The sequence below is a fragment of the Melanostigma gelatinosum genome, assembly GCF_949748355.1.
Source record: "Melanostigma gelatinosum genome assembly, chromosome: 2".
Taxonomy (NCBI): Eukaryota; Metazoa; Chordata; class Actinopteri; order Perciformes; family Zoarcidae; genus Melanostigma; species Melanostigma gelatinosum.
In genome coordinates, this window is record NC_136635.1 from 13,225,125 (window position 1) to 13,509,482 (window position 284,358).

General features: G+C 41.2%; 26 protein-coding genes and 1 pseudogene across 36 annotated transcripts in view; 7 read left to right on the plus strand and 20 right to left on the minus strand.

Moving 5' to 3' along the window:
• Positions 1-2,214: 2,214 nt before the first annotated feature.
• got2b (glutamic-oxaloacetic transaminase 2b, mitochondrial) lies at positions 2,215-10,403 on the minus strand. Its single transcript, XM_079293629.1, has 10 exons — positions 10,258-10,403; positions 7,165-7,321; positions 6,665-6,787; positions 6,516-6,575; positions 6,267-6,428; positions 5,939-6,043; positions 5,632-5,782; positions 4,710-4,875; positions 4,410-4,560; positions 2,215-3,234 (listed from the first exon to the last, which is right to left on the minus strand). The coding sequence occupies exons 1-10, from the start codon at positions 10,338-10,340 to the stop codon at positions 3,112-3,114; spliced, it is 1,281 nt and encodes a 426-aa protein (XP_079149755.1). The 5' UTR covers positions 10,341-10,403; the 3' UTR covers positions 2,215-3,111.
• Positions 10,404-14,087: 3,684 nt separating this feature from the next.
• On the minus strand, positions 14,088-24,815 carry LOC306791632 (calretinin-like; annotated as a pseudogene). The gene is made up of 11 exons (XR_013773214.1): positions 24,414-24,815; positions 19,439-19,515; positions 18,929-19,018; positions 18,667-18,747; positions 17,534-17,590; positions 16,949-17,026; positions 16,331-16,386; positions 16,199-16,238; positions 15,472-15,525; positions 14,692-14,763; positions 14,088-14,518 (listed from the first exon to the last, which is right to left on the minus strand). The product of XR_013773214.1 is annotated as a calretinin-like (transcript).
• A 9,878-nt stretch (positions 24,816-34,693) lies between these two features.
• cmtr2 (cap methyltransferase 2) lies at positions 34,694-39,723 on the minus strand. The gene is made up of 3 exons (XM_079284154.1): positions 39,716-39,723; positions 36,692-37,951; positions 34,694-36,071 (listed from the first exon to the last, which is right to left on the minus strand). Exons 2-3 carry the CDS (start codon positions 37,940-37,942, stop codon positions 35,016-35,018), a joined length of 2,307 nt encoding a protein of 768 aa, XP_079140280.1. The 5' UTR covers positions 37,943-37,951; positions 39,716-39,723; the 3' UTR covers positions 34,694-35,015.
• Positions 39,724-46,400: 6,677 nt separating this feature from the next.
• slc38a8b (solute carrier family 38 member 8b) lies at positions 46,401-54,243 on the minus strand (the record flags this gene model as incomplete). The annotated part of the gene is made up of 10 exons (XM_079285768.1): positions 46,401-46,534; positions 49,201-49,252; positions 49,447-49,649; positions 49,735-49,882; positions 49,971-50,085; positions 50,865-50,922; positions 51,063-51,167; positions 51,428-51,584; positions 53,110-53,308; positions 54,055-54,243. The coding sequence occupies 10 exons, from the start codon at positions 54,241-54,243 to the stop codon at positions 46,432-46,434; spliced, it is 1,329 nt and encodes a 442-aa protein (XP_079141894.1). The 3' UTR covers positions 46,401-46,431.
• Positions 54,244-58,070: 3,827 nt separating this feature from the next.
• Positions 58,071-61,395, minus strand: nrn1lb (neuritin 1-like b; the record flags this gene model as incomplete). Its single annotated transcript, XM_079292990.1, has 3 exons — positions 58,071-58,374; positions 59,427-59,574; positions 61,341-61,395. 3 exons carry the CDS (start codon positions 61,393-61,395, stop codon positions 58,071-58,073), a joined length of 507 nt encoding a protein of 168 aa, XP_079149116.1.
• A 2,314-nt stretch (positions 61,396-63,709) lies between these two features.
• Positions 63,710-66,833, minus strand: thap11 (THAP domain containing 11). Its single transcript, XM_079284206.1, has one exon. The coding sequence runs from the start codon at positions 66,530-66,532 to the stop codon at positions 65,720-65,722; it is 813 nt and encodes a 270-aa protein (XP_079140332.1). The 5' UTR covers positions 66,533-66,833; the 3' UTR covers positions 63,710-65,719.
• Positions 66,834-72,377: 5,544 nt separating this feature from the next.
• On the plus strand, positions 72,378-78,860 carry gfod2 (glucose-fructose oxidoreductase domain containing 2). Its single transcript, XM_079287017.1, has 3 exons — positions 72,378-72,418; positions 73,558-73,901; positions 75,293-78,860. Exons 2-3 carry the CDS (start codon positions 73,649-73,651, stop codon positions 76,192-76,194), a joined length of 1,155 nt encoding a protein of 384 aa, XP_079143143.1. The 5' UTR covers positions 72,378-72,418; positions 73,558-73,648; the 3' UTR covers positions 76,195-78,860.
• A 904-nt stretch (positions 78,861-79,764) lies between these two features.
• On the plus strand, positions 79,765-83,090 carry LOC306788244 (uncharacterized protein). Its single transcript, XM_079283681.1, has 4 exons — positions 79,765-80,064; positions 80,906-81,292; positions 81,461-81,883; positions 82,578-83,090. Exons 1-4 carry the CDS (start codon positions 79,908-79,910, stop codon positions 82,883-82,885), a joined length of 1,275 nt encoding a protein of 424 aa, XP_079139807.1. The 5' UTR covers positions 79,765-79,907; the 3' UTR covers positions 82,886-83,090.
• A 1,287-nt stretch (positions 83,091-84,377) lies between these two features.
• cog4 (component of oligomeric golgi complex 4) lies at positions 84,378-92,019 on the plus strand. The gene is made up of 19 exons (XM_079282463.1): positions 84,378-84,520; positions 85,133-85,215; positions 85,323-85,437; positions 85,570-85,744; positions 85,982-86,175; positions 86,577-86,682; positions 86,895-87,052; positions 87,279-87,337; positions 87,422-87,546; positions 87,669-87,787; positions 88,427-88,593; positions 88,685-88,850; positions 89,106-89,168; positions 89,295-89,408; positions 89,875-89,967; positions 90,041-90,124; positions 90,210-90,311; positions 90,559-90,687; positions 91,226-92,019. Exons 1-19 carry the CDS (start codon positions 84,386-84,388, stop codon positions 91,358-91,360), a joined length of 2,322 nt encoding a protein of 773 aa, XP_079138589.1. The 5' UTR covers positions 84,378-84,385; the 3' UTR covers positions 91,361-92,019.
• A 202-nt stretch (positions 92,020-92,221) lies between these two features.
• gnao1b (guanine nucleotide binding protein (G protein), alpha activating activity polypeptide O, b) lies at positions 92,222-99,596 on the minus strand. The gene is made up of 8 exons (XM_079289585.1): positions 99,290-99,596; positions 99,099-99,141; positions 95,857-95,998; positions 95,429-95,589; positions 95,206-95,334; positions 94,962-95,091; positions 93,985-94,138; positions 92,222-93,885 (listed from the first exon to the last, which is right to left on the minus strand). Exons 1-8 carry the CDS (start codon positions 99,405-99,407, stop codon positions 93,698-93,700), a joined length of 1,065 nt encoding a protein of 354 aa, XP_079145711.1. The 5' UTR covers positions 99,408-99,596; the 3' UTR covers positions 92,222-93,697.
• Positions 99,597-101,260: 1,664 nt separating this feature from the next.
• tradd (tnfrsf1a-associated via death domain) lies at positions 101,261-110,217 on the minus strand. The gene is made up of 5 exons (XM_079285858.1): positions 110,164-110,217; positions 104,957-105,113; positions 104,549-104,829; positions 103,664-103,811; positions 101,261-102,130 (listed from the first exon to the last, which is right to left on the minus strand). The coding sequence occupies exons 2-5, from the start codon at positions 105,108-105,110 to the stop codon at positions 101,832-101,834; spliced, it is 882 nt and encodes a 293-aa protein (XP_079141984.1). The 5' UTR covers positions 105,111-105,113; positions 110,164-110,217; the 3' UTR covers positions 101,261-101,831.
• A 1,132-nt stretch (positions 110,218-111,349) lies between these two features.
• On the minus strand, positions 111,350-117,103 carry ogfod1 (2-oxoglutarate and iron-dependent oxygenase domain containing 1; the record flags this gene model as incomplete). The annotated part of the gene is made up of 12 exons (XM_079295537.1): positions 116,859-117,103; positions 115,778-115,970; positions 113,367-113,467; positions 113,173-113,289; positions 113,006-113,097; positions 112,796-112,924; positions 112,518-112,631; positions 112,354-112,433; positions 112,036-112,271; positions 111,709-111,837; positions 111,578-111,636; positions 111,350-111,490 (listed from the first exon to the last, which is right to left on the minus strand). Exons 1-12 carry the CDS (start codon positions 117,028-117,030, stop codon positions 111,350-111,352), a joined length of 1,563 nt encoding a protein of 520 aa, XP_079151663.1. The 5' UTR covers positions 117,031-117,103.
• A 1,424-nt stretch (positions 117,104-118,527) lies between these two features.
• Positions 118,528-122,317, minus strand: nudt21 (nudix hydrolase 21). Its single transcript, XM_079294574.1, has 6 exons — positions 122,050-122,317; positions 120,781-120,981; positions 120,619-120,682; positions 120,444-120,533; positions 120,161-120,236; positions 118,528-120,012 (listed from the first exon to the last, which is right to left on the minus strand). Exons 1-6 carry the CDS (start codon positions 122,169-122,171, stop codon positions 119,861-119,863), a joined length of 705 nt encoding a protein of 234 aa, XP_079150700.1. The 5' UTR covers positions 122,172-122,317; the 3' UTR covers positions 118,528-119,860.
• Positions 122,318-124,684: 2,367 nt separating this feature from the next.
• LOC306790140 (uncharacterized protein) lies at positions 124,685-128,222 on the minus strand (the record flags this gene model as incomplete). The annotated part of the gene is made up of 8 exons (XM_079286262.1): positions 128,110-128,222; positions 127,118-127,221; positions 126,526-126,982; positions 126,345-126,431; positions 126,224-126,260; positions 125,917-125,988; positions 124,986-125,830; positions 124,685-124,774 (listed from the first exon to the last, which is right to left on the minus strand). Exons 1-8 carry the CDS (start codon positions 128,206-128,208, stop codon positions 124,685-124,687), a joined length of 1,791 nt encoding a protein of 596 aa, XP_079142388.1. The 5' UTR covers positions 128,209-128,222.
• Positions 128,223-129,920: 1,698 nt separating this feature from the next.
• LOC306788306 (transcriptional repressor CTCF-like) lies at positions 129,921-136,232 on the plus strand. 3 transcript variants are annotated; one of them, XM_079283779.1, is made up of 13 exons: positions 129,921-130,058; positions 131,172-131,438; positions 131,543-131,710; positions 131,805-132,180; positions 132,296-132,466; positions 132,645-132,778; positions 132,879-132,999; positions 133,092-133,241; positions 133,458-133,618; positions 133,698-133,880; positions 133,966-134,115; positions 134,454-134,577; positions 134,719-136,232. In XM_079283779.1, exons 2-13 carry the CDS (start codon positions 131,193-131,195, stop codon positions 134,982-134,984), a joined length of 2,250 nt encoding a protein of 749 aa, XP_079139905.1. In that variant the 5' UTR covers positions 129,921-130,058; positions 131,172-131,192; the 3' UTR covers positions 134,985-136,232. The 3 variants fall into 3 exon arrangements, with proteins under 3 accessions (XP_079139905.1, XP_079139903.1, XP_079139904.1); XM_079283777.1 differs by having other exon boundaries at positions 133,966-134,104; positions 134,437-134,577; XM_079283778.1 differs by having other exon boundaries at positions 133,966-134,104; positions 134,437-134,571.
• A 2,140-nt stretch (positions 136,233-138,372) lies between these two features.
• Positions 138,373-148,213, plus strand: LOC306792429 (rho family-interacting cell polarization regulator 1-like). 2 transcript variants are annotated; one of them, XM_079289541.1, is made up of 17 exons: positions 138,373-138,507; positions 140,871-140,958; positions 141,084-141,217; positions 141,373-141,451; positions 141,577-141,600; positions 141,717-141,770; positions 142,274-142,423; positions 142,584-142,647; positions 142,737-142,780; positions 142,864-142,989; positions 143,422-143,570; positions 143,692-143,800; positions 144,969-145,604; positions 145,692-145,906; positions 146,530-146,620; positions 146,731-146,824; positions 146,916-148,213. In XM_079289541.1, exons 3-17 carry the CDS (start codon positions 141,126-141,128, stop codon positions 146,984-146,986), a joined length of 1,998 nt encoding a protein of 665 aa, XP_079145667.1. In that variant the 5' UTR covers positions 138,373-138,507; positions 140,871-140,958; positions 141,084-141,125; the 3' UTR covers positions 146,987-148,213. The 2 variants fall into 2 exon arrangements, with proteins under 2 accessions (XP_079145667.1, XP_079145668.1); XM_079289542.1 differs by having other exon boundaries at positions 138,393-138,698.
• An 85-nt stretch (positions 148,214-148,298) lies between these two features.
• On the minus strand, positions 148,299-154,370 carry vrk3 (VRK serine/threonine kinase 3). Of its 5 annotated transcripts, none has more exons than XM_079288698.1 (16): positions 154,320-154,370; positions 153,606-153,820; positions 153,361-153,519; positions 153,038-153,151; positions 152,800-152,961; positions 152,084-152,230; positions 151,752-151,795; positions 151,486-151,552; positions 150,898-150,982; positions 150,700-150,802; positions 150,517-150,609; positions 150,295-150,427; positions 149,864-149,981; positions 149,500-149,558; positions 149,278-149,414; positions 148,299-148,836 (listed from the first exon to the last, which is right to left on the minus strand). In XM_079288698.1, the coding sequence occupies exons 2-15, from the start codon at positions 153,817-153,819 to the stop codon at positions 149,278-149,280; spliced, it is 1,635 nt and encodes a 544-aa protein (XP_079144824.1). In that variant the 5' UTR covers position 153,820; positions 154,320-154,370; the 3' UTR covers positions 148,299-148,836. The 5 variants fall into 5 exon arrangements, with proteins under 5 accessions (XP_079144824.1, XP_079144825.1, XP_079144827.1 ...); XM_079288699.1 differs by having other exon boundaries at positions 149,247-149,414; XM_079288701.1 differs by having other exon boundaries at positions 151,486-151,548; positions 151,748-151,795.
• A 902-nt stretch (positions 154,371-155,272) lies between these two features.
• On the minus strand, positions 155,273-163,987 carry rab27a (RAB27A, member RAS oncogene family). Its single transcript, XM_079293176.1, has 6 exons — positions 163,823-163,987; positions 159,276-159,443; positions 157,774-157,859; positions 157,539-157,642; positions 157,050-157,173; positions 155,273-156,680 (listed from the first exon to the last, which is right to left on the minus strand). Exons 2-6 carry the CDS (start codon positions 159,426-159,428, stop codon positions 156,485-156,487), a joined length of 663 nt encoding a protein of 220 aa, XP_079149302.1. The 5' UTR covers positions 159,429-159,443; positions 163,823-163,987; the 3' UTR covers positions 155,273-156,484.
• Positions 163,988-166,547: 2,560 nt separating this feature from the next.
• Positions 166,548-170,505, plus strand: pigb (phosphatidylinositol glycan anchor biosynthesis, class B). Its single transcript, XM_079282258.1, has 12 exons — positions 166,548-166,776; positions 166,903-167,032; positions 167,148-167,265; positions 167,379-167,483; positions 167,633-167,763; positions 167,851-167,991; positions 168,076-168,127; positions 168,225-168,436; positions 169,192-169,256; positions 169,342-169,561; positions 170,119-170,296; positions 170,373-170,505. The coding sequence occupies exons 1-12, from the start codon at positions 166,665-166,667 to the stop codon at positions 170,484-170,486; spliced, it is 1,578 nt and encodes a 525-aa protein (XP_079138384.1). The 5' UTR covers positions 166,548-166,664; the 3' UTR covers positions 170,487-170,505.
• Positions 170,506-171,153: 648 nt separating this feature from the next.
• Positions 171,154-178,734, minus strand: ccpg1 (cell cycle progression 1). Its single transcript, XM_079282246.1, has 10 exons — positions 178,650-178,734; positions 177,842-177,931; positions 177,463-177,574; positions 176,622-176,707; positions 176,336-176,525; positions 174,150-174,497; positions 173,630-173,676; positions 173,096-173,212; positions 171,575-172,881; positions 171,154-171,361 (listed from the first exon to the last, which is right to left on the minus strand). Exons 2-10 carry the CDS (start codon positions 177,899-177,901, stop codon positions 171,172-171,174), a joined length of 2,457 nt encoding a protein of 818 aa, XP_079138372.1. The 5' UTR covers positions 177,902-177,931; positions 178,650-178,734; the 3' UTR covers positions 171,154-171,171.
• Positions 178,735-183,779: 5,045 nt separating this feature from the next.
• On the minus strand, positions 183,780-210,692 carry prtga (protogenin homolog a (Gallus gallus); the record flags this gene model as incomplete). The annotated part of the gene is made up of 19 exons (XM_079293955.1): positions 183,780-184,208; positions 184,876-184,989; positions 185,268-185,409; positions 185,503-185,626; positions 185,776-185,955; positions 187,703-187,873; positions 187,996-188,123; positions 188,828-189,014; positions 189,127-189,222; positions 194,964-195,152; positions 195,972-196,277; positions 197,453-197,617; positions 199,294-199,541; positions 199,907-200,066; positions 200,165-200,461; positions 200,811-200,944; positions 201,102-201,246; positions 209,348-209,650; positions 210,626-210,692. 19 exons carry the CDS (start codon positions 210,690-210,692, stop codon positions 183,780-183,782), a joined length of 3,585 nt encoding a protein of 1,194 aa, XP_079150081.1.
• Positions 210,693-214,336: 3,644 nt separating this feature from the next.
• Positions 214,337-237,671, minus strand: nedd4a (NEDD4 E3 ubiquitin protein ligase a). 2 transcript variants are annotated; one of them, XM_079289662.1, is made up of 29 exons: positions 237,477-237,671; positions 236,379-236,452; positions 235,062-235,140; positions 234,927-234,965; positions 234,631-234,684; positions 223,898-223,948; positions 223,422-223,483; positions 223,171-223,273; positions 222,545-222,708; positions 222,321-222,438; positions 221,818-221,982; positions 221,555-221,638; positions 221,174-221,293; positions 220,784-221,044; positions 220,552-220,632; positions 220,294-220,348; positions 220,139-220,197; positions 219,896-219,961; positions 219,477-219,706; positions 218,732-218,853; positions 218,553-218,623; positions 218,374-218,469; positions 218,202-218,275; positions 218,056-218,116; positions 217,904-217,963; positions 217,687-217,794; positions 217,468-217,564; positions 217,211-217,283; positions 214,337-216,318 (listed from the first exon to the last, which is right to left on the minus strand). In XM_079289662.1, exons 1-29 carry the CDS (start codon positions 237,519-237,521, stop codon positions 216,216-216,218), a joined length of 2,775 nt encoding a protein of 924 aa, XP_079145788.1. In that variant the 5' UTR covers positions 237,522-237,671; the 3' UTR covers positions 214,337-216,215. The 2 variants fall into 2 exon arrangements, with proteins under 2 accessions (XP_079145788.1, XP_079145789.1); XM_079289663.1 differs by lacking the exons at positions 234,631-234,684; positions 234,927-234,965; positions 235,062-235,140; positions 236,379-236,452; positions 237,477-237,671 and adding an exon at positions 233,400-233,484.
• LOC306795226 (uncharacterized protein) lies at positions 228,667-230,043 on the minus strand (the record flags this gene model as incomplete). Its single annotated transcript, XM_079293672.1, has 1 exon — positions 228,667-230,043. One exon carries the CDS (start codon positions 230,041-230,043, stop codon positions 228,667-228,669), a length of 1,377 nt encoding a protein of 458 aa, XP_079149798.1.
• A 1,097-nt stretch (positions 237,672-238,768) lies between the features above and the next one.
• Positions 238,769-257,100, minus strand: LOC306793638 (DNA-binding protein RFX7-like). The gene is made up of 9 exons (XM_079291335.1): positions 256,975-257,100; positions 254,033-254,066; positions 249,685-249,770; positions 249,290-249,412; positions 247,583-247,700; positions 246,732-246,815; positions 246,387-246,600; positions 245,452-245,732; positions 238,769-244,795 (listed from the first exon to the last, which is right to left on the minus strand). Exons 1-9 carry the CDS (start codon positions 257,094-257,096, stop codon positions 241,568-241,570), a joined length of 4,290 nt encoding a protein of 1,429 aa, XP_079147461.1. The 5' UTR covers positions 257,097-257,100; the 3' UTR covers positions 238,769-241,567.
• Positions 257,101-257,366: 266 nt separating this feature from the next.
• Positions 257,367-263,393, plus strand: tex9 (testis expressed 9). 2 transcript variants are annotated; one of them, XM_079291317.1, is made up of 12 exons: positions 257,367-257,454; positions 259,547-259,674; positions 260,133-260,196; positions 260,284-260,360; positions 260,609-260,654; positions 260,806-260,885; positions 260,979-261,142; positions 261,537-261,628; positions 261,787-261,960; positions 262,035-262,169; positions 263,004-263,138; positions 263,228-263,393. In XM_079291317.1, exons 1-12 carry the CDS (start codon positions 257,431-257,433, stop codon positions 263,303-263,305), a joined length of 1,197 nt encoding a protein of 398 aa, XP_079147443.1. In that variant the 5' UTR covers positions 257,367-257,430; the 3' UTR covers positions 263,306-263,393. The 2 variants fall into 2 exon arrangements, with proteins under 2 accessions (XP_079147443.1, XP_079147442.1); XM_079291316.1 differs by lacking the exon at positions 257,367-257,454 and adding an exon at positions 258,942-259,037.
• Positions 263,394-263,595: 202 nt separating this feature from the next.
• LOC306790150 (zinc finger protein 280C-like) lies at positions 263,596-279,463 on the minus strand (the record flags this gene model as incomplete). The annotated part of the gene is made up of 27 exons (XM_079286274.1): positions 279,327-279,463; positions 277,109-277,239; positions 276,611-276,813; positions 276,411-276,510; positions 276,060-276,284; positions 275,892-275,966; positions 275,180-275,286; positions 274,651-274,832; positions 273,301-273,458; positions 273,100-273,200; positions 272,860-273,006; positions 272,296-272,430; positions 271,972-272,198; positions 271,123-271,263; positions 270,979-271,047; positions 270,773-270,888; positions 270,666-270,690; positions 269,777-269,825; positions 266,733-266,945; positions 266,145-266,272; positions 265,900-266,002; positions 265,463-265,692; positions 265,040-265,256; positions 264,827-264,934; positions 264,266-264,523; positions 263,802-263,927; positions 263,596-263,706 (listed from the first exon to the last, which is right to left on the minus strand). Exons 2-27 carry the CDS (start codon positions 277,230-277,232, stop codon positions 263,596-263,598), a joined length of 3,678 nt encoding a protein of 1,225 aa, XP_079142400.1. The 5' UTR covers positions 277,233-277,239; positions 279,327-279,463.
• Positions 279,464-280,358: 895 nt separating this feature from the next.
• LOC306790977 (uncharacterized protein) overlaps positions 280,359-284,358 on the minus strand; it is a 5,832-nt gene continuing 1,832 nt past the window's right edge. The window contains exons 2-7 of the mRNA XM_079287541.1: positions 282,474-282,563; positions 282,185-282,268; positions 281,993-282,052; positions 281,789-281,899; positions 281,128-281,390; positions 280,359-280,802 (exon numbers count right to left, since the gene is read on the minus strand). Of these exons, the coding sequence (XP_079143667.1) occupies positions 280,513-280,802; positions 281,128-281,390; positions 281,789-281,899; positions 281,993-282,052; positions 282,185-282,268; positions 282,474-282,563 (898 nt within the window). The 3' untranslated portion in view covers positions 280,359-280,512. The remainder of the gene's footprint in view (positions 280,803-281,127; positions 281,391-281,788; positions 281,900-281,992; positions 282,053-282,184; positions 282,269-282,473; positions 282,564-284,358) is intronic.

The following is a 284,358-nucleotide window of genomic DNA, read 5'->3' on the forward strand; positions in this document are numbered from 1 at the left end:
TTGATGAAGCAGGAGGTAATTCTAAAATAATATGGGATAATATAAAGACGTTGACAGACAAACAGAACAGCAATTCAAAGAAGCAACTTAAAATAAATGTGAACGGGTGCCTTACACAAGATGAAGTTGTAATTTGTACAGCTTTCAATTCATACTTTATCAACTCAGTGGAAGCTTTAACTCGAAGCTCCATTCAATTTGATCCTACACCAGTAAATGAAGGTCAACCATGCTTCTCTATTCAAGAAGTCTCTGAATCTACGGTCACCAGAGTTCTAGGCTCACTCAAGAACTCTAGGGCCAAAGATGTTTATGGAATTGACAATATTTTTCGAAAGAAACATAAAGGCACACTCGCTCACCCGATCACAAGCATTGTCAACAAATCTCTCAGGCAATGTGTGTTTCCAAAAGGATGGAAATCAGCCATAGTAACACCCATTTTTAAGTCAGGAGATTCAACCGATGTCTCCAATTATCGGCCAATCAGTATCCTCCCTGCTGTTTCCAAAATTGCTGAAAAATGTGTTGCAGAGCAACTCATTAAACATCTCAACGGCTCTCCATATCAGCTGCATCCTATGCAGTTTGGTTACAGGGCTAATCATTCTGCTGAAACAGCCAACTGCTTCCTCTTAGAGAATGTGAAGCTTAAAATGGATAAAGGGGGGGGGGGGGTAGTAGCAGCGCTTTTTCTTGACCTGAAGAAGGCTTTTGATACGGTTAATCACAACAAACTGTTAAATTTTAACTTTTCCCAAGAGTCTCTTGCTTTGCTGAAATCCTACCTTGAAGGAAGAACCCAGTGTGTCAGAGTGGGTGATCACATCATCTACTCTAAGATCTAACGTGGGAGTACCCCAGGGTTCTATTTTAGGACCTATTCAGTTGATACATTAATGATTTGCCGGGTGTCTGCGATGGGTGTGATATTCAAATGTCGCTGACGACACAGTGATTTTTGCGCACGCAAAGAACAAGCTGCACTTAAACTCACATCCACAATGACAAATGTAACTAAATGGCTTGCAGATTCCTGCCTTCACCTAAATGTTAAAAAGACTGTTTGTATGTTCTTCACAAAGAGAGCTTGCAAAGTGTCACTGGAGCCAGATGTTTATGTTGCTGGTGAGGCTACAGGTAGTGTCAGATTTTAAATATTTAGGAATTTTTATTGATTCTAATCTCTTTTAAAAAACAGGTAAAACATGTGACAAATGTCTTAAAGTTGAATCTCATGAATTTTAGATATATCAGACACTGTCTAACCATGCAAGCTGCAAAATTGTATTTTAATGCAATGATTATCCCCCATCTGACCTACTGCTTAACCAGCTGGGCACAAGCCAGCAGCACGACATTAAAATCCATTCATATTTGCCATAAACAAGCCCTAAAAACACTTGATAAAAAACCCAAAAGTCACCATCACTGCAATATTCTCACCAAACATCATATCCTGAGTTGGGAGAACATCATTAAATTCACTGATGTGTGTCTGGTTTTTTAAATTTGACATGGTATGGCCCCGCCTCCACTTCGTGATTTTATTAAACAAAGCGCTCAAAGCAGCAGACTCACTAGATCTGCTTCAAGAGGTGATTGTATCATTCCACATAGGTCAAGCTCATTCAGTAAATCTACGTTCTCTGTGAAGGCAGCTCACTGGTGGAATGCTGTGCCACCACACATACGCACACAAAACACTTACCAAACATTCAAGCACAACTTAAAGAAATGGCTTGTTGCCAATCAGGTGTGCCAGCATTGATGTACTGTCTGTCCTGCCTGCTTGTTTTGCCTATATATGCATTTGTTTTGATCAGTGTTGCTATTTTCCATTTTTTGGTGTGTATGTTAAGTGCTTCAGTGTTACATGTGCTTGTCCTGTAGGTGGGTGTTCTGCGTGACGCATGCTGAAACCTGTTATGTCTGCTCTGCTTTAATCTCGTACACTTTTCTTTTGCCGTGTTTCAGTTTTGTCTATATGTTGCTGTCTGTTTCTCTATGAATTTTAACTCAGTTTCAATTTGAGATTTTGTTATTTTAGGCTGCCTTGAAACATCTGGCCAGGGACAGCAAATGGAAATTAGCCTCTCTGGCTAACTTACAGTGTAACTGTTGATTCGTGTGCATTGTCCCTGAAAAATAAATAAATAAATAAAAATAAACCCCACATTTCTTGATGACCAGATTCATACACTAGACACGTGATGTACAGCAGTAGTTTAATTATTCTCAAACTGTTCAGAGTTCAACAGGATCACTTACCAGACTCATTTCTATTAACCACACAAAGACTGCGTGATTAAAACAAATTTAAAAACAGGGCTTTGAATTTGGGGCTATGGTGGAAAATAGAAAAGATTCAAAGTATTGATCGCTTAAGTTTAACAGTGTTTGGCTTGTGTGCTTGTTTGTGGCAGGCATTAGAAAGGGGCCGCTGCCCGGCTGCCACCTACTACATTGAAACCCAAAGATGGTTCAAAATCCCACTGAAAAAGTTGTGAATACAAAGGAGAACGACGGGGAACTCCCCAACGAAGATAAGGAGGAAGTTACTGGATGATTGATTAGTTCAGATGGACAACTGCAGATTAGAATGATGGTGAATTGAGTCACTGATTGACAAATAAACAGAATGTCAGTCTAATCTAATTTTTTTTTTTTATATATATATATATATATAGATATAAATCTCAACTTGTGCATAAAATGAATGCACAGTCTAACATTGCCGCCATGTTGGTTTCTGGATGTTTTATAGTGAGTGGGCCCACTGCCGATGAACAGCACACAGTTAGGAGGACACTAATGCACAGCCAACAGTTGATTCCACATAATAAATAAGCAAAGATGATCCGTCAGTAGTGGGAGGAAATGTGTTTTTTTATAATTTGGGGATTCTGCTCAGTGAAATGTTCAAAAAGAAAAAAGTGAATCAGAAACGTAATAGTTTGACAGCAGCAAGTTGAACTCGTGATGAAATCAAATGAAGAAAATGTCAAACTAAAGCTCTTTTCTAGACGGTGGAATGGAGGAGCCAGAGAATGAGTGACGCGCCATGCTCCTCGTTAACGCTGCTGCTTTGCTCTCCCAGCAGGATCCACTCTACTTGGTGACCGCATGGATCCCGTGTGCCAGGTAGCCCACGTTCCCAGAGGTCACGCCTGCCATCGAAATTCTGCCATCCTTGGTCATGTACACTGAGAACTCCTTTGTCAGGCGCTCAACCTGCAGGAAAAATAAATGAACACAACTCAGAATCCACATATGACAGTAAATTAACAAACATTCCCACTGAATGTAGCAGCCTACTGAAGATGAAGGCATGAAGCCCTTCTTTCTGAATCCTGCTGAGTCATAACTCCCTCTGCATGATGATGACTTCGTTATTTTTTTATTCTGCGCTAGTGGAAGACTTTAGAGGGGCCCCGAGAACAGCGCATTGCGGAACTCCATGTCCTTTTTGTAGGCTCAGATGTGGAATTTTTGATCAACACAAATGAGTCCCTGTCCATCAAATTAAATTTAAACCAATGCAACACTGAGCCAGAGAGTTCAACACAGTTTTCCAGCATAACTAGTAATATGTCGTGGTTTCACCGTGTCAAATGTGATCTATTAATACAAAGACTGAAACTTTTCCTCTGTCGACGGGAGCGTCATGTAGATTGTAACAAGAACAGTCACAGTGCTGTTGTGAGGTCGAAAGATCCTGAACGGAAAACATCGATATGGGCCTGTAATTGCTCCTTGGTGAGATTTTTATTTTTTTTCTATTAAGAGTGGCTTAAGAGCAGCAGTTTTCAGGGCCTCTGTGAAATAACCTGAGAGAAGAGAAGTGTCAACTATTTCCAGAAGAGGTGATGTCATGCACTTATCGAATGCAGCATGCAGCTTTATTGTCGCTTTGATCAATGTGTCATTTGACAAACATTAATACAATTATTTCAGTTCAATCAGGGATACTGAAATTGATTGTTTGTAATCACTGTGTGTGAGATGTTGAGAGAGAAAAGCAAACGGATATTTAATTTTAATCAATACAGACTACAAGGTAATGAGCGTTTTTCTATATTTTAACCTTTTGATTCATAACTCTGTGAAGTACCTTGTTAGATTGATATTCAATTTAACACCAGAATAAGTGCTCACATTCACAGGAATGTTTAAAAACAGCTTCCCTGACCGTTGCGTGAGGTAACGAAGCACCTCTAAGGCTCACTAATTCACACATTATAGATTGAATGTTCAATCCCTACAAAAACCGCAGTGTAAAAATGACAGTTTGCCGTTTGACAGGAGGTTATGCATGGCATCATTTGATAAAGTACATTTCAATGATTAGGATATTGTTCCATCTTTCTCATATTGTCAACTATCACAGGCAAAAAAAGTGTGTGTACCTGTTCGGGTTTGAGGCCTGTGAAGCAGAACATCCCGATCTGGTCGATGACGTGTTGCCAGTTGTGAGAGGAGCCTTCATTTTTCAGACCAGCCGCCAGCTGTTCTCTCATCTTAATGATGCGGTTAGCCATACCATGAACCTCCTCCAGCCTGGAACAAAGTCAGTTCAAGAAAGAGATTTTGGATTATATCTAATTGGTGACGATGGAGACTTGAACCCAAAATGTTTTTTTACAAATATCCAAACTACACGTTCGGTTCAGGTAATATCGGCGTATATGTGATCTATAAACACGTACCACAGTGAGCGTAGATCTGGTGTATTGAGAATGGTTGCTGCAATTCTAGCGCCGTTCATTGGTGGGTTGGAGTAAATGGGCCTGATGAGGATCTTAAGTTGAGACTCCACCCTCTTTGCCTCCTCCGTGTCGTTACACACCACAGTGAAGCCGCCCACGCGCTCACCTGTGAATATCAACACGCACAAAGTCAGGTCTGAGAAACTGTAAACCCGATCAATCAGGTTCAGTAATGCGGAGGAGCCGTCATGATGGGCAAAAGGCTAAAATCCCTCACTGAAATCAAAGAACAATACAATGAATGACCGACTACATCTCTATAATAAAAATATAAGAACATCCTGTTGTAAATTTACCACGTGTTGCATTCTAGAACATTAAGGTTACACATGACAGTAAACCCTAAAGAGAGGCGTTACCCGTTTGTAAAATGAGAGACAAGTAACTTATTTTCTTCAGATTTCAGTTCTCAAAATAAAGATCTGACTGATATCTCACCCTCAATGTGACTTAATAATACTAGATGTCACTGTGTTCACATTATGAAACATTGTTTTGGTGTAAAAACACTCACACTCTGATGACTGTTCACTGGATGACGGTTTAAGGGAATTTAACTAATCTGCCTCACATTATAGTGCAACTATATTCAGCGCATTAAAAGTCTGAATGCTCGACCATCTACTTTTTCCCCCGCTGGGTGGTGGTGGTAAAACACAAACAGTAATTTCAATAGATTCTAATTGTGTCACAGCCAAAATTGTGTTGTCACAGATAACCAGACATGAGCAGACCCCGTCCAGTAACATTTAAACTTCTTACATAATGACATCATCACCGGTTTCATCTCATTTCTGCGCCGTTACCTGCAGATCATTTTCACTCGTGTGTATTTAAGAGCATGTAGTGAATTCTGACTGACCATAGAGTCCCATATTCTTGGCGAAGGACTGGGACAGCAGGATGTTGTGGCCCTGCTCGATGAAGTAGCGCACAGCCCAGGCATCACGATCGATGTCTCCACTCGCAAAGCCCTGATAGGCCATGTCGAAAAACACCAGCAGGTTTCTTTTCTATACGGGGTATAAAAAAAAAAAGGGAGGACACAGGAGAGAGATGCAGATACAGACCATTTGTTAATAATAATTCATGTGATAACAGTTTGATAAAAATACAGTTATTACCAAGTGTACATTTCACAGAGCTTCACTGAGATGATGCATACGCACCTTCACGATGTCAGAAATCTCCTTCCACTCCTCAGGCTTGGGGTCCACACCAGTGGGGTTGTGGGCGCAAGCATGCAGCATGATCACACTGTGCTCCGGGATTTTCTTTAACATAAAAAGAAAAAAAGGTTTGGTTGGTCAACTTACAATATGCAAGTGTAATCTCACTGCAGCAACTGAGGCCAGACATACAACTGATAACAATATTGACTGATTAACAATGTGTTACCGAGCCAACCAACTCCCCTCACAATATGTTTAATGCAAACAACGGAGACAAAAACATAAAAGTTCTTCCCTCCTGACTAGTTCATAGTTAAAGTCTTACAGAGATGTCATCGAGAGCTCCTTTGAAGTCAAAGCCGCAGCTGGACGGGTCGTAGTATCTGTATGCTTTGAGCTGCATGCCACCGTCTCTGAAGATGGGGGTGTGGTTTCCCCAGGACGGCTTAGGCAGGTACACGTCACGTGGACCTCCGTGGAATCGAGCCTGTGACAAAAGAAAAGTCCTGGTAAGATAACCAGCCTGACACAACGTTTTGTTGTGTGATGATGATCAATACGAGGAGGACCTCACCAAAAAGTTGGCTCCAACGCGCAGAGATCCAGTTCCTGAGATGGTCTGGACAGTGATGCTCTGTTTGGAGAAGAGACCTGCTGCACTGATTTTTGACTTAAAACTATCAGAACTAGATTTCATTTGGAGTAGTTAACACCCCAACTTACCCTATTCAAGACTTCATTATCAGCACCGAAAGCGAGTTGGGCGCAGGACTTGGAAAACTCTGCCAAACCACCAATGCCAAGGTACTCCTTATCCATCTGTTTGGTTGTGATAATAGCCTCTGCCTAAAGGGAGAGCGGGACAGTCAAAAAGGTATAAATCACAACTACTTAAATTTGCTTGACTGATATTCCCTGCCTCTGTGATTAAGTTAAAATTTGTTAAGACACATCAAATGCATACACACTTTGTCATGGTAACAAAGCAGAACAGACACCTAATGAAGATGTGAACCATCCATCTCACTTAGCAAGAGAGTAATGCGGCTCTCTTTGAGTTGATCATAAGAAATCAAGACTCAATGATACGACTGCTTTCAACACTTAAGTATAAAGGGAAACCACTGAATTGCACAGGGAAAATAAAACCACTGTGTGCATGTGTGACACTGAGAAAAACATGGCATTAGTAGAGTCACTGGAGGAATTGGTGACAGTTAAACCTTGCGGACGCAGCTGAGCACAAAGGGCTTGCCCTTGTCATCCCTGTAGGCTCCGACTCCCAGGTTCATCTTCTTGGGGTTGGTGTCCCTCTTGAAGGCCTCGGACACCCCCAGGATGGGATCGGGGGGACCCATCTGCACTTCACCCCACCATGAGCTGTAAAGACACAAAATCAGATGAATAGTTTTGTGGATGTGGTGGCAAACATTAAAGAGAATCAAAAGTGAATATGTGCGCACTGCACTGAAAAACAGCTTTTCCCCTCATGAACACGAATGCATCGTTAAAGGTCATAAAGTGAGCTGCTTCTCAAGGTTTCACGGGCCTGATGCGACACCGGTCACACTAATGCGATGGCCGTATTGTGACACGCTGTGGGCCTAACGCTGGAGCTTAACTCCTCATGTGACCGGAGGACACCACACTGACGTAAAAGACTCATAAACGACACATGGTCAATGGGCAAGAGTTTCATGAAACAAACATACTGTAATCCATTTAGAGGGTGCAGAGTCCAACCACTAGAGTAACAGTTAATACGGGTCTAAAACACAAACTCTCTTGTTCACCAAGTCTATTCCCACCATAATAAATCCCCCAACAAGGCATTCTATGGTGAAAACTATCTGAAAATAATGCAAGAAAATGTGGTTATGAACAAGAATGTATTTCTTGGGCTGTTGGCAATATTTTCAATCTTTATTTCTACTTTCATTTATCTACTTTCATTTATCTGGCATATGGCTTGTTCATTTCTTAGTATTTAGAACCTATTCGTTTTATTCATTAGAGCTACAAAATGCAGTATTAAAGATAAGTAATCAGAAACTGTTTATTGAAAAGTACGTTTGCACATACGAGAAATTGGGCTTGGTGATTGGGCTGCAAATATAAAAATGGCCATGCGCTCTTACATCTTGACCTCAGACCGACAGTCTGCAGCACATCATGCTCATGACTATCGTAGGCTGTGTAAACGTATTAGATACACTTCAGACTTGATACCTTCAACATACCATAATGAAACGCATGAGAGTAAAGTTGACCACTCTCACATCGGCTTGATAACAGAGTTGTCGTGTGTTGCGACCTGAACTACACCGCTTCTCACATATTGTCTCAGGTTTCCTCTACTTTATCAACCCTCTAAACGGTGCAGCTAAATTTAGCACTGAACACTTTGCAAAGGGCAAGAGTTTCCAAACCCCTACTAATAATACATTGGAAAAAAAGATCACATAGGTTTATTAAATAGTGACTACAGTTCACTGACAAACATGTTTATTGCAAGAAAATCAAGTGTGAACTGGTTGGGGAGAAAAAAAGTACACGTCCAGCATTGCAACTGTAAACTTTAGTGTTTGCAACACTTTGCTCTAAATGAAAACCACCAAGACGAAGCTTAAAATACTCAGACTGTCAGAAAGGTATTACCTTCATTGTATTTAGCAGTTTGCGGTGCTGTTGCATGTAAATGCGCTGATCACAACTTTGTTTTATACTTTTGAAGTTTAAGATTTATACGATTCTCTGAAGTACAGTGAAATGCAGAAAGCAGCAAACTGTGTGCGCAGATTCAACAAAGACTATTTATACGAATAAATAAGACAACAATTTGAATAAATGACAGCATGTCTGTGCAAAGTGAAAATGAACAGGAATAACAATTTAAGTGTAAACCTCTTAAATGCAGCAAAAAGTGGTCAAGACTTGAACAGGAATACAAATTCCAGTATATGACGAATATAGTATAAAAACATTGAATTGAAAGGATCGGCCCCATTGCCACCAATACTTGATCCAGCTATCCGAGTTAGTTTCAGCCTGACATCCAGTACCACTGCATCCCTATTTTCAACACAAACAAAACTGTACATTGAGACTCATACTGCAAACAGCATTTGAGTTGTAATGTATCCACATTAACACAGAACCTTTGAACAGCTGAACTTCTGCGTTTGTATACACATTGATTGACAAGTTAGCAGAGATCAACAGACCAAAGTCCTTTTGACCAGCTACAGGGCAGCATTGCTGAGCTTAAAAGGTTAAACATTTCATAAAGACAGCTGGGGGCTATTGTCATTTATTTATTCTTTGAAACCAGACCAACGTGCTTGAACGTGACACGACAGGTTGAGACACACAGACAGGATTACGGCCAGTTACTCCTCTTTTGGACAAAGAAGAAGAGACTGATCAAAGATCAAGAAACGTACGTCTACATTTACACACGCTATATGTTCAATATCTTATGCATGTAAAATTATATATAAAAGGCGCAGCATCAGATCTAAACGACTTTGCCCTCCAAACTGACGCTGAAAGGGCATCGGCAACTATCTCAGTTTCAGTGCTAGAAATGAACCACTCGGCGATTAAAGGCGGAACAGTACAGCCAATCAGATCGAACGACTTCTCCAACTACGACAAGTCGCTTAGCTCAAACTGTGCCTGGGATTTGACTGCTAAAGCATCGCGATCGTAAAAATCATGAAGGAAGTTGCCTTAGAACCAAGGAAAAGCAGAATAACAGCCACCTTACATGACATATCATAAACAAGTTATTTTAACGAAACAAACCCAGCCGGGTTTATTAATTTCAGCTACACACCGGCGACGTCTTAACGGCAACTTGGGCTGCTTACAAATCAACGTGACTTTCATCAGCAGCGAGCTTCAGTGATACAAACAGCAAGTCACCCTCCGAGGTCAAGTTGGTGTTGATCGGAGAGGATGTCTAGCACAGCAGGTGTTCGACCTGTGAGATAACCAAATCATAAAACCTACATATGGACATTAACGCTAGCACCAGCAGCTAACCTTAGATAGCACATCGGGGCCTATTGAAGTCACTTGACCCCTGCATGTTAGCTTGCTAAACTAGTGCGGCTAAAGTAATCACAGAGCAACGAAGCTTCGACGTAAATGTGATGGCTGGCAGAACCGTTCAACTTAACATAACGGCTTGTATGCTGGTCAAGCTAAAGTTACGTTAGCTGTAAAACTAACGGGCACTCCGCTAGATCACCAAGTCAACTTTAAATTGAAACATTACGCCCGTTAGTTTTGAGCGTCTTATTGCTGTTTACCTGTTGCGGGTGGACAGGACTCCCAGGGACGGGGAGATGTTCCCCAGACAGTAGATCACCTTGTTGGTCTTGAGCAGGGCCATCGTTGAGCTGCGCTTTTGGAGCAGAGCCTCGTAGGATGTGGACGGATATGAAGGGCAGGCACGATGGCGATGCGACGCTCTGAGTACGCGCTGACGTCAGTGACAGACGCGCGAAACAGACCTGAGATTATAATGTCACTGTTAATCCCTAGAGTAGTGTGGTGTAGAGAGGGCAGGAGAGGAAAAACACATAAATCCACATTCCATTACAATCTTTGTATTTTAGATTATTCAGATCAATCACCATTAACATTAGGAGCTGTCACTCATAGCAAAGAAAGGTCTCCGACCTCATGTGTCCAAAGCAAATACAAAATAGAGAAATCACAGGAGAGAATTATCTACTGTAGACAAGCTATGGGACACTTTATTGCAGAAATGATGCCAATCCCTGGCAGCTACAGTTACCCGATTTTTCCACTTGAGGGCAATGTCACATAATAGACTTCAAAATACATCATGTATCATCTGCTTTTATAGCTGCTCCGTGCCTGTTAATCTGACAGTAGTCTTCACCCAGTTCACCATGGAGACGTTGGGTATCTAATGCCAAGATGATATCCCACCTGCATTTAGGTCAGATTTAAATATTTTAACTGAAATGCTCAATTCTACCTGACCCACAGCAGAAACAGTGTTTTGACCCAAATACAACTGTAATTGCCCAGGAACTGTTTCCTTCATCCTCCCACTAGATGGAGTCCTTCCCTACATTTTACGCCACACAGCTCACAAGCTCTCACTGTTCCGTGTGTTGAAGCTTCACTATTATATAAATTGAGAAGAACAGCAAGCTCTCTTTCCCTCAGTCTGTGCAGAAGGGACATCGACCTGGAGTAACAGCACACAGCAGAGCCTGGAAGTCCATGAAACATTTTCTTGCAACTAGACAGACTCACTGGCAGGTCAACAGAGTGACAGAGGGGGGCACATACTTTACGTGAGGTATTGTCATGCAGTGTATGAAGGAGATATGGGCGTTTCCAACAAACCAATCATGTCAGAGACACATTCACACATGCAATGATTAAAAACAGTTATTTGTGGAACAGAGATGAAAGCATACCCTTTCAAATTCCTATTGTACAGTAACATGAGTTGAGCTACGTGCCATGTTTCAACCATTGTTTCCTTAAAAGTATCAATTGTAGGAATATGGTTTTGCATCTCAATCATTCTACATTTGTCCTTTAACTCTGTGGAAAGAAACTGATGACAGCAAAATAACAAGAGCAATTGGAGGTTGAGGAACTGAGCAAACAGAGCTGAGCTGAAGAAGCATTAAAATGAAAGAGCAGCAGAAATAGAATTAAAACTGATACGAGAGATGTGTTACTGACAGTAATGCTGAGAAACGTCTCACAGCTTAATTTATGGTTGAACAGGCCTGCTTAATACCCATTGTGCAGTATGTGTGTATGTGTGTCCTCACTGTTATTGTTGCTACTTCTTGTAAAAAAATCGACAACCCTTCATTTGGCCTTCTGTTCATATGAAGATTTTCCATTTTCATACACAGTAGGACATAAGTGAATGTCACTTCTCCACCCACTCATATGATAATGTCACTTCTCCACCCACTCATATGATAATATGACACAGGTATTCCATTCTCTCATATTTGCAAGATAAAATAAAATATATGCTAATCAGTAATCAGAAAAATGCCCCTCCTCTTCTTCATACTTGTGCTTCAGATAATTTTTTAGGTTTTTAGAGTGTTTTTAGAGTGTTTTTGGTTCAGTCTTGCACACCAGCTGTCCAGTGTTCGATGTGTATCTTATGACTGAGAGAACATCCAGTGCATTAACAGGAATTATCAATTCACAATAATGTCACAGAGAAATTAGGGCAACGGTCAAACTCAAGGGAATGTCCCCATGAATCACATTTTTTATTTACATTGAGAGCAACTACCGTCACAGTAAGCATTAACGTCACTCAGGCTAAAACCAGTTTGACAGTGAACTGAAGATGAATATGGTGACTTTTACAACCACACTTTTCACTTTTTGCTGATTGGAGCATTTCTCTGGATTGGCTTTTGTTCACAGCAGATATTTTGATGAGTCTTAGTAAAGCACAGGTACTAATAACATCAACGATGGCTCCAGTCTTATAATCTACGACAGTGTGATACTAATTATACCACTGTGTGGCCAGGACAGAAAACAGCCGTGACCGGGTCGATCGGCAGCAGGGACCTCTGAGCGACGGGGCAACCAATCGCCCGAGGCAGCAGTTCAGTTCGTGAATCAGTAGCTCAGTCACTGCTGACTGAGCTACTGATGAACATCCTTACAATTAACATGCTGCACAAATGAAACAAGCAAATTATCTGTTTTTAGCTTCATAACAATCATATCAAGAAGTGACCAAACTGTGTGTGTGTGTGTGTGTGTGTGTGTGTGTGTGTGTGCGTGTATGTGTGTGTGTGTGTGTGTGTATGTGTGTGTGTGTGTGTGTGTGTGTGTGTGTGTGTGTGTGTGTGTGTGTGTGTGTGTGTGTGCGCAGCTGTACAGAGGGTCTCTCATCCGTCTGCTTCTCTCATTGCGTTCACTGAGTAGGACTGATGTGTGTGAAGGAATCAGAGCAGATATAACTCTCTTTTTCCTTGTTGTCAGCAGTTAACAGTGTTTCACTGTCTGCCATTGTGTATTTCTGTGTATGGGTGTATTTGTATGCTCTCCTGTCTAACATTCAACATTCGCTGAAGGAGGTGAACACAGTGTTATTTGAGTGTGTATGTGTGTGTGTGTGAGTGAGTGTGTGTGCAGCGATGGTGGTGTGTGAAAGAGTTGTGCTTTCAAGATAGTGAGTTTAATTAAAGATGAAAGAGCTTATCATTCATTGATGGAAGGTAGACTATTCCATGATGTTGAAGTATGGGGGTGTGTTCACTCGCTTTCCTAAAGAAAGAAATAGAAAATGTCCCTTTTTTGAGTAAACTAGTTGAGCACGTTTACAAAAACAAGTTATTTTTGTCATTTCAGTCATTTGTAAATGTATAATCTAAAGGTGTCATTAAGATATGATGAAGACAAACATAATCAGTACTATGTTGGAGAATATGTTTAATCTGGGGAGGTGAGGAGGCTCACATACACACATTTAGATGAGAAAGAGGCATATTTAAATGAAGTGTAAATCTTTGTGTTTTCTGATGGCAGATTTGTGTTGAAAGAGTGAGATAATCATGCTGCTATATCTTTGTTGTCCCGAATCCCTCAGCTTGTCCTACTCTGCTCAATTCAACTCAAAGTGGCAGAGAAGCTTCGGAGACTCTCCTCTATGAAAAATGGAGCAGCAAAAGCTTTTTCGATAACACGCTTTCTGTTACCAGGAGATTAGAAAGTGAAGGCGGAGCACTCTGGATAAAACACTTGCTCTGGGGCATCTGTACCGGAGCTGTTCTTCACCAGAACCACATAACTCTCCAAGTGGGGGGGAAATTACTTTCTTTTACACGGCACCGTGGGAAAAGACTGAACAAACCGTGGCACAGTTGAAGTGATCCTCCTGATAGCTGAGGTGTAACTGCACATTGTTTAGATAAATATATGGTTATTTAATGCAAGAGAATCACTGGGACAAGAGTTGTTATCTTATATTTATTCGTTCTCTCGATGTCATTTTTGATAGAACAGTACAAGCCTCATCAAATAAGATTATATTATATAAACAGAAATAAATAAACAAACAGATGCTACAGGACAAATGCATTCACTTTCAATTCACTGGGAGAGAACCATATAGATATGAGATGAACATAAAAAAAATGCATAATAAAAATGGGAAGTAAAATAAATAAAGTCATTGCTATGGCTATGTCACTGTGGAACTGCATTTTAAGATCCAAAAATAGAAATACAACTCAGAGGGGTACAAAGCTAAAATAGCAGGGCCAGCAGTACACCGTGTGCTCTCAGGAGCACTTATGTTTTCACTCTAAGTGGTGAAGCGAGGTTAAGGGTCACACATGCACCAGGTTACATCAGGAGGTAGGAAGGAGGAGGTAGTGGGGGAGGACGGCAGGGTCCGAGGCAAGGAGCTCACAGCGCGGAGTCCCGGCAGAGGACGATCTCCAGCTCAGTGCGGTAGAGTTTCCCTCCATCAGACAGGGCCATGATGCTCTTCTTGTACCCCAGCAGTCCTTCTGTGTCCTCGGGGGCCACGTCCTGCCACAAAGGACAAGGGCACAGAAAATCAGCAGGCATAAAGTCGTCTATGGACGGTGCGACCATGCAGTACAGTGCACGGGCATCTCAGGCAGCTGTTCCATCTCTGCTCTATATTTGGAGAGTAGAAAAGTAACCTGAACTGATCAATCAATGGGCTAACTATTCATTACCATTTTCTTCTTGTCACAGAGGTCCTTCAGCAAAGCATCCAGCTCCTGCTCATCAATATACCCATTTCCATCCTGGTGACAGAGACCAAACAAGGTCTGAATTAGACAGAAGAAATAACAGTACTTTTAAAAAGAAGACTACAGACGTACTAGCAGCTCTTTGAGTCTGTACTGAGGCACAGTAGCGATTTGAGCTAAATGCTATAATGCTTATCATTTACCATCGTAGTTTAGCATGTTAGCATGCTAATATTTGCTGATTAGCACAAAATGAATGACATTCATTTTGCTGGATAAAGTACTCGATATATTACAATTTTGACCTGATGATGATGCTAAATAAAAAATAAGGGGATCACCCAAGTTATTGCAATTAATCCTGTGGGTGACATGAGTTTGTGCACCAAATGTCATGGCAATCAATCCATTAGTTGGTGAGAAATTAAGAAAAAAACCTCATTAGGATTCATCCATTGGGCACCATGAATGTCTGGAGAAAACGTCAACCAAATAGTTGTTGTACTAAAGTAGCTATCAAGGCTGATAACTGAACATTTTTCAAGCACTTGTTATGAGAAGTGGTATGATGTGGAAATATAACTCAAAGTGCATAAATAAGAGGAAACGTGTCATCACTCAAATACAGCTTCATCGACAATATGGAAATGTTACTTCGTTTAACGTTGGACCGTCCAGCGACAAACACACACATAATTCATAAAAAAAACACAGATATAGTGTATAAGACGACAAACGCACTGACAAACATGCTCTATTCACCTTATCATAGAGGGTGAAGAGGCAGTCAAGTTCTTTAACTGTGAGATTGATCCCCTTTGTAAAAGAAAGAGAGGAAGCAGTGAAAATTGTTCGAAGCTGCAGGGTATTTCTACAGACCAGATCCAGAATTGATAATAATCCATGCAGATTATGATACTGGAACTGGAGTTAATCCTGATAAACCTAATCCGCTGTCAGAGAGGAATTGTTGATCTGCTCTCGGGAGCTAGCATTTGCAACATACATGATACATATAAAATACATGTTCAAGATGTTCATGTATGTAGATTAGTATCATTTTTGTGCTACAAATGTTGATCTATGAATAGTTTGCACATGTATTCCCTCAAATATGTCTTCCAACTAAGAATACATATGAAACTATGCAAGAGGATGAGCTACATTTATTTTTAGATGCAAATTCAAGTTATTTTTTAAACCGATTAAATTGAAGATAAACTATGTTCCCAGACACATAAGAGGAGCAGATCATGTTTTAAAAGATATGTTATGCTGTAATATCTCATTCCTGAAGGATTTAATACGCATTTGTGTCAATGCCCCATATGTCCATCGAGTATTTGATGACAAATAATCCTCTAGTGGTGAATCCAATACTGTTGTTTTGTTCTGAATCTCCAGTGTTTTCTAACTTTTCGACATCAAGAGGGACAGCTGCCGAGTAGTTGTGACTAAATGCCTAAAATCAATTTGAGAGTAATGTTACCTCGAACTTCAGCAGGAAATTTTCCTGGACTGGCAAGAGCCTGCAGTTAAACAAGAAGGAAGGTTTCATCTCGATGGCATCCTTTAAAAACAACGTACACACAGAACAAATAAAAGGTGGAGACACACTCACCTCGCCATCTCAGAGAGGCCCAGTTTACCGTCGCCATTCAGATCGAACATCCTCAGCTGCACAGAGAGAAGAGGACTTATTAGAGAGAGCAAATAGGAGGTCTGAACACATGAGCAGTCGTACATGTTGAAATGGCAAAAAGGGAAAGTGTAAAGTGATGTATCAGCTCTTTAGGTGAGCTTGAGGATGAACCCAGACAGTCATGTTATTCAGGATATTAAAATGAAAGCCTTTGGGGTTGTTGTTTCAGTTACATTATGTAGAAATGTAGCAGCCAGGTGCTATATTTTAAACATATGGGCGAAGATGTAATGTACTGCTGTAAATATGAAGCAGAAATTGAAAGAATGTTCTGTTTTATGATCATTCTTAGAGTCACTGACAACGTTGAAGTATCATTTAATAAATCAGGCACAGTTTAAATGTATACAGTCAATTAAAAAAAAAATGACATTGAGTTCTATAAACATGTGGTTCCACTATAATGTTCATATAAATATGGATAAGTAGAATAAAATGTTATAGTGAACAGTTTGATAAAAGTCTTTAAAGACTTGAGTCTTGCAGTTATAATGTTGAGTTTGCAGAAGTACATATTCGGTGCCTAATAATACTCACAATTGTCTGTGTGTACTCATAGAGCTTCTTGTCATCGTAGTTTCTTTTAGCCTTCTTCAGCAGGTCTGACAGGAAATACTGAAGAGAGAGAAAAACATAGCAGTCAGTGATTAGACCATGTGATGCATTTATGATTGGCAGTTAGCAGTTATGGTGACTATGAATGGTGTTGATATCTACAGAGCGCCGAATGTGAAAGCAAGCAAAGGGTTTGTTTTTAAATGTTCTCGGTGGTTTTGTTTTTCACAGAACAGTGAGAACTTTCAATGGAGAGTATAACACACATGTGCAGGTTCAAAGTAGCTCCATCAGCAGAGACATTAGCACCAATTATAGCACTGGCATGACACGGAAGCTAATCATCATCTAAAATAAGGTCTGGTGTGTTTACAGTAATTACAAAAGAGAAATGTGCACAGCCAACTATTTATTTGATGCTCTCTCTTTTGTTTTGATATTCTAAACCCACAACTCTCAAACTCAGTGAGAGCGCTGTCAGACCAGCTGTGCAGCCTATTTAGCATGCGCTTCAAATGATTCCCCATTAATGCTCTTTCTTGCAGAGTTTGGCATATTGCGTTTTACCTTCAGCTCATTCGACTCAATGTATCCACTTCGGTCAGTGTCGTACCTCCGCCAGGCCTGCAGCAGAAGAGTGATGTTGTTACAGTAGCTGTCAGAAAGCATGCATGCTACTTCAACCACAATGATCAGTAAGAAAAACACACACACACACTTTCTCTATATGTTACCTGATTTACAGCAAGAAAGACAGTAAAGAGAAATGACAGAGTTACGAGGGTGTCATCCGACATTGTGTAAATATAGAATTTGTCAAAGCCCTTATTAAAGATAGATACCTAAACCCCTCCAGCACTCACTGCCTTTCCCCTGCAGAAAGCTGTGCTCCATTCATAATGTATTGCTGCCTGAGAATAGCTTTAACACACAGAGCAGCCTGAACAGCACACCACTGAAAACCCCCCTCAGCCCAACCCAAGAGTACACCAAGCGTGTGTGTGTGTGTGTGCGTGTGTGTGCGCTTATTTTCAATCGCAGTGGACCAGATGTTCGATGCCTGACCATTTCTTTTTAATTATTTCAACATATGCAACCGAAGAAGAAGTGAGAGTCAAATATACAACTGTTTACTCGCTGGCAAGGTGTTAAATTCCATCTGTTTAAAGGTCCTACTGTCTTTAATTTAGAGTGAACAGAGAACTATTTAAGACTAGAGTTCATGTTTGGTTTGTCTGTTACACTGACAGTGAATTCAGTTCATTTATGTCAAACAAGACAATTTAAGTCAGCTTTATGCTGTCAGGACCAACATAGTAAATGCAGCGCAGTCTCCAGTACAACTTTTAACATGTTTGTCAGTGTTTTAACTCCAGACACATCATCGAGGCTGTAAATTAGCAATTTACAGCCTTTCTGGACTGTTTTCACAAGAAACAGGCATCCTAACTTGGCAGGGAAACAAGAGGAATGGCAGGGCAGCTGAACATGTTTCCCACAGGATGAGCTGAGGCGGCGCTGCTGACTTGAGGCATTTGTGGGGAAATCAAATCTTTTTTTTAAATTATCATCATTAAATTGAATCAGTTGTGATGGGTGTGAGAGCTTGACAGAGCAGATCTAATATATAGATTGATAAATACAAAAATGAAAGCATAAATAAGGTAAAAATAGACCAATACCAATGTATACAAACTTACAGCCATAAACTCGGCGCTGGATCCCACAAACTCTCTGAAACAGAGCAGGAAGTTTTCCTCTGTGGGCAGAATTTGAGCCAACTACAAAGAGACAGAATGGTTATTGTTCCAGAGACTTGATCGAAGATTGGTAGTGAAGACACAAAATATATGGACAGAGAAAGGGTTATTACACGCAATAAAAGATAGAGCAAAACCAGGGATGTTGTGGACATACTTTCAGTGTCTCAACCACTAAAGGACGTTTTCAGTTCGTTCTCACCTCTGACATCTCAATTCTCCCATCAGCGTTCTTGTCAAAGTTGGCCATGAACTCCTTCATCTTTTCTTTGAACGTAGCATGTGTAGGATCCTGCAACCACATCAAATCACAGAGGACACGTATGACACGTATCATAGTGCTGCCTTTAATTTAAACACATACTTTCATTTTTTTAAATGAATGAATGAATGAATTTTAAAAACAAACCTTTCAAAACATGTCTGTAGTGACTTTAACAAATACCCATTTTATATCTTAAAACCACTGGGGAGCAAACGGGAGAACTTGTTTGGACGCGTGATCCACAAACAACATTATGTTTATATTACGACTACATTTTGCAACAGCAACTCGTATGAAATTAAATTCCATCCATTTTCCTGTCAAGATAGTGAGGAAAATGCTGTTTAATTATGACGGATATATCCATATTTTATTTTGTCAAATGATGGATTGATCGCTTTGGGTCAATTTACCTCAGTACATATTCATTAATGTGCACGCACTCACCACGCCTGCTCCTCGTCTTGCAGCCTCCAGCTCTTTGAAGAAGTTCTCCAGCTCCTTCCCTTCGATGTAACCATTTCCTGCGGGGCACCAGAGGAACTAAATTAGTTTGGCACAAATTATGTTATGAAGCTTTTAAGTGGCCTGGAGCTTTGTTGACTGTTCAAAGGTTTGATTGAATACTGTGGAAGTGGACTAAAGATTAAAGGTCAATAGGGGTCTTTCCATTTTGGAACAGTTGCCAAACCTTGAGTGCTGGTCTGAAGTCAACAAAGCGTGATTGGATCCAAGTAAGCGGTTTAAACAAAACGTACATGCTCACAGCTGTACACAGTGTGAATATTTGGTTGCACCTCATCGTCATGTCTTGAGTGAAGCATGGAGGTCTACAACACAGGGAAATACGATGCCCACGTGGCATATCGTCTCTGCACAACTAAACACTTTTAATAGAAAACTCACTTTGATGAAAACAAGCTCATGTCTATAGGATATTGATTTTCATGTATCTCGTGCCAAATTGGCATTTCTGCATTGTGGAGATTCCGTGATGTACTGCAGCAGGGCAAAAAAAGAGTCCATTAGCTGGAGTGTTTGCAGTTTAATGAGTTGTCTTGCCTAAGAGGGTGAAAGTGTGCAGTCAGATTGATGCTTATTGGGGCGTTCTGTCCCCAATGCTTTGTACGTCTTATGACAGTCACATGACTGAGGATGATTTTAATGCAATAATCTACAAGTCAGAGGGTAACATGTAGGACATTCAGAGCTCTCTTTTTTTTAATCATAAGAATGAGTCCCATCTGTCCAGTCCCAGTCACCAGAACCACATAACCACATAACCGCTTTGATCAAACAAAAAACATGAATAGAATTGTTACTTAAATTCTGGATAAAACCCAGATGTACAGAATGAAATGCATAGAGAGTTACCCTGCCCCCCTCTTCATCTCCAATCTCTAATCCTTTCATCTACTCTCCTTTCTGATCGTTTTCTCCCTCACCTCCCCCCGTCCTCTGGTCTCCCCGCCGTGCGATTCATTCGCACACAGTATTTGATAGGCGCGCCATGTCACCATCTGTGCTGTGGCTGAGCTGCTGTTTTAGATATAAACAAATCACTGCAGGGACACAAAGCTTTGGGGGTGAAAACCAAAGCAGGCCGACGCAGCGGCGTGACATTCGTCTTCAGTTCAGTTTCACTTTTTTTGTCATTGTTCAAACTTAAACTGATTCTCTTTTCTTGACATGAATTGGCATTCACGTGGAGTTATGGCTGGATTACCTCTTGTTCGTCAAATAATTAAATTCTGTCCACCAATGAAATGATCGTATCTCCATCAGTGATATCAAATGACTTTGAGCGTTAGGGTGTTGCTTAAAAAGACATGTTGCTGGCTAGAATCCACCAGTTCAACAGTGAGCACGGTACTCCCTCACTTTATCACTTTCTATACCACAAACACACAATCTTAGATCAGTTCAGGTTTTACAGAGAGAAAAGTAATAAAAATAAACTTTCTGTTTAATAAGCAATGAAAAACGTAATCTTGATCATTATGCTAACAAAGTGATGTTAAGCAGGTTTATCATGCTTACCATCTTAGTTCAGCATGTTAGTATGCTAACATTAGCTAATTATCACTTAAAGCTAAGTCTGATGGGAATGTCTTTGGTTTTGCAGATATTTGGGCATACATTATAATTTTGACCTGCTGGTGGCACTACATAAAAAAGCAGAGGATCACCAAAATGATGACAATTCAACTTGAGGAGGAGATGAATGTCTGTAAAATAAATGTCCTGGCAATCCATGCGTAGTCGTCAAGATATTTCAGTCAAAACCACGAATGTCAACCTCGCGGTGGCGCTTGAGGAAGCATCAGGGGATCACCACAGTCAGTAGGGTTCATCATCTGGGGATCATGAACAGTTGTTGAGGTGTTTCAGTCTGGACCAAAATGGCGGAATGACCACTTGACATTCCCATCCAGAGAGACACTCTGCTCAATAATTATTCACTGAGCGCTTCATCCGTCCTGGCTGACTGGCAGAGCGGGGTTTAGGCAGATCAAGTGAGACAAAATGCTCACGTGTGGAAACAACAAGAAACCTTGCTCTGATTGACCCAAAGTACACTTGAATCTCGTTAACCACATTGTACTGTTAGATCATGATCTTCTAATCTGAATACATTTCACAGGACTGGTTTTTGAATACAGTACAGAGCATCTTTGATGAAGTACGAGAGTGGTGGTCAAATCCTGTTACTTGTAATCAACCTTCATAAGTAACGGTGTTCTCAGTTCATTGAGGCTTCCTGCCAGAGTTTAGTTGCAATACTAAACGCAGCTGCCGCATGGAGCGCACCACTGCACACTGCATTCTGGGCAGATGCAGCCCTCTACCTCGCAAACATTTTGAAACACAGCTCAACTGCTGATTGCTCAATGGCACCTCGGAAACAATCCAGCTGCCTAACTTGTACTGACTGAAAACGACAAAAAGGATCATGCGGAAAATACTCGCTGAATGAAAAGAAAAGCCCACATGAGTTTGAAATGAATCAGTGCGCACGTTCTTCAGCTGGCTGAGGTCCTCAGTTGTTTGTTTGTTTGTTGTTCTCCTTTTCCCTGCAGCCAATAGGAGCTACGGTCCAGTCGGTCACTGCTTTGCTGCAGCTGTGGTCAAGAAAACAGCCTGTTGCTGCCATGATGCTATCACAGCCAACAGCAAGCCATCACCAACACGGCCCCACAAATAGACGGTCTTTCAGAGAAAATAGGAAATATTGTATTAATTAAGGGTGTGTGACTATATAGCGGTTTTCTCTGGCAGGGGAAACACGTTACTGATAAAAGTAATGTATTACTGTGTTACTCCCAGCGCTGGAAATGAATGACTGTATGAAGCGCGAGCTTGTTTGGTGGGAGGGGCTTAGTGCAGAGAGGGTAGAGCCAACACCTTTTCATTCCAACTCCTCACCGTTGATGCTTGGTGTACCTTTCTAACAGTGGCCGTGCATTTTATACCTGGGCCTTCTGTGCTGTCCTACTGAGCTACGTTATTTGTTTCTATTGGTGTAATAATACACGTATTCGTATTAAACCGTTTGGTACGAGGCTTACAAACCGAACAATACGTTTCAATAACACTCGTGCATTTCGAAAATGCAGAAGCTTAAATTGTGGGAAATATAATGTTTTCGGTGGACTGCGCTCACATAACAGACAAAGGGATGTGTGACCTTTTGAACTCGGAACAATAACAAAAAAACGAAATAACCCCGCGATGACGGGATGGTTCGTCATTAACGGACAAGTCAGAATCAATGTAATTAACACAATGACAAGAACAGTCACATAAAATGTCAAGCATGACAAATCAATCGAACGAACACCAGCCGGCGAACGAACACTGGGCTGAATCTGATTGGATAAAAGCTCTCTTAAAACAAGCTGTGCTGGAAGCAGAGCAACAGAGGAAGATAGGAGCCGTGCAATGAGAAAATAAGATAAAGGGGGAAAAAATTACAATACATGTATGTGTAAAAATGATGAAATTATGAAATAACTTTGTGATTCTGTTTAGGTCAGCAGAGAAGGCTACTTTCTAACGCATTGGTGGCCCCGCATATGGTCTTAGTAAAGAAATGGTCAGGGTTGTGAATTCAACCAACAATACTTGCTTTGGTTTAGGCAACAAACCCACTTATTTAGGTTTAGGAGAACAACATGGTTGGGCTTAGAATAAGTACAAAAAATAAATACGGCGAACACTTTGGCTCTTGAGCATTAATCTCCTGGTTGAAAGTTGGAGCATTTTCTCTGAGCCTCGGATAGTGACGCAGATGGGTTAAGCTCGGTGCAGGGAGCCTAAAGGATGCCTTGTGCATCGCTATCAGTCGCAGAGGGTGTGACGAAGCGTATTTGATGCTTTGGGAATGAGAACGGACTGACCTGCAGGTTGAGGGCTGTATTTTCTAATTCTTACAATATGTTGGAGGTTATAATGGAATGTCTGCCCAATAATGCCAAAAATAACTAAAAATTACTCAAACAATTAATCAATTACAAAATAGTTGGTCAACAACTGATTAATAAACTAATTGTTTCAGCACTAACTGTTATAGATTGATGACAGCATGAACAATAGTTATATTCAGCTCCATCTGTATCTAGCATGTATATAAGCTACATGTATGTTTATAATGTGGTATTGCTGGCACGCACACACACACACACACACACTGTTTCCATCCCTCCAGTTCATTAGTAAGCGCTCAGATTCAGAGGCTTCATCTTTTCTTTCTCACATTTTCACTCCGCCCCCCCCCACACACACACACACACTCGCTCTCTCTTGTCCTCCCTCATTTGCATCCTTTTATCCCTCTCCCATCTCTCCTTCACTCTATCATTCTTCCTCTTGTTCAGCTCCCTCCCCCATCTCCCGCTCTTCTTCATCCTCCTCTCTATAACTTAACTCTGACGGAGTCTTATTTAACTTCTCTCATCAGATTCTAAACAAACCGTCAATGACACATTTAGATCCCAGAAAATACATTACACTCACAACATAAACGACAGGATGTGATACGTCGTACAGAAGAGCATTGAACACACATTGCTGAGCAGTTTACTGCAGCACACCAAATATATATTTATTTTAAATCAAGTCAATTTGAAAATTGAAACACTGAAATGAAAAATATGATATTAATTTTCCATGTATTGTCTTACTCTATAGTATTAATATGCTGTAATATTTTTCATGCTGCATGATTTTTAATAAGCTTTTCACTGGACAAGCTATTTATTGTTATAATAGTTAAACTCTCACAGGAAAAAGATATTTAAAACACAATAAACTAAAAATATGAAATTCTACACAAACTTCGCAATTATATATTTAGCTTCTAAAATATACTAATTGATAACTCAATTGATGCCACAGTCGTCAGACATCTGGGCGCACTCACCGTCTTCGTCAAAATGTTTCCAGATGTCGATGAACTGCGCCGCGGTGATCTCAGCCAGGTGCAGGTGGGGCGACTGCTGTGCTTGAGTTGCCATCTTTGCTGTTTCTCCCTCCTTGTAGTCGAGTGTAACAGTTCGAGGTAAACTTTTCCCGGCGTGCAGCTCGTCGGTACTGTGGGCAGCTCCTCCTCAGCTGGGGCTTTTAAACTCCCCGCGGCGTCCGAACTTCTCCTGCCCGCCACACGGGGGCGCGTTCATCCTGAACAGATCCTGCAGGCAGGAGACCAATTACAGGACGTGGAGGAGGAGGAGGAGGAGGAGGAGGAGGCTCTCCTGGGCTTTGCATATGAGTTACCATTAACTGCTGTCCAGGCTGCTGGTTTGATACCAGGACCATTATACATGATCCAATCCTGCTGCTCCCATGAGGAGAGAATTACATCAAACAATGTATCCTATAGTGAGGCGTCCTGCTGGCTCCAGTGGATCTTGAAGGATGTCATCCCTGTCTCTTCCAATACTGTACCTCCCTGCACTGTCATTCATCAAATAAAGCCTGAATAGATTAAATATCAACAACACCTCCGGAGAACTAACATAAAAATGTGATGTGAATCTCATGCTCTAGTGAGGGCCACATTTTCTTCTTCCTACACTGTCTGCTGAGTTTTGATTTTACCGATCCGATGTCACAAATGAGACTATGCCCTCCATTCTCAGCTTTTACGCTCACCTCCTTCAATCTTTCACACTCTCCATCATTCTTCCCGGCCTGTGGAGGTCGGAGGGGCACTCAGTCTCCGTGGCCAATCGAACCCATTTTTGGCGTAAATCCAAGCAGCAGTAACAGCGGCTGTTACTAAATCACCAACACGCCTTGCCTTCCTATCTTTTTTCTCATCTTTTCCTCCTACTGTTTGGTGCATCTCCCTTCTCCAGTTTGGTCCCCTTGGCTGGTGTGAAGCATGGGAGCTGTGGTGGGGGGGAGGGTGTTCAGATTTAGAGGATGCAGAAGAAGAAGACAACTCTTTATCTCCTCCCTGCAGAGCTGCATGCTGCTGATCAGAAGGAAATGGGAGAAAACAAACAGAGAGAGAGTTGGAGAGAACAGATAATAAGTGTGTGTGTAGGATAAGTGCATATGTGCAACTGCTGTATGTGGATGTGGAAAAGACAGAGAGGGGGGGAAGATATTTATAGTAAATGTCATAAAGCCTAAACAGCATGAATAATAATTAAATACATGCATATGGTTTGCAGAGCTCTGAAAGCTCTCTGTTGAAAGTATTGGAGGTAAAGTGATGGGATGAATAATGAAGAGGTGTGAGCGACAATGATGGATAAGGGACAAAGACGTTAATGTACCTCTGATCACCTTTCAAATGGAAAAGGGTCATGTGGATATGAGCATGCACGCTCATGTACTTACATATAACACACGTGCTGCACACATTATGTTTACATAAGATGCACAATTTGAATCATAAACAGACAGCCGATGTCGAGGTGTTGGCTTTGCATGTCAGTTATTCAGGATAATTATGCAGTCCTCTTAATGCTGTATTTAATGTATCATGTGAAATTTAGATTAGTTAAAACTGGATTAATGTTGACGGTTAATGTTGCAGGCAGCATGTGTTTACTGTAAGAGGCTTTTCAGTTCACTTTCATTTAATTTTCTGAAACAATGTTGCGTCTTCGGTGTGTTGTGGAATATTTCTATGAATAGTCGGGAGAAGAGTGTAAAATGTTTCTCATCAATGTCAAATGAAACAGAGTCTGGATGAACGATCAAAGTTGTAATAGTCAATTTATTTGCTTGCAAGCAAAGAGAACACAGTCTCACAGACACATCACCGTCATCTGTGTGAGATGCTCTGATGACACAGTCAAATGCATAGACATTTATACCCAAACAGCATGCTGGTATAATAAAAGATGTCAAGGCAGATGTTTTCCTTTGAAGCACAGTGTCCTGTCTTTTACGATACCCTGAAGGCGCTTTATGGCCAGTTTACGAATCCCTTTGTTATCAGTTTGTCCCACAAGATTTATGGAGACATCAGATGCTTCCTTTGATGTCCCCGTGAACGGGTTAAAGAGTTAAGTCACAGTATTGCAGAGACGGAATAAACCGGTGAACCGTCACACATCCTAAATACCTGAAGAGGGTCATGCTCTCCCTGATGCTCATCAGGAAGTACCGTAATCTAAACATCTGTGTTGCCGTCTTTGAAGACAAATAATGCACAGGAAAACAGACACTAAGATAACAGATCACAAGACCCCTGGATCCGAATTTTACGAGACTCATTTAGAGAACACAAGGTTTTTTAGTGCCTGCTCTTCTAAACTCAAATTCCTTAACCCTAAAACAGTAGACTGACATATTTTCCCATAACAGGTGTTATGCAGAATTATGCAGGATCAAGTGCACACATCCTGTTTGCGTTTATGCATAAACTGAACTCATTATTTTAAATAAAACTACAAGCCATATTCAGAGGGCAGACTGAGTAGTACTTGTGGCAAATTAAACTGAATGAGCGCAATATGTTCTTAAATAAAGACAGACAGGTTTGAACTGTGGGTCAATGGTTTCTGTTATGGATGATTATTACCTCCAGTGTCTGCTGTTTCTCCACATCTGTCCTGCTCCAATCAATGAAAGCCATTTCGTCAACACTCTCGCTACACCTTCCATTCAGTAACCTAAAGTACAGTCAAAGCTTTGATATAAATTGTTTTGGAAAAGGAGGTTGTGCCTCAACAATGGGATTCACAGAGGCGTTCAATGAGCAGATTACAAAGAAAAACTTGTGAAAAGATGAAGTCAAGGAAGATAAAAATACATTTCACTTGTTTATTTGTCCCTTACACAATAGAAATATGCTTCAGCGGTTTGGCATGGAACCTGAATCAGAGTGTTGTGAATATAAATAGTTTTTGTATTCACAGGGAACTGTGTGAATATTAAAGTTATAGTAGTATATTCTGACATCCATTTTGTAATGACTGTACAAAGCTTTGTCTATAAAAACTAAAGCTGTTGTGTCATGAAGCCTCCAAGGACGCGCTTCCTATTCCCCTTCTTACAGACACTGACATTCATCTTAAAGAAGAGCTTTTTTCAAAAGAACTCAACACCAATTTGAACCTTTTTGAGAAGAAAGAGTAGGGCAAAACATTGCCAAAGGTCTGGTTTTATTTTGTTCGTTTGTTTGTGAGGTTCATATGATGAGACTTTCGAAAAATGACGAGGCCAAAACACATCATCAAACATTAGCCTCTTCTAAATAATACAAATGCAGCTGTACAACTGCCTTCCCTGCATAAATGTAACTTCGTGCTCACCTCTGCTTATCCACAGTGAGAGAAAGTCAATCGCTGAGCACAGCAGGAGACACTGATGATGCAAAGTCCAGTATACGGATGCATTTCACAAAGTGATTATGGAGTACGTGTGTGTGCGTGTGTGTGTGTGTGTGTGTGTGTGTGTGCGCGTGTGTGTGTGTGTGTGTGTGTGTGTGTGTGTGTGTGTGTGTGTGTGTGTGTGTGTGTGTGTGTGTGTGTGTGTGTGTGTGTGTGGAGCAGCTGCCCGGTGAAACTGCATAATTACACGCTGAGAGGAACAATAAACACCAAACGTGCATATTGTTGGTAGGAATGAATGTCACAGTGTGGGATTATTTGTGTGGACGTGCGCATGTAGATTAGATTAGTCTTTCTTGGTTTGACTGCCAGAGACATTTGCTCCCACGTTAATAGGGTTGAGCAGAAGTCAGAGTGGGAGTGCACGATTTGTGTAAATTAGAGTGACAGGGTGCCTCATCGCAGTAATCAACCATTTTTATCAGCTGCACAATGTGGACTGAGTAGCTCGTGATAATCAGAGATAGAAACTGTTAGTTATCAAAGGCTGGAAACAGATAAAGCAGAGTCCAATTTTCTGTCTATTTGGCAGATTGTGTTGTGATTATTTCCCTGCCGAACACGGTAATACAGATAAAGACCTTACAATGAGAAAAACTGCATCATCATTTTACATGCCATTCACACAGGCAACAAATATGTCGAAAACCACAGAGTGATAGCAGCAAACACCACCATGACTGGGGTCTCCTGCTGTGTTCGGAGCTGAACTCACAATGTGACAAAAGCATCTCCACGGGGCATTTTACAGATGAGGCGGGCATTACGCTCGGCAGATAGTTTCGCATGATAAAATCGTATTTCTGAGGAGAATGGCATCTCTCAGTGTGCAGGTGTCCTGTCTGCACACCGAGGGATGTGTTCTCCCTCCGCTCCATGGGGAACAATTAAGAGACTGGACCTCCCAAGAGCACATTTCTCCACTGCAAAAACAACCCCACCACTGACAATAATGTCACCTGAGAAAAGGGGTGATTATTTGTTCTCATGATGCAACAGTGAGCGCTGCAGTAAGGCTGTAATGCGATAACTTCTTGGATAGAAAATGATAAAAATGCATAGTCAGGTAACTATAATTTAAAGTCAGTCAGAAAAGACACACAGTACTGGTGTGTTTGAGAGCTCACACACACACACACACGCACACACACACACACACACACACACACACACACACACACACACACCATTGTTTTTACACGAAGAACTTAGACTTATTAGCATATCTGTCAAATATGAAGCCGCATGCATCAGCCGGTTAGCTTAGCTTAGCATAACGACTGGAAGCAGGGGGGAAAAAAACTAGCCTGGTGCTGTCCAAAGGTAATAAAATCCACCTAACTGCACCTCTAAAGCTCATTCTATAACACGTTATTACGTCTTTGTTTAATTCAAGTGGTTGGCCTCACACACAATCAAAGAGTAAAGGCTCACTATGCCGACCTGCAACCACCACTCTTCACCATCAGTGTTTTTTGAGAGAAGAAAAAAATGAATCTGTGCAGACAAACGTGGATCACACACATGGTGGGAAAGCAAAGGAGCTCAGCGCTGAGATGAATCATTGTGTGTTGACAGGCCTCCATAAACAAATGCACTGAAGCGCAACAAACACTCCTACGAGCTAATATGAAAGTGCAGTACACATACCTGAGCAAACATATCCTCAGATGGGTGTGTAGTGTGTGTGTGCGTGCGCAGATATTGAATACCAACAACAAGTTGTCCCTGAGGCCTGATTTGTGCCCTCTGCCCCCATCTCTGTCTAAGCAATCCCTTTTATGAAGTCAATTCAATTCAGAGGTGAACAGAGGTCTATCGATGTGCCTTCATGCACAGAGAGAGAGACACACCAGTGTATCGTAAACAACACTGGCAAAGAGCGTATCTATCAGCCATAGATTGTGATTGTTTGAGCATAGCGTAGAAGAGAAATAACAGTGGGTACAGTCAGGAATCAGTCCCTGTGATTACAAATGAATCAAATTAAACTAAAGCCCAGTGCGGGCCATGTGGGACTAACGGCCAAACTGCTGGAGAACATGTGTGACCCAACAGACACACAGCAGCTTCACACACTGTTTTTAGCAGCTGCTCATTTAAAGCTTTGGCTCCATCGTGTTTTTAATTTGGACAGACTATGACACAATGAGCTGAAAGGGCAAGCCGCTGGCTGTGAATGGAGGCCAGGCGGGTTTTAGCCACACTGGATTAACATTTCTGATTTTACAGAGAAATATGCAGATTTACACGCACTGTCAGCAGAAGGTTGACGTCTCAGACTTTAAATGAAGCCTTGCTTCAGGTTTTTCCTTCCGAAGAATGTATCTATAAAGAGGTGATTTAAAGTGTATATATTAGAGTAATAAAATGTCTCAACAACAAATTGACCTCAAGTGAACTCAGTATGAGACATGGGTCTCTGTCCACCCTGTCACACACAAACACTGCTTCATGTATTTGCATCGTGTTGCTTTTGTTGTTTTGATTCAACAGTATTTGCATTTGTTCTTATGCACGAGGTTGTGTTTGACCCACAGCGATGAGTTAGTACCCACCGCCTTCATCATCATGTCAGCTTTTAATAACATCAGGCGTTCAGAACCTGCATTGGTAGTGTTTGCTCCAAACTGCATTATCAGATGCATTTTTACATACACTTGAGTTTGTTTTGCAGCAGAACAAACAAAAGTTACACTTTTTTTATCCTGCTGCTGAAGATTCGGCTCTCCTCAGTGCAGAACACATCACTATGGTCCTTCATTCATACTGTAACTATGATTGTTAAATTACCAAAGACCATTGTGCTTTGGTAATAAATCCTAGACTATCCAGCATGATTTACATACTCAATCCATAAAACGAGCTGTTAGAACAGGAACTAAACTGCAGTATTTCCAAGAATCAACAACGATTGACACTCCCATTCTGGCCGGGTGTCAGAGGTTAATCGGTTGCTGTTGTTTATGAGTGGAAAGCACCTGCCACAATGAAAGATTTGTGACACCAATTCTCTTCTGACGAGTTTTTAATTTGTCCCAGACACCCAAGCTGTATCTACAACCTCATGAAGGACTAACACCAGACGCCCTTACTGTCAATGAAAGTTGGATTCATTAATTCTTCCCTCCCAAAGATTTTCCGGCTGTGTATTCTCTTTCGGTGTGGTCTCGAGGATTAGTATGAGAAAAAACATATTTATCACTTCAAACATTATCTGCAGCCATCACAGTTCATAAGCAGCAAAGCTTCCATCTTTTTGTTTCAAGTCACCCCATCATACTTTGGTTGGATTACATCTTCACAGCTTTATTTTGACTTATCTTTGGTCCTCGAAGTTGTTTTTCATTTTTACATTTCCTCTTAAACTGCAGAAAATAGCTGAGCTTCATCTTAACCAGTAATTGTTCTGCAGAGCTGCACATTTTAAAAGCCATGACAGTAATTTCACCATTAAAATGTTTTTCATATTCCTGTTGATAATCTGAATTGCAGTAGTAGTATTGTTTGTGTCCGTTGTGCCAGATGTGACATGGCCTGTATCTCTTTTTATAATTTAGAGATTGATTCGTCTTCTCTCTGTTTTTAGACGATCCATCTTTCGCCTGTGAAAGGGACAAAGAGGGTTTGTTGTCAGGCAACAGCTGCGGGAGGAAAGAGAGAGCGACTCGTTTGCATCGCTGCAGAGTCGCTGTGACAGAGAACAGATGTTCTCTGTGATTGCTTCGTGGTGTGTTGATTTACTCTGTTCCACGTCAGGTTGGAGCTGAAACATTGCTGTCATCCTCAACATTTATCCTGTAAACAGACTCACTCTCCACTATTCACAAAACCATCGGCCCATACAGACAAACATGAGATGTAAAATGTATTTCACTTTCACAACTCATTGTCCTTTTCTGCTGAAATATATTATATTAGATGATGATGTCTACAGAAACAATTAGACATCATGTATAAACAGGGTTCGGTTTATTGCATTGGCTCTTGGCATGATTTGCTACAGGTCAAATTTCATGTATGTACCTATGTGATGATTGTCACAAGTGTTTAGCTTATAGCTGATATGTGGCAGTCTTAAATAATCAGAGTTTACAGCCACGCTAGTAGCACTTTAATGATTTGAGCTAAATGCTAACGTGCTTAAAATGTCAGTGCTAAGTTGTTAAGCAGGTATAATGTTTACAACGTTCACCATCTAAGTTCATCGCGTTAGAATGCTCATTTTTTAAGTTTGCTAATTAGCACAAAGCATAGATGTCATTATTTTGCTGGTATTTGTCATAAACCAAAGTGGACAAATATGTATTTGAACCTGTTTTGACCAATCTAATGGGTGTCAAAACACCCAAAGCTACAAATGTGAACCTCATGGTGGCGCTAGACCTCAGGGGATCACTATTTAGGATTCTCTGTGGACCATGAATGTCTGTTCAAAAGGTTGTACAACATTCCAGTAAATGTTGAGATCTTTTAGTCCGGACCAAAGTGGTGGACCAGCGGACCAACATTGCCGTCCATAAAGCCATGTTGTGCTTCCCTTCTTCTGCCTTCTTCACTTTGACCTTCTCTTCTTCTTCTGTGTTGTAGTGCTGCAGAGCTGACGCAGCATCTGGCGGAGCATCTGCTTTGTCAGTAACGTCGTCATCAACTGACCAAATTAAATGATGGTGAATATAATTACTGAAGTAATGAAGTTGAAACAGTTTGTCGAACATTTTGAAGATTTCTCAATCACGGTGTTTTTCGTTTCCCCCAGAAGCTAGCTAGCTGTTTCCCCCTGTCAAGTCTTTATGCTAAGCTACGCTAACCAGCTCTTGGCTATAACTTCAAGAAAATCAGTTCAAACCTGCATGAGAAGTACATCTGACTCCAGCTTTCTCATCCATCTCTTAGTTTTGTTTTCTAGCGTGCAATTAACTTTTCAGCCAGAAAACTGCTAGAAAACGGTAAACTTAGTTTTGTTTCTGAAACGGTATCTGAAGATATTGTCGATTGAGTTAAACAGGAATAAGATCACAATATCTTTTCTCAATTAACTTCTAAATAAGAAAACTAAAATATGAACAATTAATAGTCTCAGCTCTTTATTTGACTCCAGCACATTGTGGTTATTTTAAAGGACATTTAGTCGCCTCTGTATGGAGGTTTTCTGTATTTCCTCAGGTGAGAAGATACAAGAGATATTTCAGGTGTCTCAGGGAACAGAAAATGTGGACTTCATGTTGTGTGTTAATGCACATTTGTATTCTTTTGTAAGAAAAAAAACTCCTCAATATGATTTTACTACAGATTCTATTGAAGCAAATATTTATTTTTTTTACTCAAAAGCTCCTTATTAGTGTGGAATGTGTTCTTATATCTCTTAGTATTATACACTGTATTTTTTTTTGATTGTCTTTGTGTATTTCTGCTATTTCTTTACAACAGTGACCTCTGTGCTTAGAAAAGCTATCTAAGGCGGGAAAACACACAAAGGGCAAGAAAAAGGAAGTAAAACCAGACAGGACACAAGGGGAGAGAAAAAAATACAAAATAAAAGCAGGGAACACTAAACCTGAATGAATAACATCCTCGAGAAACAGATATTCAAAAGATGCAACATAGTGCAGGTTTTACAGACAAAGTCAGAGGGCTTTGGGCCAAACTGACAATTTTAACAAATCTCTGAGTGAAACTTTTCATGTAGTGTGAAGAGAGCTCAGGCCAGCCCTGTGAGAAGTCACACCTTAACAAATAAAATCTCTGCTTGCGCTGTGAAACAGACTTGTAGTGAGCCTATGTCAATCCAATCAATTGTTTAACAGTAGGTCACTTTATACGCTGCATGTAAAAAGATCCCCACCGTCCTGGGATGAAATAATGTGTTTTAAAACATAACAGGCACTTCAGAGTAAAACTCCCGTGTCTTTGTGTTGTGGATTTCAACACAAAACATCTGTGACTGACAGGCGCTTTGGTGCCGAGGGTTGGATTATTGTTTATTCCACCTCCCGAAAATCCTCGGTGAATTCAGTAAGAGATGAGTTCTGCTGAAAGTCATTTTGCATTGTCATGCACTGCAAGTTTGTTTCATCAGACAATGTCGTCACCTGCAGGTTGTCAAAAGCTTTGTATGTCGCACGCTTAGATTTGTTGGAACATAAATAATGACCTGGATGCTTTTGAGACTGGTGGAGTGAAGGTTTGCCTTATTTAACGTCACAGGTTAATGACACATTGGTATGGTAGGTACGATTTTATTTATCAGGGATATATCAGCATATATGTACATAAGAAAGTCACCATCACAGAGCACTGACAAGTTTATCTTTCAGAAGCTTTGTTTGTAAAAAATAAAGACGTCTAAATGTCCTGATGACTGAGCAATTCCTTGTTAGTTATCAGCCGACATACAAGCTGATACCGATGAATCTGGGATAATCTTAAATCGGTCAAAATGGATCAACAAAAATGGATCAGTCGAAATCTGATAGTCTAACAATTCCAATTGTCTTTTGTATGTTTCTACATTTCGGTAGTATGGTGATGTGGAAGTAGAGTCAGTATCCTTTTGTTTCCTCAAGAGCCGTCACTTGACGTGGTTTTAACGTGGAAGAAGTAAAAAGAGCTGACCTCTGGTTGTGCAGCATCAATTTTGATCCTGACAATGTTCTAGCGGTGCAATGCTAAACGACGGCATACAAAATTATTCAGTGATTAACTGCTGGAAAAAAAAACAGTCAACGAGAATAAAACTGACTGTGACGGCGATAGCATGTAGCCCAGAGTCACAGCTCACTTCGTCTCGCTCCACATCTCTGGAGAAAGGTCTGGCTGCACCCATTATCATTCTGCTTTAGGGGGAAAAAACGCTCCGTCTTGTTTGTATTTCACCAATCACAATCATCTTGGGCGGCACGTAGGCCAGGATGCAGCGACGATGCCCTTACAAAAGATAGGAACTTGTTCTGGTGGAACATTTGCACATGGGGAGGAAAGCAATGTCGATACACCACAAAAGAAACCACGAAAATGTGTGAAATGTTTTTTTACTGAGATAACATACAAACTTTGATTATCGGTGCCCTAGAGGTGAAGCCTGCTTATAACTCAGCTCTGGAGGAGCTCACTGGACACATTATTTGCTCGCTGCATCTGGCTCCTGCAGAAACGTAGCTCACTCAACTGCACTATGATTTCATGAGCGAATGCAGCTGCTGCTGGATGATTTCAGAGTTCATGGTCCGCAGGAACTCAGTCAGTCCTCCTGTGAGCAGCTCCTCCATGGGAACAAACTGAAACACCTGACTGTGACCCCCAGACGGCAGATTTCCACCCGAGTTCTCCTCTCCTCTTAACAGCTGACCCATGCGGTGATGGACGTCAGTAAGAACATGGAGCAGTCGTGCAGCAGCTTCGGGGCAGAAACCAGCACACACAAGCACCGTCCCGACTATGCCCGGTGGGGGCGGACACCTGAACGTGACTGAGCGAAAACACGCATGCAGGCAGAGCACAACAGCTGCAGTGACACGGGTAAAGGCAGAAAACACAGGCAGCAGCAGGGCATCCCCAGAGTTCAGTGTCTGCAGGGAGAACACAACACAACCCAGGAGCTGCTGCTGGTATAGCGGATCCCCGTCGTGCAGCGGGATGCAGCCCCTTGGAGGAGCTGAAGGCGCCGCAGAAAATGTTAAGACTAAATCCCCCAGTTGGCCTTCACAGGCATCCCACACGGAGCAGCTGCCAAACACCAAACACCGTCTCTGCTTTCTGTTCCCATCACTGTCAGCTGTGACGACGCAAAGACCTGCAACGTCGGACAAGATGGAGGCCGCGCAAACCGCGTGGCAAGAGTCACAGGGAGGTGCGCAAGTCCAGTCTACTGCTGCGTCCATCAGGGCTTCGTTCAAGTGGTTCAACAACCCTCCGTCACAGAACGCAGAGTTTCTGATAGCAGGCAGCGCAGCTCCGACGATAACGTACCACGAATCCACCCGACACCCGGACAGGGGTCCTTCCAGCACGCAGCCCGTCCCCAAGGCCTCGGCGCAGTGTCTCTGTATCCAGGGGGCATGGCAACCCCTCTCGATGCGCTCCCTCCAGCTCAGGGTCTGCAATTCCCTCCGCTCATTGAAGGAGCCTGTTTGCTTCTTCTGTCCCAGAGGTCGGCCCGCTGAGCCGCTGCAGCAGGCGGGACTCACCGTGTTACGAGAGAGCCATCGACTCCGTGGAAGGAAGCTCACCTACACACAGAGACACTTGATCATGTTGGGTTTTAGACTTTCTGAAAGCTTTTATTGCTTTGAACCCCACTGTCCAGTTGCTAAAACATTAAACCTCTGTTACTGTATGAACCAAGAAATTGATCTAAAATGAACCACTTAGGTTTTCCATCTTCTGCAGAGCTGAACATGGGAACAGATGGAAGGCTCTACGTGGGTTTAAACACAAACTGGTGTACCTGCAAAGGACGGCTACTTTTGAACTTCTGGTCTGTTCGGGTCTGGGTTTAGTTGTTGTAAAGTCTGTTCAGGTCAGGTACTTAAAACCCATGAAGACTACACTGCTCTGCAGTTGTTCTGGCCACATTTCTCATTGGGAAAATACATGTAGAAGAACTTCAAATTCAACTGAATTGAAGACTTGAAATTTACCCTAAAATCCCTTAAAAAGTAAAAAAAATAAATAAAGTCAAACATCTATAATTCCATAACAACTGAGCAAACTCCATCTGATGAAGACGGTGTTATTATGATCGAAGGCTCTGGAACCTCTACCAATCGTTTGTTTAAATCATTTCTAACTGCTGTTTCAAAGGTGAAGCAAGAACCTCCAGACAGACTGGCCTCTCCAGACATCCTACCTGGAAGCGCTGAAGGTATTCCTGAGCCGTACGGTCCCTGATGTAGTCGAGACGCTGCCTCTGCTCGCTGCTCATTCCTTCAAACAGTCGCAGGTTCTCTGTGATCGTCTCCACCTGCAGCGCATGGAAGTACGAGCACACGTCCTCATGCTGCTTCAGAAACGACCCCGGGACAAGCGAGTTTGGGAAAAGCGCCTCTCGGTCGGCCAGATGTGGTCCGTAGTTGCGAATCAGTTTGGAGAGCAGGGGCCTCACGGCTTCCTTGCCTTCATAGTTCAGACACACGACGTACACCTCAGAGTTGCCAGACTTGCTGGTGGCGGGTTTGAAGACGTTGACGGAGCGGAAACAGCAGGTCAGTAGGTAGAGTAAGCAGACGGAGGAGTGTTCATACAGGGTGAACATCTTCAGCACAAAGGAGCCGCCGGGGCTCAGGAGCAGCAGTGCGGCCGTGACTTCGCAGTAAAGCAGCGACGCCACCAGCGCCTCCTGCTCATCGGGCTTCTCCTGACAGTCAACGCTGCCGTCCGCCGTCACCACGTCAACTCTGCGCATGTTAGCCACAAACGCCTGCAGCTCCAGCAAATGGTTCTGGATCATGACGTTGCCAGTGTTATCTGATCCAAAGAACCACCAGGGCAGCGTGTTAGCGATCAACCGGTCGTCTGCGATCGTCGCGCCGCCGCCGTTAGCCTCGTGGTACGGGTTGAGAGTGTTGGCGGCCCAGCTCCAGTCACAGTAGCGCGTGGACTCGCTGGTTTTGAGGTAGTGGTTCAGGGCAGTTATGAAAGCCCCTGGAGCTTCACACAGGTGGACCGTGTTCAGCTCCCCATTTTGAAGAGCCTCCTCTGGAAGAAGGTTGAAGGTTCCCAGGATCTCAGAGAACTTGCACCAGGCCTGAGTGCAGATCTCCGCGTTGGCCGCAGAACGCACGGCTGCGATCACCTTGCCGGCTCGATTGGTGGAGTTGGTGTGCTGATGCCAGACCTCGACGTTCTTGTCACTGAGCTGGTTCTTGACCTCGTTCAGCGACGCCTTCAGCACCTGCAGCCCGCGGTGCTCCTCCGCAGAGTGGCTCAGAGCGGCGTTTGGGTCGGGGATGCACCACTCCTCGTCTGAAGGTTTCACATATGTTCTGATTTGACTAAAAATACCTTGAATCTCGGTCAGCGTTTCAGGCTCAAACGCCACCGTGTTGCTGAAATGCTGCAGCTTGCAGACTTTCCTCCTGGTCCCTCTGCCTGAGCTCATCCTCCACACCTGTTAAAAGTAGGACAAGAGAAGTTCCAAATGATTAAAACCTGCGTTATCCACTTTTGTGTTTTAATGTAATCCACCAGACTGTTCCGGGTTGATGTGACTTGCTTCCATGCCAAAGGCAGTCAATCTTAAGAACAGCCAACAGAACATTTCACAGTGAATTATACATTACAGAGGCCCGGCTCTGCAACCCTTCATTCTTCTCGACATGCATGAGTGGTGTTGAATTACTTATGTCGACTCATTATGATGTGGCGCCCTCAGGCAACCGGGCAGATTGTAAATACTGGTGATTACCACACCAGGCCAGAGCTTTACCCACAATATCAAGGGGTTTTCTACAACACACGGTCTCCTCTAATACATTGTATCAACACATGAATACTACATAAAGGAAGTTAGATTAAAGGTTTTGTTGTTGTACTGTGGAAGCCACGTATTCAGCTTGGTTGTAGTTTATCCTTTCGACAACGCAGTGAGTTTTTAAATTATTTATCTTAAAAAGTAGGAGAATGTTCTCAACCCTTGGAGGGGCACTTAATTCCTTCAGTTTTGGGGGAGACATTTGGAGATGCGTGGTTCTACGAGACGGTTTAGTCGTGTTTGTTTCCCAGAATATGACTGAAACAGGACAGTCTGTGAAGTGAGACTGTTTACTAAACCATCACGGTGTCCTGAAACCTTTATTTATAACAATTCATGTAAATATTGAGCAATTTCTTATTCATTACGTAAAAATAACTTACAATCAGAATCAAATCAACCCCGGAGCTGATCCTCGGCTCATGTGCACATGATTTAGAGGACAACACGGGCCACTTCCGGATCACTTCTTGATTAGGCTGCAGTGAGGCAGTGATGTATGGCAATATGTGGCACATGGCTGGCACATTCATCAATTATTCCTCATCAATCATATTGTTAAGCGCCACTTGTATTAAAGTCGTCTGCTTCCTGCTGTGTTCCTTTAGCTGCCGTTTACATGAACTAGCAAGAAGAGCAGCCTGATGTGACAGTTTAAGCATAAAAGAGATTTAGGAAGGTGATAACGAGACTTGAGATAAGTTGAGTGATAATTAAGTAGTTTTTAATGAGGTCTGAATTCATCCTCTCAGATGAGACTGTAGAGAATCTAAAAGTAAAAACATACACTTACCAATGAATACTCGCTGAGCATTAGTTGCAGGCTTACTAGCTAGAGTGAAATTATTGAAAAAAATAGAAATGTGAATAACCATTTATGGTTTTAAGTAATTTGCCAAATACTTATGGCCCTTTATCCGTATAGTCTAATCAGCTAATATAAAAACATTATCGACATATTAATACAAAAAGACGCAATAAGACATCAACTCTTGCGAACAATAGGATGCTTGAAATGAAACATTCTAGCAACAACAGTAACTGGACTGCTTTTTATTTCCTCCTAGCACAATATGAATCTATGTCACATTCAAAAGCTCTCGTTGCTCACTAACTCAGAAGCCGAGTTAATGATGTGTGTGGTGTTCACTGATGAAACTAGGCTGTACATGTTGTGTTGTCGGGACAGTGAAAAGACACAGAAGTTGAAGCTGAATGGGTCGCTTCCTTCAGGCGCAGTGCGCATGGCCGAGTTGTGTCTCCTTAAGTCGGCCATGAGTGACCTTTTCTGACACCCTTTGCTTCCAAACGTCTCTCAGAGGTAAACGTCTGAGGTCTGAGGAGCTGTCTTCTCGATAAGAGAGACACGAGGAGCCTGAAGACAACTGAACAGAAACTCACCGGACTGTGGCAGCTGTCAGGGAACGGAACCACGCTTTCACGTGACTCAGGGCGACACTGCGCATGCGCAAAGTTGAGAAGGCGGGGCCTCTCTTAAAGGAATATGTCACTTTTTTTATTTGGTTAAAAAAAACAAATGACATCAAAATAACAGTGAAGAGTACGAAAGAGGGCAAAAATATTAGCCTCAAAATTTAAAAAAAATACTTATAATGTATATTGAAATTACAATATATATATAATATCATTTAGTTTTAATTATTGACGTTTTATTTACACATTAGTTCATCACTTTCTTGTTACAACTGTTAAATGTGGAGTGCATTTGAATTGCTTTATTTTCTGATGGGTAGCATGTGAATTTCCCCCGAGGGATCAATACATGTGTGTCTTAATTTACAATATAAATCATAATTCATTTGTTTATGGTAATTTGTATTATCAATCTGCAAAGCAACTAAAGTTATCAAATAATGCAGTGGGGTACTATATATACAGGACAATATTTACATTTGAATTATAGTGGAGTCGAAGTTTAAAGTAGCAGAAGATGGATATCATCAAATAAAGTACCTCAAAATTGTACTTTATTGCATTACTTGAATTAATATACTTATTTACTCACCAATATTTCATTTTCGTAGATAGAGGATGCCGTGTTGATATGCTCTGTAGGGATGACAAAAATAATTCCATGAAGTATCCCTTTATTTTATTAAAAATGTAGTTCTATATTTTTTAGAAGGACCTGGCTGCAGACAAGACAGCAGACATCGAACCTGATCTTGTGGCAGCCAGCTTCTCTAGGATGTTTATAGGGATGAAGATGTTTGGCTGGTTGAGAAGGCATTAGTTTGAAAATAAAATGTGATCTTGTATACAGAAATACGGAAAGGAAAAGGAAAACATGATTTGCAGAGAGTGTAGGCAGATTAAATAACAGAGGTAGGGTGTGATGATTTGAATAGGATATTTTAATATATATTGTATTGCAATTCAATTCTTCCATCGTTTACAGTCAGAAAAAAATCCTTCGGCTGTCAGGTAACACAAAGCTGCAACAATGAACAATACAGAACAATAAACCAAATGAAGTTAGTTTTCTCATGAAATCTTACACTGAATGTTAATTCAACCCCAGAATATTTTACTTTAGTGCTTTTATCCACTGCTTTGAGTTTTTTTTGTTGATTCATTAGCACAGATTATTATTATTATTATCTGTAGACCTCATCCTGATTCAACACATACATCACTTATTACTTCATTATTCTAATGATGTGGCTATTTCGGATTTTTCTGGCAAATGACAATAAGATCATGACTACCGGTAAATATAAAGGTTGGCGTTGAACTATTCTAACTTTCATTTGATGAGTGAATTCAGAAGGATTTGAGTCTCTGACTGTATGATCCTCTATTCTACTGGATTTGCTTGTGTGTGCATCTTTCCAGCCAGATTATCCCCAGTGAACTGATCTGTGTCATCATGTTATATAATTATTAGACCTCTCTGCAGTGTGTGCTGATGGAAACTTGGTTTAACGCCATGTTTGAATGGGTTTTACAAACTGTTTGTATCACTGCATTCACTTTCCTCCACATCCAATATACTTCACATTACCTATGCTGCTCAGAATAATTCCGACTTTAATAAGAAATATGTGGCGAAGTAAAAACAGGACACTCACAGAAGGAGTCTCATACATAAATAATGGACCTTTGGGATATCTGAAGTTAGGATTTCAAAAAATGGTGGGTTTAAACATTTTGTCAGCCAATTTATTGCTAAACAAATGACACCTCTTTTAATATTAATGTGTGTTTTGTGAAGATATCCTTCTATTTCTTAATGCTCCTACAGAAACAAATATGCCCTCAGGGACAAAGAAAGCTCTCAATTTACAGTATTCAAATCAAATGCAACGGCGTATACTGTATATCACAATTGATATTAAAGAGATTGGAGGTTTTAAAGGTCGTGTGTGACTATGAAAATAATTAAATGTGCTCTGCAAATGGGAAGAGAGGCCGACAGCATCCATACTCAATGTGGTATATTATTCATAAAGGGCAGCCACTTCTAGCCAGTTCCCTCCAGCATTTAGTTCACTCAGGTCTCAACTAACAAACTAACATGTGACTCGGCCATGACGCTGCACTTTAAGTGTCCTCCTGAACATCCAGCTGCAAAACCGTAAGATAGAGTTAAATTATTCTGCCATTTATCTTCACTTTAGATGGTATGTTGTTGCATTTTGCATGTCGTAGATTTGGAAACCTCTTCTGCCTATTTTTTGATTGTTATGGATGTGACTCAACTTCCAAAAACCTGTGTTTCCCTGGATTGGTTCTTTCCTCTCTGTCGATAGCTTTCCAAAGCTCAAACACCACCAAAGATATGAATTCAACACTCAACACGGAACCATAATCCATGAAATTGTGCACGGACAGTAATGGTTCCCATGTATCTGACTGACTTCAGTGATCCCCAAGTGCAACCACGAGGTTGACAATTTTGTTTGTTATTGAAATACCCGAAGAACTATTGGATGGATTGCCATAAAATGCTGTAAAAACATGTATGGTTCCCAGAGGATGAATTGTAAAATATTTGATCAGCTGGCCTTTTATGTAATGTGTCCGAAAATTGGATTAAGGCCAAATATCTGCACAACTAATGACATTCACATCAGACTGAACTGTACTTTGTGTTTAGTGGTGATGAGCAAATGTTAGCATACTAAGATATAAAACAGCATGCTAACTGCTTAACCTCAGCATGTTAGCATTGCCATTGTGATGTTAGCATTTAGCTCAAAGCATTCCTGTGACTAAATACAGCCTTGGAGAGCTGATAGCGTGGCTGTAGGCTTTTAGTTTTTTATTCATACACTTAAATCTATGCAGAGAACACATTAAAGTGTATATCTCAGTTTGAGCTTTTTGATACTTCCAGCACCTTATTTTAAGATAATGGGGAAGCGGTGGTTATCCTGCATTTACTCATCTTTTTATTCATAGATATCAGAGGTTCAAGACGTTAGGGACAATGTTGACATGACTGTCTCCGTTTTAACTGGTATCTTCTGTCTATATGGAATCATTGGCTATATTACGCATTACATTGAATCTTTATTTACTAACAGAAATGTACTCAATCAACATATTTAGTTCACCTGTTTTCCTTCAGCTGTTACAACCTGAGACATGCATTTATTTGCAGAGGTCCTCTGTGTTATAGATACATAACATTTTGATAAATTATTGCATTATTTATTGCAAACATTTGAAAACACAATTTAGATTTTAACATAATTTTAACAACTAAATACATATATATCTTGTGATTACATTAAAGGGGACAAACGTCACTGTGGTCCATATTTCATGTTTTTTTGTCAGGACGCTTTTTTTTACCATAAAAATGTGAATGCTGCAGTCATCACTTCACTGTAATTGAATGGAGAGATAAAGGAAAGTGGGCGAATGAAGCACAATTGTTGCCTTGGTCCAGACCTTTGAATACGCCCACTCCACCAAGTTTGAGTCGACAATTATGTTTGATATCAGGGAAGCCCAACTGCTCATGACAGGGAGAATACAGGTATCATGCAGACTTAACTGCTGTTTTCTATTCTTCGTTGTTTTTTATAGTAACGTGTGTAAACACAATGATGTGATTAATTCTGAATAATTAATTTTCTGTACATATACATCATATCTAACTTCCAAAGCAAATGTAATTAGTCAAGTTTCTGGGGCTTTGTAGACCTGCAAATCCTCTTCTTATGTCCGATTTCAAGTGGCATCAGTGCAGTCTCACAGTTTGTTTGTCTCTCTCTCTCTTTGGTTTGAGAGAGATTTTAAAAAAAAAGAAACACATATCCGAGGGTGTGAAATTGAAAGGATCTTTGCAATTTATTTTTATTTCCATGTCACAGAAATATGCACATTCCAATTTCAGCTTAACTAAACTTCTGTTACATTAATTTTCAAATTTTGCTCATCTAATTAGTATAAGTAGACTATGAAGTTATCTTGTTTACCGTGCAATTAAATGTCATTTGTGTCATTATGGCTTATTTGCACACAATTATTTGTGTATAGATTCAATAAAAAAAATCTATTTAGCAGAGGAGAAACACTGTTAAAACATTTCGAGACATAAGCGCTTCTAGTATTACAAACAGGATTTAGTGTTCTCCTGATCTGCTGCACTCACACAAGGTGACGGAGGTCTCTCCTTCACCTGAGCTCATTGCCACTGCAGCGATTATTTCGCAGAGTTCAGCCCGGAGGTCAAAGATTTGCTGTCATGAAAGAAAACAACGTCATAATACATGCACACAACCATGTCATGCATACAATACACCATTAGACACACACACACAGTGATACAGTAACATCCCTCTTTGCGTTTGGTCATAAAACTGCAGGCTATCTGCAAATTAAACAGGAGCTTAATAGCTTTTTCTTCATTCTGAACACAAAAGGCATCCAGATTACCGATACTATCGGTGTGACAGTGACTGTGAGAGACTACACAAACACACATACACACACACGCGCATACATGCACACACAGTCAAAGAATCATTCAGGACTCTTGCTGACGCTCTTATCAGAAACAATTAACATTTAAAAGGGACGTTGCTGCAAATTGCCATTTCATTAATTAGGCCTTTGAGAAGCCTTTAGGCCCTGCATTACAAGTAATCTTTCAAAAACAAAGTAGCTACAGGGGACAACATAGTAATGAGGACTGGAAATTATATTTCACAGGCAGAGGAAAATGAAAAGATAATGTAATGCAGAGAATAATGGATGATTTTCAGCCACGCTGGTGGATACGGCTTTAGGGATAGCAGTGTTGGCTGGTCGGTTGGTCCAACTCTTTGGTCCAGACTGAAATATCTCAACCATTATTAGATAGATTGAAATTTTGCCCAGACAGACATTCATGTTCCCTTTAGGCTGAAATGTAATAACTTACTGACCTTTCCTTTAGAGCCACCATCAGGTCAATGTTTCAATTTGTTTTCTGTATTCTTCAACCTGTATTCCCATCAGCCTCAACTGTACTTTGTGTTTTGTGCTAAAAAAATCACATCACGTTTGTACGCTTTTATCCACAGCAACTTACAAGAAGTACATTCAACCATGTAGATACAACACAAAACCTGCAAGAACTTGCAAAAGTTAGCATGCTAACACGCTACACTTTGATAGTAAACATTATACCTGCTAAACATCATGTTAGCATGATCATTGTGCATGTGTTAGCATGCCAATGCTAGCTCAAGTCAGTCACCAGTGTAAGTTCAGCCTCACAGAGTCACTAGCATGGCTGTAGACACCTATTTTATATTTTTATATTTTTGGTACGACACAAAGCAATGGCTGTTGTGAAGTCATACATCAGCTCGGCAGGCCATTCTTTAATTTCTGGAGGCATAAAATTATGAAACGAGTTAAACAGAACTTGAGTGCTAAGCTCTTGGTATCCCCATGTCTGTTAGTTGTATTTCTCAGGACTGCTGAGTTGCTTTTGACAGAGAGTGCAGCTGTAGGATTCAAGGAGTTTGTGTGATTTTCAAGGATTTTCTTTTCCCTGCATTTAGTGGATTTAGTCATTTGGCCAGCAGGTTGAAATATAATCCCATGAGCTAAACACAAGTAGAGTATCACAGTTTCAGGTTTTTTCCCTCAGGACATTAAAGCTGCACGGGATGACACATATACAACAAGCTGAAGCGTTTATCAGTAGCTGCTGTGAGTTTTTAGACTGTAGTTCTTATTTTGTGTGTGTGTTCTGATAGATAAGTGGGCCCCTATGTGAAGTTAGCTGATATGTTGCTTTCACCACACCCTACAGATATACAGCGCCCATTTTCTAGATTTACTGTAAATCATTACTCACTCATACACTAACACACATGTGTGAGCATGTGCACGCTCACAAGGCAAGGCAAGGCAAGTTTATTTGTATAGCACATTTCAACAACAAGGTAATTCAAAGTGCTTCACATGAAACCATTAAAAGCATAAAGGCAAAAGTAAAGGAGATTTAAAACATACATTGAAACAATAATTGATGTCTCCCTGAGACATTACGCTGCACGCAATCAACCATACACTGCCGCAATTCTGCAATTACTTGCACACAAACCACGTCTGGAAAGCCAATAAACAATAAACAGTGATATCCAGCATACCTCAGCCATCAATCTGTGCTCAACGAAAGCTTCAGATGTAAATCACTCGTGTGATTCAGGCCATGTGGAGGTCAGAGGAGAGAAAGGCACGAGACAAATGCAGAGGAAGGATAACAATCATGTTCTTGAAAGAAAACAAAATCTTTATACTGTTGATGTTATAATCTGGTACATGTAAACAAGCATTTCAAGGGCACACAATCTATCTATGCACATAGAAAAAGGAGCAATGCCTTGCTTGATAAAACTGGCACTCTATCGTCAAAATGATCCCTGGCACCATGATAACAATAATAAGAACTAATTTTTTCTTTTATCTGTGTCTCCAACAGGCAATTGCATACATATATGGATGAGTGAATGACTATGCAGATAAATAAATGATTCTTCCGTAGTACAATGCTGCCCCCTGGCAGGTGTTTGCAAGCATAATGAAGACTCAAAGAGGGAACACTTTGTGAATACTCATTTAATATACTAAAAGTATATTATTGAAAATCAGAATTTGTTGCAAAGCTCCATGACAGCGATGGTGGTGCTCTGTCCAAAGATGAAGACTCCAACTACAACGGTTATGACTCCCCAAACCGATAAAATAACCCTGCAAAGAAGAGCAAGGGACATCAACAGAAAGAACAAGTTATTAGGCAACAATTTGAATCTTCTTCCTGACAGTAATAGTCATTAATAAACTTGTTTTTTCTTCACACATCCTCATGTTAAAATGGATCTAATGGATATCGATACATATAGAGGCCTTCCCGACCTTCAAGCCATTTCTATTCTACAATATAAGAGACACTTTTTTGAAACGTTGTCTTTCTTTCCTGGGAGACAACACGGTCCAAACTCTAAAAGAAGGACTTTGTGACCTTGAATGGTGATGACTGAGCAGATTGTTCACTTAACTTCACTTAACTTCACTTTTGTAATTGTTACTCTGCAGCATGTGACCTCGCTGCCCTGTTTCTATGACCAGCAACTTTTTTCCACGAAACCCCTCTCATTTAACTTGTTTATGGTTTAATTTGCTAAAATTCAATTTTGTAATTCCCAAATCATTTCCTAGAAATGTAATTTGGTACTTATCATGGAGAAAAATAGGAATTTCCTTGCATGAAAATCTCCATTTAAACCCAAGAAAATATACATTCATTATTCATTCATTATCTGAAAATGTATTTTCCATAGATTTTGAATTGTGTGTTTGCCTGTAAAGTAATTTACATTCTAGCATTTTGAGCTAAGTCTGCTGTGACTCTTTAGGTGACGATAGCAGTTGGAATTAATCAATTGGAAGCATATCAGTTAAACACTATTTATTCACCTGGTAATTTGTACCAATTCGTACCTTCCAGACTATAGAGTGCACCGGTATATAGGCCGCACCTGCTGATTTTCCAAAAAAAAAGAAGAAAAAAAAAGAATGTGTACATAGATAAGCCGCACTGGTCTATAGGCCGCAGGTGTCCCCGTTGAACAGCAAGATGCTTTTAACAGCACTAAAGTTGTCTTCTTCTCTGAACATCATAACTTCTCGTAGCTTCTGAATACCGTAGCTGTTGTGCTAGCAGCTAGCAGAGCTACGAGCTACGAGCAACAACAGGACAGCAGAGTTATATTGCAAACCAAGATGATTTATTTCTCTCACTCAAAAACACGCACACAAAAACACGCAATAACTGTTGTTGCTCGTAGCTCGTAGCTTCGGAATACAGTAGCTGTTGTGCTAGCAGCTAGCAGAGTTACGAGCTATGAGCAACAACAGGACTCAGGACAGCAGAGTTATATTGCAAACCAAGATGATTTATTCCTCTCACTCAAAAACACGCACACAAAAACACGCAATAACTGTTGTTGCTCGTAGCTCGTAGCTCTGCTAGCTGCTAGCACAACAGCTACGGTATTCCGAAGCTACGAGCAACAACAGTTATTGCCTCGTTGCTTTTAGATTCTAATGAGAAGACACGCTGCTTCGTTTTACTTCTTCCGTTTGGTAGCCTTGAGAGACGTTAGTCTGTAAGTATGTCTGCATGAAAAGATGTACGAAGATATATTATATTCGCAAATGCTAATCGCGGTTAGCCGTAATGTTAAAATTAGCTTAGAAGCTAGCGAGTCGGACATGTATGTACCGGTTCATGATGTGGTGTGTTCAAGGACCCAAATGCAGACTCAGGACAGCAGAGTTATATTGCAAACCAAGATGATTTATTTCTCTCACTCAAAAACACGCACACAAAAACACGCAGGATCGCTCTGTGATCCTCCTGTGCACTAAAACCATTGAAGTCCTCTTCTTCAGTGTCGGAATTAAACAGCCTCAGAATTGCTTCGTTTGTGCTTGCAGTCAGTGTTTCGTCTGCACCCTCAGTGTCACTTTGCCCCCGAGGCAAATCCGCCCTTGAGCTTGCGCTGTCCTCCTCATTGCGCTGTCCTCCTCATCTCGCAGCAGTCCAGCCTTTGGGAACCCGTTGGTGATGGTGGATTCTTTCACACTGCTCCACGCTGTTAGGATCCACTGGCAGACTTGAGAAAAAGTTGCTCTTCTCATGCAGCGTGTCTACGTTGCTCATAGCTCTGAATTGCATTTACGGCTAACTGGCTTTGCCAGTTGCTGCTAGCACAACAGCTATTCAGAGCTATGAGCAACAACAGTTATTGCCTCATTGTTTTTCGTTTGGTAGCCGTGAGAGACCTTAGTCTGTAATGCAAGTATGACTGCATGAAAAGAAGTACGAAGATATATTATATATTCGCTAATGCTAATCGCGGTTAGCATTTCCCCATTGGCGGTAATGTTAAAATTAGCTTAGAAGCTAGCGAGTCGGACATGTACTGTTAAAAGCATCTTGCCGTTCAACCTTTTTTGTTAACAGTCCTAGTGAGAGGTAGGTCAAAGGTACGTCATCCATATTGTAGCGACCCTGTCAGTAACAGCTGGTCGCAGAGGGGTTGCTGGTAGCAACTGTTCTGTGTCGGGAGCTAGTAAATGTTGTGTTAGACCAGAACCGGAAGTTGCGGTTGTTGTTGTGGCGGAGAAAAGCTACGGAAAAATCCGTATATTAATCGCACCGGACTATAAGCCGACGCCTCAAAGCGTGGGGTAAAAAGTAGCGGCTTATAGTCCGAAAAGTACGGTACATTGTTCTTTCCAGGAAGTTATTTGGAAATTACTAGGAAATAATTCTGAAAGTGATGGATCTTGAAATAAAATAATTATCTGAATAATGTCATGCACATATATGAGTCTAGGTCCTCACTCACCTGACTCTTGGAGTGACAGATTCAGTTTGCATTGTGAACAACAAGCAAAGACCTGTAACACACAAACCAAACTTTACTTGCATAGCACCTTCCATACAGGTGAGTCCAACTCAAAGTGATTTACAGGAAACGAATGATAAGATATAACAAATATAAAACATATAAATGTAAAGCCATGCATTACACGTCATGTCATTACAAACAGAGATAAATACACACATGCATATGTTACGGTTGTTTACATACCAGGAAAAACAAAGATGAAGAAGGCGCTGATTCCTCCGATGACACTGATGACCTCCCCCATGTCGGGGACGAACATGGCAATGAGAAGAGTGATGGTGATCCAGATCACAGTGAGAACTACTCTGCAGCGACTCTCAAATGAATGAGTGACGATTCCCCGATGATTTCTTTGAATACGCAGCATCAGGTTCAGGATGACAGATCTGTCACACACACACACACACAGAAAGAAACAACATGTTAGTTGTTAAAACACACACCAAACAAACGAACTCCGGTGTCGCTCACCTCCCCAGAAGAAGAATAATAGGATAGATGGTGACGATTGATATTCCAAAAAGCAGTCTGGAGATGATCATGACCACATCATTTCCCGGATATGACATCAAAATATCAGAGGCAACCGCTCGTCCAAACGTCATGAAGCCGTACACACCTGGAGATGAGAGAGGGAGCGAATGTGATTGGCAGCTTTCAGGTGAGCACATAATGCACAGAGGTCGACGCTTTAGAGTTGAACTCACCGGTTAGAGTGTAGATGAGTAAACAGAAAATCATGGAGACCACAGAGATGACCACCCAGTGGAAGAGATTCTGGTTCTCCATGCTGCTGTAGATCGTAATACAGGCTTCATGGCACTGCAAACACACACAGACGCTCAACGTGACACTAAAGTCAGTTTAGGGGACTTTTTTCTATCAAGTTATCCAGAGTCATGCTGCTTCGTAGCTTTTTGAGTATCTTCAACATTGAATAACTTACTAGCATACCTCCATACATGGATATATTATATATTATATTATATGGGACACATTCATTATCTGCTGCTATTGTTCCCAAAATATGAATATTTGTATTACTATGGTTATACATGCTACAATAAGTGTTTGTGTATGTAAACAGGAGTTGGGCAAATGTTTAATATGGTCGTACTTAATTAATTGTTAATCGTCGTTCATCATTTGACTGTTATCTAGCATGAAAATGAAAAGCAGAAAAAAGATAATAAGCACATTTTGAAAGGTATGCAAGGCCACAAGTAAAAGTAACACAAATCAAATAGCAATAATAGCAACCCAAAATATTGGCTAAAAGGTAGAATGCATCCATTTCTCCGTTAGGCATTAGCGTTCATTGCTTAGATGTTTTACGATCAGAAACTGCCCGTTATATTATGACAGGAATACTGGGAAGAGTGCAAAGACCTCCGATGATACGCCATTCGGACAAAAGCACTACATGAAATAAAAATAATTTCCTCATGCTCCACACGCTCATCTGTTATTGTTGGTTGGTTTGTGCTCCTACATTTCTTTGTGCTTTCTGATTTGGACAAGATCAAATCCTTATTAAACCACTTGAATACCAAACGTCTAAGTGACTACTTTCAGACTTAAAAGCCTGAAGTTGATCCTACCTGGAAGCCAAAGCAGATGGTCGGCATGACACTGAACATTGAAGCCCATGTACTCAGACTGAAAAAACAAGCACACACACACACACACACACACACACACACATTAACTGATGCACATAATTCAACAGCTATATAAAATGAGAAGCCAATGATGAACACACAAACATAAATGCATCCATTAAAAACAGTGTTACTGACCCTTGGCTGTGCTCTGGAGTTATTATAACAGTGTGGCTGTCCATCATGTAATATTTGACAATCACTGCCACACACAGATACGTAGCAGCCAGCGTTCCCAACACACTGACACAAGGAGAAAACCATTAGAAAGCCTTTAAAAAAACAGTTAAAGTTAAAGTTTGTTTGTCATATTCTATTGTACATTTTCATATTTTTATTTTTAAATAATGTCTTGTACTATTGCACTGGGTTTATTGTGATGCACCAATCAGCAAGCCAAATTCCTTGTATATGCATGAGTACTTGGCAATAAACCGTTTCTGGTTCTGATTAAATCACATAAAGATAAACACTCGACTGGATGTCATTGTGACCACAGATACCTCGTGTATTTCTGGATGCCAATTTCTTTTGGGATGGACAAGGGTAAGATGATGAAGAGGCACACGATGAAGAGGGCAAACCGTTGGTCGGAGTACCAGTGATACGGCATCTCTCCCTCACTGGACCCAGTCACCGTCTCATACAAAGAAAGACTCACTGGTAGAAGTCAGAGTCAAAATTAGAGTCTATCTATATGCTGCAACATGCAGACATAAGAATAGAATATAATAGAGTCTGCATGCTCACCGAATCATTTACAGATTCATTTATTTTTTATCTCCTGCTTAAAAGACTGATTTATGTTGTTTAAATGTCTGCAACATGAATGCATTAACATTGGGGATGAACACAGAGAATAATGAAAAAAATGCATGCATATACGTGTTTAAATCTCACTACAGTTAAATGCTCCATTTGCACTGTGCTCTGTGCAGAATCTCTAAACAGTGATGGATTTTTTGGAGGTGGTGTGTTTGTAAATCCAATCAAGTGCTCCGTTTAAAATTGGAACAGAGCAAAAACATTAAAAGGATTTGAAGCGTTTGAGATGGACAAAACGACAAAGGGAAAAAGGGTATAGCATTATTGCTCCCAGTCACATGTTTTTACTCTAATACTAGCTAGAATGAAAATTAAAGTGCAGAACATTAAAACATTGTCCTACAATACAAGCACAAATATCTTCTCACGTATTTACACTGTGGTTACATGTTGTTGTGTGTTTGATGGACACATTTGCAAATATGTCTTGTATTTCTCATTCCTTTGTGTTGTATTCTCTGCATATACTCCGTTATATATTGTAGCAATATGTACATCATTTAGATTTGATTTTACATCGTCCTATATTTACATTTTATGTAGTCTTGTATTTCTATTTTTTCTTATATTTATGTATGCTTATATACAAGAGCAACTGCAATGTACAAAAGTATTTCTGATTCAGATTTATTATTTAACAGGTGATAGCGCCATAAAGGCTGTTTAGTGTGGACAAAAGTTTAGTGGCAATGGCTCTAAGAGACAGGAGACGTCTTTGACAGTGTTAAACAGAATAGGGCATTAAGTCAGTGATGAACTGGTTGCAGAAATAATGTTTGGATAAGATGAAGTCTTGTCAATTTAATCTGCAAACCTTCAAATAAACTCTTGTCCCATGTTTTCCCGGCCTAGACCAGGATTGTTGCAGGGTTCATTAGACATTTTTAATACCACACAGAATGCAATTTAATACCTGATTAACGGTCATACCTGAAAGTATGATGTAAAACCAGTCAGGACAATATGGCCCAGAAGTATTCATTATCATAAGCATCCAATACAATAGTTCCAAATTATATAATGAATCGCTTTAATGTGAAAGGACACAGATGAGCTGCATAACATGGATGGATATATTCCCCAATTAAAAATATTTCAGACCATCATTTCAATGAATTATTTTCCACCTTCGACACTGAGCTGCTGTAACAGAGACATAGCAGAAAGATGATACGAGGGAGTGAGAGATGCAACGAAGGTGATTCAAACCCGGGACATTGCGGTTTATACTTTCTTTACAGAGAGGTGAAAATAAAATGAAGGTAGGAGCCTGTAAGCTACAGCCATTGACCAAGTGGTCCATTGTAAGTAACGAGAGAACCTACATCGTGAAAATAATATAACGTCATTCAGCCCTTACATTTCTCCAGCTGGTCCTGAACCACCACCAGGAAGGCGACACATATCATGAAGAGGTTGAAGCAGAAACAGACTTCACAGAGTTGACCCACAGCTCCTCCACACACCTCTCTCACCACGTCCTGATACGTCTTCTGTCTGCTGACTGATGAGGCATAGCCCAGGATGACCAAACCACTGATGAGGAAGACCAGCGAAACCTGCAGGACACACACCATGAACGCATCCTTAAACAACGGGCCCCATAAAGATCATTCGGCCTATTCTAATAGGTTCCCTTACTTGTTTTACTTTGAAAGTAGACTGTTTGTAGATGTAGTATTATAGGCACATAAACAGGAAAAGGACTCAAATTGAGACCAAGAACCATCAGAGGCTCCTTCTAGAAGCCCCAGACCTCTTGGGCCTGTTCTTGGAAAGTCAGAATCCAAATCGATCCATGACACACACACATACACACGCGCACACACACACACACACACACACATTTTTTGCTGCAGTGCAATGAAAGTTCAGGTCCTCACCTAAACTGGAAGCTTCATTAGAGCTCACCTGTGAAAAGATGTGCCTCTTTCACACCAGGGAGAGACTGAGGGGTGGTGAGTCTCTATGGGCACATCTCAAGTCTCTTATTTGTCATTCCCTCGTTTCGTCTCTCCTCGCATGGTTTCCTTGCAACGCAAGGAAAAGACGCAAGTGAGGGAAACGAGGATGCAATTAAGAGACTTGGGATGTACCCTATATACACAGTCTGCAGGCTAAGCCAAACTAAGCCCCCAAAAGCTTTTGACGAGCAAGATATACAAAGAAACAGGTCAATACAATGGAGGCATTTGCTGTTCAACGTTTCTAATAATCCCATGAACGTATTCATGCAAGGCCTTTAATATCAAGCCTGTATTACACAGTATAACAACAGCTGGTCAGTTAGTTGTTTGGTCCTCACCAGCTCCACAGTGACGGCACTAGTCACTCCCCCCGCCTTCTGGAAAGCCCAGGGGAAGTTGAGCAGTCCGGCTCCGAGCGCAGACTTCAGCATGATGAACACCGCGCCGAGCGAGCCGAGCCGCGGCGGGTCCGCGTGAGACGCAGACCGGGCCAGCAGGTTGATGCTCTCGCGGGCCAGTTCCTCCATGATCCTGAACAAAGCTCCGAGACTCACGGCACCGGGAGGAGACGCTTTAACTGATGCTCTTCAACAAAGACTTTCAACAACTCTCCCAAAGTAGTCCAGGTGTTTGGTTCATCGTCCTGAGTGGGAAACCATGCAAATATATAGCCTATACCCACGCGCACACACGACTCACGTGGTGTAATTGGACATTCTGACTGTTAAACATTTCACTCTGAGGTGACAAATGTGTCACTAAAGTGTGTACGTTTGCTTGTGTTCTCTCTCTCTCTCTCTCTCTCTCTCTCGCTCTCTGTATCTTCCAAACCATGAAGGAACATTATAAAACATACGGTAAGTAATAGTTCAAGTAATGTGCAATGTCAGCATGGCTGGATTAACCTTCTAAAGGTGCTCCAGTGCAGAAATACCGGCCCACCTCACATTTAGTCTCTTTGTGTTTTCTTTGTAAATTTATTTTGAAGAGGGACAAGTTAGTTACATTTGTAAGCAGAAGTAAATCCTAAATATAAATCATAAAGACACACAAAACATCAGAATCAAAGACAGCGGAACAACTCCTTGAATGGAAAATTAGCCATGATGTCAGTCTGTCAGCTGCAGCAACCATTGTTTACTTTTCATTTCTTCATTACTGCATATTTATTTCATGTATTTACAGAATCATATATGTAGAGTCAGTGTACGGTGCAGCATACAATGTTGTACCATTCGTAAATGTGCTAGTAAAATGAGGCCCCAGGCATATGGATTGGATAGTACAATCTGCTACACATGGAATTCATAATCTCAGCCATGTTTCATGCTACACACCATCTGTTAGAGAACATTGGTCAAAATCCGTTGACATTGTTCTAAAATCTCACTGACTTTTAGCCGGCAGGAGGAATCTTTCTGAAGAAAAATTAACTTTTGCTTGTATCTTGACAATTTCAACAGCTGGGTGCAGATTGTGAGGTCTTTGCGGCACCTTAAAAAGATTTCATGGTGATGTTGCAGATTTTTTTCAAGTGAAATGCAGGACGAAGAGAGATTAGAGTGAGCAGGCGCACCAAAGTGTTCTGGGGACCATTCAAAGACCTTGTTAGTTTTTCCTCCAGGCTGTTTTCAGAAATATCTCAGGATTCCACTTTTAAAAAACCTTATACATTTTTAATGAAGTTACCTAAGATGATGACAGTCATTATATAATTGTATTAAAGGATGTGGATGGACCATCAAAAAGAAGGTTTAAAGAATATATGACTTGACGTGCACGTTCTCATTCTCATGGCGTCAAATACCAACGTTTTGTCAAACCCTTCGGCACCTGATGCCGACAAAGCACCCTTCACTGTCTGTATGAGATGCTCTAGGCTTTCAAGTTACTACAATATAAACCCATCCGTGTCATTATTAGACACACAGAGAAAATACTCTGGGTGTTTGAGACCAATGCTGAGTTTTTTAAGTTTTGTAATGTTAGTGATGTTTGTGACGTACTTTCCTCACAAGTTGTTTACCTTTTAATGCTTCTGAACCCAACCATGATGTTTTTTCTCAACCTAAGCAAGTGCAATAGGTTTGACAAAGCGTCAGTATGTGAGGAGTTGGAATGAGAACATGTTGGACCTGACAGAAAGTGAATCCGGAGCAATTTGCTTTTTTTGGCAGACTAAATAAAATATGTATAAAAACAACAAGTTAGTCTGGTAGACTGAAATGCAGTGATATAGAGGCCTGGAGCCCTTCACTAATCTTCATTAGTTAGTTGTCTTGATTTATCTTAACAGAAATTATGCAGGTGTTTACAACTCTACAGGGACACTGCCTTTAGAGTCCAGTGACACCTTCATATCTGTTCATATTTCATGTGTAACAATCTGGTCAATATATTCATAGAAGCTCTGACTGAGTCAGACAGCAACAGATTTGAAATCCCCTCTCTGCTCATGGTGACTTGCCACGTTTTGTCATCATGACCAAATCAGGGTTATAATCTGGTTTTAAACATGTAGTCTGTCAGTGACAAGCAGACAAGGCCAGAGACTTTTTGACACAGTCTAATTTCAGATTGAAAATCAGGTACGTCGTGCTAATTGTGTGCAAACCGCATCTGAAGTCAACTGTGAAATCTATGAAACAGCACTATTTAAATCAGCCATTTAACCTGTGAACTTTGGGTTACAGCGGCTGCATGGTGGCATTTAATCAGTGTAACACATGAATATTTCAGCAGAATATAAAACAGGACGTCCACCCGAGGTTTCAGTGACCGCTGCAATAACTTCTTAAATTCAGCATGCTGCAAAAATTAAATGATCACCTCCGACCTTTAGATGTCATACCTGCTCATTTCATGTTCAAGTTATGACAATGCTGACACAGCAACACGCCACACAACTAATCATTCATTTCCCACTTACAGTATTTAATGCTCCGTGCTCCGAGGGCACTAAGACTGTCTTCAAGGGTTTCGAGGTGCAACCTGCTACACTGTGGACGAATAAAGATACACGAGATTAATCTACTCATGATTCTGCTGTTATGAAACAGCTTAAGAGTATTAAGATCACACACGCACACACACACACACACACATACAACTGACTCAAAAACCCATGACATAAAAGTAATAGCTGCGATTTAAGGAAAATCACTTGGTGTTGTTTTTATCAGTGCACCTTTCATTTAAGTTTTTTGTCGGGTTAAAGTCTGAGTTAATCAAAGAGGCATGTTTCACTCTATACTGCTGTGAAAAAAATGTAATAATACAAATAACCAGAAAACAACACAGTAAATAAATTGGTATTGTGAAAACCAGTGAATAAAATGCAGTCCGTGTTTGAAATAACAGCTCCATAACAAAAAAGAGTTGTACAACATTAAATAACTTTATAGCAACTGTTACTGCTATAAGGATGAAACTTGGGAAACACTTGGGAAGTGTCCCACTCCCTTCTTCTTTGTCATCTTATTTTATTGAGAGTGTGTGCTCTGTGTCCTTTTTAATTGCTCCACATGGGATGCATACAATTGTTGATTGAAGTGAAACATTCCACGACAGAATAGAAAAAGCAACATATAACTGCTTCAAGAAGGACTGGGAAACCACTGAAAGGGTCACATGAAATGACACAGTTTGAACAAGCAATGGCATTTTGCAACATCATGCACACACGCAAAGTATATATATGCTCCCACACAAAATCTAATTGTCGGATATTAAACTGTTCAAACAGGATGATGAATTAAACTGCACAAAAACACAGTGTGGCAGTCTGTAATAATACTCTACTCTGGATCACACCTGATTGGATCACAAGCACATATGAACACCTGGCATCCCTTAAAATCTCTTTTGTCCTAAATAATCCGGCAGTATTCCTGATGTACTGCAGTAGTGACAAAAATAAAATGTTTCCAACAAATATTGGCTTTTAATTTTAACTTCGAGATTTGTCTTTCAGCTAAGTTATCTCAGTGAGTCGGAGGGCCTTCATCTTCATTAACTGTTCATCACTCCAGCCTTCATAATGTGACCAAGCAACAGGCAATGTGAATTTAATCACAATCAATCATCCGCTCATCTTAAGTGACACAGTTGAATATTTGTCAGAATGAAAGCAACTTCTGTGTCAACTTCTTTCTGAGAGCAAATGCCTAAATAGATGCTCCACCTTGTTTTATTTTTTTTCATTTGTCATCCAGTTGTCGAACTCCTTATTTTAGGATCAATATGTAATCGTGATGAGTCTTACTTGTGACAAGTGTTTACCTCGCGTGTTTGGATGGTGGAGGGAGCTGGACGCTGATGACCAGCTGTCTCACTGAAAGACTCGTTGAGTTAATTAACTCCTGAGCAGAAGTAGTAAGGTGCTGGAAACAGGGAACAACAGTGTGCAGAAGGTGGGGCTGTGCTTGTTCGTTTGCCCCTTCAGTTTATCCTGGTTGGTCTGGTCGGAGGTGGGGGGTCTCTGGGGTGCAGGCACAGTGCTGGCTGGGACGGTGGTGCGGCTGGCACACATGTCATAGAGGTTTCCAGAGAATTTCGTCTTCCTGGACTCTTGTCTTAGAGACTCCCAGACAGCTGCTGCTTCACCAGGACAGCCGGCCAGAGCCGAGTTGGCACAAACATGGAACTCATTCCAGGACCTTCAAGGAAATCAGGACATGAGGAGATATCAGTGAAGAAATGTAATGACTGCAAGCCAAGATACAGGTAGAACACAGCAATACAGTGATGGGAGTATGGGTAAAGCCTGAGTAAAAATGAGCCCCTGGTTTAACTTCATGTTGCTGGTCTGATGTTAAGTTACTTTTCTAAGTTATAATCCTTAACCTTTTAACCTTTGTTTATTTGACAACACCTGTGGTTACTGGTGGTGATGGCTGGTACGTTTTAACAGTACCAGTAAATAGAGAGTGCCATTCAGGGGAAGTAAACCTGCAGCTACTCTGTCAGAAAAGCAACAGAAGACGAGCATTGTTCAGTGCGTAATGTGTTTAATAGAGAAAGTAAAAGAAATGATGAGCAGAGACCGAAGAGTCTGAATCCAAACAATAAAATGGCAGGCCATCAACCCAAAACAATGATTTAAAAGACTGCTGCATCATCAGGCGATAATTCTCTGCGGGTTCGTCACTACGAGCACATGTTACATCCATTGTGACATAACAAGAGTTTACAAGAGTTCATGAAAGCTCCGTAAGTACTTGTTGCTTGAAGCTCAATGCTAACATCAGCATGCTAACATGCTCTCAATGATAATGCCAATATGCTGATGTTAACGACGTATTATGCTCACCATGTTCACCATCTTAGTTTAGTATGCTAACATTCGCTAGCACAAGAAAGAAAGTACAGCTGAGGCTTTTCATCCGGTTTGCAGGCATTTCACAGCAATCAATATTTGTTGAGACATTTTACAAAAATCTAAAAATGTCAACCTCTTAGTGGCGCAAAAAGAAAAATGCAGAGGATCACTGAGCATGAGTAGGATTATTAATCATACATGCAACAGTTGCTGACCAAAGAGGTGGACCGACTGACACTAACATCCCTTGCGCCACATCGCTAGCGTGTCAAATACGACTAATCATCATATCAACTTTAAGAATTGTAACTTTAACAGTTTGAGACAAGTTGTATCAAGACAGACAAGGCGTTTACTGGATGGTTACCACAGTGATGGGCAGACACACACCTGCAGATTGAATCAATGTCCTGCGTGCCCTGGTCTTTTTGTGTATCCACCAAACTGTCTCCAAGTGTGACTAAACACTGAGCAAAACTCTTGTAGATGGAACCACATGAATAGGGAATTGCAGCTCCGGAACACACAGTGACCAGGCCTAATGGAGGGAAAGAGACAAGAGAAAAGTATATTTACAACTTGAGAAAACATGTATAAAAAGGGGTATCAAGATGTGAATATGGGGAAGAGTTAGGGATGAGAGAGAGAAATACAATCTCTAGATTCTTTGGTTGGGGGATTTCATCTTGTGGACTGAAGCACGTTGTGTTCATAGAGACATGATCCATCTGGTGCTTAGATGGATCAAACAAATACAGAAATATGGGTATAGTATGTAGTATTCCATTCATCTGGATGGATTATACAACCTCAAAGCCAAATTCAGTGTAGGACTGCAAAACCCGGTGTGAGCTGTCTGAGTGCATTGATCAGCTCATACGTAACATGTCCCTCTGAGCCTGGTTTGAGTTGAGCCACTGAAATGTTAAAGGTGTGCATTAAGGTTTGACTGGAATATTGAGACATTGATTTGGAATAGAGGACATTTTTGCATTAATTCGATCCGTACATGAGGCTGTGGAGCTGTGTTTTAGTTGTCAAGCTCTTCCTGTGAACCCACACAGTTGCTTTGTTGTTGGCCTTGAATACATCTGTGGACACATGCAGTTGTCAGCAGCCGTTGGTAAACTGTTCCAGGATCAGAAGTGCACTACATGGCGAAAGTATATGGAAACATGAGTATAATACACCTCAAAGCTACATTCATTTCTTTATGATTACTATTGACAGACGTCAGACATGTATCGATATGTGTGTGCAGATCTTTTATCCGACTTCTACCTTTAGTTATCTGAAGGATTCATATTTCCCTTCATTTTAACTTGAACATCAAAAGCATCCACAACATAGAAAACAGCCTCAGACCTAAAGGGAGCAGGAGTGTCCACGTACTTTTAACCACATCGTTTAAAAAGGGAACCACAAGTAACAATTACCCGAAAGTCAAATTCATCTTTAAAACCAAATATGTATTATTGTAATTATTTGAAAATTTCCCTTCTCTATATTTGCCTGAATATATCAGTGGGTAATTATTGTATCTGCTAGCTATCTTTAGCCTTAACAAGTGATCTTCCCTTCTTTTGTCCTGTCTATGCCTCAGACAGATGAGTCATGGCGAATTCCAGCTGTGATTCAACTTGTTCTGTCCTGATTGCTGCCTCGAGAGTTTATTGATCACGTATGAAGAGACATTGTTAAAAACAGTTTTTTGTTGTTCATTCTTGTTGTATTTGCATGTTTATATTTGTCTGCGTTGTATCGTGATTGTTAATTTATTGTTTATCCCACGACAACGTTTAGCTTCATTTTACTGCAAAACATTTTGTAATTCTCGTCAGATTAATTTCCCACAATGAGTGTTTCCATTCATGAAGATGGTTATTTTTCTTCTGCAGAACAATCTTACTGGAAAAAAAAACCTAGAAAATTTTAATACTAGATGTTGCATCTAAAATGCACACAAACGGGAGGCGAGAGCGGGAGACAATCAGAACATGAGGGGACAGTGAGCATTTAATTAAGGTAAGTGCATTTGTAAAACCTCTCTCCTCAGTTTCAGAACAAGCTAAATGCAATATTACTCATCAGTCAACTTAACTTGGAGGATTTTCTGACCAAACTGCTACAATTCCTCTGATCAACCTGAGTTTCAAGACATAATGTACATAAAAAAAGACACATTTGAAAACTGTGTGCAACATAGGACAGGCAAGAGCAAACTCAGCACTTACAAATGTTTCCAGAAGAGTTAAATGCATTTTAGTCAACACACTGAGACAACGATTAAAGAAAGGTCCTTACTGAGGCAGAGAGCGATAGGCAGCAGCATGGTCGCCATGCCTGGTTGGGACTTCATCGTCGGTTCCACGAGTCCCGTGGAGCTGAGTCCCACCTCTGAACCAGAGGCTCTGGTGTGAAGCTCCCACTGACCGTAAGTCCAAAGAGTCCAAAAATGCTGCTTTAAAATATGATGTGATCTGCCATCCGTTGGGAATTCATCAGAAAGCACAGCAATGCACAGTGGCACAACCCGACTGGATTAATGTGAAAGGGGCTGTTGCATCGCAGAGTAAGAGGATGCTGTGTGTGTGTGGTGTGTGTGTGTGTGTGTGTGTGTGTGTGTGTGTGTGTACTAGGGAGGGGCACGAGAGCTCGGAGGCAGCAGACCGATGACAGCATCACAACTCAGCACACTGGATTAGAGAGTACTCGTTTCCGGTCTTTAGTATTACGTACATTTATTTGAAACACAAATCAATTATATACATAATCATTTTTACCACCTCTGCCTTGCTCACACACTTACTTGCTGCAAAAACCTGATTTTACGACTGAACAAGGAGTTTGTCACAAAGGAAAGTAGAGGGAAACATTGTCAGAAGTCTCAGGAGGATTTTCGTTTTCATGTGGACAGATGGATGGAGTCCCTCTGAGGAGAAGAGAATCCAGCTCACCTGGGAGTCCAACACAGACGCAAAGCGCCCTCTGAGAATAGCAGCGACCCATGAGGATCATCCACAGCTATGTGGGTCATGGGTTGTTGAAGAGCGATGTGTTACACACTCTGAACAAAAGGTTGGATAGACACACTACATGCAGACCCTCATTTTAGATGGGTGATCGTAAACCATCTACCTTGTTCGCAACTTTCCTTACTTGAGATTGTGTCTTCCATCCCCCTCATCTTCCTCTCGGCCTCCAAATCCTCTGCTACGCCCCCCAGATGGCTCACACTCTGTGCATTAGTTTAAGTCCCTGTTCACATCTGTATACTGACACTGTTGGAACGGTAACCCATTGTTAATCTGTGGCTTAAAACAGCCATTAACTGCAGAATAATCTGTCTGCATCTGAAGCTGCTGGCCTGAATCAATACACCATGGGAACGTTGGCAGCAATTCCAGCTGTGCTTCTTCCTGAAAACATCAGTTTTTGTACTTCCTTACCGTACAGATGTGCTCAGGATCGATCGAACCGTATGTGAGGTGTCTGTGAAACACGACTGTATGTTGAAGTCATTCCACAGGTTTTCAGAGATATTTGATCTCTCTGGACTTTTGTTGTTGCATGTTGATGCATCCGTCCTCATAATGCTTTACAACAGGAAAGGGTGTCATCTCATTGTCCCCGTTTCTATATCGTATTTTTACTTCAGCGGAATCATTAAACTTGTCAGGTTGTGTCAGAGTGTCCAGATTTGTATTTCTTGGACCGCAGTGCAGTTTTTCTGCTCAAAAAAGTGGTGTCATCTGCAGAAACACCGGAATAATATAGCTTGGGCGAGATGTACCGGTATTGTTAAAATTCATACATCAAGGTCCCTCAAGTGTATCTGGACAGTTTCAGTGATACAGCATCAAAAAGCCAGAGATTCACAGCAGTTACAATGGATTCCAATAATTAATGAATTAATTAAATATATATATATAATTAATTAAATATATATATATATATATATGAATAAAATAGTGTAGAAAATATGTTCATACTTAAAGTAACGTGTATGTATATATATATATATATTCTACTTTAGTGTATACGGTATTAATCAGGACAGATAGGACAACCCTTTAAACGCGGCAGCTCGTGCTGTTCTACGTGGTTCAAGAATAATGTGTGTATTGTGATCATTGTAAACTAAAAAATGATCCTACGACAGACTGTGGGTCTGATGGTTTCTACAGCAGACAATCAGAAGACTTAAGTCTTTAGATAGAAAGGAATCAGAAGAAATGAGATTTTATACAGTGGCAACCACGGCTGTCCGGCTTCTACAGTCTGATGTCAAAACACCGGGCTTCAGGATTACATATTGCATACACTGCAGTTAGAATGTAAAGACTGTTTGGTGAATGGCAGCAGCCATTGAAAAAGGAAGATAGCGTGAGTAAGTTTGATCGACAGCGCTGGATTAAGGCATTATGCAACACTGTTGGGGAAAAAAAATTTAAAAAATCCAGATGAGATTAGGATCGTCGCTCTGTCTATCCATTCATCCGGCTCGCCCTCTTTCTCCGTTTCATGTGACGCATTAACACGGCAGGTGTTAATGCGTCACATGAAACGGAGGATTTTAAGTTTGTGTTGAGTATCAATCTCATGAAGACATTCAACATTTCACTGCTTTAATAGGAGTAACAATGAAGCAAATGACCATCCAAGCTGCCAACACACACAGACAGATGATTAGGCCGTACAGACGGGAGATAAACCTCCTGCTCTTCAAGCTTTTATGCCACCGCCATCTAGAGGGGGAAAGTCACGCTGCAACATCCGACACACTTTACCACTCGTTATTGTCTTCTATCAACCTATGAAAAAAAATCAAGGACATAAACAAAAACAACCAGACACTTTAGTGGTGCACTCACTGAAACTAAAGCGGTGAAATCATAGTTAGATAAGGTGATCACTTGCAGGATGCGGTTTTTCAAATGTGAGGATTTGCTGCTTCAATAAACTACCTGTCATTTTCTTTTGTAACTGTTGACCAATGGAAGAAATCAGAGGACACATTTGTATCCTCTGGTATCTCATAATGACCAATTTTCCTGATTATTGGACATTTTACAGCCTTACGAATTCATTGATCTGCTATTGTGACCCCTGCATAAATCCATAATGAGCCTAATTTACAATATTAACACAAACATGAGCAGGAGTATCAGTGCCTTTTTGTTGTATCTCAACAAATAACTCCAAGTACAAGTTGATGGGTTGCACACTTCATCACATCAATCACATTCATCTGAATAAGGCAATATCTTTATCAGGACACTCTCTTAACACTGACAGAGTCGCTACATGTTGAGTGAGGCTTTCAGCACCAGGTCACCCAACAGGGCAGCAACCCTGAGATTTGAGTGTTTATGATTTGGGATTTAATATGATGCTCAACACAGCTGAAAATAAATACTCCCAAAGCTTAAATTACTGGAAATTTCAAACTCTGCTCTTCTTTCCTAAGAAAGAGTCCAAACAAGAGCCCAAGACAGATGACTGTCTGCGACCCATTTGGGTTGAGCTACGAGCCCTCAACTTGAAGGTAAAAGCAGTAAAAAAAAATACTCCAGGAGCTTCTGACTCATCACGTTGTAACTGGGATCAAATCAGGAAAACATTTCAGGAACTGAGAAATTATTCAGTAGAAATCAGCACCATTTCTAAATGAAATTTACTTCAAAATGAGAGCATAGCCGTCAGACCGAGTTCAAAAATCATAAATGTATGTACCGGTAACTATGTATAAAACACTCGCGTACGGGACAGAGAAATGCAGCCACTAAACGTCTGAGGAGAAACATCCAATGAATCACACTGAAACAAGCAGGCGCTGTTTCACAGAACCTCCGGGACAGACAGACATGTACTATAGTTGCATAAAGTATCGGAAGTATTTGTACTTCTCTTAAGATTTTCTAAAACCCCAAGAAAAAGGATGAGCAAATGAACCTCAATGCATGTCATCAAGAAACACACTCCGATAAGATTACCGGTACATCTTTTGAGTCTCCTTCAAGTGTTAAGGAATTCCTTTAATTCCATTTTCTGTTGATCAAATGTCTTTAGCAACAGACATAAAAGGAAAACAACTTAAAGCAACTTTAAAGGCAACTCAGATAAAGTCATTTCATTGGCAAGTGTGCCGAGAATAGTGTCTCGGCGCTATCCTAGATGCTTCATCTCGGCATACTTTATATCTACAGCGAGACGGTTGGTGCAACAGCCTCCGAACTTAAATTCACAAGCAAGGAAATAGACACATTAGAAGATAAATCTTAAAGACAAAAACTTTCTATGCAACTAGGCAGTTTTGAGCATTTTACTCATCAGTCCGGTTAGAAGTGTGTAAGCCTGCCTAAATTGTAAGTCAGTACAAACGTGAGTCTTGGTTGAATGAATAAAATGCTATCTTGGTTTAGCTGTATGTCAATATTGGACAGTGCATGATCCTAAGTAGTTAACCACGGTGGTGTTAGTATAGCCTAAGCTACATAAACTAGCCAGCCAACTTCGTCTTCACCACAGACGAACGCAAAACCAGCTCTACTTGAAAATACATTGTCATCGCTCGTGGTTTTATACAAAATAGGTCATCATCTGCGGACTTCAAAACTCCTCGGTGTCATCTCCGTTAGTCTGAGTCTCTGTAACGGGTCGCCTCCGGTGATGTTCACCCATCAGATTTTCTTCCGGACGCTAAAAGCCGCCGAGTTTCCGTACAGCAGCCGGTCCCGCTCCCGCACCTCCTCTTGCAGCTTGGCCTCGGACACCCGGAGCTGGCGGATGGTCTCCTGCATCTCCTTCATCTTCACCTCCATCAGTGCGATGATGTCCCGCTGCTCGTTCAGTTTCCGCAGCAGCTCGGCCGACGTGGTGCCGGTGGTCAGAGAGTACGAGTGCTCCAGCGGGCTGCTGGTCACACTGACGTACTGCGCGGGCGGCAGGTGCGCGATTTCGACCGATGAATCTTCGGCGGTCAGCTCGTCGCTGCCGACGCTGTAACAAGTGAACTCGGACTGGGCGGGCAGCCGCGCCGTGCCCAGGTACTCCCCGTTCTGGCCTATCTGCACCACGGTGATGCTGTCGTCGCTCGCCTCGCCGCCAGCGTTACCCTCGGCCCCTTCGGCCGTGCTGCGGGCGTTGGTGAGCACAATCCCGGAGGTCGCTGCGGCGGCGGGGCCAGGAACCGCAGCGGACACTTTCCTGCCTCTGCCCCGCCGACTCCTGCGCTCGTTTACCCCACGCAGAGGGAAGAGGGACGGCACTCGGATGGTGTAGGTCTTCCTCCCGCCGGCGAAATGCACGCTGCAGACCCGGTGTCCTGTGGTGGGTTGGAAGGTGCTGAAGCAGCCGCTGACCCCGGCCCGGGAGATGTTCCTCAGCCACAGCTGCCTCAGCGTGGTGTCTTTAGGAAACGTGTAGAAGCGCAGGTCCCGGTCCCGGTGCGAGTTGTTGTAGCACCCAGGAACACAGCAGGTGAACCCGGGCATATTTAGGTCAACAACGAGGCCAAAAGCACGGTCTTCAAATGAAGTTTAGCTTATTTTATTGTTGTTTCTTTATTCTATGCGTTGTTATCAAGCTCAGTGGCCTGCAAGCGGAACTACACGTCCCACAACGCTAACAACTTCCTGTTTATTTTTCACCAAAAGTAAGCCGCTTTTCTTCGTACGACGATTGAATCCACCTTCATTTATCCGGACTCGACGCATGCGGAGCTCTTACTTATGCTGAATTTGAGGCTGATATTTTATTTTCGGTGGTAAATGTCTCGGTTTGTTCTTCGCGGTGTTATCAAGCCAACCGTCCTCTACTGAGAACTAGAAGTCCCATAATGCCTTGCGCGTCCTGTCCAGGTCCGTTGTCGACTACCGCCCCCTGCTGGTCAGCAGGTGGTACAACATTCTGCACTCTGCTGAGAAGTATTGATTCCATGTCCAGATGTATTTTATTCAGTTAATGTATTTATTAAAACACAAGCACACAGGAAACTATGATGATATGTTGAAGAACAGTATATATTTTTCTCAATAATCATGTTTTAATCAGTGTCGGCTTACATTTGCACAGATACCATTTTCTGTGCATATAATACAACTGGTTTATTTGCGGCTCTGCACCACACAGGTGTTTTAAATTACACCGGCTTATTATTGCGTTCGTCAGGTAAATGTTTGAGTACACTGTATATGCATGGTGATCTGTTGGCCCAAGTTAAGTTTACTCACCCAGATATTCAGTAAATTGTAAATCAATTTCACCCAAATATTCAGTAAATGTAAATATTTCAGGTCTCAATAACTCATCATTTGGCGTGCTGTTACTAAATCCAACACATTTTAACTGTTGCTTTTATTATTATTTACATAATGTTTTTCTTTAATTTATTTTTTCAATACTTATTGTAGTTGTAGTACTTAAAATCTAATGAATTATATTACGTGTCACTTTGTTGCCATCATTTTTTTAAGTCACCATTTTTTTGAGTTTTTAGAGTGTACTGTAGCTACACTTCAGTTAAGTCCCCTTGCAGTGAAATAGAAAGCTGTTAGTTACTTACATGCCAGTGACGTTACATGACAATGGTGACTCTTTAAACGCTGCTATGTCATCTTCAAACGGTTTGACACCGTTTACTCAGCACTTCATTTAATTTCTGGTGATCACTTTAGACCGCATCATTGTATCGTCCCTGGCCGCTAACGCAGCTTTTGCTCCCATATGTTTAGTGTGGAGCCTCATACGTTTCAAAACACCATCAAGTAGAATGCCAGTTTATTTTGGTACAAATTCAATAATATGTTTGAATAAATGTAATGTCAAGGTCTGTGAATGCTTTAAATAGTGATACCATCATGTATTTTAGTTTGAATATGTAATTGTTGATATGTTACATTTGGTTATTGATGATTTGTGTTTTTGTAGTGATTTTAAAACATTGCATGATATGACTATGGTTGACATTTTATTTTCTTATTTCTTTTATTGTTTTATGATAATACAATTATTGAATGTAAGCATGTAACCAGGGCACCATTGGAAATGAGACATTGGTCTCAATGGGTCAGTTTAACTGAAAAATGTAACTAACATTTTTTTTTTTTTAAATCCCCTGGAAATTACTTGATGTAACCAAACTCTATGGACTAATAGCCTAAATCCTGGAATTAGGCTATAAGTAAAAGCACCTGTGAAGGTGGACCATTGGGGCTTTCCAGAATGTTAATGAAGCTGGTAAATATCCACATCCTCATACTGAACACACATAAACCCAAATTAGAAGTGTTCAATATCAATATCAATCAAAGATTGAATGTAACCCATTTTTTAAAGAGTTTCCTCCACCATGCATGTGTACTGCAACGCAAAGCAGTTTACAACAAATGTTAGGCCTAAAAGTTGTATCGTATAGTATTATATCATGCATCCATGCAGGGTAAAATCCCATAAACCATGCATGTGACAGACTGTTCATTCTGGAAGGAAATACAAGCTCTTGTTTAATTAAAATTCCACCCAATTTTGAATACGTTTCCTTCCACTGCTTTGCCAATTTTTCTGTCTGAAACAGAACATTAAAACCATGCATGTCTGCATGTGGTAGTAACCTTTATCATCCACCATCATGCCTTGTAGATTCCTCCTTTGGGATTGAATTTGTGGAGGCAACCACAAAAAGCCCAAAATCTCAAGATGTACTATGGATATTGTCTTCATTCCTATCATCCCCATACAACCATTACTGCACCTGTCAGACACATCTGGATATAATCTACTGATCCACATGTCAAACACTTCTCTGCACATTAGCAGACACATCTGTAGTTTGAGGGGCAGATTACAGTCGAACCCGATACGTCCTTTGATGAAATTTGACAAACAGACAGACAGACAGACAGAAAGACAGAGTCAACCAGAGTCAAGCAGAAAGTCAAAGAGAGATTGTAATCATTGGGCCGTTTGTTAAACCGTTACAAAAGTCCTCTTAATCCGATCCACCACCAGAGGCTCATAGAGGTTTATCCCGGGACTTAATAGGGAGTCATATGCAACCCTTTATCAACTATCAATCTCTCCCTTATGGTATGAATAAAGAGTCAGACAGAAAGTCAAAGAGACAGACAGAGTCAGAGCAGAAAGTCAGAGAGACAGACGGACAGAAAGTCAGACAAAACATCAGTGGAGAGATCGGAGTACGGGGGTGATGTGAGATTTATCCTGGTGAGTAATCTGGCGGCAGCGTTTTGGATGACCTGCAGACGGTTAAGAGCAGATACACTGAGTGATATGAAAAGTGAGTTACAGTTGTCAATGCGTGAAGAGATAAATGTGCGTATGATCATCTCTAAATCAGGTGTGGATACTACAGATCTTAGTTTACTGATATTTCTTCGATGGAAGAAACATGATCTGGACAGCTGCTTAACATGAGGGTCAAACGACATGGATCGATCAAAGAAAATCCCTAGATTGCGCAGGTTGACAAACTCATCTGGAGCAATAACTAGGACCTCCGTCTTAGTGTCATTGAGTTGTAAGCAGTTTTCTGCCGTCCAGTCTCTGATGGCATTGACACAGTCCAGGAGCCTAGTTAATGTGAATGCCTCGCTGGGTTTGAATGACAGATGGAGTTGGATATCATCTGCATATAAATGATAGGACACATTATAACTTTTTATCATCGGTCCCAAAGGTAAAAGATGAAGGGAAAATAACAGTGGAGACGTAACAGACACAAAGTCACCCACAGAGACATTGAAACTTCTGTCATTGAGGTAAGACGTGAACCAGTCTAACGCTATGCCAGATATGCCAACCCAATCACGTAGCCTCTTAATCAGGATGTTATGGTCAACAGTGTCAAATGCAGAACTGAGGTCCAGAAGAACTAACACAGAGCAGTCACCTGCATCAGAAGACATGAGAATGTCATTTGAAACCCTCAGGAGAGCAGTTTCAGTAGAGTGTTGTCTGCGAAACCCAGACTGGAACTTATCGTACATGTTGTGCCTCTCCAGTGCAGCAGTAAGTTGTTTGGCCACCACTTTCTCTAAAATTTTGGACAGGAAAGGCAGTTTTGATATGGGCCTTTAGTTCATGGGCAAAGCTGGATCTAAGTTTGGTTTCTTTAATATGGGCTGGATAGTGGCATGTTTAAAATAGGAAGGGACAATTCCTGTAGACAATGAGGAATTGATCATGGATGTTACTGCAGGGCCAATAATTAGCAGAACTTTCTTCAACAGAGAGGTTGGTATTATATCCAGAGGGTAAGATGATGGCTTTGTTTTGTTAATTAAGTCCATCAGTGGACAGTTCAAACCGCTGCCTCAGATCATAATAGAGCTCAGTCCTCAGCAGCAGCAGAAGCTTTATGGTAGTCTTCTGGCCGTGCTGGGAGACATTCAATGGACAGATTTGGCTCAGCTAACTGCTCTCGTGATGGGCAACGCCACCCTGAAGCAGCAGCTTGAGCAAGAGATGTACCCTTCTCGGGTACATCTCCAAGGAGCTCCAGGCGCAGGTGCACTACGTGGATTAGTGTCTGTGGCAGTGGCGGCTGGTGGAAAATTCTTTAAGTAGGGCCATCCTAGCAATTTCAGCAAACATCCCAGTATGATTTAATGCAAAAAAAAATGTAAGTATCAAACACACATTACTACTTTGCAGTTAAATATTTAACATTTATTCCAACACGAAAAAAAGCAGTAAATAACACTGATGTAATATAATATAATGAAATAGAACATGTGTATTTATTGAGATGCCCCTATGGACCTTGTTATAGGAGGTAAAGATCAGGAGAAGTAAACATGAAGTGTAATTATGAATACTGGTGTTAAATTAAGCTATGATGAGTTTTACTGTTAATTTACCATCTCAATTACATGTTGATGCCTCCATGACCAAGTTAAGCTATGTAGACAGCTATGTAGAAGAAAAGATGTTCACTTTGCCTAATATGTAGCTTGACAGAGTTCTCCATGTGTGTCCTGGTGTTCTCATGTTTCCTTACCTCCTCATCCCTCACTCCCTGAACTGTCCATTCTGGATCCGTCTCCGTTGTTTTAAAAAGCTAAATAAATTATTAGCATGACGTCATCTTGCTAGCCAAACCTGTCTGGTGTACAGTAGAGAAGCTTTGCATGTACTGCTTCCCTTTCCCGCTTGTCTGCTGTCTGATTGTGAGGTCAGGCTGATCTAATATCAGCTCTTTGGCTGCAGAATCAGCAATTGGCTAAGCTGCTTCATAGACCCGCCTCTTTTGGGCAAAACCGATTTTGCTCCCCTAGCTGCAGGTTCTGAGAGTGCCTTGCACACAGGCGGAGAGCAGGAGCAGAGGAGCACACAGGCAGAGAGGACGAGCAGGAAAAGCATATATTTTGCGCAGATATCATATTTTACACATATTACTGGGTACATTCCATAGTTCAAAAACACAAATATTGACAATTTGTATAATTTCTGATTATTATAAAAAAAAAAATTTTTTGTGTGGCTCAAGGTGGGGCCAGGCCCAATTGTCCTCTATTGGCCAGCCGCCACTGGTCTGGTGCACTCTGAGACCAACATCAAGAACATGAACATAATTCAGGCTGAAAGTAACGCAGTATAAACTGACAAATGCAGGAAGGACAGCTGGCAAGAAATCACTAACTGTGTCATTCTGTAAATTAACCGATTTATAATATCACTGCTTCATCTATAACGCGATAGATCTGACTATAATAACACGTGTATTCACGTTAATGTTTTACTTGGATGTATTCTTATTCTTTCAGCTGAAACCATATATATCTAATAGGGCTACACGTTTTACAGATCTGTAGCCACCTGCTAGATTTGTCAGATTTGTCAGTCTGCAACGAACCATACAGTTCATTCCACAGAAACCATAACAGGCATGTTTAAGTGTATCTTTAAGTAACTTCATATTGTTGAAAATGTTATTTGTAGAAATGCCCCAAACTAAAACTAAAAGCAAATATGAAGTCCGTTTTCAAAGGAGGCTACCGTACTGAATCATGGGAAAACATGGTGTCCGACCAAAGAGTGCACTTGCTCAACGGGAACATACTAGTTACCTAAATTCATCTTTCTTGTTTTAGTTATTTACATTTGATATAAATAAATAACGTGTTTCACAGGGAACAACTTAATGTGGGTTTGTTACATTAAAGCCATACACCGAGTCCAGCTAGTGGTGTCTGCGTACCCTTTACTTTATTCTCCACTCGTGACCCATCTCCTCTCTTGTAATGTCCCTGTCCCTCCACACAGTCCTGCCGTTGCTACTGAAGTTACCATTAGCAACTGGGCAGCGCGCGACTGAACAGCTTCAACGGCTGTTGATGGTGTCCTGGTAAACACAGTAGGTAGCTAACGTTACATTTCACTATGGCGGGTTTTATATACCAAGTCTGAATACCGTCAGATGGATTTACTTTAGATATTAACTCTGTAAAGTATCTTCATGTATCGGGAGCTGTTGGCCCGGCTAGCTGAACGTGCTAGCTAGTGTTATCAGTAGTCTAACTAGCTTAACTAGTGTGTGAACCATAGCTACTCGGAGCATTATTCGCCTATATTAGTCACATTTGTGGACACTTTCCGCTAGTTTGTGGTATCGTAACAAATATGGCGAATACCCAACTGAGTATTGATCCCTGTAGCAATGATTTCTGTGTGGCTTTGTTATCTGACCATCCGACAGCAGCACAGCGCGGCTAGGTTACTCTCAGTGGTGTCCGTGTATCAGAGTCAAGTCTGGTTTAATGTATGTTTGTTTGACCACGCTGTTTGCGCCCTGAGGTGATGCAATGTGTAAAAAGCGAGATCTTATATTTCATGGCTACAGGTACTGTCAGCTACTACCCCCACCCGCCTACTCTAAAGTGGGTCATACTGTGGGCAGGTGCCCCACCACACAAGTCCTTTAACAGCAATTAATATGGAGGAATGAGATCCACAACAGTTGAAGGTCCGTAACAGAGGGCCTGTCTAAGGGAAAAGTCACAGACATACACTGCATTTGAGGTAGAGCTCTAGGTGACGTTGACTTTCGGTGGGTGTGGCACATCTGAGGAATGGCATGCTAACTATGGAGCAGGACACAGTGTAAGTAGAGAGATTACTGATAATAAATACTGGTCTAGACCTCCATCGGATGTGTTGGTCCTGTTTGTTGATACAGTCACTAGAGATAGGATAGATGTCGTGCTGTGAGACACGTTATTGTCTGTGGTTTGGTTTATCGTCACATTTTGATATAGATTAAATGTCTTACGGTCTGGTCTTGAATCCTGCATTACAGTAAAGTGATTTTCTCAACTTATTTAACTGCTTCAGCTGAATGAACATTGAATGTATTTACATGCATGTTCATTATTGCTCACCTTAAGTTTAACTGCATTATTGTGTGGAAAAAACATAACATTACAACAAAAAAGTGTGACACACTTTCTTTTTTTCAATGTCACATAGTATCATTGGTCTCTTCTTGTATTTTTTACAGGTACAGTAAGCTCTCCTGGACTTTTAGGCTCTTGGGATATCGGTGAGGCTCGCCATGGTTAACACGTAAGGTCGCAGTGAGTGGCGCTGCCATGTTGCCAGGAGTCGGTGTGTTTGGCACGGGCAGCACAGCCCGAGTGCTCGTCCCGTTGTTGAAAGCTGAAGGCTTTGAGGTTCATGCACTCTGGGGGCGAAGCGAAGAGGAAGCGTGCTGCTTGGCAAAGGAGCTCGGCATCCCCTTTCACACCAGCCGATCTGATGACGTCCTGCTGCACCAAGATGTCGACCTCGTTTGCATCTCTATACCGCCCTCAATGACGAGACAGATCGCTGTCAAAGCACTGGGTAAGAGGTCATAAACACACATTCACTTTGACTAAAATTTAGATTTCTTTTTTACCTTTGTCATGCTGTCCTGTCCAAAACTCTTGGGCAAATTTAAAGTGTATAACTTTTACCCTAAACATTTGTGCTAAGCCTACATACATTCACTCTATCATAATTCATAAAAACCTACTGGATTGAAATGAATTCATTTCCATGTAAGAATTCAGAATTTTTGTGTTCATGATGACACTCAGATAAGATCAGTTTTATTCCAAAGGGCCAAGTCTTACATTCCAGTTTCCACTGTTTCCTATATTACCAGTTACATGCCCAGCTGTGATCACACCCAGTTGTGGCGTGGCAGGTTAGATCTGCAAAAGATATTAACGTTTTGACTGCAATGACAGTACTCTCCAAAGGATGCATCTACTGAAAATGTAACACATCTCTCTGGGTTCATCCTTGAGAAGTGATTAATGGTGATTACACCCGTAATCTCAGGGAATGTAGCAATTTGAGGGGGAAACAAATAGAACAAATCTTACCGACAGAAACGTGAAATGAAAGCCCTCACATTTCACATTTGCTAGCAGCACATTGAAGCAAACATAACACATCTTATCAGAGGAGAGTTGATCTATAAAGTTAACTTACTGTATCTGATGGAATTCCTGAGTGTTGACCTCAGCTTCCTGTTTTAGTTGCAACTTCCTGAGTGTGTCCCCGCCAAAGGACTTGTCCACGGCAATACTTACAAAGGGAACTCGTATATGAAAGCTATACACACCTTCTGTGCTATCACAGAGCACTGAGACACTAAGTCTGCGCTATATCTTCAAATCATAGTTGATATACACTCAGGTGCCATTTTAATACAGGTACACCCAGCTACAACACATACAGTCTAATACGACAGTTTGGCAAAAGAATCCTACCGTTTTTACTGAAACTATATTAATCGAGGCATTGAATCAACTTGATGGCTTTATTGTGGAGGTTGCAAGTTGGTTTGTGATGCAGTTGAATTATATTGAGATCTGTTTGTATAACTTTCTCTGCCCTGATTGATATAAATGGAGGTCGGAACTTACTGAATGTGAAACCTAAATTGCAAATGTTTATGATACTTGCACGTTTTGTTTGGCAAGATAATCTTTACAAATTAACACCATTTTTAAAGCATAAATGCGATTGCAAGAAGTAAAAAGACATTAGGATATAAACAAACTACACCACGGTCGCACAACTTCACTACCACTAAGCTTCCAACTTGAGATTTACAAACTGGATTTTGCTTGCCTACAAACGCCTTTCTTTTTTAGACCTTTAGGACCTTTTACTGTAACACTCTATTGAATTCAGTGCTATCTGAATAATGATAACCCCGTCCTTTCCCTCTCTCTTGGCAGGTATTGGTAAGAATGTTGTGTGTGAGAAAGCTGCAACTGCTGTGGATTCATTCAAGATGGTGACTGCAGCCAGATACTACCCACAGCTGCTCAGCATTATGGGTAATACCCTGCGCTTCCTGCCATCTTTTGTGGCGATGCGCCAGCTGCTGGTGGAGGGATACGTTGGAGAAATGCAGGTGTGTGATGTCCGAGTCTATGGCCCCAGCCTCCTGGACCAGTCCTACGGCTGGACGTGTGAGGAGCTGATGGGAGGAGGCGGCCTACACACCATTGGCTCGTCCATCATCGACCTTTTAAGTTACTTAACCGGTGCTCGAGCCCATCGTGTCCACGGCCTTCTGCGGACCTTTGTCCAACAAAACGGTTTGATCCGAGGCATCCGCCGCGTCACCAGCGATGATTTCTGCTTCTTCCAAATGTTGATGGGTGGGGCCGGGTCCAGCTCTGGTGGTGTGTGTTGCACCGTGACGCTAAACTTCAACATGCCGGGGTCATTTGTGCACGAGGTCATGGTAGTCGGATCCACCGGGAGGCTGGTTGCCAGGGGGGCGGAGCTGTACGGTCAACGCAACGGGAGTAAAGGTGAGGAACTGTTGCTCGGCGACAGTGGGTGGGTGGGACCAGAGGTGAAAGAGATGCCCCTGCCCCACCTGCGGGGGCTGAGCTCCATGGTTCAGGCACTGAGACAGTCTTTTCAGGCTCACGAGGAGCGCAGGTCGTGGGCACGAGGACCGGTGGCCACGGCACCAACGTTCGAGGACGGTCTCTACGTGCAGACGGTGGTGGAGGCGGTGAAGCGGTCCAGCTGTAGTGGAGAGTGGGAGTGCGTTGAGATCATGAGTCAGGAGCCAGATCCCAATCACAACCTGTGTGAGGCTCTGCAGAGAAATAAGAACTAAATATTATATTATTGAGTATTTATACACCCAGTGCAACTTATACATGTCTGACAAAACTGGGCTCTGAATGTTTTTCCTTTAATTACCCATGACTACTTTTTGAATTTTTACATTCTGTCACATAATGAGCAGAATACTTTAATTTAGAAAACATGACTGTGTAGTGGATGTTTGTACCCTCGCAGTTATGGTTTGTTTGTACACTAAGTTTGTTGCCACACCTCCATTATTCTGATTCCCAACAAAAAACAACTATTTAAATAGCTACCTGTTTCCGTTCACACGTTTATTACCTTTGCCGTGCCAAACACTTCGACACAGTTGTTATTCTCACTGAATCTTGAAGTCATGGAGTCATGACTGCATATTTCCTGCTAAATGAGGTTGATAAATGTGACTTGTCAGAAAGGCACCACGCCTATGTCAAATATTGGCCATGAGCTGACTTCCATGGGAGTCAAAAAACAACCTTTCAATGGATGTCTGACCCTGTTCCTCACTTTAATGATCATATCTGGATACATTTCTGTATTTTAAGAAACATGCAGGTTGTGTTTTACTGATAATCAGAGATAGATCTAATATGCTTATACTTCATATTTGTAATTAAACAAGAGCACAGCTCTTCCTGAGGTAGCCACAACATGTTTGAATATTTCCTCTTTAAAAGGTTTTTATTCATATTTTATAAAGTCATCAGACCATCAGTAGTAAAAAGTGGTTGCCATAGTTTACAATTACACCAATAAATGGTCGAATGGGCATCGGTACAATCAAAACAAAGTTGTTAAGTTGGTGCACAGGCTTATACTTTCCTCTAACTGCCCAATTTTGGGCCATGACCAATTGTTGAGCCAAGCCATTCATTTAGTAATGTTTAGTAATGTGGCTCAGTGAAAGGCAACTGTGAGTGTGCAACCAAGAAAACATTAGAATTTCTGTTGTACGTAACATTTAGATTGAACATGAATAGCACCTTATTCTGAACGGAAGTGTTTACCTCTGAAATGAATGTGAATATCGGAGCATGAGGATGATTTGACTAACAAAACAGAATTCAAATGATGTTACATTGGAGCTCAGCCTCTTTAAACTTCAGAATAATGGAGCTGTGCAGAGTTTTGTTTTATTTTTTTAATGTTTGTAATGGTTGATAATAAGCATCCAGTCAAAGATTGCAAGAGGGGCTTGTAGGTGTTTATGTTATGACATAACACGGCATACATAAGATACCAGGGATTGAGTAAAATAAGCTATGTAGAAAACTGAACAATAAAAAGTCTAGTTTGTAGCATTGCCCCTCAAAATACCCAATTCTTAAAGTGATACCTAATCTTAAGTCTTTATTTTGGCTGGAAAGATATTTCCTTCTTCACAGACAGAACAGCTATCAGTGAGCTGGAAGTGTTGACTGCTGCAGTACTACAGTAATGACTTGTTTTCATCGTGGAAAAAGGATCTAAACCATCTAAACTTCTACCATATGTTCAATCATCATTTCATCAAAATGTACTACTTCCAGATATATATATATATATATACACTACTGTAATGAGGGTGACGTAGTGTTTTTATAATATACAACGTTGGCTGGATTAAATGGAACATATAGAAGGACAAAGATGAAGTGGATTATGCCTCAGTGAAAGGGATTTATAGGAATGTTTGGTACCTGTTTTCCACTGTGTGAAAACCCCCCAATGTTAAATTATTTAACCATTGAAACTGACTGTGAAGAAGGAAACAAGCATCTTTTTAAAGCCACCTGTCAAGTTTACACATGACGTTTACAGGATGAGCATTTGATGCTCGGATTATAGATTTTAAGGTGGAATATCGCATTAAACAGAAACAGGCTTGTTCTAGAAATGACAGATTAGTGACCTTTTATTGTTAAATTGTCGAAAGTTTTAGATGCAAACCCTGAGAGTATTTGCCAACTAAATTTATCTTAAAAGGTTTGTTTACATGTGCTATCCATTAAAGTAATTTTATGCTTTTATAGTTTAATGCGATCTATGCATTTAAAGTTATTACAGGAGACTCGATCCCCCCCATAAACCATTCATCCTGAAACCTTACTGATCTTTTCGTTGAGTAGAACCACTGGACTAATTGGCTCAGACCAATAGAAGGAAGTGTGAAACAGTTTACGTTGTTGTCACTCACTGCATCTCAGCTGAATATCCTGAGTAATATTGGGCCTCAGTGCTCCTACTGCTGAGTCAGGAGGTGAAGACAGAAACAGGGTGTTACTTTGATTTGATTAGTCTGTTCCCTTCTTAGGATGCATATACTTTACACGCTTACCTCACGCTATCCCAACAGTGCTTTACAACAGTGCTTTACAAAAACAATGAATCAAGTTTACATTCAGTGTCACATCACATTTGTCTGCAGGATGTTTCCTTAACCCACCACTATTAAAATGCATTCCAACTAAGTTTTCACCTTCTTGTTGCTCTTGTTTTGTTGTTTGCACTGATAACTGATAAAATTACACATATTTAATATGCAGTGGCCGGCTTACTGCAAAAATGAATTTACCCTGTCTAAGTGTATAAGGAAGACTTTTTGTATTTATTTATGTCTTGGTGTGGAATATGTTTCCCATCCTTTATTCTGTTCAGTGTGTGTGTTTTCAGCCTGTGAATTTCGGTTGTAATATTTATCTTGTTTAGAGTTAGTGTTGTTTTAATTGATAATATGGCTTTTTGAGCACAATGTGTTGCATCTAAGTTGGGAAACTGTACTGTTCATCTACCAGATATTTACTTAAATAAATACAGTTGTAATTATTTAGTGTTGTTGTTCAAACTTCAGTTTATTAATTTTGTAAAGACAAATATGGCCTCTACCTGCCAAGTCTTTGTGTATTGAAACCATAGAACATAGTTGTTTTTAACATAATCTAACATTTTGGCTCAGGTGAGTTGTGTCAGTGTTCTAGACTGAGCTAGCAGCATGCTTATCTTTACCAATAATCGCTTTCAAACATATTTACTGCGTATTTAAATATGTTACATTATGCCTCGTCCCTCATTTCCATCGTTTCTCCATGGGAGCATTATGCTGCAGTCATGTGGGGATTACAGGATCTGATTGCTGCATATATTACATTCAAAATATATATTCTAATAGCTGTTAAGTACATTTTTTAATATCAGCTGTACACGTTTTTATTCCAATGGGACAAGTGAAACGTTACACGTGCCACGTTACTGGTTTTAGGTTATAGTTACACACACACATGTCACAATACATGAGCAGGAATTACCTGAATTACACTACAATACTGTGGTACATATGGTTCCATATTTATAATCAAATTCATCCATTAGAAATCCATTTTTTTAACAAATGTGCAACAGACAATGTAACTTACGCTTCGATATAAAATTTCATTTTTTTTATTTTCATTACAAATCATCTCATATTGGAAATGGGCATGGATGTAGGGAAAAGTGCGGAAGTTGTTCGTAAATGTTTACGAGTTCTGCCCCACCTCGGAGATGACGTCTGGCGGCAGCAATGCATTGTGGGTCAAAGTTTAGCAAGGAATAAACCGAATAAACTCCAAGCTAACACCACTGATTCTTACTGTTGTCTGATTATTTTTGCAACTATTGAGCAATGGAGATTACATTGTCTCTCGTTTTCACCGATACGATGCTGATATGAGCTAGTAGTTCTAATCTGGACCACTGTGGTTGATGCTGCGGATGATGGACCGGGGAGAGCGGTCGATACCGACCGAAAAAGAAGCGTCATTTGGGGCTTTTTTAAAACCGTTGACGAAGCGGATACCGGAAACAACTTCTACCAACGGCCACGAAGACATGGAGACGGACAGTAAACCGTTCTCCTTCGGTATGTCTACCTTTATTGCACATATGCTTGCGGCTGAACGCGTGTCGCAATGTGGTATCAAATTATTTATTATTTAGCCCCACGGTTTGAAATCCTTTGTCAGGTAGTCTTTGATTTATTTGAGACGCTTGATTTACTGGTTCCCATTACGTTTGGCAGCTCCATAGCAGGAAAAATATATATAATTGAGAAGTTGGATGAGGAAGAGGAGCGACTGTTGCTGTTTAAGTAACGGATGTGATGTAAAAGTCCCGCCTCCCGGCTCTGATGTCCAATCAATCTCCTGCGACGTCCGCGCTAGTGTACTCGAGAGAAGTTTGCTTATTTTAACCCCAGATATGATATTCTTATACCTAGCCAAGAAGGTTTGAAGCCTAATTTATACATCTGGAAAAAAAGATGAGGCAAAGCTGTCGCAGAGATGCTGTATTACAGTTGTATTTTCTGATGTTGTGGCTGATAATCTCAATGTGGTTGTGTAGCACTCTATTACAGCATATTACATTACATCATCATTGCATTATTAATGACGAGAGGACAGCTTTTTACCCTGATTGTCGTCTTTTTCTGTCACATCTGAAATGATAAGCCAGGAAAAGCAGTATAATAGTGCTGAAATAAATGTAATATGTAATTGAAAATTAATGAACTCAACAATTTAGCTTTTAAATTAATTGTTCAAGTCAAAAAATGTACCAAGCAAAAATGGCAGATACTAGATGCTTCTCAGGTGTGAGGCTGTTGCTTTTCCAATTTTATGACATTTTACATCAACTTATTAATCAATAATTAGCCAATAGTTGCAGCCCTAATTATACCTTTTTGTTTTCCTCTCATTTAGTGGAAGTGGCTCTGGAGGACGGAGACGCTGACACCATTACCATGGTGATTGAAGCTGGTTTTAACTCCGCTGTAGATGGCATCCCAGAAGGTGCGCAAGGACATCCAGTAGAAGACATAACACATGAAGAGGCGAGTGACAATCGCCCCGTGAAACGTAGACGGAATAAACGCAGCTTGATTTGGAGGCACTACGAGGAACTGCACAGTTTGGCTGCTGCTCGTTGCTGCATTTGCATGAAGTTACAGGCCTTTGAAGGCGGCAGCACCAGCAACCTGCACCGGCACATGTCAAAGAGACACCCGGAGGTGTTTTCTCAGCTAGCAGCAGAACGGCAGCACCCACCACCACCACCACCCCACTCATCACAGAGCTCAGATGCTAATGGTGACAAACAAGCCTCGATAGAATACAATCTAAACTACATTACAATATCTGCAGAATTTTGATGACACTGAACAATTTTAGTTATGTTTAAGAATTATATCAACATATTAATCAGCAATGAGCTGTTACTTGCAGACCTAATCATCATTTTGTTTTCCTCTTATTTAGTGGAGGTGGTTCTGGAGGATGGAGACTTTGACACCCTTAATCCGACCATGAACGGCATCCCGGGCGGTGCACAAGGAGGTCCAGCAGAACAAATACGGCATGAAGAGGCGAGTGAAGACCACCCTGTGAAACGTAGCCGGAGTAAACGCAGCTTGATTTGGAGGCACTACGAGCAACTGGACAGTTTGGCTGCTGCTCGCTGCCGCATTTGCATGAAGAAGTTACAGTACTTTAAAGGCGGCAGCACCAGCAACCTGCACCGGCACATGTCAAAGAGACACCCGGAGGTGTTTTCTCAGCTACTAGCAGACGGGCAGCACCCACCACCATCAACCCACTCATCACAGAGCTCAGATGCTAATGGTGACGCATTGATGCCACCAGAGAACGTTGGGGCGACAGAGAAGCAGAGACAGTTTTCTGGTAATGTATTATAGCTCACTGTTGTTTGTGTGTATAATTCATTCTGGCTTTTTCAAAGACACATTGTGGAATAAGTGACATGTATAAATGTGTTGTTTTTACAAGAACCTCTGCATTTATTAGAAGACAAATGTTAAATGTTGTCGAAACACCAACTTAGATGAAATACAATCTAAAATACTCTACACTGTCTGGTCAAAGAATAATAAAGACACGATTGTGAACCACATATTTGAGGCCGGCTTTCAGTACTTGACAGCATAAATACATTTTATTTGGTACCAGAAGGTATCGAGGTGAGTTAGATACCCAGCCCTGGTTTTATCTTGTGAGAATTTAGTTTGAAACATCGGCCAGGTTTTTATCATTATGGCCAGAATTTTAACATACAGTTGGATATGGTTATATAGTTCTCTCTGTAAATTTCCTTTATAGTCCAACTGGAAAATAAGTAAATAGGAAGGTAAAGCATCGTCCAGCACATTATTTAAGTTCCTGTGTTGTCATTTTCTCAGTCATTTTAAGAAAGCAATTTGGAATCTCAGTAACCATAATCCCCGTATGTAAATTGAGTGGATGAATCTTCTACACGTTTAAAATAAAAAAAAATTAGACGTTTTCATTTTGTGGTTCTTCTGTATTCAAGATTGTAATAACACTAAACACGTGACCTTCTCTTTCCCTCTTCTTACAGGCTTGTTAAAAGTATCTAAAGCGGCTGAGGGAGAAAAGCGCGTGTTCAGGAGAGAGCGGGAGCTGATAGAGGCTCTGAGGAGAGCGCAGAGAGAGGAGGCCCGGGCTCTGGAGCACCAGAGGGAGCTGCTGGAGAGGCTGCGTGCGGTGAATGCCAGAGAGGCGGCTGCAGAGAGGGAGCAGATTGAGTCACTGAGGACAGCACAGCTGGAGGAAGCCAAAGACTTGAGTAGACAGAGAGAAGAGGTGCAGAAGGAAAAGACAGAGCTGCTGGAGAAATGGGAGGAGCTTCAGCAGGAAAGAGAATAACTTGTCTTGTTTTCCAGTGGACAGCAAGCCTCCTGATTCTTTCACAATATGACGGTCGCGTTACCGTTTAGATATTCTATGAAGGCTTTGGGACTATTGCAAACACATGTTGATGTAAAAATGTGAATTTTAGTTAAATATATTTTGCAAACAACTAAGTTGTTTTTGTTTCTGTGTTGCACTGCTTCATCCTTCCTCTACTGCTCACTCTGGTCCTGTCTCATTGTCCTGATGTCCTTGCATCAAATACATCAAAGTCTGATCCAGGAAGAAGCTCTCACTCCCCACCTCACACTGTAATAATTCATGGCTGCAACAAGCAAGTTTTAAGTGTATGTAGTCGGCAAAGACTGGTCATAAAAAAATATGTGTTGTCTCTCACTCTGCAAGTCTGCAGGATGGGTTCAGAAGAATCTAAAGTTAGTCTTATCACTCAGATGTGTAACTTTGCCATGTGATTAGAATGATGACAGTAGAAGCTGACATACATCAGAGGGTGCCATGTAGTTACATTATCAATGTGAGGGCATGAAATAATCAAACTAATTTAATTTACCACAATTCACCATTTTGTCACTAACAATTGGTATGAACCTGTAAAGAAACTCGATTGATCTTGAGACAGCGACTATACAGTAAGGAAAGCATCCTTGTGGTTGAAACAGGATGTTTATGCAATATATAATCATTTAAAAGTACATCCACTGATAGATTTAGAGGCAGTTTTCATTTATGGTTAAAAAATGTTATACTCCCACTGGAGCATCATTTGTTCTACACAGGAACACGAGGTAATGCCATTAGAATGTGTATGTGCAAGAGAATAAAATAATTAGATTCCTCTTCTTTACTGAATTAATACATCACTGATGATGGTAGTGAGTGAGGCCAACTGTATCCTGAGTAACTTTGATATTGTTACGTTTTAGTTTTTCATGTTATTTCTGATGACAGAAGTTCCTGAGGTATATACTCAATAAATAATACCAAAAGCAATGATTCATTATCAACTTGGCATTGCATCTAGTTGCATTGAATGCCTTTCTGATTTCCTTTCATGTGATCCTTACATTGTGCATATTTCTCACTTATATCACAGCAAACCTGAGGTACTATTTTAACACAATATCACTGCTTCACTTTAAGAGAAGAAAGGAATGAACCCATGAAATAAACAGTTCTATCAGTCGCAAGTACATGAACGTACAACGCATGCGCATTTAAAGATATTTACCCAGAGCGCGACTTCTCAGGTAGTGCGTCTGAGCTGCGACAGCTCGCCCCACCACCAAGGTAATACGTGGGTTCATATTAGAGATGGTGCAGGACAATGTTACTGTCTTGCTTGGGGTGAAGTTCACCCAATTTCAAAACGAGGAGTCCATGTGTCTTCTCTGTCGCCCTCTGAGCGGAGAGGCACCACCTGACAGGCTAAACCCAGGGAGCACGACCAGCTAGTGACGTGGGTGGTCCTGAGGCGTCCAGTATCGGCGGCGGAAGATGGCGGACGGCGGACCCATCGCAGCGAAAAGATGCGACTCTGGCTCGCTGTCCTCTGTGAGCATGGAGACCATCTCAACGCTGACGGAGCTGGAGGACCTGGAGAGAGTTTACCGGCAGCTCTGCGCGGAGGAGGTTCGTATAAACCGCCGTTAACGGCAGTTTGTTTGACGTGTACACTCCCCGTCGTCATCCACGTAAACTTCCGGGAGGCTTCTGGCTCAAAACAAAAACTCCACTTTGTTGAATGATGGCTGAATAAACATTGAACATGACTTGTCTTTGCAGGTTAGGGGAAAGGACAAAAAAGAAGCAGCCCACACCGACCTAGAACTGGCACTTAGATATGTTAAAACGTGTTCTTCATGTCCATTGATATGCTTCCTCTTTACATACAGCACAGATAGTTAGTCTTTCAGCTCTAAGTGCATCAAATATTCAACTTTTTAACGGATTGACAAGTATATCTGAGGAGATCCTCCCACTCTTGGTATCACACGCACAGTTGTGTCCATATAGTGGTTTTTTTATCCATTATTTGTGTCATTAAGCACATCAACAAAAGTAAAGAAGACACTATTGTACAGATGAAGCAAACAACATCTGAAGTCAGGCTCCAGAAGCTTCAGCACAGTTGAACATGTTAAAACATGTATTGAAGTTGTAGTGACGTGCATGTGATCTGTGAAGAAGATGCTGAAAACATATTGTTTCTCATTACATGCTGTGTTTTCTCCTCTAATACAGAAAGAAGTGGATTCTGAGCTGGACAGACTGGTGGGACAGGAGGGGACCATTCACACAAAGATGCTGGCCCTGCAGAGGATGGGGTACAGTTTGTATAAATCAGTGTAGCTTCAAACGCACCTGACGATCAGCATGCATTTGAGCTCCAACCAACAAGAATCTTGTTCTGTTGTGTCTCTGTGCTCTGCAGGCCCAACCTACAGCTGATTGGAGGAGATGCCAGTCAGTTGTCGGGTATGATCACATTTACCTGCAGCCTGGCTGAAAACGTCAGCCGCAAAGTCAGACAGCTTGACCTGGCAAAGGTGAGTACATCATGTCTAAACCACGTATACGTTTCAACTGTTGCTTACGGTGTGTTAGAGGTTTTATTACATGAACGCCGCACTGGATCTCACACTAAGGATCTTAGTGTGTTTCTTATTTTGCCTCTGTAGACGCGGCTGTATAACGTCATCCAGCGCGCTGACGATATCCTCGATCTGAAGTTCTGCACAGACGGCGTGCAGACGGCTCTACATAACGAAGATTATGAGCAGGCTGCTGCCCACATCCACCGGTACCTCTCGCTGGACCAGTCGGTTATTGAGCTGAGCAGGCAGGGAGAAGAAGGTACGAGGCCTCTAGTTGTCTGTCGTAGTGCTTAGCTCAGTACGTAGTCACTGCAGTGAAGACAGACTGTTATCTTTTTGTGTTTTTGTACTATTTTGACATTGAATCTGTCTGATCGTTATAGGATTGTAGTTATTGATACAAACATTTCTCACTGCACTGTAAGTATCAATAAAATAGAGACAATACACATCCGGGCTTGCACTGTAACTCTGCCGACGCTTCATGTCTCCACAGGCATTACTGTGGATGCCAGTCTGGTAATGCTGCAGGAGGCAGAGAAGAAACTGAAGGTCATCGTTGCCGAGAAGCTGGACGAAGCGATTGCAGCAGTCGACCTCTCACAAGTGGAAAGGTTTTTCAAGATCTTCCCTCTGTTGGGCCTCCACCAGCAGGGCCTCGCCCGCTTTGGCCAATATCTCTGCAGTCAGGTCAGTTGTGTTGTTGGTCCGGTTTGAGTCTATAGCTCAAAAACTTGATTTAAGTTTGGTGGGAAGTTTATTGTGCCGATCCAGGGATTGTTTTTAAAGGAATAAAACTATTTTGGTCCACGTATTCCTTGGATCACAATGTGTATTTAGATGAAGATCAGATGGAGATTATGGATCCAGGTGCAGTGCAGTCTAGGTTTAGGTGCAGACATTATGAGGACTTCTTGATCCTGATGTTGTGAGAGTGTCAGCTACATGTGGATAATGGCCTGCTCCATCAACAAAAAGAGAAGGCACCATGAGTTAATCTGATGTTTTATGATTGTTGATCATATGAGATAGCAAATATAGTTGGTCAGAAATAAACATGTTTCATTTCTTTCACACACACATTCTCACAGCTGGCCTCCAAAGCTGAGGAGAACCTTCTCTTGGCTACAGGAGGAGACATGGGCGACAAGAGAGCACCGCTGGTCTTTGCAGACACTCTGACGCTGCTGCTGGAAGGTGAGAAATCAGGTGTGTGTGTGTGTGTGTGTGTGTGTGTGTGTGTGTGTGTGTGTGTGTGTGTGTGTGTGTGTGTGTGTGTGTGTGTGTGTGTGTGTGTGTGTGTGTGTGTGTGTGTGTGTGTGTGTGTGTGTGTGTGTGTGTGTGTGTGTGTACATTTACCTTCGTCTGCTCTGAGCGGACTCCTCTAACGTGTTGGTGTGTGTTTACAGGTATTGCTCGTGTAGTGGAGACTCATCAGCCCATAGTAGAGACGTATTATGGTCCAGGCCATCTGTACACACTGATCACTCACCTGCAGCAGGAATGTGACCAACAGGCTCAGAAAATAGTCGACAAGTTCATCCAGCAGAGAGGATACCACAACAAGGTGAGTGTTTCACTGCATACCTGTGCAAAACAATACAATTAGTCTTTTTTTGTCCACCAGGGTGGAAATTTGTCTTTGGCTCACAGCATAACAAACCGGAAGCAGTTCGTAAAAACAGACACATAGACAGATTGTATTACACTGTAACAGTTCATGTCTGTGGCTTAGGTCTACTCCGTCAATTTGTTGAGTGAGAACTCACTGTGAGCTTGTGTCCCTCCTGTAGTTTCAGGTCGTCCAGAGCAGCATGATGAAGAGCGTGCCGGGGGAGAGGATCGAGCCCAAGTATGTTTGTCTCAGCACCATCCTGCGCTCCTCTGTTATTGTCTGTGTGGTGTTGTTGTTTATCCGTCTGTCTCACACCAACAGGGAACTGGACCCTGTACTGACTGAAGTAACCCTGATGAACGCCAGGGCCGCGCTCTACCTGCGCTTTCTACGCCGTCGCATGTTGGCCGACTTTGAAGTCGGGGATGCTCAGAGCGTCACACAGGGTAGTTAAACATTGTGTGGTGTAGTGTGGTGATGCATGCACACGTTCCCCTTTTGAGATGTGGAGCTAAAAAGCTATCTAGAATCTAAAATGCTCTTTCTTTGCACATATTTGAACGTCCAGAGCATCAGCAGAACGTGGAGAAGCTCCTGAAGCACTGCTTGCTGAGCAGGACGATGCAGGAGTTGATTGGCTACTATGTTCCAATGGAAGAGTACTACATGAGAGAGTCTGTCAACAAGGTAAATTACTTTCATACAGTATATCTATATTTGAGTAAATAATCCAAAAGTGACACACTTGTATTGTGGGTAAATGTAGGCACCATATTTTGACAAGGAAGAACAATGCGAGGAATGATAAAGATGATATATCTGGTTTCTTTTTTTAAATATTTTTATTCTCAATGAAATCTTATTATCTATCACAGTTTTGCCAAATTACATTATGGTAGAAAAATAAGTCAAAGTACATAAAATAAATAATAATGATAATAACTTGACATTTAAATTTTCTTTAAACCCACGAAGAAACCAACTTATTTGAGTTGAGTAGCAAATTAAATAACTATTCTTCCACACATCTATCTATCTTCTAGGTGTCAGAGGGAAGCGGGAGTGATTCTGATTCTTATTAAGATTTTAAAGCTTACTTCGGCAAACTATTATATGAAATAAGTGCACATGTGAGAATTATCTTATAGTTTTAATAAACGCCAACCTTTACAATGAAATAACTATGTGGTCCCTTTAAGATAACATGTTGTGAAAGTGTTGACCATTGAGGATAATAACGGTGTATTTCACACATTAAATGTCGTCTTTATCATCAGAACATATTCAATTAAATTAAATTTAAAGAACTAATATTTTCCTCCACAGGCTGTTACTATGGATACTTATGAGAAGGGTCAGCTGAACTCCAGTATGGTGGACGACTGTTTCTACATCGTGAAGAAGTGCATCAGCAGAGCTTTATCCAGCTCCAGCATCGACTGCCTCTGTGCCATGATCAACCACGCCAACTCTGTGCTGGAGTCTGACTTCAGGTGCTCACTCTGTCACTTCACAGATGACATGTTCAATACTTTGTTGTTTTTTTTATCACTTCGTCACATCTCATTCATGTGCACCTGGCAGGGAGGTGTTGTATAATAAGCTGCGGCAGGGCTTCCCGGCTACGACGCTGCAGGACATCCAGCGTGGCGTCAGCAGTGCGGTCAGTCTAATGCAGAGCAGCTTACAGCAGGGCAAGTTCAACACAATGGGCATCGAGAGCGCTGAACACGCCAAGGCGGCATTTCTGGTAAGATGCACAGACAAACGGATAAACGTGTACGTCCCGACCTCGCTCTCAGGCAGCATGTCTGACATCGTCGGCCAGACTAAAAATGCAGCGTCAATAAATTAAGCGAGAAATGAAACGCATGAATAACCTCAACCTAATTTTAGGGAGGTAATATTGAAAAACCTTTTTCGAGAAACACTTAAAGGTTTATAGCTACCAAAATAATTCTGCAGACTTTAACCACATTGGCTTTTGTTTTTCGTTCTATATTAGGTGACTCTGAATAACGTTGAGGTGTGTAGTGAGAATATCACAACTTTAAAGAGGAACCTTGAGGTAAGTCGCTCATCTGTGCTAGCTCTCTGCATCTATTCATCTTGTCATTTATACTTGACATCATTGCTCGGAGATTTACTTCTTCTTCTTCTTCTTCTTCTTCTTATTTTTTTTTTATTCTCGCAGAACGACTGCTCCAAGTTGTTCAATCAGGGCCCCGGCTCTGGAGAACAAGCTAAGATTGAAAGCTGTTTGTCCGACCTCGTCAACACATCCACCAAGTTCAAGGATCTCTTACAGGTTGGTATCTCTCTCACACACACACACACACACACACACACACACACACACACACACACACACACACACACACACACTGATCAGTGCTTGTCAGCTGAGCGTTGTGTATTTACTTATTTACAGTAGGGGTTATGCAACAGTGAACCACTCTATCTGCCTTTAAATGGTTCGTGTTACAGACTATTCTCATATATTTATTTAAAGGTTTCTGGCAAAAAAATAAGTACAATCCAAAGTGGTTGAGATCTGGCAATATTTTTCTTAAATAAACTCAAATTTTAAGGAGATAGCTGTTCAAATTACTGGTGTAATTTTACAGAAGAAGGATGAAAACCTGCCACAGTAATGGAGGACATGTATGTGAGCTTTTGTACTGTAGATGTGTGTAAACTCGTGGTACTATCAGCCTCTTTGTCTCCGAGTGTGCTGCCAGTGTTTCCTTCTCTGATGTGGTTTCACTTCTCAGGAGGGCCTGACTGAGTTAAACACAACAGCCATAAAGTCTCATCTCAAACCCTGGATCAGCAGTTTCCTGTCCATCACACACAACATAGAAGAGGTAACATTCTCAGAATAGAAAATAAACGAGAGGTTACGAAACATGTCTCTGTAACAGCTGCTGTTCCTCACAGGAGGAGTTCAATGATTACGAAGCGAATGATCCCTGGGTGCAGCAGCTCATCGTTAACTTGGAGCAGCTCATGGCGGAGTTCAAGGTATCTTGTCTGAGCAGCTGTGACTCCAACATATAAATGCATCCTTCCTTCTTATCACTGAAACTTCTCTACGTCTCCTCACCAGACGGCCTTGTCTCCCATCATCTACGACACTCTGACCAGTCTGATGACCAGCTTGATATCGATTGAAATGGAGAAGACCGTTCTCAAATGCTCATTCAGCAGGGTGAGGAGCCGGGCTCGGCCACAAGGTGGCGCTGCGCACCCTCTGCATCACTTTGCATCACATCACATGATGATAAGCCTGAGCAATGATTTATTAATGAGTTCAGAAAGGCCTGCATGGGAGGTTGCCTCCTTTTGTCACCATAGCATCCTTCTATTTTGAGCGTGTTTACAGTGAACCTCTGAATAAATGTTAATACTTTGTGCAACATGAAGCCCATTCACTGATTCTGATGGTTCTGTCGTAGCTTGGAGGGCTGCAGTTCGATAAAGAGCTCCGGTCTCTTGTGGCGTACCTCACCACCGTGACCACCTGGACCATCAGGGATAAGTTCGCTCGCCTCACACAAATGGCCACCATCCTCAACCTGGAGCGGGTAATTCAGATCATATTACACACATACACAGAGTAATTGTATTTGTTTGGCTGTGGTGGGATGTAAGTAAGTACATTTACTGAAGTACATATTTAAAATATGTCTACTTTATTATACTTTATAATTCTACTTAACTTTACTCCCACATTTATCTGACAGCTTTAGTTGCTGTCACTTTAAAGATTGAGATTTTATAAACAAAACATAAGGATTTTGTGACATATGATGCTTTGTTATGACTGACTATATATAAAAGTGTTGACTTGGCTCCACCTCGACCAAGTACAACAGTAAAATGGGGCATCCAGGGGGCCCTGGGGTCCATAGATGCAAACCATTAAACTGGGCCAGACCTGTGCTGCAAAACTGCCCTGAAAAATTAAAAGAATTCTACATTAATGCATCAACAATAATAAGCCAGTAAATACTCAATGGGGCAATTTTATGCATTATGAATAATATCACTTTTTTTACATTTGACTGAAGTGAATGTGAGTACTTCCTCCTGGTTTACTAAATGTACCTGTTTGTCCTGCAGGTAACTGAGATCTTGGATTACTGGGGCCCAAACTCAGGCCCGCTGACGTGGCGGCTGACCCCGGCGGAGGTGCGTCAGGTTCTGGCTCTTCGTATTGACTTCAGAAGTGAAGATATCAAGAGGCTGCGACTGTAACTCATGAACTACTCCGCTGGTCATCAGTGATCACTGTGCAGTACCCACCTTGTAATGCTTTGCACTAAAGAGCTCTGCACAATCCAGGTTTAATCCATGTTTATGTAAATGGAGGTGGGCGGGGCTCGGGCAAATGGCCTGGGATTTTCTTTTTGTCTGAAACAAAAATGCTCATCCTGGAGATTTCAGTCTGGTTTTTCAGTCTCTGCCTTCTGCTCCACACACGGCTCATGCCGACCCGTATCAGAGTTACAGCGCAGCTTTTAGGGGCATGGTCTGCGGTTAATGGTGAACTATTTAATATGAATGATCTGTAAAGTGTGACAATATTCTCTGAAATGTGTAATTAAAAAGTGTAATTGTGTCACACCGGGAGTTCTAACCTGTTAACCTGTAGCTGGCTCTGAGAAACGAGGACACATTGGGACTGAGGAGGGGAGCCGTCGGTAAAACGGAGCAGTAATGAACATCGCACCCATTAAACTGACAGAAGCAGGTCAGACAGCTGATCCAGCCTAGTCATCCAATGTATGAATAGCTCCTTGTCTGTGATGATGGAACACTTTTAACCTAATAAATTGAGAGCCGCTCTGCAACGCCTCTGATCCCTGCCATCCGCCACATTTCACGGAGTGCTGCCCTATTGCCATGCAAGACCTGTTCCCAATCTTTCATACATATTTCTGACACTAAATACAAAGCTGTGTGCACTGGGCAATGAAGCATTAAAAGTGGTCCATTCTCATAATTGTCAGCCTAATTTCCCGGTCTAACCTCAGTTCTCTGCAAAGATTAAAGCCGGTACAGTATTTCAACTTGTGCGGAGGGGATGTAATCAGACTCGGACCACAAACAGCAGGAATAGTTAGGAAAAGTGTGGCTTTAATGTAAACACAACATTCGATTGGCTCAGCACAAACATTCCACATGAGAGCAACCAATAAACTACCAAAGAGGATGGGGTGCAGCACAAAAACATTCACAGTAAAAAAAAAAATCTTGTATAATCATAATATATATATACAGTACGGTGCTTTTAAGGTGAAAATGGAGATAGGATACGGGGACTGATATGTGATAGATAAGAGTATAGCGAGATGGGAGAATTTCTGGGTGCACAGGTGAAAATGGAGAGCTGTACTTTTTCTCTGTGAAAAGAGAAACGTGAGGGGGGGGGGGGGGTAATGGTTCCCTGTTTACTGATCAGGGAAGAAGAGGGTTGGGGAAAACCCACGACTCCCCAGACAGAGGCTGCCTCAAATGACATTGTTCTTGTGCAGTCTTCTACTTCTACACAGATTCACATCGAAGGGTAACGCACCACACAGAGAACAAGATGCCATTGGAGGGCTGCTTTCTACCCTCTGAACCGTAGACAGCTAGTGTTTCATGTCAGCAAATAAATATGTGGCACGGGATTTCAGGAGGTAGAAGGAGGCATGTAGGGCATGAGGCTTAAATAAATAAATCATTCGATGACAATAATCTGTGTTTTAAATAATATTGTTTGATAGTATGAACTATGAATCCAATCCGTCCCTCAGATGGCTGGCACTGATATGACTTTTCTTTTTCTTTTTGCCATCATTGGCTGCTCGGCATTTCCTCACGCTACAGGAGGCCAATGGAAATGGGTAGCCACTCTGAACAGAAGAATCCTCTCATGTTTTAAAGTAAAAGAGAAAACAGAGAGCGGAAAAGACCTGCAGGCTACTCAGTCATGTGTGGGTCTGAAGGGAGAGGGAAGCTTTGTCCCTTCTGAAAGTTAAAATAGCCTCCTTCCCAACCATGACCCTCGAGTACCACGAGTACAGCACCTCCCCATCATCATCCTCATCTTCTCCACCTTCATACACACAGCAGCTCTTCAAATGCAGCACAACAGGCTATTTTCAGCACAGATATAAATGCCTCGAGACCTGCACATTAGAAACGACACATAGAGAACGGGACAGTAGTCCACGCTGTGGTTAAAAACGACACTGCACTCTCCTCGCGTTGCATTTCTCAGTTTTGCAAGACGAGGCTCCAGCTGAATATGACCCTGGTGCTGCCCCTTCTCACCTCCCCAGTTGTTGACACAGTCATCAACGAAACATGAAACATTCAGCTCAAAAACACGTTGTTTTTTTTATAAGACAAAACTGGGGTTTTATACCGAAATCAAAATGAGAGGAAGGGAACAAATCATGGCAATAATCCAGTGTGGTGTCAGACGGCAGCTCTTTGGGTCCATTTGGACGTGTAGAATTACATATTAATGTGTTTAAGTATCATCAAAATTATCATTATTAACACCTCATACTCTCCATAACAACCTCTGTGCTTGGCCAGGCCTCAGTATAAGCCACACCCTCTAAGGTTGTTTGCAATAATGATGTCAGTGACGGCATCAAACACGACCTGGATGTTTCCTGTGTCTGTGGCGCAGGTCAGGTGACAGTAGATCTCCTTATTAGGAGAGCGGTTCTTACTCTCAAACTGAACCTGAATGTATGCAGTAGCATCGTCGTAAGTATTAGCACCTGGAGACAAAGCAGAGAGAGAGAAGAGCAGACAGCATGAAGGGCCAACATTTATCTTTTTTTGCTCGTGAGGAAGCTCTGCTTGGAGATGAAGCTCACCTGTGTATTCTGGAAAACAGATCGTCAGCGGTGACTTCTTGATCTTTTCAGCAAACAGATCCTTCTTGTTGAGGAAGAGGATGATTGAGGTGTCGATGAAGAACTTGTTGTTACAGATGGAGTCAAAGAGCATGAGTGACTCATGCATGCGGTTCTGCAGGAAGTAGAGTAGAATAACTTCACTTCAAGACAAGATGCCAGTTTAACAAACTCTACATCACTGCTTCAACCACCGATTGGTTAATGTGTAACTAAAGTGGCTGTCTATGAGAAACATTTATTGTTCAAAGTTTTTTTTGTGAATGATCAAAAAGGAACATAACAAATAAACATTTAAATATTAATGTTTTTCTTGCTATCCCAACCCCAGGCTGCTGGCTGACCAAAGAGGAAGAAAGTAAACAAATTATTTATTAAAAAAAGACAAATTAATGATTTTACTGTTTTTTTTAGTGGTAGTTTCACTGTCTGTCCTCTTCTGTTGGGCTTTCTGCCTCTCAGGACATTTTTACTGATTCAAATCAAGGGTCGAAGGACAGAGTTTATGGTGAAGCCCTCCGAGACAACATTGGGATGTATAAATGAGAACGTATGCTCTGTAACTATGTTTGACTTGACTTGAGTGCAGAGAGAATCCTGTTTTTGTACTTCTTCTATTAAAATATAGACATGAAAAAAGACACAATAAAACGTGTAGTGGCTTTGTCAAACTGTAACTATCAAGGGTTTGTTTTTTGGGCATTTCGCTTTTCATAGATATGTAACAGTAGTGTGCAGATGGGAAAATGGAGACGGAGAGAGACGAAGGTCCAATGTGAGGATATAAATGCATCAAAGGTCCCCGTACAGAATCACATCGGTGATGTTGCAGTAATGTCTCCACTCAGGAAACCGGGACGTCTTTAACATCAGTCAGAACCCCCGCAGTGAATTGTGCACCAGAGGGATTGAGACTGAATTAACTGAGTCACACTTACAGTTGTTTCATCTTCATGGAGCACCTGGTCGTATCCGCTCATAGCAACGCAGAAGATAATGGCAGTCACATCTTCAAAGCAGTGGATCCACTTCTTCCTCTCTGACCTCTGACCCCCAACGTCAAACAGCCTGGAAAAAAATGCAATAAATCAGTTCAGGCGTAGAGCTGTAATCCCTGAACCTAATCTTACACAAAATGCCAACGACAAAGGCCAAGTCGTCTTGAGCTACATGTACAGCCACCTGAAATGGAGGTTTTTGAAGGTGAAGTGGGTTTCGACGATACCAGTAGTCTTCACTCGGGTTCTCAGGATATCCTGCTCTGTGGGCTGGTAGTCTGGCGCCCCGATCCGGTCTAGACTGTCCAGGTAGCTGATGGAGATAAAGAGCAAGAAGAATGTGGGTTGGAAGACTGGTGTCTCTTTTGCACATATATGGGTTCTTATAGTCCTTTAGCTCCACTCACTATTGAGCAGAGTCGTTGAGTTGGTATTCCCGGGCACGGTTGAAGCACTCCTGAGTCCCAGCATCGGTCCACACACGCTTCATAGCAGTGAGAAGCTCTGCAGAGTACGGCTCCGTGTCCTCCATACGAGTGACCACATCGCACACCAGTTTAGCATCGGCCTGAACCAATATGTTTCATAAGATCAGGGGAAGAGGAACACACTTATATCTGTGGATTGATGTTGTTGTGGTCAAATATTTCTAAGAGTTCTGGTTTCCTAAAATGACAGTTCCAGTTTCAATTCCAGTCCATGTGAGTGACAGATACATGTAGCTTAACCCAAATAGATACATATCCCATTTCAACCCTAAAATATAAATAAAATATTAGTTTCTCAGCAGTCTGTAAGGTGAGCATTTCATCTGGTGGGTAAATATCAGACCAACTTTTCTATCCTTGTCTCCAAACTCGATGCCCAGTGAGTCCATGGCTCGGAGGATGGCCGCCAAGCTCTGGATGGTGTTGCTGTAGACCACAGGCTTATACTGCTTCACATCATCCCCAGAAAAGCCATCTTCATGGATAATCCTGCAGGGGCAAACAGATATTAGCACAAAGACACAAGTCTGGACTGAAGAGAATAAGTCACACATCCACATGTTCCTACAGACCAAGATAATTGTGTTTTTAACAATGACAGGTCCACATGTTCTGGCAGAGCTTTTTCTTCCTCTGTGTGTGTGTGTGTGTGTGTGTGTGTGTGTGTGTGTGTGTGTGTGTGTGTGTGTGTGTGTGTGTGTGTGTGTGTGTGTGTGTGTGTGTGTGTGTGTGTGTGTGTGTGTGTGTGTGCGCGCCAGCTGATTCTTGGCATCAACCACGACATGTGTTTTTGTCCCCTCTCTCTTCTTCCAACCATCTCTACCTAAAACGCATCTTTAAGTGTGTCAGTGTATAATGGGTTGTGAATTGATCACATTCTCAGTCTGCGATCTGTAATTGGACAGTAATGTGATATTTAAGCCATTTATAATTCATGGTGGGCAATGGAGTGGAATCAGTCAGAGCACGAATCAATCCCACCACACAGATCTGTACCGTTACATTTAGTGCGGCACATAAACTGCTTATAGTCTGGTCATCATTAAATTATCCATCAGCACACCCTCCTCACCCTGACCTCATGTTCACTGAATCGATCAAATATATCAGTCATAACTTCCTGACACCTTGAAACTTCACCTCTTTTTGTGATCCGTGATTGATGTTTGAGGAGGAAAAAACCTATCCAGCTGTATTCCCTCCATCAGTGCACGTTATGAAAATATGTTTTATAGCAGTGCTGACTGGCCACCTCCAGTAACATCATAACAATGAACAGTTTTATGAAATAAAACATTGGCCTTCAGGGTAAAGGACTAGAGGTGCAGTTTCACAGAGCAAAGGCCATTTAGGGCTACAACCAACTATTATTTTTTATTATTCATGAATGCGCTGATTCATCGCTTTATCTATGAAATACAAGCAAATTAAAGAAAATGTAATATGTATTTTAGTTTTCCGCAACAGTCCAAAACCCAAAAGTATTCAATTTACGATAATTTAAGACAAAAAAAGCATCAAATCGTCACATTTAAGTAGCAGGAACCAAATATTTGGGATTTTAGCGCAACACAAATTGCTGAAGTGATTCAATCATGAGAATAGTTGTAGAATGATTTTTCTGTCAATAAACTAATTGATTAATCAATTTATCACTATAGCGCTAAAATAACTGTGACTATTGTTTAGGTTTAAGGTGCTTAGTGGGGAACCCTACGAGGTGCATTTATTTTACATTTTGTGCGTTCAGTGTATGCAAGATGCTTATTGTTTTTAAGGCAAAGAAGTTAAAATTACAGTAACTAACAATTACATACCTTTGTGATTAATCTGCAGATTCGTTTCTTGATTCCTCAATTCATTAGTCTATAAAGATTTTATTAAAGTATTTAATAATGCACATTACAATTTCCAAGAGCCAAGATGTCATCTTAAAATCTGTAGTTTTGTGCACAGTTCAAAACTCAAAGATGGTCAGCTTTAATATGATAGAGAAGTAAGAAAACAAGTAAATAGTCACATTTAATAAAGTCAGAACAAGTGATTGTTAGCTATTTTTACTTTTAAAATGACTAAAACGATTAAGAGGTTATCAAGCTGCAGATTCATTTTTAATTGAATGGACTAATCGTTACAGATCTACATACAGTGATGAAAACTTAACTCATCAATCACAGTGTCCAAAAAAAGTCTAAAAATAGACACGACTGACATTTCGACAGTACATCACTGAAGTAGCTTCTTGTTTCATTCATTCAATCCAAACATCAGATCTACTCCACTGTGTTCATCTAGATGACACTCGATTATTACATGTTTTACCATTTTTAGGTTTTTAAAGTGTTTCTGCTCAAAATGTATTGTAATTTATTTGTTCCTTTCATACTCTCTCTCGCTCTCTCTCTCTCTCTCGCTGTCTTTCTCTCAAACACACACACACACACACACACACTCATGCAGTGAAACAGCAGGTGTAGTTTCACTCTCACTGCAATGTAAACCTCCACCACAGTTCCAGGCCTGGATCACACAATATGAAACTCTCAACCTTGATACTAACCTGCACATCAAGTGAGGATGGTGGTGATGATGATGATGATGAGTGGACATATTATAGCAGAGCATGTTAAACTTGCTCTCCAACACCTAAACTTTATGACCCACACTGTGCAGGCAGCTAACAACCATCCATCTGCTGCTTGCTGACGCTAAAACAAACCCTGAAAGTATTTGTAAACACTATTTGGACCCGCGCCTTGTGTTCAGGGCACAGCAGTGATTTATGGACGACCAGATACCGTGCACGGCTAGGGTAATGAGGTGGAGGGAAGAGGAGGAAGCAGGGCACGGAGGGAAAGAAGGAGGGAGGGAGGGAGGGAGGAAGGGCGCAGTCAGTGCATTGCAGGCCGGGACGCGCGGAGAGAAACACTGCTACACCACAAACACCGGGAGATGTTTCACAAGACAAAATAGATAACCTAAAATGGACCGTGCCTTTTCCGTAGAGAAATGTCTGAAACTTAACTAAAAGGGTTAGAGAAAACAACAGTGATTTAAAACATCAAAAGATGATTTAGCTTAGACAGGGGAAGGTTTAGATGCGGTTTTAGAAGCCATATTTCAGCGTAAATCCGCTTTATAGACAAAGTACTCCCGGCAATATCGGGCACTTAAAGCCATTAAGATTAAAAGTAGAGGTATTCACTAATGGAGCTGTAGTGACCTCAATGTAATTCACACACACACACAGGCATAACACGCACGCGCACACACACACACACAGAGGAACAACACCCACATATTCCCAGTCGCACACTCCCTGTCGTCAACTAAAAACCTGTGTTAACTACATTTCAGCACCCAGGCAGTGAACAGCGGCCTGGGACGCACCGGGGCGGCCTCCGCAGCCTCGCTGTCCGTCTGCAGGAGGTGCTCGAGTCACCGGCACTCCTCCGGTGCTATACGGCCTCTCGAAACATGGCGGCTCAACCTGCCTCAGCACAGACATGGGAGGCGCAAATCTCGGGCCTTTTACTCTGGCGGAGTCGGAGAGGGTTAAAAGAAGCGAGAGAAAAAAAGAGCCACTTACTTCATCTGTTTGACGATGGTGCTTTTACCGGACTCCCCGCCGCCTGTAAAAGAACGGAGGGTATAGAGTGAGACCCGGCAGTGAAATCAGATCAGTACCACGGAGAGCACCTCCGCCCCATGCAGTCCCACCACAACCACAAACCGAGCCGTGCCGCGCAGCCCCGCGGCCGGGGAGGTTTCTCCTCTTACCGAGCAGAAGCAGCTTGACGTCCTTGGCGGCGACCACCCCGTCCTCCTTCAGGTTTCTCTCGATGGCCTTGCTCCGGTCCAGAGCAGCGCGCTCCTCGGCGCTCAGTGTACATCCCATGTTTCCAGGCGAATGAGCACAATCCCGTCGTCCCTCACCGACTCTCAATCAGTGCGTTGTCTCTCACTCGAGCTCTCTCCTCCTGCGCTGTCTGCTACAGCATTAGGCCCGGATTGAGGGCAAAACAGATCCGGGATCCAGAAAACGGTCTATATTATCCGTGACTCTGTATATGCGCCTCTCTCTCGCTCCGTCTCCTCTCTCAGAGCGGGTTGGGGGGTGGGGTCGATGTGCTCGAGCCTGCGGGGCTGGGGTTGTTGTTAGGTGGGGAGAGAGAGGGGGGGAGTCTCTCTCTCTCTCTCTCTACAGGGCGGTGCTGCTGGTGATGATGATGACAGCGAGCGCGAGAGGACGAGGAGTGAAGCAGAGCTGGCTGCGCGAGACTCACCTAACGCGGAAAATCTCGTTTACGTCAGAGCAGCCGGGCTTTTAATCACGTCCCATGAAAGATTATTCAAATGAACGAGCCGTTTAAATGGCAACTGTTGCCCTCTTGTCTCTTGGCATTAATGGAAATGGTCTTGTTGTTGAAATCAAAACGCATCGACACTAATATTCTCCTCTTGCACTGACGTAAACAACATAAACAGGCCTGACACACATGCGTGAATGGCGTTCAAGGAGCACAAGATTAACCGTTTCTTTTAATTAGCCCACATAAAGATATAGTCAGTTCATCAATTGTTTGTTTTAGCAACATTACAATAAGGTAAAAAAGACAGTGGAGGAGGTAGCCCTTCAGATCCCGTTCTTACGTAAACATATGCCACAGTAGGCTACAAATACACCATTACAAGAAAGGTCCTGCATTCAGAATGTTACTTTAAGATTATCAAAGGCTTTGTATCATAACTTGAGCCGTAAAATAACAACTAGGCCTAAATACATAATTAATGAATGTCGTAGAGTAGCCTAGAAGGAAAAGGAAGCTTAATTAAATTAAATGGAAATAGACTACTCAAGTAGCAGTGCCTAAAACATAGGCCTAATAAAATTGAAAAATTGTGTTTGTGCTTCAGTAAATGTACCTAATCACTCTCCACTTCTGCTAATCATAAGCAATAAAAGACAGATGTCATGCCAAATCTGCCAAGGAAAACCCAACACACCCCAGAAATGATGGGCTCGTCACCAAACGTAATCTCAAATAAATAAATAAAATAATCACCATATTTTATATGGATTTATCTTTATTTCCCTGTATTATGATCTATGTTGTTTCAAAGTCACATTTTCTACATTGCCAGATATGAATACTTGAAACAAATGTATTATAATCTCAGCATCTGCTTTAAAACCCCAAAATGTGCAATGTTTGTGTAAGGACAGAACATCAATTCCTCAACATTTCATACTGAGGACATAACCTCCTTTTCCTGATTATACCAGACGTAAAGAGGGATGCATTTGTTAATCATGACTTAAACAGTGTATGTCTACGTTGGGGGTTGTGGCTATACCATATAGCAATAATACATGTTTGTGTGTGTGTGTGTCATAAAAGCTTCAAATCCACACATCACATCTGGATGGATGGTCAAGTGGAGTAAAAAAAGGAGGGTCAGGGTTTTACAGTAGACCCTGAATGGAAACCAGCTGAGACTCCATCCATCAGCCAAGGTGAAAAACATCCATCCATCAGCCTGTGAAAAACACACCTCCACCTCTCTGCCCTCAGGCTCCCACAACGTGACACATGCAGTGTAATCAGCACAGTTTAATCATATGAGCATGTGCACGGGGTGTGCGAGAGGTAGGGAGGGAGGGAGGATTAACATATACCTGAGGGAATTTTGACAAAATTATGTTTTCAGATTTAATTACACTAATGCATCAAACACAAACATGAAGACTTTTTTTTTTATACAACCATTTAATTTGTATGCACCCATTTTGTAGAAAACAAAAATCAATAACCTTCAGTTGTGGAAGGGTTCATCTGTAAAATGACATCAAGCACAAATAAAAGGTTTAAACAGTGCATTAAACCAGAAAGCATGTCCTTTAAACAGTGATGACAGATCATTTCCTCTAAATGAAACAATACCACTAATAATTGAAAAGCAAATCATGATATGAATCAATTCTCACAGATGTGTTAGCATGTGTTCACACAACCTGTCTGAAACATGCACTCACACGCACACGCACACGCACGCACGCACACACACACACACACACACACACACACACACACACACACACACACACACACACACACACACACACACACACACACACACACACACACACACACACACACACACACACACAGGAATGATTTTGAATGACAGACAGTCAATCAAGAACAGACACATTGTATATTATAAGCAGGCAGGACAATGTCAACCGCTCCTCATGCAGAGAGGATCTGTCACCCCTCAGTTTTTAAAACTCGTACACGCAGAACAAAAGCACACCGAGTTACTCTTGTGGCTGTAGCTCCAGAATATTTTCAGCCAGGCTGGTGAGTTTGCAGTCCTCCAGCGCTTTGACCAGTCGGCTCAGCTTGGCCGCTCTCCCCTCTGCCTGGATGAAGCGACTGAGCAGCTGATAGGCCTGCTCATACAGCCCTTCTCTCTCGTACTCGTAGGCCAGGTTGTCTATGGCCAGACCCTTCAGAGCCCGGCAGCTCTTCCCCAGGGCCCTTCCCACATGCTTCCACTGGCGGCCCACTCCGTTAGAAAAGCTCTGAACATCTCCCGCAGTCAGCATTCGGTCCTCTGACGGGCCAAAGGGTGAAGGAAAAAGAGGAAGCATTAATTAGGAGTCTTGTTTGTGACCTGACTAATGTAAGCCCAATATTTACTGATTTGATCCCCACCAACTCAACTTAAGAGAAATATCTGGTTCTTTAGCTGCTGAATGCTCCACTGATTCAACCAGCTTGTTGATAACTGTGTCTGTCTGCTGATTGGTGCAGAGCAGAGGCCTTTAACTGAAAACAACGCTTATTAGAGCGGTGAAAATGAAGTAAAACTGCTAAGTTGCAGGTCATAAAACCAAAACAACGAGCTGAAACATGCTCAAATGCTCCTTAAAGCTGAGTGGAGATGAAGATAATTCTCTGAGTTTTTCCACAACAAGCGACAGCTTTCACATTACCCAAAGTTATTGAATCCATTGTCGATACAATATTGACTTGTGCATCTTCATGGTTGTAAATATGTGGGAGTGAATACTGAACAATAAGGTGTTTTAGTTCCATTAAATATCAATGGTGGTATCAATTTACAAATCCCAAGAGAAAAGGTTCAAGTGAGCAGCTCTGGTTTGATCCGGCATCCGTCTGAAGTGGATTATATTTCTTCTTTTGCCTACAACATGGAGGGAGTTTGTTGCATAGCTTAACGCTTAAAGCAATTACAAAGAAAAAGCCACCACGTTGCCTTCATATACCAGCGGCTACCTTATAGGTACGGTAGTTTACACATGTGGCCACCCAGCATGTAACAGATAATAAAAGAGATTAGTGCAATTAAATTGCATGCATTTGATCTTGTCATGTATTAACAGAAATCAATTTATAATTAATACATTTGTTTCATTTTTTTTTCTCAAATTTGGCTTCAACATTACAAAATCAGTTTTCATTATTCAGAGTCAACTAAAAACCAGGTCAGCCGGGGCTGTTGGAGCCTTGGAGGAGGCACTCAGGGAACAGAAGTCCCTGATGCCCAGACACAGTTGTGTGTCTGAGGAAGCTGAAACTACATTTACATGAACTGAAATCAAATCTTTAATCAACTAAAACAGAAAATCAAATTAACTTTCAAGACAGTCTAATGCCTCATCAGTGAATGTTAATTTAACAGTTCAATATGAGGTCGACAAACTCAAATCAATGCAATCCAAATACATTGTCTGCTGGCACTAATCTCTTCCCATAGACTGACCATCAATTTATAAAAGGCTGGATTAGAGAGTCAGATGACAAACAGCACTGAATGCTGTCAGTGTTGGATGTTGTGAGAACAACATGGAGGACAACATAGATGTTGGTCTGCCTCTCGCATTATAAACGTTTTGTCCGCAGACCAATAAACGTTGTAAAAAACAAATACCAGCTGATGTTCTCTCTCGTGGATTATATAGTACAAGCAAGTTTCTTTTCTCAACTTCCGTTTAACACGTTGTTGGATGAGGTCAAATAAATGTATGGTGTATGATGAGGTCAAACTCATGGTATGCTTTGGAAAATGATTGGAAGCAATGTAGTATGGTGATTTAAAGTTGAAACGGTCGACTCGACTCACCAAACACTTTATTATGAAACTTGAAGCAGTGGCTGGGGACGGGACCCTCTTCCTGTGTGATGGGGGTCGGTTGTGGGGCCGGGCCGTGGGCCTGAGTCCTCAGCTGCTCCTCCAGATGCTCAATCTCCTCATCGCGCAGGCGCTCCGGCTAACACAAAATGACAAAGTTCACGTACACTGAATAAAAGGAATGAGGTGAACTCACAAAACTTCAAGTAAAGTGAAAGAAATATCAACAACACACAAAACTTAATGCAAACACCGACCACTCAGAGTAACTTATGATCACATTATAAAGATTTATAACAGTGATTGATAAAGAAATGATGAATTATCATGAAACTTGACTTTATAAATCCTTAAAAAATCCTTCATAATTTGTTATGTTTATTGTTATTAATCATAATTGAATATTTATATAATTGTACAATGCTATGAGCAGATTCTAACACACAAATAATTTTATAGAAACAGGAAATAATACATCTGATGACAGAAGTCAATTAAACTGTGTTTATTCCAAAGATTTTCTTATTTTTTTGGTTATTATATGGCCTCTGGTTCCCAAAACTCATGGAGGCTATTGCGCGAAAATGCTAAATAGTGCAGAAATAACAACTTATATTGACTTAAAGTTAACTGCACCCGCAGCTTCATCGTCAACAGGAAATGAGGTCGGCGGGATCAATCACTGGCTAGTGTTTGGTTAGGCCAAAACAAAACAAAATCACATGAAGAAATCAGCTGACATGAACACGTCAGGCAATTAATTGGCAAAGCAGTCTGACTAACCCACTTAATAAGTACAGACTGATTGGGATTTTGAAATACTGGAGCTCCATCTCAAATCGCCAAAGAAAAGACACACAGAAGAGTCAAGTATACCTGTGAGAGGTGGATGTGCTGAAGGCAAAGTTCCAGCTTGTCCAGATAGAGATCCAGGATGTGTGTGCTGGCCTTGAGCTGAGTTTCCACTGTGAACTCTTGGGGAAGAGTAAGAAGCCGGCAGGCGTGTTGAGAGAGGGACTGATGCACAGCTCCAGAGCTGTAGCTCTCCAGGAACTGCTGACATGCTGCCACATCCTCAAACTTCACCTCTACCCCCAGAAAGGGATCAGCGTCATGGACCTTAAGTATCTCGTAACCACTCAGGCCTCCTGCAGAATCTGTCCGCGTGACAAAAGATTAATAAATGTGACTTCCACGAAAAATACAGATTTGTCATGATGAATGCATATTTTCCGTGCATCGGTTAACGAGGCATACCGAGTGGAGCTAAACTCGAGGGCTCACCTATAAGTGTCAGCTTGATGACTTTGAAAACGATGAACTTTCCCTGTTCTCTGTCTTTGAAGAGGGAGAGCAGGTTCACACCAGGACAGCGTGACTGCAGAAACATGACGGCACATCCTGTCCATGGCCCACGATCCACAGTCTTGTCTGCCATCTTCTGAACACAACATGAAGACAACACAAGTCTACCAAGTCACTAAGAAGGTGGATGTAATTAGTTAAAGCCAAAGAGGCGTCTGTGTGTCGAGTTGCTTTGAAATATTGCGGAGGAAGAATCGTTTAAAGATATTTACAGCTGCCTGCAGCTCTCCACAAATATGTTTATTTTATTTTATTCAACCTTATTATGAGAACCAGCCCTCCTTTACAATGACGACCTGGCCAAAGAGGCAGCAACAGGAAGAAAGTCGTTACAAACGAATAAAACATAGAAACATCTCAATCATACAAAAATAACATCATAATATCTACAATATAGAACAAACAAATAAACAGGTAGAAGCAAACTCAGAAGCAGTTGCAGTGATCAGAGACTATTGAATATGTGCAGTTGTTTCTTCTTCTTTTTTTCAATTTGATTATGTATCCAGCAGTCAGCGAACGGGACAGACAAAGTCATTTATATCTCTCTGTGTGTATTTGTAACATCTGTGTGTGACTGTTGCGTAATCGTATTCTATCTTTTCTCTAAAGTGGGATGAATCAACAAATATAATTTACTTTAATATAAGTGACTGCTTGTCTTGTTCCTTTTAGGATTGTTGGGAAGTGCTCTTATTAAATAAGACTACAACCATTTTACACGATGATATCATGAGAGCTGAATAAAAACAAAACCCACAAAGGTCAACACTGTCAAAGGACTAATGAGGTAGTGAGGTGGTTTCCGTGATACAATACGTGAGAGTACAATCGTTTGAATCCTTTTCAAGCACAGTTGCCAAACACTCACTGGTTCAGCTTCTTACATGTGAGGATTTGTTGTTTTCTATGATCTTTGGTCCTCTATTACAGCGGTTCCCAAACTTTTTAGGACGCGCACCCCCTTCTACATCCCGACCGGGTTCGCGCACCCCCCCCCCCCCCCCCCCCCTTAATACATTTTTTTTTTTTTTAAAGCAACAGAGCCCATTTACAGCCGCATAAAAATCTGACCAATGAGAGAACAGTTTGCTCGCGCATGGCGTTAGTTTACAATATTTAGTCCGCTGTTAAATGTTGCAGTGTGAACAAACCCAGTGAGCATTTTTCGTTCAAAAGACGTTTAAAAGACGTTCGATTTCTTCTCCCGGTCTCTCCCCAACGCACCTCTCCGTTCCCCTCGCCTCCGATTCCTCTCTCTCTCGCTCTGTCCCTCTCCTCTTTTACGACTGATGGCTTCAGATGTCCCACCTGACAGTTTCCCCGATTTCAGCCAGTTTAGCATATTTACATTAATGTTGCTGAATGCATGAAGTTCGCTGTTAGCTGACGTTAGCTGCACAAGCTAGGCTGGCTAGTGTGTACACTGGCGGCAGGCGGCAAGACTGCCGGAAGGAGCTCAAGTGCATTTATTAAATTGTACGTTTTTAATTTTAAATCTTACAAAGGGGATTTTTATAATTCATGTTTTTATTTTGTGAAAAATCCCACTTTTTAAATTAAAATAATTTTTTTTTTTTAATATTTAATATTATTACACCATCAGACGCCATTACACTTTTCCTCTCGCGCACCCCCTAGAGCAGGGGTGCCCAATACGTCGATCGCGATCGACCGGTCGATCGCGGAGGTAGTGCGGGTAGATCGCATGCCATTCAAAAAAAATTTTATTTCCTCATGGCATTTGCCACTTGATTTTCTAACACATGGGTCACCACGTATGCGCGGTCAACCGCAAAACTCCGGCGAGCTAATTAGTTAGCCTTCCAATTTATTTCTACTAAAGAATCTAAAGCTGCAGCGCCATGATTTGGGAAACTTCCAAAACCTGGCGTCAGAACTGGAGACTCAGCGGAAGGCGTGTGCGTAACTCGACAGCGCGCGCTACACAGAGCAGGTTGACAAGTGTCTGTCAGAGTTTGACAAACGCTTTCCAGACTTTGCTTTACTCGAGCCAGTTGCTACACTTATGTGCTGCACATTTGGGGAAGATATTGAGGTTGATTCACTCGCATCAAAAATGTCAACGCTGTTTCACCTGAACTCGTCTGGAGTGGAGGATGAGATTCTGACACTGCAAGCTGACATTCAGCTGAAGTCCAGGGCTCATGGACAGTTTCCTCAGAGAGGAAAATTACCCAAACATGAGGACATGTGATACCTTCTTGACTGCATTATTCAGCTCTACTCATTTATGTGAGTCAGCCTTTTCCCACATGAAGAACATTAAGACCAAACACCGTTCCACCATGACTGATGAACATTTGAAGTCTGCTTGAGGCGGACACCAGCAGCTACTGTCCGAATATGCAACTCTGGCCAATGCCATTCAGTGCAAGTCATCAGAGTAAGGTCATGACCAAAAATGTACAGAATTGTATTGTGCCATAAGGGTTCATGCAGTTATGCAAGGTATGCCAACATATATTGTAAATATAAAGTATACTCAGTATGTCATACAAAGAATTGACTTTAAAATCCTGCTGTTGGTTTACAAAGCACTGAATGGTTTAGGGCCAAAATACATCTCTGATCTGCTGCTACCTTATGAACCATCCCGACCCCTCAGGTCGTCTGGGACCGGTCTACTTTCTGTTCCCAGAGTCAGAACTAAACATGGAGAAGCAGCGTTCAGTTTTTCTGCTCCACATATCTGGAACAAAGTCCCAGAAAGCTGCAGGTCTGCTGAGACCCTCAGCTCATTTAAATCAAGATTGAAGACCTTTCTGTTTGCTGCTGCCTTTAATTGAACCACATTCAATTCATATATTAATCAATTTCCTGCATTTCTGCATTTTACTACTGTATTTTATTTCTTACACTGTTTAAAAAAAAAATGTTTAATGCAATGAATGTTCTTAATTGTTTTTAAATCTCCTTTTTCACCTTATGTTTTGATGCTTTTAATGGTTTTATGTGAAGCACTTTGAATTACCTTGTTGAAATGTGCTATACAAATAAACTTGCCTTGCCTATATATATATATATATATATATATTTATATATATATATATATATATATATATATATATATAAATAGATATTCAGCATTTTTAATGTAGGTAGATCATTTTGACTTCGTCATTTTAAAAGTAGCTCGCAAGCCGAAAAAGTGTGGGCACCCCTGCCCTAGAGGCAGCTTGCGCACCCCCAGGGGTGCGCGCACCACACTTTGGGAATCCCTGCTCTATTACATCACCTTCGGCTCTGTTATATTGTGATCAGCATTTATCACTGTTGTTGAAACGGTACTGAATAAATTATGAAATGTAACACATGTGGTGACAAAAACAGTTGATATTGTCTCGGTTACACAACCACTGCACTGTCCATCAGATTCAGAATCTGATCAAATGTTGAATATGTTTTTCCTTTCAACTGATGAAACAATTTCCAATCAAAGCGAAGAGAAAGATGAATCACATAACCTCTCTAAATATATCTGCCTGTTCCCTCCCAGAGTTAAACTTCTGTTCGAGTGGTCCCCGGTTGTCTGGGTTTCACTCCTCTTTAACCTTTTTTTCACTCCAGCCTCCTTTTGAAACGCTCATTACATGAAACCACGTTTAATCTCAGTCCTCCCCTCCCCCAGCCCAGCCCCTAATTGCTGTACTCGCCCGTTAGTTCACTCCTGGTGTTGTCTCCATGCGAGGGATGCAGAGCGCTCTGCCTGGAAAGAGCATCCTCTGAGCTGGATTATATGCATGTCCTTATATTTCACTAATACACAGTATGCTTTGGCTCCTGCCTCTACAGGAATCTCCACAACTTAGCCAGGATGTAATTATGTGTTATCCTATCTACCGGTACACTGGAAGTATACTGTGAGATTTGTTCAACAGCTGTATGAGGATTAAGTGATTATCAGGAGTTTAAAATATATCATTTAGCTTTTGCTGTCAAAAGGCTACCTCTCTGGACAGCTTGGCAGACATTTAGGTGAAACATATTTGATTCACTCAAGGATGTTACTCGTTTTACCTTCATGTGATGATGGGAGTTGATGTCAACTGGCTAACTGATTTATCAACTATAGATAAATATAAACTTATAATAAACTTTCAGCGATAAGAAATTGCTGACTTAGCCCTTCGATTTAATCATATCCATGCAATTTAGAGGCAAGTCAATAAATACAAAATCTAAAAATATCATCACAAACAAGTAAAACATTACATTTTTAAATCAATACGATTCGTGTCTATATGTACACTAAATACAAATATGTATAAATATATACAGGTCCTGCACAGGTGCTTTCAGTTCGGCCTATACTGAGGGATCTGCTCATTACACATCTCAAACATGGAGGTAATCAAACCACATTTAATGAATAAAGTGCTATATTGCCAATGTACAGTATTTGTAACTCACTAAATCAACTCTGCAATCATATGAATGTCCTGACTTGTCTCATAAAGTAAAAACTTGCAAGTCATCAACATTAAAGCTATTCTGGGAATTACAGCACTCCTGTGACAGAGAGGGACGTTTGTTGTACCTTGTTGCAACATTAGAGTGAGAGAGACAGGAGGTCTAATCAGGAGGAATAAGTGAAAACACCTGAGTACCGTGGTTGTGTGGGGGCTTGAAGGATGGGTTCAAATGTTTACAATCTGTCAGATAACAACACTCACAGCGGTATACACACACACACACACACACACACACACACACACACACACACAGAAATCATTCCTAATTCCAATTATTGCTCAAATATATTCTTCCGCATCTAGATATCTGTATAGTAAAAAAAACATCCAGATGTTACTATAATTTCAAGGTGTTAAATGTCTTCGCCAAGCCGTAGAGTTAACAGGCTTATAGTTAAAGAGAGTTTGTGTTTTTAATGTAAGACGTAAAAGGAGGTCGGACGTAGATCGTGTTGATAAACGTAGACTGGACACAACTGCCGTAAAACTTCGGCAACGGTGCGACAAAATAAACTGCTAAAAGTGTTTACTTTACGGCTAAGACACTGGGTCGGGCACACGTGGCTTGTAAATCATCCTTCCTTGTATTCCCTGTACAGTAAGTCGTTGTTAAAGTGGGAACAAACTTACCTTAAAACTTTGTTATATTGTTCGGTGGCTTGACGCTTCCTACTGCGGGATCACACCCACTGACGCGTCATAACTTCCTGGCCTCCCATTGGCTGAGCATGGATCAAAGAACGCTCTGATTGGTGGAAATCTACATGCCGCCTGCGGTGAAGAATCGTGACGGGAAGGAAGTGAGTTTTTTTGATTTTCAATGTAGGGCAAAACATCTCATTTGCTTTATCTTTTAACATGAACATGTCATTATTCCGTATTATTGAAATAAACATTAATGTAAGGGGTGAACTGATGAGGGTTAAAGTAACCAGTGAAATAAGTCAAGTGGCTGAGGGCGAGGAAGACCCTGTTTGGCCAAGTGACTGTCTATGATTCTGTAATTCATGACAATACGAATACAGATCTTCTCCTTTATCCAATGTCTGGCCTCGTAAAACAGCTGCCAAAAAAAACCATAATGCAAAGCATGGCATTGACATAAGTGTGGCAACAATGTATGAAAAGAAGGAAACTTATGTTGCTTGGGAATTGTATCCACCAGGTGCAGAAATAAATTAGTCAATTCATAGAATATCGATTGACAGAAAATAATAAGCTACTTTTTAGATGATCCAATTATGTGGACAATATTTAGCAGATTTCGGTACAAAACTATTCGGCTCTTCATTTTTACATCCATTGACTTGTCTCATGTTTCTCTCACTAGAACCTTCAAACACTGACACTAACGGATAAGCTGTCATATTTAATGATTCAGTTTAATTTAAGACAAGCGCTGGGACAGAACCGTCTCATCCCATCTTCGCTCCATTGTCATCTCGCACATTTAAGGCTGATATCGACTGCAATCACAGTAGCCGTGCCAATTCAACCAAAATCTTTGATTTGTAATTTTCATGAAATGAAGACAAGGAGCTATCTGAAAAACTCAGCAGACCTTTAGAGGACTGAGAAGTTGCAAATAGATATCCCTGAAAAATATATTTTAAACAGAAAACATTTAATTTAGTTTCAAGATGGTGCGTTCAAGTAAACAAAGGGTTTGTGGTTTAAGCAAAAATACTGAACCCCAAATAGTTCCCACAGACCCGGGCAGCATCTGTGAATGTGTACATGGTATGTTCTAAAATGTAGGCACCAACTTTTTAAAAAGATGAAACAAAGATGTCAAGAAAACCCACAAGATACACATTTATTCACAGTACACAAAAGAAAAGTCATAAAATGCAGAATCAGACAAGCTCTTGTGGTTGATATGTTTGACAAATTTGAGGGTTTCTTTGTCTCTGTAGACGAGGGCGAGGGAATTATCCTCTGGATACACTGTCAGCAGCTGCGACGAGGAAGAAACCAAAGCAATGATGAAAATGAAGTATTTCCAACACACACAATTCCACTTTATACTGTAATCAACACTCACCTCCTCATCCTCTTCATTAGCAACATAACAAGTGAAGCCTCCAAACTCTGACTGCCAGTCTATGAAAGAAAGTTTTGTAAAAGTCACAAGATGGATTTGTGTTTTTCCTGTTTGTGTGTGTGTGTACTTACCCGCACCGCAAAAAGGTAAAACAAGGTCCAGAGCGTACTCTGCCCGCGCTGCTTCTGCATCATGCAACAGAGTGTAGCCGCCGTGAGACCATCGACGTAAATCACCACAACACACAGGTGTGCTCAGCTCTGAAGCAAACAAAACACACGTAAACAGCTGCACAAACTTGTGGCAGAGGAAACCCACTCCTACTCTCTCACACACACACACACACACACACACACACACACACACACACACACACACACACACACACACACACACACACACACACACACACACACACACACACACACACACACACACACACACACACACACACACACCTTTCTCTCTGCTCGCATTTGCCGGTGGTGATTCGGTCGAAGACCCTGTGGCTTCTGCTTCCCGTACATCCTCCTCTTCATCTTTAATCTCGTTCTCGTCATCGGCAGGACACAGGTAGTGCAATCGGAGGCCGGTGAAGTTGGAGAGAAGCAGGAAGAAAGCCTCTGAACAGAGCAGCTCCCAACATGCACTCACACACTGAGGCAGAGTATCCAGAGAGGCCGCTTCATAGCATCTAAATGGACACACATACAGCTCCTGTAATCACAGTCCTGGAATACGCTTTTTAAATAATCTCTGAAAGACATGTTTCAGACCTCTTATTAGGTGGTCCTCTCTTTGTCCACTGAATCTGAGTGAGTCGCAGTGCTTCCTTCACCTCCCTGAACTTCTCTTCCTGAAGACAGACGCGTTATCAACCGACGGGAACAAGAGGACACGTGCGAGGAAGAAAATAAAAAAAAAACGAGCGAGAAGTTACCTTAAGAAAATCTTTGAGCTGAATTTCAGAGCTGTCCTCAAATTCCTCCTGGATCTGCTCTTGGTAGGATATGTCCAAGTACACTGGATTGACCCACTCCAGTAGCAATGTTTCCTGTCATGAACACAACAAACGCATGTCAGCAGGAATGTAGGCTGTCTGTTAATGGAATAGTTTGGCTTTTTGGGAAATACTCTCATTTACTTTCTTGCTGAAAGTCCGATGATAACATCGATATCAACATTTGGTAAAATGTGTGAACGTTTGACCGAACTCACATCTCTCGGTAAGTGTGGGCTCCGTGGCACGGGGGGCTCTCTGTGGCGAGGAGGGCGCTCCAACGACGGCCCGTGAAACCAGCCGCTCAGAGACAAGCGACACTTGTCCTGTGTCAAAACCTCTGACACCTGGACAAAACACAACACATCTCATCGATCTGCAATCACAGCCACTTCGCTAAAGATAAAGGCAGGAGCGACTTTCCTTACTTGGTGAAAGGAGACTGGAGAAACCTCAAAGAGGACGAGCGTGTTCAAAGAGGGTACGAGCGACTTAACTATACTCTGCGGCTGGAAATTACCTGATGACAGAGATGTAAATTACACAAGACTTTTCTAAAAAGCACAGAAATTCACACACAAAGTGAGACACTCACTGTCTGTTGTGTAAAGATCGAGGGTTCCTCCGTCGCTGCTCTGCCACGGAGGCACGAGATACAGGATGAAGGCAACGCGCCTCCCCTCCAATTCATCATCATGGCACAAAAGGACATCTAGAAAGAAGAGAGAACTTTACATTTGGGGGGAAAAAAGGAGTTTCTTCCTCAAAAAACCATAAAACAAAGCTCACCTGTGTATTCGTATCTGGCACAAGAAATATCCACCGTGGGCTCCAGTTCAACCTGTAACACTTCTCCGAGCCAGGAGCGGAAACGCCCAAACAGTGTAGCCCTGACAACAGTGACACAAGACGACATTTTATGATGCAATCCTCTTTCGTGTTGAAAACAACAACATGGTTGAACCTTTAACCTTGTATGAAATTGAAGACCTTTTGAAAGCCTTCACCACACAGACAGATTGTTGGGCTGCTCAAACCTACCGTGACATTTTGTTGTGACATACATAATAGATGATCACGAGAGGAGGCCGTTGTTGTGTGTTTTAATTATGGTATTTATTCCAGGGCTGTATTTCTTCAGTAGGTGTAGCCCAGTGTATGTCGTCACAAAAACGTATTTAGAAGAAATGACATGTTGCAGTCTTTCAAAGTAAACACTGTTTGTTATAATTGTAAGAAAAGAACTGCACATTATGTATTTTTTTTAAAGGAAAGGTTTGTGTATTATTTTTCAATCTGGGTAATGAGTCTCAGAGGGGCCGTCTAGGATTCAGACTCGACACCGAGCTCATATCGTCTTCATTTATCCACTGAGATCTTGTTTTTTTCTTGGACTTGGTTCAAACACTGAGCGTCTTGGCAGGTTTTGCTGCTCCATAATTCTGCAACAACATCTTTTGTTTCTACTCATTTGTCTGAAAGCCCCAAAAAATGTACACTGCTGTAACAGCGTACAGTGTATTCCTCTTGTGTTCACTGCAAAGTCCAGCACTGGAACCAGACTGAATAAGAAACGGTCCTTCCGCTTTAACAAAGATCACTGGTGAGTAACTGCAGCTGAGTTCATTTCCCACTGGGCTCACTGTAGAGTGCTCCCATGCCTCAAGTTACTGCTCTCAGAATCACAGCACTAAATGAACAAGATGCACTAATTAGGAAGCAGATGTGATCTCTGGCTCCACCTGGTGGAGCTAATAAACATGTCTTCCTTACCACTGGGCCAACTTCAGCATTACAGCCTTGTGATTCCTTCACTGTTGACTAAACCAACCTTAACTTTACACTTACCAACGCAGACCAATACTGGAGACAAAAACAAGCTTTGCCCCGTCGATTTCTAGATATGCAATACCTTCAAGAAATCTCTACAAACATTAATATACGTCTCTTTGTTGAGGATTTGTGTGACTGGCGTCAGCAACATCTCTCATTTTTTTTAAAGCAAAAGGTTTTAGAAGCTAAAAGTATGTTGAAATGGACTTGTACTTGTGTCGTCCTTTTCTAGTTATCCGACCACTCAAAGCGTTTTTAACACTACATGCCATCATTCACTCATTCACACCCATTGATACACTGATGGCAGGGCCCATCAGGTCCATCTAATCATTCACACCCATTGATACACTGCAGGCCCAGCTTGCAGGAGCAATGTGGGGTTAAGGACCCCAAAGACACAACGACATGGACTAGCACTAGCGGAGGTCCCGCTCTACAACGGCGCCACAGTCGCCAAACGTTAAAAAAAGTTTTTAAAAAAATAGTCCTCACAATTTGAGCTGGTCTCTCAAGACGAGCCGTCAGTTGAGTAAAAGTGGTTTGAATCGAGAAAGCTTACTTTGTCAGATGTGAAATAAGATGTCAATGAAAATGGACTAACAATCGTGATGATTTCATTTTGCAAAAAGAAAAGAAACAAAGTCAAAATCAGGATGACCAAAGAATAAAATCATCTGGTTTTAGAGAAAGGTCAGGCTGGGAATATTGATTACAATGTAATACCAGTAGCTCAGATGTGCTTTAAACACAGCTGACGATCAGGCGGGAGAGCATTATTGGCCATTAATTGTTGGTTTAATTTTGGCTCTTGATCAAGATGAATTGGCTCCATCGTTCATCCCGGATCAAGGACAGAGCGCAGGACTCAGGAGGGACGAGAGGAGGTGGGCTCTTAATGTGAAGATGTCGGCCATATTATCTGCCCAGAGAATTGTTGTTGTTGCAGCTGTTTACATTCCTTATGATGCAAATTAAAAATGCACTACAGGAATGTTTTTGTTTTGTTTGTCATGTGTTTGTTGTGATACAAATGGGCTACAAATTAATTTTGTCGTGCATCCCTGTTTTGCATAATGACAATAAATGATTCTTAAATCCTTGAAAGACAATAAGACACACACTTGATAGTCAATGCGATGTCGTAGTAACAATGGGCTTGTTTGTAGCATATCCCACCTGACAGAATGAGCTTCCTCTCTTCAACGCACCATTTTTTTCCACTTGTTGCTCCGAGACCAACCGTTACCATACTTTCACAATCTATCCTTTTCTACTCACGAATTCTGCCACAAAGGAAGCTCATACCAACGTATAATAATATGTTAATAACCATATAAAGCACACACACACAAGTTGTTTTTCACCTCAGTCCTGAGATATGTGGCTCTGTTCTTTTCTTCAAGTCGTCTGACTGTTTAAATTTGTACAGATCATTTGACTTCTCGTGGAAGTTGAGCTCCATCAGTTCTCTCTGCAAGTTCTCCACGAAGGTGTCGCTGCTGAGGAAGTTCTTGATGATGCAGTGAGGGAAAGGGTGGCAGTCCAACTCCAGATCTCCTGCACATGACAAAAGATATTACGTCAACCGGTGAGTTATTTGTCAAATTATAATGTGGACAAATACCTCACTGCTGCTTTTGGAAAGGCTCTAGTAAACAAACAGTGGCCCAGGACTGCTAACGCCATAAAACATGAACTAAAAAGAAACAAAAGTTAAATATTATCTAGACCTGGCAAACAGGTAACTTTTCACTGGAAAAACACAATCCATATTCATTCAGGTTAAATGAGATCAAATGACACTGGGGAAAGAATTATCCTCCACTCATACAGTCTTTAGACATATTAGAAGGCAGGGTTGGGCAATATGTCACTTTACACAATGAAAATATAAATGGGTCTAGCATCAGTGTTTTGCCAAATCGTTTACATCAATAATCTCTGGATGTATCAGATAAATAAGCACAATGCTGCAAATCAACGAGGATCAATGTTTTTATTACGGCAACATGGCCAAGAACAGAATACCTCTGTCCTGTTGTCCATAAACAGCATCTGAAAATAAATACATCATGATAGCTATTGTAATATAAAATGACATATCGCCCATCCCCGTCAGAAGGAAAATATAATCTAATTCAACCAAAGACATTAATATCAAAACAACAGTAATGAGACTGTCATGTTCCTACTTTCGATAGTTACTGGATAGTTTACCTGTGGTGGTCCAAGGTTTATATTGTAGTAAATAGTATCCTGATGAGTTGGATAAAGTTGATGAAAGAGTTAACACTAAAACGAAATAAAGACAATGACCAGCTGGTGATCTTTAAGCAGATCTTCAGCTGGGTTTTCTTCTTCAAAAGGTCACCTGTCTCAGGTATGTTTGCTTTGAGATGTAGCAACGTTACTTTAGAGAAGTCCGTGTTTTCCTACTTCACTCACCGTGTCTGTGGGCAGTCCTCTGGCTCCACGCCTCCTGCACACTCTTCTTCACTTGCTCGTCTTCTACAAGTGAACAGAGTTCAGCTGCTTCCTCACACGTGGTCTTCTTCTTCTTCTTCCTCTTCTTCATGTCTGTTTTGACGCTTTCACCCGGCCGTCGTCTGGACGCCATTATAGAAACGATCCGGTGTGTTCAATCAGGTAAACACAGCTTTGACAGTACATTCACGCTACTGACGCGCGTGTGTGAGATGGCTCGTGTGACGCGGGGAAATGACGTTGTAGGAAGACCTAGAAGTTTCCCCCTGAATACAGACTGTCAGGCAGCATTGGCAAACTGACAGAAAATACTTTATTTGTTAAATTGTATCATAAATTTGGCAAAACACGAGAAATTTAATATACTGGTTATATTTTTGATTTTCCAAGCAACCAGGTCAGTTACCAAATGTATGATTCATCCTTAAGGTGCTGAACAATAATAACATAACTTGTGGATAATATTGTGGATAATACTACAGTTGTATTGTTAATATTCGTTTTTTTACAGTATTTTTTTCAGCTTCTTACTTTTTCTATATCTATATTCTTGGCTCTTGCAGTACTTGTCCTGTATTTGTATTTCCTTTTGTTTATTGTGTACACAAAACACTGAGGCAAATTCCTTATAGGTGAATAAGCTACTTGGCAATAAACCTTATTCTTATTCTGAACATACCGTATTATGTTTCTGAAAATATTTTTGCATTGCAAATGTAGTGAGGGACCAGATATCCTCTGTTCTGTTGGTGTCATATTTTTGGTACCACCTTATGTCATGTTTAACAGGCAATGTTGGATTTGGATTGTTTTTGGAGAATACTGGTTTTCAATGTAATATTTTTTTCCCAGTTCAAATGTGCAATTATTCTTGACTGAAACCTTGCTTGGCTGCATTTAAGAATATAATGAGACTTTTAATTTAAAAGATATGTGATGTGCTTTAACTACTGTATCTTTTAACTTGTTATGTTCTCTTGTGTTGGGTTCAGTGTCCGTTATTTCACCTCGCTGCAAGACAACCGGACCACTTCAATCCATACTGTGTGGTGCATCATCATAGTCCCACAGACAAAGTCAGCAGCGTTGCAGAATCACAAAGACAACAATACAAATGACTGCTGACAATAATTACAAGTCTATAAGGGCATGGTTAAGATGATTTGTTTTAATCTAATTTGATTTTAACAATATAGACAGTATAATGACAACCAGTGTGTGCTGGGTTCACCCTTGACAGGATAAGCAGGTTACAGAAGTTAAATTATATCATGCAGGCCACATTCGAAAGTGGGCAAGCAGTCAGTTCTATTAACTGAAATATTAATACATTTTTGTGTTGTGATGGAAAAAGTGTCCATCCACACAATTCTAAAAATATGAGTGAAACTTTCACTGCCAGTAGAATGTTTCATTACTTCGTATGTGGTTGCAACACACATCTGACCTTAACCCTGGACACAACCAAGTGACTGATGAAGCATGTTGGGCGATCAGTTACACAGCAAGTAACCAATTATTCTGTCCAACAAGGTGTAGACTGCACACGCGTTAGACTTAAGAGCTCCAGTAGTGACTCGTACTGAAATATTTTGGCAATATGAAGAAATAAGCAAAAGCTTTATAAAAACATATTCAAAGGACTGCTTTATTAAAAAGGAAAAAAACAGCATCGTTACAGGTTAAAATAACAGGAAATGCAATAATGTAGTTTGTTTAATCAAACATTGGCCTCCTGTGTGAACATAAAATCAGATTCTTAATATGCACTGGAATACAGACTTGCATACTACAAAACAAGCAGTTTCTCAATATAAAAAAGACGCATGACAATTTCCATTCTCTTCTAACAGTATAAACACCCCTGTGACCTGTCAATATACATGACGAGCTTTTCTTGTGAAAGTTGAGAAGTATTTTTTTCTCCACATTGTCTCATGTTCACTCAGACAGCGAGACGCACTTCTGTTCACTCAAGTTAGTTGTAAAAATATAATTGTTAAAGATTCAGTTATTGTTAAGATGATTTACGCAATGACATTTTGTGTCTTCTACAATTATTTTGTATTTTTAGTTTCTTCTCTGTTGACCAGGTTTCATTTTTTAATGAGTCGGCCGTTGCAATGTGTCAACAAAAAACTGGTAACAAGTAAAAAACGAATACCAGATTTAAAATACTCAGAAAAAGAATAATGCATTAAACACATTTGTTTGATCGCAAGGATCAACACACGATGTGTTTCGGTGAGAAACAAGTGAATGTAATCTCCACAGGGCACCTTTAAAAGGAGTGTGTAGGATTTAATGGCAGACTGGAATAACAAAACTGTGGTAACGTTGTTCACCTTACTCAGAGGCCATCCTTACCATAATGACTCTACTTTAGGAGCAACGGAAGTGAGACAGCTGCTGCTGCTGGTACCTGGTTTTGCACTCTCCGGCTCACGCAGTTTCGAGCGCGTGTCAGAGAACTACGGTGGCCTTTGGGTAACGTAAAAACGCCAGTGTTTGGTTTGTCTGTTCTGGGCTACTGTAGAAACATGGGACTCCATAAAGAGGACCTGCTCCCTTTGTAGATACGAGGGGCTCATTTATGCAAATATCTTGTGTACAGTTATAAGTCTCCTTTTCCTTCCTGGCTTGTATAAATGAGCTGTGGTGCAGTCTTCGGTGTTGTCTTCAGAAGGATTGATACCATCTAAAAAGCTCTGTAGCAGTCTCTATACCCATTGTGCTTTCACTGTGGTAATTGGTGTTGATAAAACGTTTATTATGTTACATTTCAAACGAACGATACAAGCCGATTGATTAGTTAGAAAAGTTACAGGTCATACAGGGTTTGTCAGCAGTTGTACATAGCAGATCCTTGATACAGACGACTCATGTGATGATCTTTGATTCCAGCCTGTTTTTAAATTGAGCCAGTGACAGTCAACAGAAAGAAAAGAAAAAAAACAAGTGTCTCAATTCAGGCTAGTTCCACAATGACATAAACTATACCTGCTCAATAGCTGTGGTAGACTGGAAATGATTGGCCCATATCCAGGAGCGTTGTCATACAGTTCAAACAAAGGTGCTGCCACCAGTTTATAGTTCTTGGGGACAGCAAACAGTGCTGTAAAAAAAACAGGAATCACAGGTTATCAAACAAGAAGCAATGATAGAATGGAACTATTATGCATGAGTCTCCTCTACTTTTATTCTCTACTAAACGTCGACGCTAACATGCAATAACTTCACATGTTATGTTGTGATGTACTGACCTTTTTCCTGCAGCTGAACCAGGAATAGCTTCTTATGCTCCTTGGGTTTGGTGATGTGTGCTGGAATATACGGATACTGCAAGACAAACATCTTTGGATCAGCTCACATTAGTACACAGATATAAACTGCGTCATGACTGATTGACAACAGCCTGGAGTTATGAAGCTGCTAAATCAGCACTGATCAGTTAATGCTACACTGCTTTCCATTAAAACATTGGAAATATCAGCTATAAAAATTGTTCAATTAATTAAATCCTCATTGTCATATGTGTGCACTAACCTGTGGCGGCTCAAAGTTTGGACGCCACCAGTTGCCGATACAGTCGTCAATCGACCACTCCTGCTTCACGCCATCTTGCCTTCCAAGGATCTAACATCAAAACAAAAGTTCATATGTGTAAACTCCACAATCCCCGCAGCAACAAGAAGCTTAAACTGTTCAGTGATGTAGCTACCTCAGTCATCAGGCGTTTCAGACCCTCCACCTCATCTTCTCCAGGACTCAACTCCCCCCCGGGCCTGCAGGAGAGAAGCAAGCCGTCAGTTCAGTAAAACAAAAAACAAAAAAAAACACTTCTGCTGCTTCATGCAGGAGCCTCTGAACATCAACTACTCACAGTTTGAAGAAAGTGGTGCCCAGCTGCAGCAGTAACACATGAGGCAGCCTGTGTTCATGGACAATGAGAACACCCTCCACGGTCCTCCGCATTCCCATTTTATCAAACTCTTCCCGCATCCGCTGGAACCGGGCAGCCACTGAGCTGTCCTTCTCATACAGAGGCTCCTTGGTGCCAAACGTGTAGTTGGTAAGAGGGTATCTGAAGTACAAACACACACATGAAGTCATTAAGCATGAGACCAGAGATCAACACAGTATGGTACGTACCTATGTGCTACAAAAAGCTGGGATATAGTCTTTATACCACAATTTTAATCTAGGGCTGCAACAAATAATTATTTACAATTATTGATTCAACCATATATTGCTTTTTGTGGATGAACTGGTTGTTTTTAAAATTCACAATATGTCAGAAAATAGTGAAATCTGCACAATTTATCTCCCGGAGACCCAAAGAATCTTCAAATTGCTTATTTTTTTCAAACCAAAAACTAATTCGATTTGAATTCAAATAAAACAGAAAAGAAGCAAATCCTCACTTTACAGAATGACAAACAAATTATCAAATTTACTGCAGATACATTTTCTTTACAACTACTAATTGTTTCAGCTGTGAAGATTAGACTAGTTATATTTGGCTGCCATAGTTAGTATGATCTTGAAGTCTTAAATTAAACTTGTTTATGACTTTAATGCTTTATTGTAACTTTAAATCAGCAAACATTTTGATAACAGATTACTGGTATTGACTCCAGCTTCTGAAATGTGAATATTTACTGGTTTCCTTAGTTTGAACGAGCTGTTTTCTCAAATTTATCGTTGAGACATTAAAATGCAAATATGTAAAGTAAATACTAATAAAAAAAAAATCCGTATCACAAATCCACAAAGCAAGGACTGGCATATAAACTGCTTATTTTGCCCAGAAGCCAAATATATTTAGTTAAATATAATAGCAGACAAAGGAAACCAGCAGATATTCCCACGTGAGAAGCTGAAACGTGTTTTTTTTAATATTCGATTTTATATTTAATATTCAGACCAATGTTTTTGTAAAATTCTTGAAAAGCAACCACATCCAAGTCCACGACATGGCCACATCGGGGACACAGTGTTATTTGATGCGATCGGGATGTTTGGCGCTAAATTACTGACACATAATAAACTAATTAAGCCAGTTAAGACTTTCCCGTCGGTCTTCGTTAACTAACGAGCACTCTTTGATATTGATGCGAGCTGCATTACTTTCTGCTGCACATGAACTCACAGGTTGATGGTCCTCTCCAGTGAGAGCGCTTTAGCAGGCCCGCTGTTGTATTTGTTCCCAAACTGAACGGCGCCACTGCGCGGCCAGCCGGCGGCCGAGCGACAGGGAGGCGCGACCGACATCTCTAACGTGTGCACGACGAGGCTGAATCCTCCTGCGAATGTACCTCGGGTAGTAGTTGTTTCGTAACTCGCTGGATTATCTAAATAGCAAAAGAAACTCTTCACACTTGTGTGGACAGTCTACAACAATCCCTCTGCCGTCGTTTCCCTCGGTCCTCCTCTTCCGGGTGAAGTGCGGCTTTCAGGGCGATGTCGCCGCAGCGACACCTGCTGGTGGGGATGATGAACGTTTGTTTTTCTTCTTCTACTTCTGAATCTGAATCAAAACTGCTTGAACATTACATCTAAAACAAAGAACATGCATACTTTGTTGAGTAAACGTAACGTTTAGGGAGGAAAGGTCCTCTGTTTTTTTGACTTTGTACGTTAAGCACACCTCAAAGAAAGCTCCCTGTGCTTAAACTGTTTACACTCCTCACTCTCTCAGCAGGTCTCCAGGGCGTCTGCCTATCATCAGACAAACGTACCCCCAAAAATCCTTTCCGGATGTTCAGCTATACCTCAGCATTTGTGCGAGATCAAGAGGTAGAACGTTATTTTGATTTCCACACAATTTTTTTATTTCAATTGACATTTTGCTCAAAAACACAAGTTGAATTTAAGAAACGTTTTGTGAATGAGGTCCAACATACTCTTTATTACTCCTCCAGCTGTTGTGAATGGAGGATCCCCTTCATTACATCCTGTTCTACATTTGGCCAGCTGTCTTCATAGGCAATATTAGACACAGGAAATATATTGTAACTTTTTGGAAGTATTTGAGTTGCTGATACACCTGCGGTTTGAATAGAAATGTGACCTCCATTTCAGAATTTAGTTAAGTAAGCTCCGCTGTGTGCATACATAATATACAGCAGTGCTGTAAAGTAACACAAAATAAGACTAGAATTAATTTGAAAACTGCCTTACAATTGTTTTCCAGTACCAGCATAAAAATCAAATGAAGAAATACAGTTTAACCTCGAGTGCTATATTCTCATATATATTCAGTTGTGTAGCCTGTGATTTCTAATTATTTTATATATATATATATATATATATATATATATATATATATATATATATATATATATATATATATATATATATATATATATATATATATATATATATATATATATATATATATATATTCTGCCTGGTCCATTACAAATATATGTAATATGATAGATGTATGTGTATTAACATTTTAAATCCAGAAGTTAAGTTAAATTAATTTCAGCATGAAAGTTCATTCTTGACTTTTGGAACAGTAGTTTGACAAAAACCTTCACTCAAGGTCTTGTATGGTCCTCCTTAGCTGATGGAGTTTGCTCAGGCTGTTCTGGCACCAAAGACCATTATTGAACCGAGACAATGACACAACAACTGTGAAAACAACGGAGCTATCTCTATGGCAAACGAGGAATATGGGCTCCTGAAATAGCTAGCAAGTGTACCTTGATTTAAGATGTTCTTATCATAATACAATCATTTGTTATGAAATAAATATATTAACTCATAAAAAAACAAAGGGTCAGTTAATTCAATATTCCATTTAATATTCATAACTATGTCTCTAATCCATCTATCGTAAACATGGTGTATTTTGCCACAGTAGTTGTCTTATGGTACATAATGATACGTGCAATGCAAAAAATTCAAACATAAGTTAAAAAAGGACAAAGACACTGCTGGATTTGTTGATTACATCACACCAAGGGGATCTCAGTTCTTTGGTCCAGTGGCCCACCCTTTGTGGTGTGCTGCTGAAATGTGGTGGTCCCTGTAGGAAGTGCCATGGATCGTCTCCCCCTCCCCCTTTACCATTTACTGTGGCCTCTCCTGCCCCTGTCACAGTAGTTGGTCCCGTGTTTAGCAATTTCTTTATTTTTGAGTTACTCCTCACCCTCTCCTTGTTTTTGACCTTCTATCTCCCCCTTGCTCCTGCACAGCTCACCATCTTTCCCTGATGCAGGTTCAGCCATTCCCACTTCTGATTTAATTGCATCTTCTTCGGGTTTCACACTTTCTTCCTGCACTTCTTTAATCATAACTTCACTGTTGGAAGTGAGAGCTGGTTTCTCGTTTTCCTTCTTGCTCTCCTTCCCACCGGCGACGGCCTTTTTGCTCTCATCCATCTCAGTTTGCTTGCTTTTTTTAACCTTCTCAAGCTTCTCATCTGCTGTTGAGATATGAAAATTGCAAAAAAACAGCATTCAACACACATCTACACACATGTTAAAGCAGAGAGTTACATACAAGACGCACTCACAGAACTCCAAACTTACCTGTGCCCATTTCTGCTGGCTCTACACTGGATCTTTCTTCAGGAGATGTCTGCAAATCTTTAACGGGATTATCATTAGAGGGGGCTGGACTGGTCAAATGAGTAGTAGCACTTGAGTTATCAATAGTTGGTGTGAGGGTAGTGCTGACCTCGTAAGTGTAAGGTGGGTCTGAGTCAGTCATGAGTGGGGAGCAAATTGCAGTAGCGGTAGCTGAACTGGTAGTGGAAGTGGTATCTGCATGGTTTAAACTGGAGGCGGTGGAGGGGGTGTCTGTGGGGTTTGTTTCACTGGAAGAAGTGGAGGGAACAGATATTTCAGCAGGGCTAGGGGGGGCTGGGTGGGTAACGGTGGAAGTAGAGATAGAGACGGTGGATGTTGGGCTTGTAATGGTGGTGGAGGAGGTGGAGATGGGGGGAGGAAAGGCAGAAGAGATCAGGGTGGAGGAGGAGGTAATGGAGGCGACGGGTGAAACTGCAGTTGTAATGTCATGACTTGAGTTAGGAGGTGGAGATGTCGTTTTAGTGACTGATGAAACTAAAGGTACAGAGCGAGTGGAGGTGACTGAAGTGGGAACCTCACAAGCTTCAGTGACTGAAGTGATACTGGCAGACACGCCTGGGGGCATCTCTGATATGCTGGTGGAGGATGAAGACGCTGTGGCGATGACAGAAATAGCTGCATCACCACCAGTAGCAGGAGTGGCATCGACAGAGAGAACGCCAGTTGGCTCTGGGAAAGTCGATTTAGTTGACAGATTTGTTGATGTTGTGGACACTGAGCTTCCATTGCTGGGAGCAGAAACAGTTTCCGAGGTGGTAATGGAAGGCGTTGTTATTGTTGTTGGATTGGAAGTGACAGGGAGGCTTGGAGTGATGGACTCAGAGGAAGCGGAAGTAAGTGAAACAGTGGCCGGGGGCTCGGTGGGTGTAGTAGTGCTTGTAAGGGTTGTCGGAAAGGTGGAGGTGGGTAGTTCAGGGGTAGTAGCATTAGCTTCAAGGATAGAAGGTTCGCTGTCAGGCTTTGTAACATTGGTGGGTGTTGTAGCTGCTGCTGTGGCGTTAACAGAGTCGGTGCATATATGTGAGTCAGAGGGAGGTACAGCACTTGTAAAACCGGTTGAGTCAGGGACTGAGTTTGAGATTGTCGGTACAGTAGGAGTGGTGGTAGCAGTGAGTGCAGGAGCAGCAGCGGTAGATGGAGCTGCAGTGGGACTCAGTTTAGTGGGTGTGTTTGTCTCCCCTTCCTGTATTTGGGCTAACTCATTCTCAGGTGTGTTGCGGCCAGATGTTGAGCGGGGTGGACCCGGTTTGATAACAGGCTTTGGAAGCAAAGCGGGCTTCCCGGCTGACTCGTGTGCTGACACGCTTGGACGAATTTGATGCCTTGTATCTACAGAAAACAAATTTGAATGTGCAAATTATTTAGCCTGTTATACACATACTGTATGAGAGAGACAGTCAGTGTTTGTGCTCTACCTGAGGATGCAGACATCGTTCGAGGTTTTGTGAAAGTAGGTGGTGGCTCAGGTTTGCTGTCAATGATAGTACCTAAGACACAAGGATCATTTACCAGAATAATGAATGCACTATTATGTTACTATGTCGGATGGAGAGCAGTCTTATCTGCCCAAAGAGATATTAAATATATAAAGAAGTGATCCGTGTTGAAAAGTCTCTCCTTTTGATACAAATCCATACAAAGATTAATTCTGATTCATTCACACTAAGCTGGAGCAGAGAGGAGTTTAATCATATCAAACATCAAATAGATAAAGCGACATACCTTCGGACTCTGCTTTTTTCATCTCTCCCTCCTGATTCTACAAAAATAAAAGAAGCATTTAAACACTTTTGCAAACTCCTACAGTATACATCTGTAAATGTAGACATACACATTCACACACCTGTGTCTCTCCTGGCTGGGCTTTGGAAACTCCAATACGTTGAAGCATGAGATGGAGTTTCTGTTCAAAGCTATGTTGGCCTTCGAGCTGTTTCTGAAATGAGCAACGGCAGCGCTGTGAGTGCTTTTCAAAACAAATCTGATCTGAATGGATGTATGACTTTAACTCTACTAGCACCCACCTTTGAAGTGTTTCTGGCATTAGTAGTCCCTGCAGCTGCTGATCCAGACAGCAAAATGAGAGACTGGGACTTCCCCTCTCTGAGAGCTCGACGGGGAGGCACCACTTCACCCCTCAGCTGAGCACCAGGTGTCTCCTGAACAGCCGACTCTCCAGTCACAGCACCGGGATGTTCTTTCGCTTTCTCCTTTTCATTTTCCTTGTCCTGTTCCTTGACTCTGTCCTTGTCCTTTTCTTTCTCAGCTCTGGTGACCTCCCTGAGCGGGCGAATGAGATCGGCGATGGAGGTCTTTTTGGGTCGCCCCTCCTGGCTTGTTTCTGATTTCAGACCTCGTCTCTTTTTGAGTGTAAAGAAATCACCGAGCTTCCTCCTGAGGGTTTTCGTCGGGGGTGGACAGGGGACAGAGCTGGCAGGGGCCACTTCGTGCTCTGTGATAGATTCCTCATCTTGCTTTTCCCTATATTAAGGATCATATACTGTATATCAAACCAATACTGTGTGCATTCAATTCTAGTGTAGAGCAGATAGAGTCTAGGTTGGCTAAATATCAAGGGACTATAAAGAGGCAAATTGGGCAGCTGTTGATACTCACGGTGTATCAGTAGGAAGCACTCTCTTGGTGAAGAACTCTTCAACTCCTTCATCCACTCTCCCCATGAGCTCAAGGACTTCATTGTCACTCTCAATTATTGTCTCCTAATTACCACACACATACACAGAAAATAACACTTCACTCCAAAGATCAAACAAACTTCACATTACACAACCCTCACCTTTGAGAAACCCACACACTCTGGCACTCGTATTTCTTCTGCCTCTATCGGTGTATTTTGGTTTGAATCTTTCATCTATGATGCTACAAACCAGCCTCCTGGGAGTCAGTTGCTCAGTAACGTACAATTGGGGGGGCATCACTGGATTTCACATGCAGAATGATAGCAAGATAACTAATTTTGCCGATGTAGGGAATGTGATATCACAACTGCAGCGATACAGTTTTAGCATCCTTCTGATCATATTAACATCTGTGGCCACAAGTAGCAATAAAAACCAGGCGGTTGACTGCAGAACACACATTTAGCAGAAGTCACCGTTACATGATACCCTGTCTGGGGAATTGCTTGAATTTAGTCTCCCTGGCCATCGGCTCCAAGGGAGTGACTGTGTGTCTACAGCCTAACAGCTCTGTGACAACACGATCAGCTCAGTGGAAAATGGCAGATGATCACACACATTTTGATTCAATTCTATTACCAAATTAAAAAAGCATTTTAGCTTTTTTACCGCTCGCTCTCGTACATTGTCATCATGCTCTTGCACATAGAAAATGGCAAGTGTGTGTTCATCAAACAGCCGGTGACCGGTACAATGGGACTCCCTTATTCAAGCAGGGACCAGGCATCTTTTACAGCATCCCCCCCCCCACTCCATCCTTCCCTTCCCCCTGCCTCTCCCCTCTGTACCCTATTACATCTTTCCTCTCTCCCTCCCTTCCATTTTCTCTCCACACATACACACATACACACCACCTTTTCCCTCACACTCCATCTTTACAAAGACCTCTCTCATCCTCCTTCACCGTACCTGCGGTCTGCTGGGACGATAGTTCAGTTTCTGTCGGTGAGGTCTCGGTCTGCTCTGGGTATAGTGCCTGAGCGCTGGTCCGCCCAATGGCAGCTCCATTGGGGAGACACGGCACGCTATTGCCTTGGAGCTCTGCTTCCGTGGCTCTGTTGCTGAGGCACGGTTGCTAAGAGCTGGAGCAGCAGCAGTATGTAATGCCTCCACTGAGGTGGGAGGGGCCAGGCTGGCTAGACTGACACATCTGACATCAGAATCTCTCCTCTCTCGGGCCCCCTCCCCTCCAAGAGGAAAACCATGAAAAAAAAGATGATGATAAAAGAAGAAGAGGCAGAGAGATCGAGGAATGGAGTGACCACACAGACATGTTTACAACCCTGCATCCTGGCCTATGACAAGTACATGCCCGTGAGGATACTGCAATGGAAATGTCTGAAATGAACAAAATGTTCTGTTGGGTTATGTCACAAATTAATAATTTATTTTATATGCGGAAAATAAATGCTGTAATTCAAAGAAAAATGTCTCACCAGTAATAGAGAAAATAAATAGCCCAGAGAGGATTTGTTTGATAATGAGCTGCAAGATTAGCTCAGAAACCATGAAATAAAACACAGGCACACACCCACAAGCACAAATCTCTATATACTAACCTCCCCAAGGTGAATATGAAGGGAGTTTCATGGGAATTGTTTGAATATTTGATGTTCAAACCAGGCAACTTAATTCCCAGTTTGAAACTCTTTGGTTCAAATGAATAATAACTTACACAGATAAGAACAAGATTTATATGATTCAACTTTGATTTATGGCCAAATCTGCACAATTCCTCTATGGGGATCATATTTATTTTATCTGTTTCTGTAAGTGCTGTTCCCTTTCTGAGTGGTTAACTCTTACTTAACAACCCAGAAATAACTTGTTTTCCAGTTTTGATCACATGTCAGGTTTTCCACGCATCAGCTATTTTAGTGATATAGGGTGCCGATTGGAGATGTAACAGACCTAGAACAGTAGGCACTAGGTTATTGTAACATTCCCACCCACACACAACATATGGAATATTGAAAATAAGTAGTCAAATGTAATATGTTACACAACATTGATGATGTTATTAAAATAGTTACATCCCGTAGTACATTTTTAACAGGGTAACTAACAATCTGTAACCTACTACATTTACCAGACAGCACATCTGGGGGCAGGAAGTACCAAGAAAAACTGTTAAAAACGCACAGCCGGAAGTAGGAGAGATGAGCATGTTATTGTTCTCTACCAGCAGTGTAATCTGCCAATAGTAACATAAGGATTTTTAGCCTGTATCAGTTTTGTTTTTCAAAATTCGGGTGGCAACACAATATCACAAATTCAGGTCATTACGTGCATGTAAAACTGTCAGCTTCAATCTACAGTAGCCTATGACACAATGTCATCGAGGACGGTACACACAATCACGTTTGTGTGTCATGAGGCCCGCCCTACACCTACAACATCCATACTGCCCTCTTGTGACAGATTTCGTGTATTGCTTTAATTCACAAAAATTACTTGCAATTTCGATTTAAAAGCGACTACAAATTGACTGAGGTCGAGAAGACACGCACGGGGCAATAGTGATCTGCCAGAAAACTAATCAATAATCCTGAGGGATTATTGATAATCATCCTCGTCATGTTTCTGGGACGCCACGCCCACGGTTGAATTCAAATCTGGCGCCTATCACCCTCAGCCACAGCCCGACCACGCCCCTTTACTCCCTCGGGCGCTGTGCTCGCGCAGCCGCGGTTAGCTCTTAAGGGCCGCCATTTTGTGTGAGGCCCACTCTTCCTAAGCGGGAGAAAACTAATAGTCCGCGCGCTCAGCACGTACGGACGTTTACGACGGGACTGAAGGGAACAGACGCATGCACCGGCCATCCAACTGAATATAACGGGGGAAAGAAGCAGTTGGGAGTAAGTAAAGTCGTTGCTTTTCTTCCAAATACGGAAACGTTTTTGTAGGAGCCGTCGTCGGCCTCTAGGTGTCACGGTAGGGCTTACCGGGCGGCTGGCGGGGGGTGTTTGTCTCCCTCTATCGTTGTCCAAAACGCACTAAATCTGTCTATAAACTGTAACTCCGTGTCTCGGTTGAGCGGTTTGCTGCTTTTGGGCTGTTATTTTGGGGTATTTGCACGGTGATGGTTAGATTTCCCAGTATTTCTGTTTTAAGTTAGTTCAGGCCTGACGTCCATCTTATCGTGCCCTTTGTTTCCTGTTTCCTCGCGCCTCCCGAGTTAACTAACACGAGTTCATGTTTGAATAGTTTCTATCTTTAACAATGCACGATTATTCGACTGTGAACCATCGATAAGGTGTTAAAAAGTAATTTTAAACGTTCTTGAAACAGTCAGAACGCGTGACCCCGAAGTACCGATTGGTTGATCGATCGTTATCATTATCTAATCAACACAGGAAGACGTCACGCTACACGGACACTTCTCCAAAGTTTAACGTAACCTCATTGTTGGACTACAATATAGTGGAACTACACATGATCCACTCACACGGTTTGCTTCTTCACAACACTTTGGTCACTTGAGTTGTACTCTAAGCTCCAGCTACTACTACTTTGACTCGTACTCTACTTTACCCGGAGATTAGCAGCGAGAATAAATAGATCAATGCTCTCTGTGCTAGAGGCACAATCTATATATGCTCTCTTTTTTTAGCAAACCAGTACATCATACAACACCTAAAATTACATTTAAATCGAGTTGTATGTTATTACACGCATTGGATGACTTGCAGGCCTCTACATATGTGAACAGGTATATTTAAGACTTGACGATCCATATCACAAGTACTTTTTGAGTGTTTTATATTGTGTGGCTATAAAGGGGAATACTCTGTATGCAACGCAGAAAGTATTAATTGAGCTGGGTCATCAAAATACTTCAGTTTTTAAAAATACCCATCTCTGGTACTACCACCACCACCCAAATACATATACAAAGAAATGCAGTTGCATTCGAATGACTTCACTGTACTTTTTTCCCTAACTTTATGTTTTACATCTTCCTCATTAAGGGTGTTACTTGACCCGTTGCCATGGAGGGAGAGGCTGTTTCCATGGAGACCGCTCAGGCTGCTGATGGAAAGGTCCTGTCAGAGAGCGGAGATGCTTTGATACAAGGGGCCGTCATGGCCGCACAGGGGGAGGTGACCGATACTATGGAGATGATGGTGATGGATGCTCTCGATCCGACTCTGCTGCAGATGAAGACGGAGGTGCTGGAGGGCGGCGGCACGGTGACTGTTACTGGTGGAGACGAGGGGCAGATCATCACGCTCCAGGTTGGTATAGAACACCGGTTAAGCGATTTAAAGTTCAATTTGAATCGACAGTTTGATTATCAGCTACTGGCCTTGTTGTGAAATGTCTTTGTTCCTCTATGTAGGTGGTGAATATGGAGGAGCAGGCAGGAGCTGCGTTGAGTCTGGGTCAGCTTCAGCTGGTCACAGCAGCCAATGTTCAGGGGCTCCATGCCACATATCACGTGTCAGGAGTTCACAGGGACGCAGAGCCGGTTATCTGTCACACCCTTCCCTTGCCAGAGGGCTTCCAGGTGAGAAATTACTTTAGTTATGTCCTGGAACTCTGTGGACTACTATTGTTTTAAAAGAGTCACAATACGATACATGTGCAATGTTTTCTTTTAGGTGGTGAAAGTGGGTGCCAATGGTGAGGTAGAGACTGTAGAGCAAGAGGAGCTGCAGGCAGTCCATGAGGAGCTACAAGAGGTGAGGGAGGAGGAGGAGGAGGAAGAGGCGGCAGCCGAAGTAGAAACCACTGTGCCCCCACAAGAAGACCCAGAATGGACCAAGGACCCAGACTACCAGCCCATCAGCGGTATACGTAGTAGAGGGAAGAAGGGAAAGAAGAGCCGCCTGCGCTACGGCGAGGGCAATCGCGACATGGACGTCTCTGTGTACGACTTTGAAGAAGAGCAGCAGGAGGGACTGCTGTCAGAAGTGAATGCTGAGAAGGTTGTGGGCAACATGAAGCCACCAAAGCCCACCAAGATCAAGAAAAAAGGTTAGACTTTGATAAAAGTTCTATAAATATCTCAACATGATGCTGAAAAGACATGTAGGATTGCAGTTTGGGTGTGTGATGTTCCCCCTTTATAATCCTAAAATGTTGTGTCCAGGGGTAAAGAAGACTTTCCAGTGTGAGTTGTGTAGCTACACCTGTCCTAGGCGCTCCAACCTGGACAGACACATGAAGAGCCACACAGACGAGAGGCCACATAAATGTCACTTGTGTGGACGGGCATTTCGAACTGTCACTCTGCTGAGAAACCACCTCAATACACACACAGGTAATGCAGACAACAATTACTTGAATTTAGTTATTTCTCTCATTACATTAGCCCTCAAAAGTTCCTTTTACTTTGCATCCATGCTGCCTTTGTTCTAGTTTCATGTAATGTTACTTTTAAATGTTTTCAATAATAAATGGCGGCGTCTCTTCATTCTCACTTCTTTCGTCTCCTTTAGGCACTCGGCCACATAAGTGCCAGGACTGTGACATGGCGTTTGTGACCAGCGGTGAGTTGGTGCGTCATCGTCGCTACAAACACACACACGAGAAGCCCTTCAAGTGCTCCATGTGTGACTATTGCAGCGTTGAGGTACGTGACCACATGTTGTTCTGTGTTAAGTAATCATCTTATCTTTAAATTACTCCCAGGGATAAGCTTTTATTTAAATTTTTCTGTCACTTGTTTTTAGGTGAGTAAGTTGAAGAGGCACATTCGCTCTCACACTGGGGAGCGACCCTTCCAGTGCAGTCTTTGCAGCTACGCCAGCAGAGACACTTACAAGCTGAAGAGACACATGAGGACACATTCAGGTAACGTACCTGCACCGTGTGTTGGCCGAAAGAAGGGTTACTCCCAGTTTGAGAGTACCTCACTAACTTGCTTTTTATCCCCTGTGGTGCAGGTGAGAAGCCGTACGAGTGCTACATCTGCCACGCCCGCTTCACACAGAGCGGCACCATGAAGATGCATATTCTGCAGAAACACACGGAGAACGTGGCCAAGTTCCACTGCCCACACTGTGATACCGTCATCGCACGCAAGAGCGACCTTGGTTAGTTATGGGTTGCCTTTTTTTTTTTTTTAGCTTGAAACTAAATAATCAAATCGAGATTAGAAACACGACCAAGTGTTTACGTGGGTCTCCATGAAGTATGGTTGTTGTATAAGCATTCCTTATTAGACGGCGTCAGAAACGTTTTTTTGGTCTTTGTTAGTACAAATAGTAACATTTGTCTAACGGATCTACATGTCTTGTTTTCTATTCCAGGTGTTCACTTGAGGAAGCAGCACTCATTTCTTGAGAAGGGAAAGAAGTGTCGTTACTGTGACGCTGTGTTTCATGAGCGTTACGCTCTCATCCAACACCAGAAGACTCACAAGAACGAGAAACGCTTCAAGTGTGAACAGTGCGACTACTGCTGCAGACAGGTGTGTGTGGAATATGATTATGATATTCATCCGTTTTCATGGTAAATTACTTTATATTTATATACCCGTTGCCTCGTAGGAACGCCACATGGTGATGCACAAGCGTACACACACTGGGGAGAAGCCGTTTGCCTGCAGCCAGTGTGAGAAAACCTTTAGGCAGAAGCAGCTTCTGGACATGCACTTCAAGCGCTACCATGATCCCAACTTTGTGCCCACGGCCTTCGTCTGCGGCAAGTGCAGCAAGACGTTCACCCGCAGGGTAGGCCTGAGCTCTGAGTTACAGCGAACACATGTAGCTGCCTTTTACAGTGTGTAACTGGGTTGTGATTGTTGTGTGTCCACAGAACACCATGCTGCGTCACACTGAGAACTGCACGGGTGAAATTGATGATGAAGAAGAAGAAAATGGAACTCCTGTACCCAAAAAGGCTCGTCGGGGCAGGAAGAGGAAGATGCAGGCCAGGAGAGACGAGGGTGACACAGGTATTGTACACGTAGCACATCTCCTGTTTTGTGTACCAATCCCCCAATTGTACTCCAGAATATGCAATGAAATTTGTTAAATAGGTCAAAGGAGGCCATTTATCATTTGACCTGGCTGTAAAAAGTTGTAATTATCGCTGGCATACCCTCATACTAAAATAATAGATGGCTGCAAACTTACCGATTTTGTTGCTGAAAGTTGTACAGAAATGTAAGCCCAACCAGGACAGTGTTCATCCTATACTGTGGTGGTGGTGGTGGCGGCTCTATTCAAACCTGCTTTGTCTAGATTTAATTTATGTCTGCTTATGTCCCTTTGCTTTGATCTGTAGAAGATGAACTGGAGGAGGAAGAGGAGCTAAGTGAGCTTGAGGTGGAACAGGACCCGCCAGTCGTCCCCATCCCGGCCCCTGTGGAGCCACCGGTCAAGAGGAAACGTGGACGGCCCCCGAAGAACAAACCAGACAGTAAGTGTAAGGACTACAATGCTTTTTCTGTGCCACACGGAGTGAGACTTTATGGCTGCTAATGGACTAAGTCCTCATCTCTTTCATATGTTAAAAGAATATTCATAGCTTATAGAACCAGAATCTGACGTGAAACGCTCTTAACAGTGGCTGCCATCATCCGCGTGGAGGACGAGGCCACTGGAGAGGTGGACGACATAATTGTGAAGGAGGAGGTTGGAGCCGATCAAGATGACCAGGAGGATGGCAATGAGGGGGCCGTAGAGGAGGTGGTGGTCGGTGGAGGGAAGTCCACCATCCAGCTTGAGGAGTTGCCCCCAGAAGAGGGGGCGGCCCCAGAGCTGCAGCTGTCTGAGGCCCCGCCCAACGGAGACCTCACCCCCGAGATGATCCTCAGCATGATGGACCGGTGATGGATGTGAGAGTCGAACCCACACACCTAGACCCATGATCACATCTTGGTTTTTAATTCTTGTCATTTAGGATTACAAACACTTGCATCCTGCACATCACTGTTGTAATTTAAGATTTGCTTTGTCATCATGTATTGATAAGAGTTGGATTATTATGAATTTACTTCCAAAAATGGATACATTTCAGTACATTTGAGTTTAGGGTGGTAAAAAACTCCTAAGATTATATACATTACAGAATCTCTTCTGCCGGAGTACATTTCTATGTTCTAGTCCATGAAATATGTTTTAACACGGTGGACCGACTCTTCTTAAATCTAGACTGGGTGCATGTCATTTTTATAAAGCTCTGGGTAAACCTCTTCCGCTCTCTCGAAGCCCTATTGTTTTACTTGTTCATACAGCTGTGTGGGTAAAAGTTGTAAGTAGATAGCAGTCACACCCATAATGTGGACTTTGCATTACTTTTTTTATTTTTTTTTATTGGCTGTAATTCCAGGCAATAGTCTGTATCCTCACTGAAGAGCTCTGCACCGCTCAGTCCGGAGATGAAAAGAGTACATTTAGGCCGACGTTGAAAGTCCCTGACACATAATCAAAAATGTCATACGATTGCAGAAACCAGAGGCAACTTTCAGGAATGTGATATTTTCAAGATAAGAAAATTGTATAAGGAAAAAAAAGATTTATTTTGTATTTTTTCTGCTTTTTTGTGTTTTTAGTAATTCCCTGTTTTAAGCCAATTCTAGTTTTTAAAATCTTTATAGACTGCTTATCTTCTGATCCTTTCTTGCTACTGTAACACCCTTGGATGACTTGTATGTACTGAACATTGTCACTGATGAGTGCAAGGAATGAACATTGTTTTGCTCCCTTTTGTAGCCATTCCACTTTGGGTTGATGTTTTCCTTTTGTACCATTTGCAATGCGACGTAGCAGCTTGAATGACATTTGAATAACTGTGTGACAGATGAGAACAGATGTGTGACTACAACCAATTTAAAAAAAAAAGAAAGAAAGTAGATCTTGATGCTTATTTTTGTTACGGCTTCTGCAGCTCAATCATGGATTTAAAATCAGTCTGGTTTTAAAGAAGTTAACGTGTGTTAGAAGTACAGTTAAAGCCTGAAAGAAATTATGGCTAGAAACAGTTTATCAAAAATAAGCAGAGAAACAACTGAGTGCTAACACAGAAATGTCAGTGTATTTTGCTTGCAGATCTATTTTATTAAATGGACTACTTTATCAGGCTCTTCACTCCTTTCTATGACAGAATGTATGTCAACTAACAAGACACTGTCTAGATGGTGGTTTTTCACAATGTTGTTGTTCAAATGTGTCTAGTTTTCAACATTTTAATTGTTAGTGATTTTATTGCCATTCAGGTGTAACGCCAAAATCCTAAACTAGACTTTTCACCTGAGCATTGTGAAATATCTACTCTAAAGTCAGTCAAACGTTTAGCAGCGTGTTCTTTTTTTTTTTTACAGACACATGCAAAATGCATACATGTGGCTATGCTCTGTTTGGCTCGAACTACTGCTACCAACAGGCAATGACATAGAAATACTGACCAGGTTTGCATGTGACATGTCACATGCAGTGGCATCGTGTGAGAAGAAAGCCTGTTGGGGCCAATTAAATATTCACTGGTATTCCATTGTACTTTCCCATATTTCTTTGGTTTCCTATTCTCCAGTAGAACAGATATTGGATTTGAGGTCGGCTTGATGTTAAGGCTGTGTACACACGACACCTTCACTCTTACATTGAGTCCCATTTATTGGTTTCTGATGATACTGTTCACATGGTGTCGGTACCGCTGGAAAAGGGCTGGCTAATCCCTGTGTTGTGTGGTTACACTAATCTACAACATGGCATTTAATTAATCTGGACGATGTATAGAAACACTTTATTTTGTCAGGTACTACGTCCTGTTTGGTAAGAAATCTGGAGGAAAAAGCGCCACATGTCCTTCATCGCTCCCTCTCTCCTTAACCCTCCCCTCCTCGGTCCAACTCGGACTCTGATAGGCCTCTGATAGATTTAACTGCTGAAGTTGAACACGTTTAACAGAGCCATAGTTCTATAGTTGTGTCACTTTGTCTTCTTCGGAAAATCCATGTCTGTTTTGTTTTTTTCCTTCCTTCCTTTTTTGTATTCGCCGTGGCGTCGATAGAGAAGCACGAGCAGCAACGGAGGAAACCGTGACAGACTGAGGGACATCCTTGTTGCCACAGCAACTAGCCGGAACATGATTTCCGGTTGTAAGAGCTACATTTCAAAATAAAACTTAAAAACATACGTTGTTGGCTCCTGGCATTATAGCTTGGCCCAGAGTGCATCTACATTCAACATGGCTTGTAGCAACATTTGAACCATCAGAGATAAAGTCTGCAAATGGACTCCCATACCTGAAAGTGATTTATGGCTGGCTCCCTCTTGGTGTTTACATGGATTGTTGCTCGCTTATTTACAAATCGAAATGGGTGAAAGGAGGGTTAATAGGGTAGATTTAGACGGGTTGTTGTCATAGTCCTAATAACATTGGGAAAAATACGTGCACACTCCACATCAGTCATTTTCTTCAGATTTATAGCTTTGATGATGTGTGCAGCTGTTCGCAATTGGGTAAAGCTACAGATTTAGGAACAGAATTTGAATAAAAGTGTATGTATATTTTCAAATGAACACACCAATAGACTATTCCTATCTGGTGTAGCCAGTGTCTGTCGGTATACTTTTCACAATCATTCACGATAGTCTAATATTTTGTTTTCAGTCAGTGTCATTTAATACTGTGTTGACAAATATACTGTGCTCATCTTTGTTGAGTCCAGAAGGTGGACACTGGAACATGGTTTTGTGGTTTTGACTTAATTTTTATGTTTTGTTACTGTCACACGGTTTCTCCATTTTATAATTTATCTACAGCTATTTTTGTCTACATGAGACATTAAACTCCCACTTTAATTTGGAAGGCTGATCCGATTGTTTGTTATTGCAAGAATAGTATGACATCTATCCTGTTCTGGAGGACGAATTTTTATTTGTGGTGTACCCCAGGGTTCAGTTGTTAGGCCATTAGGTTATATTTAATATATATGTCTAATGTATAATGAATGAAGATTCTAATAACGTTTAAGTAAGTTAAAGTAAAAAAATAGAGAGTTCCGTCATTTTGCGGCCTTAAATCAATTTCTCACGTTCCCTAAACCTCATGACAAAATGTTTTTTGGACCATATGCACCAAAATACTTGACATTTCATTAATGTCTGCGTATTTGTGCTTTCAAATCAGCTGCACATTTCTGTTCACTTGGTGAGCTTTTATATTGAAAACCTGCAACCGGAAGTTAGTTGTGGTAGCTCGTGCTGGCTTGATTGTGGACACACAAAACTGCGAAATCGAGGAGAGGGACAGCGCCCAGAATAACTGTAAACCTCTGCAAACTGTGGGCAGCATCGCGGTGGAAATGAGACTCCGGTCATATTCTCCGGGCTGTCGGACATTAAAACAGAGGTAGGGGGGCTGCTGCTTATTGTCGACAAGGCCACAGAAGAAGAAGAAGGCTGATCTTTTTCTTCTTCTCTACATGGACATGATCCCGTCCTACGTGAAGTTGCTTTCCTGTGATGTTATCGGAAATATACCCGCCAGCTGGCTGTGAATGACTCAATCCAAAACTATCCGTGCGGGTTTTTGCGGTTATTGTGAGTTAATGGACGGACAGTTCGGGGGAGCAGGGTGTTGGGGGGGGGGGGGGGGGGGGTTATTTTTTGTGGCCTGTGATGAGCTACGGGGGCTGGGGTGGGATCTGTGCCGAATACAAAAAAAAATCTGGCTCGACTCCGTTTCCCTAAATGTTGAGTTTTGAGCTCCATCCTTCGCTGTTTTACTTGAAGTTAAAGAGCACGAGCGTGATGGGTGAGCGTGTTGATCCGACTTGGTGGCCTGCAGCCGGGTTAGGATAATCCAGTAATCTAGAGTAACGTTGTAGCTGGTTGCGTTTTATTGTAGCACCATTGAGCGTCATTCTCCTCCTCAAACAGACCCCCAAAGTGTGGATGAACACTGTAACGGGGTGTGAGCTGCGTACTTGTTTATATCCGCACCATTGATCCAATGATTAGTGGATCATCTAGAAACGAATCACTTCCAGTTGTGATTATGACTAATCTGTGAACGACTTTCTTCTAATGGTCAGATTAAAACACTTTTTAAGACGTACTTCTTTACTGCTGCTTTGTGATTGTAGTGCCAACACATTGATTGCGAAACATTGATGGTCAACTATTGAGATCATTGACAAATTAATTATTTATTTTAAGCAAAAATGTGTCATGTATTTACTCATTCCAGCTTCTTCAATGTCAAACTTGTATCTGACTTTTATGTTTTTATATCTATCTATTGACATGGACTTCTTTTTACTTTCTTTGTGACGATTTATATACTAAAAAAATTAATTTACTAATTAAAAAAAAATCAGTTTTGATGAAAAAAATCATCCGTTGGAGCCCTATTCAGTGATCGATTCATTTGTGAAAAGACACTCATGCGTGTTATTCTACTGGCTGAACAAGCTTGCTTGTGAATGTGAGTGAACCAAAAGCTTTTTTTCAACCAAACTCCAGTCTTGTGAGGTGATTGTAAACAGTGTCCTCTTTGTTCACTCCGCTGGGAGGAGAGGATTAATCCAGTTAATGATCTCTGATGTAAGGAAAGGGATAAAAGCACATCTGACAGAGAGGTAAACGCCACTCAGAATTGTCAATATTACTGAAGTCTGCTGAGCTATTTATGGGTGGGTGGGAGTGTGGAAGACGTGTGCATCATCGCGATGACTTTTCACTTTGCCGGCTGTGCCCACCTCTGGGTGCAGATCTGAGTCCTGCATAATGTGGGTTGGGTGGTGGGGTGTTTAATCCGTCAAGGCTCTCTGGTATGGCACCTTTTCTTTGCCATGTTCTAACCCCTGACCAACTGCAGTTAATCCTCCCAGTTAAGATTAGCGGTTTAACTGGACCCCCGGCCTGGTGCACCCCGAGCCCACATCCTCATTGTGTGGCAGGAGAACATAGAAAGACAGCAGGGTGTATGCAGCTTATGCAAGGCTTCGATCATATAAAACCACAATCTGTGTGTTTAAAGCATTGAATACCGTCTGTTGTAATAAGTTCTCTTCTGGTTCTGAGTTTGGTGTCAGACAATGGGCAGCAGACGCCATCAGTAGCTCTGCCCTGTGTCGTCTCATTCACAGATCCCATGTGTTAATATGGGTTTGGCTCCGGCTTGACAGCTTTCGTTTGGTTTAAATCTGTAATCTCTTTTGTGACTAGATTAGCTCATGCACGACCCTCTCTTCCTAGAGTTTCCCCTGACTGTGGCGTCCCGCTAATCTGCACGTCTAATGGCTTATTTTGGAGGGGAATGGGGGGAAATGTTGACACCCTGGCACATAGCAGAGGGCTAGTTTTATATTCTTGAGCCAAACTTCTGTGTAGAATTTCCTGTGTGGACTCAGACATGAGACTTCCTGTACTCCGGGGTTGGATGTGGAGGGGGTGGAGAAGTAGGGAAGGAAGGGGAAGAGAAGCTAAACCAGACTGTACTGCTTACTGTTGTCAGTCGCGGCCACTGTGGTTGCTGCATGCATGTCGCTCACCATCTCAGATTTTCAACAAAACATTGTGAACAGACCGAGGAAGTGAAAGAACGGTTCCTATCTTCTCGTTTTCCTCCACCAGTCTTTCCTCCAGTGACCTCTGTACTTATCAGAAGCCTTGATAATCACAGAGTAAGAATCCTGTCAGGTACAGTGAGGTGTGAAGTGAAGAGGGACATTTTTTGTGTCCAATGTCTCCTTTTTCTGTGTAATACAGGACATGTCCATCAGTTTGTTAAAGCCACAGTGCTGCACTCAACTCTCCAAGCATGCCACAGTAGTGACCGTCTCTCGTTACTCAGCAGGTGAGCATTACTCTTTCTTTCTCTCTCTCTGTCCTGCCAGTTTCCTTGATTTTTAAATGTGCTGTGATTGAAATAACCACGAAGGCCTTATCAGAGGTGATCCCGTGTTCCTCTCCCTCCCTCAGCACTGTTTTATCCAAGAGAAACGTGCCTTGTAAGGAAGCAGGATGTTCACAGGCGCCACAAAACTTCCACCCACTAAAACCCCGCAGCCCGAGCGGTTGGATGAAGTGTACGCTACCTTACGCCGAGGCTTACAGTGAGTAAACGCGTCTCGGGCTCTGTTAACAGTGATTCCAGTGGAACGCTGCCAGGTGGAGAAAAAAACAAATCACAGAAAACGCAGGACATGGTTTGCTTTTGAGTGTGAAAATGAAGAAGTAACAGTGATTGGTATTTTTTTTTGTTTGTCAGGTCGTACTTGCAGGTCCACCAGCTGGAGCTGGACAGTCTGGGCCAGCAGACCAGAGAGAACAAGAGGAACGGTCGATTGGTGAGAGCTCATGTAGTCAAACCAGTGTCCCCACTATTGAGTGTCACTCAGTACTGGTCAGGATGCTGCCGGTCAGGGTGTTAATTGGACACTTTGTGATGCTAAATGTGTTGTTTTCTTTGCAGGGGTCTTTGTATGAGTTGGATAAGGTGAGTTTCATTCACACCTGTTGTATACAGACACAAGTGCAGCACATTGAAACTGTATGAAGGTGGAAGAGACACTTTCTGTTTTAGTTTAATAATGAATTACTTTTCTTTTGTAGCAAGTGAAAGCTATAGAGAGGTTTATGCGTCGCCTGGAGTTCCACCTCAGCAAGGTGTGTATTCATATGAGGAATTGATTCGATAAATGATATATATATATATATATATATATATATATATATATATATATTGTGTATATATGTATATATATATATATATATATATATATATATATATATATATTGTGTATATATGTATATATATATATATATATATATATTGTGTATATATATATATATATATATATATATATATATATATATATATATATATATATATATATATATATATATATATATATATATATATGTATATATGTGTATATATATATATATGTGTATATATGTGTATATATATATATATATTGTGTGTATATATATATATATATATATATATATATATATACTGTATATAATTTAATCTGACCATTTCCATCAAATAACCAAGACACTAAATAAAAGTAAATATGTGAGAATATTCATTTTCATCCTGTTTTCTGATGAGTATCGAACATCACATTGATTTGTTGAAACCTGTGCAATATTTTCTTTCCCAGGTTGAGGAGCTGTACGATGCATATTGTATACAGCGCCGACTGCGTGACGGAGCGAGTAAGATGGTGGCGGCCTTTAACTCCGCCACTGGCAGCAAGGAGGCCAGAGAGAGCCTGAGTGAAGCCAACAAGGGCTACAGGGAATGTACAGAGGCAAGTGACTGAGCTGATGTCAGCGTGTTTGCATGTTTCAGCATATACACACTGGGTTCTTTGTTCCCGTTATAGATATCAGACCATGCACTGTATGTTCTTACCTTCTAACAAATCGCTGTTATGTTGTTAAAATCCTTCCTTCCATCTGTCTCTGCAGCACATGTGCTCACTTGAGAGTGAATTAGAAAGCCAGATGGGAGAATTTCATGTCAAGATGAAGGGTGAGTCACTTTCTACCACTTCCTATTTCCTTCACTCTGCGTTATTGTACAGTTTTATAGTTCTCATTTTCTTCTTTCGGATGTTTCAGGCCTCGCTGGCTTTGCACGTCTGTGTGCCGGTGACCAGTATGAGGTAAGAAACACGAACGCAAGCATGTAGTCACAAATTGTGCGGAGTGTCCCTGCATCACATCGGTCTGTTTTTGGCCCCGTCAGGTCCTAATGCGTTATGGGCGGCAACGCTGGAGGCTACGAGGCCGCGTGGAAGTCTGCAACAGGCAGATTTGGGACAGTGAAGAGTACATCTTCCTGCCTCTCGTCACAGAACTGCTGTCAATCAAGGTAATGAAATCAGCTTGTTTGTCATTGTAAACGAAGCCCATGAAACGACCGAAACCAACAATGTTTGACTTTCATAACCTGTTTGTGGCCACTGGGTCTTACTCAAGATTTAAATCTTTAAACAGGTCACAAATTCCTAGTTTCATTGTTAAAAAGGCCAAATATTCACCTAAAACAGCTGGGTAGTTCTCAGCTAATGTAACTCAAACTGCTGTAAGTAGTGCATTTGTTGATGCATACTGGGTTTTTCCCGCTGCGGGTATTTACAGCAGCAGGATGTCTGCAAAATTCACTCAAAATAAACTAGAGTGACACACATTCTGTCTGTTCTCAGAGAGAGACCGCTGTAGCTAGTTGTCACGTTCTGTGGAGTTCCCGTGGCCTCTGCCTCTCCTCATCTCTCTCTGAGGTTTGCTTGTTGTGGTTCTCCAGGTGACGGAGCTGAAGGGCCTGGCCAATCACGTGGTGGTGGGCAGCGTGTCCTGTGAAATGCTCGACCTGTTCTGCCCCCTTCCCCAGACGCTCGCTGTGGATATCAACGACCTCGGGACAGTGAAGCTGAACCTAGAAGTCACCTGGAGGTACTCTGACCTCTCATGGCCTCTATTCGTTTTGTAATTTTACACTTTTAAAATGTTTATCGAGGTTGTTTTTTTGTGTTCTGTCTCTCAGTCTTTGTCTTGCTTTGTTGTTTGTTTCCAGTCCCTTTGATAAGGACGACCAGACATCCTCCACCAGTACGGTTTCCAAACGTCTGCTGTCCAATCACAGCCCTCCTGACACGCCCTCTATGCGGGAGCAGGTGTTTTATGTGAGTCACAATAAAAGAGATCAGAGTCTTCCACTAACAACAATCCATCCCACCTGCTCTGTTACACTACTGAGTTATAGTTTGTATTAAGGATATGTAAAACCATAAGCTGCTACTGATTTCACTACATATGTATTACTGTCATTTCATTGGCTTGTACTATTTCAGCTGCTCCCCAACTGCTTAGTGTGTAGCGGTAGCGCTGATGTGTGTGAGGACGTCCACAGAGCTCTGTGTGTCAGGACGTGTGGTTGTGGGAGTGCCGTGCCTAATGTGAGGAGAATGAACGATAGCAGTAGCGGGACATGTGACAGCAGCAGCATGTGTGAACGCAGCTGTGGTCCTTGTAGCTGTTTAATAGTGGTTGAGTAGATGTCCCTCCTCTTCCTCACCTCGCTGAAGAGCGTGCCTCGAGGCGGGCCCAGACAGAGCCGCTCGCTGGTGGAGGCGCTCCACGATGTCATGGCGGACAGGATGGCGTCCTTGCGTTGTGAATTCAGCCGTACAACACCCAGATTCATCTCATTTTGTCAGCTGCAACTGTATGAATGGTTATTCGTAAGATTTTTAAGACTAATTGATAACTGTCTTTGTCAATGAATTGAGCTAGTACAATTGAATTTATTTTGTATGGCCCAAAATCACAAATTACAAATTTGCCTCAGAGGGCTTTACAATATGTACACATTTGACATCCTCTTGTCCCGGAACCCCCACCCTTTGACGTAGCACACGGCACAATCTGTCCTTGTGAATCTGAAATGTTTGCTGTGTTTATAGTTGGTAAATGACAACAATAAAATGATCACTGAAATTAGAAATAAGCTCCTGTCAATAGACTGACTGGTTCTCAAACTTTTTCTGTCATGCCGCCTTTTGGAAGCAGAAGAAGTTTCATATCCCACTCATCAGACGCACATGACACCAAATCATTTAACTTTAGTTCCACATTTTCAGCCTCCGTTGCCTCTCTTTCAATTCCTCTGACCCACAGTTTGAGGGCCACTGTATTGAGTTTGTCAGTTGTATTTATCATCTGCATTTTCTTTTATTGTTATTATTTTTCTTGATTTGATGACCAACATGTACACAGAATCTGTAATCCTGCTGTATGTAGACATGCTCATTGACTCTTCTTGCTGTTCTCTGTGTCTTGTTTCCTGCCTAGTCTCTGCTGAAGCGACAGGGTGAAATGGAGAACGGGACCGTCTGGTCCAACTCCTCTGAATCCTCTGACGACTCCTCCAGTCCGGCCTTGGCTCACCACGCTCAGAGGCTGGCGGCCTCCAACATGCTGCAAACCACTCTCCCCGCTCAGCTGTCCTTCACGCCGCACAAGTCCAGCGCGTCGACGCCGTCGCTCTCATCCAACCAAGAGGAAGATGAGACAGAAGCCGGGGAGGTTTTCACTCAGGCAGACGCGGTGCCCAACGGCCATCTGCAGACGTCCTGCTCTCATAGTCCAGACTGCACTGTGACTGATAGAGTGTCCGTCCAATCAGCTGACCTCTCTGAATCCTCAGCAGACCTGAGCTGCTCGTGCCCCGACGTTTCCTCTGTACCTCCCGTGTCGCTGATAGAAGCACAGGATTTGACTGAAAGTAGCGTCCCACAAGTTTGTATTTCAGCGGAGGAGGAAAAAGACTCTCCTGAGGATTTGTCAGTGAAGGTTGGACAGGCTGAAGCAGAAACAGAGGACAGCACCACTGGAGCAGGAGAGGGACGCCAGGTAGAAGCGTCAGAGAAACACAGAGAGCCACATCAGTCCGTCCAGGAGTCAAAACCACCGGAGGACGCTCTGATGGTGAGCTTCATTCACTCCTTTGTTTTTGTGAAGTTGAATGTGTTGGCGGTGATATTTCAACACCTGCATTTGTTTCCCCCCCCATAGGTTTCTTTTCCTACTTCTTCTAGTTTCACTCTGGAAGTCGAGACAGCCCTTGAAAGTTTTGACTTTCTCAACTGCTCTGATCTTGAGGAAGAAGACGAGGAACAACAGGAAGACAAAGGAGAAAAGAAGGCGGATGAGGGGCAACATGAAGAGAACCAACACAAAATGGAGGAAGAGAAAGCGGAGGAAGAAGAAAACTTTTACTCTGGAAGAAGGTCAGTGTTAGTGGACATTGTTGAGATCTGAATAGTTAGGGCCTTTCAAGTATTTTATGCAAACAAATGTCCGTTTCACATGACCAATAAACAAAATGAAACTTCCTGTTCAAACAGGAAAACCTCCCATTATTCTGAAAGGGGAATCCCCTCTTCTAGCACTGCAGTCACACAACTGAAAAGCCAACATTTTTTATGTTAAGTATTTGTAGTGACTGAAGTGAAACCTTATAAACGGTGTAAAACTTGTTTAAATGAGCCGAATCAACTGTAGTGAGAAAATGGATTTTTATTCCGATGTAACTGCCATTGATGGTGGGTTCGTTGTGGCAATGGTCTGTCGGAGATATCGTAGTTTTCCCAAAACCTCCAACTCGGCTGTTCATCGTTATGGTCTGAATGATATGATGTGAACGCAGCAACAGATCATACTCAAGAAGGTCTTATAGTTTCCTAAATCCCATGAACCTCGCTGACCAACTTTACTTTGATTGGCCAAAATCTCCAAATGTACCAAATGCATCAGGCTGTATTTTGGGGAAATGATGTAGAAAACATCCAGATGTTTCCATACAAAGATGTCACTGTTGCGTCAGTCTACTTTTGTGTGTCTCACTCTGCAGCGATGAGGAGGAGGCCGATGCTCTACAGATCTTCATGGAAGCCCCAGAAGGATTTAGGAACTCTGATGAAGATCGTTTCTCTGAATCACAGGTAAATCAAAGTATCTGATTAATGCTTCTTAAAGCAGTCATGTGAGTGTGTTGAATTTCATGTTAATCACATGTAAGCTAAAAGAAATAAAACGTTTTTATTTTTTAAAGGGGTCAAGCGTTGGGGACGCGCAGGATTTGTGTCAGATGGAGATGCCCGAGGAGAGGGAGGAGCACAGCGAGGAAAAGGGAGACGAGCAACACGGTGAGAGGAGTTTGTTCGTAAACAGAGGCTGTAGTTGTTCATGTGACTACACAACTGGGTTTGTTCATTTTCCCTGTTTTGAATCTTTCAGGGGAGGACACGTCCCATGGTCAGGAGGAGCGCCCCACTACTCCCACCCATTTGGCCACTTCTGTCTTCTAATGACACAGTGGAACCATAGCTACACCATTTCTCCCACTCTGACCTACTCGAGCCATGTCCCTGTTCCACTCACTGCTCAGACAAACAAGCTCTTCCATCACGGCCGAGTTTGTGCACATATTTGCTTGAAAGTAAACGTTGAGGTGTCAGCACCTCAGTCATGACTGAAAGTTAACCCCCCCCCCCCTCCAGTTACTTACAGTCCCTTCAAAGTCCTCATTTCTTTTCAACACACAATCCATCACGTTGCCTGGGTTGAAGTGGGACACCACTTAGTTTACACTTTCTTTAACTGTTCCTGTTATGTGAAAATTCAATGTCCAAAACATTTCAGGAGCAGCTACAAGCGGCCTTGTTTGTGGCTTTATTACAGAGCATTTATTAGTTTAGGATGATTGATTTCTATAATCTAGTGAGGAGTCTACAATCACTTACTGAGGTGCACCAAGTTTGCATTCAAAGCTCTCAGTATATGTGGATGAAAAAACAGACGTATCAGTGTACGGCCCAGAGCTCTTTCCACTTAGTGACAGAGAAAAAGACTTCACGAGCATGTGATGTTTGTCTGAAGACTTTCATCGACGTGCTCTGGACATTTAGTCAAACCTGGAATGTACCCTGACCGAATCTTTTCATTTTCGGCACCAGAGACCGTTGATTATCCAGAAATACACACGGAGTGCAGAAGTTACATTCAACCATCAAAGCGACACAAGGAACATTAGTAATATTAGGACTGAATATAAACACTTGTGACTCTTGAGTTTCTCCTCAAACTCACTTTGGTTCAACATGAAAACAATCTGCAGTGTAAAACTATATTTAAACCTGCATGTGTAGCTGCCTCACACTGCCAGCATGTCTGTATAAAAAGCTCAACTGATCAGTTTAAGTGTGTAAGCTAGGCTTCAGTGCAAGGAAGTCATCAGGTCTGTAGCTGTGTTCAAAAGCCGCCTCACGGGGGCGCTATAGTCCTTCAGCATCATGTTTTACGTTGTTCTACAAAAGCCTCGTCATTCAGAAAGTGCCTCAAGTGACAGACGTAAGGTTTTAAAATGCCACGACAGAAGAGATCAGGCAAAAGATAAGTGTTTATTTTCTGAATTACTTTGTGTGCACAATAAGAGATATTTACTGTTTCATATAAAGAATTGTATATGTCTTGAAATGTTAAAATGTTTATGTTCAGAAATGTTTCAACTTTATAAAAGGTTTCTTTCAAATGAGCATGTCTGTTCTTGTGTTGACTGAATCAGCATGTGTAATCTGTCATAAGGACTCTGGTTTAGTACAGAAACATCACAACAAGATCTCCTCAAGAACAATTTATTCAAACACCCCATGAAGTGAAGATGTGCTCTTAAGAACATGAATGAATGAATGATGGTGTTTCTGGTGAGGTCAAAGGACACTAAGGCACTGTTTTATTCAGGCAAACTACCGATGCAGACATGAGGAAGTGTTTATTTGTGTTAATCTACATCTGTGTGTTGACTCGTCTTAAGGAAATGTTCATGTTAGAAACAGTTGCAACAAGCAAGGTGTTAGAGGAACACAGACACATTTAACTAACAAAGTGGCAACAAAACACAAATGTGTGCAACAAATAGAGAACTTGCATCGCACTCACATTGTAGCGAGATCCACGTTGACCGCATAATGTTTAAAACACCCAAAACAACATATGCGTAACATGATGATCCCAATCAAAACCCAATGAAAGAACACAAGTGTCATTTGCACACATTGAACTCTACAACACTCAAACATTCAGTGCAATGAAACAGATAAAACACAGCTAAAAACAAGTTCAAAATCTGGAAGAATTGTCTTCTTTTTGTTCCATTTCTCTGAAAATAAAACACAGATATTTCAAAATACAATTAATGCACAAGGTTCTTAACTTTCAACATAAACTATTATTCACTGAGGATGAGAGGCACATACCCAGATTACTGTCACTTTCAACTGAATTATTTGTGTACTGAATAAAAATCCTTAATCTGTATTTATTGTAACAGTGGAATGTGAAATTTAAGGGAACAATATCATAAAGTCTTTTCACACAAAATGTTAACAAATATAAAGCCAAAACAGAGCACAGTGTGTCACTGCCCAAAATCTGCAGGCGCCAACACGGTGGAGCGGAATCTCTTTTTCAGAGTGAAAGAAAAATATTAAATATTCTGCAGAGTAAGTTTTCTGGTTGTAAAGTGTCTGGACCCTGTGATATAAAACTAGAATCTACATGTGCACATACTTGTTTCTGAGATGCAGCGATGAGTCCTCACCTAAAAACTAAGCGGCAGCTCCAGTGACCCCCCAAGCTGCAGCAAAGCAGCACTGAGTCCAGCCTTCAGAGCAGAGTAGTCCGGCTGCTCAGAGTACTGCAGAGTCATCACTTCAGTCAGGTACGTTTGAAATGCACCTACACCGTGACACACACAACAATATATCAGAAAATGGCACTTGATCACACACTTACGTGTTGTATAACAAACATTTGAACTTACTGGAAACTCCCTTCCTCCCGAAGCAGTGACTCAACAACGCAGGAACATCCTCAGTGAACCTACAATGAGAACTATTTGAAGTACTTGCATTTTCTTTGTGTTGAACTATAACCTAATCATATAGGTCGATGTTACGCAGGCATGTTGATACAGTTCTGTTAATTCAATAAGTCCAGCGACAACTGTACATGTTTCAGACTACTTTAATACGTATCCACGAACAACTGTCACACGTCTTCCGTTCCTCTAGAACTAACCGCGGCACACGCATGCGCACTAGTTAACTCAGGACTTAACAGTTCAGTATTACTATGGTGACGCAAAGGGACTTTGAACATCCCAGTAATGATACACTCCCTCTCACCTCTGTTTCTGAGTGGCTACCTGGTCCGGGTCAGTGAGGGGGGTCCACGGCAGCGCCCCCGTGTGCCACCGCAGCATGCAGTAACCCAGAGACTGCAGGTCACTGCGTCGAGACGGAGCTTAACGGAGAATACACACGAATGGTTATTACGACATCGGTTTTTCCTCCCACATTTACCTTGTTAGATACATCAACACCACAAAACAATCCTCAGAGGTACATATCACCTTCCAAACTAAATCAAATCGGTCTTATCATGTGAAGCCTGTGTGTGCAGACAGATGGACGGTGGGTGGAGTGCAGGTGTTCCCCGTGAAAAGACGAGAATAAGTCTGGTAGTGTTTGGTTGGCAGAGGCTCATAGTGTGAAACTGCATCTGATTGGCTGATGTTAGTGGGAAGAGGAATCCGTGAACCACAGAAGTGACTCACCTGCTCCCTTATGTGCATCCAGGCTGATGAACTCAATGGTGCCCTCGTGTGGTGTTCTGCTGGCTTCACGGTACTCTACGTGTTGTCCGCCTGGACAGTACCTGAAGGCGTGGCAGTATCCTACTAGGTATACCTAATCACACACACAAGCACAAAGTGGTCAGTGTAAAGCACATTTCAATCACGGGAACTGACAGCTTAAAGTTTGTACATATGTTTCACCTGTGACTTCTGTCCTGGTTTGATATAAATGTTTTCTGCATTGATGTCAGCATGAACATACTCGTTTGAGTGGATATACTGCAGCACATCTAACTGCAAGCAGAAAGAAATATGAATGTTTATGAGATGAGGGGGAAATCAAGAACATCGTCTGAAAAAACAACCCGTCAAGTTTCCACTCACTATTCTGCAGGCGAGCTGGAGGACAGCTTTCTCAGACACAAGCTCTGCTTCTTCCTCCATGATAGACCGGAGAGACTGGCCCATGTTGGGGGAAATCAGAAACCTATATATGAAAATTAAAAATAAAGATAAAGAACAATTCATAGCAGCAACAATGTTAATGTTAAACTCTTTCACATAATGTGCACATTTTCACACCTGTAGGACTCTGAATGAAGACCAAAGCCAACACAGGAAGGAATCCCCAGAAAATCCATCTTGTTTAGTTTGATCCACTTGTCCACTAGAGAGAGAGACGATCGGTTTTAATTATCATGAGTGTGGTTCATGTGTAACGTCACACTCCTGACTAACCAGGATTGCACCTAAAGGGTTAAAGATGTCATTTGTCTCCTTGGCATTGCTCCTGTTGAATAAGCTCTTGTCCACTTCTGCTTTTCTTCTGAATGGATTATGAAATAAAAAGGCAGATATTTTGAATGGATGTTGTGAAACTAGATCTTGTGACAAACTGTTGGAACGTGCTAGTAGTTAGTACTACTTGTTAGTAGTTCTGTTTCTGTCACCTGTTTAAATCTTTGACTATTGAGCAGCCTGTTACAGCCAATATAAACACTGAAGCACTTGACAGTGATAAATAACGCTACTGCCTTTGTTTTGACAGCATATACGTCCCTTGTAGTTATCATGAGATACATTAGAGTCATGGTTTGACTGCAGCCAGACCTCCGTGGGTGACAGAAAATGATTTGGACGTACGAAACTAGAAACACACTAAATCCTCACCTGACGCAGGTTTAGCGGCTCGCTGCAAAAAGTTCTGCTCATTGAAGATTCTTCCATCTTTAGCTCCCTACGATAAAGAAACACAAGATAAGATGCACTTTATTGATCACACTCAGGAAAGTCGATGGGAAATAGAGACAAATAAAAATAAAAACAAATCAGTTTGTTGATGAATACCGGTACATATGTAGCAGAGCGATTTCTATTTAACTTATGGAACCTCTGGGATAATAATTCAAAAAACAAAGTGTTGAGGCAGTACTTGCCAGTTTGAGGATGTCCTTTGATTCCTTGGAATGGGATCGTGAAACTGTTTGCAAAAAAGACAAAACAACATCATTTAGTTGTGACAATACAGGCTCTTTTCTACCATTATTTAAATTTTTTACAAAAGTCAATTGTTATATCCTGCAGCTCTGTCCTCTAAACTAGGTTAGCCATCACTTTCTATACAGCTGGTACAAAATCTGCTTTAATGAAGTGCACCGGACACATTTAGATATTTAACAGTAAATGTAATATATCATCGTTAATATACTATCTTCTTTCTTTCTTTAACTTTCCAGTTTTCGCCCTGATGTCGTGTCCACTGTCTCACCTTCGTAGATGAGCTCTGTCGTGCTCTGACTGAGCAGTTTCACCAGCCTCCACTTCTTGCCCACTGTGTCCGTCACCTCTTCACCTTCCCGTAGAGGCTCCACAGCGGACGCATGCTTTGCCTTCTTGGCTTTGCTTTTTCCTGTCACTGTAGATGCACAGAAGGGGAAAAAAATAACGTTACACACTCACATGAATAATTGATGCACAACTGTAGTTTGTCTCTCTGGGCTTAAATCGCCATCCTGATGTCACAGATGTTTTTTATTTAGAAACGTATAAATATAAAACAAACGAGTGCGGAGTGACAGAAAGCCCAAGGAGAGGAAGATGACCGGGATCAAATCCGGAATGTCACAGTCAGCCCCCCACTTCACATCACATGTTTAAAATGGTCCCATGTACGTCTAGTCATCTGATGCAATGTGTATCTACACACTGACCTGATAAGATGTAACCACGTCTCCAGCCTGATTGCAAACAAATTGATATTTTGTGAATGTAAAATGAAAGTCCACCACCTGAAAACTGAATCCCTCTGTTGTTCCCCCTTTTATAAATGAGTCACTTCACAAACTGTAGCTGTATGTGGTGCTTTACGTTTTATTATGTCGGCCTCTAGCGGGAGCCTGAACTTCACTGGTAATAATAATATAATAAATGAACCTTTTACTTGATAAATAAGCAAGTTTGGTGATGGCAAACCTTTTTGCTTACCTTTGAAAGGTGACCTGGAGATTGGTGAAGAAACAGAGGAAGAGACGGCCACAGGACAGCTGTCGACCGCTGACTCCTCTGCTTTCCTACTCGTTTTATCCGTCAGCCTCTTTCTCTCTTCTACCTGCTTAACGGGGCTGGAGAGTTTTGCCTTTCCCCTCACTGTATATGGAGCCAGCCACAATCAATATTCATCAGACAGAAGATTATGACAGAAAAGAGACTGTCACCAGCTCACCAGGTCGAGGGAACAGGACAGGAGAAGACTCTGAAGCTGGCTCCGCCCCTGTGTCGAACTTCAAAGGGACTGTGTGCTGCTTTGGTGGAGTTCCAACCAATCCAACACCGTTATCTGTTGATTCAAATCATAGCACAGTTGTTCCAAAGAAAGGCATCCGCTGGCAAATGAATCTATTTACACCTGCACCATCGGTATGTGTTGCCTGAAGGAGGAAGCTTTATGTCGCAATGATGGTTTATGCTACAGCAAGTTAAATAAAACCTTCTAGGTCAATTCTCTTCTTCAGAACAGCAAAGTTGTAACTGCTTCCAGATAATCACCTTTGATCCTTTCCCCTCTAACAGGGCTAGTGGAGGGCACCACAGGTGGAGGGGCATCTTTATTGTTGAATTTAACTTCTTTGTCTAGATGAAGGGCGTTACGGGTCTTTCGCAGTGCAGGACGAGTTGTGACTGGAGTTGGGGCGTTACATGCGCAGACTACAGAAAAAGATAATTTACATTTATGTAAATTTACAAGTAGTTTGTTCAGTACGACTATTATGAAATATTGTCAAGATATTTACCTGTGCTTTCCATGGGCTTCCAAACAGAGCTTGAAGCGAGGCTTGAATTAACTACGGCTTCATCCTTTTTGGGAGGAGAGAGACTTAAAGACGGCGTCAAGCTCACAGGTGCAGACTCATCAACAGGACAGGGAAGCTTCTCCCCACACGATGGACAGAATTTAAAACCAGGCTTCAGCTTTGTCCCACACTGGGGGCAGAAGTGGAACGGCATTCTGCAGGAGTAAATACATTATTGCACATCTATTCTCTCTCTCTGTGTCTCTGTGGAGGTACTCCTGTGTATATGCATCCTCGGGAATAAACCCACACACTTCACCAGACACACACACGAGCTCCTCTTGCAAAGGGATCGATACAAAAACACACTTACACTCAATATGAGAACGTAATTGTCCCAAGAAGAGTATCACTTATGCACAGGCTTAGAGTACTAACTGGACTTGAATACATTAGCCAAAGTGTTAGTCTGTGTTTATTTATTCACTGCTCAGGTGACAAAAATAAACATGACCAAACAGCTAACGTTAAACATTAGCCAGTCCAGCTTCAACTAATACAGAAGCGAAACTTATGCAAAATAGAAATGTAGCAATCGTCAGCTGAATGTTGACCAAAATGAAATGTAGCTGGAGTATCGCCTTGTTGAGTCTTGGCTTTTAGTCAAACTGGCGCCTGGGTAACGTTAAAATAAACGTAATGTGTCACAGATACCTTTCCAAACGCTCCACTGGTCAGGATGTTGGTGCTTCTTCTTCTTCTTCTTCTTCGCCGGATAAATGCTCCTGTTAGTTGGAGCAATGCGGGGGAAGTGCTGCCCCCTGCAGGTAAGATAGCTGTTTCTCATACTCAACGAGGTATACTGCCACCTGCTGTTGGGGAGTAGACATCGCATTGGTGGTTGTTTCCTACACCGCTGAACAAGTGCCGTAAATGCTGGAAAAGCTGCGCCGGTCAAAATAGAAGCGCTCCGTCAAAATGTAATACTTCTCAATTATCTATCGGTTTTGGGTCCTGGGTCCGGATACAACGGCGTCTGGGTCCGGATCCGGACCGCGGTCCGCCAATTAGTGACCCCTGTATCAGACTACATAATAACTTTAAAAGTGGTAACAGTATCTACTAGTGGCTCTTGGAGTTTAAACATAGTAAGAGGAGATACATCTTATAATCTTGAGCTTAGTTTTTTTCCTACCTTGAGTAATCAGAAATAAATCAGTGAGGGAGATAACTCAAATAATTATTTTTAAATGTAAGCTGTTGTATCATTAAATGCTAAAATAATATAGATATTTTTATTATTATACTATATTTATCCCGTTAAGGGGGAAATTTGTCCCTGCTTTTTGACCCATCCCTGTATCAGGGAGCAGTGGGCTGCCACATGACCTCCAGTTACCAGTCAACCCTCTTTGCTCAGTGAGCTAGTCCCCATAACAATGAGGGAGGATGAATATATCGAATATGACGCTGAACTGACTGAAATGTTGTCCCGTCTGTGTCACTACTGGCACAAATAACACAATAATAGTGGCTGTAAATAAGACCCGGTATCAATTTCACTAAGTATACAGCACTTAGTCAACATTTTCAAGATCGATTACATAACAAAAGATATGTTTCAAGTAATACATAAATAAACTGTTTATTTTTGGACATCATTTACATATATTGCATATGAAAACTGTATGGCACAATTAAATATTAAATATTTAATTGAAAATATTAAATATTTCAGTGTAGTCTTACTAATATAATCTAATTAAATTTTTAGCAGTAGTTTCTCAAATCTGTGAAAAATAGAGTGGAAAAATATACTTGTGTCGAAACTAAAACATTGTTTCACCCTCTAATATGTATATGTATATATATATAACACAAATGATGTGGATTTGTGAGTGAAAGTATTTATAAAATATCAGTGGTATTATAAGGTGGACTAAAAGTTAACTGAAATGCAGGTCACATCTTACTGCCTTTCTTATAAAACTTGGCATTAAAAACATCTGGGCATTTTTCAAAAATCAACAAATTCAACAGCCTACTTGTTAACATTGACACATGAAACAAAACACCCTCGATCCAATAATCTAGTGACGGTTAGAGAATTTAGCAATGGAGCTGTCCTTTAACACCTCACAGCTCTTTCCACTGCATCTAGCACTTGAATACAGGGTTTCTATTAGAAATACTTTAGAAGTTGACGGCCTAAACGATAGCCACACTCAATAAAAACATTACATTACCTGTGTGAAATAACACCCCTGCTTATTTTCCCTGAAGTTGGAGGTATTTGATAAAAGTTAATTAATTTGTTATGATTTCAGCAAAGATAGTCATTGTTTCAGTTAATAACTAATATCCAAATGTTGTGGGGTCTGGGCATTAAGCATCTAGGATCTCGCCTGAGCCAAATCATGTATATTTTTAACGAAAGGTATCGTCACAGTTGCAGTATTCAGCAGGACATTCAGTCGAACATCAGTCGCATGTAACTTAAGTTTCCTTAAAGTACATCCGTAGCAGATTGTACACCCACAATAAACTATGACTGCAGGTATCACAGTCAACATTTAACTGACTGTAAATTTCAGCTAGGCTTCATAAAAAAAAATATCCCATCCTCCAATATGTATTCAAAAGACCCATTATACGAATTTAAATCAAATGCCCACATTTAAAAGGCACTTTATCTGTACTGACAAATAATACACCATGTCAATGGATGCATGCCAGTGCAGTGCATTGTGGGCCAATGGACACAAATCATGTCAATTTTCACCTAATTTATAATAAAACTATACCGTCTAACCTGGATGTCTTCCTATTTTTCTCTCCAGTATTATGGCCACAGATATGTACTGTGACCACTGTTCATTCTAACATGCACATTTGCTCCTATCAGAGCCCTCTGAGAGGTCTGCGTTGGTGGGTCCATTATCTCGGACGGTCCCATCAGGGATCCAGGACTTGTCAACACATCGTTCCATCCTCTTCATGATGAGATCCAGCAGGACGTCCACAGCCTGGTTCACGTTCTGCCCGTTTGCAGCACTCGTCTCAAAGTATGGGATTCTGCATTGGCGAAAACAACGTGGGGACTTCATCATACAGGCTGAACAGTTCAAGACAATCAAAGGAGAACACCAACTACCCAAAGCACAGTCAGCCCGGAGTGACATGTTGTATTTAATACCGTGACTTATTCTCTCCTGAAGGCATTTAAAATGTTTCCTGCAGCACATTTCCACCGCAGTACATGTGTTTTCATTAAAGGTGTGTCTACTAGGGTTAGCACAGCATATTTTACACATGTGAACAAATATTTGCCATTTAAGAGTGACATTCTCCTGCACAGACTTTGGCAAACAATGCAGCCACTGCCTTCTTGACAAACACCTGAGGGAGAGGTTCACGCACAGATGGATCAAAGCTGAGACATACCCGTATTTCTCTGCCAGCTCACGGACCTCGTCTTCACGGACTGCTCTCTGATCCGACAGGTCACATTTGTTGCCACATAAAACGACGTCTGGACTTTCGCAGTATGCGTGAATCTGTAGCTGACCTGAAAGACACAATCAGCAAGTTGTTATGTATTTTATCTTATTTTAATGTGTTATACGTTTGCTTTTGAGAAAGAAATCAAGCGAATGTTAATGTATTATATTCACATAAAACACAAAAAGTTGAGCACAGTAGCAGCAGTAGCAGAACATTTGCTCATATAACACAGCCCACTGTCAACTCTCTATAAACAAAAAGAGTTTTGTTAACATTCACTCAAAGTATTTTGGTCAACAAGGAATTTAATATTGTCAAATGTCCTGTGCACTTGAATTTCTGTTACATAAAATAAGTCAAACTAAATTATAGGAGCATGAGTTTAATGACTAAAAGTTCACATTTAGAGTGATATATCAGAGGACATACTCATCCAGTTTCTGACGTTGAGGAAGCTTTGTTCATTTGTGAGGTCAAACAGAAGGAGGAAACCCATTGCATCTCTAAAGAACGCGGTCGTCAAACTGCGAAACCTGACGCCATTCAGACAAAAAAAAAAACACTTCATGAGAAAGAAAATAATGAGTGAAAAAGACACGTTTGAAAACAACAGAAGACACCACAGGATTTGAGGAAGGTGAGAAAGCGCGAGTACTTCACGTACCTCTCCTGTCCTGCAGTGTCCCACAGCTGCATGTGGATCTTCTGTCCTCTACCTGAAGATCCATCTGGATTTGTTGACTTGTACACCTGAGTGAAACAGACCGGTGCGGTCAAACTAACTAGTGTTGTCTGCACCAACTTTAACACAATTACAATGTGATAGAAACAGCAACAAAACAAAGCCTACAACATTTGATCTCGATCGGCATCAGTCGTGTTGTGGGAACATGGCTTGTTGCAGAGTGTAGTTGCACAGTTGCCTCCATTAGATAAAATCAAACGGGAATGACTCAGCATACTTTGCAACATTCACCCGTCTAGTCTTGTTTATGAATCCAAAAAAATGATCTAAATACAGTTACTCAGCTAGTGCGTGGTGACTGTGTTCAGCTCACTGTAGAGGTGTGGTGGCAAGAAACTACTTTATGTCTCACAAAATAACTAAATAAAAATGAGTTTAATGCAAATTTGACTTCAGTAAACAGAAGTTAACTTCAATTGTTCAGCCAATGTAAATGTGTTTTATACATCAGAGATCACATGCAGTAATAGTCTTTTCCACGGTGTACTGTATTTGTATGCCAATAACTGTATTAACATATTGTATTCTGCATTATATCTTTTACTTAATATTGCGTCTCAGTGGTTTCAAAGATTGTTTTACACTGAGCTCTCCTTTCTGATAAACAATTCAGCCTCCACCAACTTGGTTTACAATAAAAGATTAGCAGCATTAATCTGGTGTTTCATGGTAAACTGGATGCAGATAGAGACTAAATATTATCCACAGCTTTTCTTTGATCTTTCCAACAATGCATCACTTCTGTCAGTTGCAGTAAACACTTCGGCAGCACAGGAAGCTACTGGAACCTATTTGAGATTGAAAGCGATGTTGAGCCGCGTAGCATTCGGTCTTGGCGCGTGCTGTCGCTTTCAGCTGTATGACTGTGACCACTGGACAGCCAGCTACAGTACTACTGGAGTATGAATCCCATTATATAAAACTTCAACGGTCATTTCATGGACCAGGAAAACCAAGAAGGATTCATGTTTACACACAACCAACGGCAGGAAGCACAGATCTGAGTTGTTTGACTGAACCTCCAGGATAGCTGATGAAACTGTGAACGGGCTATATTCTTGGAGCTTGAGGTCAGAAGCATTAAAGACAAAACACTGTGTAAACATGAGCACCGCTCTGCTGTTTGCCAATGGTATGAAGTGTTTATTCTTAAGGAGGGTGCTGCCTGCTGTTCACCAACATTAGTCATTACTCGGACTTCTGTTGCGACACTCATCAGTCGTCTTTTGTTACAAGAGAGTTGCTTAATAGTGTGCGAATGCATTTAAGCCCCTAATTAGGAAGCCATTAATGCTTGTAGCACACATGGACACAAGGAAATGTTATGTCGGTAGTACAGAGCGTAAACTCCAAACGTGTTTTTACTGAAGTATTGAGGAAAATGTAAATGCTGGCTTTTATTCAAACTTGACTGAACTTACCACTCTTTTTTCTCGGAAGTCTATTCCAACTGTAGTGATGAACTTGGAGTTAAACTTGGTGTCTGTGTATTGGTAGAGGAAGCTTGTCTTTCCCACGCCAGAGTCACCGAGGGCTAGGAATTTGATGAGGTAATCATAGTCCCCATCAGACATAGTGAGCGCTTATTTCTGAGACACACAAAAAGAAAAGAAATCCAGTCAACAAACAATCTGGAAAAGAAATGAATCTCAAATTGAAAGAGTATTTGTTTTTTTATCCCCAGTGTAGGAAATTAAATCGTGAAGCAATGACAGAGGATCATGTCCATGGTGACCACACAGAAAGCAGTCTACATTTCATCCAACCATTTAAACATCAAGGAACCCTTAGAATGCGTGAATCTCTCTATCCTCCAGTTAAAACGATAAGCCTGACATGATGTGTTTTTTTGTGTTATAGTTAGCAACTGTTTTGGTACCAGGAAATACGTTGAGTTAAAACCCAATCAGCTGGTCACATCCTTGCCCCAACTGGGGTCGGCGAGGTGGAGGTTGTTCTCCTCGGAGCTGAGGCCAACTAGCTGCAGCAACCTGGCTGTGTTGCCAGGAATGTGGTGCCAAATCAGTGCTTTAAGATGCTCCGTGTAATTTAAAAGCCATTTCATCTTGCTGACACAACGACAGAAAGCATTTTAAATTCCTCTGTTTCTCTCCAGCCACATAAATGATATTTACCGGATGAAACATTTGACATGGTCGACTAACTCCGGTCAAAACATCCAAAAGAAAGGGCAGATGTATCATATGACCAGTGCGTAGAAAAGACTTCAGACAAGTCTTGCATTCTTTCAGTGTAACCCACACTGAACTTTTCATCTGGAGACATAAGCAGCTTAAGGTCTCGTGCAAAATCAAGACAACATGACAAATTGACTGTGATGGAAGAAGAAAAAACTCAAAAAGCACTGATGTAGCCATAAACAGTGAGCAAAGACCAGCGAGCCCCAGAACTATGATTTGACTCAAGTAGTTTAAAAAAAAGGTATAACGTTTTACTTGGTTCTTTTGGTATATGGTTCACTCTGTTGCAAAGCTCTTTGTAACGCTTTTCAAATATGTTTTACAAATCAATTTCTGTTATTGCAAGGCCACCGTCAAACCCACACAGCTAAGATTATTATCCCACTCTCTGAAGTTATTAGAAAATAAATAAGATGTGACCATTAGTGAGCAACATGTTCACTGTAAACACTTGTACTGAAACTCACTGAGGCTGTAAACAATGTAAAGTGTCTCAGATCACAACATCCACACATTTATATTCACTTATGAGCAAGATTACTGACTTAAAACTCACATCTTCCTGCTACATTTCATCTTTCATAACACCACTTTCCTCTTATCTTCCACTCAAAAGGCCCACTGACGTATACACACACATTTACTGTAGTTTACTAGTTTACGGTGCTGCTGAATTGTATTTCGCTCTATTGAGGCGTGTTTCTTTCAAATTTTGTCCACCTCTGAAATTACTACAAACATGAATCAACTCCTCCGGTTATGTAGATTGCATGAGTCTTAGCTAGGTGTACCTAAAAAACTGGCAGAGGCATGTTCCCACTCGACCCTTTTTGACAGCAGACATTTTGAATTGTCATAGCAGGACAAGCACAGGTGTGCAACTGGGACAATTAATGGCGACATAATTAACGTTATTAGTAACAGGTGTACTTTTACTTCTAAGTCAAAATCAGCTGCTGTGAAAAATGTCATTCTGACTGCTTATAATATATTTTTCTATCCGAGTTATTGCTGACATTACTTTTGAAATCCCCGGCATAAAAACTTGAGTCAGTATATGATTTCTGTTTCGGTGAAAACAGGTCACATAAGTGACACAATCAAGCAAAACCACACTGCCGTCTATACAGATTGTATCAGCACATTTCTGCAGATGCATCAGGCGAACCAGAAGTCTTCTTATTGAGCTCCAGTTGCAAACAAGAATTAGTTTAAACTCATGTTAACAAGTGAATGTTATACTGAGAAGAAAGCAAACGTTCACGCGTAATGTGCAGTACACAAAGCTGTGCTAAAAACGTCACTGTCGAGGCCCTTTCCAAGTCCCAGAACTGGTCCCAGTCCTGTCGCAGCTGTGAAAAGGAAGCGAGCTCTGATGGCGGAGTGTGATCTTCCGTCGTGTTCGGCAAGAAAACACTGAGAGCAGTGAGAGCACAATACATCTAATCCTACTACTGCCCAACACAAACAACACACTTCTCTGAAACAACGATGCTCCAATCTCTGGCAGGATGGTGGGAAGGACTTTGTTTATTATTCTGAATTGATAGGAGACGCGCCGATATATTGGCATGTTAAAAGTATCGCTCAATATCAGCTTTAATGATTGCAATTGGTTGAACTAATTACAATCAAAAGGTATGCAATATTTTTCTCTGACCCATTTTAATATCTAAACACAATCTATTAGCTGATGCAGAAGAATATCTAGCTCTATCTTAAGACAGGAGTGGGCTTTCATATCTATACTAATATAATTAGCAGCTCGCAGTGAATTAATTCCTGTAATTGATGGAAGAAAGTGATTTTTCAATGTTATTGAAAGAGAAACTGTAATTAACGTATCGATCACATTTGACCCAAACCAGATCCACTTATTAAAAGGCAGGGCTGCTAATCTTCTTCAAAAACTTTATACATTTTTGTAGAAATCCTCATGACATCCTGACAGCAATCAAGGAAGAATCAAATGCTCTGACAGACAAAAAGGTATCTGTGGCTGTCGCAGGACTGTAATGAGCCTGTCCAATGACTTCATTCTTTCTAACTCTTGGAGCAAGTGCTGCTAGCTACTTTCTTTGGGCTGGTTTTTTCGGTTGAATGATTTTTAAAATGTTGCTAGTTTTTCATGACTACTGCCTTTAAGGTCAGCATCAGTTCCAATGACCAATCTGTGCATCCAAGTCTGTTTCACCAACCAGTTAAAGCGGTTAACTGCCATGAGTAAAACGTTCACAATCACCAATTGGCAATTAGTTTCTTGTAATGTAATTTATGGCGACTGTATGCTCCACTAGAATATGATAAAGAGCAACGATAGGAGCCTCAAACAGCTGCAGTCTTATCCAATGTTGTGACCCCACTTTTTAGAGGGTCCTGATGTTAAAATCCAGTTTTAAGGCCTTTACTATTTCAGTATAGTTAACCATACTAACCAGTGTGGGAAGATGGTGCATGTAACTATAAAAACGTGTGCTTAATTAAATGACCTCAAACGTATTACTATCGGACATAAATACAATGTACAGAAAGCAGAAGATATGGGGGTGCATCCCTATTAGACACTGATTAAAGCGATCATAAACTTCTAAATGAGCTTAGTACAAAAATGTGTGAAAACAATTAACCTGTGTTGCACCTACATTCACACTGAGACTTCATAAATAAAATCCATATCTGCGAGTGTGAGAAAATACTGGATGATGATTTCAAAACAAACCACAAAAAGACACATTGAACCCTCATTGACGCGGGTGAGATTTTTAATCTCAGTGAGATCAAGTTGAAATAAACCTTTGTCTACCTTACTATCTGTTGGCATTTCCTCCCTCACTGCTACCCTAGTAGCTGTGTTCCCCGGGCCAAGTACCAGCACCACCCATACAGACCAGCAAACAAGAAGCAGCTTTAATCATTTGTCAGGATAAGTGGCTGCTGTCCAACACAGCCCTGGCAGCTCCTTGGGAAAATCCGGATATGCACATACCATAAACTTGAAAGGGTGTAGCACCATACAATGGACAACAATACAATCAAATGATTAGAGACAGGCACCACCTCTCTTCTGGCTGCCAAAGCCGGTCACTATCTGTGTAATTAAACCACCTTGTGAGGAGTCATCTGCAGCAGCACCAGACAGTGTGAGGCTCATTCAACTCGATCTCGAACCAACATTTAAATCGATTAACCCAAATAAAACCGAAAAGACCTTTAGATGGTCCTCGTGTGTGTGTGTGTGTGTGTGTGTGTGTGTGTGTGTGTGTGTGTGTGTGTGTGTGTGTGTGTGTGTGTGTGTGTGTGTGTGTGTGTGTCAGGAGGCCCGTTAGGTAAGAAATAATCCCTTTTATCTTACTTGGTCTGGATTCTGCCAAAAAGACTAAAGAAGATGCCAACTTCCAGCTTCCTCTGTCAGACATGTTGCAGCCAAAATATGGATCCAAACAACCACAACAACGTGCAGTCCTGCTTGAAAACAAACCTTTCTTTAACTACACAGTGGCGTTGGTCTTTAACAGTTATTGAGCAAGTGTGGAATAAACCAACAGCTATGAAAAGAGGATGAGGCAGGTGTACACATGTGTCACAACTAACGGTCTCTTGTGAATGTAACAAGTTAGAAGAGTCTGCTTCTAATGCAGACGCTCGCGTGAAGTGAAGTTAAAAGAAACCTCTTTAAACTCTGAACGTTCGTGAACTCCTGAGAGAAGCAACAGACGGATTATTTCGACTGACATTTCCTGAAAGCACTGTAACGTGTCACAACTCACCAGCGGGGCGTTGCTGCTGCGCACTGTGACCTGCAGGCAAACAAAGTCGTTTGAAAAAGTGCTGAAGACTTTACCGCGAGGTGAATAAAGGATGGCTTTACTTTGTCCTTCGACTCTCGGTTGACATGAGACCAGCTTCTTTCACACCGAGCAGCTGCTTTACTTCCCGTGGTCGTTGAGAAACAGCTCCTCCTCCCGTTAGAAGCTACGACACCGCAGAGGCGTGTACTTCTTCAGAGTACATTTAGGAGTATTACTATCTCATGCTACTACTTCCATACACCACTTCGAAATATAGTTAAAGGACTCATTAAGCAGAATGACCCATTTGAGTTATAATTATTGATGCGTTTGTGTGTTTCGCACTTTAATGTTGCAGCTGGTAAATGTGGGAACTAAATAACAATAATGTATTCGTTGATTTATATTTTGTAATAATCTAAATCTGCAAGAATAAAAAGTGAAGTAGTCAAATAAATGTAGTGGAGTAGAAGTAGCCTAGCACGTATTGAAATACTCCAGTATTAAGTACAAGTACCTCAAACATGTACTTACTTGGTTACATATGTACCTAAGTAGGCTACATTTTCTCAAGTACTGCATTGTTGCAATGATACTTTGACTAAAGTGAATACTTATCTCACCTCTGCCAGATGAAATGGATTCATACTGTAATAAAAACATACTGTACAGCATCACATTTCTCAGAAATTAATGTATTTCATGTTGTAGAATAAAACGTGAACTATTTTCAGGCGTATGCGGACCACAGACCTCCTTTTATCCAAAATGCATTGTGAATCTGGAAAAGGAGCTGAAATACTTCTAGGTTTTAGCACTTGTACAAAGTCAGTAGTATAAAATGAAAATCAGACTCTAGGGGCCACCTCACAGTACCCATAGTCGTGTTTGATGACATACTTGGACTTGGTGCTATCTGAATTATCTTTGTTTTGGTTTGCAAAGACAATACTCAACAACAATTATCTATTTATTCAATAAATGACATTTTGTATACAGCATTGAAGTAGGCAAAACACCTTGTGAAATGTCTTTAAATCTACTTCCCTTTGTAAGCTTTAGAAATGAAAACGGATGTACAATGAAACTTTGACACACCCTTTTGAAACAGATGATTCACGATGTCAAATTATCAAATACTTTATTTTGTACATTAACAATACAAAGAACCCCAAACAAGCATCCATGCTGGTCTTTCCTTTGGTTCGGCCTTCAGTTATGATAGTCCAGCAGCCTCCGATGGATTCTTCTGGCTTCTGTACGGGAAGTATTTCCCGAGAGTGATTGATAAGTTCAGTCTGTTTTATTTTGTTTCTTTGGGACATCTTGGTTTTGTTGACCAGAGGTCTTCAGCACCGGCTCAAAACAAGGTCTATAAATATAAACCCCACTAGCGACTCCGAGCAGTGTGGCTAAGACGAGCTGTGTGAAGGGCACTCTCCTCCGTAACATGGCTTATTTTATTGTGAAATCCTACTGGTGAGACACAAGATGATCCTGAAAGAAGAGTAAAGTGGTGTTATCCAATACACTTTATCTTTTTTTTTTGCATCTCCTTTCCTCTGTTTGAAATGACATGTTCTTACAAAATTGTCAGCATGACTTTCAGCATGGATGTATAATCTACATACAGGTAACTGCTATAATAACACATCCAGAGCCACCACATACTAGTTCTACATAAACTGTGTGTGTACAGTCGATTTCCACGTACAATCATCATCAGAGACACTAAATCACTAAAATCCAAGCAGGGCTGAAGCTGAAAAGTGAACAGTGGCCCTTCATCTGCATTATTAGGAATCTACACCCGTGTATATCCTACACAAGCTGAATGAGGATCAGTATTTATCTGATGGATTTGGAACAGGGCAAATATATATATATATATAATATAATATAATAATTTAGCCTGTATATACACACTATGCTTGATGGCAGTATAATCTAAAAAATCTATCCTAATGTTGACAGGTGTAATGATTAAGTAATGCGCTTTAATCAAACAAGTTAACTCAATATAATTATTAGACTGCCAAAACGTTGTGTTCACATGGTCATATAAACCATTCAGCTAAACAAAAGTGATCTTTTCCTTAACTATTTCCAGAGAATTAAATACGTTTTCACGTCTTATTTTGAAAAACCCACACCGGAGCTGTTGACACTGCGTCTGCTAGCGTGACAGCTTCCTATCCATTTATTGTGAGCTAAACTCAACTCAAACATTACAACGTAGCTGCTGTACAAGCCATTAATAAACAGTCATAACTCACCGAGGAAGCGGTTTATTCTCCGTGTCTGTAATCTCCAAACACAGACAGACAAAGAGGCACAGAGGTCAACACACGAGACACGACAACATGCAGACCAAGGAGGCTGATGTTTAGGAACAGGCAAACATTCTTCTTCTACTTTATATTATGGCAGAAGAAAAAAGCTGCAGTCCGCCACCTGGTGGAGTAATCAGTAACAGTTTGTTTTAGAGGCAATATTCACCTGAGCAACATCAGAAAGACCTGAGTTTAAATAATTGAATGTGTCCAGGGAACAAAGGATGGAAGGTAATGATACAAATATTTCTGAGGCTCATCGTACATCGAGTGTTAGTAGTGTTGACCTTTTACTTTGAAATCAAGAAACAACGTTCCCCCGGAAGTAAGTGTGAGTGCGGAAGCGCAGACAACCCTTGAGCACAGCTGACTTTGTGCTAAGTGAAGTCCAGGTTTATACATATATATTAAGTGCCGTTTAGTTGAAGATGTGACAGTTGAATACTGTTGGTTAAATAAACTGAAATATTGTGAAGGAAAATGTCCAGATGGAGAACATCCGAACACGTCTTAAGTTTGGAAATAAAGTCGAAGATGTGAAACTGAGGAAGAGAAAATCCCAACTGTACTCAAAGGAAGATGAGAGTCCTCTTAATTACGGTGGGTTCCCTATATGTGATCTTTAGAATAGTAGATTTAACTTAAGGGGACCAAACAACTGCATGCTGTGATGAAAATAGATCAGTGATAGCACTAATATGAGGTGATTTATCCTGAACTCCACAGGTGAGCTGAGAACCAGAGTGGTCGTGTTCTCTGTGGCATTCAGGCTCATCAACTGCTTCCTGGTTCAGACCAGCTTCGTCCCCGATGAGTACTGGCAGTCTCTGGAGGTTTCCCATCGTATGGTCTTCAAATATCCTTTCACATTGTCATCTGCACCTATGTGACTGGACTGTTGTGGATTATAATTATTGTTATATTATATATTATTGTATTTCCTTCTCTTATTCTGACCTTAACAGTGTGACTTATGGGTATGTGACCTGGGAATGGAAGGAAGGAATAAGAGGATTCACCTATCCACTCTTCTTTGCATTCATATACAAGATATTATACTTCATAAACTACGACTCAGTCTATCTCCTGGCAAGTTCACACACATTTTCTATCCAGACAACCTTAACATCGGCGTGTCTGTGACCAGATATATTTCCTCGAGTCACTTTGTTTCACTAATCCTGGTCTGGTTTGTTCTGCAGATATGGCTTCCACGAATAAGTCAAGCACTATTCGCTGCGTTTGCAGACGTAAAATTCTTCTTCCTCATCCGAACGTTGGAAAGTTGTGACGTAGCAAAATGGACGGTGAGGAGTCGACCTGTAATACTGCAGTTCATTCTTCAAACAGAGCTCCGTGTCTGCTCAGATCTCCCCGAGGTTTCCTTCTGTCTCAGTTCTCTCGTAGCCTAAAATACACAACGTGTCCTACAGCCTCTTCTTGTTCTGCTCCCCAGTTCTTTTGCCATATGTGCTCGTGGTTCTCGTGGTACTGCTGCACCAGGACGCTGACCAACAGCATGGAGACCACCATCACCTGTCTCGCGCTTTCTTACTTTCCACTGCCGGGATCCAAAACACACAGCAGGTCTCGGCTTGTTACGTCTTTCTCATATTTAATTCATATCTTCCCTAAAATATGTTATTTACAGACACATTGTTGATGTTTTTCCAGCAAAATATATTTGACCCTGGTCGCCTTGGCAGTCATCGTTCGACCGACGGCCCTGATTGTGTGGTTTCCTCTGGTGACGTACCATTTCTGGCTGGAAGACAACAAACTGAGGCTCATCACTCATAAATTAATTCCTATCGGGTTTGTACTTTAATCTCATTTCAACTGAATCCGTTTCATCCTCACGTCTTTATTGCATAATCTTCTTTTTCCCCTCATTTCCAGAGCTTTGGCTGTTGTGATTTCAACAGTAATCGACTGTATATTTTATGAAAAGGTAAAACCGAAAATCCATCATGTGATTTTTTGATTCCAGTAACATCTGCTTATTCAAGCCCTTTACGAATGTACCAGGTGCTCTCTCTGTTTCTCAGTGGACCATGGTGCAGTTCAGCTTCCTGAAGTTTAACGTCTTACATAGTGTAGCAGATTTCTACGGCTCTCATCCCTGGCACTGGTACTTCACTCAGGGGTTTGTCGTTGTGATTGGCCCTCATCTTCCGCTCTTCCTTCACGGCTGCAGCATCGCCTTCAAAAAATACAAAGTTCTGTTGGCAGCGGTCGTCTGGACAGTCGTGGTTTACAGGTAAAATGTCTGATCACATTCGTGAGCCCGTATTTATCAAAAGAATTACACTTAAGAACAAGACGCCATCTTTCATTCTTTCAAATATAATTTTCATTTTCTCAGTGGGATGTTATTCTGCAGAAGCAAAAAAGTTTGTGTAGTTGAGTTTGTTTAATTTAAAAAAAATATCTCCAGTGGCAATAAATGAGTGAAATATACAACGTCTAATAGGTATGAGATAACATCCTATTAAATGTGTGTCTGCACATGGCGGCTGACAACAAAGCAGCAGCAAATAGAGTTACGCGTGTTGCTTCAGATAAAACAAATTATTTATTTTGATGTATCACAATCATTCAAAAACATTTTCAGAAGGTGCTCACTTCCGTTATTTCATCAAAAGGAATTTGATAAATAGCTTTTATTCTTAAATTTGTAAAATTGAGTAATCGTGAAGGATACGTACTTTAATCTTGTACTTAAATGTGCTCTGTAGAGTTTTATTGTAAACAAACATAATATGTTGTTTAAACATTTGGAAACATGATTGTTTTTGTTTTTGATCATTTTGAAACCTGCATTGTTTACATCTAATTTACTTGCTTGCAGTCATTTTAACTGCTTTTACTGGCACATTGTTGTGGTTGCTGCCACGCGCCATCAGTGACCCACTTCTAAAAATATTGTCAGCATTACTAGTCGTAACCAACCTCACAGGGCATCTTAACAACCAAAACTGCCACTTGCTGACATGTTCGAATCCTTTCCTTCAGTTTGCTTCCTCACAAGGAGTTCAGATTCATCTATCCGGTGCTGCCCTTCTGTATGATCTTCTGTGGTACGTTTTTATATTTCACATGTAAAATATCTTTGTGATAATGAACAGCCAGATGTGTCTTTTAATACTTCTTCTTCTACTGCAGGGATATCTTTGGCGAATTTGAAAGCGTGGCGACGACCTGCTGCATCCATCCTGTTAGTGAGCAACCTGGCTGCAGCTCTGTACACCGGCCTGATCCACCAGAGAGGCACTCTGGACGTCATGAGCCACCTCCAGACCCTGTGTGCCGTCAGCAGCACCTCTGCCCCTCCGCAGACAGACGTCCTCTTCCTCATGCCGTGTCACTCAACTCCTTATTATAGGTGAGGACTGGAGCGCTGCAATCTTTTTTTGTAATTCTTAAGATGCTCTGGATGTTCCAAATAAAGCTTTCGAGAGGTGACGGCAGCTTGAAGATAATGGACATTGTCCAGAGCTTACGATTGACTTTCGACCACATTTGTTCCATTGCAAGTGTGCAAACTGAATCTGCCGATGAGGACTGTGTGACACAGTTAAAGCTCAATTACAGCAATTAAAGGGACCTTAAGGTGATTTATTTTCAACTGTACACTAATGTACAGTACATTACTAGCTCTTAGGGCTGGGTATAGTTTAACATATTTAATAACCCATGGTTTCACCTTTCTGTGAGGAATAGAAACATCTTAACCCTTTTTAAATGCTAAAGTCTTCTAAATGTAGTAATGCAGCAGTGATTGTTTGAATAAAAGCAGCTTTACAAGAACGCTGCCTACATACAAAATAAAATTAAGAATAGTGATTGATTCCAGAAAACATATGACCAAAGATTAAGTAAATAAGGCTGCGGCCCATTTCTGAATATAGGTCTGTGTACCTGACTGTACTCTCTCTGTAGCCACATCCACTGCCCGATGAAGATGAGGTTTCTCGAGTGTCCTCCAGATCTCGGAGACGAGGGTTATGTCGATGAAGCCGACTGGTTCTACGATGATCCTCTTCACTGGCTCAGAACTTCATTTCCGTACAAATCTTCTCTACCAACCCATCTGGTTTTGTTTGACGTTTTGGAGAAGGTAAGATATATTCAAATTATATTTCTCCATGTATTTCTCAAAATGCATGTGTGACATGTGTTTTTTGTTGTTGTAGGAAATCTCGGCGTTTTTGCAAGGGAACAGGTTTGTGAGGACAGCAGAGATGTTTCATACTCACTTTCCAGAGGGACGAGTTGGAGGAAGCATCTTTATTTATGAAAGGCACTGACAAACACTGGAACACTGTCACATGATATGGATTTACGACTGAAATAAACTCGTTATTTTGAAATACCAATTGTCAGATGTGTCAAATGTTTCACACCAACTGTATTTATTGTCACAACTACATTTGGTGACATTGTTTCTTCCAGTCATTTTTTTGCCAACACGTGTAAATAAAACTGCCAGGTCCAGTTAAAACAAGCAAGAGGTGGAATGTTAGAAAACGGCATCTTAACTCTGAGAGCAAATTACAACCACTTCACACACACACACACTGTCTTTTAGACAACTACCGGTACATACATATACACAAAAACATCAAAGAATGTTGCATTTACATATTTTCCATTTTTGTTAAAAAAATAAAATCCCAATCAACATTTCTCTGCTCAATAACTTCACGTGTATTTTTTAACGTAGGTGCAGTGGTTGAAGATGGGTTTCGATGGTGTTTTAGAAATAAGTCATCAGGTCCAAAATAAAGTGTTTTATCTTCACATTTGTAAACTTGTGGATCAGATATGCCGAATCTTTCTCTCAAAAATAACGATTACTCCACTTAAAACAAACGTTCAGTAGCATTACAAAGATAACATTGTGCAAACGTACAATAAAAACATGAGACTTTGCATCTCAACACAACCCAAAATAGAATTTGCATCTATAATATTAAACCAGTTGAGATATTTTCAGTATTTGGGCTCAAACGGCATCGGACCCAGTTCTATTTTGACGTCAGCCATGTGTCCGTCTGCGTTTCTTCCCGATCGGCTCCATTTGCGCTCTCTGTGTGGTCGAGATCTGGCTCTCTGCTGCTTTCGCTGTTGATGCTTTGCCCTCGAATCCTTAGAGTCCGCGTCTGGTCTTTCAAATGGCCCGCTGTGTGGTCGAACACAAAACATACATGGCATTAAGATTAGAGAGTTACACTCATTCATGTACAGCGGCGTGATAATCAAAGAAAACGGGCGTAGGAGTTCTCTGTAATGCTTTAATTTATGAGACGGTAAAGAACAACTCCAAAGCTGGGAACTTTCAGCATAATTTAGATAGATTCCTACTTATAAAAAGATACAATACTTTTTAACTTACCTCGGGCCATAGTTCTTTTTGTAACCCTCTCCGAAGAAGTGCCGGTAGACGAAATCATCAAGATCTCTGAATACGTCGGCATTAAGGCCATGATACTCGGACTCGTGAATGTCAGTCAGATAGTTTTCCACGACGCTGACAAAGTCCGTGAACAGCATCTGTTCGTGGACGAACACGCCTTTGTGGAAGAAGTTGTTGATGAACACCTCCAGCTCTTTCCAGTGGTGGAAGTGGTCGACTTCTTGGTGCACGTAGCTTTCTACCAGCTGGTAAAACTCGTCTGCTCTGATTGGCTCCATGGCTTTGTCGAAGCGGCTCATGGACTCCTGATAGGAGCAGTCGAGAATGCCGGAGCATCCTTTAGAGTTGGTCTTGTGGGCATCTTGACCTTCGTGAACTTTCTCCCCTGATTTTCGAGTGTTGTGGTCGCTCTGGGAGGAATCGTCAGCTTTGCGTTGGTGCTTGTGATGAAGCTTGTGGAATCCGTGCTTCCGCGACTCTTTTGTGTTCTCGCCGCGTCGTTTCTCATAAAACCCGCTGGCTTTGTTGATGAAGGTCGAAGCTGAATCCTTGAAGTGTCGGAAAGTTGATTTGACGGAATCTGAAAACTTCCTCAGGTTCTCCTTCACAGCTTCCTTCGCCTTCTTTATCTGCTCTTTGTGGTGATGGACAAACTCCTTAGTGGAGTTCTTCACAGCATCAAATGTCTGTTTCACTTTCCCTGCCACGCCCTCTTTTGAACTTTTCACTTTGGACTCTGTGTCTCCCTTCGCTCGGTCTTCCTTGGTTTCCACATACAGCCTCTCCCACAGGTCCGAGCGCTGCTGCTCGAAGCTCAGTCTCTTCTCCAGCTCCATCAGTCGGGATTGGAGCTCTTCTGACTCAGAATCAGCTTCTTTTCCAGCTCTGGGGATGTCATTTCTCAGCACATTTAACTCTCTCCTCAGCTCATCTGTAACAGTTCTCTCCTTGTCAAGCTTCTTCCTCAGTGTCTGTGCTTCAGCCACCATGTCTTCCCTCTGGCTGTGGAAGCTTTCGATCAGCCGTTTCTGCTCCTCCAGCTGGTCTTTCAGCCACTGGATTTCTGACCGCAGCGAGTCGGTATCGGCTCCCATCGCCTCCTGATCTCGAATATTAGAGAGCAGGGTTCTCAGCTCCTGCTGGAGGGCGGAGAGGGAATCTTTTTCACGTTCTAGGGAGGTTTTCAGCAGCTGGTTCTCAGCTGTCAACTTCTGCTGCTGAGACACAATGTCCGTCCTCTCTTCAGTCTTCTGTTTCAGCAGCATTTCCGGGTCATCTCTCCGGGCCTTAATGGAAAAACAAGGGAAACGAAAAGAGGGACATTTTTTGCTTTTAAAGTGGCGTTGATATGAGATATGATCACTTGTTGAATGACTTATCATTCAGCATTTGAGCAGTAAAACTAAATGCAAGAGGACACATGAAACTAGTTTTTACTTCAGTTGTGATTTGTAACTCATAACATTTATTTATTATGTTACCAAGAAGTACACAAGTTACCTGAATATGCTCCTGTTGGATGTTGAGCTCCTGGTTCTCTTTCTTTATCTTTTCAATCACTTCTGGGAGCAGTTCTTCCTCTTCCAGGTCATCCATACCAAACTCACCCGAGAGGACCTGAGTGGCAAAAGGACGACACAAGTCATGCTCCATTAAGGTTGTCGTTATATGGGTCATGATTGTTGAAGGTGATCAGAACGCTCTCTCAATATATGAATTAGTTGGCATCCAAATAAGTAGATGAACAACAAAATAGAATTCAAGCGTCTTTTTTTGTAGCTATGACTTTTAATACCGCATTGTTTAAAATCCCCGACACTAAGGCCTACTTGACTGTGAGCTCCTGGTAATATTTTGGTCTGGTGCAATGCAATGAAATAAAATACTACCGTACTTCATTCTTTACGTGTTAACTCAAGTCAATGATAGATTTGATGTCTCTGTGGGTGGATTTGACTGCAATACGTTGAAAGTTGTTCCCAAGTACTGTTATGTGCACTTTGTTTACATAGATAGCAAGCAAGATATAATTACCTCACAAAAAAAACCTGGCTCCTGTCTTTCTTTAATCTGGACTGTATCTGTAACACAAACAGATTATTCACATGTTACATCATGTTTTAACAAAGGGAAGCATGTCTACATCACAGTTTGCAGTAGTCTATAAAAATCAAACACAGCTATGAGGACCCAAAGAGGACAAACTGTTTAAAGTTCACATCAGAACTAAACCGCTGAGATATCTCTTGCACTTGGTCTTTAAAGTGAACTACGGAGCTGTGGGAGAAGAAACATTTCTAAGGCTGCAACTGGAGACTGATGAATCTGATGAATCAACAAAAATAAGCACAACGTCAAATCTGAAAGAAAAGAGCCATGAACCAAAACCAAATAAATTCCTTTGAAAACCAGTGGGATTATCTCATCGGTCACAGATGATGAAGGTGCTATACTGTAAATCTTCTGGCAACAAAAAATCTGTACATTAACGTCTGTTAACTGGAGAATACGATAACATCATTAAAATCTTTCAGTTCCGTAGTGAACCTCTCACCATAATACTGGCCAAGGCCCATGATGGCGATGACGAGGGCGATCAGGACATAGCCGAGGATGTTACTGCCCCGGCTTTGCATTCGGACATCCGCACTTCTAACTTCTGCCACCTCCTCCTCCTCCTCCTCCTCCTCCTGCAGCCACTTATGTTCTTTGACCTCCTCTTCCTCCTCCTCCTCCTCCTCCTCACTCTGGCCAGACTCAAGCACCTCCTCCTCAGGCTCTGTGACGATGCTGGTGGTATTCTTCCTCAGCCGTCGTCTTCGGACCACAGTGCTGGTGCTTCGTCCGGCCTCGTCCTCACTGCTGCTGGAGTTCGTCACCGTAGGTTGCTGCACTTGGAAAACTAAAGTCAAAATACACAGTTATGGCTGCAGTGATTGTTTGCTGGAAAGAAATTAACAGAAAAAGAGGGACACACAAAAATAACAGGCTCAGAAAGCATGTGTCAGTGGGGCTAATCATGCTAACATAGAAGATCAAGCGTAGCGTTACATCTGCACCACAGGCAGTTTCTAAGATTTGATTCAAAGGCACAGCCTACGAGTATCAGGTGATGCCGTTTGACACCTTTACCAAATGTGTTGAGGCGATGTTGGATCCCACTAGGAGAGCGGTGTTTGATTTTTAGCCTATCTACATGATTGGGCTCTGATGGCGGGCTCCAGAGAGCAGGCAGTGGCGCAGCTACCGCTTCTTCTGTCCCACATTCAAGCTCTAGGCCTTTTCAGTAAATTTGCAGAAGAGCTCGATAACCCAGAGTCAGCAGTTTTCTTTTCCAGCACATATGTCAGTGGCCAAGAATCACTGCTGCCTCCCTCAGTTTCTGTTGCAACGCAAACCACGTTCTCTGGAATCTTTGCAGCTCGTAGGCGGGATGGCGTCCATAATCGCTGTGGTGCCAATGTAACAGCTATGAGTCAGCCCCCATCTGTGGTGGCAACGACCCAGAGTGAGAGGGCAGCATCCACTCACGGCCTATATGCTTACATGGCGAGCATTCGAGCAGTGGTGTCTGGACCAAAATTAACTCCCATTTCTCTATTTTGGATGTTTAGTTAGTTCAGGAGCTGCTGGATAAGGGTCTGCCTATATCTGCTACAGAAGAATCAATAGTTACTATATCTACTAGCTATATCTGCCTGTCAGGTTGGCTTTGATGCAGGGTCCTTTTAGCTGGGGCTATGATGCACTACAGTGCCGGAGTTTGTGGTTGCTCTGCGGGGCCTGAATATATGTCCCTACTATACTATAGGAGTTGTACCAAGTGAATCGACTGAAAGGGAAGGAAATGTTATGTCTACCTTGTGTTCCCTGAAGGAGAGGAACGAGGTACAACACCCGGTAGCACAGCTGGGCACGCTGAAGAGCAACTATCGAACTGATGGGTGGCCGCGGTGACGGACTGTCACATACCTCACCACAGGTCATATGCCTTAAAAAGCTGTGAATGGGGGTGTCTTCAGGTCAGTAGGGCATGATATCCCATATTATATGTGTTGTATCTCTTTCCACTCCTTCTGGAAACAGTCACGTTATAGATCTAACATTTTATGTTCTCCTAAATTCCCTGTGTGGGATAGATTTTCTGGAATCACACTTTAAATCTGCTCATGCACACAGATATTAAACAAAAAAAGTCATGGGCTATGGCGGCGTATTATCGGCTCACAATTCTTAAACTGACTGAATTTCACCATAATTCTAACATGACTACACTTATGATATTAATTACACGACTACGATCAGGTAGACAGACCTACAAAGACCCACACGTGGAGAAACGTTTTTTTCCATATGTGGTTGATCATGCTATTTTTTAAAGAAGCACAGCTGGCTCACGTCATTGTGTGTGTTCTTGTCAGAAACGGGTCAGGATTAGTTCTGTGCATTGCTGAGCAAGCTTAGCATCGTATTAGATTCACTCCAGTTTCAAATCAGGCCACCTGGAAAAGAGCGGCCTCCAGTGAGCTGACTTCTCAGATGGCAGCCTAAGTTCACGAGACTCTGTGGAAGTTTCCAGTGACTCAACATCAAACCTGCTTTGATGATGTAGAAAAAAAGGCAGAGGAACAGAGTTTTTTGTGTTGGTGTGTCTAATTCCTCTATGTTGACTCTTTGGCTGTGACATTAAATCAGCTGGCTAAAGAAGATAGTAGAGTGTATGTGGTGTTGCAGTCCTACCAGCCTCTGCTGCAGTGAAGGCATACTGGCTGCTGCAGGAGGTGCCGAGGTAAAGCTCCCGATTGGCTGCCGCCTCCTCTTCCACCACCACATGCTCGCCCTCCTTCAAGTCTCCAAGAGTCACAATGTCTGAGTGATCGCTGGAGGACAACAGAGCCACATGTTGTTTCCCTTTGGTGTCGTCTCCGGCCTGGTGGAGACACAATACACTGAAGTTAGAAGGCAAAGGGAGCAGCGTCTAAACTAGTCAAAGACACCCTGAAGGTTATTTGTATAGTCTTCTCACCTCGGAGGCACACAATGTTTCATCTGTGGTTTGTTCTTCCAGAGTTTCGTCAAGTGACTCGGCAACCTTCTCTTCAACACACTGAGCTGAAGATTTAACATACAAATTAAGATGTGTGAATAAACAAAGTAACATTTTACTTATTCATGCAGCAAAAATATACGTTATAGCAATGACGGTCATAATTAGAGCAAGTATTTTCATTATCCTGTTGATTACTTTATTGATTAATTGTTTGGTCTATAAAGAATAATAATGCAAAATGACGATCACAAAGTCCAAGCTGACAAATTCAAATGCTCTCTTTTGCTCAGACAACAAAGACAAAAACAAAGACATTCAGTTTGATGTCATACAAGGCTAATTGGCAAATAACCAGTTTTGAGTTTCTGTGTGCTTTGTTTACATTGTCGGGCCGGGCTCGTGGCTTTTAGTGCATGTGAGCAACCAGCTCGCTAACAGCTGATCTGCACTGTGCTCATATGGTGCATACACCCGTTCATATCTTCCCAGCTGATGGCACCCTTGGACGGAGATTTGGAAGGCAGGGCTGAAGAAAACGCTAGTGCGCTTGCGCTATTGATCCATGGATGCGGAAAATTACCCTGAGATTCAAGTAATTAAGATGAATTATTGGCATTAAGATGAAGGGCATTAGGTAATTCTCACTTGTTTTGTTAAGTCCTTATATTCCTGTCTGCACATGAACACTTGATGCACCACAGAAAACCTTTTGTTCTTATAATGTCATACTAATTACATAATTAGCAGTTAATATTACTGATATTAACTGTTGTTAAACTCAAGCAGATAGATGAGTTTATGATGAGGATTTTTTTACCATCGGGTACAGAAGCCTGTGGATCCTGCAGCTCTGCTTCCTTCACTGGAGGGCGCTCTAACAGCTCAGCTTCCACTGCAGCCTCCGATCCCAACGTCTCGATATCTGAACCCTGTAAACACAATAAGCAAACATTAACTGAGCCTGATGGAAGAAATGCATACATATATACATATATATATATACATACATATATATATATATACACATATATATATATATATATGATATTCAAAATCATAACTACTGCATCAAAAATCAGCCAATACATGCAGTATTAAAGCAAGGGAGCCTGCAATAAGTATTTGTATGTAAGATAATTTGTAGCATTGACGAGCAACTACAACAAATAAGCAAAAGTAGTCTTTAATTGCCATACCTCATTACTGATAATGGTCCAGCCACAGGACGACTCTGCATCACTTGACGGCTCTGACATTTCTGTCAGTTGTCAGCAACAGACAAGGATCTAGAAGAGATAATGAAGTTAAATACTGGAAACAGCATGTAGTGGTGAAAAAGATAAGGTGTGTCAGTGAGTCACGAGCTGAACAACAGTGTCATAAATATTCAGTTTTAACAGTCCAAAACTAGCTTATTACCGTACATAATCAAGATATGAAATACAATAATATACTTCAACAGTGCTATACAAATAAACACTGTTTGGTTTTCTTTCTTTGGGTGTATTTAACAGTCAGATATATTAATCAAGTGACATAAAGGCATTAAAAACCAGGAACCTGATACAAGCATTTGCTGCTAATTGTCTGTGTTCATTGATGAAAAGTAAATGGGTCTATGACACTAATATCTATAAAAATAATAATAAAGAAACACATGTGAACAGCGACCTCTATCTGTGACAAACCACAATAGCAGCTAACAAATAGAGCGAGCTCCTGCGGCCTGACAATGAAAACACCAACGTTTCCCTCAACAACAGAGCTCTTCACTGTAGCAAACATTAGCAACGTCCGTTAACATCAACCACACAGTGACATTGAACGGTAGGTTCGCAGCTAGCTAGTTAACTAACTTATAGCCTCACGTTAGTTTTTAACATCACCTCTCTGAGCATCGTCGGAACAAACGGTAGAGCCTTATCGAGAACGTTAGTTCTCTTTAGCAGGCTTTTAACATCACTAGCTAGCTTGTGAAAAACTAAGAAAATGGACTTAACGCACCGGTATTTGTGTTCCAAACGACGACGCAGCTGTTTACATGGAGCTCAAGAGTTATTGCAGTATGCCCCAGCCCATGCTATCCGTCAACAACACGGAACAAATGGCTGTAGATGGGAAATGCAGTTTTTAAGAAGTATGCGTGGAAACAAAGTGCGACGCATTCCTCTGAGTCTTAGAACTGCATTTCCCATAAGTCATCACAGTGGCCAAACGTGCTCAGCGAGGGCGGAAACAAATCTTGTGGCTCCGTAAAAAACATAAACAAGGAAGCGTGACAAAGCAGACCGCCAACAGAATGAAGCATGACGAAAATACAACAAAACTAACTCACGTGGGTGTGTTGTACTGTGTTGTGGCGTTAGTATACGTTTTATAAAGTCTGTCACTGCTGAAAGGTGCAGCTGTTCACCAGAGAGCACGTGCTCGTCGTGGGCCGTTGGTGCGTTTTGTCGGCTGATCGTCAACAGAATGTTTGTTACAGTTGTGTTGCCCAACTGGAAGGTCGAGTTCAGTAACTTTAGTGTTGCTGGTACTATGAGTTATTATACGACACTACCGTGCAGCCTGGGAAGACTCACTCGTCATCAAAACCACCAAAAGTTGAAATGGTCCTTTAGTTTGAAGCAACAAATAACTAACATTGCACAAATACTGACACTCTAACACCACCGACACACAACAGAAGTACGAATGGTGTTGTGTAGTGGGTTTAACAATATACAAACAGGGTTTAACTGTATGGCAGACCGTTTGGCACATCACAGAATGAGGATGCTTTGTGGAACCAAACCTTACAAAAGAATAAAGAATTATATATCATACATGGTGTTTTATATTTTTGTTTCATAATTATTGTAATAACTTCATTATGAATCAATAATCCTATGACCTGCTGCATGTTATACCAGAAGAGGTCACTGTTAATGTGTAGATGTGTGGTCATACAATTTTGTACAGGTGCTTTGCTCATAGGTTTACATAATGGCTTAAATAGTATACGCTTATATACATGCTGCAATAAGGGAACTTTAAATTCTAACCAATTGAAGCACATTATAGTGATGAAGACTGTGTAACATTGTCTGTAAAATGATCTCCAGCACTAATGTGACACTAACTGTTGTCGTACAACAAGCTAAGACTTACTTATGTATAACTTAGTCATATCATGTGCTTGGGAATTAGGTGTAATTTGAGTCTTTTTGAGAGAATTGTTGTATAAGTATAATGCACTTTCAGATTATTTAAGTAAAGGTCGTAGTACCACACAGTAAAAATACTAAATATGTTCTAAGAATACAAAAATATTTGCAGAAAAATGTATCGTTAAACCTTTCAAACACCCTTCATTTACAAATATGTCTCCTGTCTGGAAGGCCATTGAAGAAGTTAAAGTAACAACTTGGATTGTGGATAAAATTACACTCTTTGCAGTTACAAACAACTAAAGCAATGAAAAATGAAGACAGCATATTCAGTAAAAACAATTGAAGACATGTTGCTTTTTTTATACTTTTATTTAAATTGAGAATCACACTTTTTCATAATTAACCAATGTCTAAAATATCCTAACTAAACCTTTTTTTTTGGCAAAAAACAACTTGCAGGTGACTTTGCTGACAAAGACAAAATATAACAAAACATTAACAGAAAACATAATAATTACAAAAAGGTACATTCAATTTTCAAGACTTAAACCTGCTGTCTCACTGAGGAGGAGCAGCTGTGGGTTTCCCTGAGTTTGACTAAAAATGACCCGCAGCGCTCCACCTCATTATCAAAACACAACAGTACTGCAAAAAGGGACAACAAGATTCTGTGTTTCATCCCTTTAAATTTGCACGTTTGGACAACATAACACCATTCATGAGATGAAAGACAACAGACCAACATCTCGGGACATTTGTTTTAGGATCTTGACCTCAATCAGACATTAATGACCCAAGTAAATTTAATCTGCACCTTTAACAGGAACATGAAAAAATAAAAACCTGAGGTAGCACTTATGTGTTATGTATAAACTAAAAAAAGGCCCAATTCAGAACATGTATGGCTCCAGCAGCTGTGTGAGTGTGTAGTTATTAAAGGTCAGTATCTTATCACAGCTTCACAACATCACTTGAACATTTTGGGGTCAGATAATAAACACAAGAGCTGTTTTCAGATTCTGGATTGAGCCCTTAAAGCTCTAACAATACAGGATATATGAATACATTATGGATCAAGTTAAAATGGAAACGTATATCCTTCTTTTACTTTGTAAGGAAAATCATGATTCCACTGTATAAAAAAATCCATTTTATCTTGAAAGACAACAGATTTTTTTTTTAAAAGAGGAAAACTTGATTCAGTGGAAATAAATGACGAAGAAACAGCTTTCATCCTGCTTTCTCGTAGAACAACATATTAAACAGTAATATGAGAACACTCAAAATGACAAAACATTTCACACAAAGATAGGATTCTTTTTAACGGATCTCTGTCAGTATGCCAATACGCAACGGTGACCTCTTAAAATAATATTTGGTTTACATTGTTTGCTTTTTAAAAGAAAGTTAAGCTGATTGTGTCACTTTTCATCCCGAAAGTTTTCCATGATTGAATCCTCCGCAGAATCCTCTGATTAAAAATACAGATATGTGAAAACATTTGAGTACCCACTGACCTTTCTACAATCTTTATGACAATTGAAAACAATTGTGAGATCTTCAAATTATCTGTATAAAAGGCATGCCATTTAAATACTCGTTGTTTTTCTTGTTTGAAACGTATCTACTACGTGAGGAACTCTCCCAGATACAAACTTTTTAAATCGTTTTGTAAATTATGTTTCACTCAGGTGAAAAACCAGTGGGTGCTCATTTTCACACGACTGCACTTTTGCAACACAGACACGACTCAATATAATATACTGTATTTAATCATTTTCACCTACAATTTACAGACATCTGTTTGCAACAGTTTTCGAGGCACTCTGCGACAGAATAATTTGATTCGTGTGCATAACATTGATTCTTTTTTCGTCACTCTATCATCATTAAGTGCCTGTTTATCCTGCTGGCACTTCCTCAGAGTTTTAACCCGCAACCCTCTTCACTCTTTTTGTCGCGGGTCAAGGCCACTAACGTGCAAGGCTTCGTTTGAGGAGCTCAACTGATCTCAAAGGCCGCGTTTCATCTTTGGTCTAACGTGTTTTGATTATTTCACATTCCTCAGTAACCTTCTGCCAGAGATTAGTTGAGAGACTAAAATAAACTCAGGGAGCAAACAACTCTTTGGTTAATAGCATCACAGTCACCGCTGCACATTGGCAGATAATACAAAACTACTTGGCAAACAAGTGCTACTCTTTATCTACTCTCCAACAAAACAAAAACAACTACTTTCAGGTAACTACAATGTGTACTCAGTACTACATTCTCTTCTAACAAAAATATAGTTTTATGGTGTTCATTCAAATCTTCACTTTCATCTCTGATTAAACACTTCCATTGCTTTTACGACAATCATTCTCCACGTTTTGCATCCTCACGTGGAGCTTTTCCCTCAGAAAGATTAGGCTTTGGTTTCCACATCTGAGGGATGCTTTCCCACATTAAGGCCAATTATAAAGCTTTTCTGTACCGACACGCCACTGCAAGCACTGCTGGTGTGAATCTTTACACGAAGAAAAAGGAAGAAGTCAATAACAAAAGAGTCTGTTGTAAAAAACAGACGTTATAGGACCTGAGGAGAAACTACAGAGGGGGTTTTCATCTGTGGGGAGGGCAGATACATTCATTCTATTCGGCTCTATTACACTCTACAACTGTTTAGTACTGAGAAGATACCCTGTCAGTTAAGCATGTAACACTACATGACTTTTCAAGTGTTCTAAACTTTGTTCCCTGAGTTTAGGAAAACAATAAGACAATAAAATAAATTCTTAATCGAGGTAGTACAAAACAGGAATGGCAAGGGCAGCTGCACACTGACATACAAAACAAAAGCAGACATTCATTATCTTTTCACACCATCACTCAATAATGGACAAAATGATCAGAAAACACTTAATACTGGCTCAGTACCTCAGCTACATCTGAGGAGATAAATAACAAACTGTATGTTTCCCATCCTTCACAACAGGTGGAGCGAGAGGACAGAGCTGCAGCGCCCTTACCATCCAGTAAAATCAGGACAAAGTAAGAGAAAAGGACAAAATTGGATGACAATCGGAAGACAAGTCATCAGGAAGTATAACATGTAACGAAACTGAGGCAGCCCATCACAAAACGTAGGTATAAGTAGTTATTAAATATACAGTGGAAGGTTACCCGGAGGTAAACCGAGGTAGATAATAAGTGAAACGGACTCACACTTCCCTTTCACTCCAGTGATAAACTCTCTTAAATAATGTCAGAAATGTCACTTTTTGTCACATTTTTGACAGTCTTTTTAAACATTCATGGTGGGTGAGATTTTAAAAAGCATACACAGACAAATAAAGGAGAAAAAAAAGGAAAATACATTCATTGAATGAAAAAGAAATAAGTAAAAGAAATCAAATGACCCCTCCCTGCCAATATTTTATGCTGTAAAAGGCATTTGTTGGCTTTCTGTTCATTGTGTGTTGGACCAGGATGAAGGTTGAAAAAAGGTTTCTTTCCTTGTTTCTTTCCAGCTTTCTCTCATACTTACATTCAGGCCTGTGGTACACTTACAACGGAAAATAACTGCAGGAGGTTAACGTGGATGAATTTTAGAATTTTTAAATGAATTGCTTCCGTTGTTGGCTGCTACATAGTTAAAGGATCAGTTAGACATTTTGGGAAACACGCTAGAGTAGAGTAGACAAGAACGTGTTCGATGAAAAGATTGAAACCACTCTTCTATCCAAGTGGTCTCAATCTTCTCATCAAAGTCTCACCAGAAGATGAATAATTGAGTGTAAAAATCAAAACAATATGAAGCTGCAGTGAGCACGCAGACATTTCTATGAGGTGATCTTCTCAGCTGTTTTGCTATTTTAGTGCAGTTTGACTTTTTCGCAAGTGTACCACTGCCTTCACATGCACAAGCAAGCACACGCACACGCACATTCACAAGCACACGCACACACATTCACAAGCACACGCACACACACACAGAGTCTCACACACACTCAGGCACACACGCTTGGAGAGAAAGTGCAGACTCAGAACTGCTCTGCTCTTCATGACGACAGCAGGTGTTCTCCACAGACTCCATTAACTTAAGGTCAGTGTGACTTTCCTCCATCAGCTCTCCTGACTCTTCAGGGGGGGCGCTGCATTCCGAACCTCCGCTGTCCTCCGCCGTCACAGACGGAGGGCGGCTGCTGGTTCCAGACGAAAGGTTGGTCATCTCTGTCTCGTCGTGAGAGTAACGACCCGAATCACCGGTTGCGTGGCTGCCCTCACTGTTGGAGGAGCCCTCCGAGTCACCGGGATGCCAGAGCAGGGCCTGCAGGGTGGTGGGCTGGTCTGGAGACATCGAAAGCTCCTCTTCATAGGTCAACACTGTGGTGCCGGGACGGTAGGAGGCGGAGCTGTGTCTCATATTCTACGACACAGAGAACACGTTGCTTCAATTAGTCTGAGTGTTTATGGCTCCGTTGTGTAGTTGCAGATAGCTGCAACCTATCTTGATGTCACAAGCAAACCTGCTGGAAATCTTATTCTGTCTTCACATGCTATCATCCAAATTATAAATAGGAGCCTCAGAAGACTTTTTGATTCAATTTTCCAGTCTTCATTGCAGTCCCCAAAAAGCCCTTTTTTCCTTTCCTCTTCATTTTGTTGCTTGTAGTAACATTTGGCAGATGAAAAAACAATAACCTCTATATCTTCTTTACATCCTTCTTCCTTACACTGTATTCATAATTACTAAATGAGAAAAGGATCACCTTTAAATGCCCTTTAAATATCAAAATTCACTCACAAGCTTAAGTTAGAAGGCCTTCTTTGCCCGGGAGTAAGCACGACTTAGCTCAATTCAAACAAGCACCAACAACAAACAAGCACCATAAAATAGGTCTGCTTAGATTTAGGATTTTATAGCCAGGTTTATACGCAGCCTGAGGCTCCATTAAGGACAAGAGAGTCGCTTGTAGTCTACACTACAACACCTGTCAAAAAATCAATTGTGGGTATTTCTTTTGCTGTCAATTTACAAGTTGCTGATGAAAATTGAAAGAGCAGGACTCATCACTGATCTGAATGCATCTTACCTGCACTGCTTTGCTGTCCTTTTTCACATTACTGCTGAAGGAAAACCATTTTTCTTTCTTCTCAGTGCTGGACTGAACAGCGCCGAGAGAATTTATAATGAGATTTGTTCCACCCTACAAGTAAAAATATAAAAATATACATGTTTTAAATTATATTGAAGTCTGAAAACGTAACCAGGACTCTATTGTAAAATAAAGATGATTGGAAGTGATACTCTTGCAACTACATTGTATGTGGTCCAGTTAGTATCTCTGTTAAAATACAATTTCATGTTTCCAATCAACAAAAAATATTTCACAAATTTCCAAACATTTTCCAGGCCTGAAAAAAACCAATATTTCACAATTATTTCAGGATTTTGGTGAGCGTGTTATGCTGAAGTGTCAAATACCTTGGCATCAATGAAATTGTTTTGGCTCATCACCGGGACGCTCACATCAGCATGTTCAACTTGTCCCTCAGAGCTCAGATGTCCTGCAGCCGAGGCAGATGTGTTCACTCCTTCTCCGTACGTTTTAACAGCTGACAATTTCCTGGAGGGAAACAAACATGGCGTCACCACAGACAGACGATACTCAAGGAAATTTGGCTTTTGCTGCTTCTGAGCATTCAGACATACTATGTACCTGTTTTTCCCTCTGCAGACGATGATGAAAGCGCAGATGATGATGCAGATGAGAGCGATGCAGACTCCAACAGTGATCCCTGTCATTGACTTTTGGTCCAGGTGGTAGAAGCCATCAGAAAAGCCTGTGAAGCATGAAGCAACATCGTCAGAGTATCAATCATTTGCCAAAGCGCAGTCGGAAAAAGCTTAATCAATTTCAATGCCTATGAAAGGAAAACCCCAATCGCATGTTATGAGGTGATTCTGTCAGGATTACATTGATGTTACTGACCTGTGGAGTGGGTGGAGCCTCCAGAGAGCCGGGGATCATGACCAGAGGAGAAATCTGCTTGGACTGTCAGCTCCATGGTATGAGAAAACGGCCCATCACCCATGTGGTTGGATGCAGAAACTTTCACAAAGTAAATCTGGCCAGGCTTTAGCTTCTCCAGCAGTGACATGGTGATGGTTCCTGTTGGTGAGATTTAACTCATGGTGTTTAACTGCACATTGTGAAAGAAATGGTGAAAAAGGTTTTTTTGTCTATTCATCCTTATTTACTGTTGTATAATAGTTGTTGATGTTCTGTTATTTTGAGGCTCCACTCTCGTGTTAATTACCCCGTTATATCTCCGTACGTAAAACAAAAGTGTAAAACTCACAAATCGCGGAAAGTGAATGCGTTTTGAGTTTCCCAAAATGTTCAACTATTCTTTTAATGTCTAAATATATTTAAGCACCCCAACATGAGAGATAATCTTAAATAAACACACATAGTTGTTGCACTGTTACCCCAAAGACAATCCTCTGAGAGATGCTATGTGAGAGAAGAGCAGGGGGTCAGGGGGTCAGGGGATCAGGGCTATACACATTCCCTTATTCAGTACCACCCAGTCTACACACCACCAGGGTCCCATCAGAGACCAAAGAGAGGTCGGTGTTCAGTTTGAGGGGATGGGCTTTGTGAACGGCTTCACTTTTGACCCCTTCACCAGGGGGAATAGGGTGTCCTTTTTTCTTTCATGAGGTCATCTGCCCTGAAAAACACCTACGTTGCCTCAGAAACCAGATAGAGCGACAGCTTTACAATGCCTGTGACTGAGTGGAATGGTTTCTTTTCGAAGAGTGCTCACTTTATTTTTGTTGCGGCAAAAGTATTGTAGGAATCATTCAGTATATTTGTTGAAGTTGGAACTCTCCACTAAAACTTTCTTTCTGCCTTAATAATCATATAAAATAAAACAAAAATTCTATGAACAGATAACTCTCACTTGCAGTTTATATCTCTGTGAATCTGTCCATTAAAGAGTCACTTTATGTCTGACACAAGTCCCACTGATTACACAAATTATAATTGTCCCATCATAAGTGTAAATTAAAAAAGAAAAAACGCTCCCAGGTAACTGTTATAATGTGGCAAACGATGTGTTTCTATTTAGACAACTTCATAGGAAACTGCATCTTGCTTGAAAGAGCGCATTTGCATTTAGACCTGCACACAAAACGTCTGCTGTAGAATACACAATAAAACCATTTTAAAACGTCATTGTTCTGATCCGGACATAGTTATAGACACAGTTATGTCTAAACATGGTTTAAAGAAACAGTTTTAAGATCAACTAGAAACTACACGTCGATGAAGTCTGTATGTTGATTATTTTAGAAAGCTTGACCATGATGAAAACGAATCACATACACAATCTGACACAGATGATACTTTACAGCAGCGCAGAAAACATACAAACACAAAAGCCTTCGTTTTGCTTATTCACATTGAGAATATGAGTTTAAAGCTGCATTTATCTGCAGACTTTAGAATAATACTTGATCAAATGCATACAATCAGAAAGACATAATAAATGCGTTCAACACTGCTGCACTTGTGTTTGCATAAAGCGTATCGCTGGGAAAGATATAGTCTGTTTTTATCAATAGAAGTGGTTCAAAATAGTCATTGTGTGAAAAGGGTCAATAAGAAGGTAAATCAAAATCTTTGTTGTCATCACATGAAACCTCAAAAACTGGTCTTTTATCAGTAAGACAAAAGCAGTGAACTCAACCTGTCATGGCACCATTCAGGGGTCACAATGAACAGAGACAAGGAGGAGAATTAAATGAGTTACTGATTTCCAATGGACCATTTGTGTGGGACAGTAGGAAGTCTTTGTGCTTCCCCCTGCATACCTGTATAACCTCTTTCTCTCCACACTCCTCCTTACCTTCTCTTTGCAGCACGAGCCATTCCCCAGCTATCCAGGCATTTCTGGAGGCATACAGGATGGTGTAATGTGTCACAGCTACGTTGGGTTCATCTGGGGGTTTCCATGAAACCAGCGCTGTGTCCTCTTCAATCAGAGTCACTTTCACATTGGAAGGGGGCAGAGTGGGAGCTGTGTGGGTGCAGACAGAAGGAACAAATAAAATGACATTGCAGCAGCAGCAGACATCACAAACTCACGGATCATCATATATTTAATAATACGATTTGAATGTTTGATAGTTTTGCACTCACCATCGGGGAAAGTGCTCTGATAGACCACAGGGCTCCAGGGGCTGGACAGCTGGTCAATGTGAAGGCGAATGGCAAATTCATACTTGGTGTTCGGCTCCAGATCTCGCACCAGGAGGCTCTGCTCACTCCTGTAGAAGAAAGACATAACATCGGCTTTTTAGGGGCGAGTTGATTCAAAACATACTCCATTTCCTTTTGCATCGATGAGGATCTATAATCCACAAGTTTTGAGATATCTGTTGGGTAGATCACTCTAAAACAATACAATCAATGTGTGCCACAGAATACAAAAATACATTCAATAACTTGAAAAGCTATGTGTCTTTCATGCTGTAATTATATTAATCCACATGTGTTATGAAGTTTTATCGTGTTTGTAAACTGGTCCTTTAATAAAAGGCCTTGCCCAGCAGATGGTGATATGGAGCTGTGATGGCAATGGTGGAAAAGAAACAACTGAGAGTTTCTGGTGACCAGTAAACTTTCTCCAACAAGTATTCGGAAAGTATTTTTGTTGTTCAGCGTAAAGGGTTGTAAAGAAACCGCTTTGGTGATATGATTCAGATGAGGCTGTGATATGTCAATAATATAATATGGTGTTAAGATAAGAGCTGAAATGTGTCATGGGACCAAGTCATCCCACAGGAAGATACACAAACACAGTTAAATGTGTTTTAAATATGGTGTCACGTTCCATGACTCATTTCCAAACAGGAAAGCATTATATAGAACTCCCCGCAAATGTATTAAAGCTGCATTAATCAATTTCATGGTTCAACACAGTGATTAAACCTGCCTAAAATTAGAAGTTGTATTATGAAGAAATTCTTACGTCTGCAGGTAGAGCACCAGGGAGGCGTTCTGCAGGTCCACTGGGTTGCAGCGGACAGTGTAGTTGACCGCATGGCTGGAGGTGAAGGCAGGTCGACTCCAGCGCAGAAACACGGCGGTCGAACTGTTAGTCTTGGTGTACACGTTATGTGGAGGAGGTGGAGGGGGCACGAGGCGATCTCTAACAGCTGAGAGATACGTTAAAAGTAATGTTATTTAATGTTCAAATACAAGCGACAGCATCATGCTTCAGAGTCAGACACATAAGAAATGTCTTTTCAAGAATATCGTGGGACTTACAGACACATCCAGGAGTGCTGATAGTCTGGTCAGCCTGGTAGCCATCTCCCACAAAATTATAAGCCAGCAGTTTAACGTGGTACTTCTTCCTTGGGTCTACATTAGGAAAAAGGAAGATACCAACATCTCTAAATAAATCACATCATGGAAATGTGAAACACACAAAATTCTCACTGCAAAATACATCAGTCTACTAGCAGTCACAGATCTGGACTTCAGTCAGCATCCATAGAGATTTATTCTCACCAACACTCCACTATTCACCATGGACCACAACACCAAGACAGATGACAACGTGATTCCTACCGCTAACAGGAAGCAGGAGTGTGACATGAAAGAGACTTGGACTGTGTGGGTGTGGGGTCAGTGAGGTCTTCTGGTTTGATGGTGTGGTGGGAACCAGAGGTGAGGCTGCGCGACAGATGCTCAGTGACGTAAGTCCTTTGGTCAGTTTCTGCAGCACTCGGGGCGGCAGAACAGAGGAGCTCCACTATCCATCACCCCGTCACCGCGAGTCTTTTGAGAAAATAAGAAGGCCCTTTCTACGGCCCCAATCAGGCCTGCTGGTCATTGGTCAGTGGCCACTCCTATTCAGGTCCAGAATCTGGGGGTCAAATCGAAGGACAAAATCCACTGGGAAGGACATCGCATGCCGGTCAACAGCAGTTGCAGGCCTCAGTGACCCTGAAGACCCTGAAGACCCTGCGCTGAACAAAAGCCATCTGACCAAATGTCCCTTTTACCCCTACAAGAATAATGATCAGGGTCTGATTTGAATATTGCATACAATTTCGATATTCTGGGTCATATCTGTCAACTCCTCCATACAGCAAAAATAATGCACACTGATCCTCAACCTTTTGAATGAACGTATCTCAAATGCTTGGTCATGCTTAGGTGGAAAGATGAAAATCCCTTTTGCAATACTATATGTATGCATATATTGATAAATTACGATCAAAGCAGGTTTTAATCTGAGATCTAGGAACTTTTAAATATGTATGTTTGTTAATCAGAAATTCATAAGTGCTACTTTTGAAACAGTTTGTGCTTACTAGTCACTGTGTATCAACTGTAAACTATGCTGCAATAGAGGCCACTCTTAAGCAATATATTCTTGCCGGCTCGTTGGTTACGGAAGCAAATAAAGAAATGTATAGCTCAAAAATGAACATGTGTATTTTACTCAAATTGACACTAAAATAATCTTGACTCTATTCCTATTATTACAGTCCTGTCTATCCTGCAGAAAGCACACTTCTGCTGGAGTATGAGACATTTAGGGTCTCTTGAGAAGAGGCAGACCACAGGCGATGAATTTGTGTGCATGGAGGGGTGGAGTCTAGCTTCTTGCACTCCCATACAGCCCTGAGGAGTTTCACTGGAGCCAGACCAGGGCCAGCAGGTCAGGCCGAGATTAAACTCTGAAAGAATCTGAGGTCACGGTTTCGGAATATGAGATGCGCCTTATTTTTTCTGCCCAGAGATTCTCCCTGTTGAAAACGTTATAGCTATTTGCAATGCCAAATAACAATAAAAGAAAAATATAAACAACTAATCACCGATATGAACCGTATCATGAATTGCTAGAAGAATTGTCTGTACGGGGTAGATAACTGTCGAGCATAGCAACACTAATCTCAAGGAAAATAAGTTCTCTTGATATATTTCTTTTTCTTGTTGCAAGAGATGAATAAAACCAGAAAGCCTGGACTTTTATACAATGTCCACCTTGTTATCCAAAGTTTTCTGCCCAGTTTGTTATGCCTTAGTGTCGACCTCTAAAGAGGAGCAGACACATAGTATGTACCTCTACCCATCCCCACAATACAATGGGCCCGTCGTAATTATGCAAGAGAGTAGCTCTGTGAGGGGGGAAGCTGTGACATCTGGGCCACAACCTTTGACATGGAATCTGGGCAAGCTAAATCCTGCAAAAGGAGGGGTGATAGGCCCCTCTGTGAGCGGGGGAGGGTCAAGCGGAGGAAGTGAGTGCAAAAACAGGGAGACACCAAGAGTCAAAATAAAATGCCACTTAATAGGTGTCCTGATCAGAGAAAACTAGGAGGAAAGGTTTGATTTTCACTCACAATGGACCCGACACCTGAAGCTCTCACCTTAAAACAATATATGATGTGACCACGTAGCAAACCAATGACTACACTCTCTACCACAGAATAGTTGTCATTATTCATGAATGTATTATGCTTTTCAATAACATACTGATATTAAGCCTGCAACTAACATTTATTTCTATTATCGGTTCGTACCACAAATTCTTAGAGCCAAAGTTAATGTTTTCAAATGTTCCACCAAAAGTCCCAAACCGAATGAAATTCAGATGACAGTGACTTAAAACACGGAAAAGCAGCAATCTTCACATTTCAAAAGTTGGAAACACTGATCTTTGGCATTTTTGCTTGAGTTAAAGACGTAAAGGATTAATCCACTATCAAAATGTATGCTCATTCATTTTCAATTATTCTACTAATTGTTTCAGCCGGACCTGATATAGCAGGGAATGCAGAACTAGAGTGAAAAAACATGAATGTGGCTGCATTACCCCACATTACATTCTCAGAGGGCTGCGCTCTGCTATAGTTTCTATTCTTTGAGTGAAGACATTTTCCTGTCCTTCTCACTGAGATAAATCTCACATGGCCTTAGTCCCATAAATGATGCTGTTTGTATTAAAGGACATATTTGAGCCATTTGTGCTCACCCTTTTTTTTACAGCCAAAATGCAGATCCTGCTGGCCTCTTGAGCTTTTTGTTCTGCCCTGCTAAAGGCCCCCCCAGGCCGCGGCAAGCCTGGCCTGAACAGGGGCCATAAATGTCAACTCCTGCATGAACCCTCACACCAGCATCTATCATCTCTCTCTCTCTCTCCTCCTCTTCTCTCTTTTGCCCTTACCCACACAAATCAACACAGACGCATACTGACATACACACTAAGCATACTCTTTGAATGTTGTCGTGCAAATCTAGTATTCACACGAAGCACATTTATCGTTGTGTAACAAAAAAAGTGGACAAGATGTAAGATGGCCTGCAGATTTGAGGTAAATCTACAGTTGTGCACACAGCGCTGCCTGATGCCAACAGGTATGAGAGGTATTTAAGCCTCGACTACGACTCATGAGCCAAGCAGAGAATACACATGCGAGGAAAGGTCACATCACCGTGTCATTTATACTCAACTGGAGCCTCTCAACACACATTCCTGTCTCTCAGGGTGTGCTTTCAATCATCTGGATTGGTCATAAGAGATATAATTTAACAGCCAGCTCCGAGCGTGTCCTTCTGCAGACGCACAAAGAGCTAATTCTGCAGCATCCAGTTCTGCTACAGCTGGCAGTTCAGAAATCAATGTTATTGGCAAAAAAGGGACGGCTTCTGTTGGATTATAGGATTTGCCATTTACAGTACAAGCAGATTTAATTTGCAAAGCAATCACCTGCTGAGAAAATTCCACAGTCAGCATTTGATGGTCTCAATGACACAAAATGTGGACTCTACGTTTACACACTACGTTTCCATTTTAAAACTTCTAAAACTTTTCACAAAATGTGTCTGTTTCAGTATATAGAGGAAGATTTTAGAGGAAGATCTTAAGTATCAAGCACTACCATTAATTATTAAAGACTAATATAATACTCCAACCAATCTACTTTCTGTTTACACTGGCACCCACATGCCCAGTGTACGTGAATAGTCACGTGATATTCGTTTTCAGGCGTGTTAGAATGGACGGAAATCACTTTCCGGAGATCGTTTTTGTTTTAAAACCCCGATAATAAACGAAAACGTATTAGTGTGGATGTAGCCTTACATTAGAGCATCTGTCGCTTCAAATCTTTAGAGAGTCTTTCAAAATGCAGCTATTAACATTTGCAAAGATTATTTCTCAGGCAATATACTGAGAAATAATCTACCAAAACTATAATAAACTACGTAGTTCCTGTTCATCAATCTAAGGTGTGCCCCAACTCATCAGCAACAAAATGTCCGTGGCTCAATTCATTGCACTCAAAGGTTTTGCTTCCACAGCTTCACTTTGTCTGGTTTGACCAACGGCTTTTGATGGCTAACGTCAGCAAACTTTAGATACGGTAGTAGAGATGCACCGACCTATCGGCAGGCAATCAAAACCGGACGGTTTTCAGCTGACTGGCCATGATGGGTGACCGGCCGATCAGTCTCATATTTTTTGCTGGTCACATTTAATTAATCAATGGTGCAGCTATAATAATAGCAAAAAGCAATGTCTTAAAGAAGTAATGATGAGTGAAAAGCGCGAAAGTCATTTCAACAGATTCCTCACAGCACAGCAGGGTTTTCTCTGATGCAGGATGTGTTGCCACACAGGGGGTCAGATGCTTTTGCACTGTGCTGCAGCACTAATTCATGAGAAAGAAATCTCAGAACTGAAAGATAGCGAGCTCACAAGACACGCTCATTGTTTGGCCCACAGCTCGGTTGGTGAGAGGTTGCATTTCCTTTAAGTCTTGGCTAATAAACTATCTTTGTGGCTCTCAGAGCCAAACACAATGAGTCTTTGATGTCAATGCTCCTCCAGCAACGCTCATAAAACACGTAATAAATCTGCCTCCACAGAACAGCTTCCCTCCTTTCAAAAGACAGCCCTGGAAAGCTCCTTTGTCAAAGAGGAACAAAAAGAGATTATTTTTATTCAGCCGAAACTCTATTTGATATTGTTGTTAATTTTGTTTATTGCCTTAATATTATCAGCAATTGTGAATGCATTTTCCTCTTTATCAAACCTTCAGTGCAATCTGATGAAGTAAGAAAGAGCACTCAGTCAACTTTAAAAAACCGAAGAGCTCTCCACGTTAGCATCATCAATACTAACAATGTGAACATAAAATAAAATTCTAAATGCAAATCAATTGGATTTTTGCAGTTCTTTACAAGATATTATCAAACCAGGCATGACTTTATATTTAGATAAATTAGTTGAATAATTATTGTAATTGTTTAGAGTGGTTGTCGTTGGTTTCATAGGAGATGTATTGTGTTTAACCCATTTAACTAAATATCTAACTAACTAAACGCCTGCAGCAGTTGGATTTAACGCCTAAAGTAATTTATAGTGCCACCTCATCTTTTTTTCTTTCTGATTCCGTACAAGCACTGAGCTTCCTGATTTACAAGTCAGCTGCTGACCACCTGGTTGACCCCTCTAGCCACAGATGGTCAGTTGTCCAGTGCATTGGCCTGAGCCCCCTCTCCTCACTCAAACAAAAAAAAGCCTAAATAAATCCGACCCAAAGGCCAGAAGAGCTGTGATATGTCCAAAACACCATCCAGCAGCTGCTGAAAAGACGCACACTTTGAAATCCTGCACAGAGGTTGGGAGGTCATGGAAGTGGGATGTGGTGCTTTTCTGTTGCACGGCTCAACACATAAGCCGATTAATCACTCATAAGCTTAGCCGTTGAAAGACGCTGCTGCTGGTTTTAACCACCACAAACTATTTCAGTTAAAGTTTTGTGAACTTAAACATTTTTAATGATGGTTAAGACATATTTTCCACATCACAAACAGCATTATTGATAGGAACTTGTACTTTAAAGCACTAATGAGTTATAGGAGTTTTAAAAAAAGTACTTTTTCCATCAGCAATATGCAAATCTATGCAGCAAGGTGCTCTAAAATCAGATAATCCACTGTATAATGTAAATATGAAGCTTTTGTGGTGTTTTGTTGCTGAGTGTTGGTATTCACAAGTAGACTACGAAAATACTGTATGATGGCCTGCATAACAGGTGCCGCAGTGGCAGCAGGTAACTCAAATGATCTGAAACAAAACTTACCAAGGCCTCCGAAGGTGTACGTATTATCCAAGGCACGCAATTGAACCGGGGCCCTCTCTGATTGGCTCTCCTCATGGTAGAAGAGTCTGTAGCCTTGAACACTGGCTGAGTTCCTGGGTGCGAGCTGCCAACGCGCCACGATGGTGGTGCAGTTTAAAGGCTCCAAATGCAGCTCTGGAGCCATAGGAACTACGGAAAGAAGAGTCAGAAGTTAGATAATGATATGTCGGCAATCCTACACTAACACAAAAAAGTGTTCACACAATCTTTTCTGTCCATGAAAACAAAAGCGCTCCAGAAAAATGTGAATCAAAATAAACAGTGCTGCTTCACAGACATTGCATCTTATGACTGAAGCTTTTCCGAAAACAGAAACTTGTTCTTAGAAAGCTGGAATCTCTTCATCAAGTTGCTTCCAGACTTCAGAGGAGGTTCCTAACCTGGATATTTCTTTGAAAAGTGAAACCACCTGATGCCTTAACAGCTGTTCCACACTCAATGCAGACCAGAGACAACCACACGAGCAGTCAGGGAGCAACGTCACACATGCATATTTTAGGAATGAGGGGACTGAAGTTTGCCAATGGAAGACTCCTGTCTGCATTTAAACTGGAGACAGAGGGCAATAGAGATGGGCAAGAAAAACAAATCCTCCCCTCCCCCGCCTCAAAGCTTCAAATGTGGTTCTAAACAGCCAAATACTCTTTCCCACCCAGAGGCCTGAGTCCTTTATGACCCATGACTGAAACCCTTCCAATGATACCGACAGTGTGGGGCAAAGGCCAAAGAGTAACAAACGCAATGCCTTAACAAGATTATTAGAACAAGCTCCTCTCCTGATTCTCTCATGGTTTAATCCGAACCGATAAATTCAGTGATAATTCAGCTTTTTGCACCAACTGTCTGTGTCTAGATGTTAATATTTTGTGCCTGCATGTTTGAAAATCGGAAAATCTTTACTTCATCGTCTTTAATAAATCCTGTCGGCAACTCTTCCAAAAGCTGTACCTCGAGCACTGGATGTCTTGGGAGTGCGGTGGGACGTCCAGACAGACTGCTCTCCCCACCCAACGCTGGTGGCAGCAACAATACGCAGCAGGTAGATGGTGTCAGGCTGCAGGTTTTTCAGGAGATGCTGGGTCTTGTCTCCAGGGAGCTCTATCGGTGAAACTGTATTCTCAGTGGTGGTGCGATATGACAAACGGTAGGCGGAGACTCGGCCACGACTCAGCTTGTCTGGAAGGGGCTGCCAAGATACTTGGATGTCCATAGGACTGCGACTGATGAGGCTGAGCTCAGGGGCACGGAGCGGAACTGTGGAACGACGAGACAAGGAAGTTAAAACCAAAAGAACTCCTGTGAGCCAAAGAAAACAGGAAAGGTAACCCCTGATGCTCTGAATAGATGTTCCTTCTGAAGGTTTGTCTTTACTAATAGGAAAGAGGGGAACCTTAGAATAGGGTTCAGTGGAGAGAATTTTTTCCAAACATGGTAGATCACTGATAATATAAATTCAGTGGCCTCCCCATGAGCTGCTTCAATTGGAACATTAAGAAGTGAAATCAAGAACTTGAGTTATGCATGAAAGTTACACAAGGTGAAAACAACACTATTACCTCTGTGACCGAATTCAGACTTATTGTTAATGTCGCAAATCAATGCAGGGCTGTTTCATGGCAATATTTGATTTTTTCTCCAATCAGTTTTACAGAAAATAAACCATATCACAATATATAGCGACATAAGATTGAATATAAAACAATACAGTTTATTATTCATATTGCTCATCCTAATTCAAACTAACCCTAAAACCGAGCAAATAGAGGCGTCCACAGTTAACAATGTAGCTCCTCTGGAATTAGGTGTGAATATGATTCAGCTACACATCCTGTATTTAAGTCATATTTTCATCTGAAAAACGGACACACAGGAGCTTACATGTTTAAACTAATCAAAATACATGCTATTTGTTTCTCCCTAATTAAAATTGGATTAAATTGTCTTTACCAGAGCACAATTTGAGGTGACCTCAAGCTTGACCTGAAAGCTATGTAATACAAGTTTAATAACTTAACAGCCACAGACGGACACATGGCAGCGTTTGACCCACAGGCCATGAGCAAATGAGGTTTGCCTGGAATTAAAAAAAACTCGAGTGGCATGGAACTTAAACACAGATACACAGACAAACACATGAGTTTGTGTACGTAGGCACAGACGCACATGTACTGTATGTACTGTGTACAAATACTTTGATTGTCTCTTACATCAACAACAAAGCTCATTCACTGCAGTTAAATATTTCTGTAAACAAACTCTTCTGAGCTCCCACTAGGATAACATAGAGTCTTAGCGTCTCTTTAAAGATCCATTATATCGGTTCTTTCTTTATCTGTCCATTTTGCTTTCTATCTATGACTTGCTTCTGATTTTGTTTTCAGTGTGGGAAGACTGTAATATTTGTGACCTTCACTAAGTGTAAGCCTCACCGTCCTCGAGCGTGTGCTGGAACACGTTGTCCGACATACGACTGGCTCCCATTGGCATGTAGGCCACCACGTAGAAGGTGTAGTTACGAGCCGGCTCCAGGTCATCAATAATGTAGCGAGTTGTATCGTTTCCAATGACAACTTGATATTCCTCGTTGTTTAATCCTGGACAGATGACATTGTAAAATGAGTTATATGTTAAAACAAATTAAAATAGTACTTCTGGACACAACAGGAGACATCATATCCAGTCTGCAAAAAAGTGTAAAAATGTGGTCAAAGTTCATGTTGTTGATATGGAAAAACATTTTTTTGTTAATGTTTTCATAATTGAATATGTGTACAGTTTAATCACCAGTGGGGATACAGTTTATGTTTTCTCTCATCAAGTTACAAAAAATAAGATATTGCTCCAATCACTCCACACAACCACCACAGGTCAAATGTAATTTTTCCTCAAGTCCCAAAAACATTTTCATGCAGAGTCTTGTCATTACAAAATATTACACAGCTACAGTCTTCACTTCCTGCAGCTGTTGTTTTTTTTCATCTCCAGTTTTTCAAATGACCGAGTGTATAAAAGGTATTTAATTACAGCAGATTAGCAAAGACACAAAAAAGATTTTTGTCCTGGGGAAAAAAAAATGACCTGGTCTAATTTCTGACTTGGTAAACAAGGTACTTGAAGAGTGAAAAAAAAGCTTTCTTCGTAGTCTGAATGCAGCAGTAAGCCTCTCAAAAAATGTGACAAAGTCTGCCTTCCTGTCCAATTCACACCCTCCCACAGCCCTCACAGAACACACACTGTTGGACACTCCATCACACGGCTAATTAGCTCCTCCTTTCATTAGAGCCTCCATTTAGTGCTGAGCTTTAGGTACAGAGCGTACTGTTCGATACTCAAGCCATGAACAGCCATTCCCTGTGACTGGGAACAACAACATTGTGCCACTAAATCTAAATCAAGTGCAGAAAATCCCTGACAGATGCCAGTTATTCAATAAACCAGAGAGAATTTATTCAACATGGTCTTTTTATGTTGACCTCCTTATCCCCAACTAAATCTAGCAGGTGCTCCTTTCTCTCTGAATTCTGTACATTTCACCTCCCCAATGGAAGTCACTGACATTATAATGAAGTGCATTGCTTGAGTGAACATACAGATTTTTTGAATGTGACTCTTGTTGTCAACAGCAAGAGTTCCCAGGAAAGCTGAAAGGCTATTCTGCTGCCACATTTCAACCCTTGTGCTTCAAGTGAATAGTTTTGTGTGCATTCTGCATTTTATCAGCCAAAAGGAAAGGAACCTGCATCTTGAAACTCAACAGGGCCGTAGAGGGTCTATCTATAGAGGACTACTCCTGTTAGTCAAGAAAACGCTTGTTGTCTTTATTTTAGAGAACCCACCATCATAGCAGTATTAACAACACATAGCATCAGCTCCCACATTATAGTTACTAGACAGGAAGTGGCAAAATGTAAGTTGCTAAACCGCCATTTTCTGAGACTTTAAAGGGACAACGGCGTTGTGTCGTTGCAATGAGGCTGAAAGCTAAAGATGTTCGGCATCCCTCCATGTTACCAGTGCCCCGGAGCAAACGTCTGCATGGTGGCGCTGAATGAAGCGTTTTGTGTCCTCCGGAGGACCGCGTTGGCAAATGATGTATCATTGCAACGATACAAAGCCGGTTGATGCTAAATTTGTGTTATTCTCTTTTAAACTAACATGAGATGTCTAAATAAATGACGGCAACCTGTCACTGGAGACAGTATCCTTGTGTGACAAAAAGACAATGAAAATCTTATCCTTGTGATCTGTTGTTTGTTTGAATGCCACTCACCTTCAGCCTTCATGTAGTGCACCGAGTAAGCAATAACTTTATCTGAGTTATACTGAGGCCTTTCCCAAGCCAGAAGGATGGCGGAGCTCGACACGGTGTCAGCTTGGATATTCCTGGGAGCACTCGGCCGATCCTCAGACATCACCACGATGAGCCTCGCCATGGAGAGGACCGATCCCTGCTCGTTCTCTGCCTGGCACTGATAAATGGCATCGTCCTCAGGGATGATCTGGTTGATGACCAGTTTGCTATGTGACACAGACACACAAAGATGAAGAGGCTCCTTTACCAGGATGTAATCATTCTATAATTACCTTTAACAAGCACTGACAATTAAATAAGGAGCTGTAGCAAATTATAGGGAAATAAACTAAAACCCCATTTGCACTGCTGTAAATTATTCAGTTTCCTTTCTACTGTCGGGAATTATTTATTTAAACTGTATAAAATTAGCCAAGACAGACTGTTAGACAAGCGTTTCATGGTGCAGTAAAAGGATTTCGGGTTCCTGTTTCCATTAGCTCTGTGCATACAGACGCAAATACATCTGACTGGCAGAGAAAGGGATTCATAGAGCTCAGGAATTATTCCTTAAATGGCAAGAGGAATATACCTGTTATACATCTTGATTCGACCATTGGAGTGAACTTTCTCTCCGTTCTTGAGCCAAGTGATTTGAGGCGTTGGAAATCCTACAGCTTGACACACAAAGCGGGCGGTACCGGCACGGGGACGGGTCAGGCTCTCCGGCCACTCGACCAAGGAAGGTGGTGCTTTATAAGGAAGAACATCAATGAGAAAAACATTTGTGAATTATGAATTATCAAAACGAAATCCAAACATACGTAGCCAAGCTGCAGTATATCTGTACCTAACACAGTGATATTGGCTGAAGCGACTGTGTAGTTTCGCGTGCCAGGAGTGGTGGCTCTGCACATATAGACTCCTCCATGCTGGGGCTTGATGTCTGTGATGATGAGGTTGCCGCTTCCCAACACTTTGGTGTTGTAGACATCAATAGACTTGCTGTCTGCTCGGCTCCAGGAAATGATGGGTCTGGGATTGCCTGTGGCCATGCACTCCAGGATGGCACTCTGATGCAGCGACACTGAAATGTTCTGTGGCCCAGCAATGATGCGTGGCCTCTGGGGAAGCTTGGGCCTGGAAGCTGCAGGGAGCGGGAGGAAGACAGCTTTAGTGCATGTGGGGTTATGTGACAGACATCGTAGATTTGAGCGAACAAATAAGCCTTTCAACAAACTGTTGACTGGTCTACAACTGCTTCAGAGACTCAAACCAAGTACCTCACTGTGACAATGCAGTATTGGTTTAAATATGATAATTCTTTCCCAATTTCTCTCCTGGAATGAATCATAGAACACCCATCATATTTGATAGGTTTAGGTAAATGGCTACAGCAAACACAGTTTCTACCTTGTGACGGATATTTTACAACTACACTATGTGTTGATGCCCTTTACACAAAGCATTTGCAAAAAGAGGTTTTACTGACACACCTGGGGTTACAGTGAGGGTGGCCTCTGTGCTTCGGCGGCGGCTGGCAATGTTGGTGGAGATGCAGCGGTAATTTCCAGCATCTGCCCGCTGCACCCCGTGGATCTGGAGAACACCAGTGGGCAGGACTGTGATTCTGGATGACAGACATATGACACAACATTTATTACTCACAGTCACAATATGGAAAAATGACACATCAGACATTCATAATAACTGACAATGGATAAGAATGTCATCGATCTGCTGACATTCATACCGTGAAATTAAACTTAAACCAACAGAGTCCATACCTTTCAGTGGCAAGGGGTAACGTGACCCGATTGAACTCCCAAGTGATCATGGAAGGAGGGTGTGCACTGATTCTGCAGGAAAACCGGGCAACTGAGCCTTCAGTCACCACTATAGATGTTGGCTGGATTGCAAAAGCGTAAATACCTGCAGAAAAACACAGCAACATGAATACAACTTCATTTTATTCTTCCCTTCAGAGTGAGATGGTATATACTGTCATCATCTCTCTTCAGCTGCATATTGAGATTGTACATTTGCCATGAATGCAAAGGGAGAGCAGTTAGTAACAGCTTCTACGAACACACATAACTAATTGTGTCTTGTACAGTAGAATTCCTCCCTGATAGTAGCAGTAGATAGTATCCATGTTTTTTACATGTGGTCTTTTTGAGACAAAGTCTTTGACCTGTAAATTCCATTGAGATGTTTCTTTGTTGTAAAAGCGGATGTTGTATTTCACTCCATGTGTTGCAAGAAAATTTGCACATTAGAACATTAGAAGTCTAAGCCAAGACATGAAATCAGTCGAAAGCCCTAAAACTGCCCACAATGGCAGGGTTAGAGAGAAACGTCATCAATCAGCAAGCAAAGATCATACAAGGTGAAGTTAAATCACTATCAATACAACTTCTGTCACTCTTATCTAAACGCTATTATCGACATAAAGTGTGTGGCAAGTACTACAAGATGAAAAGATGATTAAATCTTGTTATCTGAATTACCTCTCTTCCTTTCCAAACATATTGATGCATTTCCGACATCCATCCATGCCTATAACCTAAAGCTACAGACCTGATGAGTGCTGCAAGAAGGTGATGACTGCAGGGGAACAGCTACATCCTGCGTGGATAGGCTTTCCCTGAAACTGAGCTGTTGTCAGCCACCGGCTGAGCAGCAAGCAAATCGGGCCCGACATAAATTACAATAAGGCCTTTTTATGGTGATCCGAACAGCCAACAGACGTGTATGTATGTTATAAAGATTTATGTTGTTTTAGCATTTTTGTGAATGAAGGCTCTTTTTGACAGTGGGTCCTTTTGGGCCATATTAGCCTGAAAAGCCATTAAGGTCACCCATTGCAGTACAGTCCCCCTTTGTGCTCAAAGAGCTGCAGAAGCCTGAGGTCAATCATTTGTTAAAAAAATCAATTGCACTGCCGTTCGTGACAAAGAGCAAATACTGTGATTATCAGAAAACAGTCAGCATCACAACACGCTAACATGTTATTCATTATCATAAAAATAATACATGGTTCAAACAGAGATGGAGAAATCAATAGACTGTAAATGATTTTTCTGATGGACCAGAAAAAAAAAAGAAGCTGTATAACTTTGTATTCTACCAAATGAAATAATTCATAATTTCACTAGGTCCGTTTCAAGATGCAAAACTGCTTTTAGGATGAAACTATCATCTCGCAAGTAATGGATTTGACCTCCGTGCACACGTCCAAAGCATCATGCTGCAGTGAGCCATCAGCGCTCAGCAAAGAAGACACAGAGAGGAGCAGGAAACAGAGCACCAAGTTCAACCCACATCTGTCACGCATTCAGTGCGAAACATTTATAAATGAATCAATTATTTACCAAATGAGTAACTAAACATGAGATAAACACAACACTTTGTTGGTTATATTATGGTTTAAATAAATACAATATGTAAGGGAAACCCCATGAAACCAAAAGGGGGAAAAAAAACATAAACAGTAAAAATACACAAATGACTGACTGAAATTGGATATTTAATATCCAATAAAAGTATTCTTTTTTTACAGTCACATGCAACACCATACAGTGGTAACCTGTGCTTTTGAGAAAAGTCTACAGGCAACCCCTCCACTGCCATAAACGCACTGTAGTGTCTATGAAGGCCATGATGGATGGCTGTGTGCGAGCAGTGTTGCCAGGTGTTGTGGTGCTAAACAGCAGGAGATCTCTAACTGCCAAAAAAAACAACATTCAATGAATTATGACTTTTACACAACTGACAGCACTTTGCCTCCAAATCTAGCTGACATCTGCGGAGGAAAGAGCGTGTCATTTTGGCCAAAGGAAGGGGTGATCGTTTTGTTGTCTTAGATTAGATTATGAACAATATTGTATTGCATTTCTGATTACTAGAGTATTTTAAATAAATGTAATGATTCGTTCGTTTTAGAGATGTATTTTATGATGGCAGCTGGGTCTATTTTTTCCATTGTCATAGTGTCGTGATAGGACCCGATACGAGAAACTTCTAAATGCCTCGGATTATTAAATGAATGGATGCTGTTTACGTCACACTGTTCTCTCAACATGTTCCCTCTCAGACTGAGAGGGAACATGCCGGGTATGAGCCTGATGTCGTTGTTGCCGAACAAGACGGAAAACTGTCGTCACAATCAGATCGTTTGGCCATAGACACATTTAATCAAATTAGTCTCGAGCTGTTACACCTCTTAGCTCCACTGTGGTTGTTTGATGTGAAGACAGAAGCAGGGAGAGGCATTCAAACCCCCCTCCTTCACATCTCCCACCCCCGAGTGTCAACGCAGGCTCTTACAAAAATGCCATTTATGTGCTGAAGTGATATGACTGCAGGGCATGAGAGATGAGTTGCACTGATCCTCTGCCTCACTACTTTGCCTTTCAGTCAAATAATGCCGGATTGACAAACAGCGGGATTATTATTGATTATTGATAAACTACTAACACAAGGAGGACAATCTATAAGTTACTCGGGTTTGTCGAGCATTGGCCAGAGCACTCCGGGCTGAAAACAGGAGGCTGACCTTCTGCCTTGAGCGCTCATGTTTGCCGAGGGGCATCAAATGTGCAGATGAAATGATCAAAGCAAACATGTCAAGCTGTTTGTGATTTACTTTAACTATCTACCTTGAGCCATCTATTCCTTGTGTTAAGTAGATTAAAATGACGTTTTTCACTTTCACTGAGCGAATGTGTGCATCATTTCCTATAATTCACCAAAATACATAAATATAAAATCTTTGGGTTAGTTTGCCAGAACACTTTAGCCAACTGGAAGAAGAAGATGAATAGGATAAAGAAGAATACATTCCTAAGCCTATTCCCCAAAAGCATGAAGAAACAGTTTTGACTTCCCAGCAATCTCACCTCTCACCTCTCACCTCTCACCTCTGACCTCCACAAATCCTGGTTAGCACCCAACTCAGAGCCCTGCATGAACACCCCAAACCAGCACTACTGCTCACTGCAAACTGCCTGCTGTTCTCCAGCTGCGACGTCTTTAAATGCTGCTTCGTAATAATATCATTTTCTTCTGACTTGTGCCAGTTGATGCTACTACAACAAATAAAACAACACATGAGGTACAGCTGTTACATGTTGAACCACAATGTTAAACCAACTGCATGCGTGACGTAAAGTGACAGCAATGTCCAGAGTTCAAAATTTAAAGTGAAAGATATACAAGTATGAGTCTGTCCACATGCCTTATTTATTTCAGTGTGTTTACCTGAAGAATGATGTATTTGCTTCACTTCAGCTTGCAACAGATGGGCCTGCTTATGCCAAAAGCACAACAAACTGAATGTCAGAGGACAGGTCATGTCAAAACAAAGGTTCCCTTACAAATATCAGGAATTAGTTCAGCCCTCTGTCCTCTGGTTACTGTGGTCAGTTTCTCAGCCAGGGCACAGCACAGCATAGTCTATGCGCAAGTGAGCTTGCACACTGATAGAGCCATCAAAGTGATGAAAATACAATTTTACATATCTCATATTAAAAAACATGCACTGTTCTCTTCATCAGGTGAGGTGAAACACACTCTGTGTCAAGTAGATAGCACTTTAATCTGCAGCGTTGCCATTGTAAAATGTCTGTTACAGTGTGTTTTAAGATGGCTTTCATGTTGTTTTGTGATGTTTATTTAAAGCAACGGAGCGTAGCGCTGTGCCCAAGACAAATTTCCTCTTTGGGGACAATAAAGTTTATTTATCTGTTTATCTCTCGATCTCTCTATCTATCAAGGAAATGTGATGTTTTGCTCAATCAAAATGCAAAAATTATTCTGGAATAAACTAAATACTTTTCCGTAAACGTTGTCATCGACAGTAAATGACAGGACGTTACCTTCAATCTGGTTTTAACATTGTGGATGAAGCAGTTTGTGTTCAGTTATGTGAGGTTAAGCTAGTTCAGCTATGTGGATGGCTATGATGGTCCCCAACCATCCCCAACCCAATCCACCCCCCAGGGTCCAATCTTTTAGGGGAGACAGTAAAATTGATCATCTTCTCCTGATCCTGCCAGCTGCATGCTAAATTGATGTCCTCTTCTTATGGACCACAATCCTGTGAACTTGAATGCACCACATGGTTACACCAAAATAAGATTTTAAGGACATTTACTCATTCCGTCTGCCATTTTTCAATTGAGTGATGAGTCCCTTACAATGTTCAGTGACCCCACTGAACATAAATAAAAGGCTCTTGGCAAAAAAGAGAGCTGATAAGCAAGAAGCAGAAGAATGCAAAGCTGAAAAAGCCCACAAATCAATCACGAGGTGGCTGGCAGATGTGCTGCTGCGAAACACAGGCTGCAGGACAGTCAAGTGACCACTGACCTGGCTAAACAAAGAACTATTCCCATGAGCAGCCTGACCCCTGAAAGCACCGTGTGTGTGTGGGGGAGCGGTGTTGGAAGGAGCATTCATCCCCTCCTCCAACCTCTTATCTCTGCCACAAAGTTTTCCAATCATTCAACAGCAACCTCCACTCACCACAGACAGTGGCTTCATTGTCTTTAATCTCCTTATCACAACATAGATCTGTAAATAGCTACATTTAGTTTTTAACGACAGCTTTATACGGAAAAATAAGTTGACGGCGGACAACAAAATAAAAGTTGCGTTCTATAATACGACGGATAAGTGAGAGAGTCGACCCACTGACGACTATTACAGCAACTGATAAAACTACATGAGCGTCTCGAGTTGTTGTAGTAAAGATTTAAGTCGTGTGTTCTGTCTCACTGCCCTCCATCTATTGAACAACTTAAAGACACCTCTGACCTCTGGGCCTGCCGTTCAGGGGAACCATGGAAACCTTTCGTGTCCAGCAGAGGAGAAAAACAAGATTCCAGGCTTTGAGTTGTCTCCCATCAGGCCACTTCATTCATTCCCCCCACAGCTCACACTGGGCAAGGTTTGCTTTCGTCTTACTGGGGTTTCTAATTGTGCACAGCGAGTGCTAGTCAGGCCCATTCCTTAGCAACTTAAAATAATGCTGTGGTCCTGGCCTAACGCCTATGGACACACTATTAATGTAAAATAAACGTTGTACATGAACAGCAGCAGCTCCTTCAAATAACTCCGTTGAAGCTCATTCTGATCTCAGCTTTAAACACAAATAAAACAAGAATAATATGCAGTGTAAGATATTTAACTTCTGTATCTGTGAAAGTGACCTTACTAGCTAGAAACAACCACACGAACACTGTCATCTAGGATGCCATTACAATGCACTGGCACGTATTCTGCGGGAGATAAAGAGTTGGATCGGTAAATCCCTTAAACAGATTGCTTTGGATGGCAGTTGCAAATTAAGTGATGACCACAAAACAAGCACTTTGCTGAATTACTTTTCATTCATCAAGCAGCAACAACATACACCTTAACGAAGCACCGTTTGTGGCTAATGTCACGTTACAACATATAATATATAATCATAAATAAATGCACTCCATCAGTGTGAATGCAGCACATAATGCTGTATAACACAGCTGAGCTGTTAATAGATTTAACCTCCAACACAGGCCCTCTCCTCTCTACATGATTGACCAGACGCCCTAAATTTCAACTGTTCCTAGAACTGGTGATTCTGTCCCCAGCTTGTACTGCATCAATAACGCCAGGGTCAGCAGATCATTATCATTAGAGACTGGTCAATGGTTTTCTTAAACTAGCATGTCTGAAACCATCCAGACTGTAAATGCATACGTAAAACTCGACATCTCTGGGCAAATTTCACCATCTGACAGTGACACTAACATGGGGGCCACAACTGAGCCAGATGAGATGAGGAATCTGATATTTTTCTCAGTTTTCGTGCCTTATGTACCTGTGATCACATGAAACAAGAGGAAGCTAAGTCAGGAGACAATCTCGCCACTGAAATCCCCATCAATCTGAAGTCTATTGACAAAAGTCACATGGTGAAGATCATGTGTCACATTCCTTTTCATCGTGGCCAAATCCCTTCTCAGCTTTGTGCTTCAGCAAACCAATGTTTAAGGTTACCCTCCATCACCATCACATTCCTCAAAGAACAGCTAGCAGGTCCAAAGCTTCAGTACATGAGCATGGGATTTAACAATTCACCAAGGGTACCACTCCTGCAGACAGAAAGCATCTTCTAAAGGACTAAGCTAATAGAAAGGAAATGGTAGCATGAGTCTGATCGAGGGACACTAATTGGCTGTGGAAAGGAGGTACTGAGGCTCCCCACTTGTTACACGATGCATCTCTCAGATGAGGAATTAACAGATAACACAGATCTAAATAAAATGATATTGAGAACAAACACAGGCAGGTAATAGAACAGAGCCATGCTGTTTAATGAGGATTGCCACCCTGACTTTTCAAACTTAGAATCAATCTCTGATGTTTAACTTTTACGATTAATGTAATTAGCCTTTTAGTGGGGAACAGATCCAGCTGTTCTGTCCACTGATATCAGGACAAACAATTGCCGCCAAAGAAACCCTTTTCTTTTGCGAGCTTGCGGGACAATGTGGACAAAACGGCAGAGTGAAAAGCTTTTCACCCTTTCGCCAGAGAAGTGAGGCTGAAAACAATTGTGTGCAAAGCCTCCAGCCCCTGCTGACCTGGTAAGACCTGCAATAAAGTTCGGTCATTTAGACACTTGGGGTAAAGCAGTGGTACTGGGAAACAGCAATTCACATTTGTGTGTGTGTGTGTGTGTGTGTGTGTGTGTGTGTGTGTGTGTGTGTGTGTGGGCACACCTCTCGCTGCAACCCCCACTGATACCTCTGTGTCCTTCAACTGAGCATTTCTCAGGTATGTGCAAATTTTATGAGCTTCCAGATAGACCCTCAAGCAGGTCTAAGTGCTGTTTTAAACTAACTAGTAAAGCTTACTGGCAGCCTTTATCACCTCTTAACTTCAAACTATAAAGCAGGTATACCACTCAAATAATTCATGAACTATATATACTATGCAAGTACCAGACAATCTCTGACTTAAGACTGGGCACTCTACCAGAGAGCACTGCATGTAGTTAAGTCCAACTTCAGAATAATTCATGTAAACTGGCTCAAGAAACTTAAAGAACTGTTCTGTAACTAAAGCTAATTGCACTCCATTAAACCAAAGTTTATGACCAATTATTCCAAAAGTGCTGGCAATGTTATCAGCTCCTATCAAGCTATGTTGGTCTTAGATTATTATTATTATTTTTTTACATGACAGCAGACTTATTATTCTTTATTATCTCTTAAAATAAAATCATCAGAAGTCATTTTCAGCAACTTTGATCACATTGAGAAGGAATTTAACATGGAAACGAGGATTACAATGCAGGACAAGACATGCATTCTTAAATTCAATGTAAAATAAAATGTCAGCAATGTTAAAAATGCATGTTGAAGTACAAGTGAGCATATTGCTGGCAGGGTAAAAGGGTTAACATACATTCTGCAAAAGTGGCACAGCAAGATGCATGGCCTGTGGTGTGGGAGGAGGTTCAGGCCTGCCTGAAGCTTCTCTTCTCCCCCCTTAAAATACGAAGCCAACTCGCACAGCACCGGAGGAGAAAGCATTCTAAAAGGACAATTCCTCAAGCGATCAGGGTGCAATAACATGAAAGCCCCAGCCAGTGAATAGGGGTCATCTGCTCTTTAGCATTGGAGAGCCGGTCTCCTGGACAGCTCCTAACCTTTCCAATCTGCTGCCCCTTCATTAGCACACCAATGGGAGAATATTCCTCTCCCAAACAGCACCTTTTTTGGGCTCTAACTTTGAAGACTTTGTCCGTCTTCCCTCACTGCTACCACCATAGCTGCCTCAAATGCAACGCTGAGCAGCAAAATAAAGCAAGGTGTAAAATACCATGCAGGGAGATTTGATTCTCACCTCATGAGTATTGCAAAATAAATGGTAGCAAACACCCACAATACAAGACTTTAGACTCTGCCTGAACATGGTTAGAGTTTGCCATAACCTAAATCCCATCTCATGTCCTCAACACTTCCAGCATGATACTCACTTGCGATTGTCAGACGGGCTTTCTGGCTCAGGATTGCGCCATACTTGTTCTGAGCAAGGCACTGATAGAGCCCTTCGTCTGATTTGTCTCCTCTTCTGCTCTCCACCTCTGAAATATAAAGGGAGCCATTGGAGAGATGGTACACCCGTTCGTTCTCCACCACTTTTACTCCATTCTTGAGCCATCTGACGTCGATGGGTGACTCTCCGTGTGCCTGACAGTCCAAAATAACAGCTTCTCTCCGCATGACAGTGACATCATGGGGCTCCTTGATGAAAAATAACTCGCTGAAGCATAAAACACCTGTAGAAAGAGAGAAGAAAAGCATGTGAGTGAAGGGGCCAGCACTAGAGGAGTCGAGTAAAACTACTGGCTTAAAGTGATTGAAAAGGTGAGTTTTCAGTCAATAATTACACTTATTGGAGGCGGTGGCTCAGTATCCTCTGGGTCGGTGTTTATAGTCTCAGGTGGATACAAGTGTGACACTCATCAAAACACCCTTGTAAAGTGAAATATTACATTTGTAAGGGTTGGAGAGCTACTGTCCCGCGCTGTAATCACATTGCAGCTTTCATTACCACATCAATCCAATTACTTACAGCTCATAAAGTCACCAGCTGAAAGTGAAACTGTTGATCGGATTAGTCCCTTTAGTTTACACAGAAACCTATTACTGAACTCTCAGGGTGAGCTGTATGTAATGTTTCATGTCTCCAACACCAGCTCTGTGTTTGATATGATATGTTCTGATTCTGTATCAGCAAATTGTTCCTTGTTGGATTGACACACTGCTGATCTCTCATTTCACCTCTGTAATTGGATGATGGTGGTAAGAAGATCATGGAGTCAAACTGTAACTAAATACTTAACACTATAGATACTGTCAGTGTACTCTTGCAAAGCCAAACCACCAATTTAAAGCATCAATATGATATCCACAGCATTAGTATACAATTGTTAGATATATAAGTGAACAAACCTTCCAACAGTTAAACGGTTAAATTGAGTAACGCCACTGGTGAAACACATTTGAACAGGTAACTATTAAATACAACGTTAACGTTATATCAGATATAAATACAGCTGGCATTCGAAGAATGATGGTTTCTCGGATAATTGTAAACAAGTAACTTAACGTTAACGTTAATTTATTCGGAAATTAAAATGTCAAAACCAGTTCATCAAGTTATCATGATGACATTATTATTAGGACAGTCAGAGTGTTTAAACGTTAACTTCACTCTCGAGCAAAATACAGCGTGTGAAAACGTTCCTTACCTGAGATTGGAAGAAAAGCGACAAAGAACAGCAACCGCTGATACAATTTCCTTTTGACAGGCGCCATTTGACTACATTAATTGTCTGTGCGTGCTACTCTCTCATCGTTGTTTCCTCCGCATGAACTGCGCTGCTACTGAGGAGGGCCGGCGCTGGTGAGAGCTGCAGGAGTTTAGTTTCCCTCCTCTGGGACGGACACTCGTCAAATATTCACGTCAGTGGGTCTGAATGAAGCGTTTAGTCCGGCGCCATCTAGCGTTAGATTAACTCAATGCATTCTGTACTGAACCTGATCCAACACCTTTGTTCACTATGTTAATCTATAAATAATAGGCTGTATTAATGCTGAAGGTATTCCAGCACTAGGTCTGTCTACTTCATGATACTTTATGTGTCACATTCTATAAGTATGTATCATATTAAATGTAAAACACCGATGTCCAGCTGCAAATAAACGAATGTTCGTAACTACAGCTGTTACATGAATGTAATGGAGTAAAAGGTGCAATAGATCCCTCTGGAACTAGTGGGGTAGAGTGTTCCTGTCCATAGCCAGGTTAACCTGGTAGAAGGGCAAACATGAGCCAAGATGTGGGTCCCCACTTATTATTATTAATTTACAACTAATTTATTTAGGAGTACGCACCATGTACATTTTCACACAAGGCCCCTTTATAAGACAGGTAGACAGGACAGCTAAAAATGCAGCGTCCACCTGTATGCCCTTATCATTTCAGTTGATATTGTACTTTAATTTGCACATTACCAAACACATGTCTTATTAATCAGGTTTGTATTGGTGGTATCTCAAATGCTGTCAGTATAGTTGTCATACATTGGCAACATACGCTCTTTACTGCAATGTACAAGAATGGCAACCTCACGCATCACACAGAGGGTCACGCATCCACTAAATGAGTAACAGAAGTTTAGGCACCTGGAAGAGAGCTGCTGCATGGCTCAGGTGCCATCTGATGAAATCAAGTACAATCTGTACTTTATTTAATGGTATTCTTGTTAATATAACGTTTTAAGGACATATTAAATTAGTAATCCTTTGAAGAAGTTGATTTTTGATGATGTACTGTATTTTATTCATTGCACTGATTGGAGCCTCCTTTCATTCACACAATAATAGTAAAGCAACACAATAACACTGCATGTTTTGTATCAACTACTTTAAAATCAGATCACTGTTTTTAGTACATGGTCTGACACCAAAATGATAAATGCTTTGTACATTTCGTAACAATGGGAGTTCAGCATTCGTACACCGATATTGTTGTCTCACTTGTTCCACCAAGAGCCTTTCACTCTTCCTTACCAATACAAGTGAAGCTGGATTGATGAGACCAACTACACCAAATGGTCTCTACAGACGGAAGAAAAAATGTTGGAAATTAATTTGTCCTTTAAAACTGGGTCCTGAAACCAAGAGGAAGCATTGATAGGAGCAGGACAGCTGCTGTGTCAGTGCCGATATTGATCCAATATCCATCATTTATTGTGGCGAGAGACCAAGCATTTATACTATACAACCGATAAGCTGGTAATGTTTCCTTGTCAAGTGTACCGTGATTACAGTTATATGTTTAAGTGTATAACTATATTATACAACCAAATGATAGTAGTCTACACAGCCTTATTGCAGATGGCCGGCACTTCTCTTACATAACGTGGGAAAGCGAGAGCATGGCCTCATTCATGGTCAGTGTGGCTCTCCCTACGGTGTTTAATCAATCAAAAATTCAGTTTCGGCACCTGCCAATATGGCAGAGTTTGTGGGTGGAGTGATGGTCAGCCTGATGTGAACTCGGGTCAAGCTCTGCGGCCGGATCAATGCAGTAAAAGTAATCGTCAGGTTATGAATGTTGGTAAGGCTGTGGGTGAAGGGGATCCAGCTTTCTAAGGACCTGCTGCCATTGGTTGAGGTCTGTGTCTTCCTGCTGGCCCACATGCCCATCCCCACTGACCCCAGAAGTGTCCAAAAGGCCGGCCTGAATGGTGTGTGACCTTTCCACTGACCCAGTGGATGGGAGGGGGCTTTGAGTGCCACATCAGGGGGGTTGTGGAGAACATAGGAGCTGAGTCATACAAAAGGCTCCGACCACAGAGATGTTGACGAGTCCTGTCCACAGAGCCGGTCAACAGCTAACACTACTTATGAATCAGTGCACACAGGAGAGATCACAGATCCATGTTTGACTGCAGCTACATTAGCTTGAGACAAACAGGCAGACGGTTGTCCCAGCTCTGTTATGCACTGAAATGTAGTTTAAAATAAATCACAAAATGTGAGAAACATTTAGATATAAAAAAGCAGAATTGAAAGAGAAGGGTCAATGTTTTCCTACTAATATGACGTGAAACATTCTGTTCGTCAGCTGTAAGTTTAAAAGTTGGGTGATGCCATTCACAAAGAATACAATGTGTTCTACTTCCCCCAGCTGGAACAATTCAGAACTACAAACACGTACTTTACATCTGTCCACACTACAATAATCTGGTGAGATTATGTGTGCCACCCAAAAGAGAAAACATCACATCTAATGACTGAATAAAAGAATTTACAGGATACTGTGAAAGATATCAGTGTCAGTTCTCAAAAATAAAACCTTAAATGCTTTTCGTTACATCAAATCCTAAAAAAACAGTTAAAATGGTGAAGAATTGGTGAGACAAAATCCAAAATGGGCATTTTTGATTTGACAAAAGCTTCAAGATGTGTCCTCACAACTCTTCATACAATCATCAAGAATACACATGCTGACAGTGCATTGTGTCATAAGCCCTCACCTGCTGTTATGCAGCGTTGAAACACAAAACCAGACACAAAATCAACAACATATTTTTGGCAGTTTGTTTACTGCTCTATATCCGTTCCTTAGGGTCATTTACACCAGGTCATAGATGTTCATACACCTACTGTAACATAGACTTTAGATAAAAATCCAACTTCAATACTGCAAAGTTGGAGTGCTGTTGTCCCTCCACTGATTTTACCACATACCACTCAGACACTTCTACGTCACAGCTGCTTCACCTCCTCTCTGCAGGTTACCAGCCTGGTGTTTCTTTTTACATGTGACTTCACACTGATTACAGAGTCACATGTCTTGTACGTGGACATAGTCTCACTCTTATTATTAGACAACACAACAGAAAGATTGTGAGACAACTCGAAGCTGACTTCTGTACTTCATTTCTTGTAGTGGTGTTAAATGCTCTGCAAATCATGTTTTCCATGTGATAGTTGTGTAAATATACAGAAAACTGGTTAACACTATAACCAACCTTTTTAATTAAGGGGTATATTAACATGTATAACACACTTAAACGTGTTTAATAATGTTCAGTTTTAGACAGCGATTATAACTTATAGTTATATTACTGGTGTTTATTGTAGCTTCCTCTTATAGGTACCCACAGGAGGAGTTACAGCTGTTGACAAATACGTGAATAGATCTGCTTACAACTACATTGAAGTGTGTTATAAACCATGAATTCAGTTTTTGTACACTACATAGTTAAAGTGTTACTAAGAACTGTGTAAAATCATGAAGTTAAGTGAACGCATTTTAGGTTGAAATCACTACAACACTGCCTTTGTCTGACGTGCTTCAAATCAGCCGTGAAAAACTGCAATAAGAAATAAAACTCAGTGAGAAAGAGACATGAAGACACTGGATAATTGTTTTTTACAATTCTTTATTTTTCAAATATATTTGAATTTGGTGTGCTATATGTCATCAAATGGGTATTTAAAAGCTACAGTTCAATCAACCCTTTTAACTGTTGTATATATGTATGTTGTTGTTGTAATGCACTTATAGGTGTTTTAATTAATTTCTATATGAAGAAAATCGGATACATCAGAACTTAAGTGTCGATATATTCATTATTCTTCAGTAGACAATAGTACTTCCATTTAGAGATTAAAACATTAACAATCAAATTCTACAATACATTACAAACGAAGGCCTCTGTATTTAACTTTAAATATAAGTGAAAGAAGAGAATGTGCTTATTTTCAGCGATGTTCACATGTAAACATTTAAACACGTGCACTTGAAGCATTGGATAATTTTCTTAAAGAGCGATTCGAGCAGTCTGCAGGTGACTGATTGGCAAAGATTCAGACAGTTCAGAAGTAAGACTCATCGATATCAACAAAGTGCGTGACTGTATAAAAGCATAAAGTATAAAATTGTGTTGTCAGAGACAAGAACCAGCCCACGATAGCTTCTTTTATCAATGACCTGTAAACATGGCAGGTGGTGTAAACACGTTTTGCCATTCAGAAAATGTTAAAACTACTGCTGACGAACAGTTATTTGCCTACAAAGGTATTAACAAGTGATTACTCATTTTTAAAACAGACAATAATCTGTACACATTTAGACAACCAACAAAACAATTATTAAAGTTGTACTCTTAAAAATAGAGCACCGTGCTGCAATTAGACGACCATGATGAGTAGAGGGAAACTAAACGATATCACTCATTGACAAAAGGCAACAAAACTTAATTTCCAACATACTGTATACAAAGTGTGTGATAAGCCAAGTCTGTCAGATATTATGTGTAAATACATTTGTCTGTTTCTCTGATACACAAACAGTGAGTATGAGTAATGTGGAGGTGCACCAATACCCGTTATTTGCCAATTTCACAATTTCGAGTGAACAGTTTCAACAATAAATGCTCCGTAAATTTGTAGAAGGTAAAGTTAATTTTGTATGTACAGTTTATTTATGTAATAACAAAAGAACAAAAAAAAAAAGCCGGTGATATTCAATGATCTCATGGCAATATGTACAATTATGCAATTATGATTGAGCACAATCTAACACTGCATGTAGTCAGTTACAAACTACAGAATGATTAATTTAGCCTTTTACTGGTCCTGGTATTGGTACATCACTACTATAATAATATTTAAATAATACACTTTCCTGAAGTGTAGTCGCTCAAACTTTTTATTTAACTTGCACATTTTCTGCTACCAATGCTTTTGAGGTGCATATGTTTGGGATTAGTGTGATGGAATGACATTTTTTTTAAATGATGTATAGAATTAAATGATAGGAAAAGATATCTTTCATTTAGGTTGAATTGCCAATTGATCATTCAGGTTGTCGTTAAAAACGTCCGACATGTCGTTGCCTACAACAACAAGTTCAGGGATTTAGTTAAGGAGCAACAAAACCTAAATTATTTCAAACCAAATACAAAAAAAGACGAAATCTCACAAGTACCTGATGTGAGAATCAGAGCATAAAGTTTTCTGAGGCAATTCAGCCAAAATTAAACAATTATTTTGAAGGTTAGATGATTTTGTTATACAGTATACAGCTTTGAATTTTTGCTTTGTAAACTTTAGAAGATGTAGAGTGATTAAATAACTCCGTCCCTCCAGATCTGATGTCCTTTCTTCACATGTGGCTCAACAGAGGACCAACGTGAACGTCGTGCGACTGTCCTTCATCTGTCACACAGCTGGCAGGTTAAAACATGAATCTCTTGCACAGCTTGTTTTCCTCATCGTTACACTTCTTCACCACGTCATGCAGTAAAGTCAGCACAAGCTCTAGTCCACCCCATCGAAGCCTTGTGCGTTCTCAATGGCGATGTGAAGTTTCTCCCTCAGCTCCTCAAAGGACTCATAAGGAGGCAGGTCCAGTCGGTTGAAGCTTTACGAGGTGAAAGCAAAGACAAAGAGGGAAACGTCATATTCAAGCAAAGTCACAATGCAGGAATCAACTGCAGCTGCTATGTGTTCATTCATAATTATTAACAGACAGTCCAGTGATTTCGTGCTGCACCTCCATAACAAATGAGGGACTTTCCAGAGACGGACTAAGTAAGGATTGGGTCAAATGTGGTGCAACAGTGGCAGAAACACTCCAGTCCCTGGAAGCTACAGCTACAAAACCCCCGAGATCCTTAACTTCCTGTAACGCAACTCAATTGCTACTATTGCATTCTCTGTGACCGACTACAAAATTAACTTTGACATTTAGAAATCAGTGGAGTTCTGCCTTAATAATAAGGCGTCTCTCTGAGCCTAATGACTGTATTCAGTTCTCAGACAGCGGAGTGAGAGCTATGACTGTATCCAGCCACTAGAGGGCTTCAACCCACTATATTCTCTTATTGTAAGAAACACATGAGCACCACTCTGGTTAACACAAACATCTTTGGGATTTTTTGTGGAGAAACTCAGTTTTACAGCTCTGTCCGTTAAATCAACTAATCGATTAGTCGACAAAATCGCATGGGTGTTAGTTGACTAAGACCCTAGATGCCATATTATGGAAGAACATTCTTGTGAAGCCCCAAAATATATATTTTTTTAATCTTGCGTGCCCGTATTATTACCAAGAGTGGAGATGAAAACGGTCATCTTTAGAGTCATTGTGGGCTCTCAACATCCAACACACATTACAGTCACATGATAATATCTGTGAACGTTACTCTGAGCAAGGAGCGCACCAAGCAATTCGGGTTTTTTTTGTCTAAATCTGCTTCAGCCTTTTTAAATGTCAGAAAATATGAACTGAAAAATCTGCGTGAAGTGCTCACCATGTGTGGGCACGGGGGAGTTTCTCACGTGTTCCCCACTGCTCGATGGTGAACAGCTGTGGTCCGTTAGACCCTGCAAATAACAAACCCATCAAACATTGGACAAACACATACAACCTGATTTCAACTGGAATTCATTCACAATAAAAATAAAAAGTCCCAGCCACCTGTGAACTGAAGTGAGGGGCTATATAAACAGTATAGAGGGAAAATATGTGACGAGGCAGTCATTTCACAGTTATCTTCAGTTATCTCACCATAGAGTTCAGCAAAGCCATTCATTGGGACCCTTGAAGTTCCCGTCACAAACTGTAAGAGCCTGATTCTCTTTTCTGCATCCATCAACAGCACCGTCTGAACAACACAAACAGATAGACAAATAAACAACAGATACAAAGCTCTTCTTAAAAAGGAGAATAAACTCTGAAAGGTCCACAGCTCAGCTTGATGGCTCCAGGCATGGAAAGTTGTCTTACTTTCCAAAACCACTGGATAACAGCATGGTTGGAGCAGTAGCTGTTCTTGTACTTGGTGTTCTCTCTCCAGTCATTCACATCCACATCTCCCAGACCACACATGAGCAGCTGTGGAGGAGAAGACGGCAGGTGGACACATCATTATTGACCTGTCTGGAATTAATCTACAATTAACCTGAAAGGGGATTTCAGTACATCAGACGGACTGAAGACTCACCTCGAGCTCATTCTCATCAAAGATCTTGATCACATCTTGTGGTATCAACTCAAAGAATCCCTAAAACACAAGAACATGACTTTTCTTCTTACTTTATACTGTTGAATGGTGTCTACCATGTTACACAAAGAATGCATCAGATAAGTTGTTACCTCTTTGAAGGCAGTCATCTGCTTCTGTATCCTGTTCACAAACCTCCACTGCATCACCAGACTGTCAAACACAACACAGCCGATTAGGATCAAACCGTCATTTCAGCACTTTGAAGATGATGAGAAGGTTTCTTCTTCTTTCTTACTGGATGTATTCCTTCTTGGTGTCATTGGTGATGACAATCTCTGCGCCTCCCGGCTTCAGTTCATGCTGGTGAGTCTGAACACGAGGAATGAAATATATAATGCAAATTACACGGTTAACCACTTAACACAAATTAAAAGTTGTTGAGGCAAAGACGGCATGTTTGAACACACCTGTCCAAACAGCTCCTCGTCAATGGTGAACCTCAAATCCAAGTCTGTCGGGTCGTTCTCCAAAATCCACTTCAAGGAGTTGAAATATTCACTGTCCTGAAAAGACAGCACACAAAATGAATATCTTCCACATTACCCGAGTCACCTAGTTATTTGCAGTGGAAACATGTGACACTCACAACAGACTCCATGTCCTGGAGCGTGATCGGCTTCTGCAGCATCATCTTGTAGAAAGGCCGAATGAAGAAAGCTTTGAAGGACACAAATAAAAATGTCAGGATCTATAAAAAAAATAAATCACCATTTGCTCTGATCCCTCTGATCTCCCCTACGCCCGATGACACCATTTAGCACTCACCATCGAGCAGTTTGCCATGATACACGGCCATGCCCGCCACGCGACCGATGAACTTGAAGTAGGACAGGTGGTCCTCGTTACATAAACCTGAGTTGGGGTTAATCTGCAGCGTGTAGTTGTCTCTGGAAGACAAATCACAAAATATGAACAGGAATAACAGAATATTTTCCTAAATCAGCTGTCCGGGTTTCTGCCAGATAATTACAGCTTGTTTATGTGTGTTCTTAAATTGCTGCTATTATAAGAAATAGAATCCTGTGATTGTACGGGGACTTTGACGTGACGCTTGACATTTATATTTTCATTGATGCTCATCACAAGTTATGTAAATACCACTAACTGCTCATTTTCCATTCCACAATTACAGTTTTCCAGATCACGTATTGTAGGACAGTGAAGGAAGATGAGCAATATTAATGTTAATGTGGCCTTGACACTGTGTAAACAGAAATGTATCCTTCCAAAAGTCACATACAGAGTATGTGTGTGCACAATGTGAGCAGATATACACTGTGTGTCTCTCTAGGATGGTATTTTCTCATATTTCCCTGGACTTTCCAGACCTGGAGGCAGAACATCTGTCCTGAATGTCTTTTATTTACTGTTCCTTCCTATAAAACGGAGCACCAGCTAATTCTAAATTTGAATGGCTGTGCTGCAACACAAGACTGTCTTGTCTAAACACAAGTTAATGACGTATAAGACCATTAGAGGAGGCATAAACAGAGGCAGTGTTTGGACTCACGTGGCAGAATACTCAAACAGTCCGTAGTACGGGTTGAACATCTCCTTGGACATGAGGAAGAACCACTCCCTGGCCACACCACCATAGTCCAGCCCCTTTTCTCCTTCAAACTCCACCCACAGTCGTGCCTTCAGCAGGTCTGCCCTCTTCACCGACAGGATGCGTCGGTACGAGTCCTCCAGCACCGCATTTCGCCTCAGCTTCAGCTCAAAGCGGTTTGGGATGTCAGCCTACACGGAAATGTAATGCATCGTAAAGTAGAGACTTTATGATCATCTACAGGTTGAATAAATGCAGCATATGTGAAAGTGACATGCTGATATCAGAGGTTAAAGCAACACCAGTCCTTATTAGAATCAAGTGTTTGGTAGAAGTAGTTGTAAAGAACAGATCAACAGTTGCTCTTTGAGGACACTCACCGGTTTCTTCAGCTTCTTCCGGAAGTAGTCATACTTCTGTTTATAATCTCTGGAATAAGGCACTGCCTAGAACCAACAAAGGACAACCTTTAGGGACAAATCCACCTTAACCGCATGACTTACACTGTAGTCAAGGATACATATTTACAGGAAAGCTGCAAACTATAAATAAAGAACTATTTTAGTTGTGTGCTCATTATCATATGACTGAAGAATAATTTGTCAAACATAATCTGTACTCACTGGTCCGGTTATAGCCGAGTTCTGCAGTCTGGGATCATCCCATTGTGTGATCTTGGTGTCTGTGAAATAGAATACATCAGAGGCCATTCATTAACATGGAAACCTACACATGGCTTCGTCCATCAGGTAATCTTAGTATTAAACGTCATACGCACTGTGATCTATGTAGAATATCCTCCCATCCGTGTGGACCCTCTCTTCCCAGCCGGGCTAGGAAGAAAGAAAACGTACATTTTAAATATGTTGGCTTTAGACTATCAAATAAAATAGACAGTTCTGTCTGCTCTGGTTATATACTACAGCACAGAGCATTTAAGGTCTCATGTAGGATTGTTCCCTGAGATCTAAAGCTTAAAGTTGATGAATGTCTTTCAATTGATTTGTTACCGATATTCTATAACTGCTGAATTTACCGGCAGAGGGCCGAGATCAGATGGGTCGAGTGAGGGTCTCTTCCTCATGTGCACAGGAATCTTGGGCTGCCTGGGATCCTCCTGTTCAGAGACAGACAAAACAAAAAGGGTGTGTTTCAGTCAAAGAGGAAATACTTACACAGGAAACAGCGTTGGGTATAGTGCAGACTACGCTTTAAAAAAAGCTAACTTTGTATTGGAAATAAAAAAGGTAAAAGCACATCTTTCTCACCCAAGTAGTAGTCTTAGTGTTGTGGTTAATGAAAAAGGGTCTTCCACTGGGAGCACTGCGGACCTCCCAACCAGCCGGCAGGGAGCCAGATTCAGGTGTGGCCTCGGGGCTTGGGGTGTGCTGAGCGTTAGAGTCCTCGGGGGACATGGGTGGTAAGGGTGGAGTCTGGCTCTGGGGTACACCTGCAACACCCTGTGCTGCTGCTGCTGCTGCTGCTGGTGCTGCTGCTGCTGGTGGTGGTGGTGGTGTCTCTGTGGTTTTCTGTCCAACAACAAATATAATGTCGAGAGGTATGGAGAAATTTGGTTTAGAAAATTGCCAATCGAGCGTCAGTTTACATACTTTTGCCCTCTATCAGTACCAATAATAATGAAATTAATCACTTTGCACCTGAACGACGGGTCGTGTCCATGAAGTTCTTCGACTGTTGTGGTTGATAAAGTAGCGTCTTCCTTTACTGTCTCGCTTCTCCTCCCATCCAGGCGGCAGCCCAGCTGAGGTTGGAATATGCTATTGAATGACATAAAAAATGAAAACAGTGATCAATGCGTAAAACCTCAAGCTCATTGAGAAACTCGATACCAACAATGAAACACATACATTCACTCAAACTACTTCCCAACTTCCACACCACAGGCACTGGTAGATTAAAGAAAACCGCTGAGAATCTTGAACGCTGCCATGTGTCCACACAAACAGCAACATTCTGATGTAAGACAGGTTTCGTAAGAAGTAGGAAGGAGTGATTTCATAACGGAGTGAGATACCCACCACAGGGTTAACAGGATGCTCCTCTCCCGTTGAAGTCGGGGCACTTCCTCTGCGACTGGAATGACTTGAATTACTAGCCTGATTCTGCAGGACAGAGGGAGCATGCCAAAGACAACAATGATCACTTGGCCATTAATGTGTTATTAATTTAACTCTTCTCCCTCTCTCGCTGAAAGCGTGTGGTTCCATCCATCTCTTCGTGAGTCTCTATTCCTCTGACTTTCTGGTAAGTGGAACCGTATGGCGCACAGAAAGTGACTCACCATCTGGGAGGCGCGCAGCTCGCCAACTGTGGCCCCCGAAAAGCGAGCGGCTCTCAGCTCGTCCTGGAGCGGCTGGAACTCTGCAGGCCCGTGTGGTGGAGGCGATGTGAGCTGGTTATTGCTGTGGTACAAGGTGGACTCGTCCTCCGTAATGATCTCCCAGCTCTAGAAGATGAGACAAATGAGATTCATCAAGAAGGCTCGGTGGGGGATTGATCCGAGGTTAGATCAGACAACAATGGCTCTGCCAACTTACTCAGTTTAAATATACAGTGGTCTGTTGTATAGGAAACCTAAAAGTCAAATTGTTTAGAAAGTGTAATAAGTGTTTTAACCAAAGCCCTCAGAGGACACGTGAGAACTACACTGCTACAACCACCAGTGCAACACCTGGCGGCAACATGGCATCTGCATAGCTATCAGACCAGACTTCCCCCACCGTTCTCCTCCTTCCCTTATCCAGTCACCTAAAAGGCTTTTTCTAAAAACGGTGTTAAAATTACCTCAGGAGACTCTCGTGTGTTGTTCTCATCTGGGTCTGAGATCTGTCTGCGTGTATTTAAAGCTTGCGCCGCAACCATATTGTTGTTCTGTCCTCTTTGCACTTGCACATCACCTTCCCTGTTTAGGATGCACACACGCACACACACACACACACACACTATTAGTACTGCACCAACAAAGGAAATGATGTAACATTTTGTTGTGGAGAGGGGAGCAGTCTTACTGGATTGTGGGTCGTTGCCACTGTGTGGTTCTGCTCTCATGATTGACGAAGAAGGTTCTTCCCAGGTTGTCCTGCCGCTCCTCCCAGCCAGGGGGCAGAGCAGGCAGCAGCTGGCTTTGTCTGGGACCGGACATGTCCTGAGCCTCCAGAAACTCCCACCCAGGCTGCTCCACATGAACAGAAAGTGTTAACGGGCAGCACCAGCAGCAGGGAGACAATATCCTAATGCCTGCTGTTTAAGTGCACACACCAAAAAAAAAAGACTTGCAAACTACAAGAAGATTCACTGGCTAGGATGAAGACTGGAGCTTTGAGTTAGATTAATCATCAGCATATTTTACAAAGGCCATGAACACGCAGTGGGACAAATATGCACTCACGGACTTTATGTTAAGACAAGACTTACATTAAGGAGAAGCTCTTAAGAACTCATATCACTGCGGCCATGCCAAAATCGACATCTATTTGAATTGACGCTCTAAAATGTTAACTTGAGGCTGCAGGTGATGCGTTACGAACAGGTAAGAAGAATCACTGCGTAGGCAAACCAAACAAGAGGATCTGTGATAATTTCGTAGATCGTGGGAGATATCTTCTTCCTGTCAACAATCACGGGCAAAACTTACGTCTACATCCTCCGTCTGTTCGGCCGTTTCCTCTTCTGAGCCGGGGTTTTTTGGCAGGTACGTCATTTTGAGACGCAGGTGACCTTTGACTCTGGACTTGTGGCTGCGTAACCAACAGATTCATTTTAACAGCGAAGAAATAAATACAAGTATTTAAGGCCTATCATTTCTCCTGCAAATTAACACATACGTGAAATGGAATGTAAAACAGGAGAAGGCAAAGGATTAAATAGCCATGAAATCATGCCAACCTTCGTGGGTGAAGCAGAAAATCCTTGAATGTGTATGGCCTTTCTGTGTTAGGATTTTCTGTCTGAGAAAAAAAACAAAACAATAAAAGGAAATCTTTAATTCTCAAAACATTTTTACAGACACGTGAATAAATCTACTGCCTGGCCGTGTATCCGAACACAGCACTGTATATTTAAAGAAAATGATGATGGTGGCAGTGTACCATGAGGGCTTATTTGCGAGTGTTGTATTTATAATGAAACAAAAGCAGGAACATAACATAACCATGACGGACTGTGTTTCCAAAACGATAGACATCGATGTGGAACAGACACTAGAAGAAGGGCATGCGTGTATATACTCCCATGGTGATATGGGTGACACTCGGCTCCAGAGCGCCGGTTAAAAACTCAATAAATTCGAACTTACTTGAACTTAGACAAGTCACAGATATCAATATGCAAAGAACAAGAATTTGCTGCAACCGAGGACTCACCGGTATCTGATTTAAGGGGATGTCCACCTGTCCCAGAAAGTCATCACGTGTCTGACAAGAGAGGAGGGGGGAGAGAGGGAGAGAGAGAGAGAGAGAGAGAATCATGACAATATTATCTCCTTCCACATTCACATGTACAGAGGACGGGCCTACATACTCAAAAGACTTTGGAGCAATGAGAACCACTGTAATATCTCCATAGGGAGATGCTGTGTATCCGATAGTGATTTTTTTTGTGGTATTTTATCTCCATCAGACTTTTTCTTTGTCTGCTACATCTATTACCAGCCAGTTCCTCTAACAAACTCTCTTTAATCATTCGAATAAATGGGACACTGCACTCTTTATACTTGAAACAATGCAGATCATCTGACTTTATCTATTTCCACATATATTAACGATGTCGCCTCGATAGGAATGTGTTCATCAGCCCACAATGAATGGCTTACTGTGTCTTATTGCCACTGGGACCGAAGTAATGTAGCATTTGTCAGATACACTTTTCTTTTCTCTGAACACTTCACACGCATTCCTTTATTGCAGCCTTTACAGTGTCAAAGGAAACACACACATACACACACACTGCGCTGAGGGAGCCAGCTTTGTGACCAAATTAACACCCGCGTCAGGTCAAACTGTCTAACGGCAGTATAGAGTGTTTACGTGAACAAATATAGATGGAGGCCTCCGTCGTCCTGCCCTTGCACGTCTAATAGTGGAGCCAAGAGAAGCAGCCACGTCGAGGTTAAAAGATACAGGCTACATGAAACTAGCTTGATGAGCACAGTTTTCACTGATGGTCTTGCAATGATTTTTAATTTATATATTTATTTTACCCAGTCTGGGTTTAATGAACACCTAAAGAGACACAAGTCAACGAGTTAAGACACACAAGTCTTACTACAGATTGCTTGCAATGTTGTTCGAGGTATTCAATGGCAGCACTCACTGTAAGTCACTCTGCACAAAGAGCGACAGCTAAAATGGAAATCACAAGTGTACAGAAGTACGGTTACAGCTAACAATTATTTTCATTGTTTATTAATGTGCAGACTCTCAACTACACAATTAATCATTTGATGTCAGAAAATAGTTAAGTGACAAAAAGCAATTTCAAAAAGCTCTCGTTGATATAATTACATTGCTACAAATATCCAGTTTACTATGAAGTAGAGCAGTAAATCCTCAACTGAGAACCTGAAAACGAACAACGCTCTGGTATGTCAAACATATTTATTGTCATTACTTTTCTGCAAGCTGTAGTTGCTTTCTATTCCCAGTGGATAAATGTTTTTATGGTGCATTTTGAGAAGAACTTTGCAGTGTTTCCCCGACAGTGAGGTCTAAATACAGATGTTTATTAAAAAGGGAACAGCAGCATTAATGTTGGTTATATTTATTTACACACCACGGTCCACAGGACATTAAAAAACGTTTGGATTTGTGTTTCTTTTGGTATTGTTTACAAACAGCCAGTGTAGTGGAGATGTGTGTGTGTACATAGTACATAGTTCATTTAAAGCATCTACATGCACTGTTTTCCTCCCCTAAACTGTAAAGTCCCTAAAATGAAAAGCCTCATGTCTACTGACTGAGAGATTGGACTTAATGTGAAGTTGAAGGACATTTGTAAACTTCAGTGTCCCGTCCCACATTATACCTGTGGGTAATCTGTTATTATGGCAATGTTTATTGTTTATTGATTCAAGTCAATAAATCAAGTACAACATCTAGCAGGATAACATTTTAGTGTCACATTCACATCAGCTGTCGGCACTCATCCGATCGATCTTCATCTAAACTCCACTTTGATAATACTCTTTAAGCCCCGGGGCCCATGTAACAGTCACCCACTACATCAACAACATTTATCAATACGGTCTGCCCTTCATAGCTTTTACCAGTCTGCTCAGGCGATGACAAAGTGAACCACATACAAACAATTACAGCCTAATAGGACAACTGATCCCTCCGTCAAATTAAATCAGAGAGTGCCATCAACAGAAATGCATAAACAATTGCAGGCTAATAGTGATGGCTGTCCCTGCTGGTTTGAAAAGTCAAGGAGGTCACTTCTATATCAGGAACAGAGATTTCTATCATGTGAAACGGTCTCTTTCCTTGTAAAGTTAGCAGATGCAGGTGGAGTGAGGCCAAGCTTAACAAAGAGGAAGTGTCTGCTTTGGACACATGATAAGACTACCCGAGATTAAAAGATAAATGTTGATAAAGAGCATCCCTGAAGGTTCACGTGACACTAATTGAAACACAGCAGTGCTGACCATGTACTATGTGAGGTTGTGCTAAACAGCTTATCGAGAGTGTCTAACCAAAACATAGTATTTTAACCCTTGAAGGGGAAGAAAGAGGTCATATTCTTCTTGTCTGCTGCTATATTCCAGTGTTTAAAGTTAAAGTCCAAGAGTTAAGCTTGTTGCTGCTCGGGTATTTTCATTAATGCGTGAGTGACTTTTCTAAACCACATGTTATCACTTTGTGAAGGAATCTGAAGGACTTGCAACTTGCCACAACCACCACAACCACCGTGGCAGCTGCACAAAACTAGCCGAGACAAATCTAAACGGTCCATAATGACATGGAGCTCATCTTTGACTTGTTACCTCAGAAAATGTGTGTAATTTATTCTTTGTTATGAGTCACGTCTTTCCCCTTCCGTGGGTAACGTGGTCACTCCTGGTTGTTCATTAACTGGTAAGAGGAGTATTACGGGGTTATGAGGGCACTTCAGATAAGAAAAGCAGACCTGAACTTTCCATAAAAAAATCCAATGTGGGATTTAAAAAAATCACATCCTGCTGCAACTATACATTCAAACTGATTTATCTCTGTTACAAAAACATTATCTTGATCCCAGGACAGTAGTCTGTCTCTGCCACTGCTGAGATTAACAAAGGGTTTCACATTTAGCACGTTGAGCCCATATAGTTCAGGGGATGGGAATATTTTGATTTGAAAGAGTTTATTTTCCGCTTTGATTGTTTGAGGTCCATATATTAAACATTGCTGTAAGACTGATTGTAGGCATGAGGTCACCAATTTTACTGCTGCAGTAAAAGGAAAGTCATTTGAAAGTACAAAGTTCATTTTGCTACATTTCCTCAGGAAAATCACGACATATATTTTAGTTTTTTTTAACGTGTGCTTCCTTGTAATTTTAATAATGACAATACTTATTGAGTCTGAATCCCATTGTTGTTGCTCAGTTGTGGGCAGACACAGTCAGAAAGTAAACAAAGGTGTGTAGTATTGATGCTGACTTGTAACAGGGTGATGTGACTCGTCACACATCTATATTCACGAAGGACTATGGACATCCTAGCTCAAGTGAAATGAATACACTTGATGCTGGTATTTCACAGGCATTTTAAAGTGAGAAAGTAAAATCCAGATCTACAAAAGCAAATTTAGATCTTGGAAGTAAATGGACTGGCTAATTAGGTAAGGAGTACGCCATCTTACTTGACAACCTGCTAAATGCAGGAGGGGGGCTGACACCTGATACGTCACAAACACTGCCTGACAGGAGGACCCATAGGGAAGGGAACTCACCAACCTTTTACTGGGAAAGGCTCACGCTCCCATCCTGCTTCATTACATTACCCCCAACACACACACACACACACACACACACACACACACACACACACACACACACACACACACACACACACACACACACACACACACACACACACACACACACACACACACACACACACACACACACACACACACACACGTATCATACTGTTAAATTTGAATCCACGGGACTGGGCAGTGCTGCAGACCACCAGACTATCTGGAGTCAAGGGGAATATTTTAGAAGCACTTTATTTATACCAGCTAGGGGCACTGCTTTTCCCACCACTAAAATTAGCCCGGGGAAATACTTAAAGTCGATTACTCATAGCGCTAACAGAATAGTAAAAATGGAGAGCTATTCTGAAGTTGAATGTCTTCATACACACCAACAAGCGGACAGACTCACAGGATGAGAGACGGGAAACTTCCTTCTCATTCAGTTTCTTGAAAAACCAATAAGTAAATGGATTTCCTGTAATGTAACTGAAAACCTCTGAATGTTTGTCCACATTGGGCTTGTTGATTGCATGACTTCGCTGTAGTGATCTTCTCCATTACTGCACGTCTCTCTAGTTTGTGGCTGACACTGAGTAAACAGAGTTTTAAGGGTTTGGATGGCGAGAGCACCAAAACCTCGGCATGTATATTAAATACTGAAAGTTATTTAAGTCATCTTTTAAAAAGGTTTAACTTACCTTCAGCAACTATAAGCCAACGATTAAGCATAAAATGAACATGCTATTCGTTACGTGAAGTATTCATGAGTCAAACTTTAATTTGCAAGACAGTCAAAGTGGCGTCACCCGAGCTGTCAAACCAAAGCAGTGTGGAATCTACGAGAACCAGTCAAACAACATTAAAGGTGACTCCACAGTGTTACACCTTAGTGTCACTACTTAGAGAGCTCTTTGCTGTGCAATTCATTGTTAAAGCGACAGTTCTAATAATACAAAAATACACATTATTCCATCTGGTTTGTTTGGGGTTTGCCGTGGAGGTGTCTGCATTTTCTTCAATATAACGGGACTATTGTTTTGGCACTTTGAGCACCACGAGACGAGTGTCATAATGTCCCTTTATATTCGAGAGAAGGGAGACATCTCTACGGTCGATACAGGTAAGAGAAAAAATATATATTTTGGGTGAACTGTTTTAGGCATTTGAGCTCATTCCTGTTGATCAGCGAGCATCAGCTCGTTCCACTGAAGCAACTTAACACTCACCTTGGTGTTTTGACTCTTTTGCATGTTAATCCCTTCGTGGCTTGTGCTTACATCAGTAAAAGAGCTACGCAGCTTAGCTGGGCAGCAAGGAGACAAATGAATGTGCACATGTGGAGAGTGAGGGCTACTGAGTTTTGGATTTGAAACATGACATGAAATTCCAGTGTTAGCGTAGGGCACCTCCAGGGAAAAGCTCCTTTGTATGGCTCGATGACAATGGTTTTCCTCAGGCCTTTCCTGTCCTTTTCCTGACGAACAGACCTTTTTCTCTGTTGGTTTAGTTGAGGAGAACAAACAAGCAGAAGTACTTCGGTACAGTTTTGTGCGAGGGTTGTGTTCACCACCGGGGTGTGTTGCTGGGTTAGGAGCCTCAGGATTTTCCACATTGAATGTAGCCGTGGTTGTAGCTCCCTTGCCCGACATTATTGGTCTCTGGTGGGCAAAGTGCAGCAGCACGCTGCTGGAGTGACGATTCGATCTGTCTAAAGTTGACGACAGTTCCCTTATTTTACTCCTGTCCTCCATTTTGCCTTTTGGTTCTTCCTGTAAAGGAATATTAAATTGCACCATGTGCTTGGTGTCCCTTAACTCGGCTGAACAGCTTCCTTTAGGGAGGCGATGGCCACTTACTGCTGTGGTAATGGACTCTTTGCAATTCACTTCCTCATCATCTTGGGAGAATTCACTGGCAGATGTCTGTAGAGATGACTGATGACAGCCCCTTGGTGGTGGGACAGCAGATAGAGCCATTGGACTGACAGGGGAAGCAGGTGGTGTGCTGCAGGGGCTCTTTGGAAATATAACCAAGGAGGAGCACCGTCTCAAAGGGACCTTTGACTTGCAGCGGAGTAGACTCCACTCCTGGGTGGTCCTGTGCTTTTCTGAAGCCTCTGGCTCAAAGATGCTGCTGCTGCTACAGTACCCGGCGTCGCTGGCCATGATGCTGCTGCTGCACGAGCCTCCGTCAGAGCCACTGCCTGCTCCGCCTTCACTGGCCCCTGGGTCTCCATCCTCTATACTGCCATCTAGCTCTCCGCCGAGCTTTCCACAGGGCTGCAGCGAGATCTGCAGAATGCTCTTCTTGTTAAATCCTCCTGTGTTGACCCTGGGTATGAATACTGAAGAATACCGCTGTAAATTAGCGTTGTCTGGTGACAGCGGAGTCACCTTCAAGTGGACGGAGCTGTGCGCCAGACTCTCTGTGGGGCTACGAGCTGACACGCCGACTCCGCTCTCCTCACCATGGCTGCTGAGGCTTCCTGACAGAGGGTCTGTGTTGCTTCTCCTTGACGCAAATTGTAAACGCAGACGACGTGCCATTCGTTTAACTCTCTAATCCCTGCAGCGCTGGTGAGAGCTGCATGATCAAACTCGCTGGAAGGAAAAAAAAGGAAAGCAAAGCAACTGCTCCGAGCTCTGCTCTGCAATCACAATCATTAGCGGCTGTACATTGCCAAAATAGCTCTGGTGACAACCCGCATTCCTCTCCAGGCTGATCTCAGCTTTTAGTCAGAGGGGGTGAGTGGTTCCGTTTGGAGACATGACCCAAACATACGACCTTTGAAACAAGAGCAATCACAGACATTAGCCCCCTTAAGGAGCTTAAACCTTTTTACGGAAAACTAAATTACAATAAAACTAAAAAGACAAGAGCTTCCAATGCTGACCTGCTTTATAACCTTAGCTTAGCTGCTAGGTCACGGCACCTCCCGAGTTCCAGCCAGATTAATATCGTACGCCTGGTGTCTGTTCCAACCGCCTCACTCCTGTTCCCTCCTTTGGAGAAAACAACATGGTAACCCTCTGCGTTGCATCTTAAGACCGAAGCTTTGGTAAACTGTTACATCTGCCTCAGGCCGCTCACTCAAGTCTCTACTTCCTGCTGTGGGAATGCTTCTAATGTTTCTACTGCTCTGTGGCCCCAAACATATTTTTACCCGCTGCTATTGAATTACAGGAAATCAAAAGGAAATGGATTCCAATATCATTCTGTAACAAACTGGGGGGTTGCAAAATCGCATAGCACAAAATAATGCAAAAGTACAACTAAAGCAAAGAAACAGAGAATGTGTTAAACAGCCATAAAGTAAGCTGTGACATATTATCTGCCCGCCGACGAAAAAACACAAGAAGATGAGAACGAGCTTCGACGGCGACACGACACCTGTTATACGACACCTCGTGTCACAGTGCTGGTCTGATTTCCTCTCCGTGGCTGTTGACAGTCAGATTTATTAATGGCAGCCTATTGTGCGTCAGACTGGCCTATTTCAGGGCATTAGTGTGCATCCAAATCAGTTTTAGTAAAAGGTGTAATAGTAAGAGACAGCCAGGATAAAGACATGATTCATCAGAGGACACTTCACTGATGCAGCTGCCTATTTTGAAACCGACATGACAAACTACCAGGAAACCTCGTGATTGGCTGTCAATCACTCAATCTGGCTTTAAGATTGGCGACTCACACGACACTATTTATATTTAAGTCGTACAGTATGGTGTGTAATAGGCCAATAATAAAGCAAAGCTGCGTGTAATACACAGATTGAATCCGGCACCAAAAGAAAGATTGAAAAGATAAGCCATATTATGTCATTACACACAGTGTCAGTGCGGTGTGGCTAGAGTAGAGGCTGGACACAGGAGACAGAGGATGGCTCTGTCAGTCAGCAGCTGTAATGAGTTGACGGCTAACGAGTTGCTAGCTTCACATTGTACACCACCACCGAGTGGCAAAACTAACATGATACGTCTGTTGTGAGCGGAAAGGCTTGAGATACCTGGAGGAAAACAAAACACCATCTTGAAAAAGTTGATAATGAAGTGTACTGAATTACTGCTGTTGTGTATTTTACTCTTTACTTTCACTCTTTACTAGATTAACTACTGTGCTGTACTCCCTGTGGGGACTGACGATCATATGTTTCTTCCTTACATGAAGGTCAACATGACTCATTTGACAAATCGTCTGTACTTTGGTGACTCCAGTTTTATTGTTTCTGTACTAATTCATTTTTACAATACCTTTAGCTTTTTGTCTTATCATTTTCTTATTATTTGAATTCACTATCACTGTTTTTAAGTGTGTTTAGCTTGCTGAGCTACACATAGTGAGGGCAGAATAATACATGCAAGTATCATTACTCTGAACAAAGCCTGCAGACACGTCGATAACTTAAAGCAGGACTTGTCAGCCTGATCAAAATCACACTTCAGTGGATATTTTGGTCGTCTGTCGACAAATCTCACTATCAGGGCAGGTTGGGAGGATTTTGTATTCTATTATTCTATTCAGTCTGTGCTTCTATTCTCTGTAGCCTTCAGCTTTGGGTAAAAACTTCTTCCTGAATCAGTCTGTGCAGTAGGTTGCACAACAGCTCCGTACCATGTTATAGTGTTTTCAATGTGAATTCATGATGGCCATTCATTCAAAAGGGGGGGGGGGGGGGTGTAACCATGGCAACTTCTGCATACGGCCATGTGCATACTCTCTATTCATGCCGTCTCTGGAAGTGAGACATCTCAATGCCAGCATGTGATAGCAGAAAGGAAACCTTAGAATGTCTCTTATTTAGAATTGCATGTGTCTGATCACACACACTGTTAGACTATCGCGTCATTCTCATTTTCTACACGGCGTAACCTGCTACACAAGCAGCAGAAGTGGAATAGTAATAATGACAGTAGGTGAAAGTGACAACAATTATCAATGTCTATTAAAGAACAACACTAACACAATGAACAGCAGAACAAAACATCTCTGCGAACGTTTCCTGAATTTCCTGCTCATTCCTCTAAGTGTCAGAGCAGCAGTGACACACACACACACACACACACACACACACGCGCGTTCACAGTGCACACACCCGTCACATTTTGACAAGATCTACTGGAGCATGACAAGGCAGAGTCGAGTCAGCCACGCCCAGGTTTGTTTGATATTATGACACGTCCTAGAAACATTCAGTCAAACTACAAGCACAATAACAAACAGAGTGAAGCAGAAGCTAAGTGTGTATGTGTGGACTGTATGTTTTAACTTGTTCTATAGTGTGACCAATAAGAATAAAGAATTACAAACATAACCAAACAAAGCACAATAGAAGAAGGGAGTGGGACAAAACATGATTTCCATTTTACAGCACAGCATTGTTAGTTCTGTGCAGAACCAATAAGAAACTGTACACGTTGGACGTGGTAGATTTCTAGACACAGCTGTGCACAGACATCTTCTTCTGCCAATCGAATGTGCTGCTTCATGCTCACTGTGCAGACTTTACCAGTTTGGACAGGTTGTCGAAGCAGTGGGGATAACAGCGCCGGTAAAGATAAGACCAAACTTATTTGAGCTGCAACTCAGTAAGAAAAATACTGCTGTCTCAACTCCTAAAAACATCAACATTATGAGTTGATAACTTCTGTTTGCTCCAGAGCAGAGTACAAAATAGCTTCAAAGGGAATTACAGCGGGACAAAGTTCCAAGAATGTTTTATATATGGCTTTATACAACATGTGTGGCTATGCAGCCGCAGATCAATAAATAAAAACTATGTGGAGTGTAAATGTAGGGTAGGGTGCACCAACTACAGAATGTGTTACTTTGCTAATTTTATGGCTAAAGCTCTGATAAAACTGTTGTAAATGAGTAAATTGTGGTTCCCCACTAACTCACTCACCGTGTTTACATACAGATAGCACAGTTAGCAGGAAGTCTCAGATAGCAATGATGCGGTCACTGTGGTCTGGCTGCTCAGGTGTCTCAGATCCTGCTGTGTCTCAGACTAGCGTGAAACTGGGTCAGCAGCTCCATCGAGATCGTGCTACAAACTTATATTCCCAGAAGCGATCACATTGCTGTGTGCAACAAGCAAACCCTCAGTTCCTACTGAGCTGCTGCTACACACAGGAACACGATGTGTATATGTGTGTTATAACAAACTATTAAGCTACGTACATAGAACTACACATCGACCTGATATACGACTCCTTCAATCACCAGCCACACCTGTAGCCTTAAGGCAGTCAGATTTTCCCGTATGATCAGCTCTGAATAATAAGGGATCAAAGTTTTCCCAACAATAACTCGCATGTTGTGGCAAAATAAGGGCAGCCGTATCAGGCAGACAAACCAAAGATAACCTTGCACTGACTGGAGATACCCTTATCCTCAGAAATACGACACATTGCCTTGTTTGGCATTCATTGTTCACTTTATGGTAAACACAGATTAGGTATTCTGAGAAATATTTGTTTATGACTCTAATTTGTTTAAAGCTAGACTTCAAATCAATTTGTTTTACATTTTCAAACATTTGTGAGACAATTTCCTGACTTGAACACCTGAACAATTATCAACATCACAACTATTGTGTCCCTCTATAGTAAAGTGGCTCTTAAAATTGATTTCCAATGCTTTCCGGTCTGTTCATACCAGTCTACAGAGCCAGTAGCCCTGTCAATGTAGGAGCCTGTCCAGGGCTTGTGAGAATAATATAGCAATGAAAACACTTTGCCTGACAATTATAACAAACTGACATACAGCAAGACAGGTTATCCACCTTTTAGAACATGTCCAGACTTAAGCATGGTTGGCTGGTTCCCCTGTGTGATGTGCACTAAAAAGCAAAAATACAAAACATTCTCTTGTTCTACATTGTCAAATGTGAGGATTTGTAGCTTTTCTTTTTGCTATGATAGCAAATCTGAATATCTTTGGGTTTTACACCATTGGTCAAACAAAACCAACCATTTCAAGACCAAACTTTTGATTGATTATTTGAGAAGGAAAATTATTATTAGTTGCAGCCCTTAAGCGAACCAAGATTTCCACACTTGGAATCCACAACCTAAAATGTTGAGTATATCAAAATGATACACAGAAAAGTTGAACATAACTAAATAACTTACCAGGCGGTTCTCATCAAACACCTCCAAGAGCAGACGATGCTTCTGGGGATCAACCTGAAACACAATATAGAATCTATACAATCAAAGCACACAAGTACTGAGGTCAACAAAGCCAACCAACAGCATCACTCTAAAAATCTTATAGCTTCATGTGATTAAGTATATATGTATGATTAAGAGTATTGTTGTAAAATGTCACAAATGATCTCCTGATACATACACGTGAGCGTAGATATTCACATGAGCGATAAATAGATGCATTTTAAAATGTTTATGTATTTGAAGTTTTTACTTACTTTGAAAAAGAATTCTTCGCTCCACTTCGGGTCCAGTGTCTTCATGTAACGTGTGATGAGAAGGGAAATGAATACAAAATAAAATAGAAGTCCACAAACAGAACAAGTGTAAAATGTAGATGTTCACTTGCTCACCTTTTTGATTGTCTTAGTCTGAAGACTTGTGATTTCCCCGTTGATGGGGTCATAGAGGGAGAGTTTTGTGTATGGATCACTGCAAGACAAAGAGACACACATTAGATTGAGGTCTGGTGTAGTCCTCCATCTTTAAATCTACTTCTGTTCTTTAAGCATTAGTGGTTTGTGTGGTTCTTCTGCCATGGATCTCTACTTTATTTCTGAGGGAGCTGCATTCAGACCTGAGAAACATGAACATAATGGTTCCAGCTACTCAATACTTGAAGCAAAGTTGACTGGAATTGTTAATTCATGATAGTTTGAGGCACTGTGAAGAAAAACCACATTCAACAATCACATTATTCATCACCCAATCTTTATGTATCTTTAGGCCTGCAGCATTGGTGATAGATGAAGTGAGTGTTTTTACATTAGAGGGATGTTAATACAGCAATTTTGTTTGTGACAGGCATAATTAAACATAAAGGCATAAAATCCACAACTCTTGTTGTGCCAAAGTCAGATTGCAGTTATGGGGAAGTAAACATTTATTAAATGGAGGATTTTAAGGAAACCTAAAAGTAGGACACAAATGTGGTGTGCAAAGGCCTAAAACAGGGAATTAAAATAATTAAATTTGGAGAGCTGTTTGGGGATTTTTTAGAGTAAACATGCCCAACAACATGACACTATGCTGTAGACGAAGCTAATCAGCACTCATTACCAAGTCATGGTCTTGGAGGAGCGCCAGCCTTGCAAAAGGCAGGGCTGTTTGCAAAGGAAATACCAGAGGTTTTTAATTAAAGAATGAAGGACTTTCTCTTCTTTTTTCCAGCAAATGTCTGTTGTGAAAACTGCAACAACAAAGACATCCTTCTGAACCTTTACACACCCACTCCTTCCAAATGACCCATCTATAAATGAAAAATAGAAAATAACTGAATCAGAATTAAACACTAACATAACCCACGGTGCAATAGAATAATTCTTGACAGAAATATAGCACATTACTTTGGGTGTCGAGAGGGTTTTTGGAGAGAATGGCGGACTGAATTGGACTAATGGAACACAAACTGATTCATGGCTGACGTACGTGTGCTGTTTGTTCGCAAAGGTCGTCGTCCCCTTCCTGTCATTCTACACAATGGTTCAGAGGATGCAAGCTCTGACTGTCCGGCTTTACTGAAGATAATGAAGCAAACTGACTACGGGAGATGCCCACCACACATGCACAGGAAGATGACCACTGATTTTAGGGAAAATGTAAAACTAACCAATAGTTAGTCGCAGCCCTAATCATACAGCAACAGTTAGTGTTAACCATCTACAGCTTACCTGGCTCCGAGTATATCTTTTTTGGCCAGCCCAATTCCAGCAACGACTTTCACTTTTAGGACTCTGGTTTCTTCCTAAAAATAAAAAAGAATGAGTTTGTGTATATGATAATGACATAAAGACAGCGATGGAGTCTTGCCGTCACACATTAATCGTAAACCAAACAACACAAGGACATAATACAAACATAAACAATTAAAAACCTGAACTAGAAACTGAACTAATACCACTCTCTCTCTCTCAAATGACTGGTAATATTCTGTCCATGGTTAATGCAAGTCCAGAATACTGAATATTGTCTTGGGAATGCGGTCCACTAGTACACACACACACACACACACACACACACACACACGCACACACACACACACACACACACACACACGCACACACGCACACACACACAAAACTCATTTCCACCCCCACCCCCCTCAATACAATCAGTGTTTACGGGATGATGTAACATCCTGACAATACTTGGTACATTTCCATCATAACCCTCATTTATGCTTTTACTGTGAAGTTGGTGAATCATCACAAGATTTCGCAATCAATCACACTGACTTGGCATGAAGGACACAACTATAGGGCCCTAACGTCGTTACCTGGAGTGAAAGCTCTGCCAACGTGATTTTTTAGCGAGTTAATTCAGAGTTTGGTCGAGGTCAGTTGTGTATGTGTGTTTAGGTGTGTGTGTGTGTGTGTGTGTGTGTGTGTGTGTGTGTGTGTGTGTGTGTGTGTGTGTGTGTGTGTGTGTGTGTGTGTGTTGAGTAGGGGAAACAGCCGTTGGAGCCTGTTGTGTTTCCTGGATGAAAAAGTGAACAGCTACAGCTTTCTAATGTGTGTAGCATTAGCTGAGAAGTACACCTGATCAATTTCATCGATCTTTTATCAATAACGACCACATTTTAGCGAACACATAACTCCTTTCATCGCGAGTTGACCCCCCTGCTGGTGGGGTAGTTAGCTCGCCAGCGTTAGTTAACGCACAGTGTTTAGTTGGCTAACGCTATCGTTAGCGTTAACTAGTTAGCCAGCTGGCTAACGACGTGATCACATGAACAGTGTCGCTGCTTTGAGAGAGGAGCGTTAGTTTACCTCATCTATCTGAAGTCCTCGGATCTGTGGAGAAAGTGCAGCCATAATATCCTCGCCCTTCCTCCCCCACAGAGAGCGACAAGAAGAGCCAAGAAGAAGAAGATAGTGGCGCGTTCAACAGTAGACTCTAGTGGTGTTTAGTTACCACTCTGCCTCTATTATGCCCTCTGCGTGTTTACGCTGGTAGCTACCTGAACCTGAACTAGTGGCTAGATGTGACACCGTCGTCATTCACTGTATCCATCGTCCTCCTTCTTCTTCTTCTCCTCCTCCTCTGTTTCGTCCTTCCTCCTCCTCCTCCTCCTCCTCTTGTTGTTTCCTTCTTCCTGGCACTGCTACAGTCTGAGGAAACCCCAGAACAACAATACCGATAGAGCACCTGAACGCATCATAAATCTTTCACTGAATATATATAAACATAGCGACACCACAAAATACAATATCATGGCAAGTAACTTAAAGTAATGAAGTAGCCTACAATCAGCAAAAAGCAGTGCTGTAATGTAAATAAGAACAATGATTTAAGTACATATGTGAGGTACTTTACTAATAATAACATAGTTTTTAATGCAACTTTAACATATTTCAGAGGGAAATATTGTATTTTGTATTCCCACGACATTTCTTTCACATCTCAGTACCTCATCCACCGTACTGACATAAAGTAAAAGTACTATTGTATTATTATTATTATCAGTGATGATAATATGTAAGCTGTGTGTATGTTGTATTCAGTCATTTGAGGACAATATTAATCTTAAAGTAACTATATCTGTCGAATAAATGTAATGGAGTAGAAATATTAATTAGCACAAAATGAAAATACACAAATAAAGTACCTAAACTTTGTATTTAAATAAATACAAGGACTTGTATTAGTTCCGTTTCACTAGTGACATTGACCTTCAGTCTAATTATGGTGTAGTGTATATATGGAGTTGTTATATCAGCCAAATTAATTTGAAGTCAGGATGCAAGGACTAAAATGTTTGTCACAAACAATATGTGTCATGAAACGCAATTGTGTGCTCTGAATTTGAATTAATTTGTTAATGTGAAATTCAGCTTCTCCCAAATTCAGTCGGAAGTCCAAACTAAATAATCAGATTGCTGTCATATGTGAGACCTTGCATATGTTAACTATAGCTCAATATTATAGGTGAAAGATGTTTGTATTTTTTACTTTACTAGATTTCAAATGTGAACAAGCATGCGATACTTGTGCATTTAGCTTTTATGCACATATCAAAAAGAAAACACTGATTCCACAATACTGATGTACTTAAAATGTTTATTGTTTGAAAAACTCTTTATAAAGCAGTATCAACAAGCACTTCCCCTTATTAAAAAAAAATCCCGATACACTGACCACAGCAACACAACAGTAGAGGGCAGTTCTACAGCTCTGAACCACGTTCAGCAAGAGGAAGGGTAAAGTCTTAAACACAAACCAGAGTTAACCAAATAAATGCTTTGTTTGTTTTTACAGACACGGTAAAGAGAAAATAAAACGAAAATAAGAAACGTTTGTCTAAATTGATCAATGTTAAATCATACTCAAAATTAGATCATATATTATAATCTGCTTTTACAGAAATGAAAGGTTTTATAAAAATGTATAAAACAACGCACAACATTTATCAACACACTGAAAGAGATTCAATGTTCTGCGTCTGCATTATATCATTACATTAATATTACACCTTATAGTTATGGATTGTCTAATTTACACATTTTAAAAACGTGAGCAAATATTTTCTGCGACAATTTTCTGCCAAAATTCATTTCTGAAAGGTTTTGAATTTTGAGAGTTTTGTTCCATTTTCTTATTATTCACCACATTGGACAAATCATCTGTTGAATAAAAGCACTTCATATGATATGTGGTTATTTGCTATGACACTTAAAATGTATGCTACAAAACATCTTGACAGTGCAAATCAGATTATTGTGAATTCCCAAGATTACATGGTTTGCATCTTCTGTACAAACAACACACTCTGAATAAATATTCAAAACACAAACACCCTGAACGACGGTGAGACTGACTAAAAATAAAAACACACTCTCTAGTGCTAACACAGAGAAACAGGATCAATTATAGTGTCTTTTTAGCCTCCATAAAAACATTATTTACCTGTTGGTTTAACAAAAGCATCAACAATAGTAAACAGAACATTAACATTGTCCTGATGAACTAATTATATAAAGAAATGTTTTTCCAGTGCTGCAACTGTCACCAATGTTACCAAATATAACTCAGTGTGTCACAGATATCTCAGTGCATGTTATATTTAACAGTTAGTCTTTGGTATGGACATAAGGCGTAAAAACCAAAACCCTCCGGTGTCTGCAACCTGTGAGCCTCATCTCATCTGTGGTGGCATGACTTCTTTACACACAGCTCTTCATCAGTGCAAAACAAGACTTCCATATATGATCAGTGATTTCATGATTGAAATCCTCAGGCCATGCGGTCAAACATGTTCCTCCATCATTCAAATTGAACTCAGTGCATTTATGTAAAGAAACACAAGTACTACAGATTGTCAGTGCAGTATGATGAGAGTGCTACATTAGTGCTACATTATCTTTAGAGATAAGGAGTACATTAATGCTCAATTTCATCTATTTAGTGAATTTTTGTTTATCAGATGAAATCAAGGAAGTTATTTGCACACAGTACAATAATGCATTTTCTGAGTGCAAAGGAAAATGGCTATTATTATTATGTCCCGTAACTCTTTATACAAGAGTCATACTCTAAAAGTTTAGTTGAATTATTGTCAAATGGCTTCTTTAATAAATTATTTCCATTTTTAATCTACAAGTGGTTAAGAGTAGAGCCCTCATCTTACACTGCTGGTTTTCTTAATATATCTATGGATTTAACAATTGACAAAAAAAATGTTTTTTCCATGTAAATAAAAGAGCTTCATTAGGGTTTCTGCAACTTTATAGTTTAGATTATACAAGACAATTTATCTTTTTTCATACTTTTTGCAAAAATGTGGCTTGAAAAACAAGACAAAGTGCAAAAGAGGCCTAATTCTACTAGATCATCATCTTCAAGTTGTCAGAGCTCTATATTGAGCAGACGTTTGATTGTGGTGATGATTAAGACATGAGAGGTTGACTGCCTTGACTCTTTAAATCCATTGGAGAGGCACAAAGTCTGGGATGACTGTCAGGAACGACATCTCAAAGCTTGAAAATGTGGACCAGATGAACTGACAGTTTAGACATTGATCACTTTCTTTTATGGCTCTGGTACGCTTAAAGTATTACTCTTCATGTATTCCATCAAACTGATCCCTCAGTGTTCATTTTTATATAATCAGATAATCTATTTTATATGATTCCGCATCCTATTATATGCTCCATGCCAACTCCAGCAGATCATAAGAATAAATTAAATGTATTTCTATTGTTGAATTTGGCTCTATGTTTCTGTTATGTTACATTTCTATAAACTGAGTGTACACTTTCAAACATGTCTTGTTAATATTTTTTGCAGGGAAAGAAAATGCACATAAACTAGACTGACACCTAAAGCTCCTGCAAAGATAATTTGCGATACTTGCAGTTTTTTTCAGTGAATATGCATCGCACACAAATGTTGCAAATGTCACTATTGTCACTATTATTAGTTCAGCAGTCATTTTTCTCATTATGCTTTAGTTAGATAATGCTTCAGTTAAAAGAGTTAGACACAATGATATTAAGAAGTAGTTATAATAAAAAATCACTTTTTCATTCATTTATACAATTCGTTACACTAAGAAATCCACGGCTGTTATGATTTCGTCACTGACTTTTCAGTGAAAGGTTGTTTTTTTTGTTCAGTAACTTTTTGTTTACTTGTTGTAAATGCTCTTGATCAAACAACGTGAGGCGATGTGCTCTGATTAAAGGGAAATGACCAGCATTTTAATCAGAGCGCTGCAGCATAACTGCAGTTCAGCCTGGCACTTAAACTGGACAAACCTCAATGTGTCCAGTGTTGCAATATAAAGTGTAAATACCTGAAAATAAATAAACAAAACCACAGGTTAACATGTTCAACATGACAAAAAAAAAGAGCTCTATTCTCAACCCATCAACCCAACAGTTGGATGATCTTTGCTTTCGAGCCAGTCAAGTCCACTTGAATGGGCCGTATCGCTGGTAATTTGCTGAAACAGCACATCATTCACCAACTCCTCCTCTGCGGTAGCATGTTGATATTGCCCTTGCTGCTGGTTGGGGTCAAACAGAAGGTCTGTGTCCAATGCGTTAAGGTCATTGATGCTACTGGAGAGATCCGATGTCATTCTGATTTCACAAGGGAAATCTGCCGTGCCCGTAGTTAGCCCTGACACCTGGTGCATGAGCTGACTGCCAGCAGTAAGGCTGTTGTCTGCCAGGAGGTCTTTCACAGTGCTGCTGAAATCCAACTGCTGCTGTAGTTCTTCTTGATGCTGCTGAGAGCTCAGCGCTAACAACATAGACTGGGCCTGTTGTCGCTGCTGCTCTCTAGAAGCTGATTGTACTCGGCTGTTAACTGCCGAGAGAATCATTTGTTCATTAATAGCATTCTCGATGAGGTAATTTGGCCTCTGCAAATTGCATCTGCTGGTGGAGTCACAGGTCATCAGGCTGAGGTGATGGTCACTGCAGGAGAGGCTGGCGTCGGACTCGAGGATCTGCGTGAGGTTCATGCGTGCAGTGTAGCTGGGGGGGAAATTATTGATGCCCAGCCCCCGAACAGTGTCGTCATGGTCCCCATCCAGCTTGCTCAGAAGGACATTGGTGATGTTTTTGCTGTGGCAGTGTTGGCCCGGCGTGGGCCGGACCTCAGTTTGCATCATGACGTTGAGCGGCACAGAATGGCTCCTCTGCGCCATGCTGCTCACCCCAAGATTTGTCTGGCTGTTTGCAAAGATGTGTAACATCTCTGGCGTCACAGGAGAGTTAAAGGGAGACGCCACTGAACAAGGGATATGGGGAAGGTTTCCTGTGTTTCCACTCAAGGTCCTCTGATGCACAGCGGGACTTACACTGCGACATCGAAAGGTTGTAGCAGGTGTGTTGGTGGCTTTGTTATCCAGAGGGGCCGGCACAGCAAAGCCCTCCTGCTTGGCCATGTTAGTTACCTGCTGCTGCACGGGCGAGATGGGAGTCAAGCGCCCAAAATGGCTGTCGTGGTGCCGTGCGTGAGGGACGGCGAAAGCGTGAGGTTTTTGGAAATGGTCACCTATCAGGCTTTGATAGCCGGGGAGGATTCCCATTCCACTGTCGGCCTTGTTTAAGCTCCCGCTGCTGCTGTTGTAACTGGTATTCATCCACTCCAGCCTGGTCTTGTCTGGGTGGGTTGCCATCGGTCTCTGCATGGGCTTGACTGGGCTGCTGGAGATGGTGCTGCCGTCGTGGAAACCAGTGATGCTGGAGTTGATGGGTGTGAATGCAAACGGGTTTCTGCACTCCACTGGACTGGGAGGCACAGTGCTGCTGCAGTTGGACTGTGGAGTACCAACTGGGGTGTGTCGACTGCTTCCCAGTGCGCTGTCCACTGGTGTCGTGGAGGCGATGCGGGAGAAGGGGCTCTCTCTGGTGAAGCCTTGGATTCCTCCCATCATTTCCGACGTGGGTGTGGGAGTTGGAGTCGGTGTTGGAGTTTGGATCGGGTTGCTGCGGCAGTTTGCAGCATGATAGTAAGCAGACATGGTCTGATTGTTAGACATTATGTTGTCTGGCATCAAAGCCTGTTGGCCCTGCAGACTAACACAGGTTTGAAACTCCTGCAGGTTGTTAAGTTTCATCTGCTCCTCCATCTGCACCAGCTCCTCCACAATGCTGTCCTGAGTCACATCATCATCAAAGGGAAAGTAGTCCATATCAGTCTGCATAGGGAGCTGGCTTGACGCTGAAGCTTGATTCAAAAAGTCTAAGGGTGTAGTAACAGGGATAGACGAGTAGGTATGTTGTTGAGCTCCCTCCAGGCTCCCTTTGGCTGAACTCCGAACATCACTCATACCTGAATGTGTTTGGAGGCCGGGGTCATTCGGTGTGGCATGCACGTTGGACATCGTGTGCCCCTGCTGTTGCTGAATTAATGCGTGACTGACTGAGGTGCAAGTTTCCATAACAGTGGAAGTGTTTTTCCTCTGCATTGAGCTCTGTGTTTTGGCAACAGAGTAGAAGCCACTGGCTCTGACAGAGGAAGTGCAAGGTGCGTGGACTTGAGCAGATGGGACGGTCTCTACCTCTCTGGCAGCTGGTGCACTTTCAGGTCTCGTTGGAGCTCCTGGCCTGTAAATGTTATCAACCGTGTTTCTAATCCCATATACAAGACCAGCACCGCCCTCTACTGGCTGCTGGGGCATAAAAGCCCTTTTGATTGGAGAAAGGTCTGGACTGAGGCCTGAACGTTTCCTGAGGCTCTTAGTGGACAGGAAACCTTCCTTTATTGATATCAAACTGCTGCTTTCCCCAAATGAAGGTGGTGTGCTGGTGTTCAGGAAAGAAACAGCGCTGGCATTCTGAGTGGAGTGAGTTAAGTGCAAAGCGCTTGTATTATTAGCGCCGTTATTGCTGTTTCCGACTGTTGCCACGGTGTTAGAGCTTAAAGAGGAATTTCTATTGCAATTAGAGCTGGATGTGTCCTCCAGACCCAAGAAGCCTTTAGACTGAGGTATGGGCACACTGGCAGCCCTATGCAAAGCCCCTCTAGCCCTATTTGCCATTGCCTCTTGAGGGAAAACTCGAGCACCAGGATTTTGCATTTGGCTGTATTTATGGATAGCTTCAACTTCCATTTCAACATCGATGGTATGAGTGTTAGTAGTCTGCCCGGACCTGGCCACCGGGGCCAGAATGGGGACTGCAGAAGTACTCCTCGTGCTTTGATTGGAGCTGATGTCTTCTGCAAACGAAGTACTACTAATGCCTGCAGATGCCGGCCGCAGAGTGGCGTTTGCGAGGGAAGTGGTGGTATTGCTGTTGTTGGGTGCGAGCGATATGGCTGTCATCTTGACCAAACTGACTGGGCTGACATGACATGTGGTCATCACTGTCTTGACAGGGCTGTTGCCGATGATCATGGTGGAGGGCGAGCGCAAAGTGATAGCAGTCGTGGCCGCAGGTTTGGGCAGGATTTGCGCATAGCGCTGCCGAGCAGTGCGGTCTCCCACTGGACTGCCTCTAATATTTTGTGGGGTTTTGGGGCTCTGTTTCACTGCCTGGACCGGCTGGGTCACCATTTGGAAGTTAATAGGCAGCATTTTGCTCTCCACTGTTCCCATTGGGCTGGGGGACAACAGCTGCCTGCTTCTTTGTACCTGCAGGGAGGGAAGGTCAATCAGAAAGTGGACAGCTGAATTCTAGATCATTATCAAAAGGTCTGCAATAAATAGTTAGTTCACCTTAGTTTACATTATGTTGAATGGATAACCCATTAACTCTGTAAGCTGTTATGATGAAATAAATCCAAAATAAATTCATATTTGTTTTGACCAATCATGTGTTTGCCTAAGAATTGCAGCTTTACACTCATATCCGAACAAAATGACTCACTAAAATGTTGAGTGACTTTGAAGTAACAAACATCATTGACTGTCTCTATTACTGTTTTGCACAGTAGTCCATTCAGCGTTTCTACACAGAAGACGAGAGGTATAATCTTCACCGCAATTTGCATTAGTGTGATTACTTCTTCGATGTCAGTAAATTCAGTATTAAATGATTTATTTGAATAAAAAAAAGATGACTGCACTCATCTTCACTCATTTATTAATTCACTGCGTTATTAGATTTAAAAAAAGTAGTGATTTTGGATGCAAATTGTGTTTATCAGGTTCTAAGCATTAACAAAAAATATATCATTTCCCACTTTAAGTAAAATTTCAATCAAATCTAGATTTTTATTTACTCTACAGTAATAAAGACAGGACACAACAGTGTAATCGACATGCCGCTGAGAGTGCTGCTCTCTCACCGCGATGGGGCTCGGGACAGCAGCGACCACGATGCCAATGGTTGGCTGAGGTGACAGAGGGGTTGGGTTGGCACAAGGCACGCGGTCATCTGCCCTCTTGGTTTGCCCCTCTCCGGGTAAAGGAGAGTGCAGCTTCTGCTCTTGTTGTTTCCTCTGGATCTTCCTCTGGAGCTGCTGCTTTGCGTCGACAGAAGGTGAGGACAGGGTCGTCACATGAGGCTGGAAGGAGTGAGCCTCAGCAGTGGGGACGAACGCTGAAACCGTCTGTGAAGACTTAAGCTCTAAAGAAAGGAGACAGCGGTAGGTTAGAGATGTATCATGCTGCTGTTAATAGCAAAAAGTAAATAGCCTCATCATCATAATATGTGAAGACAATATGCTGTGATCATGGCACTTCATTGGAAAATAGCCTCACTTATTGTTTGTAATACTTAACATCCAGGAGTCCACGCTTTCAAAAAGTCCAAATAAAACATGAATACAATAATGGGTGCAAGGTCCAAAATCTAAGATTAAAAACCCAGCTGATCCCAATACAACACAATCAAAATCAAATAACAACATACATTCATCAATAATATCAACAACTGGATCAAACTATATACACATAAGATAAACAAAAACAAATTCAAACCAATAACTACAAAAATACAACCAGCTGCAACATTAGATAGGAACATTCATGTATGTATGTTCAGTCATATAGTCTGATTTAAGTGCAAATGCATTTGGTTCAAAAATGTGTGAGCCCTTGTTGATTCTATAATATTGAATATTTAGTTTTTCCACATATCAAATGAGTGTATGTTTGACCAGAGGTCTCCAGTAAAGATGAAAAAGTCAGGTCTGGTAATTGAAAAGGCAGCCGCCTCAAGATGCCACAGTCGACCTGTTTTTACACAGGCGGCATGAAGCCGATTTAGAGAGCGTCTAACCTGTTGCTGTGCCGGTGATAATGGTGAGAGCTGCCAGAGACTTGTTGCTGATGTAATGGCTGTCGATTAGGAAGCGAGCCAAGTCTTCCACGGCATCAAACTGCCGTTTCAGCACCTTTTGGGCCCACTCACACACCAGATCACAGGCTGCAAATCGTACGTCCTCCTTTATGCTGCTCAGCTGGCCCGGTGACTCTAAGACATCACACTGGAGCTACACACAAACGATTAGTGTTTTTACATATATACATGATACATTGCATGACAGGACATTGAAAATAAATCGAGTCAAAGAGATTTAAGGATATTTTAAAATATTAATAAGGAAGATCTAAATGTGCTTACCCCATCCCCTGTTTTGTGGAGATCCAGAGAGGGTAAAGATGGCATGTGAACAAAGAGCCTCTTCCTCAGTCCACTGTAGCAATATGTAAGCTGGTGTTAAGATCAAAAACATGTGATTCCAATGTCTGCAGTAATATAGATTCTACACGTTCCAAGGAATGTACCGGTAACCAGTTTTCCATTGTATTAGAAAATTGGACGATTTAATTTTCCCAAACTCTGTTTTTCATTTGACAGATCAATGTAAAATTAAGATTTTAGAATTTTTTCATATCTAGGGCCTGTTGGATATAAAAATGAAAATCTGAAAAGTATATATTCCGAGCCTGAAATTGGATATTCAAGAGTTTCCAAAATGTTTAACCACTTTGCTGCAGTAAAACTACTTTCATTTAAAATGTGTTTAATATGTTGATATTGTACCAGTTATTTTACAACTACTTTAATTAGTGCGTATTGTCAAACTATGAATGAAAACAAATCCTTGATCCCTCAGACACCAGCAGTTTGCTAATACAAGTTCAAAACAAACTCCCTAAAAGTATTTCGCCATCATAACCCATAAAACTCTCACACCAAGATAAGTCATTAACCTGAATGACTGAAGGCTATAAACACAAATCAAGTTTTGCACTTTTACGCCATCAGCAAAATAGAGGAGAAATAAAAATCACAATTGTGCCGTGAAGGTTAAGATCACGGTGGCCTCTGTATTATGCTCCTGCTTCAGAGGCAGAGGGGGACTTTATTTCATTTCACATCTATATTTAGAGAGCTTATGAACTGCAACAGCAGATGGTCTGTGACCAGAGACAGACCCAAACTGTTACAATCCATTCCACTGAAGGATATTTTGATTTTCCTCTCATGCCAAGTCGACGCGCCTTCATGTTCGGGAAGACATTTTTCATCATTTTCCCAAAATCTGCAGCACTCAGTGGTTGGTAGTTTAGATTGTCACAGAAGCTCCTGAAAGACAGAATGGACAGAACAAATGAAATCACAGGGAAAATTCCATCAACACCTTTTATGTGCCGGCCATAACCTCTCACAACGCTAATGCAGCCCCTGTCTCTTTGCTGCATTTCTTCGACAGTGTACTCTGGCTCAAATAAATACGTTTGAATATCCGAGCAATCCAAAATACTCTAAACTGTATCCTCGTCCATAACGTCCTCTGCACTCACATTTTGATGATGCCGTTGTAATGTAGCTAGTTTGCAATACAAGCGAAGAGAACAAGGAAGTTCAGTTTTTGAGCGGCATCTAGAGCCGGCCCTTCGGCTACCCAGAGGCTGAGACTTGAAGTCCAAGCTGAACCAGCAGCCTGGAGTTCATCCTTACATCCAACTACGTCACGTCAAATGACGGCGCTGAGCGCAGGAACAGATTTGCGAGACGGCTTATTCATTATCTACTTTAATCATCAGCTCCAGAAAAAAACAATCGCTCCGACTGAAATCAGTTATCTGCACGAGTGAGCCATCTTGCTTCCTTCTCACGTTTGTTGAGAGTTGCACATGCATAATATCAAACAGGTAGGCTCTACGGGAGAGTGTAACGTTAGCCAGAGCGAGCAAAATGTCAGCAATTTGGAAATGTTTTACACTGTAAAATCACATTTGTTGCGCACTGGTATCAGATCGGTACTCAATATCGGCAAGTTCAGGTGTTGGAGTAAAGTATGGTAAAAAGTAAAAAATGGTATTCCAACATAATAAAAAGTCAGATATTTGTCTTTTTCTTAGGTGCTGGTGGAGACCAAAAACAAAACTAAGAGGAGATTGAACAGTTACATTAATCAGGTGACCAGAAACATGACTGTAAATTAATACTAATGTTGCTTTGCAACTGCTGGATGAGTAAATAGAAAACTTTGCTAAAGTTAGGTGTGTAGCATTTGTAAAAGTGACTCACAGTTTGACAAATTTCTAAAACGAGAACTAAACTAAGCGACGTCCATATCTACATTTTTGTATTGGGCATCATCCCCATTCCCATCGAACATAAATGCAGGTAATCAAATGTTTCTTTCACGCATTTTTTTCTTGACTTCAGTACTTGCAGTATCTTTAAAAAATATAGTGCCAAATGTGATTGTTTCTTTGTACAAAACAAAATGTTTTTGTTTTAAAGTGAAGCTCATAACGCTCTCACTCTTTAAAGCCTTTTCACATGTCTATCCTAAAGGCGCCAATATTTCTGGGGGCCACTGTATTTCTGATCTGGTAGAGTTAAAAAGACAGTTACATAACACTGTCAGAGCATTTCAATGGCTGTCTCAGACTTTCCATTCTAATATTACCAACACATGGTGCTCTCTGTGATTCCCATGCCTGCTGCATCTATTTATACTGTTGCTTCAGCCGCCAGTGATTTAGAAGAGAAAGAATCTCGACCAGCAGTAGCTGTTATCTATTAAAGAGGTGAACACCAATGAAACATATTCAAATACATCGTGGAGGCTATAGGTAAGTAAAAAAAATCAGCTTTATTCTCTGTGAGTTATATATTGTATGTGTTTATGTGTATCTGCTTTGGGCTCTGTTTTCACCTACTTGTATTCATCATAGACCTCCTGTTTGGGAAGAGACGTCTCTGGGTATTCCTCCAGATGATGGCGGATCCAGTTAAACGCATGCATCTGCTGAGTGCGGCTTGATGACAGGGCGCTCTGGTCACTGGGAAAAAAACGTGGATCATTGGTTGACTGACAAATGACAAAGCAAAAGAACAACACTTGGCTCACTCAAGTCCCTGCCACCTTAAGAGTCCTGAGAAATCCTCCTCACCAAACACAATCGAACTTTGTTTGTGTGTGTCATTATTATTTTACCATTCTATATCATTCACAAACGAAACATTTTTAAGACAAAAACAAACAGAAATGTTTGCCACTTCATCAACTGAACATGTTTCTATAAATACTGTGAGAAAGCAGGTGTGTTCTTACCTTTTATCAATGCTACTGCTTGGTCCAGAAGGCAACTTAAGGTAGAGGTAGAGTTTTTCAATGTCTGAGAACTTCTCCACATCTTGCTGTAGAAATTTAAAAAAGGGTAAAAATAAAAGAATATAGTTTAAATATTTGGCCTTCCTATTCATCAGTATGTAGGTAGCTTCCTGCCTTGGATTTAAAAGTGGAGGTCGTGCTGCTACACCTGCAGAGCAGATAGTTGGTTCAGTCTCCACTGTGGTCCAGACTGAAATATGTCAACCTTCATTTGATGGATTGCCAAGAAATGTTGTACAGACATTCATGATCCCAAGAGGATGAATGATTTAACTGATTCTCTGACTTTTATCTTCAGCGCCACCAGCAGGTTCACATCTGTGGTTTTGAGTTAAGAAGTCTCAGCAACAACTATCGGCTGCATTAAAATTAAAACTGGGTCACAAGTTTATCAATCCCTCAAGATGAAGAGCAATAACTGTGGCGAGCCCCCGACTTTTGCTCAGCTGTACTTTGTGTTTAGTGCTAATAATCAAATGTTAGCTTGCCAACATGCCCAACTCTAAGAAGGTGACCTTGGTAAACATTACACCTGCTAACCTTGTCATTGTGACACATTTAGCCCACAGGCTGTTGACCGGCGGTCTCCAACAAGTAGCTCTCAAGCTAACTGCAGCATTACGGTTTCTGAGTGGCTCGCTAAAGGTTCAAAGAATATTTAGATTCATTTGATAACACAAAGTCACTTTAACTGTTTACATTTCTATCCAATCAAATTCACTGACATCCCACCCCCTTCTGACACAATCAGTTGATGATTGGATGAGTTGCGTTGCTTTCAATTTGACGCTGTGACTTCAGGCGGTGTTAGCAGACTAGCAAGCACCAGATTTAACAATGACCGCAGAATAGAACACGGCCAATAAAAGGCAAAACATTTCAATTTCAATTTTCAGGAGGAATAGAAGAAGTCCTTTGCATATGGTGGGACTGAAATAGAGGCGGTGACTGTGGTGACTGAATGTTATTAAAGGACCATACAAGTAAATTATCTCTGCTATTAGCCATGTACAACTTGTTGCTATGAGTCGCTCTCATTTTGTCGAATTAGCTCTCAGTTAAAAAAAGGTGGAGACCCCTGCTGTAGGCTGTTAAGTCGTGTCTTCTCAGTGACACAGCTCAACAGTGTACCTGCCTTTATTACAGTGAAGTAAATTATAATCCTGGCCTATTCTCAGTGAAATGTAACAGTAGTAACACAAACAGTACACACAGGCGTGTCCAACACAACTTAAATCTGAAGCAACAAGGTGCTTCACTGTATGAATATTAAACATTTATTAAAGCACAATTCTGTCATGTTATATCGTCTCCTGTAAATAAAATCAGCTTGAGTGAATACAGTAGGAAACATGTTGTTTTGTAAATCAAGACAGCAGAGGAACACCTTTCATCTTTTGTTGGGGTCTTGGATGCTGCTCTGCAGACCAGCCGAACCTCCACGAACTAAAATGAATCATCAAATTCAAGGACTCATCAGGGCTGACCTGTTAGCCTTGGCATCTAAGATGTGTGCAAACTAAACGTCCTTGGCACGGTCTGGAGCTACAAACAGTCTGAGACACTTCTAACGGCGTTTTTCAAAGGAAAAAAAACATGATGGCAGAAGAAGAAGGAGCAGTTTAAGTCCTGGTGGTTTAATTGGCAGCAGACAACACCAAACATCAAACAATACTCCAACCATGTGGGAATGATGTCAGTAACAAATACTTTGAAAAGAGTTTTATTGTGTCAAAACACTGAATTGAAGTAGATTTATGGTTTTAAACTGTTCAAAAAACACTCTTTAACGTTAAAGTGACAAAAAAATACCTCTACAAAGTGATTTCAATTTATTTTAAACATAAAATACTTCTTTGCATAAGCATTACGATACATACTGTATCTGGATGTCTAACAAGTTGTGTTAAGCCTTTTATGGATCCAGAAGGAGCAGTGCAAAATTGGTCAAATTGAGCGTGAGTTGGTGCTGAGGAAAAGGAAAGGTGTGGAGTTAGAAAGAAGTGAGTTTAACAGATATGTAGCTCTCTCCTCATCTCTGCTTGGTGCTACATCAGCCACTACTAGCATAACACACCTGAATCTCTGACCCGTGGTGTCAGTCGTGTTGCATTGTGGGTATAGTAGGCGCCAGGTTTTGACAAGAAGATTGCATGGAATAAAAAAGACGATGTTATAGGAGTGCAGTACTAAATTAGCGGAGGACTCTTTTAAATCAAGCATGAAGAAATAGAAATAGTATAATATAAATCTGTCTGAAGAGAAACTAGTGAGAAAGGACACCAAGAGACCTCTGGAGTATTTCAAAGCTTCACAGGCGGAGATGGTGCATACAACTGTTGGGAAGGTGCTTTTTTTGTCTGTCAGACTTAATCCCATGTTTGGTGTAAGCCAAACACGGCATATCATTAACCATCCCCACAGTGAAGCAGCGGGCCTAGGAGTGAGGAGCATTAGTTAAGTTTGAACCTGACTTTAAACCTAGAAGTGTAGAGATACGAGGCATTAACATGCTGCATTCTTACAGCTGTACAGCTGAGACACACACATACAGCTTAAACGGCTGCAGACAGACAGACAGACAGACAGACAGACAGACAGACAGACAGACAGACAGACAGACAGACAGACAGACAGACAGACAGACAGACAGGCTTTTTTTGTGCAGCTTTGTACACTGTGAACCTGACACAAGATGACACACGATGCTGTAGGTTTGTCATCTAAGGTGAGAGTAAGGAGAGATCAGGAGGAAGAGAGGAGGATGACAACACAGGCTTACACAAGGTCAAAAGACATTTTAGACTTTCTTTTTTTGACAGGGATGAGGGTAGACGAACCGGTCAGTACATGACATCAAACATTATAGATAGAGTATTACATAAGGGCAACCAAAGCTGGCCAACTTTTACCTTGGCTCTGCAATGATTATTTTTGTATTGAGGGTTTCTTTTATTAAAAGCTGAAACATGACACTGGGATATTCTGATAAGTTAAATGGTATCTACAACTGCTCAATACAACTTTGATTCATCATGACTTTAACAAATAAATAACAATTATTTATATTTATTCAACATGTAGGCTACAGCTCCCATGAGGCGTTAACGGTGACTGTCACACTCTCCAGGGAGCTGCACATTATTAAAAAAACGATTATATTGTTGAATAGCGACTGTGCTGGCATGTACAACACTGGACACCACTTCAGCATGCAGTACAATATTAGCCCGCTCTTGTTGGTACTCGACTTCTTCTCTGTATAGCAGGTTATGAAAGCTACTCCAGAGCATCACACAAAACCACTCCAGTGAAGTCACCACGGCCTTAGTCACAATGTACAAACAATGGACATCAAAACATGATGATCACTGAATACACCGTAAATATCTACAGCACAGCGTCACTTCTTTATTTTTTGCCCCACAAACAGCGGGAGCTGCTTGAGCCGGATTTTCAACAACAGTTGGCCAGATATTCAGTTTTCAATATTAAGTAACAGATATTCAGTTTTTAATGTTAAGTAACAGATATTCAGTCACCGAAATTCAGTTGCAGATATTCAGTTATAGATATTCGTGGTCCCCAGTGGAATCCCAATGGTTCTGGTTTACTTCAACATATACGCAAGACGATTTTCAAATGTTTCAGTCATTTTCAAGAAAAAATGCCAAATATAATGCAGGTTCTTCTCAAATGTGAGGATTTTCTGTCTGTTTCACATATATGATTACAAGTGAAATATTCTTCTGTTTTGAACAGTTGAGTGGATGAAACAAGCAATTAAAGGACATCACTTTGGGCGTCTGGGGAGCTGTGGTGGTTGTTTTGAAATGCTTTTTACTGTTTTATGGACGTAAGGATTTATTGATTAATGAAGAAACAAATCGGCAGATTAAGTCTATAATACCAATAATCGTTAGTCCTAGAGCTCAGTCATCCTTCCCAGAGCTTGACCTTTACTGTTTTTGGAACTAGTGCCACCTTCAGGTCAAAATAAAATTGGCTCCATTAAGTTTTAAATTTAAAATTGTAATGGTATCTTTAAATTTCTGGTATCCCAAGAAACAATATAAGTATGTTATAAAATCTTCTGTACAACATGTTCCGATTGTACAGACAGCATTTGTTGTTTGTTGAAAAAGGAAATAAACCCATCAGGAATCAAAAGTAGTTCAGCCCGACATGCTAGAACCAAAAACACATGAGAAAAAACATTTTACCAGTTGACTAAAAAAGTTTCATCCAAACTGTAATTTGTAGATTAAAACACGTCAAGGACACTCACCAGAATGTTTTCCACTTTTGATTGAACCGATTTGCTGCAAAACAGAGACAAAGTATAAATTAGTATCAAGCTTATGTAACATGAACGCTTGTGTCTAAAGTGTATTTATTTATAAAGCAGAGGAATGCTTGGCATGAGACAACCGTCCCTCCAGCATCTCTCAGATCATGTATCCCACCACCAGGAACACATGTTGTCATATGTAAAAAGAGAGAGAGAGAGAGAGAGAGAGAGAGAGAGAGAGAGAGAGAGAGACGGCCACTGTGGTAACATTGTCTCTGACAGAAGAACACAGTTCTTCAAGTGCAGTCACTGTGAAATCTACCATACGAATATCCTAGTCTTGAAGGAATAATTTAATAAAAAAAGGACTTTTAACCTTTACTAATGCGTATTTTAGAGTACATACTACAATAAAAGGAGCCCGGTCCTATCCATACTGACCATACTGGACAGACAAAAGATACAGAGCAAGTTAAGGACATAAACTACACGGCCCTATGCAAGAGAACTTATTCATGCAAAAACAAGCAAGAGAAGACAGATTTAAACCAATGAGGGTCAAACTAAGTTACATGAATAAAACTTCTCCAGGTCTAATTCCTAATCTGCAGACAGGTCAGGTTGTTGTTGATTAAGACACAGAAGGCACATTTAAAGACTCTTACTCGTTGACATCGGGCAGGTCAGAATCAGGAGATGCTACAGGACATGACAAGTACAGTTCACTTTAATTCACTGTTACTCAGTGCTGAAAGGCCCTCATTAAGCAGTTTGTTAGGCAGATTTGGCAGAGATCCCAAATGACACCCGAGGCACTGAATCAATGGAAGAATTGATTGAACTTTAAATCATACTGTGTATAATATTCAGGTGTAATTCAATCTCTGATTAGGTGGATTTGCTGAAAACCAGCAGGAACAGTAGCAATTGATGATAGACTATCATTGTTGATCAAGACACAGCGACGGTATAGTTCTTAAAGGTCAACGATTTCGTGAGCAGGACAAATATCCAATACCGCATTATGTTAGCATAGTGGCGTGCTTCTGCTGAGGTTTTCCTGCAGACGTTTCACCTCTGAACTGTCGTGCTTTCTAGTAGTTCAGCCTTTTGACATTTTGTGACTGTTTGACATTTAAATGATAGTTGAGTTCATTCACATTCAGAAATGAAAGGCTACTTCCAGTCAGAACACAGCCTTAAAACACAACAACCATAGAGAATATGCACTGTCAGTTGTTACCAAAATTAAGTATTTTTTCTAATGGGACATATCTTAACCATAAAACATCATTCAATTCATTAATACAACATCATAGCCGACAGATGAATTAGAACAACTGCTGTAATATTATTATTATTTGCAGGCTGTTCAACTGACTGGCAGCTCTATGCAATCCTTAAATTCATTTAGTTTCAATACATTTCACTTTTCCATGAGGCTTTGATTCAGTGTGTTTGACTTTGTTATTTGAGTAGATAAGTGTCCGTCCTGATTATTTAAAACTGGTAAGAGTATCCCAGGTCACTTGCAGTCATGCAGTTAAATTTTTTGGAAATAGTTATTTGTAGTCTAAAACCAGGCAAAGACATATAAGTTCAGTGAGCTCTTTTAAATAAACTGGTATGAGAATAATTTGGGTGATATCGTGGCCATGTCTGGTAGATGTGAGCAGTTTTCAAAAACAGATCTTGGCGATAAACATGACCTTATATTTTTATTTCAAGGGTTTAGCACAGCTGTTACGGGAGCTACATACTGGAGCTGTTTGTTTCGGCATGTCGGTCGTGTTTCGATGATGGAAATAGAGGGAACTTGAATGTAGATGACTATTACTGTGACAACGCCTTCAACCAATCAATAATCGAGCAAAAGATGAGGAGTGTGAGGTGAAGGAAGGGATGAACTAGCACCATGTTGCCTTTACTTAAGTAAAAGTAGCAAAACTCTATTACAAGTTCCATGAGTGAAAGTACACAGAACTATACTAGCAGAATCACCCTGTCATATTTATACTATCATGTACTATAACATCAGATTACTATTACAGGTGCATTTAAACTACAGTTAGTAACTTTAATGAAAATAACTTGTTGTCATATATGCTCAAACTGTCACTTTATCCTGAAAGTACATAAGACAGATAAGCTCTGCCCCCTTTTAGTGCTACTAATAGCATTTGAAAGTTTCCACTCAAAAACAACCAATCAGAGCCAATGCTGATCAAATATGAATCAATATTCTGTTACAAAATTGCCTATTTCGCACATTAAATGTTTACATATTTTAGTGTACTGTTCAGCTGTAAAATCAGAACGTTTGCTCTGTTCGGTGGGCGGTGCTTGGTTTTGGCTCGACTAATTGAAACATGGCGGCCAGGTCACAAACGTGAGGCATCTTCTGAGTTATTTGAAGGATTCCCTTCATTTTAGAGGGAATTGTTGTGCCTTTTACTCCCCGACATTCATTTGACAGTTACTTTACAGATTCACATTTTACTTGTCAAACATATACTAAGCCTATACAATATAATGCATTGCTGTTGATTAACAAAAGTATATAGTGTAGGTAAACTTGGCTCCCACTTGAGCAACTATAACAGTATGCTCCTTACATATTATTGCATCAGTAATTCAGTGACGTGTAATATGTAATAATTTAGTTCTCACAAGGGGATTCTGCTCAACAAGTACTGTTTACATTTGATGCTTGTACACTTTGCTGATAATACTTGTGTACTTTGACATAAGTCGACTACTTGTAACTAAGTATTATTACATTGTGGTATCACTGCTCTTACTGACTACTTTCACCTCTGGGTGCTGACTCTCTGACCAAGAACAATGAAAAGTCTCAGTTTAAATGTGATATATGTTGGTTATTTCCCCTTGAAGCGTCATCGTATATGCACAGTGGTAGTATGTGAACACCTCCTCACCAGATGGAGTTCTTGATCCTCAGCTGCAGAGCACTGGCCTCAGCGCCCTGCAGCCCAGTGAGCAGGCCGGGCAGACTCCTCGCCCCGCGGTCCGCCTGTTGCTGGTGGTCCTCCTCGGCCATCACGGTGGGCCACGGCACGAGTCTGGACTGGACTGGACCGGGCGGGAGGCGTGGACGGGTGTACTCGGGTTAAACAACATGGACCGGAGGTCGTCGCGATGCTAACGGGACAGCAGCGCGCCCTGTTGTTGTTGTTGCCACCCAGTCCTCCTCCGACATCGCGAGTCCCAACACTTGCTGAATTAAAGACGCTGTGCAACAAAACTACGTGTCGTTGGCAAACGCGACGTGATGCATGGATATAAATACAGGCGGGTGTAAATAGTAAACGGACAGCTGCAAGGCAACTAGCCAGTCCCTCCGGTGTGCTCTGCCCTGCAGTACCCCTCACGTTATGGGATGTCTCTGCATGTGCATGGTGAGTAGTAGCTGTTGGGCGAACGCATGCGCATTAAGACCCACAGCATTAAAAACAACATGTAAGCTGGAGACGTTACTGAGCACATTGCTATGAATGTCAGTTTAAATCGGTTTAAATATGGATATTTTTATTGCGTATATATGTTAAGACAACAGTAAAGTAAAAAATAATTATGAAAAGATTATTATCAATTTTTCATATTATTATTATTAATAATAATATGAATATTATTGCTGTGTGGTAATTTGAGGTGCGGTGTGGCTTTTTAAAGAAAAAACAATTATGAAAAGATTATTATAAATATTTCATATTATTATTAATAATAATAATAATAATAATAATAATACATATTATTATTATTGTTATTATTCATAATTCTATTATTATTATTCATAATAATACGCGTTTGTATGTGGATTACCAACATCTTGACAGTTTGACGATGTGGTCATTTGGTAAACTGTACCTTTACTCGAGAATATGCACCACTAAAGAACACATCCACTGATATACTACAGGCTTTATTATCTGACAACTACCAGTGGTAGAAAGTAACTAAGTAGCCTACATTTTAAGTACAATACTTAAGTACAACTTTGAGCTACTTTTACCATACTTGAATATGTCCATGCTACTTCATATTTCTACTACACTTTATGTATTGCAGATACCAGTTACCTTTCATGTCATTTTATTTGACATAATCTAAGTTTATAGAATGCAATGCATTATCAAATATTATACCAGTGGTTCCAAACCTTTTTGGCTTGTGGCCTCCTTGAGAAAAGGGTGAGGACGAGGCAGCGAGGAAGAGGACCCAAATGCAGACTACCACACAGACAGGAACAGTTTATGGATTTATTGCAAAGGTAAACGTATATATACTATACCTATTGGCAAGTCCAAAAAGAGATTGTGTAGAATCCAGAGGATACCAGGAATGGGGCAGGGAGAGGTGCCTGCAGGTAGACAGGCAGGAAACAGAAGGATATCAGATGCACAAAAGCAAGAAGCAACAAAGCGGTGTTGTCGAACTGGAAGGGAGTGAGTGAAAAGGGCTGGTTAACTACTGCAGGCCTGACAAGGGAAAGAGGAAACAGGTGAGCAGGTGGGAGGGGAAGATGAGGTACTGGGATTGGAGAAAAAGTCAGAGAGCATCTGGTGGACAGGTAGAGAATGGCAATGAGTGTGTTTGAGGAAGTGGGAATGTGACTGGAGGAAAAGACAGAGGCAGAATGTAACATTATTATTTCAGCTGATATTATATTTACAAGGTGCATGTTCTGACAAATTAGTCTACAAACTATTTATAACTAAGTAATTCCAATTCATTGTGTAATTCAAACTATTCATTATTATTTAATTATTTGAAATCAATATATTTTGGGAAAAATAATGATTTGTAGCCTAACACTTTTGTTGAAAGTTCGCCCTTAAATGTCCGTAGGAGGCTACCGTACTGTGCACGAACTGAGAAAGTAGTTGCTATGCAACCTGAGCCGCCTCGTCTCCCTGCTTCCACAATGGCTGAAAGAAGGTTTGATAAAACCGTCCGTCCGTCTCAGTCCGTCGTTTCGCAGGTTTGTAGCCTTATTGTTTCAGACTAAACTGTCTGTATGCCACCAGCAAAAGTTTAATTATTTGTTTCCAACCGGTGAAATCACTGACCTTTGTCAACAAACATTGACACAAGCTAACGTTAACTCGTCACGCTACCTCCACTGGCTCTCTTCACTTCTGTCTCTTCCAAAATACTAACTTACAGAAACTAATGTTGAGACAGAGGAAAACAAAATAAGTAGCGTTATGAATATGAATATCTCAAGCTATGGGAATGCTGAAGAATGTGTTGCTGAAAAAAATAGATTGGTTCATCTGAAAGCAGGGGTAGGAGGCATACTTTCAGTCTGACTGATACTGTGTCTTCAAGGCAAATAGCAACATCAATATTTGAGAGTTAAAAAATCAGATTATAAAATATCAGATATTTGTTTCTAACATAAACACACAACATAAACAAATATCCCTTAAATGTGAAATGTCTCCTGAGTGAATTCATGTTATAAAGTCTGCTGCTTTGTCTCCCAAGAAACGTCCGTCCTCCAGCAGTAAGGCTGTGAGGTCCAAAATGGTTGAAGTGAGACCGCAGGTTAAATCTGCCTCTGGTCCAACAAAGAAGCACACAGATGACCTTTTTGCAAAGGAAGAACAATACAAGTAAGAGCACCTGTTCCAATAGACATATATTTCTCTCACGTTTTCAAGAAGCAGTGATCCACATATTTTGAAAAACATTGAATAAGGCACACTTCTTCTTATACACTCGTTAAACTCTATTTGACTCCATCAGCGTCACTTCATTCTGTCATCAAACCATCCGAGAGAGAAATTCATCACGTGTAAACGTACAATTAAAAACCATACGTAACGTTTTAAGACCACAAGTAAGAGAGTTAATGTGCCAAAAATCTAAACTGTATTTCATATCTATTAAAGAATCAGAATCAGAATCAAAGATGCCATAAGCTGCCATAAGGCACTAAATCTTGGTATACAAATTATTACAAACATGGTGGATGTATTGTATTTCTTGCAGTCCTGTAGCTCTGGAATCCTTACATGTTAAAGACAGCCCCTTAATACGGTACTGTCATTCTCCGTTTTATTTCCTTCAGACTCTTAAATGCAGAGCTGGAAGCCAAAACAGCAGCTCTAGTAAGACAGACAGACCAACTTATGGTAAGTTATTATCCACATGTTGACATTTTGATGAGTAAAGACTTGCTTTAAAAGTGCATCTAGCTCTTGGTGTTTATCTGATTTTAGAGAGAACAGACTGAAGTTCTGTCAAAACCCTTTCCGACCCTCCTGTTCACGGACATTGAGGATGAAGAGGAGTCAAGGTAATACATATCCGAGGCTCAGATCTTTGGAGGCTTGGGCATTTCACCAGAATGGCTATTGACTTTTCAGTGGTTCATTTTCAAAAGTCTACATTTATTCCAGCCTCCACACAGACCATTCAAATATTCATTGCTAATTAAAGCAGTGTAAGACAACGGACTTAATCGACAAATATCATCAATATAATTCATTCTTTCTTATGTATCTATCTCCCAACATGTCTCTCTGTCTCTCTATTCACCTACAGGAAGATGAAGCCTCAACAGTGCACTATGCAGGAGCCTAATGTGAAGGTGTCAGTTCAGATTATAAAGTTTGTATTTCTGAAACCTGAAGAGACTTTGCTCAACAGATTACGATAGTTTACCATCCACAGGTTTAGTCTGTTAATGCTTTAGGCCTACATGTCATTATGCTGTTTCTAACTGCCATCCCTCCTCTTAGGTGGTGACCAAAAAAAAAGTCACATCAACATCACACATGTGTAGTGGAAAACAAAGAAAAGTGCCTCACTGTAACACAGTGTGAGTTTGAGTGTAAATCATTTTTAGAGTCGTCGACCAGTTTTATTTGTGAGAAAATAACACTGCAGGTCATGTATTTTCGCTTGATTTCAGAACCCCAAAGATATCTCATGTGGCTGATTTAGCAGCTGTAGAAGACTCGGAGGATTTTTTCGTGGCAAAGACGATACGGAGCATAGAGGAGAAGATGAACGACAGCGCGATTCATGCCAATGTTGTGGATGACGAGGCTAACGCTGGAGACAATGTAGGATCAGGTAATGTTTATGTCACTTTGTGAAAAGTAAACCCAAGTTTTATTCATTAATCGCATGTCATTTTGTCTTAGAATTATCCAAAAACTTCACAGGTCCACTACAGTGCGCCGTTCTTCAGAGTCTGAATGTGTTTTATAACAATAAATATTACATTCACATTATTCATTACATTTTCTAACCAAGAGGACCTGTATGTTGGTTAATGTGGGATCCAAAATTTACGAAGAAATGATTTTCCATGAGGAAATCTTGCCACTTAAGAATTCCTAAATTAAATCTAGATTGGAGCTTTAACATTAAATCATAATGTTTGTCAGTAATAGCATGCGATACTTCTTAATGTATTTTTCGTGGGTTCATAAGTCTTACTGTGTTGCTCTGTTGTTTTATTAAGGCGTTTCAGACGCTCAAATACGATTTCTGAAGGCAAAACTACGGATCATGCAAGAGGAACTGGATCAACTCTCAAGTGAATATTATAAGAAGGTAAGTAGTTGATAGACAATGATTCAGTTGGAGCTGTTATTGCCCTGTCAGCAGAGTGGGACAGAGCTTCAGTTGAACAGCCGTGAGCCATCTAGTGAAGGAAGAACATAGAGGACTTCACATTGTTTATTAATAACATTATGTGTCCGTCGTTGCAGGATGATGAAAATGCTAAACTTAGTGCAAAAATGAAGGAGCTGGAAGAGGAACGAGCCAGACTGCAGAAAACAGCAAACATCCAGCAGACACAGATTGAAAAGCACAGAGCTTTAGCAGAGGAGTCCGACAAAAAATGTGACGGCCTTCAACTGCAAGTGTCTGCATTACACAAGGTCTGTAGCATGTCAATGCTGACAACGTTAGAACATCTTCCATGACTCATGTGAACTGGCTTTGCTCTGTGCAGGAAATAGAAAATCTGAATAGATCCCACAAACAAGCAGCGGGCATCCACAGCACTGTGGAGGTTCGTCTGAACAGAGCTTTGGAGGAGGTGGAGAGGTCGAAGACTCAACTCAACAAGATGAAACAGATGAACAAGGTTTGAAAATGACAGTGCTGAGGAACACATGATCGAATTATTCAAATGTTCTTTTATTACAAGCTACAGATTTTCATGTATAAAAGAATACTGTTGAACTGTTGCTAACTATGGTATTCTTTCTAAGATGAACTTCTTTCTAAACAGTGTACAATCCAGTGTGCATTTAAAATCATTTAAAATGATATAGAGTAGCATAAATCAAACATGTAATACTTAAAATAAATAATAACATGTTCATAACAATCACAAAGAATCAAATCTTTATTTGAATATAACAAATGTATTCCACGTGTAGAGGGCGTAGCAGCAACATGTGCTGTGTAACAGGGTTCATTTAATATCATTCTAAAGCCTTGTGATTATGAGTGTCTTATTATTATGGTTTTAGGATCAAAAAAGTATTTGTGAAATAATGTAAAGTGCTACCAATCTTTAAGGCCAAACGATAATTTATCCTTTTAGCAGATAAAGGTTCCAGATCACAGAGATGTTGAAACAGGAGCTCCATAACTTCCCACAGTAATAAACTGCAGAGTCCACTGACCTAAATAATAAAACTGAAGCATGCAGAGAGATCAGGAGGCTTTCATGTATGGCCGCTGAATGTTACGCTGCACAATGGACTTTAAAATATCTGAGGGACACGTGGAATATGATGTTTGAAGATGAAAAGAGGAAAGTTCATTTAGCCCTTTGGATTTACATAAAGTACCGGCTTCAACTGGATTTCAACATGTTTTTAATTGTTTGCAAATGAGTCCTCCGGTTGCCCAAAAGCTAAGATGTGTTTAACTTCTACTAATTCCAGTGTTTTAAATCATTTTGAATAAGGACAAGATAAGCGAGGAGCATCAGAGTAAAGAAAATATACTTGCTGAAAACAAAATGCTAAAAAAGCAGAAAGCAGAACTCATCGTGGGTTTCAAGAAGCAGCTCAAGCTGATTGACATTCTCAAAAGACAAAAGGTACGTGTCTCTGTCTCACACACCCTGTTCATACACACCCTGTCTCACACACCCTGGACACCCAATGACTGACTTTTATTTTTGTGCAGATGCATTTTGAAGCTGCCAAGCTGCTGTCGTTCACAGAAGACGAGTTCATGAAAGCTCTAGACTGGGGGAAGTCATAGACACGGAGAGGTTCAGATAAATAGAAGACTTTGGGTTCAAAATAATTTGGATTTAGAAATTTGCCTCCTAATTATTGGCACATTTAGCCACCAGACGGCCTCAGATCTTTTCTGGAATGAGTTTTATTCAGATCCTGTCAGCACAATCCAAATAAAAACATGTCAATTAATAACTGTGTTGTTACTGAATGCTACACAAGCGCTATCATGAATGCTGAGAAATGGTCACAAAAAATAGCGATTTAGTTCACTGTAACCTTAAACTGCCATCTAGTGGCATCGTATGCAATTTACTCATCGCTATCCCAGCCGTCCTCAGAGAAGATATCTGCCTGACGTGTTTTTAAGTTTTTTCTGAAGTCTTCGTCAAAGTGCTCCAGGTCATCTTCACGGAGCAAGCCCTGAAAATGGATACACTCACGGTCATGCACTTGTTCGACCTACAAGAGATATGCACCTGTGTGACATTATTTATGCTCCATACACGGCACCATACCTTTGGTAGGTAGCCAAGGAGTTTTGTTGCGTGGCGTTTAAGAAGTCGCTGCCTCTCCTCTTCAATTATCTGCCGACGCAGCGCCTCCCTCTCCTGCTCCATTGCTCTTTCTTTAGCCTCCAGTTCCTTGAGATCAATGTTATTATCAAAGCAAGTCATTCAACTCAACCAACTGACATTACAGTCAAAGATGATATACTGGAGTTTAGGTTGTGTTTCACTTATGTTCCTTAAATACATCTTTCAGTATTCAGCCATGCTACTAGACGTTGGGATGTGTGTCCTGTTGGGCTACTCTCATTAACACATTTTAATGTCATCAAATGTCACCATGATACAACTTGGTTGCTGCTGCCTGTTGCCTTCCATGATGAAATACTCGCAGCATGACCCCTGACAGTAAACATAGACCAGCACCACCTCATTCTTGATGTGATTATGCAAACAGCGAGCATGGTTCGTACCATGTCAGCCTCATGCTGCCGTCTTCTGTCCTCTAACATTTTCTCCACCTCGCGTCTGTGCTCCAGTTGCTTCATGCGTCGTTTCTGGGCATTCATCTGCTCCAAGCGATCGTCTTCTGCAAACTTGGCCATCATCATTTTCCTGAAGGCCTCCTCTTCCTCTTTCTCGGCCTGCCTTCGCATCTCTTTGAAAACCATCTGCTGCTGGCAGCTCTGCTGCATCATCAGCCTCTGTCTGATTTTCTTCTCCATCTCTTCCTGTTCGGTGAATGTTTAGAGAAACATTAAGATCATTCAGGAGCACACAGGACTCTGTGTATGTCTCTTGTCTCATAATGGTTATTCTTCATTGTTTTACAATATTCTATAGACCACATGATTAATACATTAAAAAAAGATTGACAAATGAATTGCTAATAACTCTAAATTACTTGGACCCTTAATATCCAGTATATAAATAAATATACTTGTTCTTACTTTGTCTCAACTGTTACCCTATTATAGTCAGAATTGCTTAGTATGGATGTTTAAATAGTGAAACAGTGAAGCAATGATACTTACAATGTCTCTCTGCCTGTTAGCCTCTTCCTGTTCTTCAAAATAAAATTCCTCACGGACTCGCTCCGTCTCTTCACGCTGCTGCCTCTCCTCTTCCATCTGGTTAGAAAGCTAGAGGAGAACAGATAAGAAAGATTGTTCGTGGTAAATACAGGCATGTGTCAATGAATGAAAAGATAAAAGAATGGGAACACATTTAAAAAAAGTTGTCTTAACTATTTTATGAAGATGCTCCTTTCCCTTTTCTCTCTCTCTGATCCTGGCCATATTGCTCTCCTCCATGTGTTCCCGATGAATCACAAACTCCATGATGCGCTTGTTCTCGGCCTCCATCCTTTCTTGCTCCATGCGTCTCCACTCGGCCTGCTGTTTCTTGAACTCTTCAATGTGTTGCTGAGTGGCTCTGACCTTCTCCAGTTTCAGCTGTCTCTCCCTTCAGAAAACAACATTATCTTTTTAAATACATCAATCACACTACCACGGCCTTACCGGTTTCTCTGGAAGAAGCGGATGCTAGTAGAAGCTTTGAAATGCATACAAATGTTATCTCTTGACTGCTGTGTTTAGCACAAACAAAAATACTTGTATGCATTGTGCATTCGCCTTAAAGACTGTAAGAATTAGTAATGAAGGACTCACATCTGATCCTCTTCGTAAATCTTCCTGACAATCTCATCAACCAGGAGCTTCTCTTTGAGGAACTCCTCGTATGCCTCTTGTCTCTTGCGCTCCTTCTCGACGAGCTGCTGCTCCAGCTCTCTCTGACACTGCACCAGCTCCTCGTGGCGTTTCTGCTCCACTTTCTGCTGCTCAACATCTGCTCGCTCATGTTCGCCCTTCATCTTGCGGGCTAAGTCTGCCTCCTCACGCTAATGTCAGAAAGAGAACGTACACGGTATCTAGCCTGTGTTGAATGTTCTTTACAGTGTTGGAATAATAACACTGGATCTCTGGCCCGGTGGCCATTGTGCAAAGGAAATCATCTAGAGGTATTTAAAGGAAGAATCCATCTTTCACAACCAGCGGTTCAGACTTGTTAATGTGAAATGACTGAAATCAATGAGGACGGTGCTCACCATTGTCTTAAACCTCATAGCTTCCTGCTCAGCAATCTGTGCGGCTCTTTCCTTATTCAAATATGCAGATTTCAGCTTAGACTCAAGTTCTCGAAGCTCCACGCTGAAAGGTATTGAAATAGTTATAGTTGCATCAATAAAGAAGAGACCAAAGCAGAGAAAGATGACATTAAAGCAAGAAGTGTTGCATTTGTATATTGCCCCAGAATATAAAGTAAGTCCAGGTAATGAGTAAGTGTGCATACCTGTTCTCTTTGACATGCTGTCTCATTTTCTCCTCTCTTTGTGTCTCATAGTTGATGCGGGCCAGCTCCTTAGCCATTCTCTTCTCTTGCTCGAGTTGCTTTTCTCTGTTTCTTCTCTCCTCCTCCGCCTGCAAGTGACAGTTTAATTACGATGATCTGCATCTGAGTTTAGGTAAGTTACAGTTTATACATTGATGAGACAGCGTAGTGTTTTATAAAGCAGTGTTTATCAAAGGTTGGATCTCACACCAGCAACGGGCTTGGATTTGGTTTTAATCGTGATTACCAATAAAACAGAAATGAACCAACTATTGCTAAATTTGGAGTATTGTTCATTCAAACAGCTTCCTCACAACTCCTCCATGTTACCCGTATAATAAGGTTGAACATCTTCATCTCTTTTTCAGCAGTAAGAAGAGCTACAGTTATGCACTACTGTTTTTGTGTTGTTTTGTCATGTTTTTCTTGTGTAGCAAAAGGGCTACATCTGCATTTCGTTGTGCCACCCAGTGTTGCATAATGACATTAAATCATCGAATGACATCAGAGCGAATTGGCAACTTGTCAAACACAACCTGCAACATATACCTTCAGCATAGCGCTCTTCGTTTGCTCCTCCTTGAGTTCCTCCTGCACCTGTCGCTGGTACCTCCTCCTCTCAAAGCAGCCCTCGTCCCGCACACCGGCCTCCATCTGCCGCGCTCTGTCCACACGCTTGGCCTCCTGCTGCCGGAGCTGCTCCTGGTTCTGCCGCTCCTGGTTCATCAGCATCGGCCGCTGGCTGTGCGCCCAGTCACGACTCTGTCCCAATGAAACACATGCAGGACACATATAGGAACACACTGAATGGGCTGATGAGCGTGACCTGGTTTGTTTGTAGCAGTGGAGCTAACATTAACTCCATGGTAAACTGACCATGTCTGTGGTGCGTTTCGTCGATTCCCGCCTCCTCGACTTATAACTCCTCTTAACTCTCTAATGCGAAAAACAACTTTGGATTAATTTACTTCAAGCAAGTTCCGATGCCAGTCTTCGTGGGTGATTAATTGGCCGTTGTTAACCCGAGGTTTCGCCGGGGTTTCTACGGTTGTTTGGGATTTCGTTGTCCTGGGAACGCTGCGTGTCCGTGTGCTAAGCCAATAAAAAAGGAGCGTTGACAAACACGTCAGCTCCCGTAAAATCTAAACGTCTCCACGTCAGAGTCAATTCGCTCAATGAACTAACATTTAGTAATACGAGACAAAATCAGAAATGCACTTATTTTGAAAATTCCAACGGATATTTTTTAACGTATCTACTTCAAATGTAACAAAACTGGCTATTATGTTAACTGAATTTAAACGTTACATTCAATATTTGTTTTATTTAGCCTAAATCTCTTACTCCACTCTTAATTCCACATTCAGCAACGTCCCTCGAACAGCTGTAATTGTTTATTTAGTTTTTTGTAAATTATTGTATTTTTTTATTATAATAGTAAAGTAACTTATATATGTATTTTATAATTATGTTTCACTACTGCCCATTTATTTTATATGAACTCTGCTTATTAGCACAATAGTGCAAAGTGAATATGGCTCAGTAAAATAAAGGCTTACAAACAGTTGAGACATATTTCAGGAATAAGTAAACATAATATCCAAATGTCTGAGTTCTCTGGAGTTCATTGTTGACCAAATAGTCTGCCTGCTTTCAAGAGCGACATTCAGAAAAATAACACGCAAAGACTCAAACCGCTTGTATTAAAGATTTATTTACACAACAGACAGGAAAACACAGACCCAAACCCAGTACTTTATAGATCTGAGGAATATGTGTCCTACGGAGACACAATATCTTCAGAGGCATGTATTCAAAACAGACTCGGCGTTACATTTACAGGGTCTTCATAGACAGATGCATTTACAGACTGGCTCTATACTACACAAGTGAAAACCCTTATTAAGAACCTATGGAATTAACAATGAATTCTGAGAGATTAAGTCAGCAAAGTAAACGAATCATATTGTATAAAGTATTCCCAGAGATACAGGGAATTAGACTTTTTGTTTAAACGTATATGCAAAATAAAAGGAAATCTCATCAACCAGCAGCTGCAGCGTAATAATTGGCTGACAGATTTTTATCAAGTTGAAGAGTGGCGCTGAGTACCTCCGCCAAATGTTATGTGTTTACATTTATTTTACAAGCTTGCACTTTCAACACAGTCAGAAGGAAGAAATGAAATATAGTTGAGAACACATTGGCATACATATTATTCTGCTCACTCCTCAAATAGTTGTGGTATATTTCACCTAATATTCATTACCATTTTTACTTTTGTTTTATCCACATTTCACAAATCGGACACTTTTCAGAACAAAAAAAATCGGATGCTTACATTATCTATACATGTACTACATGTTACTCTAGTGAAACCAGCTGGTAACAACATAATGTACTTGGACCACATCAATTATGGACCATTACTTCTGCCATAAACCCACATTTCTGTAAACAATGTAAAAACAATTCAGTGATATTGTACGTTCTTATTAGAACAACCTCAAGTTACATTTACTGGGAGCGGTTTAGAGATTACTTCTCGTAAAATAATTTTAACATTATTCAATGACAACTAACCACAGATTAAGGGAAGGTAAAATGTCTCAAAAGCCCAAACGAGCTAAAACAAACTAAAAATCAAGATTACAACAAAACAAATCTCAGATGGAAACAGGAGTCAAACTGCTTAAACAAATTGGACTAAGAGGCAACATCACATTATTTCAGTATTTGTACTTTTAAGAGGACTGCATTGAGAATTTAAAATGCATCAATAAATCACCGTAGAGAAAGTGAGCCTGTATATTCTGTACCACTGAGTGAGTTTCACAGTGAAGTCATTGGCAAGTGTTCATCTTTCTCAGTTAAGCAGATCAAAAACACTGAGGAGCAGAACACTGTCCTCTTCATGACAGATGGGTTTTCTTCAGGACATCAATCAGGTTTTGAAACTTTTAAGAACTACAAAATGGGCCAAAAATCATTTAAGTTTAATTTCTGATGTTTAAAAGTATGACGATTAATTATTTAACTCTGTAGTTTATAGGGCAACTAAGAAGACTGTAGTGGATGTATTTATGTTCATCAATACAAGGACACTTTACATCTATTTACGTAGGTAATGGAAGTTATGCAGAAGAGGAAAAAAACAACCCTGTTGAAATCGACTTGCCAAACACACGACTCTTGAGGGGATCAGTCACAAATACCAGCATGATCATGTTTGATTTTTGTAAAAGAAACGATGCCAACTGATGAAGCGGTTATTCTTAAGTAATCTCCGTGTCAGGAGCATTGTTTACTGGTTCATTGTGATTAGGTTTGTTGTTCCCTCGTCTCGTTCTCAGGGACCTGCTCTCTGACATCCAGCCTCTCAGAGTTACCCACCGACTCGTCGCACAGATCTAAAACTCCATCTGATGTACAGGAAGGCAGCGACGACTGCTTCGAGTGTCCTTCCGAGGAAACTCCAGTAACAGTTATTCCTGCGGGACCCTTTTCCTGATCAGCTTCTGGTAACATCAGCCGTGACTCTGGTTGGTCAACAGTGAGACACTTTCCTTCTCCTATAGTCTTTGAGCAGGCACCGGCATCAAGACGTAGAAGACTTTAGCAGGCTGGCTCAAGACGAGTTGCCTGCACAAAAGTAAGAGGACATCATTAAAAAGCATCTTTTAGATATAATTAAAGCCTTTAGCAATATGCTACTATTAATTAGTTGGCCAAACACACTGCTGCCAAACAATATTACACAGCAGTACTGGACATTTGTTAACTGGTACTCTAGTGAAATCAAACAGGTTATAATGAAGCTTAGGAATCAATGATGGTTAATGATTATTTTTTATTATCGACCAATCTGACGTTTATTTGCTAGAGTAATGTTTTGGTCTTTAAAATGTCAGAAAAATGTGAAAGAAGTGGGTTTCAGTGTCAGAGAAAAGCAGGAAACCTCCACATTGGAATGGCTGAAAACAGCATTTTTGAATTAAAAATTACTTTTACAAAGAATTGATTATGAAAATAGTAATAAGCAACTATATTTCTGTCAATCGACTAATCGATTGGTTGACTAACAACTGCAGCTCTAATGATGTTGTAACCGGTAATGTGAAACAGTGTCTTTGTGCTAACAGCTGTCTGGCTGTTAGTCAGCGTAAAGATCGCTTTAAGCAAATAAGGTTGAAAATTAAACAATTTGATTGGCTCTTTAAAAACAAGTTCTCTACGTCGATAAGGAGGTAGATGTCTCCCAACTGGCGAAGGCAAAGACCGGGGGCGCCATTGTGACACCAGACAATTTAGACATTCTCTTAAAGGAGAACACAGGACATGCGATTTACACAGAAGATTTATAGCTGTGGCAGAAAAAACAACAACGATGCAAATTAATCTCAGGACTTAGAATTTAATACATGTTCTTTGGTCTTCAACAGTATTTTTTCTAGATTAATGTGGGTAGTGGTTTCTACTCACACTTGGTCTTTGGCTTTGATATCTGCTGGGTTAAAAAGAAGAAACAACCTTTTCAAGAAAGGTGCAACACTAAACACCAGCCATGGTACAGGAAGAAAGACGCGTACCTTTCTCCTGAACGACTTTGCATATGTGATTTGGTCTATCGGTTAAGTGTTTGGTCATCAGGTCACCGCCTGACGCGTCCACGAGGAGGTCGCAGTTGAGACAGACCAGGGTTAGTCTGGGGGGAAGCAAAAATGTACGTTTGAGCCATTTCAATCAGAAAGTGTTTGCTATTGAATGCAGAACAGACTTAATGAAGCATACTTACTTTAATGCAGCGAGGCTTTTCTTGTGATGCATTTTCAAAAATCTGTTTTTGGTTATGGTACTATGGAATCTAACAAAGGACAAAGAAAGATTTGTCAGATAAATACACTGGGCCTAAAATAACGTCGTTTTTTTCTCCACTCACCTGATCATATGATTCCCAATGGCGACTTTGCAACTTGTCCGATATTTGCATGCACCGCAATTTGAAAACATTGGGAAATGAGAAAAGAAGTCGTCGACCTGTGTGTTGCACTCGATGCACGTGAACGAGCCTCCATTGACTCTGAAATTTGCACAAAACACAAAGATATTCAGATTGAGAACGCCTTCTTTTCATGGGTCAGGTCAGATTACACTGAAAGGGATGAATGTTTAAGCCTGTACCAGTCTAAATTGGTTCATTATAGCAGATGCACAAACCAATTACTTATGTTAATTGTGTGCTGAGAGGTCTGCAGGTTCCTTATTATATTCTACTAGTCTGAACTCTTCTGTTACACCACTACATTATCTTATGTCTCATCTGCTTAAAAGCCCACATCATGTGACTAAAGGCAGTATATTGTTTTTGATTACTGAGCCCAATTAACCAAATATCACACTCATTCGTTTGTTAAAGAAACAGCGCCCACTCCATCTTCTTTACGGGATATTATTTTTAGCCAGCCTAATGAAGACTGCCAGGAAATTGTTTTGAAAATGCAATTAGCCACTTTGTGTATTACTAGGATTTAATAACTTCTATTAATCTGCCCCCCCCCCCCCTGTCAGGACGTGGGGCTCTGTATCAGTGAGGACATGCTGGAGATTTCCAAGGGCAGTTTTCAAACTAAAAGTACTAAAACCTTTTAATAACAAAGGTTTGACCCATTTTTTTGTTTTAACTGCAGCACAAATTATCGTTCTGTATTAACAAAGAATTCTGTTGTTCCATAAAAACTTGAATTAGTTATTGCTGTCGTGTCTCCGGCTGCTGAGTTGAGTTGACAACCTGAGACTCCTGAGTGCCAGATTGTTCCTGGTAGTCCGGCCATCTTGCTTCTTGATCAGAGTCGTCTTGGCTTTTCCTGCTCCGGAGCTGTTTGACTTAGACTTTGAAACAACGGCTGGAGGTTTGGTTTGCTGATTGAAACTTTCTGGAACGACAATGAAGCCAGATCGATCGGGGGAGGTCTGCAATGTGGGAGTCTTTGCTGCCAGGGAGGCTCGAATGGTCACCTGGAAAGAGGACACAATGTGCATGGACACTGAATGTAATTTGTATGAACATATCTAAAATGAATATCATGCTGATGTTGTTGTGACGGGGTCAGACCTTTGTTCCCGGAGGAAGGCCTTCCAGGGCTCTAGGTTTTCTGTAAGTCTTGTGGAAGTGAGTCCTGTGCTCCACTCTTTCCTTGTAGGTGAGAAAATTCAGTCTGCATTTTCCACAGCGATGGATCCCTTTTTTCTGAAATAGAAAAAACAAGTTGATGAATAAGTGGTGCCACGAAAGGCTAATTGCCAAGATGTTTAATTTGTATTCACAGAAAGAATATAACGAGTATGAGAGAAACTACTTTCATTGCTATTAATAGAGCAGCAATTCATTTAGTTTGGTTCTAACGCAAACATATTTATGGCTCCTTTAGGGCAGGTGAAGTATTACGGTAAGGTGCAAGGCAGACAACCAAATCAATCCAACCGTGGGAGTTGGGGCTAATAGTACAAACTAAAAGTGAGTTCAAACTCTTGCAAAGATACTTTTTATGATCTTAAGAATTCACAGTAAACACATTGCTTTGTCGGCCATGACTCCAAATCTGTTAGATTTCAGTATGAAGCTCTTAGAAAGTCTTGAGTAGCTTCACAGCAGACTAAATGAAATGCAGCATCATACCTGATGTTTCATGTAGTGTTGCATGTATATATGACTACTTCGAAGCACTTTGAGACAGAAGGGACAGAGCAGGTCTTTTGTGTTTTCGTGGACACTTCGGAAATGTGTCTCCACTTCTGAGAAGAAAGAGGATCTGTAATTGCAGACCTGCGGAATCAGTGAAACAGAATTTCAGTATCAGTGAATGTTTTCATCATTTCAAGAATAAATCACATCACTACCCAGTAGAAAGTGACAGACCTGGCAGACGTAGGGCATTTCGCCGGGCTTGTGGTTGTCCTTCATGTGTTCTAGGAGAACTTGCTCCGACTCAAACGCCAGCTCACATATCTTGCAATTGGCTTAAAAAGGAATGAAAAGAAAAATCACAAAAAGTCCCATAGTGTTTGAGCAAACTGTCATCAGCTGTCAGATTGAGCCGTAACTACTATCATGTCATACTTGAGGATTCGATCGGGCTGTGAGCACTTTCGATGTGGCACTGCAGCTGGAATGGAGTCATGTACTGTCGATAGCAATGCTGGCAGGTTGTGTGGCTTTCCCAGCTCTCGCTGTTCTGCTTCTCCAGCTCCAGGTGGTGCTTCATGTGGTTCATGAACCTGCACAAGAGGGGGACATGTACACACACACAGACACACACATTAGACACGAGACAACAAACAGAGCTGAAAGGATTAACTCAACATGTCAAATGTCAACATTGGCTGGCTTCAGCTATGAGGTTATGATGATTTGCTGCTGTGGTTTGTCTTATACGATAGTGAATTGTGTAATGCTGGGGTTTGGATATGAGGACGTCTGGCTGGGCTCTCTGAACTTGCATTTTCTCACTATGTCTGACATTTCATCGACTCAACAATTACCCAACTAATCTAGAAAATGATCGGCTAATTGTTGTGAGAAAAAAAAAGGTCTTCATTCAGCAGATTGTAACATCATCGCACACATACAACAACCGTGGGCTCATAATCTATAATGCAGCACATTTGAAGTGATCTAAGGAATATTTCCATTTAAAAATAGAACATTGGCGCATTAAAACCAAACCTATGTCAAGTAGCAGGGACAAAAACTAATATTCATGTCTTGTGTGGAGCGGTTATGGTCAAGGTCCCAAAGGGTTTGAACATAAATTAAGTATTTTCCTGGCACCTCACTTCCTAAGCATGTATAATGACCGTTATAATATCAGCAATTACACAAATATTTGGTTTTGCCTAATGATGTATTGCTCCACGGGCGCCTCCACAGCTACCTGCCACCGCCGCCCTGGCGAGGCACGGACGATTTTTCAGCCGGCACATTCTGCTGCCTTAGCTCCCCTAATAGAAATTCTTATGTGGATGAACTTTGACCTCGTCTATGAGAGGCCGCAGTACAAATGTGTTTCCCCATTAAAAGCCGCTTACAGAAGCTGTTTTTTTGCAATGTTCCAAAGCAAGGTTCTTTCGGCACCTCAACTAGCAGTCATTTTTCATGTTTAGGCTCATGAGGGAAACGGGTCGGCTACTGTCCTCCATCTGAGAGGAAACCTGCAGTGAGGACCACGGTAGACATCCACACTCTTTAGTGGCAATGAGCAGATTTTCAGCAAGTCCTTTAAGTCCCAGTCTGCTTTTTGAGAGCATATTAACGACTGTATAGAGTTTGTGACGCCTCACAACGTTGGGTTTAAACAGAACTCACATCACTGGTTCAGCAGTGTCAAACAAATACAAATAAACCACAACGTATGGAACGAAATGGATTTTATCCCAATTTTAATGGGGGCAAGAAAACGCATGACCATACCTGATGTTGTTCTTGAGAACTTTTAAACAGCTCTGGCACTTGAAAGTGGCGTTGGGCTTCTGCGTATCCTTTTTGTTCCCATCTCCCTCAAAGCGTCCATAGTAGAACTCTGAGACCAGCATGATGCGCTTGTTTCCACCAATATTCAGCGCTGATTGAGCTGCGCTTTCCACAATGCAGCTCTGAAATAAAGAGACATTTTAGATAAATAGGCAAACTTCATGTTGATGCAAACACATCAAGAGCATTTGTATTTAAAAATAACTGATGTCAGAATGCTTAAATGACAAAATCACTTTGAGGGAGATTGTTAAGATAAGATACAGATAAGACCAGTTAGAAAATATACCATTCGGAAAAAGACGTCTGATGACTCTGACAATCAGGATGCACTTTATACTGAGCATTGACTAAAATAGCTGGATCAGATATCAGTGAAAATGGGGCCAATCTATGTTTATGTTTATAAACTATATACATTACATAACTCCTGTTTAATTCCACTCGTGAACACAATATGTTCACTCACCACCATATGAAATTTCAGGGCCTCTTGTGTGAGGAATTCTTCTTGACACCTTTGGCACTTTTTCTTGAAGATGCCGTTTTCCACTGGAAGCATTGCTTTTTGCGTCCCTACAGAAAAACAAGTTAGATGTTACAATTGACAGTGCTGACATAAATTAGACAACAAAACTGGATCATTAAAGGGAGAATTTGCAGATTTTCAACCTTATCTTTACCTCTCCGAGTTCGGTATATGGTGTGTAAAACGCTTGCAGCTCTCTCGATTTTCTCTGTGTTGCATCTGATAGATCTGTTGTTCTTCCGTATACCAGTGAAGGACTTGGTATACGGAAGAACTACAGAGTGCTACTTCAGCTTTGAATGTCAGCGCGAGCAGTGTTAGTTAGCGAGAGCGCGAGCCGCGTGTGTGTTAGACCAGCAGGGCGATTTTGGGGCTGCTGGTAATTAAGCTCGTCTTAGTTCGGTGTACAAGATAAACTTGAATACAGAAGATGTACGGGGAACGGCGAACTTGCAATGCATCCTGGATGCATCCGTGTTGTAGAACACAACACGGCTCTGCAGCAGGAAAAACATCTGCATTCTCGGTCAATATAGCACGCACTGGGGAATTTATTTCTTGATTTGACTACATATACCATCAGCACTGATTGGACATCGACATAAAAGGTGGCGTATTTGCCCTTTAAATTACTGCAGTAACAGAAACTTACCTAAATCAACCTTGGCTCTTTTTGCCGCGCTGTCTGTTTGCTGCGGTGCCAATACTCGTTTGACTGAGCTTTGATCTGTAGGAAATCCCCCAAAATACATAAACATTTTGGTTATTGCTGCAAGTATGGTGAACTAATGTTAAACGTTACATTAGAAAATACAATTACCTCTGTTATTGTTCGTGGCCTTTACAGGCATAGAAAAGGTCTGAAAAGATTGTGAGAGGGAGCGGTTGAGTTGTATCTGGTGAGATTGAGCCGAATAGACGGCAGGAGTCAGCACGTTAGACAACGTCACAATATTGTTGCTGATTTGTTGCACCTGAGGCCTGTGGACAGCACCAGGCATTACTAAGCCTGACGTGACCTGCTGAAAAAGATGCTGCTGAGCAGCTGGAAGACAGAACACACAAACTTAACATTACCAGATTAAAATGTCTTCGATGAAGCTTTTCTGTTACATAACAAAATCAGGGGAAAGAAGGTTTCCTTCTCATATTATATCATACTCAGATTTACCTGGTACGATTGTAAATGAAGTCCCGGGAGGGTAGTGGCTCCCAAGAGAGGCAATGAACTCACTGCTGTTTGCCAATTGTGGAGAAGTGACAATAAAGCCCTATTTAAAAAAAGAAAGAAAGACAGACGATAATTAACTTAACAGCTGTTTGTTTATATTATACAGTATTTGCAGAAAAATATTTGAATACCACAAATACCTGGTTATTGACGATAACAGGCTGTGGGGTCACTGTTGTCAGATTAGCTGTATTGTTCATTGCCTTTCCAGCCAGACTCAACGGCAGCATTTGTGAGGAGCCAATGGCAGGCTTAGGAGCAGGATGCTGTATTTCTGGTTTCGCTGCACTGTTCCTCTGAGGAGGTGGGGGAGGGTTAGGCTTACCTTCCCTCTGGTTATTAGCTGCAAGAACATACAAAAGTTGCCAAAATAATCACTTCAATGGGATATTTTGTCTTTATATGTAAATAAACTTAAACAAACTATCAGCAAACATTATGTGCAACAGGCTGGAACACAAGCACACAACTATCAATACTGAGCTTATATTAAATAGTGTATTACTTAAAGGCAGATGGTGATTCTGGACTAGACATATGTCATATGATTATACAGTTATTTGTGTTTGTGGAGCTTAAACATCAACAAAATGAGGTGTTTAAAGACATTAACATATTGAAAATGTGCTATGGCATACAGAGCACTCCAACGAAGATGGGTTCATCGTCGTCATCATCATCATCTATCAATTGAACGTCAGGAACTTGTTTCTGCCACGGCTCCAGCTCCTCCTCAACACACTCCATAAAAAGTTCAGACATCGTGGACCTGCAGCAGAAAAACACAATATTTAGCCAACCCGAACACCACTTCCTGTAGTACATTTTAAAACACTTTTTAGATACTAATACTGCAAAGCAATGATCAAATATATTTTACAAGCAACTTATCTATATCACAAAATGAATTCAGCGACAAAAAAACAGGGTTAACGATTTAATAAACTCTTGAATAAAATAGTAATAACACTAAGATTTTATAATTAATTTGAACATTTATGAACAGGACATTTTTAAATTGTTAGTTTGACATTTTGACAAGTCACACCCGGAAGAGCACGAGTGTAAATGCTGGAGCAATGACATATTCTTAAAAAGAAACATTCACACTTGTTTGCTTTACAAGTAAGATATTATTCAAGTTGTTCTGATTCCACCAGACACAGAGCAATATCAGCATTCATGTGTGGTCTTGTTTCTGGCCACCTGACAAAAGTAAGTCTCCTTCAAGAACCATTTTGATTACTCAATAACTCAAGAGAAGGGCATCGTTGTCTTTAGCTTACTAAATTCTCCACTGTTTGGTGCTGAGCAGGTAGTGTACAATGAGTTTGTCAGCACTTTCTTGTTGAAAACAGCTGACTATTGCTGCTCTGGAAGCGAGGTTGATGAGTAGAATGTGTGAAAGGCACAATTAAGACACTGAGCTGAAACACAAAATAACTCGAGTGCACAGATGGATGATAATTCGCTGTGGGTTCATCACTATGACAACAACGTTCACATTACATGTACCCACTTCCATTGTCAATAAAATAAATGATAGTGGACATAATTTATTTTTTTTGCCAACGCAACAAGCTAAAAAAACAACATTGTCACGATCCTCTTATACAGATGTTATGGCCAACTCTTTGGCAAACAATTACATATTATTTACACCGTAAAACAGACATGGAGCAACATTTCCATTCAATTGGTGTGGCGTTTCTGTGCACCTGGCACTTGTAAGTCCAATACTGAATATTCACTTTCCTTTTATTTTTCCCACCAACTTTCATGAGGCGAATATCTGTTTCTTTAGGTGCTTAATACTCCACTATGTCCACCAGCTAGTTACTAACTCTGTCCGTCTGTCATTTGGTGGTGGGCAAGTACTGTACAGTCAGGCTTTTCCTTGAAAACAGCTGCCTGCTGTGACTGAAACAGATGTTGAGAGCAGTAATATTTTGGGCCGTGAAACCAAAACAATGCGCTGAAAGAAGATAAAATACTCTGTAACGGTCAGTGGGGCTGCAGAGACGCGGGATAATACACAGTGGACTCCGAGCTGTAGGCTTCACCCTTCACTTTACATGGACATTTTAACCAATGTTAATACTCAAGTATTTATAACTGCTTTAAAAGCAAGTGGGCTTTCTGAAACAGTTAGCCAGAACACGTAAAACCACTCCAATATATACAAATGTTTTAGAATAGAAATAAAAGTGACACAGAAAGCATCTGTATTAAATCAGGGACAATTGGGGCCCGTTGTTATTAAGTTTTCAACTGCCTTCCAAGATGGCGACAGTATTTATTGCTATAGAAATGTGCCCAAATAAAGACACAAAAACACTATAGAATGGCATAGGTTATAATCATTTACTAACTGTGACAGGCGACATCTGAGGATGTAAATTCTGTTGTAATTTTGAGTGAACACTGTTTACAATCAAATTAAACGTTATTAAAACATAAATGAAAACACAGCTATTAGCATCCCTCAAACCTTAAGGGACTAACTTAACATTTTATGAGCAAATGTTATGTTAGCGTAGCTAGCTCACATTCACCAGTGTTGTTAGCCTCTCGGTCCTTTTCAACGGTCAGGTAGCTAATGCTAACAAGCTAACAGTTATGATTCCTAATGCTCCTGCTCTTCAAATGCTGCAACACCCAACATGGTGGACATGAGGATTTTAACGATGTCAACGCAGTTCTACCTCTATTTAGTCCTATCGGCACGTTGCCGGAGTTATTGGTTATCGATCCCCGCACCATAACATTAGCTTGTTAGCATGCTCACACTGAGAGGTGGATGTTGGGACAAAGACTGCACTCAGAGTTTGGTGTATATGGTGTGTTTCAGCCTACCTCTCTCTCACAGACAGCCGCTGGGTCTTAAGAAAAGGTCATGTCGAGACACGGACTGCAGCGCACGTCGGTCTGAGGAGGATATTGTTGAGATAGTGCGGGTCTACCTCGCACAGGAGGGAGAAAATTGTATCGCTAGCATAGACATGTATATTAGATCGCGAGCCCAAAAAGCAGCGGAAGTGCATGCACTGTCTGGACCAATCCGAGCACTCACATCACTTCCTTTGTAGTACTTCCTGGCCTCACCCGCATGTTTTCTTTAGATTAATTTATTCCAATAACGCAACTCAAATTAGTTTTGGTTATGGTTGAAAACATACAGAATGTTATATTCTATCATTTGATTTACTTTGATGATTTCCGAAAAGTATTTCAATACTTTTTTCACCATTTGGCTATTAGTCACTATGCCATCAGTAATGTGCAAGCACAAGAGAAAGGACACACAAATCTAAACAGTAGCACTTAGCTGCCATTGTCCAGCATGTTCTGAATTAAACAGGAGACTGCACAATTGTAGTTCACATGTACTGTAGTACTGTGGTTGATAGTATCATGTCTAAATTAAAGTTACCAAAATTGACTGAGAAAGCAAAACATTATTTTTTTCCTAAATGCTCTTTCTAGTTTGCACCAGAAATGTTATGCTTGATAAAATAAAAATATGCAAACAGGTTACTTGATGGTGGAAAGGGCTTCCAGATGGAGGCATGAGTTTGGGAACCACCGATTTAGACCAACCTTTATTAAAAAGCTATGGTTAAACTAAACACTTCTATGCTGCTTCACAGCTACTTAAAATGATTGCTATCACAACATCCTAATGTATTATAGAGAAACTATAAAGCCATACCATGCATTTGAATAACGAAGCAATGAAGCACCAGAACATGGGTTTTGATTTCATAATTTATTTTGACAGAACACAATAATAATGTACAATAAAATCTTTGATGTGGAACGTAACAGACATACCACAGGTTTAACTAAAAGGATTTTTTTTTAAATAGACTTGTAAAATGAGGCAACAGGTGCCGTGCAGGCCTCACTGTCGCCAGACAGAAAGAGCCAATAGTCACTTGGATGTGCAAATAATCTGCACGTTATTCAATTTCAACACATTATGTTTATCACCCCTTGTGGACTTACCCATCATGACTGTTGGTACACTAAAGTGAATTATTCATTGTTTGTTTGATGTGCCAGTTGATTCAAGGCTAACTACGGTAAAGCACGGCAGAGAAAAGGGTAGCGAGAGAGTCTGTGGGTTGGACTGGTCTGAAAGCAGCTGGTTAGATGATGCTGCATATACTTTAGGACTCCAGACACTGGATAAGGACGCAGGGTTGTTGCTGATTTGATGCACCTCAGAAGTGTGGACAACACCAAAGACTTCAGGTGTTACTGTGTGCTGACAAGCTGACCAGCTCTGAAGAGTTAAAGAATCTGGCTTACAGTCTGTTTGGTCATTACCTACGAGAACAAACAAGAAGAACAAATCAAAACAGGATGCAAGTTAACTTTAGCAAATTGACATCTCTGGTGAGAGTGTTTGTTACAGCAAACAGGCATTCTACAAGTTTAGCTCAATCCATCAATGAAATACCTTTTATATTTCTAAATACCACATAAATATGATAAACTATCAATATTCAACAAACAGAAGCAGGTCATTTTGAAATGCATACGTGACATTTCTCGACTCTAAAGTTATTTGCGTTTTTAAAAAGAATACAGAACTGCAATGTTTGAAAACCTCAACACCAACATGTTTCTTCAAGAATTTGGTGTGACATACTCAACTCTCCAGCATCATCCGCTTCTTTCAGGTGAACACGTAAAGTGTGTTTCTGCCATGGCTCCACCTCCTCTTCTTTCAGGTGAACACGTAAAGCGTGTTTCTGCCATGGCTCCACCTCCTCTTCTTTCAGGTGAACACGTAAAGCGTGTTTCTGCCATGGCTCCACCTCCTCTTCTTTCAGGTGAACACGTAAAGCGTGTTTCTGCCATGGCTCCAGCTCCTCTTCTTCACATTCCAGTAAAAGCTCAGAGGCTGTGGACCTGTAATAAAAGACAACAGACTGACACACCTGGTTTGCATAACGTAAAAAATCCAAAGACAGTTTTTTTTACTCTTTGCACTATTGGGCCAAAGAACCCTGCTGAACGAAATAAATAAGTTTGAAAGGGGGTTTTATGGTGGAATAGTAAACAATATTCTTGTTCAGAATCTTAAGTAGGCTATTTATGATTCAACCCAACATGAATCTGTGTCTCTACTATATAGGTGTATCTGGAAGGTTTTTCCCCTCTAAAATGAGATGTGAGCAAAAATTAGTCGAAGATGGAAGGAACAACTGAAACAAAAAAGTAGATTTCTTCGAAAGGAAGATAAAACACCCAAAAAAGCAAGTTTGCACTTCAAGGAAAATGAGGCCTCATCAAAGGCGTCTATGTACCTCTGAGGAACTATTGGTACGTAGACTTCTTCATCACAGCTGTCCTCAGCCTTTACAGCGCTCAGCTCAGTTGTTTCTACAATGTTTTTAAGATCACTATCCAAGTCAGATCTATTAGATAAAAACAAGGATACTAGAATCAAATAAGCCACAGAAGCAACATTTTAGATACGATATATCCTGTCTAATATAGTATCAAATTACAGTCGGCTCTTCACACTGTTGCAGTCAACGTCGTCAATTGTGACCTCCATCTCTTCAAAGCTGAAAATGACAAATTACAGAGAGGGCCTTGGATCAGACAGAGGGTGACAATGTACCTTGGGAAAGTCGATACAGTACTGACAGACATATAAACCTACTGAAATGTACATTCTAAAAAAGATCAACATGAACCTGTCCTGGAGCCAGTCCACCTCTGTTGCCACATGTGTGGTTTCACTCTGATGTTCCTCCTCATCTAGTTGGCGCTGTTTACCTCTGCAGGCACATGTAGAAAGTCATTTCCTGACAATTCAGAAGTTGTTACAGCATGTGGAGATTAACGGTTTAGTGTGACACCAACATGAACGCCTGATCCCATGCAGAAGCCATAGGGTGACGCAAAGCAATACAATGCCCTTCGAGGGGGTTCTGTTCATGTAACTGGTGAGTGAAAAAACAAGGCAAGGTTGTGACTGCTTACCTTTCAGAGGCCGACACACACCCAAGACTTGATAGTTCAGAAGGGTCTTGCATACACGGTCCAGTAGATATCGAGGATCTTTCTTCATAACTGTAAAAATAGGAAACTTTATATTATATTTTCAATTATTGGAATGGTGTTTATTTCCGGAAGGTAAGCTATGTTTGGTAAAAAAGTGAGTTGTTGCAAGAACAACTCAACTCACAGGTACTGCAACCAAGACTAAAGAGTGGATCTCCTTTTTTTACAGACAACTACCGGTATCTTTATTTGGGTGAACCAACTGCCCAACTACTAGTACCAACAGAAATGTTTGTCTTCAAATTGAAAAATAGCAAATATATTAAAGATTTGTATGCAATGAAACCTAATGTTTCGAGCAAAAGTGAAATACAGGATCTAAAAGTTTACTTGCAGCTGAAAAGATTGTGATGTGAAGGCATAGTTATAAAAATCCTGATCTGTAGTTGTTTAAAAACATAGTCGAGATTCTGTTAAGAGTGGAAAAGACAATCACAGCTTGGATGTTAGTTTCATTAAAAAAATCTTGAACAGATTATATTGTAAAAACTAGAATTACCAACTTGTATATTGAACCACCTCTTGACCCCACAATAGAGAAACATGGCTTTCAATCACCACTGAGCTATACAATCATACAGAGTTCTGGTCTGTAGCCAATAAAGTAAAAGAGCTTCATACTTTTTAAAGATCTTTTACTTTTTAGACGACTAATCAGTTTTCTTGCCCACAAAACTTTTAAATGATAAGTCATCTTTTGATGGTAAATCAGTTATTTGATCCTTGTCGCACCCCTATATCTCAATACTATTCAGAAATATATTAGTTATGGGGTTTCCAGGAAATCAAGGCACACTGTTTTGTTGTGTTGATAAAAAAAACTTGAAATGTCTTCATTGATGCTTTTTTCACTTTATTTTGAACTGACAGATGAGGATACATGGAAGGACATATGACGAAAAGACAAGACAAGGTAATGCATACAACAGGCATGAGAGTTATTTAAGCACTACTCTTTATATCGATACCAAATATATTACATACAGATTTGGGAGATAAAATGTATTGAGGAAAATTCAATAAACTTACTCGTGGAGTGACTGCAAGCAAGCAGGTTTGGCGAATCAGTGGTCCTAGCTTGCAAGTTAAATCATTGGTTAATCACGTTAATGACCTCCTCTTGCATGACCTATAGGTGTTAATGTAAAAGTTGAAACCTTTTTGTTGTCTGAATAGACTGGCATTAAGTATTACACTATACTCGTAGAAATTATGTTCAGAGTTGTCTTTATTGTTAATACATTTAAATGGCATTGAGTTACAGAACAAACACAAACAAAGTTGCTGGAGTGTCCACTGGCTATTCTTGGACTCTTTCTTTCTTAAAGTTACTGTGAGGAAATCTTACTGGTTATGAAACAGTCTCAATTTAATACTGATGCTACCGTATGACCACTCGAAGTAAACAAGACCATAAATGAGAAGATTGTCTATTTCTATATAGTTTTTCTTAATGCATGTCATCGGTGTCACCGGGTCAGATTCCGGTGAAATCAGATGAAATCATGCAGGTTCAACAGAAACTCCTCCCGCTCAGAGTCCAGCGGGGCCTCAAGCACCAACCAGACCTCCACCGGACCCAGATCCTGCTTTGCTGCCACCTTCACTCTGCAGTCAGAGCTTCAGCAGGAGGAGCTTTAACTACCGCTTTTGTCCACAGAGACCGCCAAAATCAACACAAAATGAAAGTTCCTCCTTGTAGCTTTAAAGTTTGCGCAAAATCTATACGAAAACACTTTCAAATTTTAACTATTGTACTTTGTATGAGTGAGGTTACAGAAAATGAATTTCCATAACAGTATTG

Bases quoted from the DNA above. Each gene is read 5' to 3' on its own strand.
- got2b (XM_079293629.1), bottom strand. From the start codon at position 10,340: ATGGCCCTGCTCAAGACCAACAAGGTGATCTACTGTCTGGGGAACATC. The intron at 7,322-10,257 runs GTAAACAGCAAT...GTGTCTTTACAG, and splicing joins GTCCTGTCCACCCGCAACAG to CTCATGGTGGGGTGAAGTGC. The intron at 3,235-4,409 runs GTACACACACTT...TTTTTCCTGCAG, and splicing joins CAGGCCTCAAACCCGAACAG to GTTGAGCGCCTGACAAAGGA.
- cmtr2 (XM_079284154.1), bottom strand. From the start codon at position 37,942: ATGAGCTCAGGCAGAGGGACCAGGAGGAAAGTCTGCAAGCTGCAGCAT. The intron at 36,072-36,691 runs GTAGGATGTCTG...CTCTGTGTGTAG, and splicing joins AATACCTTCAGCGCTTCCAG to GTGAGCTTCCTTCCACGGAG.
- thap11 (XM_079284206.1), bottom strand. From the start codon at position 66,532: ATGCCCGGGTTCACCTGCTGTGTTCCTGGGTGCTACAACAACTCGCAC.
- gfod2 (XM_079287017.1), top strand. From the start codon at position 73,649: ATGTTGCCAGGAGTCGGTGTGTTTGGCACGGGCAGCACAGCCCGAGTG. The intron at 73,902-75,292 runs GTAAGAGGTCAT...CTCTCTTGGCAG, and splicing joins GATCGCTGTCAAAGCACTGG to GTATTGGTAAGAATGTTGTG.
- LOC306788244 (XM_079283681.1), top strand. From the start codon at position 79,908: ATGCTGCGGATGATGGACCGGGGAGAGCGGTCGATACCGACCGAAAAA. The intron at 81,293-81,460 runs GTGACAAACAAG...CCTCTTATTTAG, and splicing joins ACAGAGCTCAGATGCTAATG to TGGAGGTGGTTCTGGAGGAT. The intron at 81,884-82,577 runs GTAATGTATTAT...CTCTTCTTACAG, and splicing joins GAAGCAGAGACAGTTTTCTG to GCTTGTTAAAAGTATCTAAA.
- cog4 (XM_079282463.1), top strand. From the start codon at position 84,386: ATGGCGGACGGCGGACCCATCGCAGCGAAAAGATGCGACTCTGGCTCG. The intron at 89,968-90,040 runs GTAACATTCTCA...TGTTCCTCACAG, and splicing joins TCACACACAACATAGAAGAG to GAGGAGTTCAATGATTACGA. The intron at 90,312-90,558 runs GTGAGGAGCCGG...GTTCTGTCGTAG, and splicing joins TCAAATGCTCATTCAGCAGG to CTTGGAGGGCTGCAGTTCGA.
- gnao1b (XM_079289585.1), bottom strand. From the start codon at position 99,407: ATGGGATGTACACTGAGCGCCGAGGAGCGCGCTGCTCTGGACCGGAGC. The intron at 99,142-99,289 runs GTAAGAGGAGAA...GTTCTTTTACAG, and splicing joins CGTCAAGCTGCTTCTGCTCG to GCGGCGGGGAGTCCGGTAAA. The intron at 95,092-95,205 runs GTGGCTGTACAT...ATTTTTTTCCAG, and splicing joins TTCAAAAACCTCCATTTCAG to GCTGTTTGACGTTGGGGGTC.
- tradd (XM_079285858.1), bottom strand. From the start codon at position 105,110: ATGGCAGACAAGACTGTGGATCGTGGGCCATGGACAGGATGTGCCGTC. The intron at 104,830-104,956 runs GTGAGCCCTCGA...TCACGCGGACAG, and splicing joins CATCAAGCTGACACTTATAG to ATTCTGCAGGAGGCCTGAGT. The intron at 102,131-103,663 runs GTGAGTCGAGTC...TTGGCCCGTCAG, and splicing joins GTTTCATAATAAAGTGTTTG to AGGACCGAATGCTGACTGCG.
- nudt21 (XM_079294574.1), bottom strand. From the start codon at position 122,171: ATGTCGGTCGCGCCTCCCTGTCGCTCGGCCGCCGGCTGGCCGCGCAGT. The intron at 120,982-122,049 runs GTGAGTTCATGT...TTTGTACTTCAG, and splicing joins CTGGAGAGGACCATCAACCT to ATACCCTCTTACCAACTACA. The intron at 120,013-120,160 runs GTCAGTACATCA...TTTTTTTTACAG, and splicing joins GGTTCAGCTGCAGGAAAAAG to CACTGTTTGCTGTCCCCAAG.
- LOC306788306 (XM_079283777.1), top strand. From the start codon at position 131,193: ATGGAGGGAGAGGCTGTTTCCATGGAGACCGCTCAGGCTGCTGATGGA. The intron at 133,881-133,965 runs GTAGGCCTGAGC...GTGTGTCCACAG, and splicing joins GCAAGACGTTCACCCGCAGG to AACACCATGCTGCGTCACAC. The intron at 134,578-134,718 runs GTAAGGACTACA...CGCTCTTAACAG, and splicing joins GAACAAACCAGACAGTAAGT to TGGCTGCCATCATCCGCGTG.
- LOC306792429 (XM_079289541.1), top strand. From the start codon at position 141,126: ATGTTCACAGGCGCCACAAAACTTCCACCCACTAAAACCCCGCAGCCC. The intron at 141,452-141,576 runs GTGAGAGCTCAT...TTTTCTTTGCAG, and splicing joins ACAAGAGGAACGGTCGATTG to GGGTCTTTGTATGAGTTGGA. The intron at 142,990-143,421 runs GTAATGAAATCA...GTGGTTCTCCAG, and splicing joins CAGAACTGCTGTCAATCAAG to GTGACGGAGCTGAAGGGCCT.
- vrk3 (XM_079288698.1), bottom strand. From the start codon at position 153,819: ATGCCGTTCCACTTCTGCCCCCAGTGTGGGACAAAGCTGAAGCCTGGT. The intron at 151,796-152,083 runs GTGAGACAGTGG...TTTTGCAAACAG, and splicing joins GACAGAGCTCATCTACGAAG to TTTCACGATCCCATTCCAAG. The intron at 150,610-150,699 runs GTGAGTGGAAAC...TTCTGCTTGCAG, and splicing joins TCCAGCTCGCCTGCAGAATA to TTAGATGTGCTGCAGTATAT.
- rab27a (XM_079293176.1), bottom strand. From the start codon at position 159,428: ATGTCTGATGGGGACTATGATTACCTCATCAAATTCCTAGCCCTCGGT. The intron at 157,643-157,773 runs GTACGTGAAGTA...GAATGGCGTCAG, and splicing joins GACACTGCAGGACAGGAGAG to GTTTCGCAGTTTGACGACCG. The intron at 156,681-157,049 runs GTATGTCTCAGC...TCGCCAATGCAG, and splicing joins GAGCTGGCAGAGAAATACGG to AATCCCATACTTTGAGACGA.
- pigb (XM_079282258.1), top strand. From the start codon at position 166,665: ATGGAGAACATCCGAACACGTCTTAAGTTTGGAAATAAAGTCGAAGAT. The intron at 166,777-166,902 runs GTGGGTTCCCTA...TGAACTCCACAG, and splicing joins TGAGAGTCCTCTTAATTACG to GTGAGCTGAGAACCAGAGTG. The intron at 168,437-169,191 runs GTAAAATGTCTG...CCTTTCCTTCAG, and splicing joins TGGACAGTCGTGGTTTACAG to TTTGCTTCCTCACAAGGAGT.
- ccpg1 (XM_079282246.1), bottom strand. From the start codon at position 177,901: ATGTCAGAGCCGTCAAGTGATGCAGAGTCGTCCTGTGGCTGGACCATT. The intron at 176,526-176,621 runs GTGAGAAGACTA...TGTCTCCACCAG, and splicing joins AAACATTGTGTGCCTCCGAG to GCCGGAGACGACACCAAAGG. The intron at 173,213-173,629 runs GTAATTATATCT...TTTGCCACTCAG, and splicing joins AGCCAGGTTTTTTTTGTGAG to GTCCTCTCGGGTGAGTTTGG.
- nedd4a (XM_079289662.1), bottom strand. From the start codon at position 237,521: ATGGCTGCACTTTCTCCACAGATCCGAGGACTTCAGATAGATGAG. The intron at 236,453-237,476 runs GTAAACTAACGC...TTTTATTTTTAG, and splicing joins GAGGACTTCAGATAGATGAG to GAAGAAACCAGAGTCCTAAA. The intron at 221,045-221,173 runs GTGCAAAGTGAT...GTTGTTGGACAG, and splicing joins GGACACGACCCGTCGTTCAG to AAAACCACAGAGACACCACC.
- LOC306793638 (XM_079291335.1), bottom strand. From the start codon at position 257,096: ATGGCCGAGGAGGACCACCAGCAACAGGCGGACCGCGGGGCGAGGAGT. The intron at 249,413-249,684 runs GTAAGAACACAC...TTTTTTTCCCAG, and splicing joins AGCAGTAGCATTGATAAAAG to TGACCAGAGCGCCCTGTCAT. The intron at 246,601-246,731 runs GTAAGCACATTT...GTTTGTGTGTAG, and splicing joins TCCACAAAACAGGGGATGGG to CTCCAGTGTGATGTCTTAGA.
- tex9 (XM_079291316.1), top strand. From the start codon at position 258,945: ATGCAACCTGAGCCGCCTCGTCTCCCTGCTTCCACAATGGCTGAAAGA. The intron at 261,143-261,536 runs GTAATGTTTATG...TGTTTTATTAAG, and splicing joins TGGAGACAATGTAGGATCAG to GCGTTTCAGACGCTCAAATA. The intron at 261,961-262,034 runs GTCTGTAGCATG...TGCTCTGTGCAG, and splicing joins AAGTGTCTGCATTACACAAG to GAAATAGAAAATCTGAATAG.